We start from the raw sequence: 277,716 nt of genomic DNA, 5'->3' as shown, positions 1-277,716 counted from the left end.
GTTCAGTTGGCTTTAATTATGCTCTAACCACAAATGTCTATTTCAAATATTAAAGAAACTCGAGCTGTTACAGATAGAAAGGGCTGGAAGATGAAAGTCAAAGGGATGTCTACATGATGTCTTTACATTTTCTTCAATTTCCCAGACTCTTATCTCTCCCAGGGGGCAGAAATGGTACCCAACATTAAACATATAGATATTAGATATTAGCTAAGTTTAAAGGCAGAAGAAGCACTTAGAAATAACCTAGTTTTCTTCTTTTCCAAATGAGAAAATTAAAGCATAGGGGGGGGCAACAAAGACTTATTCATGCAGCTGAAGAAAAATACCAGCTAATAACCACATGTAACACCATTTGGTCAGAAAATACTTCATTTATTTTCTACTTCTTCTTCTCTTGGTAGTCAGTTATTTCTTTCTTGCTGATCCAAAGAAACAAATCAGAATGTTTCTCTTTGTTCTACACCAGTGTACCAGCCAGCCAGGGAGCTTCTAGATGCAAGGAACAGAGAGCTACTCTGCCTAGGTGACCACCAGGGGGTGCCCACAAGACACTCTGACATATGGGGGTGGTGACTGGAGAGTTTGCCTTCTCATGGGAAACACATGTGATACCACAACTGAGACTATTATCTTTTGTTCTTAGCAAGGGGTTAGAGGTCCCAGGTCCTTTCTGAAAAGCAAGGTTGCACATCTGTCCTGGGAAAGAAAATCTGCAACACATGCAAACCTTGTGCTGAAGAAGTATTTGTTTAGAGCTCTTGCTTTCTTGCTTGCTCTTCTGATATCTGTCTCCGAAAAAAAAATCGGGAGAAACCTGTTGCTTTGATTCCCACCAAAGACAGAAGAGAGTTGTGATTAGATGTCTTGAGAGAGCTCACAATTTCTGCTACAGGAAAGGTTATAAGGGGGTGGGAAGGGTTACAATATATTTCTCCCCTCCCCAAGCTGTCTTCTGGAACAGCCATCTGCTTGTCTCCAAAGATTTGACCATGTACAAAATCCCTCTGATGCCTTCAGAAGAAAAACTCCCTTCAGGGGAAAACCAGATTCAAAATGATCACCTCTTCAATGAATCTCACCTACATCAAAACACTGAAATGTGGGAAGTATGTATTCATTCATAATTCCCATTTAATAAACTGGGTTTATCAATTTGGGCATGGTTTTTCTTATATATGCCATGAACTTCTCATAAAGTTAATTTTTAAAAGAAATTTTTAAAAGAAGAGTATTTAACATTCACCTTGAAAGAAAACCTTGTTCTTCAATCCCAGCAATTTGAAATGGAGGCTTCTTTATGGAAAAAAACAAACAAAAAACGATTTTATCAATCCCCCACTAAAACTCTCCTTTACTACTTGTAGTCACATGCTCTACCTTCACCCTCCTGACCCCTGGCAACCACTGATCACTATAGCTTTGTTTTTTAAAATCTCATGTAAATATAAACATACAGTACGTTCTTTTGCAACTGACTATTTTCACTGGGCATAATGCCTTTGTGATTCATCCAAGTCGTGTGTGTGTCAATGGTTTGTTCTTCCTTACTTCTGGGTAGTACCGCATTGTATGAATATACCACAGTTTGTTTATTTATTACCCAATAAAGGATATTTAAGTTGCTTCTAGTATTGAGCAATTATGAAAAGAGGTGCTACAAACAATTGTTTGTGCACACAAGATTTCATTTCTCTGGGGTAAATAAGAATGAGATAACTGAGTGATAGGGTAAGTATATATTTAACTTTGTAAGAAACTGCCAAATGATTTTGTAGAGCACCTGTATCATTTTGTATTCATACCAGCAATGTATGAGCATTCCAGTTGCCACACTTCCTCATTAGCACTTGGTATCATCAATAATTTTTTTAGCCATTCTAATAGGTATATAGGGGTACCTCATTATGTTCTTAGTTTGAATTTTCTCAATAATTAATGATATTGAACATAGTTTCATGCATTTATTTGCCTTCCATATATCTTCTTTAATGGAATATATTTTGCCCATTTTTTTAAATTGGGTTGTTTGTTTTGCTACTTTTGAGTTTTGAGAATTCTTAATATACTCAGGAAACAGGTTGTTTGCCCTCAGAATGTAGTTTTTCTTTTCATTTTCTCAAGAGTGTCTTTTGCAAAACAAAAGTTATTAATTTTAATTAATTCTAATTTATTAATATTTTTCTTTTCTCTATTGCACTTTTGGTGTCATGTCCAAGATATCTTTGTTAAACCCCAGGTCAGGAATATTTTTTCCTTTATTTTCTTTTTAAAATTTTATATAGTTTTACATTTTATATTTAAATAAATATGATTCATTTTGAGATAACTTTTGTATAAAGTGTGAGGTTTAGGTTACGGTTCACATTTTTAGATAGGATATCCAATTATTCCAGCACCATTTGTTAAAACAAACAAACAAACAAACAAACAAACAAACTATCTCCTTTTAATTATGTTTGCACCTTGTCAAAAAAATCAGTTGGTTTTATTTGTGTGAGTCTTTTCCTGGATGCTCTATTCTGTTTTGTTGATCCATAAGTATATCCCTTCCCCAACACCTCACTGTCTTGATTCCTGTAGCTTTAAGGTAAGTCTTTAAATCATGTTGAGTTCACCAACTTTATTCTTTTTCAAAATTGTTTTTGCAATTCTAATTTCTTTAATTTCCATATAAATTTTAGAATCAGCTTGCCCTTATCTACAAAAAAAAATCCTAATGGCATTTTGATTAAAATTGCATTAACTCTATAGGTCAATTTGGATAGGATTGACATTTTACTATGTTTCATCTTACAATCCACCAACATAGTACATCTTCTCATTTATCTAGGACATATGTGATTCCTTTTATAACATTTTGAAGTCTTTAGCATACAGATTCTGCACTTGGTTTTTTAGATTTATAAATTATTTCTTTTGATTTTGAGCTACCGTTAATCATTGTTATGGGCCAAATTGCATCTTCACTTCTCAACTTTTTTGTGTTGAAGTCCTAATCCCCAGTACCCCAGAATGTGACTGTATTTAGAGATAGGAACTTTAAAAAGGTAATTAAGTTAAAATGAGGACATAAGGGTGGGCCCTAATTCAATATGACTGGTATCCTTGTAGGAAGAAGAGATTAAGACACAAACACACATGGAGAGAAGGCCATATAAAGACTCAGTGAGAAGATAACCATTTACATGCCAAGAAGAGGGGCCTCAGAAGAAATCAACTCTGCCAATATCTTGATCTCAGACTTTTAGCCTCCATAATTGTGAGGAAAAAAAAATTGCTGTTGCTCAAGCTACCCAGACTGTGGTACTTTGTTATGACAGCCCTGCAAACTAATATAATAATTACGAATTTTTTAAAAAATTCAGTTTCAGTTGTTCATAGCTAGTATATAGAAAAATGACTGATTTATGTTTACTTTATATCCTACATCCTTGTTAAAATCACTTATTAGTCCTGTGAGCTTTTTCTTAAAGATTGCTTGAGATTTTCTACATAGACAATCATGTCATCTGCAAATAAGGATAGTTTTTATTTTCCTTTCTAATCCGAATGCCTCTTAGTTCTTGTTCTTGCTATTGCAATGGCTAGGAATTCCAGTATAACATAGAATAGGAACAATAAGAGATGACAGCCTTGCCTCATTCCCAATCTGAAAGGGAAAACATTCAGTCTTTCATCAGTAAGTATGATATTAGGTGTAGGATTTTCATAAAATATTATTCTCAAATTGAGGATGTTCATTTTATTCCTTGTTTGTTAAGAATTTGACAGTTTAAGATGTTAAGTTTTGTCAAATGCTTTTTCTGTATCTATTGATATGATCACATGGTGCTTCTTTCAACATTAATATATTGGATTCCATTGATTAATTTTTGAATATTGAATCAGCTTCTCATTTGCTAGATAAGCCCCAGATTCCATTTATTTACCAGTTATAGGATTATCTAGGTATCAATTTTATCTTGGGTAAGCTTGATAGTTTGTGGTTTTTGAGAAATTGCTTCATTTCATCCAGGTTGTAGGATTTATGTGCATTGAGTTGTTTACAGTTTTCTCTTATTATCATTTTAATGTTTGTGAGGTCTATATTTATATTTCCCTCCTTCATTCCTGACTGGTAATTTTTGTTTTGTTTTGTTTCTCTTTTTTCCTTTATCGGTCTGCTATGGTTTGTAAATTTTATTGATCTTTTCAAAGAACTAGCTTTTGGTTTAATAAATTTTCTCCATTGTTTTTCTGGTTTCAACATCATTGATTTCTGTTCATATCTACATGATTTCCTTACTTCTGCTTGCATTGAGTGTTCTGCATTTCTCCATCTCTAGTTTCTTAAGCTTGAGGCTTGAATTGATTTGAGACCTTTCTTATTTCCTAGCGTAAGCATTTAATGCTTTAAATTTCCCTCTCAGAACCACTTTATTTGCATCCCACAATCTTGAAATGTTGTAATTTTTTTTCAGTTTAAACCATCTTCTATTTCTCTCTGTTGGTTCTCTTTGTTTTCTCAATCCTCTGTGTCCACTTTCCTTCCTTCTTTTGGGATATTGAACATTTTCAGTATTCCAAGACATTTTACCCAAGTCATTGCTATCCTACTAATTCAAAATAACAAAAACATTCAGTCTGAAATAATAAGAACATTTAGGCGTTTCCTGCTTTAAGATAAGCCATCATGCCAACGTTTTAAAGTAAATATTCCAATAGAAACAGTAGTGATTATTTACATCATCAAAAAATTTATTGAAAGAATCAGTAGGGGAGTATTCAGTCCCCTTATTCTGATAAAATCACCTCACTTTTCTTTTGGAGAATCACCTCTGCCTCACTCATAGTTCATGTGATTCAGGTCATATAAACTCACACTTCTTTTATTTTTGCTTAAGCCAGTTTGAGATGAGGTTTTTTTGTCACTTACAATGAAAGAGTCTTAATGACTAATAAAAATTCCAATAAGCAGGAAACTTTATAGTGCTTCTAAATATTTTCTTTTACTTTACTCCCTTATTTGTTATATTCAATAACACTGGTCTGTTAATTACAAAAGGACAAGGACTGTGATTGTCTTGTTCACTGTGCAACGTTCTATGACCATCAATGATGAGTAGAATGAATGTAGGGTTGCTGGCCTTAACTGGGGTTAGTTTGTGTCAGGGTGCAGATGGGTTGGTTGACCCTGAATGTAATAAGGAAGGCTGGAACATGTTTCATGACCATGATGGGCTGATCCTTAGGTAATTCCCAATGTGACTTCCCCGACTTGGGCCATGGCCATCATGAGACACTCATTGACTGTCTCTGGAGATCAAAAAAAGTTTTATCCCATCCTGAACAATCTCTGACAATGTTCTTTGTAGTTTTTGAAACAGAGATTACTGCACTTACTTCAAAATTGTACTAGCCTGTGATTTTGTCTGTCAAAGTCCATATTTGCATGCAGGGCCAACTACATAATTTGTAGAGCCCAGTGCAAAATTAAAATGTAGGGTCCTTGTTCAAAAGGCAGGAGGAAACATGTTATTAAAGGCACTAAAATGTAAAGTGTTTTCCTCTCTTTTCTTCTTGACTTTCATGGGGTTTTTTATTTGCTATTTAGTGTTGCTCTAAGTAAAATACAAATAAAATAATATTTTAATTTGTTAGTATGACTTTTACCATTAATCTTTATATTGCACAACACCAGTTTTAAGTACAAATGTAAGAACATTTAAATTTTGGTGAGGAGTCACCAAAATTACACAATTTGTATTTCATAGCTTATATATCCATATGTATTTCATTCTTATCAGAACAGTGGAAATGCTGCAAAATCTAACTCAAATGTTTTAATTTTACTGATTCATACATTCAGAAACTACCAACAGCCTCTACTTTAGGCTTACTGATGAGGTGGGAAGGACTGAAAGGAAAAGGAACTATACATTGTTCTATCTTCCCCTTTCCTTCTATGTCATTTTCAGTATACACAGTTGGCTAATATAGGATATGATACGTTTTCTTGATTATTCACGTTTCTTACAACACCATTTTCTTCTTTCTGCATTAGAAGCAAGTTCTGTTCCAAACTGAAAGTGTGGCCTTCCAGGGCTGTCAGTGCTAAAGCTTGCTTTGTACATCGACGACATACATGCTTTGAGTCTTGCTGACCTCCCATGCATCACGGGTCCACCAGAGTTCTGTGCCCATCGGCCGTTGCAAACACTACCTGAAAATGGGCAGCAAAGAACAGCAGATCTACATATTGCACGTATCTCTTCTACTCACATGCACGCTCCATTGCTCAGTAAGACTTTACCTACACAAGTTAAAAGATAGAAGTATTAAGAACGTCAAGATAGCAATATCGGAGCATTCAACCAAGAATGAGGTCCTTCTGAGTACAATATTGCACAACTACCCAAGTTACATAGCCACAAAACTGGCCTGGTATGTATGTGTAGAAATCACCAATAAAGCGATTCTGCATTTTTTATTTGTTTTATAGTTCTACCCACACTTGACTTCCTGGGAAATCTACAGAATGCAGTGTGACATTTTGAGATCATTAACCACTTGACAGGGGAGGAGAGAGAAATTTAAAGCAAATGTGTCAGGAGTCACACCTAATCAAAGATCAGTCTAAAGCAAAGATAAAAGCACCTGGAAATTACAACATCTCAATGGTAAGATAGAGTTTGATCCCAAACATTTTTAAAACAGGTCGGTTATGTCAAGGAACACATAGCTACTCTTCAAAACATAGAGAAATAAAAATATTCACATTTTTCCACCTGCCACAACTCCTTTACACTGCCTCTTCTAAAAAGACACAATTGATGTTCCATCTGTAAGCTATAATGTTCAAACTTAAACATCTTGGTGGTATAAAAGGATTGTTGTCCATGTGGAAAATAGTGCCTCATTTTTCTGTCAACAAGAAATAAATTTAACGATAAATTAAAGGTAATATTGCCCTTTGTACATTATAAAAATTTATTTCTTGTTTCATTTTCCTTATTTTTGAGATCTTTAAAAATAAATTACACTTTTATCTTCTTCTTAGAGTGTACAGATTCTTATTTTACATCTCCTTGAGGACTAAAGATTATCATATCAAACATCAATTATCATATTTTTTATTGGATTCAGCAAACAGTTATTTAGGAGCATTTACAAGCAAAGCATTATGCCAACATTAATGGCCGTCTTAGGCAGTGTGGGCTGTAACAAATATATCATAATCTGGGTGACTTATAAACAACAGAAAGTTATTTCTCACAGTTCTGGAGGCTGGAAGACTGAGATCAGGGAGCCGGTATGGTTAAGTTCTTGGTGAGGGCCCTCTTCCTGGTTTGCAGACTTCCGACTTCTCCCTGTTACTTCAGATGTGTGGGAAAAGGACTAGCTAGCTTTCTGGCTTCTTATGAGGGCACTAATCCCCTCCATGAAAGCTCCACCTCACGACCAAATCATCTCTCAAAGACCACACCTCCAAATACCATCACGTAGGGATTAAGATTTCAACATATAAATTTGGGGAAGAGGATGAACACAGTCAGTCCATTGCAATGGCCTTTGCTATTTGGTGTTTATGACCCAAATGGAGAGGTAACACAGATGCATACGTTCAAAATTCCTGGCAAAACACGACAAGTGCTATTATATAAATCTAAACAAGTACCGTGGGAACACAGAAGAAAAGAGAGTGAGAGAACATTATGAGAACTCAAGTGGGTCTTGAGGGATGATTTGTATGTACCATGCTAAGAAATTCACAGTGCTAAAATGGAAATTGATAAGTATGAAACAGAGCAGGGTGTTTTTTGGAAGCACAGGTCCTATTTTGGCAATAGATGTAATAGTGAGAGAATGTTATTTTGAAATGTGTAAGACTGTATTTACAGAAACTATTGTGGTATTATGTGTTATTTAACTGGTTATTTTAAGTTTCTGTTACCTTTTCGTTTTCTAGCTATTCTTCTTGATACTCTCAGGATATAGCCACATTCGGATCTAACCTTCTATTAAAATTTTTCCTCTAGTCTACTAAAAGCTGGAAAATAAAATATACAAGATTATTCCAATTGTATTTAAATAAGCAAAAGTCAGCTTTGAAAAAATAGACTGAAATTTGCTATTTCTCTAGATTATTTACTGTTTCACTTAGTAAACAGCAAGGGTTAGCCCAAGAGTAAAGTACATGAGTTTAAACTCCAATAAGGATTAAGATTTCTAAAGGAAATTTCTAAAGTTAAGAAATAGTGGAATTGACCATGACTATCTTTTCTTCCTACCCAAATCTCATTAAAATGACTACCAAGGAATTTTTTAAAAAACGAATTAATCGACAAGGTCAAACAGAATGAGAGACAATTTGCCGTAAATTCTTTCAACAAATTTTTGGAAGGTGAGAAATGGATGGAGTAATGGTAATTACCTTGGCAGAATGAAGAAAGGAGAAAGCCAATTGCTTATAGTGGGAACAGAGCTGTTTCACCCTGAAGAATCTCAGTGTTTATAAGAAATAAATATTCCAAAAGGAAGGTGAGAGCGAAGTTTATTGTGGAAAAGGATATTTGTTAGAAGTTGGCCCATAGTGTGATTGAGTACATCTTGTTTCTTCTCATCATGTGCATCCATGCAACAACCCTTTCCTTGCATCCTGACAGAAGGTTGGAAGTTTATGCTTTGGAGCAACTAGACTTGTGAAGCAGGCCCAGAGAAACGCAGAGATGAAGCAAGGATGAAATAAATCTACATGTCATATTGTGGACTCCCCAATTCTCCTTCCTCATGCCACTTCCATAACTTTTCTTACACACACACGCACACACACACACACACACACACACACACACTAACTGGAGATTCAGTTCCCCTCTAAAACAGTTCAGAAAAAAAGATCTATGAATATGACATTTAATAGTTCTTCAATGAATCAGTAATTCACTTCCTGATAACCATATGGTGAAGTTTAGAGAAACGTTCCATCCATGGTCTTAATGCACCAAATCATAGTGCCTCACTTTTGAATATAGAGTGAGAGATTTTTTTGCTTCTCACACCAAGTACATGGTGTGTTTTCCAACACCATTTCTCCAACTCTCTGACAACAACTGGATGTCCAACAATTAGACTCAGTTCTGACACTATCTACCTGAAGTTAGTGTCAGATCCCACAAGTTAAAGGGCTCAGTCTCACAAGACTGCTACACTTCAGATGCCAATCTTAAGTCTCAGGCCACCAGGACTTCTGACCAACCAGCTGTAAATCAGGGGTTTCCATGATCCTTTCCTCAGGTTTTATAATTTGCTGGAACAATTCACAGAACTAAAGAAAGTGCTTTATTTACTATTACCAGTTTACTTTAGAGGATACAACTCAGGAACAGACAAATAGTAGAGATCAGGAACAGACAAATAGTAGAGATGCATAGGTAAGGTATGGTGGGAGTGTCACAGAGCTTCCATGCTCTCTCTGGGTGCACTACCACCCCAGCACCTCCATGTGTTTACCTACCCAGAAGCTCTCTGAACCCTGTGGGGTAGGGGTTTTTAAGGAAGTTTTATTGTGTAGATGTGATTGATTAAATCATTGGCCTTTGGTGATTGAACTCAATCTCCAGCTTCTCTCCCCTCTCCAGAGGTCGGGAGTGAAGCTGGGAGTTCCAACCCTCTAACCATGTCTTGGTCTTTCTGGGGAACAGTCAACCATCATGAAGCTATCTAGGAGCCCCTCAGCCAAAGATCATCTCATTATCATACCAAAGACACTCCTCTCACTCAGAGATCCCAAGGGTTTTAGTTCTGTGCAAGGAAACAGGGACAAAGACCAAATATTTTTATTATACCACATAACCAAGTCACTGGAAAATTGTAAAAAGTCTTCAAAGTAAAAGAATAAGATCAAACAAATAGAAAAAATACAATTAGGAATGAATAGAAGTATTAAAAATATTAGTATTCTCAAATAGATAATAAACAATATTGTATCCAAATAAGAATAGGTTGTTACAAAAAATGAACAGAGGAAAAAAAAGAGCTCTTGAACATAAAAAAAAATGTGATTGTGAAAATTTTTAAAAATTTAAAAGACAATTAACAACGTTGAGGAAAATTCCCCAAAAGGCAATGAACAAAGAGATAGAAACTAGGAAAGGAAAGCAAATTAGAGGATTGATCCAACATCTAGCAATAGGAGTTGCAAAAAAGAAAGAAAAAAAAGAGAGGAGAAAAAGTTATCAAAGAAACAAGACAAGATAATTTCCTAGAACAGAAAGACATGCGTTTCAGATTGAAAGTGTTCTCTGACAGCTCTAGACAACAAATGATGAAAAATTTACACCAAGGTGCACAATTGAAAAATTTCTGAATACTGATGTTAAAGAGAAGATCCTAAAAGCTTCCAAAAATTAATAACAGATTACATAGAAAAGAGTGGGAACCAAAGTCATCAGGCAAGAAGATTCCAACAATAAGATTCATTTGGTTTGTGTTTGGCTTTCATAACCCCAAGGGAGAATGGATTTCAACTAGGACTGGCTTCATTGGAGTGCTACCAGTGAAGTCACACAGGGCCCCAAAGCCAGAAGGAGGCCTCACACTTGGGTTTAATGATGTGGTCAACATTTTTTAAGTCATGATAATTTTATCTTTTAACCTGTGTTTTGTAAGTGAAGCCTGATAGAACAGCGCTGGCTCCTGCTGTTTCCTCACCTCCCTGGCATGTGTTCTCGGCTATCTGTTCCCCAACCCCCACCAAAAGACTACTGCTGCCCTCTGCCCCGCCCCCATGGGTCTAGTGTAGGTTCAGAAAGGATAGGAGTCAGGCACACACACCCCACATACGTGGCTGCCAGGTGAGGCTCGGAGTGCCTATGGAGGTCTATACTCACCCTACAAGTATCCCCATGACTAAGGAAGTGTTACATTAAAACAACAAATAAAAAAACACAATGAGAGGTTGAGCGAGAGGTCACAAAAGTGAAAAAACTTTTTTCCTACTTTTGGGTCTCACATTTTCATTTTGCACTGGGCCCCACAAATCATGTAGCCATCCTGGGTTTCAGTTTAGAGTATGCTTGAGAAGGAATAATGTGTTTTGTACCTCAAAATCTCAACTGTGAATATCACCAAAGATAAAAAGAGCAGATACATCAAACATTGGCTGATTCTTTAACAATGTCAGGATGGTTCCGATGTGGACCCTGGATTCCACGGCTGGAAATTCCTGATTCCTATGCATCTTTTCTGAGCCATACCCTGACTACCAGGTTAGGATGCTGGCACCTGGCATTGGATTCACATCCAAATCACCACAATTTCTGACCCAAAAAGACAGTTTCATACAGAACTAGTTGGGAATCCATGAGTAGATTTGGGAGCTTAGTGGAATTTTTCCCATGAGAATAAAGGCGCTTGTTTTGGGAGAGTCTTCTGAGGTCTTCTAAGTTCATATTAAGGCAAAATCATCTTAAGGAGGATGTGAGACCCTGGAAATGACAACCAAGAATGAAGAGGATTTCCTTCTCTAAAAAGTTTTAAGATGAAAAGAGATTTCTGCTCATCTAAAAGGCACAGTGTGGGCCAGAGGCATAAGGGAGGGGTTGGGGGAAGGGGGACTCAGAAAGACTCTATAGCCACCCCACCACCACCTCCTGAGTCTTTGATTTCCATTTTCAGACACCAAGGTCATTGCCAGCTGTGAGAATAGCCAAGTCTAGACCTTGCTTTTTAAAGTAAGTCCTGCTACTTGCTTCACACAGGTCTACATTTCCAAAGTGCTCAATTCTCCCCATGTTCTCCCTCACTGTCACCCCCAGAATCTCAGAACTCACTGGATTTGGTGACCTGACAACTGCCCTTTACATAAGGATTTGTATTGTAAATTGCAACTAAGAGGCCTCTTATACATGTCTTCCTCACAAATCTATGCTGTCATGGTTTTCAGACAGAAACCGGTGTGTACACATGTGGCGAGCTTGAGGCTCATCAGACAGGTTCTATTAACTTGGTCGCCAGGTGGTAACCATATAATTTCATGTTTCTCAGTAACTTTTGTGCAACACAATTACCTTTGACAGTTCTTGAGTGGGACAGCAATTTTCAGCAAATGTTTTCAGTAACCAGAGGCCAGAGGGAAAGGAAACGTGAGCGCTTCAGCTAAGCTCTGAGTGTGGCTCTGACAGCTCTTCAGCACCTCTGTGGTGTTAAAAATAGGAACGCTGTAGAAATTCAGGCACGTGGAATTTAATGGAAGGGAGCAGAACAAGGCCAATGGTTTCCACTATATTTTAAAAAGAATTTGCCCTTGGACAGGAATTCTACCACGATAAAGTTCTTCCGGGCTCCAGAATACAAAAGAATTTTCTTTCAGTGGGGTTTCATGGTAAGGATGTTTGCTCCTCCTTCATGCCAATTTCACAGTACAAAGAGTATGACATTCACTTCTTGAACTTACGTGAATTTATAGTGCCTGAATTTATAGTCTCTCAGCATTCCTTGAAGTTATTCAAGGAAGATGTAAATCATTTCACCCTCCACATACTAGTTTCTAGTTTCAAGAAAGAGATACTAAGTTATCACAGGTGGGCTGTTCAAAATCTTAGAGAGCGAGAATATGAAAGTGAATTGAATTGCTTCTCCACACTTCCCCTCACCCCCATGTCACGAGCAACTCTCTCTCTCTCTCTCACACACACACACACACACACACACACACACACACACAGGCAACACTTTTCTAGAAAATACCGACAAGAACCTACACTCTCTAGTCCTTACTATTTGGAAAAAGAAAAACTATTTGCCACACCCAGCTCCCCCACCCCACCCCCCGCCCCGCAAATCATCAGGAATTAAAAAGACTGATACACACAATTGATAAATCTGCAGTTTTTATGGCTGGTAGGGTTGAACATGAGGTCATATGTCCACGACTACATCCCAAAGAACGTACTGTGACTCACATCCCATTGGCCTGGTGCAGAGCAGAACTTCTCTTTGACACACCCAGAAGAGCCCACCCTTTGCTCCAATTTCATTAGCAATGTTTTATAGGCAAGTTTTCTTTTGATCTCCAGTGACTAGACACATTATATCATCAGCTCTAAATCAAGCCACATTTTTTTCCCCTCTGCCTAAACTGGTCTCATTTCTGAGGACAACACCAGCTAATCTGTAACATGTTGCAGATTGCAACATCTCCTGGTGCCATTATTTGTCACCTTTTTGCTTACCAGCCACTTTGTCAATAACAGTTAGTGATTTTTCTCCTACACTCAGAGAACAGAATTTTGATTATAAACTTTTCTTGCATTCCTACCAAAGTTTGACATTGCCCATTACTGCTTTTGAATTTGCTCCTATGTGTCTCAGGACTTTGTTCCTTCCTTACATGTGATCTTTTGGTAGAGAACAACAGTCCAAAAGTGATCTGCAAAGGGTATAATATAGAATAAATTAATTAGACGTGGTCCTTGTTTCCTCACAGTCACAAGTGCTGGGCATCAAGTTTTTCAAGCATCGAACATTATCTTCTGCTTGGTTTGGAAGACAAGAAAAGGAGACACCACAGTCAGGCAACACTTGTAATCAAATCATTCCTACATCATGCTCGATAGGACGACAGTAGGTTGAGGTCTCTTATTTGATTACTTCAAAAATAATAGACCTTAATCAGTTTCTTCCTTATTATACAAACACACACTATGTCTGTTATAAAAATATGAGGAAGTGCAAAAGCAAGGAAAAAGTAAAAACAGACAAACAAACCAACAAATTTATGTCCCCTGTTGAAACACTGCTGGTTAGTTAGGCCAACATATTCACAAGTATTTACTCAACTGGCTGTCTTGACTATAAAGTCTGAATTAAGTAAATCTTGTCAGCCTCCTTTGCAGTTTAGGTGGTCATATGACACATTTCTAGTCAATAAGACCTACGTAGAAAACAAACAAACAAAAAACTTCCGTAGGAGTTTCTGGGGAAACTCTGGATTCTCCCATCTTTCTCCCTGGATTTGAAGTCGCAGCAGCCATCTTGGAACCATGAGGCAGTGAACATAAAGAGGAAAGCCAATATGTTAAGAGTGACAGAGTAGACACCTGTGCATCATTGAGCAACTGAACCAATGCCAGCAACCTCCCACCTCTAGACTTCTTATCAAGTGAGAAAATAACCGCCTATCTATTTAATCCACTACTAATTGCCTTTTCTGTTGTATGCAGTATTCCCAACTGATATACCCTTCTACCTGAAAAAAAAAAAAAAACTGATCATACCAATGTACTAAAGTGTCCTAGGTATTTTAAGGGTTTTTGCTTTCGAAAGAGGTAGAATACATGTCTTTTCGTTTAACCCAAAACTTTTCAAATTCATCATTTAAATCAACTTCAGTAATAACTTTACTTTTGCAATAATTATAATAACAATAATAATACAATCGATATTCTTATGGTACCTTAGCTTTTATTAGCTCATTCTCTTATTTCTATTTTGAAAGTAAGAAAACTGTGACTATAGTCAACAATACTGTATTATACATTTGAAAGTTGCTACAGAGTAGATCTTAAAAATTCTCATCACAAGAAAAAGAAATTGTAACTATGTGAGGTGAGGGATGTTAACTAGAGACTTGTGGTAATCATTTTGCAAATACATAGGTCAAATGATTATGCTGTATAACTTAAATTAACATAATGTTATATGTCAATTAAATCTCAATAAAACTAGGGGGAAAAAAGAAGAGAAAGTAAAAAAAACTAAAATGCGGAAGAGATTAAAATTGTCCAGGAAGTAGATGAGACCTAAACTCGAGTGTTGTGGTTGCAAATACTTCCCTCTTTCAGTCCTAATACATGCTAAACCTTCTCCAGTGAGTTCTATCTATCACTCAAACCTACAGCTTAGAAGCTGAATAAACAAGAGCTCTCCTGAGGTCAATGCTAAAAGCCAGCTGAGATACCAATCACAGTAGAATAAGGTTCAGTTCCTAAACAGATCACCCAGACAGAGCCTGGTGGCCCCAATGCTCATAATTGTGCTAAAGGTAGAACTCGCTTCTTGCAATGTCCTAAATGTTTGTGCCACGACCTCCCCCCCAAATTAATATGTTGAAATCTTAATTCCAATGTGATGATATTTGGAGGTGTGGCCTTTGGTTGGTAATTAGATCATGAGTGGAACACTCATGAATGGAGTTAGTGTCCCTATAAGAAGACAGAGAGCGAGCTAGCTCTCTTTTCACCATCTGAGATACAATGAGAAGATGGTCATTTGTAAACCAGAAAGAGGGCCCTCATCAAGAACCCAACAATGCTGGAGCCTTGATCTCAGATTTCCACCCTCCAGAACTGTGAGAAATAAACGTTTGTTTTAAAACAAACAAACAAACATAACAAAAATAAACTAAACACACCTAGTTCATGGTGTTTTGTTATAGCAGCCCAAGCTGACTAAGACACTTCCTGAAATGTCACCATGGAACCAGAGGATAATCATGCTAACTTTTCCTCGTTTTCTAGTAACAGAATACTTTCACCTTTCCTTTTTTAAGAAGTTAAGCCACATGCCTAACATCATGGCTCTTGGAAAAGCTGGAGCCAGGATTTGAACCCTAGTCTATCTGATTCTAAACCTAAGGGACTAATCCACAAGGCAGTACCTTCCAAATATGGCACCTGTTTGGCACTGTCAAATATCGTGAACACTCATTGTAAATTTTGAGGATTGGTGAATAGGATCTTACAGAACACTAGACGAGTCAGTAGACCTAACTCTCCGATCTCCCATTTTGCATATGGGTCTGAGCAACTTACTGTCTTGTTTGAACTTTGACTGTAAAATTATGGTTGATGACAAAGCAAAGAAGTTGGTGTACATATGAGAAGGTTGAGCAAACAGCTATGACAATGTCCTCCTCTGAATTCTCTTTCTCTCTCTTCTCCACATCCTTCTCTTGATGACGGACTTTATTGGTATATCAATTAACTTTAACTATATAGCAGATTACCCCCAAAACTTAGTGGCTTAAAATAACCATCATTTATTAATTTTCAAAAGTCTATGGATGGGTGAGGTGATTCTTCTCATCTGGGACAGCTTGGCTAGCCTCTCTCAAGTGTCTGTGAGGAAATGGGGGTCAGCTGGTAGCTGGCTGCTCCAGAATGGCCACAATCACATCTGATGATTGGACGGCTGTCAGTCAGGCAATAAGATGACTAGCCACATGCCTCTCATCTTCCATCAGGCTAGCTTGAGCTTATTCGCATGTTGGTCACAAAAGAATGAGAGAAAGTGTGCAGTACCCTGTGAGGCTCAGGCTCAGAAATGGCACATGCTCACTTCTTCCATATGCTATTAGGCAAAGCAAGTCACAGGCCAGCCCAGATTCAGCAGGTAAAGAAATAGATTCCACCCCTTAATGAGAGAAGCTACAAAGTTGGGAAGAATTTGTAGCCATTTTAGCAACTGATTACAATATGCAGCCAGTTTTCTGGAGCCACACATGTGAGCTGACCTTCCCAAATCTTCTCTGCTACAAAACCCAGACAGAGTTTGTTTTTCTAGTGGGGCACAGATTGCAGGCCTAGACAGGGTGTTTGTTTTTGTGTTTGTTTTGACTTTTAGCTATTTCTAGGATGTTTCCTTCAGAGAGGAGAAGGCTCAGTTCTGTCCACCATGTGTATAAAGATGAGCTGTGGGGGAGCATGGCTTTGTGGTCAGAGACCCTGGAATCTGGTGGGAACAGAGTCAGTAGACTCAGGGCACTGGATGCCGCCCCTCCAAAATAAGAAGATGGTCTTCCTTCTGAGGTGCTTGGAGCTGCCCAACAGCCACGGTTGTGCAAGTCAAAAGCATGACCCATGTTACCCAGCACTGCTAAGGATGACAAGGGCGTTCACCTCCCCAGCTAATGGAGGACACTCTCAGCCTGATGAATTTGTGAAACTTCTGGCCCTTGGATGACAATATCTGGCTCACACTTTCTCTGCTTTCAAGTTTGGAGATTGCATAAGCAACATGAAAAGTTGCAGAGGGGCTTGGAATGTCCCATTTGATGAAATCATGCATGGGGGTCCCTTTGGACAGGGATAAGGAGGGGTCACATACTCCTGACAGGGTGCCTCCTGATGGCGTGTGCATGTTGGAGGTGGGTGCCCACCCGGCTTGGGTCACTTCTTGCCATCAGGGCCCGGACAAAGAGAAGCTAGAGGACATGGCTGGCAGAGATGCAGGAAGGAATGTCTCGAAATGAGCAAAAAAATTTCTCTCATGCACTTTGCTGGCAGAGCCTCTAAGAATAGAGCCTTCTCCAGAGGAAATATTGCAACATGGCTGAGATGTGGAAGGGTCAAGGAAGAGTCCCGGCAAATGAGGGCAAATATTCCTTCACTGACTTCTCTTACCACAAGCAGAGCCCCACTCTGTGGCATTCCTGAATGAGTGAGCAACATGAGAAATTCCACTTCCAAGTCTCTTCACCCACACATAGGTATTAAATGAGGCCCGGAAGGAAGCCAGTATTAGATGCACCTGGAGGCCCATGTAGGGAAGCCAGACCTCCTACAAAATGGTCCGTGCCCCTGCTCACTCACCAGTCTCCTGGGAGAGCAGAGGCTCAGCAGTGCCTGAGGGAGGCAGTTTGGCTCTTGGAAGACCTCTGTGTTGGTCTTCATTGCTCAGGTATATTGGCTCTAGAAACAATGTTACATTCAGTTTTTACCCATGCAAATTTTCCAAATCCAAAATCAAAGAAATGCCCCAAACCATACCTGCAACAAACAAACAAAAAATCCATCTCTTTTCTTTCAATGTGTTTTTACCGGCTGGTCTGGAAGCAGTGGATCTGGGTCAAGCAACTGTGTTCCTGCCCTCCTAAATTCCTCCTAAAGATGGCTCACCCCTGGGCTGAGAGTCGAGGCTCCTCCAATCAGACTTTCTTGCTCCCTCGGGCCTCAGTGAATTGCAGTTTTCTTCTTCCAGTTTTCTTTCACCTGTGATTCCTGTTTACAGAGCATCTACTCCGGGTCTCCCAGCAAATGGCTACAGCCAGCCTGTAGGAAGACAGACATGAGGGATCCCAATAAATAGAATCCATTTCTGCAGAATCCAGAACCTGGGAAGATTTCCAAGCCTACTCGTGCAGCCCTATTTCCAAGAGTGGCCACTAGAGCCATTTTTATCTCTTTGTTAGAATTCTCTACACTTCTCAAAAGTTCATTGAGCATCTTTATAACTCTGCATCTGTTAGATTACTTGACTCTATTATATCTGGATCTCTGTTCTGTTCTGTCATATGGTTTCTGCTTCTTTGTCTTCCCATTTTGGCTGCCTTTCCGTGTTTCCTTCTATGTACTAAGCAAAGCTCCTAAGTCTCCCAGTCTCATTAGTGTGAATTTGTGAAGTAGGTGTCCAGTGGCACAGTTCTGAGAGGGGTTCAGCTGCCAGCCAAATTTAGCCTCTATCCCTCTGGAGCCACCTGTTAAGATTCAGCACCCAATCCACAGAGGCTGTGCTTATAGTTGCTTCAAAAGGCCACTCCAGAAACTGAGGCCAGCTGTCTCCACCAGTGTGTCTCAGCAAGGAGCTTCTGACTCACAGAGGATACACCTGGATGTGGCTTGGGTGGGGCCCGAGGTGGGGTACGTGGGGTTTCAGGGAATCCTCTGGGCAGAGCGACCTCTGTTATCCAGTTTGATGATGTCACAGCTATGGCAGCGCTGTGTCTGGTGCACTGGCAGCGGGGACGGCTCAACAATGGATACTGCGGGCACTTCTGTACTGAGCAAATCTTGCCTAGGCCCTCACTCCAACAATGTCTCCCTGTAAGTTTCTGGTGGGTCCTGTGCACAGCCGACGGGCACTCGTGCTCAGAGCGAGCAGGTCCACCACCATGAAAATCCGCTCGCGGACGTGGCCCCTTTAAGAGGTGTCTGCTGCTGCTGCAACCTCTTTCTCACTCAGCTGCTCGGGACCGGCAACCTTGCGTCCTCGCCCTGTCCTACGTTCTTGCGTTGCAGGGTGCTTTCTTGGATTTCTCCCTAGTTATATGGCTTGTTCATCTAGACCCTAGGCAATTTTTCCTTGCTGCTGCTCCTTGTTTCCATCACAACTTTGATTTGGTTGCCAGAGGGATGAACAACTCTATCATCTGCCCCATTTTTTTCTCCTCTTACCAGTGGCATTTTTCGCACGACTAGAAAAAATAATCTTAAAATTTATATGGAACCACAAAGGACTCTGAATAACCAAAGCAATCTTGAGAAAGAAGAACAAGGTTGGAAGTATCATACAACCTGATATCAAACAATACTGCAAGATATAGTAATCAAAACAACATGATACAGCATAAAAACAGACACATAGATCAATTGAACAGATTAAAGAGCCCAGAAATAAACCCACGCCTATATGGTCAATTAATCTATGACAAAGATATCAAGGATAGGCAATGGGGTAAACATAGTCTCATCAGTAAATGGTGCTGGGAAAACTAAGCAACTAAATGAAAAAAATAAAACTAGACCACTTTCTTACACCAGACCACTTTCTTACACAAGAATTCACACACATACACACACACGCACGCACACACGCACGCACACACACAAATAAACTCTAAATGGATTAAAGACTTAAATGTAAGATCCAAAACAAAAATAAAAACAAAACTAGAAGAAAAATAAGCAATAAACTCTTTGACATCACTCTTAGTAATATTTTTTTGAATATGCCTCCTTGGCAAGGGAAACAAACAAAAATAAACAAATGAAACTACATCAAACAAAAATCTTTTTGAACAGCAAAGGAAACCATCAACAAAACAAAAAGACAATCTACTAAATGAGAGAAGATATTTGACAATGATACAACCAAAAAGGAGTTAATTTTCAAAATACATAAAGCACTCATACAGCTTGCCAAAAAAAAAAAACAAAAAAACAAGCAGTTCAATGAAAAAGTGGGCAGAGGACCTGCCTATTTTATCCAAAGAGGAAATATAGATGACCAATAGACATATGAAAAAAGATGCTCAATGTCACTAATCATCAGAGAAATGCAAATTATCACCTCACACCTGTCAGATGACTATCATTAAAAATCAAAATACAAGTGTTGGCGAGAATGTGGAGAAAAGAGAACTCTTGTACACTATTGGTGAGATTGTAAATTGATGGAGCCACTATGGAAAACAGTTGAAGAGTCTTCAAAAAATCAAAAGTAGAACTACCTTATAACCCAGCAATCCCACTTCTGGGTATTTATCCAAAGAAAACCAAAACATAAATTCAAAAAGCTATATGCATCCCTATGTTCATTGCAGCGTTATTTACAATAGTCAAGGTATAAAAGCTACCTAAGTGTCCACTGATAGATGATTGGATAAAGAAGAGGTGGTACATATATACAATGGAATATTACTTGGCCATAAAAAAGAAGAAAATCTTGCCATTTGTAAAAACATGAATGAACCTAGAGGGTGAAATAAGTCAGACAGAGAAAGACAAATACCATATGATTTCACTTACATGTGGAATCTAAAAAACAAATAAACAAACAAGACAGAAACAGACTCATAGATACAGAGAACAAACTGATGGTTACCAGGTGGGAAGGAGGTTCAGGGGCTGGGTGGAAAGGGTGAAGGGATTAAGAATTACAAATTGGCAGTTACAAAATAGTCATGGGATGTAAAGTACAGGATAGGGAAAATAGTCAATAATATTGTAATAACTATGTATGGTGTCAGAGGGGTACTAGACTTACTGGGGTGATCACATTATAAGTCATATAACTGTTTAATCATTATGTTGTACATCTGAAACTAATATGATGTTGTATAGAAACTGCAATTGAAAAATCAAAAGCAAAAAAATGAAAGAGCCACACAGTAAAAAAAATTAAATTAAATAAAAAAATTAACTCTTGGGATTTCCTAAGTGAGGAGACCAACAAAGGTGTCTTTTGTTATGTTAATCTATGACTTTGGGAAAGTTCCTAAGAATGGGGGCTGGTTTCCAGGAGGACCAACCAGGTGATTAAAGAGTGGAACTTTCAGCTGCACTCCACCCCACCACCTCCGGAGAGAGGAGAGGAGCTGGACAGTGAATCAGTCACCAATGGACAATGATTAATCAATTGTGCCTATGAAATAGATTCTCCATAAAACCCCAAAAAGATGGTGTTTGGAAAGCTCTTGGGTTGGTGAACATTTGGAGATCTGGTGAGGGTGGTGCACTCCTCACCCCATTACTTGCCCTGTGCATCCCCTCCATCTGCCTGTTCTTGAGTTATAACCTTTTATAATAAACAGATAATCTAATAGTAAAATAAAACAGATAATCTAGTAAGTAAGATAATCTAGTAAGTAAAATTCTGTAAGTTGCTCCAGTAAATTAACTGAACCCAAAGAGGAGGTGGTGGGAACCTCTGTTTTACAGTCAATTGGTCAGAAGTACAAGTAACTACCAGTCTCGTGATTGGCATCTGAAGTGGGAAGCAGTCTTGTGGGACAGAGTCCTTAACCTGTGGAATCTGACGTAGTCTCTGGGTAGTGTCAGAATTGAAATGAATAGGAGGACATCCAACTGGTGTGGGAAAACCCCCCACCATACACATACATTGGATTTAGAATCAGTATCCTTACAGAGGAAGATCTTGGAGGAGACCTCAAGGTTACAGAGCATCTGGACTATTCACACACACACACACACACACACACACATGCCTAACAAAACTGCATTCCCAAACCAAAAGTTTTCTTCAACAAAACATTTAGAATCAGATTTTTCAGATCCTGATAAAAGCATGCACTTAATTTAAGTAAATGGAGGCAAAAGGTTGTCTTCATAATTGGACAGGAGGTTGAGAGGAGTGATGGGGAAGAGATTCTTGGGATTTAACAGAAAGATCTGCAGTAGAGATCTCTGCTCAAGTTTTCTGGAATGAAAGCTTTATCTTCTCAATGATCTCCTGGCTATACTTGGTAACATCCAATCGCCTGGGAAGAAAATGTGAGGTTAGCCCAAAGGATCAACACCAAGTGTGAGAGAAGATCTCCCTTGAGGCCAAGTTCTCCAGCATCTTTTGTTTTCTCCCATCTTCCTCAGGCCTCTTCTTCTCTACCTGCCCCAGCCCTGAGCTGGTCCTTCTCCATCTGTGTGTCCCCACTTTCACTCCACTTTAGGCTCACTCAGCTGCTGTCATGATTAATGAGCCATGGCAGGCCCAGGAAATAGCTCCTTGGCTTCCAAGATTTCTTTGGTTTGAGACATAGCAGAAGCCCTAAGTCTTCTAGGATTCTGCTGCACTCAATCCCAACTTTAAAAAATCAGGCCTCACACAGGTAAGTAAGTTCAGTTAAACTTCCCCTCCACTCCCAATGCACACATTCACCAGGCTGGACACCTAGAAACATTAACCTGCTCTGATTCTCCCTTTGAAAAACTGGTGAAAATTTTAGAGTCTTTTTTTTTCTTTTTTTTTTCTTTTTTTAATTATAAAGAGAATATAACCACATTACATAAAATGAAGAAACTAGAATTAAAAATTTTATTTTTATGTCTGTTTTGTCCTTATTTGTATGCATCCAGGTTTTTGTTTTTGTTATTGTTTTGTTTGTTTTTTATAGCAGTAATTAGAATGTAGAGAATTTTGTTGGCTGGCGTTTTTTTCACTTCATCTGCACTTTCTGACCTGCGAGACCCATGGGCACTGGGATCCACTACTGGTAGGGTGGGGCTGATGGAGCTGCTCAAAAGGCAGTGTCTAAGGGCTAAGACTGCACTCCTCAGTCCTTCCCTGAGACAACCTAAGGCGTCCTTGACCTCCACAGGGAACCAGGAGAAAAATGAGTTGCCTCCCTGAGTTGAACACCCCTGCAAGTCTCCAGCGTCAAGGCTTTGGCACTGCTCCCTGGCGGGTCTACGTTTTGCAAGAGGGAGGTCTAGCATGCGCTTTTTCCTAGTTGAGTGACGCAAGGCTGGCACCTCACAGAACAGAGCCACCAGTGTCTCTGGAGGATGGACCTTGGCACTGAATTCAGAGTGGGTGGAACACTGGGTGTTTGTTTGCTGAGCCAATCCTACTGGTTCCAGTTTCCCTAAATCCTGGGGGTTTACCTAACTTGGCCTGAGGTCGAAGCAGGGCAGCTGGGAATGTTGAGCAGGACCCCAGAGGACTGACCCCCACCACTGCCACAGACTTCTCAACGCCTAGTCAGTCGCTTCCCATGAAAACACTCAGCTCTTTCCCAAACTGTAAAAACTGAATGAAGAGCAGGGCTGTTTGGCCAACACAACAGCTAAGGGAAACCTTGAAGGCAGCTCAAGGGCTACTGCCTAATGCACAGGGGCCATAATTCCAAACACAACTATCCACCTTGGCAATTTGGCTATGTCCTGCTCCACTACATAGATGGCACTTTTGGGGGTCTTATTTAAGTTGAGGAAGAGAGAAACGAAGAAAAAAGATATCGTCTCCTAGGAACAAAGTGAGCTTTTGGTTTCTAGACAGTATTTAACCGGTACTAGTATTTAAAATCCACCTGATTAAAGACTATTTTTCTAAGAACTTCTAGAGTAGAAAGGAATGTGTGGGTAAATTCTAGCAGCTCTTCTTTATGGGGTTCTCAGGCTGGAAACATGCAAATAAAAATGTCAGTGCCTAGATTCTTGATAAAGATTGTAAAAGCACTCCAGGGACAACTAATCACCACAGCTCAAGACTGGAAGCCTTGGGAATCAGTTTTTTAAAGCCTGAACATCTGCCCTGTGCCATCATTTTTATAATCTTTTATGAGATCGTTAGCAGGTGTGGCCACAAGAGGAGACAGAGGAGAAGCTCAGGAAAAAACAAAGTTTGTTATATTCATAGATCCTAGAGATGGGAGGCATGGCACATCATGCAGGGTAACATGGGAAAGACACCAAAATGGTCATAAGGCAGAAGACAGGAGTGAGGGGAACACTTAGATCAAAGCCTTTATTGGGGTTTTCCCAGGAAAGGAAAGGCAGCACAGGGTAACTAGTTAACGTTTGGCTAGTTTGAATAATTTCAGCAACTAGGTACCTAGCCCTGGTCCTGAGGTGGTTAAGACAGAGGAATATTGCTTCTGTGGTACATGGGCAAGATGGTGGAGATCAGGCTCTAGATGGGTTAGTTTACACATCAAGAGCATGTTCCTGGCTAGGTCCTTTGTTGTCTCCAAGAACTGGCTAGCTCAGGGAAGGGCAGTGACTCCTCAGGCAGAAAGACTTTTCTAAGATGTCAAAAACATTATAATACTCAGAAAATTTTAATACTTAGAATACACATAGACTTCTGTGACTGAGCCCACGGCCGATGGAAATGCACTTAATCTCATTGGGAATGCTAAATCCAGAAGATGACCTCAGTTATGTCCACACCATGGTGCCAGCAGCGAAGTACTATGGTGTACCAGGAGGTAAGTGAAGCCAGGGATAGGATAAGAGAGGAGAATCTTCTGGGTTGGGTGCTGGGGGGCAGCAAAATCCATATCAGGACTCTAGTCTTTGAAACTTCAGCAATCATCTGGGCTTCAGAGAAGCCAGAAAAATATACAGTGTACTTGTCAAGGCTCCTTGTCTTCATTTATGCCCTAGTCCTCTTAGCTCCTGAAGCTACCTATAATTTAGGGCCCTTTTATATGAGAGTATTGCAATGTACACCATTTGAACCAAAAATTCCAAGTCTAATACCTTGTCTTTAGGCAATAATCAGGGACAAATTGTGGTTTTAACCTCTTAGAATCTCAAGTGTATTCATAATAGAAGAAATCTGAAAACAACTAAAGTCAAAAGTGAAAAGTAAATTGTCTAAATTCATTAAGTATAAGCAAGCAATATGCAGCCATTTAAAATTATGTCTTCAATAATTTAATGTGAGAAGTAGTGATATGGTAACTGAAAAAAGTTACAAAACAGTATGTATAATGTGGTAATAAAAAGGCTAAAACACTATGTACAGCATGGTACTGTTTTCACTTAAAATATGTCTGTATACTTATATATTAATAGAAAAAAACTCCATGTGGAGGAGTCCTTCTTTGCCTGCTCTCCTCATTTCTTTCAACTCACGAAACAGGAGTCCCTACAACTTTGTGCCTTTCTGAGTGCTGAGGAGGAAGTGCCCAGCCATGGAGCCGACCCTCCCACATAGAGACAGTGGTTTATCTTAGTTGACCCTATTAGCACACAAGTAAATGGAGGTCATCCTGCCTCAAAACCTGAAAACAGGACACCACCCTGCTTTCCTGGCTCCTCAACATTCTTACTCAGGGCCATAGGCTCTGTCAGTTCCTGCTTTAGACAAGTCCAACCAGGCCTCTTTCTGGTTCTAGCCTCTCAGATTGCTTTGGATGAGTGAAACCAGTCAGACTCATTTTAGGTCCAGTTGCCTCAATTGGAGCAATTACCAAAGCTGATAGCTTTTATTCCATTTGGCTCAGTTCCCTGGATTTACAAGTGTCATCTAGATTCTTGGAGGGGAAAAGGGATGAATGATAGATGGAATTCAGTCAACAATCACCCCTCTTCCCATCCTGGACCAGGAATGACCTAGGGCATTCAGGGCTTAGGAGATACTTGGCAATGTTTAGAGCCATCTCTGGTTGTCCAACAGGGTGGGGAGTAGGAGGGGAGCTGCTCCTGGCATCTCATGGGTAGCAGTAGGGCTCAGAGATGCTGCTAAACACCCTACAATCACAAGGCAGCCCTCCACAAAGAAGTTTCATACAGCCCAAAGTGTCAGTAGTGCTGATATTGGAAAACCCTAATCTTAAAAGTATATACAGAATTGGTAGAAATTTATCTTCTATTTTCTGTATCTTCTCATTTTTCTACAGTATATGTATGTTGCTTTAGCAATAAGGAAAAAATTAAAGTTACTTTACATTTTAAGATAAAGTGGCTATACCATAATTAGGATTTGTCAAATAAATGAAGAAGGAAGGAATAATATGGCTTCTGAAAAAGGATAGCTAAGACTATGAACTTTGGGGGGCAGAGATGTCTATATTTTATACAATTTTGTATTCTGAACACCTAGATTAGTAGCTGGCACATGGTAGATTCTGGGTGATTGTAGATAGATGGATGGATGAACAGACAGACAGACGAATGGATGGATGGATAAGTGCATGAAACCTGCCTCAACATCATCAAGAATGTTTAAATGAGTTATAGTAATCATTTTGTAATATATATGTGTATCGAATCACATGTTGTATACCTTAAACTTATATAATGTTATATATGTAAACAAACTTACACAATTATATCTTAATAAACCTGGAAAGATAGGGGAAAAAAGAACAAGAAAAAGTAGCTGTAGTATGTCAAAAGTTCAGGTGTGGCCACATGTACTTATTGAAAAATAAAACAAAATCTGGTTTTAACCAACAGATCCAGACATTCTTTGGAAGTCTCCCTAGAATGGAAATAGTGCCTGAGAGGCAGCGAGATTGGCTTGATTGAGTCCAATCGCAGCTGGGCATTGCTATTGACAAAATTTGAATGTTGACCCACCCTTAGGGACTACATGGAGTCTGTGTTGGCTTTTTTTCTTTCTTTTCACTCAAATTATGTGAATTTTTAGCTCTAACAGCATTGTATGGGTGGTGTTGTGCATGCCAGGGAGCATGGTAATAAACCATAGGTGTATTATGGCTGGTCAGTCCTAATTAAAAGACTTCCTCCGTCTTGTCTTTAGGGCTTCCAGACATGGCGCCTGGGCTTTATTTTTGGCTCTGAGCATCTACGTTGCTTCCTGTTTTGTTGCCAGATTAATGATACACAGCATGTGAGCTAAGGCAGCCCAAGAGAAATATTTCTCTCAACTTCCTCCTTATTTCCTACAATAATTCTGGACCCACGCAGATCAAATGCATCATAGAAGAGCCAGCAACTCTGACGTGCAAAACGCCCATGTCCTGCCACCTCCCGGGTGTTGGTATTTTTGACAGTCCTCAATTAAAGCAATACGGTTAACTTCAGCCTGTCATTTGTGTGGGCTAAGCTGTTTGAAAATCTTTGAGGGGTCAGCCAGTGGTGGGAGGACCACTTTCCTATAAATAAATGATGGAACCTCGATGTCTGGAAGACACTAGCCGTGGTTTGGTTTCAGGGACCTGGGTGGTGGTGGTGCAGAAATGTCAGTCCCCTTCCTCTTGCCTCCTCAGGCCGTCTCTTTCCTAGGACTGATGCTTTTCCATTTCATTATCAAAATATCCTGAGGAGACCTCTGGACCACAAAGGTGTCTGATTCCAGTTTCATTGTATCATTATTAGTGCTAAAGAAGCAACATTTGTCTCCGAGTAACTATTTAGAAGAACTTTTTTGAAGGTGTTGCTGGGTATGAGGTTATAAATCCTTGAGAACATCTAGGAATGTTGATTTCAGTTTTAAAATATTTAATATTTCAGAAAGATCATGTCACCAAAACCACTCTTGCCATAAGATCATTTCATTGGGAGAATATACAGACGTCCTTATGATTAGGAGCGTGGGAGGGAAAGCATGCAGGAAATATTTCTCTCAACTTCCTCCTTATTTCCTACAATAATTCTGGAGGAATTTAAAAGGAGTTTAAATCAGGAAGATAGAAATAAAAAATGAATATCCAGCTTTGTTTTATATTACTTGAATTTTTAAAATCTGATTTCTTAGATTGTTACCAAAACTCTGGTATTAGAAAGAAAGCTCTGCCTATTCACATATAACATGATAGTCTATGTAGAAATTTGCAAGGAATATACAAACGAGCTCCTAGAACTAATGAATGAGTTAATCCAAGTAACTAGATACAAGGTCAACATTTTAAAAAATCAATCAGATTTTTATATATTAGCGATCAATAATTAGAAATCAAAAAAATTAAATATAATTTATAACTCCAAAAAAGGACATAATTATGTATAAATCTAAAAAATATGTGCAGAATCTGCATGATAAAAATTATAAAACATTGTAAAATAAATCAAGGAGGATCTAAATAAATGAAGAGACATACCATATTCATGAACCAGAGACCCAACATAGATAAGATGTTGGTTTTTCTCCAGTATGACCTAAGGATTTGATTAAATTCCAATCTCAATCCCAGCAGAATTCTCTTTGGTAGATACAGTAATACTGGCTCTAAAAGTTATATGGAAAAGCAACTTGAACAACAAAAAGTTTTGAAAAAGAATAATAAAATTGGAGAAATCACACTGTGTAAGATTTATTATGAAGCAGCGGTAAACAGAACCATCAAAATTTAAAACTTTTGTTCTGTGAAACATACTATTAAGAGAATGAAACGCAAGTTACAGACTGGGGAAAATATTTGCCACATATCTGACAAAGAATTTATACCAGGATATATAAATAACTCTCAAAACTCAACAGTCAGAAAACAAAACATCTAATTTTAAAATAGGCAAAAGATTTGGATGAGCACTTTTCCAAAGAAGACACAAAGATGATAAATAAGCATATGAGAAGAAGCAAAACATAATTAGCCAATAAGAACATGTAAATTAAAACATGTAAATTAAAGCAAAACATAATTAGCCAATAAGAACATGTAAATTAAAACATGTAAATTAAAAATATAAGATACTACACATATATACGTATTAGAATGACAAAAATAAAATCACAATACCCAGTGTTGACAAAGATACAGAGCTACCACAACACTCATATATTTCTGTTGGGGATGCAAATAATATGGCCATTCTGGAAAATCGTTAGTCATTTTCTCATAAAATTAAACATATACTCACTATATGACCCAGTAACCTTGATTATTTACCATAGAGAAATGAAAATCTATATTCACAAAGAAACCAATCACAAATGTTTTAGCAGCTGTATTCATAAACTCCTAAAACTGAAAACAACCAAGATGTGTTTCAACTGGTGAATGGGTAAAGAAACTGAGGTACAACCATATAATGGAGTACTATTCAGCATTGAAGAGGATATTTGCAACAAATCTGATGAATCTTAAAGGCACTGAGCTGTATAAAACATCAATCATTTGAATACCTCCTTCATGATTTTTGCCATGTCTATATCCTTTTTGAGCTATTATTTATCATAATACTTTTAAGTTGACTCATTTCATTTACTTAGTTTATCTTAAAACAATATCTATTACGTCATCGGTTTGGTTGTGCTAGTTATACTTTGCAATACATACTAAAGCAATAATGTGTGTGTGTGTGTGTATAGATACACACACAGGTATACATACACACACACACACACACACACAAACACACACACAGGTTTAGCTATTTGTGCCCTAAAAATAAGTCATGTGCCACCAGTGGAACATATTCAGCAGTTTTGGTAATGAGCCTTTCATAGTCGGCTCAAGTATCTACACCTCTAGGAGTAGGTTGTGCATCCCCTACTGTTCCAGCAGTTAGGCATAAGCGCCCCTCCCCCAAGAGGATTAGAAGACTCGTCATTGGGGAAATTGCCCAGTGTCTGATGTTTGGGAGTCCCCACAGAGCAGCTGGTCTATGGCCCGATTCTACTGTGAAGCTCTCCCCCTTTGCATATAAATCTTCCAATCATATTTTTATTAATTTACTGTGAATAGGAGCAGAGAGCCAAAGACTACCAGACATTTGAGGAATGTCTCCTAACATAAGAATCAGAGATCAAAACAAAGAAAGAGGAGAAAAGGACTGAGAAAGACACAGAGATATGTGGGGATCAGAAGAAAACTTCAAGAATCCCACTAAAGTTAATATCCTTAGATTAAAAAGAGGAAATGTTGCACCCATGAGACAAGAACAGAATACTATGGAATATAATGAGTCAAATAATAAGAAAGAACTCATAATTTTAAAATAAGATGATTAATTTTTTTTAAATCAGTAGAAGGTTTGGAAAATAAAGTAGATGAAACCTCTTAGGAAGTATAACAAGTAGAAAAAGATTTTCCTTAAAGATAAAAGTCTTGGAAAATTAATCCAGGAGACCCGAGATCCAAATAATAACTATTCCAGAGACTTAGAGAAAAGAGATGGGACGAAATTATCAAAGAAATAATAAAAGAAAAATTCCACAGTTGAAGGACAAGCCTTAAATTTCGAAGGGGCTTCTGAGGCTCATCAAAATAAAGAGAAGACTCTAACAGCTACTCCAGAAAAAGAGACAGACTGACACTGAATCACTTACGAAGGATTAGAAATAAAATTTCCATTGGACTAGTCACGGCAATATGTGTGCTAGAAAACAACAAAACAATAAAGTTTCAACCAGGAATCTATACACAGCCGAAATTATAATTGTAAGAGGGAGAATAAAGACATTTCAGATACATTACTGACCTTAAAAATAATTGTCTCCCTTGTGTTCTTTTGTAGAAAACCACTAGAGAAGATATTCCTACAACAGGAGGAAGTAAGTCAAGAAATTGGAAGACATTCCCATGTCAGAAACAGGGCATCTAGAAAGGGAGGTCGCAAAGTGATGTGAAGAAAAATCCCAGGATGACAACTGTGCTGCAGCCCTAAAGACTGCATCCTAACAGGATAGAAAGGTCCCACAGAGAGTCTCCAGAGGGAAAAAAAAAAAGTAGATCAAATAAATTATTTGATATGTTTGAGGTTTTGAAAAAGCTATCAATGGAGATTGACAGATCTGATGGAAAAAAATGAGGTAGGACCCAGGAAAATGCAAGTGAGAAACATCAACAACAAAATAAAGCATCATTCAAGAAAGATAATCACAATGCCTTACTTGGTTCTGTGGTAAATCATATTTACAAATCAGATAAACAGTGACAGTAGATTTATCTTTAAAAATGCAGTGTAATTATGAAAATAAGGAGAAAGAAAAAGAGGAGGGAGAGAGTAAATGTATTATGTCCTTATTGAACACAGCAGGAGGTCAATACACAGGGTCTAAAATGAATAAATTCAGAAAGAATATAAGCAAATGGAGAAAAACATCAGAGGAAACAGTTGAAAGAGATGAAAGGGGGTCTTGGCCAGCAGGACCTGGAGGTAAGAAGGACTAAGGCCCCTGCTATTTTTGAGGCATATTATTTAATTTTAAAATTATGTTCATATATCTTATGAAAAAAAAAAAAACTTCTATAAAGGGAGAGAGCAATTATGGTTGCTGGCCTAGAGTTCAGAGAGCAAAGATTTAGTTGCTGAGGGGAGCCATAAATTGTAGCACAACCAACGTTCTAAAAGCCTCCTTCTGCACACTTTATCCCAGATGATGTGACGATATTACACAAGGGAAGAGAAGGAAAGCCATGGCCAAGCCTCACCCTCTCTTCTGGCTGATTCTCGGCTCAGCTCACAATCGAGTCTTTGTTTCATCGTGTTTGTAGCACTCGACCCTTTGGGAGGTGAGATATATACTTTCCATGGCCAGAAAGTTTCCTATATCTCTACCCTCCAAACATGTGGTGAGGAAGTGCACAAGCCCCAGGATGCTTCCTCCAACACTGGCATGTCAACCTTGGCTGCAAATTGTGTTTAACATGATAGTGATGGTGCCACTGGAATGCTTTACGGACTGACTCTGTCTTCCATTTCAATCAAGTAAGTGGTTTATGTTGTAGCTAGGGAACTGATCGGTGGGGAAACGGCAACTTACCTTAACGTCTGCTCTCCTTCCTCTTAACCTCCTAGTCCTGTTTATCTTGGTCAAGGAGATGCCCCAGCCATGAACAGTCCTGGGAGATCTCACTGTTCCTCACATTGGCAGCAAAATAGCCATATTGATACCGTGTACGAACTTGCCCTTAAGTCAGCCACTACTGCTCCCTAAATGATGAGACCTCATTAGAATCCTCCACTATTATACTGACATATTAACATGCTGTCGGTACTTCCTCTCACTCTTCATTCCCACTGGGTTTTTGACGGGGAAGTTAAAGTTTTGTTTAGTAAAGCAATCATAAATCAAAAAAGAAAAGAAAAGAAAAGAAAGAAAAGGAAAGTCAGAGAAAAGATTCATTACAAATCCATATCTTGATTCCAGTACTTGTTGTTTACATGTTACTATTTTATACAACAAGAGGTTTTATGGCTTAAACTCAAGAGGTGAGAATGTAGTAGTTAGTATCCCAGTCATGCCTACAAATTTTCCCGCATTTAACAATCAACGACGTGAGCAATTGTTGTAAAGCACACTCTTCATTCAGCATAAAATGATCAGAGAAGTAATCTGCCTTTCTGTACTAAGTCTTAGGGAACTGGGTTTTGGGACTGAGGAGCTGCCAGCAACCTCATAACCTAACTATCGGAAGTAAACCTACATCAACATGCCTTTATTATTTGTCCCAGAACTTTCGTGCCCAATGAAGACTTCAGTGTTTGCTCTAGGAGCTGCCTGAAAATCTATTTATTTTCAAATAAATATTACTCAACCAACCTTCTTATTCAGGTCAACAGTTTACTCCATGAGACAGGCCTGCTTGCTTATTAAAGCACAACTTTCTCTAGAACACTTACCTTTCAGTGTCCATTAGTCCCAAATGATTGAATAGTGAATATTGCCCATTTGGAATCCCTACATTGAAAAGTCTGTCTTAAACCACTCAAAACCAGATCTAAAGTCCTATATATATCTGCCTTTGACCTTTCCCTTCTAAGTTACAATCAAGACTTTGTCAAGGTGGTGTTCCCCCTTTTGTAGTAAGTAACAAACAGCTTTGCTTGATCAACAGAGTACTGGTGTGGTCTCCTGGAAGAGTTGGCAGTTGAAGACACAGATTTTTTCAACCATTTTCGTAGAGTCACATGTATTGGCTTGGAAGCCTTGTTCTGTTAGCCTCTTTTCTAGTTCTTTCATTCATTTATTCATTCATTAAAATGTTTGTTTTTTTTGTTTTGTTCGTTTTGTTTTTTGAGCTCTACTGTGAGCCATGAGATAGAAATAAAGAGATTTGGTTTCTCTTCATGAAGTAAGAAAGACACTAATAAACTAATTCTACAAATATAAATGATTATAAACTGTGCTAAGTGCTATAAGGGTGCCAAAGAAACATTTAATAGGCCTACCAGGAGAAATCTGTAAAGCATTAGGTCATTGTGATTGAGATAGGAGGAATAAGTAATCTCCAGGTAAGAGTCTGAAAACGGAGAAGGAAAATCTTCCAGGATGAAGGAAAAACTCACCCCTATGCAGCTAACAATTCATTAGCATTCTCTTCAATTCCTTTATCTTTAGGATCAGATAACTATTTTATTTTTTCTGGCTATTTCTCTTTCATAAAAATGAAAAAAATATATATGTTTTCAATAAGAAGAGAAACAAAGAGAAAAGACAAATATCCATGTTTCTCACTGTTAACTCCTCTTCGCCTGAAAACCTTTAAATCCCTGTTAAGGAGTGGTCGTGGTAAAAAACTGAAGATCAGCCACTCTGGAAAATAGTCTGGCAATTTCTTATACTCATGATTCTTATATAAATTCAAAATGCCATATAACCCAGAATATTTACTCCTAGATGTTTACACGAGAGAAATCAAAACATATACCCACACAAAGATGTAGACATGAATGTCCTTAGTGCTATTCTTAAGAGCCTCAAACTGAAAACAATACAGTGCTTATCAACAATAGAATAGATAGAATGAATTGTGGTATATTCACTGAACGGACTACTATACAGCAGAGAAAATGGATTAGCTACTGCTACATGCAATAACATGAAGGATTCTCTCAAACACATTTAAAAAGCCAGACACAAATGAATATATATTGTATGATTAGATTTATATGGAATTCTACAAAATGCAAAACTCATCTATAGTGATAGAAGATAGATCAGTGGTGGCCTAGAGCCAGAAGTAGAGGGGAATTAACTGTAAAGGGGCATGAAGTAACTGTTTGAGGTGACAGAAATATTTTATACGTCGATTATGGTTGTAGTTACACGGGAGTGTATGTTTGTCAAAATTCCTTGAACTACATACTCAAACTGAGTGTTTTTTATCAAAGTAAATTTTACCTAGATAAAGTTGACTTTTTTTAATAAAATAAAGGTAGAAGAAGTATGTTTCCACATGATACAGCTGAACTCTGCTGCAAATTTGGACCGCAATCATAAATAATTCTTAACAACCTCATGAAGTAAATGTTATCATCACCATTTTATACATGAAGAAATGGACTTTCAAATTCCAACATACAGCTGAGGTTCAGAAGCTTGCTTTGTTCTTCCTGAATGCTGCCAGAGCTGAAAGCTATAGGGTGGGTGGGCCTGAAGGTTAGGGGTAAGAGAGATTGAAATATGGAAATCTCAATATAAACAGCCCAAGTAGTGAGAAAGGTAGTGATGGAGCTGGCTAGGAGAAGGAAGATAACTGGGAAATGTTTAAGAAACCTGTGCAAAAGCCTTTGAAAGAACAAGAGTTCAGGTACATGGTTTCTTATTTTCAAACAGACTTTTTGCCTAGAGTTTATTACAAACTACCTTTCTCTAGTACCCACCCCTTCCAAAAAAAAAAGAAAAAGAAAAAGAAAAAAGAAAAAAGAAAAAGGAAGGATTTCTTTTCAGGCTTGTGGTAAAGAAATAATTATTTACAATATTTTAAGGAGGTCAATAGCCATTACATTCTTCAATATAAATGTATGCTGAAGTAAATATTTCTTCAAAGCCAAGTTGCCATTCAGCTTGTACTCATTCTGTGAGTTAAGTTAGGTTCATGGATCAATGTTTTAAGTTCTTGTCTAAACTTTACTCATACTAATAATATTAATAACAACAATAATAAAATGGCCCATCACTGTTTCTAAGTATAATTAGGACTTATGGTCTGGGCCAAGTAAAAAATAAAAATGCTAAAGTATATTTTCCTAATATCCTTTGGGTATAATTAAAAATACATTTTTAAGCATTGGGCTAAAGTTTCCACGGTACTTTGGTACTGATAATATTTAGAACTTTTTATTTCATCAGCATTTCTGAAATAGCAGTGAGATAGGTCTTAATTTTTATGTTTTAAAGATGAGGTGTTGTATATATGCACATAGTAGTAGGTTATTTCAGTTATCGATTACTGCATAATTAACTACCACAAAGTTGGTTGTTTAAACATTATATTACTGTTCACGATTCTGTTGGTTCACAATTATTTCTTCTGTTTCACATGGTGATGTCTGAGGCAATGGGATAACTGGAAGGTCCAAAATGGCCTATTCACATAGTTAGCAGTAGGTGCAGACAGTGGGCTAGTAGCCTAATTGAGGTTATCTTCACATGAGCTTCTCAGGTGGCTGCTTGTGCTCTCTCACAGCATGACAGCTGGATTCTAACAGGAAGAATGCAGAAGCTGTCAGTCCTCCTAAGGCATGAGCTCAGAAGGCCCATAACTTCATTTCTGCTGCATGCCATTGGTCAAAGAGTGATGAGGCTAGTCGAGATTCAAAGGGAGGAGAAACAAAAGTGACGTGTGCATACAGAGAGGGAAGGAAGTGATAGTAGCCATCTTTGGAAACGATTTCTTAATGAGTACTCAATAGAATTAATAGGAGAATGGCATACCAAAAGGTCCACACCTGGTCAGAAGCAGAATGAAAAAGAAGAGGAATGCAGGTCTCTTGACATTTATCTCTATGTTGTTGAGTGTCAGTAGAGGGTTGGAGACACCGGAGCTCAAGTAGCTGGATTCAACGTCTGGCTCTGCCACAATCTATTTTACATTGAGAAAGATACAGAATCTCTCTGTACCTTAGTTACTCCATCTGAAAAAATAGGAAGAATGAGAGTTTCCACCTCAGAGGGTTGTTGAGGATTACACTCCATAGCTCTCAGTATGTGCCAAAGTACCTTATACACATTACTAGTTTAACCCCATTCCATCACTTCAGTCATGGTGCCTCTGGTGATTCTATGACTGATATCCATTAGTGCCTATGCTTACTGACCTCGCAGTAGACATTCAGCTCTTTCCCTGGGATAAGAGTATAACAAAGAGAGAGCTGGTTCTCAGAGTGTGCACTGCCAACATCATTTCCAGTAAACATTCCCTGTGACCTCTCAAAACGGGGTCCACCAGAGGTATCTCCCATGAAAAGGACATCCAGATTTTTGAGTCAGAGGATTTAGAGAATATATCATGGGCATTAAAATAATTTATCCCTATTACAAAACAGTAAGGTCTCATTAATGGTAACTTTAAAAAAAAAAAAAAACTTTGTGGATAATTTGGTTAAGAGCACATGCCAAAGTTTTATGACAATCTTGCTGAAGGGAAAAGAATTATAGCAGGCCAATCCAAGGATTTACTCTTAGCAGGAACATTTTATAGGACAATAAATGCTTAGATAATTATTGTTAGTCTGGATATAAAAAAAAGAAAAGAAAAAATGTCTAGTTAATGATCTTTAGAATCTTTACTGACAGCTGAGAGTCAACTGGGAGGATGAAGAACTGGTTTCTCAAACATGGTCTTAATCCCCTTGGATTCAATCAGAAAATTGTTTATGAAATTTATCAGGAAAGCCAATTGCTTCCCATGAGGAGATTTGTAAATAATAACTCACAAAAAAGGGTCAGTTCCAAATAAGATTTAAAACAATTTTTTTATTCCAAACATAAATGCACTAAAAAGAAGATGGTAAGAAAACATTTTAAAATGTTAACTGTCCTGATTATTTTTCAGTGATGGAATTGTAAGGAAATTTGATTTTCTTCCTTGTCTTAAAATTTTTAAAACTTTGTAGTGCATCAATACATTACTTTTGTAGTTCAAATAAGAAATAAATGTTTTTCATCATGATTTAAACAAATAATTCCTTTTTTATTATAAAGCGTTTATGAAAAATGCAATAAGAAAGATAAAAGCAGTGATCTGGGAGCTTGTGGAGGACAGATGGCACTGAGTTGAAGAGTGAAATGAGGTGAGGAAGGGGAGACAAATCCTTAGGGAAGGGAAGATGCCAAGAGGAGAGAAATGGTGCCATGGCCATCAGGGGAGCAGCAGATACTGACATGATCTTGTCAGTTCTCCTCATGTCTCTCAAGCCTGCAATGACCAAAGGTGGACAGATAGCAAAGGTCCACCTGATGTACAACAGCTTGCCCTATGCTTCTAGCTATAGGCCCAAGAGAGCTGGATTAAAACACCCAGTTTGAAAAATAAAGACCCAGGATTTAAAATTTACATAGCTGACCCCTGAGATGGGCCAATTTGGTATCTCCACTAAAACATTAAAAGACAAAAAACTTGAAATGACCTGGAAGTAGTTTGCTGTTCACCATAAGGCCAACCTACTGCATCTCCCAAATTACCAAATTAGAATGCTTTGTAAGTCATGTTCCTCATGCTGGGGTTCAGGATATATTTTATTCAGGTCAAGAAAAAAGAGGACTCAAAGACAACTTCTAGATTTTTTACATGAGCAAGTGAGTAAATGAGAACATCATCAATTGAAATGGTGAAACCTGGGAGAGGAGAAGGCTAGGATCAGGGGATGGAGAGATAAAAACTAAGGATTCTGTTTTAGACATATTATGAAAATGCTTCATTAGGTGTTACACTAGAGACGTAAAGTCAGTAGTCTGGAGTTTAGGTGAATTTCAGGCTGCAGATTTTGGAGGCATGATGTTTAAAGACTTCTGACTCAATAAGATCATCTATGAATCAAGAGGTTTGAGAATCAAGCCCTGAGACCACCAATGTTCAGAGACAAAAAGAGAAGTCATGAACAGATACCAAAAAGGAGAAACCAGAGAGGTATGAAGAAAACCAGAAGCATAATGTATCTCAGAATCCAAGTGAAGAAAGTCTATAATTCTAAGTCTTCTACTACTCCAGCTTCTTATCTTTAAACCATCCTTTAAGCAATGGCTGCACTTGTTCAGCCCAACAGCTTACCATTTCCAGACCTACTGAAAAGAAGTTTACTATGATTAAGTCTTTGGACCATAGCCCAACATCCTCCTAGCCACCTATGTGGTTGATTTTTCCTCCTCCTGCCCAGGGAAAGGTCAGCCAAAAACAAGTCCCCTGCACAAGAGATTTATTCACTGGCCTTTATAATATGAAATGAGTCTTTCTCCATTTCACCCAGCATTGACTGCCCTGTACCAAGAACAAGGTGCATTGAATAGACATGTTCTCCCAACAAGAGATGGCTCTAGCAAGATTTCTTCTGGTCGTGTACCAAAAAGTATTTCCCCTCTCCTTGCAGACTCTGCACTGCTCTTTGTACCAAGTGGGTACTGCCTTGCTTGGCTCCACACACACAAAGTCTGAGTCAGGTCAGGGATTAAAAATATTGAGCAGAGCAGGAATTGGTTTTAGGAGCAGAAGTACCAAAGTTACCACCACCGAGCTCTTGCTAAGCCTTGGGCGTTGTAGCTAATCAGTTAGTAACATTGAAAGGCTCCTTTTATGGAGGTTTCCCCACCGTCAATGAACTCATTTTATATAAATATTTAGTCAGGCAATAAACTGGACAGCCTATATTACTCAACATCAGCCTCAAAAGACCCTCCCGATTTATATACACAGCATCTTGGTGGAGCAATACATTTTACACGCATGACATGGTCAGCGATAAATACACCAGGGTAGGTCAAACCCTATTTGGTTCTCTGCTTTTAACTGTCTTGGGCTTTGTGTGTTTCTTTAATCAGTTGGATGATTTAGATAAACAATGTGTATTAGTCTTTGTAAGTATAATATGCCTTGAACTTTCTCCAGATATTCATTCCCATTCATCATCATAATAGTTGCTCCCCCTTGGCCATCATTAAGATTAGAAATGTCCTTGAACCATTTAATGATATTCCACAAGACTGGACAGACTTTTCATGCCTTGATGAATTGCGATCACTCGGCTTAAACCAATGAAATTGGATATCCTTTAATGTGCCTGATGACTTTAAGGAGTTTAGGAAAAGCAGTGCTTGGGAATCAAAATGGCTTCACAGAATAACCATTCATTTTAGGGGAAGATGCATGATTTAAGTAAAAATTGATTAATGAGTTAGTATCTAATCTCATAGCTAACTGTAATTTCTTTGTTCATACTGTAGAATATGGTTTGATCTGTAAGTGTCCATTTATTAAAGAACTCATTAGAATCCTTAAAGGAAATGATTTTTTTAAGGCCCAAGTTCGAATGTTAAAGAATGAAGTTCCTCCAAGCAAAGTGACTTTTAGAGATTCACATTACTGATGAGGAGAGCATCATAAAATCAAGGGCAGACCAGGATGTGTTCACCTACTTTGGAGCTAAGAAAGGCTACTTGCCTCCATGGGAATGATGTGATGCCCAAATGTCTGTGTGCTATAAACAAGCAAACTTGGCAATTCGTGCTATAACAATCTTTAATATTTTCACAGATCTTTTGATTCCATTGACCCCCAAAACTTTGGCATTGCTATGTTATAAAGCTGGCTGATGATATTAAATAACCTTTGAGTTCCTCTGCAATGATTGAGACAGCATGGTTAGGAACAGGACCCTGAGTACATGGTGGAAAGAGCACTGTGTTTGGAGTCAAAAGGCCAGCATTCAAATCCTGGCTCTCTCAATGTCAGTTTGGTCAAATTACTTGCCAGAGCATCTGTTTCTTCCTTTGTTCATCAATTGTTTATTGAGCATCTATAACGTGCCAGGTGCTGTTCTTGGGATACATTAGAGAACAAAACAATATGAGGCTCACATTCCATTGCAGGTCTTGATTAATATTACTTCTTACTTTCCAGATTTCCTGAATGGATTAAATTAGATACCATAAGTAAAAGCACTTTATAAAGTGCTTTTCTCTCAGCGGCAAAACCTGAGATAAGAATTTGAGTGCAAGGACTGTATTTGAGAGGTAGAGGAAACACTGATAGGGGAAAATGAGATGGAGAAGGGAAGCCAGACAATAAAGGTTGAATTAGCAATAAGTTACCACTGTGAGAAACTAGAGATACCAAAGGGAAATTTGGGGAGATGGTGCAAACACAAGCCTCAGAGATATCCGACTCCAAAGGTGAAGAAATAGGGGTATTTATATACCAACTCTTGGGAATCATAAGTTGAGGTCTGTTCTAGAAAGTGTTAATTCTCTGGCACTTCTGGCCTGTCACAGGCAGAGCAGTCTTCTGTGCCTTTGGAGAGAACCTTCAGGCACAGAAATGCAGATATTGGTAGCTAGAAAGCAGCTAGATCACACTGGAAATAGTAGTGCCCGGGGCTATGAAGAGGGCCTGTTACTGAATGATGCAGATGTGCAAAGAACAAATCTACTGTCATCAACATTACTCAACCGGTCAGATGGTGCCTCCCTGTCCCCTTCCCCAGCCTATGTGCCCCAATATTTAACAGTCACCTGCAGTATCTCTGGTAAGACATTAGTAACTCTTCTCATTAAACAGATAGATCTGGAGATAGTCTAGTGTTGAGTTTCTCAAACTGGAATTTGTGGGCTCCGGTAAGTCTATGGATATCTTTAGAACTCATGAATTTAATGAATTTTGTAATTAAAAAACCTTTATTTTAATGACAAAGTAAAATAAATTAATACAAATATGTAAGGGTCACCTTGTAACAAATTCATGCTAGGCTACTTCATTTGTATTTGTATTTGAGGTAGTGGTAATGTTGATGTCAAATGAAGATTTCAGGTAGCTGTAAAAGAGAAAGTGGGAGGATCGAGTTATGATCAGTAATAAGGTATGTTGAACATAAAAAAAAAAAAATAGCCTGTGTGGTATTATCTTTATGTTCAGGGTCAAGCAAAGGTGGTGCATGGACCAGTCTATGCATGACCAACCTCTGTCAGCAGTAAATGTACTAGTCAGCTCTCAAGAAGGAATTTTTCATGAAATGTCTGTCCCACAATTTCCCAGGGTGTTTATTAGGTGGATTAGCTGAGAAAAATAATGAATAGGTAGTTAAAAATAAGTTTCTTATCCAAAATAACGTATAATGCCAATACATCAATAAACAAGATGATGGCTATCACATTCAAAATGAAGAGAATCAGGTCACCCAATGATACATTTGGTTTCCAAATAAATGCTTCTATAATAAAAATCAGGACGTCTATACTAGAAAGATGGAGTAAAGACACTTTTCCCTATTTCTTCCACTAAGTTCAACTAAAAACATAGGGCATTATATAAAACAAACAAGAAAAGTTGGAAAGGTAGAGAGATAAGGCAGACCAGTTAGAGACCTTGGGTCATGAGGAACAACATGATTATAAGTTCCCTAAGTTTTCATTTTGCCTCATGCATCCCAGACTGGATACTGGAGAAGTCAACAACCCAGAAATGCCAGTGAACACAAACACAAAGAACCCCAAGAAAAGTCTGCTATCTTAGGCCAACAGACCAGGAAAGGGGCAGCATAGCAGAACAGAAAATGTTTTAAACAATAATTCCTCTGTCTATGGCCATGCCACCCTGAACAAGCCCGATCCCATTTGTTCTCGGAAGCTAAGCAGGGTCGGGCCTGGTTAGTACTTGGATGGGAGACCAACTAGGAAGACCAGGTGCTGTCAGCATAAAAAAACAAAAACAGAACAAACAAACAAAAACAATAGCTGCTCTACTTCAGCCAAATACCAAATAATAATTTAAAAAATGGCTGCAATTCCAACTTCACCCTCTCCAGTGAAGGTCAAGGGGGGCAGTGTAAACCTCCACCCTCACCAGGCTATAACAGGCATCCTAATATTCTCTCTGCAGAGTGGTGTCAGAGAAGGCTGAGCAGAGACTAGAGACTCCCGTCTCAGCTGGTATGGTGTCAACAAAGGCCTAGTGGGAACCTGAACTCCCACTTCCACCTAGTGATAATGAGGAACTGCTCCCCTGTGGACAACAATGTAGCTGAGTGGGGAACCTGGACTTTTCTACTTCCATCTGGCAAGTAACAAGGGAAGACTCCCCTTCTCCCATCTGAGCAGTATCAGAGGAGGACTGCTAAAACACAAGATTTAAATAAGATCCAGAGGCTCATAACATAATACCCAAAATATCCAGGTTTAAATCAAATGCCACTCATACCAAGAACCAGGAATATCTTAACTTGAATGACAAGATGACGAACAGATATTAAGATTATCTGACGAAGATTTTAAAGCAGCCATTATAAAAATGGTTCAACAAGTAATTCCAAACATGTTTGAAATAAATGAATAAAAACTAGAAAGTCTCAGCAAAAAAAAAAAAAAAAAAAAAAAACATGTGGATATTTTAGAACTGAAAAAAACAATAACCAAAATTAAATCAAATAATCCTTTAAGGTAAAATAATTTCTTAAAAATGTACTATAATCCATTTTATTATATCATTGTTAATGTGAAATTTATTGGTTTTGGATTTTGTTGTATTCACTTGGAAATTTACTTGGATTTATGATTGTGTAAGAGCTATGCACAGAAGTTTACACCTAGTTTTATGTTTTTACTTTTTTTAATTTTAATTTTAATTTTTTAATTACAGTTGACATTCGATATTATTTTATATTAGTTTCAGATGTACAGCATAGTGGTTAGACATATCATTTACGTAGTGGTCCCCCGTTTAGTCTAGTACCCATCTGACACTATACATAGTTATTACAATATTATCTATACTATACTTCATATCCCTGTAACTATGTTGTAATTACCAATTTGTTATTTGTACTTTTTAAGTGGCATTATTTTAAAATAATTTATGTTGATACTAGGAAACTGTGAGTTATTCCTTTACAAAGGGACCTCTTTTAAAAAGCAAATATTTTCAAATGACATTTATAATATGTCGAATTATGTCACCCTCAAAATTTATATGTTGAGTTGTATCTCCCAGTACCTCGGAATGTGGCTGTTTTTGGAGCTAGAGCCTTTAAAGAGGTAATTAAGATAAAATGAGGTCATATAGGTGGGCGCTAATCCAATATGACTGATGTCTTTATAATGAGGGGAGCTAAGGATACAGACGTGCTCAGAAGAAAGAACATTTGAAAACAGAGAGAAGAGGTAATCTACAAGCCAAGGAGAGAGGCCTCAGAAGAAGCCATCCCTGCCAATACCTGGATCTCAGACTTCTAGCCTCCAGAACTGTGAGAAAATTAATTTCTGTTGTTTAAGCCACCCGGTGTGCGGTACTTTGTTATGGCAGCCCTAGCAAACGAATACATAATGCAGTTGGAAATTTGATCTTTTAATGGACTTTTAATGATATGAAATAATTATTATTAACTGTTTTAGATATAATAATGTGATAAAGTTATTGTGGTTATATTAAAAAGTAGACAATTTTTAACAATACATGAGAAAAATGATTAGAAAAACTGTGAATGAGCAACCAGGAAAAGTGAAGAATTTGATAGGACATGGTATTCAATTCTAATATTTATTCTTAATTATTATCTACTTTTTAACAACTTTATTGAGATAAAACTTAATATCACAATTCACCCACTTAAAGTGTACAATTTAATAGCTTTTACCTTATTCCCATAGTCGTGCACTCTGCACCACAGTCAATTTAAGCACATTTTTCATTAATCCTAAAAGAAACCACATGCTTCTTATTTATCACCACTCAACTACACCCCCACCCATCTCACCCAGCCATAAGAAACCACTAATCTACATTTTATCTCTATAGATTTACCTATACTGGAAACTTCAAATAAATGGAATCATACAATATGTGGTCCTTTGTGTGACTGGTTTCCTTCATATAGCATAATGTTTTCAAAGTTCATCCATGTTGTAATATTTATCAGTATTTTATTACTTCTTATTACCAGAAAATATTTTATTATATGGATATACTACATTTTGTTTACCTATATATCAGTTGATTTTGACATTTTGGATATTATGAATAATACTGCTGTGAACATTCATATATAAATTCCTATGTAGGCATGTTTTCATTTCTTCTGGGTATATACCTAGGAGAAAAAAAAAAATCAATGTTTAACTGAGGAACTGCCTGACTATTCTGAAGTGACTGTACCTCATAGAATAAGTTGGAAAATGTCTCCTCCTCTTCCATTTTTTGGAAAAATTTGTAAAGAATTGGTATTAATTCTTCTTTAAGTGTTTGGTACAATTAACCAATATAGCCATCTAGTACTGGACTTTCTTTCTAGAAAGTTTTTGATTACTAATTTAATCTCTTTATTCGATATAGGTCTATTCAGATTTTCTATTTCTTCTTGAGTCAGCTGTGGTAGCTTGTATCTTTCTAGGAATTTGTCAATGTGACCTAAGTTAGCTGACATTTATGGCATTTCCTTTATATTCTTTTTATTTCTGTAAGTTCAGTAGTATTGTCCCTTCTTTTATTTATGATTTTATTAAGTCTTCTGTCTTTCTTCTTTCTTATTATGGCCTAGGATAAGATCCATTCTGGCAAATACTTCACATATATTTGAGAAGAATGTATTCTTCTCAAATATATGTGAAGTATTTGCCAGAATGTTCTTTAGACATACCTTGTGTATGGTATTGTTCAAGTCTTTTATTTCCTTATTGATCTCTGTCTAGTTGTTCTATGCAATATTTAAAGTGTGGTATTGAAGTTTCTATTATTGTCGAATTGTCTATTCCTCCAATTGTGTCAGCCTTTGCTTCATGTATTTTTAAGGCCGTGCTATTATATCCATGTATATTTATAATTGCTATACATTCCTAACAGATTGATCCTTTTATCACTATAAATTGACCTTTTCTATCTCTAGTAATATATCGTGTTTTTAAGTCTATTCGTCTAATATTAGTATAGCCAGTCCGGTTTTCTTATATTGCTGTTTGCATGATACATCTTGTTCTATCCTTTTATTTTCAACCTATTCGTATATTTGAATCTAAATTGTGTCTCCTCTCAACTACATATAATTGGAGTTTATTTTTTAATCCAACCTGCCAATCTCAGTCTTTTGATTGGTTATTTAATCCATTCATATCTGTAATGATTAATCATGTGTGTCCATTTGGACGGAATTTTTGGATGATTTAAATTCATGAACATTGAGTAAAGCAGGTTGCCCACCATAATGTGGGTAAACCTTGTCAATTCAGTTGAAGTCTTAAATAAAATAAAAAGACTTTAGTAAGAGGAAATTCTCTAGGAGCCTTCCTTCAGCCTTCATCTGTACTCTTGACTCTCCTGGTTCTCCAAGCTGCTGGCCTTCAGGCTGCACAGTTGGGTCTCCTAAGTCTCAAGCCCACTGGCCCACAGTAAAGATTTGAATTTGCCAGGTTCCATAATTATGTGAGCCAATTCCTTATGAAAAAAGTCTATAATATAAACATATTTATACATATAAATTATATGTAATTATATATATAACAGGATATATATATCCTATTCATTTGATTTTTCTGGAGAACCCTAATACAACCTCTAATGTTATTATTGATATGGTTAGAGTTATATCTGCTATTCAATTTTTTTTGTCTCATGACATTTTTTTGGTTCTATTTCTTTGTTCCTCTAGTTCTCCTTCACTGCTTAATTTTGCATTAAGTAAATATTGTGCGTACAATTTAATTCCTTTAACAATTTTTGTTGTTGTTGCTGTTATTTAACTAGTTATTTTCTTAGTAGTTACTCTAGGGCTTACCATTTACATCTTAATTTATCAGAATCAACTTTAGATTCGTACTAACATAATTCCTGCAAGAAATAGCAACATTGCTCCTATATGGCTCTATTCACTATTCTAACTTTTTGTGCTATTATTGTCACACATTACATCTACAGATGTTATAAGTGCAACACTACTTCATTATAATTATTTCTTAATGTAAGTTTATGTCAGTTAAAGAAGCTGAGATAAAATAAAACTGTTGACAATCAGTGAAATTCCCATTTCAGTTCCAGGCAGAGAAACTCTCGCCCAGTTTTTCTGGCTTTGCCAATGTGGTTTCAGGGCTTTGGTGACTACGTAAAGGAGAAACTGTGGTGCTTGCTTTCCCTCCCACTTTCCACAACTGGTCACGGAGAACCACCTCGGGCTTGGCTGATGGGCTTCTGGAAGCTGACTGCACAGCCTTGGAGGGAGGTCCTTGCCAATTTTAGATTTAATCCTTCCTGTGGCCATACACTTCAGAGACAGCAGCATGTGGGAAAAGAAAAACTGCCTGGCCAATTTGGTCAGCCTGTGGGTCTCTGATGATAGACATCTGGGCTAATACCCTGTGAACTTGAAACCAAATTGAGTGTTGAGGAAAGCAGTGTATTCCTTAAGAATTCTTAACATCCCAGAGCAAATATTAATCTAAAGTTATTACTTTAGTCTTGCTAAACTCCCACTCACTCATTACCACCCGTAGTTCACTACAATCACCCACCCACGCCTTCTTCCTCTGTTTAATCAGCTTTTGGGGAGGATTTAGAATACAGCTAAATTAAAACGAATTTGTCATACACACAAAGGCTCATTTCTTATGGGTTCAACCTTTTCTGGGACCAGTGTTCTGAGAGGAAGGAATATCTACCATCTATTATCCCTCTGTAGGTCCTCTACCCCATGACTAACCACTGTAACCTTAAGTTAAACAAAGAGACTGGGCTTCACACATCGAGGGATTTTCAAACATTGAGCAATTGTATGATTTATGTCAGAACACAGTTGATGCATTTGACTTAATAAACATTTTAAGAAAATGTTAGGAGGCATTTAAAAAATTTTTTAACCATAAAATTATGTTATGGATATCCAGGCTTGAGAGATGACATTCAGGAAATGGGCACCAAATGAGGTTGTCAAAGCATGGTATTCATAGAGATGTGTTCATGGCCTGGGGACACTGGCAACCACTGTTTTGGTCTCTTTGAATCTTTTAAATCATAACACGCCTTTGGCTATGGATTCTCCAAACTACCATTAACACAATTCTAGATCATTTCCTTTAAGGAGTCCATCAGTCCTTGATGGACTGCGGTTGTTCTGCTCTGTTTAGTCACTACCTCCTTAAAAGTGTTTGCTTGTCTCCAGCAATCTCGTGCTTATCAACACTGACTTAGTTATAAACATCCACTTTTGTGGCACATCAAGCCTTATCACTCAGAAAATATTCATCAGATGTTATGGATGAAAATGGTTTATCAGAAGCACAAGGCAGAGATCTCAGTGAGGTGCACAAACAAATGGATGACTCCAACCTCTGTAGGAGAGGGTATAAAGGCCCACTGATGCCTCATGGCCAAGAGTATATGGAATGGAAAGTTTCTTAGTTTTGAGTTCCCAGAAGCAACCCTGACACAAGGAGTTGAGTGCAAATAGTTGATTTGGTAGATGATTCAAGGAAACACTGGTAGGGAACTGAGAAGGGTACAGGAAAGGGGGGAAATAAGCTAATTCAAGACGTATTAATAAGTCGACTACTGCAGTGGGCAACTAACACTTAATTCCTGTGGGAAATATCTCAAAAAACAACATGAAACACATGCCTCAGAATTATCCCACCCAAGGAGCAAGGGAGCAAGTATATTTATATACCAACTCTTTCCATCACTTGTTGAGAGCTGCTCCTGCGGAGTGCTGATTTTGTGACACTTCTGGCCTGTTGTGTCCAGAAAAAGTCCTCGGGCACAGAGGTGCAAATATTAGCCTTTAAAAGTTGTCTGGGGTCCTCTCAAACAGAAGACCCATAGGCAATGACAATGGTCTGTTCTAGCATGCCTGCCACGCTGGCTTTCATTGGCTAAGACCTTCCACAGTGTTCACTGTATGGCCCTGTGGCCCGAGAAAATGGATGTTGACTATACCGTCAGGACTGTAATGGATTCCACAAAAGCTTTAGGATAAATATAGTATTTAACAGCATTAGCTGAATCAGCATTGTATGGATAAGCAGAAAATGAGGTATTATATATCTCCATAGGTATGGATACCTTTCCATGATTTTAAGTGAAAACTGCAGGTTATGTAAGCCCATTCGCAGGTTCAATATTACCCTATTTTTTGTGTTAAAAACATATAGGAAATTTATGCATAAAGAGTCTATAAAGATACAAGCTAAAGTGATATTAATTTCTTTAGGTATGTGGGGTTATGAGTTCATTTTCTTTCTTGCTTTTCCTTATCTGTTTTCCGATTTCTTATAATAAGCATGGATTGCTTTTATAATAACAATGACCAGATTTTAAAAGAAGGTTCTACAATAATACATTCTCAAGATTCAAAAATTCTAGCACTTTCTAAATTTTCCTTCTTCCCTCCTTCTGTTCCTCCCTCACATCCTCATCCCACGATTCAAAACAGAGTAACCTTGCTTATTTGCAGGTACTGGTATGCAACATCACCGTTCTCAAACATGGGAGAAAATGAGGCATTAGGCACAAAAGGCTTTTGAGCAGCAAAAAGATAAGTCCCCATATCCTGGAACTAAAACTCATCCATTTTGTTCACGAACACCAAAGATTAGCATTTAGGACTTGTTTATATGTACTTTGTACACAATTCTAACAGCTATTGATATAAGTTCAAATTCTTATTCAGAAGTGGCAGTTAAAAGATGAGAAAGGGCCTGCCATAGGCAGACACACAGGAGGCAGGGAGAAGTGGCAGAGCTGACAAGAGAGGACAAAGTCTAGACAAGGCTGCCACATGTGTCGTCAGTCAGCACAGGCACTCCAGGTTCCTTAAGGTTGAGCATACGTCTCCACCTTCTCACCAGAGCAGGATTCCAGTGATGGCCTTGAGGAATCCAGACCAGGCTTAATTATACTCAGGAGAACCAAACGTCCAATGTTCGGGCCTTAAAAAGAAATAGAATATAGGCATCCGGCCACAATCATCCACATTAAAAGCAGGCACCTAAAATATAGCTTTAGATTCTTAGCAATATAAGCCAGACTGGGAAGTGAGGTTATTTTCTTATCTGTTTCTACCTTTTATACTGTTGTGTGAAATGAAGTTGATTTTATATGTCAATATCCTCTGGATATAGTATCTGTTCTTTAACATCTTATTTTATAGTGAAAGAACTTATATGAACTATTATGTTTTTACCTTCATGACATGATTCTGAATATTACTTCTTTTCCCTCCTGGTTTCACAATATTTCTTAAATTTAAAAAAAAAAAAAAAAAAAACTAAAGAATAAAGTCTTAACCAACTGTTCTTGGAGGGGCCATGGTCTTTTATAGTGACCAGTTTTTAAACTCTTCATAAAAGAGGTCTTTAACAAGCCCAAACTTTTAAATATGAATGGAATAAAGTCAAAAGGAGATGAAAGACATGGCATTCCTGGTGAAATAGGTCAGACGATTTTCAGACTCCAAAGTGTCCTCATAGTTTTACGTGATCCAGTCCAGTTCCTGGGGAAAAAAAAACAAAACCTGCCAACAGGTAACAGGTCTTTGAAAGCTTTTGAAGCCAAAGTCTCCCTACCAGCCAGCCCATCTCTCACTAAGTTCTCAGCCTCATTAAGAATGAGAAACAGATACCATGGCACCAACCTGTCTAGAGAACACAGCAAAACACATATAATTGCCTGTACGAGGGATATAAGTCAGTGACTCTCAAATCATTCATATTTACACCCACTCCATTTTAGTTGTCTTTACTTTATAATTTGGCCATACATTGATGTCGAGTATATAATTTCATTTGGGGCTTCATCAGTTACCGCCCAGAGCCATGATTCTATGGTGCAGGGAATTTTGTCCCCCTGAGCGAGTCTATCTTTAGTGTCTTCCTGATAACCACTTCTTACACAGAAAATCCAAAGGAAAGTCTTGGTTTTCTCATGTGGCTGCAGAATCACTAAATATAACATTGAGAAGCAATTTATCAACTGTAACCATTGAGTTTTCAGCTGCCACTACAATTTTTCAAAGCAAACAGCTCTTTTTCCTTCTTTTTGTTATTTTTATCAAAATGCAATGGAAATTTCAGAGATTTCTATATTGACCATTCAATCACATACAAAGTTCGACGTTCACCTTGCTAGTGTCCAACCTAACTGCACAAAGATAAGACTGGCTTTTGAACAATCAGGATTATAGCAAGAAGCCTAAAGGTATGATTTCTGGGAGAAGTAACTTTTTACAAAGAAAATAAAACACAGCTCTCAAATCTAGGATTCAAAGATAATTTATTAGTCTGAGAAGAGGAGTCACACACTATACCCAGTAATATGCTTCTTTTATTTTTGTGCCTTTACCTTAAAAATATATTTAAACAAGAAACAAAGATAATAATGAATTTTCCCATAAATTCTGCTTTCTTATTTACAGTGTTACATTGTAAATAACATTCCATTATACACAAATTAAGGACTGTGCATTACTGTATGTTCTCTTTACATATTCTTTCATAATACAGTACATACAGCTCGAAGCTATGCAGTATTTAATCTTAGAAAGGCTTGAGAAAAGAAGTACAAACTTTATCAATAGGACTATTATTTAAAAAGGTTCTGACCTTAATTCTCTGCTAGATTGTTTCACTGAAACCATTCTTTGTTAAAGAAAAATGCCCCATATGAGGGATGAGAATAACAGTTTAAGTTACCACAGGATCCACTTAAACTGGTTAACAAATAAAAACACTTTATTACTTATTACTATTATTAAATGGAGCACTACCACTGTCAAATCATTTAAAGTAGATTTACTCTTCAGTTCAGACACACTACATCAACGACAGTTGGTACCTCTGCATGAAATAATAAAAAAAAGTTTTCTGCAACTTTAGGTTTTACTTGTAAACAGTTAAAGCACATATTTTGTAAAATGATTTAATCATTCCTGGTCTTAGGTTACACAATAAGGAGTTTCTATTTCATCAAGGGAGAAGCAAGCACACACGTTGTGAGTGGGCATGTGCGCGCACGCACGCAGACACGCGCACGTGCATGCGCGCGCGCGCGCGCGCACACACACACACACACACACACACACACACACACACCATTCAATCCCGCTCAGTTGCCAAAGGCCCACACTTCACTAAGCACTAACTACAGCAGCACTAGTGTCACGAGCAGTGCACGAGGCTGCAACAGGAATTATAAAATGAAGACGGTAAAACATCCAACTTCAGTTAAAAACACTGAAAAGCTCAGGTTCTGAAATGTCTTCCAGGTGCTTCATGCTCGGCCCGAAGGTTCAGTTCACTGGACTCTCCAGGCGGCAAACCCCACCTTCGATTGCCACCGACTGTCCTGCCACCGCACCAGGAGGGAGTCTGGAAATGTGAGTCTGCAGAGAGGGAGACAGGAGAATGTTAGAAGTGCCAGCTGCATCCCCTCACGTGTGACAAAGGTGGAGGAAATACCAGAGCGTCACGAGCATCTACAGACAGTGACAGTGGTAACATTTAGGTGCCAAAAGATCCTGCTTGTTCACATCTCTCAGGGATTGTTCACAGAGCACCTCTACATGCTAAGCACACCACTAGCAAGTGCAAGTGGAGAGACAGAGTGACCAAGATGGCCAAGGCCCCTGACAGCACAGAACTTACAATTTCATCATATTCGGAACAGTAGTAGTTTTAATGCCAACTATACTAAGCATATTATGTTTCTCTGAAAATCAAGAATTTATAAACATTTTGTCTTCTCAACAGTCAAAGCAACTAAGAATACCTGAGTAATGTTTATATCTCTATTTTATTCCTTAAAGGATTTGAATACCTTACAAAAATTTAGATAATTCAACAGCCTAAAGTAAGTGAGGCAATGGCAGCGGGTGGGGAGGGGGGGCGGCGGGGGCTGGGGAAGAGGTTTAAAAAATAAGGTCAAGACAGGCATGAGATTAACACTCAAAATCTAGCCTGAGTTCTGCACCTGTGCTAGAGGCAGACTGCTGCCCTGTCTCCAGCTTCCTGGTGGCCACGATCGGAAAGGTCATCTTTGTGGTACACGGGACCACAACAGACCAACTGCTCAGAGAACAACTGCTCCTAGTACCAAGGTCAGGGAGCCATTTCTATTGTAAGCCTTCATATACAGTAGGTGCCATGTATAGTGGATGAGTAGACATCACATGTACAATAAGGAGCTTTGTAGGGCTGAGTGTTATAACATTACTCTGGCCCTGAGTGGAAGACAGTAAAAGCTGTTCCATAAGGAGTCAAGATGACATTAGCCAGGAATCTCTTTTCCGATGGCCCTCCTTAATCCAGGGATAGATAAATGTCGGGAGTTTCTAAGAAGAACAGAGGGACTGTATATCTTTTAGGTAATCCTCTCTAATTCTATTTGTCTAAACAAGCTTTTTCTAAGGATCTGAACCGAGGTGAGTTCAAGTCCCAGTTGTTAGATGCAGCTGGAGAGATGGCCAAGCCCAGGGTGGGACTGACGTCTTCTCAAGCAAACAAACAGGAAGCAAGCATACATTTTAGATGGAGTAACAGGTAAGATAGTTGGTTTGTATTTGAGGGTGGACACTATTCTTGAATCTCACTGTATAAGTCCAACTAGAGTAGCTGAAATAAGTCACCAATTTGGAAAGTTCTGGAGAACTGAAAATGTTCTCTGGGTATTTAGTTTTTCTGTGTACAAAGCAGAAAGCAAGCTGTAACCTACAGCAGTCCATTGACTTTGGGGTGGAGAGCTAGAAGAGGTGGTCTCTGTGGTGTCTCCTGGGATGTGAGTATTAGTGAGTACCAGGTACATGCCTCTGGGAACTGTGTCACAGATTCTGGCCTCATTATTGCACCTGAGGGCCAAACTTGGGTCTCGCCACTTAGATATATTATACCTGAGAAGTCCACAGGAAGACAAACTTGTGGATCTTTTGTTTCTATGATACCTCATTAACCTTGTGGGAGGAGTTAGAAGAAGACACATTATTTGATTCTGCTGCCTAGCAGTTCTTGTCATATTAGGCACAAAAATCTCAAATCTCACAATTTCCAGGGCTCAGTGTTGATGGGGCCATTTTTACTCTTTCAGGAATTCATTAACATGAAGTGAAAGAATTTTCTGCCTAAACATCATTCATCACCTTTTTAAAGATTCTCCTAAACAAAAAAGATCCCTGAAAGAGTAGAAGCCTCTCAGTCAATTTTATCCCTAATCTGTCACGAACACAGGCATGCAGCTATCACAGGGATCAAAAATAAGGAAAACAGTATGGCGTTTCCTCAAAAAATTAAACATAGAATCATCATATGATCCAACACTTCTGCTTCTGGATGGATATATACCTAAAACCAGTGAAAGCAGGAACTCGAAATATTTGTACACAAATGCTCATAGCTGCATTATTCACAAGAGCCAAAAGGTGGAAGCAATCCAAATGCCCATCAATGTATGAAGAAATAAAGAAAATGTGGTATATGCTTACAATGGAATATTATCCAGCTTGATAAAGAAATGATATGTCACAACATGGATAAATTATGAAGACACTATGCTAAATAAAATAATCAATAAAAATGTACAAAAATGTGTATCATTTATGTAAGATACACAGTAGTCAAATTCATAGAGATAGAAGGTAGAATGATAGTGGTTATGGGAAGTGAGGATGGGGAGTCACTGTAACGAGTACAGAGCTTCAGCCTGAGAAGATGAAAAAGTTGTGCAGATGGATGGCTGCACAACAATGTGAACATACTAAATGACACTAACTGCACACTCAAAAATAGTTAAAATGATAAAATTTATATCCTGTATATGTTACCACAATTAAAAAAAGAAGAAGAAAGCAGAAATGATACTTTCCTACCTGGTTCAGAATAGTTCTCCAAAAGATGGCATTAGAGAAGGGGTTAGCTAGGAATGAGCCCACCATGCAGACTCCCATAAAAGAAACATTAACACTACCAAGTTCTGTAAAGAAATATGTTCAAATTTTCCAACCATGTCAGTTAAAATATCTGTCCCTAAAAGAGAAGCTCACAGGAAAATCTATCCTCATGTTTCCCAAAGATTCAGGGAGACTCCAATGGGGCCTCCTGGGAGGCCTGGTGTTCCAGGAACCAGAGGCAACAGAGAATAATTGTTAAAGGATCAAAGAGTGACCATATGTCCAAGCAGATGGCCTGCAACTTGACCAGGGGGATGTCGGTCTTAAAGCAACTAATTTCCTGCTGACCATGGAAAAGACCCAGAACAAGAAGGAAGAAATTCCAGTCCCATGGACCAGGGGACTTAAGAGCAATCCCTGGAGATTTATAAAAACAGACGGCCAATCCAAACTTATCTCTAGCACTCTCACCCCCGTTAAGTTTATGATAGAAGAACATCTAAATAAACTGAGCTAAATCACAAAGTGTCAAGGAGAGCTAGGAAGAGAAAAAAAAAAAAAGATTGAAAATGATGACAGTGTTCTTGAGATACTAGCAGTATGTGGGCAAAATACTTCAAAAATACATTGAGATTTGTATAAATTGAGCTGTTTATATAAGACAGAAATGTTCAACTAGACAAACTAGTTGTTACATTAACTTCTCAGGATTACCTTTTTCCTAAATCATCATCTAGTCAAGGGGGATTTTTCGATTACAAAACACATTGGCATGACCTAGGTGTTGAAAGAAATAAAATGATTAACCATTCAAATGTCAATTCTTTACCAGTTTCATCCATCAACGTTGCCTTCTGACTTGTCAAAAAAATAGTGACCTTGGTCTGAAAAAGTTTGAGCCAAGATGTATTTGAAGCTTCCTATAGAGATTTCAATGGAGCATCAAATCATTATAAACAGTGGGAGCTGTTTAAGAGAATGTTTTATATGAGTGTTTATCTCTAAAAGTTCTTTTAGAGGAAAGTGTTTGAATTCCTCATGAGGCTAAAAATACACTTTCTACAATGAACTTTCATGTCTGAATTTAAAAGTACAATAAATTATTTTATATTGTCTAAGGCCTGTGCAGACTCTAGGGTATCCTACAGGCATAAGAACTTAGCAAGGTGTCTTTAAAAACATTTAAATAGCAATGTACTTTTAATGGAATTTAGAACTAATGAGATAACACAGGAAAACGACAGATGAAAAAGCAGACGACTGATCCATTTTGGGTTATCTCCCTCCATTCCTTGCTGCACACCCCACTCATATACCTCTCTAACCGTGATTTCATGTCTCTAATATCCTTTTCTGGTTCTTTCTCAAGGAGAGACTTCCTTGATTGGATCCCGCACTCATTCCAGAAGCTCGTACTCTAGCTCCTAGAGCTCCCATCTGTGAGCGTTTCTTGCCCTGTGATATAACTGTCTTGATTTTGGTTTGTTTTGAGTTTTTAGGTCTCTGGAATTGAAAGTCAGTTGGAGATAGGAGCTTGCCTTACATACACATCTGTATTCTCTGAATCTGTCAAAGTGCTTGACGTTGAAGGCACACTCTAGCAAAGCTCACTGAGTGGATACATGACTAAAATGTACCTTCCAATGACACTAACTGCACACTCAAACTGCACATTCCTGCTTTCACTGGTTTTGGGTATATATCCATCCAGAACTGGCTATGTTTATGAACACACAAAGAATCTTAAGTGTTTTAACTAATGTGACCAATTTGGTTAAAAAGTCAATTAAACTAGTTTGTCATAGTAAAAATTCTTTTCAAATGGATTTTTAAAAAGTATAGACTGACTAAATTTTTCTACTTCCCAAGCACTTGTATTGTTAAGATGGAAATGGAACTTTAGATTTCTCAGATGCTAATAGCTTCATACCAGTGTACCCAATGGCCCAGTAGTTAGAATTCTCTGCTTTTTTGCTGACTCCCCGAGGGCACAGACAGATCCCTGAAGTTAACTCTCCTTGAAGAACTATCAACTTGTAAATTAAACTCACTATTCAAAGCTAATATTCTTAGGGCTATATCTTTTTGTAAAACCAAATATATTGTATAACAACATATTTATCCTGAAAATTTCAAAATGATAAAGAAAAAATAATACAGAAATTACATAATTGCTTGATGTTCTAATCATAGCCTAAGTAGTAGCTGCGACTTCCTATCATTCATACTCATGTCTTTAAATCTTTTAAGACCACCTTAGTGACTGCTCTTTTGTGGTTTCTGGGAAAACTACAAGCACACGATTTAATTTTAAAAGTCTCAAAGCCTTTATTTAGTGGTTATATTTTAATTCATCTTTCCACTCTTAGAGTTGCTTGAGATCTGCCACAAGAGTCAAGAAAAGATTCTCTTAAGCAAGTTATTATCTTCCTTTGGTGGGGTAAGGAAAATAAAATCTAGAGAGATGCAGTCTAAAAAAAGCTTTCAGAAATATTTAATTCATCGGTTTCATAATTGTAAAGATTTGGTTCCTATTTTCATCTTTTATTATTTTAAATTTTTTAGATTATTTTTAAAATTTATTTTTCAGTTATAGTTGACATACAATATCATATTAGTTTCAGATGTATAACATAGTGATTAGACATTTATATACCTTAAGAAGTGATCACCCTGATAAGTCCAGTACTCATCTGGCACCATACATAGTTATTACAATATTATTGACTATATTCCCTATGCTCTACTTTACATCCCTGCAGTTTTCCTTCTTTTAAGGAAAGAAGAGAGAGCTTGAAGCAAGATACTATAGTCAGAGCAATGCATGCATTTACAGATAGAACAAATGACATTGGAAAAGCACTTCGACATGGAGAAACTTAAGAAACAGCATTTTAAAACGGAGCAGAGGTGTCTTCATCAACTGGTGGCTAAAAAAGTACACGTAGCATATAACATTATGTCCAAGTCCACAATTAATTTACAGAGGCAGTTTATCACAATGGCTATGTGCATGGGTTACAGAATCAGAGCACCTTGGATTCTGAGGCCATTTCCTCTTTTTCCAGAATACACTGCTGGACTACATTCCCAGCCTGCTTTGAAGTTGGGTATGGGTACATGACTGAAATGAAACCAGTGGACTAAAGTGATATGTGCCACTACTAGGTCTGGCAGCAAATCTTCTTATGCAACATTTTCCATGTTCTTTCTCTGATGATCTTAAGGCTTATGTGATGGAAGGAGCCTGGGATCCTGAATCACATTCTGGAGGAGAGCCTTCTGCTAATCTGGAACCCCAATTTGGATTTAATGTGAATGAGAAACACACTTATTGTGTTTGAGCAACTATACATTTTGGGGTTTGCTTGTTATAGCAGCTAGTGTTTTCTTAACCAATAATGGCTCCATCCAGGGTTCTGTACTGACTAGCTGTGTAACCTCTTCTGGTTACTTAGTTCCTTGGACCTGCATCTCTAAAATGGGTCTAATAGTAGCATTTATCATCAGGTTGATAAGAACTACATGAGATATTCTGTGCAATGAAAGCACATGTCAATAAATGTTAGATTATTATTATTCAAAAAATATATAGCCATAGAACAGAACATGATACAGCCCAATCTCTGCTGCGGATTATTGGATATCCCAGAATTGGGAAATTCTATTTGAAAAGTTTGATTGCCTGCAAAAATAGAATGAGATATTTTAATGAAAATTAGCTGCGTGCTAAAAGACTTAAGAAAAGGGACATCTTTAGGCCAGTATTTTTTTACGCTGTTGTTTTGCTGTTCTTGATAAAATAATTAACAATTGCTGAGTATTTACCAATTGCTAAGGATTTTATACATACCGCTTGCTGTTTCGCTAATCTTCTAAGGCTCAAAAACAATCATGCTTGGGTGCTACAGAGAAAACCACAGTGTTGTAATACTGGCAAATGGCCTTTTAAGAACACGTAATGTTGTTGTGAAGACAAGTACAGCCACATGAAATGATTAGAAAACCATTAACAAAAGCATGTGACCATGCACTACATGGTTCCTCTGTAACCATGGAGAAAGACCACGGGTAGAATACTCCAATATGTGTTTTCCAATACCGCAGAGCAATTAACTCAATTGTGACACTATTTACCTAGAGACAGCATCAGACCCCGCAGGTAAGAGTACAGTCTTACAAGACTGACCCTTCCCCTCCCCAGATGCCAAGCACAAGTCCAGCTTGTCACCTGTGCTTCTGACCAACTGACTATAAATCAGATGTTACCAAACCTCCTCCTCGGATTTCAATAATTTGATAGAATGGCTAACAGAACTCACTTAATAGATTACTAGTTTATTATAAAAGGATATAACTCAGAAACAGCCAGATGGAAGAGATGCATAGAGCAAGGTATGTGGGAAGGTGCACGAAGCTTCCACACCCTCTCTCGCGGCATGCCACTCTCCCAGCACCTCTGTGTGTACACCAACTTGGAAGCTCTCCAAACTGTAGTCCAGGGATTTTTTTAGAGGCTTCATTACATAGACATGATTAAGTAAATCACTGGCCTTTGGTAACTGAACCCAGTCTCCAGTGGGGCTGAAGGTTTCATCCCTCTAATCACAGGGTTGGTTGCCTTGGCAACCTATCCATATCCTTAGGCTATGCAGGGGCTTTCTAAAAGTCACCTCATTAACGTCATCTGAGATGTGGTTGAAAGGGGATTATTACAAATAACTAGATACCCATTTCACCTTATGGCCCAGGAACTGAGGACAAAAGACCAAATATTATAATAAAAGATGCTTCCATTGTTCTTATCAGGAAATTCCAACGGTTCTGGAAGCTTTGAGTCAGGAATCACGAAGACCAAATGTGTATTTCTTATTATAAACCACGATACTACAGATATCCAACCGCAAATGACACAGGAAGTCATGAGAGGGAGAGGATGGATGCAGATCAAGGAATTGAGGAAGACTTTCCAGAGGCCTTGGCACTGGAAGGCAAACAGAACTGGAGGGCAGTGGGACACAAAAATGACATGTTTGGGCTGAGTAAGGGAGAGCTAACAAGTTTGTTTGGTTTGGGCCACACAGTGTTTACAACTTTTTAAAAAAATTAATAAACTGTATTTTAAAATGGGGAAGTTATACATGAACATCTTGATTTCTAGCGTCTCTTGAAAAAAATATGGCAGCCCGTGCATTCCCTTATCAGAGCGATGTATAGTAGCTACCTTCTTTAGAGTACATTTTTTGGCAAGAATTTTCCACAATCTGAGTTGTGTTCTTCCTGTTGTGTTCAGAGGACAACTAATATCTGACGATCCTTTTTCATTGCAGTTATGATTAATCCATTGGGTTCAGGTGTGGCAGCCTGAACCAATCACAAACAGCCAGCTAGGCTTTTAAGCTATAGCCAATCAGATTATTTCTTTTCTTTGCTTCTGTTGGTGGAGTGCTAACCACGCCCAGTTTAGTGCTGCCCAAGTCAAATAAACTTTTCTTCAAATGAACTCTTAAGAATTTGACTATGCCTCAGTTTATCTTTAAACACAGGGTTCAAAATAATAAACCTCCATAAGCAGCCAATTGCTCCCACCTCCCGATCAATTTTTGTGATGTTAAAAAAATAAGTTTTGTTAGAAGAGAGATGGTAAGAGATTAAAACAGAAGTATGGTTTGGCAGGGTGCAGGGGAAGGATGGAAAGAGAAGGTATGGATTCTTACTTCTTCATTCATATCAGCCAAAGGCCAATTCTGTTAAAAAAAAAAAAAAAGAGAGAGAGCACAAAATAAAAAAATTGTAAGAACTGCTTTTAAACTGCCAATGCAAAAGGAACTACGTATGTGGCTGGACTGATTTACTATCTCTGCTTTGAATGATTAATCTGGAGGGTTATTTGTTTTAAGTCAAATATAGTAGCTGTAGGATGAGTTAGCTCCTTTTAGATTGATCCAAAATAAGTACTGCTGTCAGTTAATATAGTAAAGCTTGCTCAAGATCAATTTAACCACTTAACAGAAAGTTCTCTTGTCAAAGACAATTGGATGTTAAGATAATGTCTAAGTCTCCCAGGGCTTCTATTACAAACTACTTCAGGCTGGATGGCTTAAATAACAAATTTATTTTCTCACAGTTCTGGAGGCTGGAAGTCCAAGATCAGGGTGTCGGTAGGTTTGGTTCCTTCTGAGGCCTCTCTCCTTGGCTTACAGATGGACTTTACATATGTGCATTCCTTGTGTCTCTTCCTCTTCTTCCAAGGACATAGTCCTATTGGATTAGGGCTCCATCCTTATGACCTCATTTATTTTAATCATCTTTTTAAAGGCCCAAATTCCAAATACAGTCACTGGAGGTTAGGGCTTCAAGATACAAATTTGAGGGAAAGAGTTCATTCTATGAGTTCATATGGTGATCTTAAAGTGATACAGAGTAAAATCCAACAATGCCCCTTATATTTTGGTCATCATTGGTTCTCTGAGCTGAAATGCACCTGATCTCCCCCTTGCCAGGCCCTCTTCCTCTCCACTTGCTCCATGTCATTCTTCAACCATAAAGCACACTCCTGCGCTGTCCTCCTTCAGAAAGCTCTTCCATCCAATGTCTGCCTGGATCACTTGTTCATTTCTGCCAGATCTTTACTCAAAAGCCACCTTTCCAGGAAGGTTTACATAGGCTACTTACCTGAATTTCACTGCCACCACCTTCTCTGCCTCAGCTTTTCATATACCCTTACCGTTATCTAACCACCCACCTATTTTGCTTCTTTATCTTACTCATTACTTATCTCCCCCATATTCACAAAAGCCCCACAGCACAGGGAGTTTTATCTATTTGTTCACTGCTTTTCCTTAGTACCTAAAAAATAGCCTAGCACATGTTAGTAACTCAGTAGATTATTTAAAGAATTTTTTTTTTTTTTAATGAGGGTTGAGAAATCAAAGAGAACAAACTGCAAATTAAACATTTTATATTTCTTAATTTTTTAGTTTTTTATTATAGTTTATAAATTTGTTATAAATTTTAGAAGAGATTTGTATAAATTAAGCACTCAAAATAATACTGAAGTTGTGGACCTTAAAATTCTGAAAAAAGAAGCCTACATATACCCAAGACTGACACTATCCAACTGCACACATATTATCCTCTTTCAGAGAGAGATCATAGGAGACATCAGCAACCTAAATCGTGGTCAAGTGGGAGCTGTGTGCCTTGTGTGTCTGTTGTGTTTTGCTGCATTAAAGAAATTCTGACGAATTCAGCACAAGGAGGAACATGGAAAACACTAGGACCAACTTGTTTGCATGGGCATGTTCCCTTCAGGAAAGCAGAACACCCTCCGAGTGAGACGCGGGTGCCTCAAAATCAATTTTACATTACCATGAGCATTTGAAGAGAGAGATATTCCCCTTCCCTTCCATCTTCTCTTCTATTAATTCTGCCTTATTTATCAAATTGTTGAGTCCTAGATAACTTGTATGTTCCCATCTACTAACTATGTCACATGAATTTTCTTAGTATAATATGGAATAATGTATTTATTCTGTAGAATAAAGACCATTTTGCTACAGGCTAAGCTTGTCTAACTGTATCACTGTGCTACTCAGGGCATGTAAATTTGTTACCGTGAGGTGGCACAGTTGGCTGAGCATATGTTATGTCCTTACATAGCAAATTCTTACCTGATGTGATAATAGTCACTCTCTTCTTTCTTTTACTGGCACAAACATGACAGACCTTAAATGACTCACTCCAAAGAAAAGGGCTGGGGAAGTGTGTCTGGTTGGTTTTATTGCTTTGTTTCTATTATGAGCTTTTCTTAACCCGCTCCCCCCTCCCCTTAATGAGTTGATCAGGAGACCTCTCCCACCCTCCGCCCTCGACGACTCACCCCACCCTTTACCCAGAAGTTTGCTGCCCATTGCTTTCAAGAGTTGCCTTTCTCGGAGACACAACTTGTGAATAAGTATATTCTGAGCATTCTTTGTGTGCGGCATTAAACCTTGGAATGCAGTTTACTGCTCTAAAAATAGTTTGGTCTTCAGACTTCATCCTGAAAGCAGATGTATTCAACTAGTTGACAGTTTCACATGAACCTGCTTAATATAGTCCAGAACAAAGTGTCTATTTTATAGAATAAATCCCCATTTAACTACAGGTCAACAGATCTTGGTGCTCACTTCCTAAGCCTGTGTGATACTGGGCAAATCAAGGAATGTCTCAGAGCTGTAAAATAAGGACTCTGGATTACATGGTTTCTAGAGCAGTGTTTCAAAGTTTTAACATTCTTTGACATTGATTTCATGTAGTTTTGCATATATTCACTGTTAATGAATCCGAAAACATCTTACTTCTATTCCATCATTGCTTTAAACTGAAAGTAAAAAATTGGCCAGAACAACTTGAAGATGTGATTCCTAAGTTCAACCTAACAAATCAGAACTATCAACAGAATGAGGAATTAATGCCATATGTTAGTCATTTTATTGTGTTGCCCCTACTTCATTTTCCACATTTAAAACAAGGATGCCATAAAAGATCCATTGGTAAATGTAGACAAAACACAAAGACAGCATTATGGTAAATTTCATTATTAGTACTAAAACAAGGCTACATAAAGGGAAAGCTCTATTGTTCTCACATATAAATATCATGTCCAAGGAGCCTTAAAATAAGATTAAAATGCTGTCTGATGAGAACAGCATGTTGTTCCAGCCTGACAGCACTTTTGTGACTGACTTCTTTTACCATGCAGACACCACCATACTTCAGAGGCAACATCAGGCAAGACTGTCCTCCTATTTTTAGCTTAAAAGCCCAGTGAAGGCATCTACATAAATATGGCAATCCTCACAGTCCCTATTATACCACCACTCGCACGGTGAATTATCATGAATATTCCATTTTTGCCAAAGGTGATAAAGCTCTCCGCTATTTAGCAAATAGTTATTCTGCACTTACTATGAGAGAAAAAAGAATGAAACACACATGGATCTTGTTCTGAAGGCTTCTGTAGGATGTGGAAACTAGTTCCTTGTGAAATCTTAGTAAAAATACCTAATCCTTATTTTAGCATAACGCTTTAGTTTGCATAGTGCTTTGGCATCAAGATCTTCAAAATACCATGCCAGGTAGAAAAACGTATACTACACATATTTTTCAGGTGAAAAAAAAAAGCAAAGTTCGGAATGGTTATGTGGTTTGCTTACGGTCACAGAGGAAGTGGAAAAACTGAGACTTGAATGAAAGCCTCAGGACTCCAAATTTAGGGCTCTCTTTACTCCCACAAAGACTTACCATGAAGGATTCTAAATCTAGCTCTGTTAAGACACACACCTTTCACTGCAGGAGGTTTATGACTAAGTAGTTTTTCAGGATGAAATAAGGCTTTCTGAGAAAAGTTATTACCACGAATTGTACCAATAAATTTCAGGATGATTCTGGGATTCAGAGAACTGGGTTTGAGCCTTAACTTTGCTGCTGATGGATTAGTCTCTGTACTGGAAAGTCAGTCACTAGCTCCCTGGACTTCAGCATCTTTGTAAAGAAAAATGAAAAGTATGACTCAATTATATTCAGAGTTCTTTTTGATTCTAACAGTCTATCTAGTTTTGCTTTAAAAAGACCCCCTAGATGCTGTTTATTTTTTTTTTTCCAAAAAAACCCCACATGCCTAGGTTTTTCTAGAACTCAGGTTATAGATTTTTAAATATCTCTTCTAAGAACTAATTAAAATCTCAATTGGTCCTAGGGCTTTGTATCACCTTCTCCTTAGACCCAGCATAACATTAAGAGCGATGTTCTGAGAGGGTGGTTTTAGGACCATATACCGAGACCCACTACAACAGGGTATCTAATGTTAGGGCCCAGTCAGCTGCATTTTCACCAAACTTCCCACGCCCACCCCTAAAATTTGTACCTCCACCTCTGCAGCAACAAAGCTTGTCTCCTGTAAAGGTAGGAAGGTACATCACATAGAACATATGGAAATACATATCTGATACCATTTTGTTAATGGTACATACTGAGATTGTAGAGACCTTTTACACTCTTTACTCTGATTTCTAAATTTTTCTCTACTCTTCATTTTCAAATACTTTTAGAGAAACACATACTATTTTTACATTAGAAATTGATTTTTAAAAAGAATATAACACTATATGCCATTCCATGTATTCCATACAATCATAACTGTGTGAAAAAAAAAAAAAATCAGTTGCAAAAACAAAAGAAAATACACCAAAATGTTAACAGTAGTTAATACGGCGTAGCTTACTATATTCCTGAAAGAGTCACTCAGGGCCAGGATTAAAGTTTTTTTCTTATTGTCTTTTCCTGTATTTTCTTAATTATGTAGCAGGGTGATTTAGTGAGTGTTTAATGCAGCAACATAGTCTATTGAGAAATTACTCTGTCCTTTCTTACTGTTCTAGATCCATTTTGGAAGCCATGCCTGTGTCCCCACTTCACTCCCTAGCACTGGCAAAAAAAAAGAATAAAGTAACTATAATGTCCACCCAGTACCCAGCAACAGCATCCGATCAAATATAAGTCATTCTTTTCTCCTTGAAACACCTTCTTCCCTTGGTTTCTAGGACTCCACACTTCCTGGCTGTCCTCAACTTCTATGGCCACAACTTCTCAGTCTCCTTTGCAGGTTGCTCCTCATCCCCCCGCACTGCCGCCTCCCCCGCAACTTAAACACAAAAACGTTTCCCAGGACTCAGGCCTCTTTTCTTCTGTCTATGTTCACTCTTAGCGATCTCACCCAGCTTACAGTTTTAAAAAAAGACTTTATATGCTGCAACTTCCAAATATACATCTCCAGCTTAGGCCTCTTCAGATGACTTAAAAGCTTGGGTTCTGGAATTCAGATTCTCTGGCCCGAATCTTAACTCTCCTCTTTGTAGCTGTGTAATATTATATATGTAACTTAATATCTTAGAGATTTCTTCTCTGAGGGACCAATGATGGCAGGAGGTGCTGAGCTAAGAGAGGATCTAGCTGAGCACTCTAGGTTGAGGTGCAGATGCCCCCGCCAAATCCCTGCACCGAGGCTGGGAGTTTGCCTTCTGCTAGTAAGGGGAGGCTCTGAGCCACTGTTTCCTTGGTGAAAGCTCAGAGGCCTAGGGAAGTCTCAGCATCCTGATTATTTGCGCTGGGTGAAAATCCAAAATGTCAGTTACAATCTTCTGGTTGGTAAGCTGCCAGATAACATGAATTTTACTATAGCTTGAAAATAGCATCTTGTATTTGAAAAGAAATGAAAGGCTAATGTTTAAACTATAATAAAGAGTGAAACTACTATTTATGTAATCGACTATTTTCTGAGAATTTCAGTTGATCTGTCAGTGAGGAATTTTGGAGGGATAAAAATAAAAACCACCGACAAACTCTTTAAAGTAAGTTTTCCTTGTCAAAACCATCTGCTCCTGATTTCTTATTGATCTGACCCCTGTAACTCCCAAAAAACTGTTAAGGAATTGAGACCAAGATTTTGGCATTTCCCAAGCTGACTTCTGCTGGGTCCCAGGAGATGCTTTTTTTTTTTTGGGGGGCTGGGGAGGACGGTGCAGAAAGGAGCATGGTCAAATGTCAGGGAAATGCTACCACCAGGTTGCTTGGCCCCAGTCCATTCTTCTTAGAGCTAGACAGGCACATGAGGACAAAAAGGTTCAGGCATCCTTCAGCAAAGAAACCTGTATGACTCTTTAAGGCAACTCATCCCAAATGTCAATGAATGCCTTCCCTGAATTCCAGCTACACCCAGAACTATTACAAAAAGGCTGCTGAAATTTCCCTTTTTCATTTGCTGGTTCTTCCTTCACTTTCCAAACAACTAAATGTTAGGGTACCCCAGGACTCAACAGTTAAACTACTTCTCCTCAGTTCATTTTATAGAAAAATATCTATGAAGTATTTTGAACATACAGTGAAACATATGGCTGCATTGGAAAATGAGGAAAGAAAAATACCTCTCCAGACCTATCTTCTCTTTCAGTTACCACTCCATTTCTCTACTTTGATTGCAGCACAGTTCTTTAAAAGACTTGTCTATCCTTGTAATCTAAAATTATTTCCTTTCACTCTCTCCTTAAACCTTCTACAATCAGGTTTTCATTTTGACCACTCCAATGGTCTATTCTTGGACCTAACTGCATGGGACCAGACAACATCATTTGATAAAGTTGATCACCTTCTTCTTGGAATAGTTTCTTTCCTTGGTTTCTAAGAAACCACAATCTCCTGGTTATCTACCAACCTATACAGCCATTTCTCAGTGTCCCTTTGCTGGCTCCTCCTTATCTCCCCAATTTATATATAAACACAGGAATTCCACAGGATCTTTTCTCCTGTCTATGTTCACTCTCTTGGTGATCTCATGAAGCTTTGTAGTTTTAAACAGCATTTCTATGCTGTGATTCCCAAATATATATCTCTAGCTTAGTCCTCTCACCTGACATATATATCCAACTACCTAGTGGGCATCTCCATGTGATGCCTAATAGACATCTCAAAATTAACATGTCCAAAACTAGGCTCTCTCTACTTCCCCTCAAAACTTCCTCCTCTTCTCTCACCTTCTTCTTCACCCCAGTAAATGGAAATTTCATTTTCCCAACTGTTCAGGCCAAAATCTTAGGAGTCATTGTTGCTTTCTCTATTTCCCTCATACCTCTATCTAATCCATCAGCAAATCTCCCTGGCTCAGTCTTAAAATATACACAGAATCCAACTGGTTCTCACCACTAGTAGAGCTAACACTCTAGTCCAGGTCATTATCATCATTCACATGAATTATACAATTTAATTCTAGTCCTAGGTAAACTAAGTTTCTTTAATAGCTTAAATTTTAAAGGCAAAGAGTTAAGGCTTACTTCCTAGTCAATCATTATCAGTCACTATTAATAAACCTCTGATTAGCTCTAACACTGATTAACTGAGGTTAGGAAAAAATGCATTTTTGTCATTTTTGATGGTGAAAATGTTATTTGTTTTGTTTTGTTTTGTTTTTTGGGCTTTTTGTTTGTTCGTTTGTTTGTTTTTGCTCCAAATATGGCCTACTGAACAAAAATATAAATTACTAGATTCAGGAACCTGTCATACCTAAGAAGTCATCACCTTAAAGACCAAGCTTTCTTGTTTGACCATGTGGCTTTGAATGTCTGTAGATATTTGGGATGGAAGTATGTTTTAGTCGAGAACTATTGGGGCTTTTTAATAACTGCCTATTAAGAGCTTGTTTTGCCAAGGTCTTCCATTTTTGTCCTAAAAATACACATCATAAACATTTTTAATGGAGCAGTATAATTTGGCAGGTTTAAGATTTTACCATAATATCTATAAAAGCTATCAAAGGAACAAATTAGGGGATTACTGGGTTTTCATCTGTTACAGAAGGCACATTTAAAATGACATTAATTTTTTATTTCAAGTAAAGAAAAGTTGTTTCCAAGTACTTAAGCATCTTCTACTAGCAAAGTGTTAATACAGCCCTCATCCTAAATTAAGTTTCTTTTTATGCCTTCAACACTGCAGCAGACAGTACAGTCCAAACATGTACAGTACAGTGATGACAGCTCAAGAGCATAAAAGTAAATCGTCAGTACCTACCACTTATTGCATCCAGAAGTATTTGAAAGATGTGTAAATAAAGAGTAGCTCAACTGTTTCCAAATGTCTCAATTAGTTACTACTAAAATATTAAATTTTCACCAATTTACACCACTGTTTTACTTATAAGACATAAAAGTCATACACTATAACTATCATAAATGAGTTTTAATCTTTAGGATTAGACAGAATGGACACTCCAAGACGAAAGCTTTAAAAAAAGACAGAAACTATATTATTTGAATGAATGGTAGTACAATGGAAATGTATGCTAGCAGATAGACTTTGCTTAGGGTTCAAACTCTACAACATGGATCAGTCTCAAGTGACTGTGAGTGAAGCAGGCCAGGTATAAGACTGTCCAAGTGGAGTGCCCAGGCCCCAGCAAACAGGGTGGCTACCACTTGGTTCCAATCATTAGCTGCATAGGAAGTGGGTCTCGGTGCTGACAAATCTAATGTTCTTATAGTCAAGAATAAGTCAAGAGACAAATAATTGTATTTTTATGAAAAATTAAAATGCTTAAATTTTATATAAAATTTTAATTCAAAATTTGTATTTCATATAAATTCAAAACTTTTGTGTAAACATTTTCAATTTTTTATAAAAGGTGATCTGGTGATGAATCTAATTTTTGATCTCAAATCTGGAGGTTACTGGGAAGGAAGGACAGGGTGGAGAAATGGTGTGTCCAAACGATTATTTGGACTCAAGAGTTCTACCTTAAACCTCAACATAGAGTCACTCGCTAAAGATGTATCTGTGGAATGCCGACATACTCTAGACCCTGTATGGCCATTACCACCTTCACATATATGACATGCCTGCTAGATTCAGCTCCTGTCACTCAACTCTTTAAGAATGTATATAAAAGTTTTTACAACATAAAATCAACAAGTAATCCTGAATATTTACAATCATAGAACCAATACCTTGTTTTGCATTAGGAAGATAACATGAAATAAGAGACATGACCAAGGCTATGGCCTTTTTTGTTTATTAAAGAAGCAAGAAGAGATTCCTTTCATCATTTGTCTACGGCTTTCCAACCAAAAGAAAGAAAGAAAACACCATTCTGTAATAATTACTGTGGGTAATAAGGTTAATCATTCTTGAGGACATTTGTCTCAGTTACATGTCATGGTAACGTGTCCTGTGGGCAAACGGTAGGCATGTATCTTCTTTGGGCAAGTACACATTTTCCTAAAATGTTGGGTGCTACAAGGTAATAAGGTGACATTCTGATGTGAAGTTCACACCTGATGTGAACTATGTAGACTAATGACTATACAAGTATGCAGAGGTAGAGTAAGCCATATTTTCATTATTTTTCATGTTGCTATACCAAAAAAGGAAGCTTATTCATTTCAATTAACATGGGGATTTATAGGTCCAAGTAATAGACATACTTATCTCTGTAAAGATCTGACCCTACACTATGATTAAAATGAGATTTACTTGGATAAATATGGTTAATACCTCTGAGAAGATTTATGCTCTTGCCAACATGGTGAATTCTCTCTTTGTGTTTATTCTATTTATTACTTTAGAGCAATGTCAAATGAAACATTTGGAAGAAACTGATGGTGTAAGCCTAATTAGGCAAAAATAATATTACCAACTACCTTTAGAAATAAACTTGAAGCCGAGGAAACTTCTGTCTTAAAGTTTCTTTTGCACATATTCAATCTTCTACAATCTTCTCCTGTTTGTCTAAAGAACTTTCTAAATAGACCCAACGAGATCATCCTGGCAGTCCTAAAAGCATGGAAAAGAAAAGCAATTTTCTATATTTGAAATTCTGGGCAAGCTTAAAAAGTACAAGTAAAATCACTGATTAGCCACTTTGCCTTGTGTTTCATAAGTGCACTTGCCAAAGTTAGCTGTCTGGGATGTTTTCTTAGTACATAGCTTGGTGGTGGTGCCTAACCCACCATCCTGAGGCAGTCGGCTTCCTGCCAGGGATCAGATTCCTTCAATGGTTGGGTAACATGGGGACTACATTATCAAAAGTAGTTAAAATTTGGTTTAGACTAAGGTCAACTTGTATCTAGGTGTTTCTTCATAAATCTAAAATATGATCCAATAAATCCATCTAGTGATTGAATTCCATGGGCCACTATCATGGAAGTAAAGTCTCTTTTAAGTCAATACACCTATAGTGTTCCACTTTCAAGTGCTCAGTGGAATCCAAGAAGACTGCCTCCATGTTCAAGGTTCATGCAAAAGAAATTCAACAGTAGCTAGCAAAGAAATATTTTCCCTCTTTTAAAGGAAAAATTATTCAGTTAGGTGAGCTTAACAGAAATGCTGCAGGCAAATCTTAGATTTCATAAAAACCAGTTTGTGATGCCGTCAAGCTGGTAGTTCTCTAGTCAGATAGCTTTTTTAAAAGGTTCCATTACCACCCTATCGGCCTGAATTATAGAGTTGGGGAAGGGGTGTATCTATTTATGTAGTTTCAAACAATTTTTACTCTTCTGAGATCTCTGAATTCACTTTTCAGTTGGTTTATATTTACAAGTTAGAGTTCTGTATTGCCAAAATGTAATAACCATCACCATCTCCACCAGAAGAGTAGGGTGAAAATCCAGGAGGTTATCACTCTTGACATAGGCAATGTAAATGGCACATTTGGGAGTAAAATTACAGCATAAATGAGGCTGCGGAGTTGCATGATGTGATGGCCCTAAGAGGGATTCTATACAACTTCTACCATCACCTCTTCCTCCTACCACTACCACTGCCATCATCACCCATCATGATTATGTAGCATCTATTACATGCACTTCAGTTATATTATTTAGTTAATATTTAAAATGCTATAAAAGGATCAGAAATATCTCCACTTTAAAGATAAGAATACCTAGGGTCAGAGTTGTAACCTGCCCAGATTATAAAGCAGGGGCTCCAGGATCAAAGAGCTATAGCAATCTTTGGGAAAAAAAAAAATTGGAGGTATCACATTACCTGATATCGAACTATACTAAAAGGCTATGCTATAATAATCAAAACAGCATGTTACTGGCATAAAAATAAACAAATAGATCAATGGAAAAGAATAGAGAGTCCAGAAATAAGTCCGCACCTATACAGTCTTTTAACCTATGAAAAAGGAAGCAAGAACATACAATGGGGTAAAGACAGCCTATTCAATCGATGTTTTGGGAAAACTGGACAGATACATGCAAACGAAAATGAAACTAGACCACTTTCTTACACCATATACAAGAATAAACTCAAAATGGATTAAAAACTTAAATGTAAGATGTGAAATCATAACACTCCTAGAAGAAAAAGGCAGTAAACTCTGACATCTCTCTTGATAATATTTTTTTAGATATATCTCCTCAGGTAAGGGACACAACAACAACAACAACAAAAATACAAATGGGACTACATCAAACTAAAAAGTTTTTGCACAGCAAAGGAAATCATTAGCAAAATAAAAAGACAACCTACTGAATGGGAGATATTCATCAACGATATATCAGATAAGAGGATACTCAAAATATATAAAGAACTCACAAATTCAATACCAAAAAGACAATCTGATTAAAAAATGGGCAAAGGACCTGAGTAGACATTGCTCCAAAGAGGACCTACAGATGGACAACAGACATATGAAAAGATGCTCAATGCTACTAATTGTCAGAGAAATGCAAATTAAAACCACAATGAGATATCAACTCACACTTGTCAGAATGGCTATCATCAATAAATCAGCAAACAAGTGTTAGTGAGGATGTGGAGAAGAGAGAACTCTTGTGCACTGTTGGTGGGAATGTAATTTGGTGGAGCCACTATGGAAAAAGTTAAAAATAGAACTACCTTATGACCTAGCAATCCCATTTCTGGATATTTATCCAAAGAAAACCAAAACACTAATTTGAAAGATATATGCATCCCCATATTCATTGCAACATTGTTTACAACAGTGAAAATATGGAAGCAACCTAAGTGTCCCTTGATAGAGGATTAGATAAAGAAGATATTGGACACATACATAATGGAATATTACTCAGCTATAAAAAGGAATGAAATCTTGCCATTTGTGACAACATGGATGGACCTAGAGGATATTATGCTAAGTGAAATAAGTCAGACAGAGAAAGACAGATGCCATATGATTTTACTTATATGTGGAATCTAAGAAATAAAATAAACAAAACAGAAACAGACTCATAGATACAGAGAACAAACTGATGGCTGCCAGGTGGAAGGGAGATTTGGGGCTGGGTGAAAAAGGTGAAGGGATTAAGAAGTACAAATTGACAGTTACAAAATAATCATGGGTATGTAAAGTACAGCATAGGGAATATTGTCAATAATATGTATGGTATCAGGAGGGTTCTAGATTAATCAGGGAGATCACTTTGTAAGTTATATAAATTTCTAATCACTATGCTGTACACCTGAAACTAATATAATATTGATGTCAAGTATAACTGTAAAATTTTTAACAACTGAAAAATATAACACTTGGATAAACAAATGGAATGTTTATTCACTTTTAATTATTGATAATGCTGAGTTTAAGTCTTTTGGTATTGGTTTTCTATTTGTCTCACATGTTCTTTGCTTTTCTGTTCCTCTTTTCCTGCCTATTTTTGGGTTGAGTAATTTGTAGTTCTTTCTTTTGTGCTTTGTATTGTTTTTTAGTTTAGTTGCAAATTTAGTTATTATATTTAAACTTGTTACTCTAGGTATTAAAAAGGCTTTAGCACAAATTATCTTACAGCAGTGCAAGAACTTTAGAGCTACCTCGTGAGCAACATTAAGAAGCTTATGGATATAATTGCAAATGCACATATTTTAGACCACTTGTTATAGTTCCTCAGGTCATAGATACTCTCTTTAGTATCTTAAATTCATTTTCCTCTTTGTGGTTGTCTGGATAATTTGTATTTACTGGTTCTCAAGTTCACTAAACATATTTTCCACCCCAGTCTATTGTTAAGGGTATCAAATAAATTCTTTGTTTCTAATAGTGTATTTTTCAGTTTACCATTTCCATTTTGTTGTTTCTTTTTTATAGTTATTATAATTATTTTATTGTCTTTCTCTGTTAATCCCAACATGTGGGTCATCTGTGGGTAAGCTTCTATTGACTAATTTTTCTCTTAAGTATAAATCACTTTTTCTGACTTCTTCATAATAAATTTTTTTTTTGTATGACAGACGTTACATGTAAAAAACAGTAAATAATATTTCAAACGAATAATATTTATCCTAAGAAAATAACACACCCTTTCCACTAGGTTAGGACTCTGAGTCTACCTAATCTCTACCTGAGCTGGTTCTGGGCTTTCTGGCAGTTTTAGATTAAGTTCATTATTGGCTAATATTTTGAGGTCTGGATCAGTTAGTTTCCCTTAAGCAGTCTGGGATCTGAGCCCTGGTGAGACTCTGGAGACTTCTCTGTCTTATAGTCTAGCTGCCGGCTTTCTAACCACGGAAGATTTCCTTTAGTTTATAGTCAGGCATCAACTTTCTGAGACGTTTAGGTGTTCTCTTTGCTCTTGATAACCTCCCCCAGATTTCTGTGCCATGGCATACATCTCTCAGCTTGTCTGCTCTGCCTCCAGCATTTCTTTGGCCATAGCCATGCATTTGGTGAAAATCCTATGCACCATGACGACTCACTCTCAGTTCCTTGCCCTTTGGTGTGCTCACCTGAAGACTTCATGGGGATGAACTAATATTGGGTATAAGACTCACCCTGTGACTGGGACTTCTCGAGATTTTAATCTGTTACATCAGCTCACATGTTGCCAATGAATGTTGTTCATTAAAAGTTTGGTTGGTTTCTCTTTATACTCATCTGTCGATTTTACTCCCCTTCCTGCTGCTCTGCCAGGAATGAAGCACTCAAGAGTATTTTCTCTCCTAGAAAGGGCTTCTCTCTTCTTGAAATTTAGTTTGTTTAGGTTTTTTTTAGCATATTCATCTTTTTGGATAATTTTCATAGTTCATCCAGCTCATTTTCATTGTTGGGAGTAGGAGCAACAGCCTCTTGTGACTTTCTTCATCCTAATTAGAAGTGGAAGTCTCTTTCTTACTTCTTTTGATCTCTTTCTTGTGTACCTCAAGTTTTATATAGTCATGGGGCACATAATGATGTTTCAGTCAATGACAGACCACATCTATGATGGTGGTATCATAAGAGCATAATGGGGCTGAAAAATTCCTATTGCCTACTGATGTCCTAGCTGTCTTAATGTAAAAGCACAATGCATTACTCACGTGTTTGTGCTGATGCTGGTGTAAACAAACCTACTGCACTGCCAATCAAACATAAAAGTATAGCATATATAATTATATACAGTACATAATACTTGATAATGATAATAAGTGACTGTTACTGCTTTATGTATTTACTGTTTTATTTTTACTGTTATTTTAGAGTGTACTATTTCTACTTATAAAAAAATACTGCTATAAAACAGTATGCCATGTTATAGCAGCAGCAGCTTCTTACATCTTGCGTTTACAGTGTCTCTTGATTGTATCAGTTTTTCTTTTGCTTGACTTAATCTCATGTTGTTTAATAAATTTAGTGTAGCCTAAGTGTACAGTATAAAGTCCACAGTAGGGTACAGTAATGTCCAAGGCCTTCATTCACTCACCACCCACTCACTGACAAACCCAGAACAACTTCCAGTCCTGCAAGGTACATTCATAATAAGCGCCCCATACAGGTGTACCATTTTTAAAAATCTTTTACACTATATTTTTACTGCATCTTTTCTATGTTTAGATACACAAATACTTACCATTGTGCTATAACTGCCTACAGTATTCAATGCAGTAACATGCTATATAGGCTTGTAGCCTAGGAGCAACAGGCTATACCATAAAGATGGTATATACCATGTAGCCTAGGTGTGTAGTAGTCTATACCATCTAGGTTTGTTGAAGTACACTATATGATGTTTACACAATGACAAAATTGTCTAATGATGAATTTCTCAGAACATGTCCCATCATTAAGCTGCACATGACTGTAAAGTCTTCCTCCTATGGCTTTATTTGAGAAGTTAATTATAACAAAAAGGTCTCAGAAATATCATCTGTGCTATCCTTTCTAAAGAGATAACTACTGAGAATTTTTTTAAAGAAGTCCCAGAAACTGTCTTCATCAAAACATGGTAGATACATTGGCATCACAAAAATCCTACTGAAAATTGAATAGCAACATATCTGCTTATGTAATCTGGCATGTAGAATTTAGAATTTTGCAGATTGGAAGCACGTATCAGGGTGAAGGGTCATAATATATACAATATATCCATAATATATGAAGGACTTAATGGGGGATCAGTCATCTATGTTCAGACATAAGATTTTGCTTCCTTGTTTCTATCGCATACTTTATCCTGGGCAGGACTTAAGGCATAGTAAGCTATTTTTATTCCCATTTTACAGATAAGTCCTGTGAGATGCAGAGAGACAGCATGATCACACCAAGTCTCTCACTGTGCAAGGAGTAGAGGGAGAACCCAGGTTCCAAATTCCTGGCATTGCATCCATTCCAATACTTGTTCATTTCAACTGCAAGGCCCAAAGTACTAATCAAATGTGCCATAATATCCAAGGGTGATAGTTAACTTTTTATTTGAAAATCATTTCAAAACTACAGAATAGTTCAAGGAACACTCAAATATCCTTTACTTAGGTTCACATATTGTTAATTAATAGTTTGCTACAGTTGCTTTGCAATTTGCTATCTATACATCCATCCACGTTTTTTTCTGAATCATTCAAAAGATATTGCATATATTATTGTTCTTTACCCCTAGATACTTTAATTTGTATTTCCTAAAAGTAATAGTTCCTTACATAACACAGTACAGTTATATCAAATAAATTTAACAATGATAAAACAATTTTTACCACCCATATTCCAACTTCGTAAATTGACCTGATAATGCACTAAAAGCATGGTTTTTCCTCCTGTATAGGATCTAGTCCTGGATAGTTATTGCACTTAGTTGTCACAACTCTTCAGTATTGTTTAACCTGGAACATTTCTGTAGCCTTTATCTTTTATGACATTGATATTTTTTAAGAATGCAGCTGACTCCTTCGATAACCAACTTCCAATGCTACCTGAAGAAGGCCACTGCCCTCATGCATGGTTAGCGGGAATAAAAATTGCTACGACCTTTCAGAGTAGCAATTTGACAAAATGTAGCAAAAGCTAAAAAAATATCATTTTTGACCCAGAAACTCCAAGTCTTAGGCTCCCTTCTAAGAAATAATGAGAGAATAATTTATGTACGAAGATGTTCATTACAGCATTGTGTATAAGCAACCTAAATGTCTAATAACAGAGGATCAGTTAAGTGAACCATGGTATATTCACACCATAGGTACAATAATAATGATAAAAAATCAGATGGGCACATATCATTTTCATAATAAAAAAGCAAAATTTATTTTTTACAAATAAAATGCATTATTTCACCACACACACACACACACACACACACACACACCACCTGCATACGCACACAAGGAAAGAATACAGCTGGCCCTTGAACAAAAGTAATGTTGTATCTTTCTCAAGTTATCACATCTAGAGAGGCATATGATGTCCATCTGCCCATTGCTGATGACAATAATTTTGACCACGCAGCCAAGTTGTTACCTGGTTCCTACATTGTATACTTATTATTTTCTCCTGTATCTAATAAGAAATCTGTGGGGAGACACTTTAAGGCCACAAAATAGCCTGCTCCTCCTCAAGGACGAGTTTTTATAAAAAGTGACCTCTACACGGTAAAAGAAAGCTTGGTTTCACTTATTATACTTGAATAAGCTCCATGTCCGTTTTAACGTCTGTTCATATTACATTAGTGTACACATTGGGTGTTTATTAAAAACTGTTCATTAACTGCTCTCTAGGTACCATATGAGCAATCTGATTTTTAAATCCAACTGGTATCAATGCCCTAATTTTTGTTCAATAAAAAGACGTATCTTTTTAGGCTACAGAAGACTTTAAAAATTAAATGATATAATTGAAAGAACATTTTATAAAAGAAAAACCTGTAAAAGAACCTACTTCTGTTTATTCAAATTATAAATGGATTCTGGTTACAATGATATTGATTATTATCCAGCCTTTTTAAGCAGTAAGATTTTGAGGTGAGCTTTATTTCAACTTGCATTAAACATAGTCAGCTTACATAAAATGTTCAAATGGCCAGGTGGATTTATTAGTTTCTGAATTTGGTAACAAGCACAAAGAAGACAATTTTTGGAAAGCAAGACAAATTAAAAAAAAGAAAAAAAACTTTTTAGAAATATTTTTTAAATTAATTTAAACAAATTTTTAAAGATGCCTAGTTTCTCATTTTGCTACCATGGTTCTCAACATTATGTGAGATTATCATGCTGAACAGTTGTGCCACCAATTCGACAAGTCTTTAACAGAAGTCAGGAAACCGGGAGGACAGGCCAAAGGTTTACTCTTTTAAAAAGAATATAAATTTTGCCCTTTCTCTTTTGAGCCCAGCTTCTCATTTCTCATCTATAACTTTGTCTTACTTACGATACAATAAAATTCCAGCCTTTAGGACAGAAGAGATAGGGGGTGTGTGTGTGTGTGTGACGCCTGGCATGTGTGTGTGTGTGTGTGTGTGTGTGTGTGTGTTGTTCAATAGAATTCCAGCAGCCAAAGCATTAGTGTTTGGGGATTTTTTTTTTGGAAAGCATTTGTAGCCACAGGCTCAAAGGAGAAAGAAAGGGAGAGGGATTGACTCTCTGTAAAGAAGGTCAAAAACATAATTTACAAGTGAGGCAAGAGGAACAGCTGTATCTGTTGACCTAATCAAGACTACCAGCTGGAGAATTTACCAGCAATATGAAAAACACATCCACCAGATGTCAAGCAATGCAACTAGAGGCCAAACGTCTTAGGGTTCAAGGCAGGACTCCCCTCTCTTTACCAACCATATTTCATGTTAAATAGTAAGGTGTCTTCCACAGGCAACCAGCAGGGATAACAAGAACATTTCAACACAAGGGACTTAATAATATGACCATACCCCACCAGATTGGCTTCAGTATTAAGGTCCACCTCATACAATGTTCTTTTGTTAAAAAGCAATTTTAGCTCAGTCAACATGTAAGGGGTGAGAGAAACATAAACGGCTGCAAGCCATTCTTGTGCAAGGATTCTTGTGGCTTATCAGGCCTATTTTATATTTGGGAACTATTTTGTCATTGAGAAGAAAAGAATGTTCTGAAAATACTCGTATAACCATTTTCCCACTCATTCTTAAACCTATGCTGTTCAACACGGTAGCCACTATCCACATACAGCTATTTAAACATAAACTAAGTCAAATTTAAAATTCAGTTCCTCAGGCATACTAGCCACATTTCAAGTGCTTAAGAGCCACATATGGCTAATGGCTATCCTGTTGGGAAACACATTTCCATCATCACAGAAAATTCTATAAGTTAGTGTTGCTCTAAACCTGTAAATCCTCTTTAAAATGGGCAGTTATAATTTCCTTCTCTGTAATCTATGAAGTAAAGCAATCTTTATTCATACTCTTATGAAACAGGTCTGCTGATACAATATGAATCTTGTATTAGGTGAGGGTGATACAAAGAGGAGGGGGAGCTCAGTCCTAGTTTCACAAATGTAAGCCAATCCTTGTCTAATGAGGTGCTCTCGTACGCCGGACTCACAGAAGCCCTGTGACGCTGCCAGCTTGCTGGATCATGTGCAGAGGCCAGTCTGAATGGGTGTTTCACGACAAATAAGCAATAAACTACTCTTTCTTACATGTATCTGTAATTTGTTAATGATTTAATCTCTATCAGATAGTTTATATCAGAAGTTTCTTTACTTATATTTTCAAATGTGGAAAATAAATCCTGTCCTTTAAACAAGAGGCTGCCTAACTTCACGGCTTTGAAAATGAGGTATTTTAATGCCGAGTAAACATCATGTGCCACGGCTATTTCTAAAAATTTTATGAACAAGAAGAACATGAGGCGAGTATAAAATAAAATCCACAAATTATGTTTCTTACTCTAAGCCAAGCAACTCAAAAGGGGCTGTGTGGGTGTTCATGTGATTCTTGGGACTCGCTGAAGGATATGTGCCACGGTCCTTGCCTCTGCCCACGAGGACACCATGCCAGGGCATGCCAGAACACACCGGAGCACGAGCCAGGTCGTACTTGCAAGCACATCAGCTACCTCTGCCCTCACACATGCAGAATGCAGTCCAGGCACTCGGCTTTCTTTGCCTTGGTTTCCTTTATCTATTCCAACACTCCTTGCAAAATCACCCAGTCATGTCGGCCCATCAGCTTCACTCCAATTTTCTCTTCCCAATCCCACCTTCCTCTTTTCCAATTATTCACAATGGACAAAGAAGAACGAGATGGGAAAAAAAATGTTTTCCTAATCCTCCCTGCTTCATCATCAAAGCATAAAAAAACCGGCAGATTTTCTTTGGGATCATTACCTGTTCTTAATCAAATTCTCGTAAAAATCATAGACTGCTGCCCAAAAGAAGCTGAAAACATTTATGTGTATCAGCTTAGCCTGTTAGAGGTTTACACAATGGCTGTGTGGTTTACAGGTTACGTCCCAGTTTTCCCGCTTACCTTGGCTTTCCCATCCTGGGCTGACATGTACCCAACACACATGCTCTCCGTCGTGTGGCTCCAGAGAAATTCCACTGCCACGGAAGAGAGCACAAATAGGCACATTCAGATCACAGACGGAAAATAGATCTTTGCTTTTTAATAGAACAGTTAAAGATAGCTTTATACTTCACACTCAGTTCCCTACTTTCCATTTGCTCCTTCATAAATGTCAAGATGATTTAGTACTCAAAACTGTGTAATACCATTTACTGTGAAATGAAAAATGTATTTCTTTCTTGTTAAAACTTATGATTATTACATGTAAAATAAATGCTCTTCTGTTTGAAACTTGTAACATTAAAGACACACATGCACGCGCACACACATTCATACGTACAGTACACAGTGATTTAGTAAATGTAATATTCCATAACGTAGTTTCCTTTAACACACACACACACACACACACACACACACGTCCACGTGTGTGCGCAAGTCTTGGTTTCTAAATACCATTCTGCGTGAAAAGGAATCAGGATTCCTTAGAGAAATGTCAATTCTAAGGCTGGGGCAGAGAAAACATCAAATGAATCTGGATACTGTTGAATTGTACGCCTGAAACTTACTGAATGTCATTAACCAATGTCACCATAATAAAAAATTAAAAAAAAAAAAAAGAATCTGGAACATCTTGTGCCAAAAAGTAAGGAAGTACTCAAAGAATGATGAGGACTTATCAAAAGGACCAGCGGTCAGGCTGAAGGGGTTCCCACTAGCCAAATCTGTCAATCTAAGTGTCAAAATAAATAATAATAATAATGAATTATCACCACTGAACAAATAAGAACCAATTAGCCCATACTAATGCAAACAAATAAATTAATAAACAAACGGGAGAGAAGAGAAAGCTCTTCCCTGCAGGAAAATGCCAACTAATAAATACAGAAAAAATAACAGAGTTAGTATACCATCATGGTCGCTAAACCTAGTTGGTGAAAATTTGAAGAGGAACAGGCTATTTCCATAGTCTCAAAGTATCTCTCCATAAAATTCTTATTAAAGGGGAAAAATGCAAGTTCACTGTGGAGAAACCTGATGAACTCCGCTTTAACTAAATGATCGACACTAACAACACCAATTAAGGGACAAATCAACACAATGTGCCTCCTGATAAGACACCCTGAGACTCATCACTACTTCTGCAATATTCTTGCCAAAACTGCAGAACCAGAATTGCATGAGGAAACACCACACAAATCTGATATAGGAACACTACTAAATAACTGGTTTGAACTCTTAAAAAACATCAAAGGCAAAAAATACAAAGAAAGTTGAGAAACTGTTTACATTTAAAGGAGACAAAGGAGACACGACAACTAAATGCAACATGTCATCCTGGACTGGATCCTGGACTGGGGGTGGGGGCGTGTTATAAGGAACATTACTGAGATAATTGATGGAGTTTGAAAAGGGACTATGGATTCGATAATAGTTTGTATTAATATTATATGTTATGATTTTGATGTCTGTATATGATTTAGAAAATGACCTTGTTCTTAAGAAATATACACTGAAATATTAGGAGTAAAGACCCCTGAAATCTCCATTTTGGTCTTAAATAGTTCAGAAAAAATGTACGTATGTGTGTGTGTGTGTCCACGCGTGTGTGTGTGTGTGTGTAAAGGGAAGAGGGAGGGAAGGAGGAAGTAAAAATGGCAAAATAAATGGGGGAAATGAAAACAATAGGTGAATTTGAATAAAGGGATCATGGGTGTACCCTGTACTATTCTCATAATTTTTCTGTAAGTTTGAAATTATACCTAAATTAAGTTAGAAAAAGAAAAATTCACAAACATACAGAGATAAACACAAAAACTGGTCACCTTTCAGTACATACTTTCAAAATTCTAAGTTTTTTTAAAGACATTTTTTAAGTTTTGAGGCACTTCTCGAACAAAAATTTCAAAAGTCCCTGATAATAAAACTGCATTGCTCAACACTAAACTCTCTGGGTCCCAGGCCATCCATCTGTTTATATCTCCAAGCTAATTAAGCCTGAAGACAAGTGTTTGAGTTGAGACACAACTGTGGGATCAGTGATCCTAGACTCTGAAGGTTTTGCCAGACATGTGGGGAAGAAAGAAGCAGTAAGGGGCAAAACTGAGTTCCTCAGATACGTGGCTCATTCCCTCATCATTAATTAATTATCAAACCTGCCAACCTGCTCAACAGACGCTCTACTGAAGAGTGCAGGAAAACAGTGTCACGCAACAAAGCAAGTTCTCTTCACCAGATGTTTTTTCTTCCTCACACATCTCCTTTGAACTTCAAAAATCTTGAAGTCCAGAGCAAGGTCTGGGATATTCTAAATTGCTTAATAGAGCAAAGGCACTGAAGTCTTACTGAATTTCCCTAAAGCTGTGACAGTGCACTTGTATTCATAAATACAAAGTTAAGATATTTCTAAAATTGTAACTTCTCCTTACATCCCAAATGTTATAGTAGTTAACTGCTCATGAATTAGCCAAGAGAAATTCACAGACATATAGTCAATCTAACCATGAAAGTAAAGGATAAAAACGCTGCATTATATTTCTTTTTAAAGACACAATTTTGATTATTTTAAACTGTATTATTACCTCTAAAAATATAGCCTGCGCTAAGGAAATATAATATATAACAAATTCAGACTTACAAACATAATATATTGGGTATGCTGACTGACCACATTAAATGTTTTTATATTGAAGGGTTTCCAATAAATTTTCTAGATATAGACTTTAGGAGTCCTTACAGAAAGTAACTCAATGCCTAGAAATTCAGATTTAACGCTTTTTCACAAACAAAAAAAGAGGTACATTGTACTGACATTAATACCAACAATTCAAATCAGTTTATGGTGATCAGTTCAGCATATAGCTAGTGCAGGCTAGCTTGAGAAACTCAGCAGGAATTATTTACAATTTAAATTATAGAATATTTTTGTAAAAAACCCTATTTTCTTTCTTTTAATACATGTCTTAATTTAACAAGTTATTTCTTAATCAAGGACTTCAGAGAAGCAGGAGAGGGAGGAACTAATATTCAGAATCTGTCATATGCCAGGCACTGTCTTCTGTAGAACTCAGAAAGCCTGGATGGGGAACCTGAGGCTCACGGAAAGTACGTAACACGGCTTAGGTCATTTTAGTGAGTGCGCAAACTGGAATTAAAACTGGACTTTTGGTTTCCTAAACCTGTGATCTTCCATTATTCTATTACTCAGCTTGAAAAGGACTTACGATTAGTGTTACATATTAAGAGGATTAAATTCCTTACGAATACCAAAAGACCACAAAACATCAAACACAAAAACGACTCTTAAATATTTCTTAAAGAAAGCTTTTAAAACTATAACAAAATCCAGAAGCCATAAAAGACAAGACTGATACATTTAACTATATTAAAAAAATGTTTATGGTATATTCTTTGCCATGTGGGGAAAAAAGGTCAAGGGATGAATGACAAACTATGGAAATATTTCCAATTCACAGCATTGGAAAAGTAATAATTATCTTAATATATAAAGATCTGCTACAAATCAATAAGAAAAAGACAAATATCCAAAGAGAAAGCAAAAAATATATGAACAAAAGGCAATATGAATGGCTCTATAACACAAAAAGATAGTCGACATTTTACCTACTCAATTAAGAAATGTAAATTAAAACCACAGGATAACATTATTCAACTATCAGGTTATCAGATATAAAGATTTAAAACAACATTTTTTTGTTAGCTGGAGGTGAAGGGAGCACTCTCATCTAATGACGACGGGAGTACAGCCATTTGGAAATACATTCTTGTAATTTATGGTAGTTATATAATGTCATCCGATCACTGAATTAGCAAATATGGCATTATTGCTCCTAAGAAAATACAGGGTTAGTTTCCTGCAAGCCTCTGGTAAAAACATTTTCAATCAATAAGTAATCTTATTTTATGTGTTTCTGTTTAAAGACATCTTATTTAATATATATTTCTCACAAGTAATTATATGCCATCTTTATAATAGCCAAGAAGAGTGTAACATTCTTCTGACACTGGATAACCTGCTCATGAATTTCTTTAGCTTTCGGCCTCACAACAATGCTGTCCCCTACACTCTTTTTATCGGCCATCATCTCACAAATCCATAAGTTTACTTTTTCAGCTTTTCCATGGCTTCATTATGCACCATGGATGGTACTTTAGCAGTTTCTGGAGGAGCATACAGATCGATAAATTTCTTCTTCTTTATTCTGGATGTACAGTATTGTTGGTTCATTCACTTTGACCTCATGGCTAACGGCACTATAACTCTTACCTAAATGAAGTTTATTTAACACGTATGTTTTCTCCACAAGACACCACAACCTCCTTGCACTTAGGAACACGAGACAGCTTGGGGGCCATTTTAAACAGAAATCATCAACAAAAAAGCACAAAAATGTGACATGAAACAGACACAAAAAGGACACTTGTTTACAGTAAGAGAGCTGAGGCAAGAAGGCAGAGCATCACCTTTGTTAATCTTAGCTAGCAATGTATCAGGCAACTCAAACTGTCACCACTCTGCACATGCCCACAAATGACTGTGAAAGTGCCAGGAGTACTGATTTTGAGATTACAAATAAATTTCAGCAAGTAGGAAAATTAACAAATATGGAATTTGCAAATTATGGTGATTGACTATAGTTATCAAAATGACATACTCTTTGAACTAGCAATTATACTGCTAGGTATTTATTCTACAGATATGTCTTTAAATGTATGAAATAACATCTTTACAAAGACACGCATTGAAGTAGTTTTAATAGAAAGAAAATAGCTTAATTTTCTATTGGTGGGAGTATATTAAAAACCATGATACTCTATACAACGAAATACTATGTAACAACTGAAAACAAAGAAAGAAGCTCTACATGGGTAATGGAAAACTATCTACAATGTTCTTCAAACTTTTTAACTGTGAACCACAGTAAAATAATAACAAAACCAAAAAGCCTCACATATCACAATACACACATTTCTTTACTGAAATTTCATGAAATAATACTTACCATTTTACTTGCAATGCATTGGTCTATTCTATTGGGTTCTTTGTAGTCTATCCACTGCATGTAAGAGATTCAGCTTGTGACTCACTAAATTGACTTTAGACCTCATTAACAGGATATGCTCCAGTTTGAAAAAACACTATTCTGCAAGATATATAGTTTATCTAATATAAAAGACAAAGTGGAGAATGATATATAGAGATGGTGCTGCCATTTTTGTTAAAGAAAATAAATGGGCACCATGGACGAACATGTTTGTAAACAAATGGATCTCTCTGGAAGATCTCAATATCTTAGGAACTGGCTACAGCGGCTGCTACTACAGAGGGAACTGGTTGATTCAGGGAGTTGAATGGAAGGCAGGCTATTTTTCACCATATAGCCCTCTGAAACGTCTGAATTTTGTCCTGTTTTTATTTATTTTCTGTTTTTGATAAATGTCCCTAGGAATCTCAACTACTCTGTTAATCTATATTATCTATGAAGGATTAACTTCTTCCCTGTTTAGTTTATGACATTCTGAACTACTGAAATTAGATGTAATGGGATGTTAGCATATGTATTATTGTTTTATTTTTATTATTATTATTATGACATTCGTTAATGAAATCCAGTGAGTTTCAGATGTACAATTCAACAGTAAGGCATATATATATTGCATTGTGTGTTCACCGCCCAAAGTTAGATTTCTTTCTGTCATCACTTATTTGATCCCTTTTACCCCATCTACATCCCTTCTCTCCCCATACTCCGATATTCTCTGGTAACCACTAGTCTATTGTCCAAGTGATATAAGCTGGACAAAAAAAAGTTGAAAACCACATGATACCACTTATATGTGGGATATAAATCTAAAAACAACAAACAAATAGGACAAAAAAAAAATAGAGACTCATGGACGTGGACAACAGCATATATTTTTAATTGTCCTTCATGCGAATGTTTTATTATGATGTGAAACTGATCTAATGCTTTCAAATTGTTTCATGTCTCATGACTAAAACATGATCAAATATTATGAAGGGCCATGAATAAGTCCCTATTTCAATTTCTACTGAGCACATGTATTTAGAGAAAAGCCTGTTATAGTCGAAGAGCAATCAGAACAAAACTAGTGTTTATTTCCATTAGAAATTTAAAAAGTCAAAACCTTTATAAGTTTTTATAAATGAGTAGAAAACATTTATTTGCCTCAAAGGGAAAGTTTATCTCACAAAAACTTTCAAAACTGTTTAAGTTCTGAATTATAATTAAAACCCAGCGAAGAGTAGTACAAAGTTGGCTCAGAGAGAAAAAATATTTCAGCGAAAAATTAATATTTTAGCAAAAATTAATTAGCATTTCTTACCATCAATGATATCTAAAAGTATATAATTTGCTTTCTGATTCTAGGAACTAAATCTGAAATTGTCCCAAACACTAAAAATTAAGTTACAACAGTATTAAAAACGATTCTAATAATACTGCAAATCAGGCAGATGCTATATCATAGTATCAGGATTTTTCCACGTGTAATTACTACATATAGGGGACCATGAACTCAAGCAACTCATAAAGTAAATGAATAGCCTGGAGTGACTGGTCTGAGCCTGTGAAAGTACTATGTATAATAGCTTTTGGTGTGCAAACTGAAGCACATTTCCACTTAAAGAAGTTCCTGGACTTTTGGTAATGACAACATTCCTTTCCTAGTGGCTGGTGACTGTGACTGTTTACACCTCAATTACCGATTTGTAAAGGCTTTTATTTTTTTAAGAAGCCAAAGCCCAGTGGTTGTGAGGCTACTGGAATAGCCCAGACCATGAAAAGATCTCCATAGAAAACATGCAGAACACCCAAAGCTATGCTAAAATAATTTCCTGAATGGGTTTTACTGTTAAAGATGAGCACAGGAATTTGGCAGGATTCTTCTCCACAAGGTGACTTCACAACACAGCACATCACATCACATCACACGAGCGTAATGTGAAAAAAGGTTAAGACTGCTGATCTGTTCCACTGCTGGAGAATGTGTTAGGTGGGAATGTGCTCCCCATGTGTCCCACAAGAATGACAGGTTAATGACATTATAGGTATATTCAGAATGGATTTGTACATCATCTTTGAGGCCAGCCTTTCTGGAAAGTTATATCTAATGCTTTGCGACAAATCAATTCACCTACGGGTATAATGCCCGAGAGCGGTTCTACTTCAGTCTTAGTGTCCCTCCACTCTAGGAGAAAGCCTTTAGTACTTATGCAAGGCTTTGCCTCCTAGTGACATTTAAATCACCACCTCTACCGATTAATATTAGAGCTGCAAGCTACCCCTTGTATGATGCTGTTTCCCTCACCTCCACCCCACCTCCAGAATACCTTTTTCTCTCTCAAAATGATTCAAATGACATACTGTTTAAATTAAGTCAAACTAACTTTCCTTGCCAGGCTTCCAAGCAAGTTTTTTTTTCTATCCTAACGGTTTCTCTTTTCTGACCAGAGAAGCCCTCCGCCACCTCCACCTTTTTTAAAATGTTGTTCTCCAATTGTTAACAACCCCCAGCTGCACTGGCTCCCACATCCATTTAAAACCTCTCTGTCTGGCTTCACATCTCAGGCTTTCTTGCAAGGAAAACAGAACTCTAAAATCAGAACTGTCTTGGGCTGGGCAGTTGCCAAGTCAGCTGCTGCTCCTTAGCCTTGGATTGAATCGCTTACCCTAGGACATTTTGCACAGTGTTTAAGTTACTCCTTATTGAATAAAGATAAGTTCATTTAAAAAAAAAAAAAATGAGGAACTGTAAATAGAACAGGCTCCTCTTATCTCTGCGGATTTCCTCACCCCTGGTTGTTAGGTTCTTCATAATTCAATAGTGGGCTCCTAAGAGGATGCTTTACTGTCTTGACATGGAATCCTTAAGATTCATATAATGCCTGTCTCATTATGGCCATGAAGTAGCTCTGAGCTGGCTTGCTTCCCTGAAAAACTTTCAGCACTGAACTATCTTGGGAGGGCTGTGGATGGAGTTCTAAGGCACCCCAGTTATACTAAGCCAAGAAAATAATTATCCTTTTTCCAACGCTCACTCTGATTTGTTCAGGACAAATGAAAGATGCTGACTGAAAAGGACTATGTGGGTCAAATAGTAATACAAGCCCCAAAGGACATTTCAATTCTCTTCCTGTTTTATCATTTTATTGTATTAGAAACTGCTGGAAATAGGGGCCACTGGCTGGGGCTTGGAAGTTCTCTACTGAAAAGAATTCAGTGAAACATGTTTTACTGAAACATGATTTCATTCATTCAACAAATATTTTTTTAGAATTTATTTCATGCTAGGGTGATCTCTACGCTTTGAGCAGATGGAATTGACTATAACATTTGTCAAAATGTTTTTTCTGACAGTTTTAGAACCACAGTAATAAGAATTACATAGTCACTAGAATCCTATTCATAAATCTTTGTATTCTTTATTTCAGATGGAAAACTTTGTGACCAAACAAACAAACAAACTACATGGTTAGATTATAGCTAGGACTATACTTCTCATGCTGGAAAAGAAAATTACAGATGAAAATTTATTTCCAGTTTTCAAAAAGTATATTGGTGATAGTTAAGGGAAGAAAAGTTTTGTTTTAAAGCAAAGAAAACAGATTACAGTTAATCATAATCAGCATCTTTGTGTTTTAAAAGTGAAAGCTAATTCTGCATTATATAAATCTCAGAGTACTTACCTAAACAGATTAATCAATTCAGTTGTTGAAGCTAAAATATCGTGTCTGCCTTATTTATTTTGCCTCTAAGAATATATTACTTAATTTGCTTCTTTCCATCGGATCCTTAAGTAAGAATCAAAATGCCAGCCTATCTTTTAAGACTACAGTGAAGATGTAACAATCCCAAAGCATTGCTGAGGCACTAAAGAAATTTGCTTCCAACCATGACATTGGACCCTCCCGTAGAACAAAGTTTTAGTTATATTTTTAAGACAAGTTATTAACATCAGATGAACATCCATAAGTATCTCTTCCCACTACCAGCCTAATAACTAATTTGCCTTCTCTTTGAGGGTTATTTTTATGATTGTGTGAGCCCAGCAGAATGCCTAGTCATAAGTGCTCACAGTGGCATGTGCCATGAAATGGAAATAAGTGATATTGCTGGGGCCCCAAGAATGAAGCTCCTTTGAAGTGCATGTGTTTATATGTGCTCGCCAAATTTTTAATGCCAGTAAAACCAAAAGCGGTTTGGAATTTTAACTTTCAGTAAAATGACATTTTATCTTTTTAATGTTCTAGGAAGTATCAATGCAATCTAAAGTTTTTTATTTTTAAACCGTAGCTAGTTTTGGTAACAGTGACAAAAAGAGTACTGGATAAAGTACTTTGCCTGTTCTGAAAAGATGAGGGGGGTGGCGGGGAAATGACACATTTAAGTTCTAACGGCAACTAAAGAACAGTTTGATCTGATAGAGCAAAGTCTAAAATGATAAAGAGACTCATTATCCTTTCAGTTAATTATGTAAGAAACTGTAAAAATTCTCATAAAAGAAATCATATGACATACCGTTTATATAAAGTTCAGACAGGCCCACGTGGGCGCTTCAAAGATATGGGTAATGGGCAATTTCTTAAGCTGGGTGGCAGGTTCACAGGTGTTCATTTTATTATTATCCTTTATAACTTACAAATATATTACATTCTTCTTTTAAAAATATATGAAACATTTCATAGTAAAGATAAAAAAAAAACGGGAAAAAAGGGGTGGCTGGACAATAAGAAGTAATATCATGTACAAAACTTAATTATCAGCATCACGAACATATTCCTAGATAGCGAAGAACCTGAAGTCATTCTCTGAGTAAGGTAAGGGTAACTTAATGGGGAAGTAACAATTACCATGTGCGCTCATCAGATGACCAGGCTCTGGCTGAACTGTGGGCCTCAAATCTATTTAGGATGAAGGATTCTGACACGGTCTTGGCATAAAGGCCACTGGCCAAACACACAGCATTTCAACCCCCTAAAAGCCCCTCTGCCTCCTATTCTGAATTGCTTAAGAGTTTCTTTAAATATATAGAGTCTGTTTCTCATTGATTCCCATGCTCACTGCTTCCTACTAATCACTCTAAGGCAGGAAACCCTGAACTTCACAAAGTCTGTCAGGCTCCCACCAGCAGAGTGAGGGCAGACTACAAGGGAAGAAATGTATCCATATAGTAACATTGGCCTTTTATGCCATATATTTGCATATATTCTAATTACTTGTATCAAATCACAAGCTTAAAATGGAAAAAAAAACCCTCAGTTTTTCCACTGGAAGGCTTAATGTGTCTTTGTTTACACAATTATTAACCATACTATATACAGCAGCCTCAATAAAGCACTTCTGTAGAGGCCTGGAGAGCACATGTAATTGTGCATTAGCAGGTAAAAATATATTGGTTTTTTTCTCTAAAAGCAGAGAAAATTAATTCTTTTCAGCTGTTTCCTTCCAGGGACAAGCATTTGCTTTGCGTTAAAGCAAGTGATTTGTAGGCTGGGTTTCGCCAGCATCTCATGATCTGGGGAGTGGGAGGTGGTGGGATGGGTGTTGCAAACACATTCACATCCAAACTGTCCTGTACAAGGCTGTTTGTTGAGGCTGTCTTCTGCAATCCATTTAAACTGTCTCCAAACCTTCTTGTTCCTGGACACTTGTCATTAGCCAGCATTTCCTACCCATATTATTTGTTTTCAAGAGCATGCGAGGTTGTTTTATGTGACTTCGTTTTTCTAGAAGAGTGGTCAATTTCTTGAAAATTTTCTGCTGAATAATCAATAAGGAAATCCCAATAATTACTGGGAGCCTACTATAGAAAGTGGAGATGACACAGTCCTTGTCCTCAAATGATTCACAATCTGGCAGTGTGAACCTCATAGGGAGTGGGATCTTCTAATAATCTGAAAGATATTTCAAACTGCTGTACCTTCCATGTGAGTCCCTAGGGCTCAAAGACCTGTGATCTATTCCTTTGAAACAACTAGGCTCAGAAAAAAAGGTTATGAAATGCTGGCCTAGAGGCAGGGACAGATACTTTAACACATGCCTAGGATGTGTCATAGCGAGTATTACAGGGATGCCAATTGCATGTTGCAAAAAGAGCACAAGGAAGAAACAAATCACCTGGGGGAAGGGATTCTGGAGGATTGCAAGAAGATTCTTATCTGTCCTAAGTCTTAGAGAAGGAATGTAATTGGTCCAGGACATTTTAAGCACAGGTAACAGTTACTGGGGAAAAAAAAACATGACCTTTTGGAAGAAGACCAAGCAATTTGGAGTGGCCAGAACTTGGGCTTTGAAGATGAGTGGAGGAGAAGTAGTAGTAGTCAGAAATGACTGAAAGCGTGTTCTGAGGTCACATGAGGGGAGTGCATTTCCCATCAAGTTAAGTAGTTGCCATCCATCTTCTAGGGAAATGAGCAGCAGAGGTGAGTGAGTGAGTGAGTGAGTGAGTGTGTATGTGTGTGTGTGTGTACCCTCATTGAAGAATTAAAATCTGGGAGCATGGGAGTGATAGTGAGAGATACATATTTTGCATTTATTTTAACATAATTAGAAAGTTACTCAACATTTAGCTTAGACATATAATAAACTAGTAACATACACTTATATGGCTCTTATTTTGATCACTGTCCCTTTGATCCTGAGATTGGCATGGCTCTCTAAGCCTCAGGTCAGGTTCTCCTTTCTGCCCTTTCTGATTTAAGGACAGTCTACTTCAATCCTGACTGCCTGTTTTTTAGCCCATAGATAGGCTTTCTATATAGAGAGAAATCTGGTGGCAATATGAAAATGGGAGACAAATAGATGTGGGAAGGCTAAGGAGATAGTCTGGAAAAAAGTGATTAGGGTCTGCAAAGTAGGAGGGCACTGATCACATTCGTCCCAGAGCATCCAAAGAAGAGAACTAGGATCCAGTGATGCAAACTGAAGTCTGACAGTCTGAGCTGCTTGAAGATGCAGCAGAGCACCTTGATTTGTCACTGTAGATCATTACACAAACTAGAGGGCCATATGGCAGTGAGAGGGTTTAAAAGGTTTATTAGTTATCTATTGTTGCATAAATTACCACAAAATGTAGTGGTTTAAAACAACAAACATTTTCTCAGTTTCTATGGGTGAAGAATTAATAAATGGCTTATTCTTAAGACTGCATTTCTATACTACACCGCCAAAAATACCTTACAATTTTCAAGATTAATTCAAATGGGCAAGAGTCTAGGATCGGTAAAAAACTAAGCCTCCATCCTAGGAACAGTCCATGAAGCAGTTTTAATAACTGCCCCCGACTTCCTGGTGCTAGGGGTTGTTCTGCGTTCTTTTGGAAGGCCCAGGTACATCCCCTGCACATTTTAAAAGTGAATTCCCTGCCATTTAACTGTGGAAGATATTCGAAGGACTGAAGAATTATTAAGATACCAAGAAGCAAATGATTAATTTGCCTTGGTTTAACAAAGGTGACCACATCAGTACCAAGTACAATGGGTAGACAGAAAGAGAATACAATAAGAAAAATGATGAGTTCCTGGTCAGAGTCCAGGTGGAGAAAGGGGCTTTTTATATAAAAGTGAATTTTTTTTTTCCTTTGAGGAATGAGGGGATTATAAAGGCTCTTCTGGCTTCTATAGAAAAAAAAGTATTTTTTAGACTCATAAGAAATGCTCAGTCTTTCATTTTACAGACTCATAGAATCTCAAGATATGAAGAGACTTATAGCAATTCACGACAGTCATACAATACAGATCAGGCACCACCCACGCTTTCTATAAGGAAATTTATATAAAAGGTTGAACTACCACAACTCCTGTGGATCACGAATAGTGCTTATATAAGAAAACACTTAGAGAAGAATGGGTAAACACACACTGGTATATCCATAAAATGAAATACCATATAGAACAAAAATGAACAAACTACTGCCACATAGAACATAGATGAATCTAACAGGCTTAATGTTGACTGAAGACATCAGACACAAATAGTACATATTCTATGATTCCATTTATGTAAAATATAAAAGCAAGCAAAACTAATCATGGTGTTAGAAGTCAGCATAGTGGAAACTATGGAGGAGGTAAAGACTGGGAGGGACTGCAAGGGGGCTTTTGGGGTTGCATGAAAGTTCTATTTTTTTTTTTTTTTATCAGGGTGTTGATTACATAGGTAGGTTCAGTTTGTTCAAATTCATCAAGCAGCTGCAGTTATGATTTGTGCACCTTTCTGAATGTATATACACTTCAATTAAAAAGTCAATTAAAGAAATAACATATATGGCTCCTTGCTAGTGTATGTGGAACCTTTATGCAGATTTTTTAAATGCCTTCTCTGGATGAATGAATTAGAAAAAGGCACCCCATGGACAGAGGTAGTCTCACAAGTTTGGGCCTTGGCAAATAGAGGACCGGCTGGTTTTTATTCCCATTGATAACACTTATCTAGACACAAAATCACACATCTGGATGGACATCTGCAAATCAACAAAACACTCATTTGATCCTTCCTCACCACAGCTTTATGAGGACATGGCAGACATCCTTATTCTACAGATGTGGAAGTGGCACTGGACAACAAGGAGCATGAAGGCGTCATAGCTAATGAGCAGTGGAGCCAGGATGGACTTCCAGGCCTCTAGCTCTTCAGATGGCTCTGATTCCTTTTTGGGAGGAGGGACAGGAAGAAGCTTTCTATGTTACTGTGTATATTGCTATGGGTCAACTCAAATGTTCTATAGAAGAAGGCAAAGGATAAACACATGGTCCAATGTTCTTACTATTGGACTTTAATGAAGGTCCTAGGTTCTAAGCCCATTTGAAAAATATGCTCTAAGTGTACGCTCAGAAGTAAACATTCAATTTTTAGATGTTTATCTATGCAAAAAGATCAGTAGAATAGAGAAGGTTAGAAATCAACAGAGCATCCTGGCCCTCCCATAGCTTATTGACTTAAGAATATAAATCTTTCCACGTCTTGAAAAAAATAAAAGAGAAAGACACACACACAATGTATATGCTCAGCTTACCTAGAAGTGTCTGCTTATTGTGAGAGGAGTCGGGCTCTGCAGAACATCTGCAAGATCGGAGAACAATCACTCCTCCAAGCACACCATCTTCACTGGCCAGGAAGGGTGAACCTAGGCAGAAATGACTAGTGGTAATTGCTCAGTTAATTTTACGTTTTTCATTTTCAATCTTGATTTGACTACCAAAACAAAAACATGGTATGAATAGGATCTTGAATGATGCCCATTTCCTGACAATCACCATTGTTCGTACCTTGTACGGGCTTGAGAGTAAAGGCGGGCTGATGCCTGAACAAGGGTTATTTGGCAAAGAGAGTACCAGATGCTGCCAAGAAGACCTGAGTGGGGGTGCACTGTGCATTACTACATTCAAAATGGAACTGAAAACACTACCAGATTAAAGAACCAAAGACAAATACAAATACAGGAAAAATGCTCAGCAACTCCCTTTGATCAGCTCTTAGGGGTCACTTGCCAGGCTCCCCCTGCTGTCAGGACATGCCACCAAAAGCTTTGATTTACCACCTTAAATTCAATTTTAAACAATAAGCCACAAACTTTATTACAAACATTAAAAATGCTCCTGATGGTTTACACAAATAAGGGTGAAACTGTATTTCTATTATGAGAGTCTCGTGGTTATAAACGACTAGGCCTCTTTGAGATCTCACACACTGAACCACTGTGAGCATTTCAAGAACACATCTTAAAACCCCTCATTTTTCCTCCCCAAGGACATCTTCGAACATCTGGCGTAGCAAGTGAGCACATGAAGAACAAATGCAAAATTAACCCAAGCACTATCAAAGAAAGTAGTAAAAATAAAAACCAACCAAATTGGATTTGGGGGAGCTTCTGGTTAAGCTTAGTAGATTAAATGCATGTATTTATCTCCACTCCTTCCTCAAATCCCAGTTAGCTGAGGGGAAAAGAAAAAAAAATGGTATGGCCCCATAAGAACAGAGAAAAAGGCAGACAAGAAAAAAAACTGACCTTTTAGAAAATGAAAAGAAAATGGACAAGTGGTTGCTCACTAACAGACCTGTGAAAGCTGAAACCTAAGCTTCCGGGGTGGTGGTGGGGGAGGGGGATTTGGTTTGAGTCAGTGGATGCCTATAAAAAACCAGACACTTTTGTTATAAAATCCAAAAGGGATCAGAAATTGTAGGTTTCAAGTTCTTCTGAAAGCAGGAGTGCAAGATGGGGATGAAATTAAGACAACTGGTGCCTAGTGTCCAAAAGGATCCTCTAGACCAGGGTTCAGTAAACTATGACCTATCTGGTCCACAGCCTGTTTTTGTACGGTCTACAAGCTAAGAATGTTTATTTTACATTTTAAAGGTTATTATTATTAATTTTTTTTTAAAAGAAGAGGATGAGAAGAATATGTTATAAAGATCATGTTATAGCCGGCAAAGTCTAAAATATTTACTTTTGGCCCTTTATATAGTTTGCCAACTCCTGATCTAGAGCCCCAGATTCCTGCCTAGAGAAGAAGGAAGCTACTACTTCCTAACCCTTAGAAACCAGGATATTTACTCTCTAGAGAGGTTGAACCAGAGGGAATTGAGAGTTGGGGGCATTGGGCTCTACCTAGGGCAAGCGGGAGGCTCCACACTAAAAACAGAGGGTTGAAGTGGAAGTCTTTATGCCAGTGAGATAACAAGCTCCCTTCACCCACAGGCTCTCAGGATATAAGAAATCAGACAGATATCCTCCAAACAAGAGACTGAATAAATCCTTTTTCAGCCGCCCAAACAACATAAGAATAGAGACCTACCTGAGAGACCCTAAAAAAAAAATGGCTTGTCCTTGCCATAGGTAAAGGCTTTCAGATGACAAGTGTAACTCATGCACAGGTTTTTTATTCAGCTTCTTAGTACTTAACTATTAAGAGTGCAGACACCCTAGGATCACTAGTCGTTTCAGTTAGGCCTCTCGGAAAGGCAGAGACCAAAACAAGTAAAAGAATGGCACAGGGATAACTGAGACAAATGCTTCAAGCAAAAAAAAAAAAAAAAGGTAAAAAAGAGAATGAGAAGGAAAAATGAGAGACAGAAAAACAAGGGAAAAAAAAACATATAAAATCAGGACAGGCCAGAAGGTCCAATATTTGAAAAATAGGAGTTTCAAAAAGGGAGAATAGAAGAAATGAAATGTAAAATAAATAAAAACATTTCCAAGAATTCAAGAATGAGTGCTCAGAATGAAAAGCCTTATCAACCTCCCAGCACAACTCATAAAAAAAAAAATAATAAAAAAAAAGTGCCATGAAGATATATGACTGTGAAATATCAAAGTACTGAGGAAAAAGAAAAGTCTAAAAACTTCCAAATGGGAAGAAAAGATCATATGTAAAACAAGGGGATCATAATGACATCAGATCTCTCAACACACCACCAAAAACTAGAAGATTAGGAGGTACTGTCTTAAAAATGCTGACGGAAAATTAGGTCCAATTCTAGTTTGGAACTAATTTTCCCTCAGCATTTTGAAGACAAATTCTATATTAAACCAAAATATCAATCAAGTGTGAAAATAGAATAAAAGTCTACAAAGTCTCAAAGAATTCACCTCTCATGCATTCTTTCTCAGAAAGCTATAGGAAAAATATGCCTTGGCAAAATGAAAAAGTAAGGTACATAATAAGAAAGAAAATAAGATCTGGAAACAGGAGATCCAAAACAAGAGAGGACAAAGGGATTCCCAGAGGACACACAGCTACACAGCAGGCTTAGTGGGTCAACAGTCCAAAATGGAACAGGAGGCCAGAGCAGGCCAGAAAGATGTTTCCAAGTGGTAAAAAAAATTAGAGAATACATGTTGGATTTGAAATTATTGAGAAGAAATATTTCAGATTTTGAGGGAAGTTTGAAAGTGAAAGAATGATTGGTTAAAAAAAAAACACGCCACCCTAAAAAACAATGAGGTAAATAGGAAAAAAGAGAATTTGTACAAGAAAGGAAATAGAATCACAGTACACTGTGTAACTCAGATGTCAGATGTCATGAGAGGATAGAGGCTCCTGTGGTATAGGTAGGTTTGGGGTTGGAAGAATAAAAAAAACTAGATCCTCAACTTCCCTGGTGTGAAGATGAAAATATCTAAATTCGATAGCCAAATAATACATAAAATTGAAAAACAAAGAAATAGTATAAGTATGTTATGTTGAAATATATAAGGTCTAGAAGAAACAGCTCAGAGTCAAAAGTAGTAGCCTCAGTGGAGAGGAAACTGGAGTGGGGATGGGGAGGAGGCTGTTCATTTTCATTATAAGCCTGGAGATTTTGTTTGTCTTTTTAAAACACATAAATGCATCACTTTGCAAAGAACAACAACACAATTTTAAACTGTGGAATTACAGTAAATCTCTTTATCCTGAGCCTCTTAGAGAAAGGAGAAAAGAGACAGAATTTACAGTCATTGAGAAACTACCCTGCATCAGGCCCTGGTTCATGCTTTCATGTTCTGTAGTTTAATTTTAAGAACTACACCCTGCCATGAGTTATTTTATTATCACTTTATCGATGAAGAACCTGAAGTTCAAAGAGGTTTAATGACTTGTCACAGCCATGCCACAGTTGAGCAGGGAGAGTGGGTCCCTCCCACATCCCTCTGAGCCCATGGATTTTGCTTTCTTTGCATCAATGCCTCTCAGTGAATGCGACACTCTGGATAAGGTCACATTCCAAGTGCCCACTCACCAGTCCTCAAACTCGGCAGCTCTAGAATTGTTCCTTTCCTCAGAAAATCTGAAAACTTCTCCTGGGTTCTGTATAGCTCATCCAATCTCAAAATCTCTTTATCTCTTCCCTTTCCAATGACTCAACACTTCACACCATGTCAAATTCTGTCAGTTCTCTCTAGCACTGTGCACTTGCACCTGCCTTGGCCCCTTCACTTCCACTGACAAGACTCTGAGCGCACTCTCATTGTGCTAAAAGCACTTCAGTGGGCTCCAATCTGGCCTACCTGCTCTGGTCATTCAAATCTCTAAATTAATTAATTCAATAAATATGTATCATGAGCCAGGACTCTTCTAGGTATTAGCTCTACAGCAGTGAACAAAATGAAGTCTCTGCTTACCTCTAGTTGAACAGGTTAGGGGACAAAGTAATAAACTCACAAGTCAATTAAAAAAAAAAAAAATCCAGACAGCAGTAAGTATTGTGAAGAAAATGAGTCTTGGTAAATGCTGAAGCGGAGACTTGGGTAGGGACTACTTTCCATCAAGCGTCAGGGGAGGCACTTTTTGGTAAGGAGGTAACCATGTGAAGATCTGGGGAAAGAACATTCCAGGCAGATGAACCAAGCAAATGCAGAGGCTCTGAAGTGAGAAGAAGCCTGGGTGTTCAGAAAATACAAAGGAGGCTAGAGTGGTGAAAGCCAAATAAGAGAGGGGAAGAAAGGGTAGACCACGAGTTGAGAGAGAGGCAGGGTCGGTCAGGTCATGTAGGGTTGCACAAAGCTTTGTGGGTACAGCAAAGAGTTTGGATTTTACTCCAAGTGTGATAGAAAGATGATGAAGGGCTTTAACTAGGAAGTTGATCATTTTTATTTGCACTTGTACAAGGTTATTCTGCTGTGTAGGATGGATTGGCAGGCAAGTGTGGAAGCAGCAAATCACCAAAGAAGCTGCTGTGGCAGCCTAGATGAAACATGACAGTGGCCTGTGAGAGGCTGGTGGCAGTGGAGACTCTCAGCAGAGTTTGGGTCTGGGATATATTCTCCATGTAGAACTCACAGGGTTGTTCACAGAATGGGTATGAGGGGCATGGGAAACAGGGTCATCGAAGTTTAATAAGAAATATGTACCCAAGCTATGATCACATCATTAAACCATTCGAAACCATCAATGGCTTGCAACTGCCCACCAATTGATGTCCAAACTCCTTATCCTGGCCCAGCTCTCCTCTCCTTCCCCAACTTTATCTCCCTATTTATTTTTATACATCATATGCTCCAGCCCAATTGTACTTCCCATATCCCATTTCCCCAGGATCCTCCACTGCCCAGGTCTATGGTAGTGAACTGTCCTTCAGCTCCAGTGCCTTTATACAGACCGAAGCTCTATCAGATAAGAGTTTCTGATTCACCTCTAAATCCGCTTAGTGACTAACAAAGTGCTTTCACTTATTCACCACCTTTCCCATTCCCAACCCCAACACACACACACACACACTCCTGCCACATGAGTGCTCTAAAAGGGGATGGAGTCCCCAGGGCACCATGGAAGCTTATTATCAGGACTCCTCATCCCTGGTATGAATTCATTCAATAATTTACTGAAACGCGGATTAAAGATATCTAAAGATTCCAAATTTTTCATGGAAAGCATTCAGATTTCCTATTTTTGCTATGATGGGAAAAAAAATACTGACTCAGGAGACTTTTTTTGAGTTTCAGTGTAGCAACTGTGTTCTTAAGCAAGATATATATATTTTTAAATGCTTTAATTTCTTCAATTATAAATCAGATATCAAAAGAATCTTTCTGGGTTGTTGTGAAGATTGATTTTATATAATTTTATATATATGAACTTTGTCACCTTTAAGGTGCTGTTTAAACATTTGGTGGTAGTAACACTGATAGAATACACTTTATAGCGTTTTGTTGGTTCTCAAAGATTATGACATTGAACAAACTCTATTAACGTATCTACCTGGTTAACCTTCTACAATAGTTGGAACCAGTGCTCAACTGACACTCAGCAATTGGGTGGTGGTGGTGATAGAGTATCAATTTCTCAAGTTAAAATGTTAAACAGTCCCTGTAAAAAGTGAAACACTATTTCTTATCCTTCCCAGTAAGAAAAGAAAAATCAACATGGAGTGACATGTTGAGCATCGTGCTAGTGCCTTCTATATCCATACAGTGCCTTCTATATCCATACAGAAAACAAAGACTACCCAAAGTTCTATTAATATATATGCAAGTAGTTGCATAAAATAAGTAAAGAAGATTAATAAAGAAATAATAAAAATTAAGCTTCATTCACCCTAATAAAATGCCCAGATTCTTCAAATACCCAAGTCTATAACTGCTATGGAATGAAATTATAATTACAGATGATAAGAGACACATTCACTGTGATCAAATTTGTATAATCTGAACATTCATTTAGGTTGCAAATCCAAATGATAAACAAATGAGACAACTACTTACTATATTTGTGCCGCAATCTTTAAGGATGAAGAATTTGAAGAAATTGAAGAGAATCACTATAAATATTAAAATAGAGAAGTCAAAGGGCATATTAATCCATATTCTTGATTGCTAGTACCAGAATCCCAAGTAAAAACGATGATTGCTGGCTCATCAAATCTAAGAGAAAAAAATTCAAACTTCTGGAAGGGTAGGGATGTAATGAGATTCAGAAATAGCTGGAAATACCTTCCTCCATATGGATAAAAATGCCCATCAACAGTTCTAGAACTGAATACCTGGCAACTTAAACCAATAGTTTTAATATTTATTGGTTTTGACATTCTCAGGAGCCACCAATCAGACTCAGAAAAATAGAGAAATCTGAATGGCCTGGCTTTGGTCAGGAGGTAAGCCTAAAACAATCGACTGTGACCAAGAGGCCATGGAGTGGAGTCACAGATGGACAGACAAATTCACAAAACACAAACGGATAGAACACTGGGCTATGGAACCAGGAAATCAAGGTTCCAGATTTGGTGAAGTCTACTTGAACTTAGACAAGCCACTTTACCTCTCTGAACTCTGCTTTCTTCTCTCATCTGAAAAATTAGGAGACTGGACTAATAATCTCTGATGTCTCTACCAGTTCTAACAGGCATAGTCCTAGGAGTACTGTCAGTTTTAGACATTCATGTCTACCCATAAGCAGTGACCAGCCATTATCTGATGCCAGCAAGCCCAAACGTTAGAGCTCCTTTTGCAAGACCTGATATAATGCTTTCTCTCCAATGAGTGAGGACTTATCAAGAGAATGAATCTGTAGCCAGAAGGTATCTGCTAGTGTTCCATCTTCCCATTACACTTAACAAAGAACCTCTGTCTTTTAAATACATTTCTGTCATTTCTTTCTTCTTTTTAATATCTATATGCCAAATCATTTGAATGTCATTTTTTCTTGGAGAAATTACACATAAACTGAGAGAAAGAAACTGAGAGAAAGAGATGGTTAGGTGGTCAGGTGAGCAAGAAAATGAAGAACCAGAGAATAATTAATGTTCCCTATGAAAGCACATGCCTCTAACTCTAAAAGAACAATCAAGATTATAAATATTCTTTAAACATGGAAGCAGAATAACAGTTTATAGTACCTGGAAGACCAAGCATCTTTTCTCTAAAGATGCACTTAAGTTGGTTTACATATCTCTCATGGACATGAAGGAGAATGACATGAACACTACATGACATAATGAGAGGAGCCAATCACCAAGTTCAGAAGTGTTAGCTCATTAATAAAGTGCCACTATATTGTGCCTTTGAAGAGAAATATACAGACTGATGTCATCATCCTACTAGATGTATACTATTTAACTGCATTCTATCATTTCATGCTCCCAGAAAAATCCTAATGAAATAATTATTACTATATTCATTTGATAAATGAAAAACCAAAGGAAGGGAAGAAAGAAGCTGAGCACAGGGAGGTAAATGACAGGCCTACAGAAACATGAAGTAGAAGTGGGGAGCAGACAACAAAACCACTGAACCAGATTTTCTCACTACGAACCCTGAGAACTACACCTGCTCCTCAAAATCTCACCGCTACCACAGCCCATCAGTGTCATCATGTGTGGTTTTCTAGTAATAAACACAGTTTTAAAAACTCTAATTTAACTCTTTAAAGAGGAGAGTTGAGTGTGGCCAATAACCCCTTTGAAGTCCCTTATCTACCAAAATTTGAAAGACAAGAAAAGTTAACTTGTTTCAGAACAGAAAATTCCATTCCATTTTGTCAAAATAATCAGAACCTAAATATATCAGAGAGAAAGGCAATCTTTGGAAAAATTTTCTGACTTTTCCATAAAAATTAGAAATAGAAATCAAATTGAGGATTCCATTAAAGCCTCTGCTTCTTGGTTTAACCAATTATAGAATATATTCACCTGATACTGTTCTAGAAAAGAAATTAAAAAAAAAAAGTTTGACATAAGATCTCTATCTTCAAGGAACAATTCAGCTGAGAGGAAAAGAAAAGAAAAAAGAAAAAAAAACACTTTAAAAATCATGAAGTAATTCAAAAAGAATCAGGAAGTATCTTCTGAATATTCCAGCCCAGCATTCTATCTGAAAAGGGAAGGATCCAGGATTCCACAAATTCACCCTCAAGTGACACTGACAGGATGAGAAATGTGGATCCCTGACACAGGAAGCAAGTAAGAGTGGCCTACAGGGACCTTAAGACTCCCTGGAGAGGAATCCAAATGGGCCCAGTTTTCCAGCCTTGGTCCTGGCACTTCCTATGTTAACTTTAATAAGTAAGAAGAGGATTCTCTGCCCTCGGACCCTACTGAGTCCCCCAAGCTTCTTGGGAAGGCATAAAACACTTTTTCCCTCTAGTCACAGCTATCGGAACTTCTGTTTTCAGGAGTGTCACAAGGCAGAAGAGGACAAAATGGTGATAGTGGCAGAAAAAAAGGGGTCCAGACTAGGCAAACTGTCTTCATTGAGGGTATGGTAGGGTGAGGTAGATTCATACTTGCTTATTACTACTAGATTAGAAGCCATGAATTTGAGGACAACATTCATTCAACAAATATTCCATATTTTCTAAATATTCACTTAAAAATATTTAAGAATCAACCATGTCAAGTACTGTTTGGGGCCCTTGGCTATGGGGCCCTTGGCTAACAAAGATTAAAGTAAAATCTGTGTTCCTAAGTGCTATGGTCTGAATGTTTGTATCCTATCTAAATTCATATGTTGAAATTCTAATGCCCAGTGTAATGATATTAGGAGGTAGGGCCTTTAGGAGGTAATTAAGTCATGAGGGCAGAGTCCTCATTAATGAGATGAGTGCACTTATAAAAGAGGCCCAAGAAAGTTCTCTTGTTCTTTCTGCCATGCAAAGTTGCAAGGAGAAGTCTGCAACCCAGAAGAGGGTTCTTACCCAACCATGCTGGCACTCTAATCTTGAAATTTCAGCCTGTTGTTTACAAGCTATCCAGTCTGTGAGAAATAAATTTCTGTTGTTTACAAGCCATGAAGTCTGTGATGTTTTGTTAAAGCACCCCAAGTGGGCAAGATGGTGGAGTAGGTAAATGCTGTGCTGGCCTCCTCTTACAACCACATCAAAATTACAGCTAAACTACACAGCAACCATCAATGAGACTTGCCTGAAGTCTAGCTGAGCAGAAGTTCAACAACTAAGGACATACAAAAGAAGCCACCTGGAGACTAGTAAGAGGGGTGGAGACTGAAATGAGCTGATTTCATATCTGTGATTGGCAGTTAAAATCAGGAGGATATCTCAGCTGTGGAGGTCCCCCCTCAGTAGCAAGGGGTCCCAGTCCCACACCAGGCCCCACAACCCAGAGTTCCAGTACCAGAAAGAGAAGTCCCCACAACTTCTGACTGTGAAAACCAGTAGAGATAGTGGCTGAGTGAGTTATAGGTGTTCCTCTTAAGGGACACGCGTGGGAACTTACTTGCTTACGAACTCACTCTGAGCTCCAGCTTGAAAGATGCCAGGAACATATTGGGAGGAACTGAATTGCTTCAGGGCGAGGGCTTCAGGGTGATGGCAGCTTTCTCCCAGACTGAAGTGCTGGCAGAATCGATTGTCTCTTTGTTGAACCCTCCCCTATCCCAACCTGCAGACGCAGATGGCCACCATATCTGAGTCTCCATCAACTTAACTAACACTGGTCCCCCTTCCCTGGTGACTTCTGAGACCCTGCCCAACTCAACTCGTGGGCCTGCCTAAGCCACTTCTAGTGGCTTTTCCATACAAATGGCCTGTCTTGGATCATGCTACATACTTTCCTAAAATTCCTCAAAGGTTCATAAAACAAACTATCAGCATCTGGCCTTGGCATGCCTGGCACCTCTTGCTGAGCAGCCTCAAGCCCAGAACTAGCGGCAGCTGGCCTCAGTTTCTGGCTTGGACTCTCAAGGCACATCCAAGCCCAGCACAGGTGGCAACCATCTGTAGATTGCTTGGTGGTTCATGCTAGGTGTTCCCTGGCAGGGCACAGGCTGCAGCTGAACTTGGCCTTCAGCAGGGACCCTCCCAAAAGGCCCTGGGTTGGCACATGTGGACTAAGCCAGAGCACCACCTAGGAAGGACCACATCTGAGGACGACACACTCACAGGGCAGACTGGGCAGGCAACAGAGCCCTGCTAAAGCAAATCCTGCTTCACAGGATTAGCCCCTGCAGAACAGCTCCTCCACTTTAGTCACCAGCCAGTCCTCACAACCAATTAGCCTGAGAGTCAATCCCTCCCAGTTATGTACAAAAAGCAACCAAGGCTCAACAGAAAAGCACACACAACCCATACAGGGGACACACGTGGAGCACCCAGCTCAGGTAACCAGGGAGACTGTGCCATTGAGCCCCACAGTACACCTACTACATAAGGCCACTCTTCTAGGACTGGGACATAGTAAGCCTCCCTAATACATAGAAACAAATACAAGAAGGTAGCCAAAATGGGGATACAAATAAAACATGTCCCAAATGAAAGACAGAACAGAGCTCCAGAAAAATAATTAAACAAAATGGAGATGAACAATCTACCAGATGCAGAGTTCAAAACATTTGCTATAAGGATACTCAATAAACTTAGGGAAAGAGTAGACGAACTAGTGAAAACTTTAACAAAGAGAAAACATGAAAATGGAGAAAGAAAACATAAAAAAGAAGCAGTCAGAAATGAAGAATACAATAACTAAAAAGAAGAATACATTTCAGGGAATCAACAGTAGATTAGATGAAGCAGAGGACTGAATCAAAAAAACAAGAATAGTTTAAGGGACCTCTGGGACAACATCCAATGTACCAACATTTGCATCATAGGGGAACCTGAAAGAGAAGAGAGAGAGCAAGGAACTGAAAACCTATTTAAAGGAATAATGATGGAAAATTTCCCTAACCTGGCAAAGAAAATAGACATACAAGCCCAAGAAGCACAGAGAGTCCCAAACAAGATGAATACAAAGAGGCCCACACCAAGACACATCATCATTCAAATGCCAAATGTTAAAGACAAAGAGAGAATCCTAAAAGCAGCAAGAGAAAATCAATTAGTTATCTACACAGGAGCTCCCATAAGACTGTCAGGTGATATCTCCACAGAAACTTTGCAGGCCATAAGGGATTGGCACAAAATATTCAAAATGATGAAAAGCAAGGACCTACAACCAAGATTATTCTACCCAGCAAAACTGTCATTTAGAATCCAAGGACAGATAAAGAGGTTCCCAGACAAGGAAAAGCTAAAGGAGTTCATCACCATTAAATCAATATTATAAGAAATGTTAGACTTCTTTAAGAAGAAAAAAGGAAAAAAATCAATAATACGAATAATAAGATGGCAATAACTACATATCTATCAACAATTACTTTAAATGCAAATGGATTAAACATTCCAATCAAAAGATGGTGTGATCACTTCCTAAGTTGTATAAATATCTAACCACGATTTTGTATACCTGAAACTAATATAATATTGTTTGCCAACTTTAATTGAGAAATTTAAAAACAAGATAGTGTGATCACTTCCTAAGCTGTATAAATATCTAACCACTATTTTGTATACCTGAAACTAATATAATATTGTTTGCCAACTGTAATTGAGAAATTTAAAAATTATTAAAAATAAATAAATAAATAAATAAATAAAGACTAAGATATCAAGTCATCTATGATAATAAACAGATACAATTAATGCTAGAAAGGGAAATCAAATAAAGGAGATACCATGGTATGGAGAAAGATAGCAATCAGAGATAGATAGAGATAGATAGCTTTTCTGATGAAAGAGAAAAACCCAAGCAAATGAGAGAACAACAATACAGGTATCGGGGACTTGAAACAACAGTTTCCAGCATAGTAAAGAAATATGTTCTCATATATTATCATGCCTAACAACCAAGATTGGTAGTCCTCATTTTAACTTAAGAAAAGAAAGAGTTGGTATTCAGCTGATTGTTAAAGGCTGATGTCCCCACTGGTTGTTAACTCTTTTGACTACTTCCTGACAAAAGGTATATTCACTATTGTACTTTTAAAAATACACTATGAAAACCACACATGCAGGTTTTAAATATTCAAAAAGAACAAAATAATATACAATGAAAGCATCTGTCACACTCCAGTTTCATTCCATATAGGTGAATACCATCAAGAGTTCTGTGTATATCTTTTCTGAAATTACCCATACTTAAACACACATCTTTTTTCAATTTTTTCACTCAACGAGACCATATTATACAAATGATTCTATATCTGGCCTTCTAAATTCAATAATATGACCTGGTGAGCCTTCCATTTAAGCGAACAAACATTTAGCTCATCTTTAACTAGTTCTCTGGTGATAGGCATTTAGATGGCTTCCAGTTTTATTTGTTTGTTTTGCCATTACAAGTAACGTTACATTGAACATCTGAATACATTTATCTTTTGCACAGGTATGGGTATATCTATAGGATGTTTCTAAATGTAGAGTTGATGGATCAATCAGCATACTCATTTACTTTGCTACAAATTCCCAAACTGCCTTCTAAAAAGATTTACACCCACAAAAAATAGAATTTGATAGCACCACTATCCTTATAACCTTAACAAAACTGTGCATTACCAAATTCATTGATTTCTACTAATCTGATAATGAAAAATGATATCGCACTGTTATCTTGATTTATATTTTTTAAATTACGAATAGAGTTAAATATCTGTATGTTGAAATACAAACCATTTGTATTTCTTTACCTGCAACTTACTTTCATAATTGTGGCATACTCAACTGGTTGCCTACCCATTATCCATTCTCCCTTCCTCCCTTACAAACAAATCTCTATTTTGTTTGGGACAGAAATGTCCTCAGCTTTCCAAACCCCTTTGCAGCTGGCAACCCACATGACAGAGTTCCTAGCAGAGTTTGTTAAAGGGCAGACTTGACTAACATGTATCTTACTGGCTGCCACTGGTTGCTGCAAACATAGTGCCTGGAGGTGAAGCAGCCATGTTGTGGCTATGAAAATTAAAGCCACCTACTAAAGACTGCCAAACAGAAAGAGTCTAGAACCCTAATGCACTTCAAGCCGCTGTGCCAGCTTTGGACTGCTTTCATGCTTCTTATAGGAGAAAGGAAAGTCCTCATTTTGTTAAACCTCTATAGCTGGGTTTCTCTCACATCAATCAAACCTAATCCCAAAATGAAAATTCCTTTTATCAATTTCTCTACTGGGTTCTTGTTTTTCTCCTTACTAATTTACTATACTCTTTACGTACTAAGAGAATAAGTCTGTGGTCATATGTTTTGCAGATATTTTTCCTAGTTTGTCATGTATCTTTTAATTTTGTCTATGCTTTTTTTTGGTAATAGATAAGTTTTTAATGCCTAGGTGGTCAAATTTATCAGTCTTTTTCCTTTAATGTTTCTGTGTTGGAAGTTCTACTGGAAAGGCCTCTGTGATGCAAAATTATGAAAATAAATTGTTCATATTTTCTGTTAGTACTTTTATAATCTGTTTTTACATTTAAAACTGCAATCCTTCAGGAATTAATTCTGGTATAAGGACTACGGTGGAGACCTTGCATTATTATTTTTTTTCTAAATGGTAAGCAAACTGCCTAACATAAATTTGTTGGAAAATTCACCTCTTACCTACTAGTTTGAAATGCATTTTTTATTACATATTACATTCCCATATGTATTTGCATTTATACCTAGATTATCTTGTTCTATTGATGAAACTATTCCCATAGATACCAAATGGCTTTAATTATTTTAGCTTTACAGTATATTCTCTGATTGGGCCAATTTCCTCTCATTACTCATTATTTTCACAATATTCTTTGTTACTTTCATGTGATTTTTCCATATGATTTTAAAAATAGGCTTGCTTAGTACTCTTGACTCCCACCAAAATTTTCGTATGAACATAATTTAATAAAATTGTGATTTTACTTAAGAGTCAGACTGCCCTGGTAAATTTTTCCCAGGAAAGCAGAAAGATGGAATCAGTTATATTCTTGATACCTCCAAATGTTGTAGCCATGTAGATTTTTAAACAAGGGAATATGACATGTTGCCACTAAAATAAAAATTTGCAAGCACACCTATAGTTTTAAAAAATCAAATAAGTATCTTCATGGAATGTCTTCTGAGATGTAGACTTAGAATGAAAACCAAATGTTTTTCTTCATGGTCAGTTCTTCTGATCCATATTATCTGATTCACTACATGCCATAGTCACTATCCATAATATTTCTAAGTCAAGAAAATCATTCTCAGGAACCTTCAGCCTACTCCCAAAAAACAGGATCAAAAAAACCAAAAACTCTGAGTTTTAAAATGGTTTAGATGGCAAGTTGTCCGTGAGTGAGGTGAAAACACTGTGGACTGGCAAATTTTTAGGTCAACTAATAGTATATGAAAGTGTTTGAAACATAAAAAAAATTTCCGGGTGAATAAAGTTATTGCTATTGAGTTGATGTGATCGAATAATGCCGATTAGCACCCAGGAGGGCGATGGACCAATCCCTGCACAAAGAACCTCAAAGGACATCCGACCTTAAGGAATATTAGACACACTCATCTGTTGGGGCTGTTTTGAGCTGCACATTGCTGCTCAAAGAGTTTTCCCTTCTTCAAGTAGTTTCCTTATATATGCCATTTTGCCCTAAGAACAAACTTTTTCCACTTTTACTCTGTAAGGTCAGATCATGCTCATTGATTGTGCAGAAGCACATGACACTGAGGTTTACTATCATGCTTTTAATTCAGTTTAATGTAGCAATTCCTTGCTTTTATGTAAATAAATAGTTCTTATTGTGGCAAAATGGCTTCACATAGTCTCTGTCTGACAAGCCTGATAAAATGGTGTGCTATTGTGATATACTAAGAAATCATATTTGGGTCCTAATCCACAGTTCCTAGCCCACAGCTCCAAAATCCCTTGTGATTTCCTATGAGAGCTATAGAGGCATCTTTTTAAAAAAATAATATCCAGTTTTGTTCCCAGTTCCTAAAGTAGCCCCAGAGCAATAAAAGTGAAATGGGAGTCTTTTCTTATTCATAACAAGTCTCTTTCAACCACACCTGAGTTTATGTAAATAAGGTGACTTTTGGAAAGCCCCTAAGTAACCTAAGGATGGTGGCTTGTAGCCAGGAAAATTGATCATGTGATTAGAGAGTAGGAACTTTCAGCCTCCCACCTTAGACCTCAGGGCAGAGAGAGAGATTAAAGCCTGAATTAATCACTAATAGTCAATCATTTAACCAATCATGCCAATGTAATGAAGCCTCACTAAAAATCTAAAGGACAGGGTTGGAAGAGCTTCCTGGGCAGTGACCATGGAGGTGTTGGGAGAGTGGCTCACGGGAGAAGGAATGAAAGCTCCATGCCCTTTGCCACAGAACTTTCCCTATGCATCTCTTCCATCTCGCTCTTCTCCTTTTGTAACAAACAAGTAATCTAGTAAGTAAACTGTTTTCCTGAGTTCTGTGAGCCACTCTAGAAAATTGATTGAACTCAAGCAGAGAGTCTCAAGAACCTCCGATTTATAGCTGTCCGTCAGAAGAATAGGTAAAAACCTGGTCTTGTGATTGGCATCTGGAGTGGAAACAGTCTTGTGGGACGAGCCCTTAACCTGTAAGATCTGATGCCATCCCCAGGCAAATAGTGTCAGAATTGAGTTAAATCGTAGAACGTCTAACTGGTGTCTTGATAATCAAACAATTGCTTGGTGTGGGAACCACCCCCCCCCCATACACACACACATTTGGTGACCAAAAATGTCAGAAGTGAAAAATTGAGAGTAGAAAAGACATACAGGAGTATGGTTTTCCTTAGCAAATGATGACTGCTGATATAGTGGTCTCTATCAGGTTTCTGAATGCGTCAATCACTTTTTCTAAATTTGCTATTGTATGGAGAGGGTATATATATTATTATGAATGCATGTTATCAATATTATTTTTCAGTGCTTGATATTACAATTCTAGATCTAGAAACACTGTACTGCTTACAATGTGAACTTTACATGAAGCTGTTTAATATCCATATATAGTGAGTTATTATATCCTGAACCTATAACAGTGAGACAGCCATTAATGCAGGAGGACGTTTACACAGAGGACTAGACTGAGATTAGACACTGAATCAATGCAATAATATGTGGAGTATTGTATGTCACCTGAATGTACTTCTCTATGTATTCCATTTTTATGAAGTCACTGTACTTATTGAATACCTGTTCTGTACTCACTATTCTCCCAAGCAATGTGGTACACACATACTAAAAAATAAATAAGTAAATAAAAGTTTTTGAAAAATTTATAACCCTGTTGGTAAGACACAATTTACTTATTAGATAAAAGTTACAGAACAGCATATAACATAGTTTATATATACAAATATTTATATTATACACATACTATAAACTTGTATATGTATCCACTAGAATGTAGAATGTAAGGGCAACTACAACATCTTGTTTACCTCTCACCATCTAGAATAGTGTCTGACACATAACAGGTGATCAATAAAAATTTGTTAAACAAATGAATAAATAGCCCAATAGTGGGCCTTGTGGTAAGTGTTTTAGGACTTAACATGGGCAAACTCACCTTATTAGGGAAAGGCCTCAGAGTGGAGCAAAGGGGAAAGTCTGCTCTTGGGTACTAGGTTGTACCGAGCAAGCTCTAGAATGAGCAGTCACAGCTCTTGTTGATTTGTAAAAGGTGAACCTTGAGAAGGATCACAGAGAAGAGTACAGAGTGCTCAGAATATGGCAGATGCTTAATACCTGTTAGATGGTCTGGACCTGGAAAAGGGTTAAAAGACTACTTGGCATTGGGTATGTAGAGGCATGGTGTTCCTGGCGTAGGCGACCTAGGATAAGACACAAGAGTTTGGGCACAGAGGGCAGTTTTGTCCAGTCAAGAAGTTAAGGATTAATGAGAGGAGCCAAAAAGAGAAAAGACAGAATCTGGAGATCCAGGGATAACAGTGTAGAGTATGTCTATGACTATGCAGTGAGAGAAATGACATAATGAACAGATCAGACTAAGTTGAAAAGATCAGAGGAGAATGGCAAGGAACCAGTGGTCTAGAACTGGTCAGCTTGCTAAAATGTGAATAGTATCAGAAGAAAAAGACCTGAGGGATCTTGTAGCAGAAGAAAAGGATGAGACGACAGCTATAAAAGATGGCAGTAAGTGATCCAGAAAGTCATGAAGGTGGTATCATTTCCATGATCTTCTGCTTAGCAAGTTGATGGCGATCGTCACAGTAACTAGGGACTTAACTTTCCAACAGAGCTCACAACATTTTTAATTGTTTCAAAAAGTCAAGCAAACATGGCTAGACCCAGAGCTCCCACAGTTCTTGACTTCTTGCTAGGAATGTCACACACATAAATTGAGTTAAGAAAAAAAAAAAAAAAGGCTATATACTGAAAGGAGAGGGGGAACATCAAAAAGGTGACTCATCATTTACAACAGTGTTTGTGTATCGCTGTTACTTTTCCTTTTTTATTCTGTAACTATTAATTACATACTCAATGCTATTTTGGGTGCTGGGATTACATTAGTAACAAGACATATTTGGTAATAACTCACAGAGAGGTTACCTTTTGATGGGAGAGTCAAACAAGCAAATACACATATTTGTTATTTACGATTGTGACAGTTCCACAGAGGAAGCAAATGAGAGGCTGAGATGGAGAAGAATGGGGGCAGGCAGAACCCACAGATGACAGGCCTTTCCGAGCAGGTAACATTTTAATTTTGATGAAGAATATAGGACATGCCAATGTCCTGAGGTGTGAAAAGAACCTGGGAACCTAGAAAAACAACACCAAAGAGGCCAGTGTAATAAGCAAGAAAAAAGAGTGACAAGGATCACAGAGACCACGAGGTAATATCTGTATTTTATTCCCTTTACCATGGATGACCATCAAAGGGATAGAAAGGGAATTGGAATAGGCTGCTATGTGGCGAACAGACGGAGTTGGGAGTAATTGTCAAAAAAGGCAGTAAGACTGTTGAGGAGGCTTCTCTGGTAGTCCAGGTGAGAGTTCCTCATGAGTGTGGAAAGATACCCCCATGTGCCCTGGATGGCATCCCCTACCGTGGGCCCAAGGAGGTGGCCTAGCATGGCCACCATTATGCAGAGTACATGCTGCAGCAGATGCTGCTTAGAGTAGAAGTGGGACAAAAAGAAATTCCACTGGGGACTGAAGGCAGGTGCTATGCCAAGAATTTGGGTCACTGCTCTGCATCAGGAAGTCCACCCACCAAACCAGAATGTGTGCAAGGGGTTACTTATCTCAACCTGTCATTTCAATCACATTATTTACATGTCCTCTCATCATCATGTAAGATTGGCTACAGTGCCTCCAGGAGTTAGAATTCTGGGCACAGAGAGGTCTACTGTTACCTGTAAAATTCTTTCTCTAGCTTCAAGGCTACAACTTCTTTCCCTTTGTTGGTCCATCATGGTCTTGCTCATCTCTGGAATTTCCTCCCTGTCCTAATTCAGTAGAGCTCTAATTTGTTAACCTTAGCATGATAGGCAGGATCTATTTTTTCAGCTTGTCATTCTTTACCAAATAAATCCCTGAACTTTTTTTTCACCTTCGTTGTGGAATTTTAGCTGCCCTGTTTGATTTAATTGTGGATTTTTATAGCCTACACATGCCTACAAGACTTAAGCTGTGGGCAACCTTTTATTATGTCTAATAAAACAAAACAAAACAAAAAAGTAACCACAGAGATAAACCATAAATATCTTCAAAATTGGCTGATAGGCAGAAATGAGAGCCATGACTTTAAAATTTTTTAAAACAGTTGAGAGTGAGCCTTGTCATTACAGAAGAGCTAGAAAGAAAGCAGGGGTCATTTAAAAGTGTTAGCTCCTCTCCTTTGTTTGCATTTGTAAAAGTATCTCTACTGGAATTAATATGACATCAACTGCATTGAAAGACCAAACTGTTGATTTGTCAGTTACCTTTGTTTTAATTTATAGAAGGATAGACTACCAAACTCAAGCAACTCTAAGGAAAAAATAATAAAACAAAATAAAGTAACAAAATGATATAAAACAAAATTTAAAAGCTTGTAATGAGAAAAAGGCCCAAACCAAAAGTGATACTAGTAGGAAAACACGAGCAATACAACCCACAGGAAAACTTATCCTTTTATCTATAATATATGAGAAGAGGGATATGTGAGTTATATAATTATGAAAAATTCCATCATTCAAGTAAATAAAATTTGAAAAACAGAATGTTGTACATATAACAAGAAGCCGCCATAGGAAATTATAAATCAATAAATAACCCTTTAAGCTCAAAAACAACTCATTTTATACAATTTTTATAAGAAAACTGAAACCATATTGTAGATCTACTTGAAGGTTTTAAATTAATATAAAATTAAATGAAGAAAAATATTTTACATGTTTTTGGTATGTATATATGTATAGATGAAGATAGAAAACTATCTATCACAACTCCATAAATAGCCATTAATATCTGAGATAAAGCTGAAATGTCACTCTTAAGAATTCTGAGAACTCTACGATTAGCAAGTTTATCCAGATACACAGATACATACACAGAATTTTATAAAGAGAGTTTTTATGTTAATAAACTGAGATAAACACTGAAATGATACCCTAAGAATCTGGGAAATTCCATATAAGCAAGGTTAATTTTAGACCTGTCTCCCAGAAAGGGATAATTACTAAAGAGCAAAAAGATACTCCACCCACAAAATTGTTGGAAACATAGAAATCAAGTGAAGTGCTGCTGTGAGACTCATAAAAAATTCTAAATTTGAAGAGGGGAGAGAGGGATGTTTTTATTTGCACGTTTTCAATTATGCAACTCCACCAAGAGAGACAGCTAAATATAGCCCAGTCGGTGGTGGCGCACCAAACCTTAATCTAGTGTGCAACCAAAAAGGTTAACATTAGAAATACCAGTCAATCCAAAACATTTCAAAACAGCACACTTATTTTAGAGCCATTTTTAATAAGAGCAAGATCTATGCAAACAGTTGAGTAAACAATGTTGTTTTGATGGTGAACACCATAAAGAAAAGAGGGGAGTGCTAGTAATTCAGATTTTTCATTTCATACTTAAGTTCATGCATCAATTTCTGGGCTAAAGAAAAGAAGAATCATTCACTTTCTGCACCCATCCAGCTGGGCTCCATCCCAGGACTCCTAAGCCCTGTGGCTCTCTCATGTTCATGTCAACTAACGCCACAAAACAGCAGAAAACAGCAGATTTGAGGACATGAAGGTCGACTTGCCAACATACAGTGTTAATGTCTGTGGGTTCAGAGACCTGTGCATTTTTCTATTTTAATTGTGACAAACAGTTATTAGGGGTATATAAGGTCTGAAATTTATGCTAATGTAAATGAGATCTGTAGAAACAATAAACTATTCACAACATGCCTGGAGTTGGATAGTATCTCCCACACACCCTTCCTTAACCAGATTTGAGTTTCCTCTCATTGGACTTGTCCATGTGGCAGTTCATCTACTGACCCCCGGAGGTCACTCCCTATCACTCTTCAAAGATTTATGCTCCTGGATCATTGTTTCTCTGACATCTACCCTGCCATAATTCCTAGTGATTTCATGGTATGGAGATTATACTTCCAACTATCTGAACTTTCAATTCCTTGACCTCTTCTCTCCGAAGAATCTTGTTCTCTATTCTATGTCAGCCACTCATTTCCCTTATCATATCCTAGTCCTTGTGATTACCAACAATTTCTGCCTCTTCCACAGATCTTGTTTACAAGCACCTCACTAACGACTACCCCTATCCTTCCAGTTCACATCCTCTAGTACCCATTCCCAACAATTCTTCAACCTGTCCCTCACTCACCCCCACCCCCTCAAGTCCTCACTTTGGTCCTTAAGGGGGCTAAAGTCCATGATCCATCATTGTAATTAATTCTTTGCAGCAACTGTCAACTATTTGGCCTGGTCTTGGCTACCATACTCACCTGGCAAAACTCCAACCACAATTAAATCCTACTTTATGCCTACACCCATAAGTTGAATTTAGCTGGAGAATGGCACTACCATGTTAACCAAACTCTTTAAATTCATCATCATGGACCCTCAGTGTTGGCCCTTGATGCTGCCCAGCAATCATACATTTCCCAAGTATGGGTTTTATTTTCTCATTTCTCCTCAAATCCAATATATCCTCCTCCACCCTAACTCTGAAACTGACCTTGCTTCCCAATTCCCCGAGAAAAACAGAAGCAATCAGAGAGAATCTCCATAGGCTCCCACCACATATTCTTGATTCATGTGCATAGTCCACTATTTTCTCACCCGGCCCAGGACCTCACAAAAGCAATTCATCCCCCATATTCATCCCTCCCCAAACATACATACAGCAGTCATTTGTCTCAGAGTAGGAGGAAAGGAGGAGGCAGGAATATTGAAGATATTATGGAGCTAATGCACAGGTCCTCTGGATGTCTTGTTATGAGAGTAAAAATTAATTGCTATTTAGGCCATGAGAAGTGGCTTAATGAGAGGTTTTTAAAAAGAGAAAATAAATATTTGGTTAAACCAGTGTAAGCAGCTTTTAAAGAGAGAAATGAATCCTCCATGATCCTAAAAGCCAGCAATTGGCAGAATAGAGAGTTGAACTGATCCTGCAACTTCCATTTCAGTAGTCTTCCTGTCAGGCTGCTGCCCTCTCAAAGACTGAGTAAAAGACACAATATGCTATTCCGCTCAAAGCAGACAGCATGTGAACCAGACAAGCCTCGTTTCTATCCCAAAAGGATTATTTTCCAGGAAGAAATAACTAGGAGTTCTGAGGATATTACCTAGTTTCAGACATGGTCAGACTCCACTGCTGACAGCCTAAGCCAATCCTATCCTTCACAACCTAAGCGTAAAGAGATGGTTCTCCACATAGCCAGGGGAAGATTCTGATCAGCCTCATTTGGGTATCATGCTCATCCTTGAATCAACCACTACAGCCAGAAGGATGACTATTCTGATTGGCCTAGACTAGGTTATGTGCTCACCCCTATAGCATGGGAGATGGGTCAGTCTCACCCAAACAGGGTCTGAATAATTCCTTCCAGTAAAAAAGGGCTCTGATACCAGAAGATATGGGGAAAAGAGTGTCAAAGTGTGCACACACACATACACATATACACATATACACATATGACATGTTTTTGTATCTATCCTAGGGAATTAAAAGATGTGGGCTGTAGCCTTAGGTCTCTGACTAATTAGATGCAGGTTACCAGGTTGATACATGACCTTTGGTTCTCAGTTTTCCAATTTACCAAAAGGAGATAACTCATCCTACATTAGGTTTAAGTATTAAAAGATAGAGTTAAGAATATTTGAAAAATCTTTGAAAAGTATAAATTACTATATAATTATGTAGACTTGTTATAATATAATAACTGAATAAATGCAACTGATATAAAGCAAATATAAAGCCGAAAAAAAATTGAGGTTACAGTGCAAGACAGCAACTTTACAACCATAAAAGCAATTCTAAAATCTATTATGAGCATTATAATAATTATGGATTTATTTATTTACTCACATCCACCAAGTATAACTTAAACCCTATTCAAACTAGTCACTCAATATACTGTACAACTCAGCATTCAGCTTCGTATGATTTAATTTTCCTTTCCTTCTTGAAACATTATAATTATGTGTTCTGAGTTTACTGTAACTAATATTAGTGGTTTTCTCCACATGCTCACAAACTAAAGAAACAGACAAAAAAGCTTTTTGATCACCTAATCAGTACCCTTAGGAGAAAAAAATTTGCTAATATGGAAACAAAGATTTTTATTTTTCTTTCTTTTTTTTTTCTGCATGGGATGAAACAAATTCCTTGCATGGTTTTAATTATGTCCTAATACTTCATAATCATCTTTTAACATAAAATTCAAATAAAGTACCTATTGTGAATAGCTTAGCAGCTCCCAATTCTGTGATGGCACTAACCTTTATAATCAAGTCCCTAGTCCCTAAAAATCAAATAGATCAACAACAAAACTATGATTCTTTTTAAGTAACATGACACTGTTCACAGAGTTGGGTTTTTCCTTTTTTAGAACTGTGCACATTATTTGCTTTTCAACAAATAATATTACTAAATTATTTCCAGTTATCAAAATTTGATAGCTAATTTAAATGGTCTTTTCTTTGTTTCTCAAAAGGCCTGAGTAAGAACACATCAGTGGTTGATAACAATCATCTTCTGCTATTTGAAAAGCACCAAGTGTCCAAAATATATGGGATTTCCAGACTCTAGTAGACGTCTAGAGATTTTGGGTAAACAGGAAACCTAGGCCACAGGGAGGAAACCAACTTTGGCTGTGAATGCACAAAGCCCTGGAAAGTTACACTTCTGCTGCTGGCTACCCACTTCCATTTACACTGATAAGTCCATCGTATTAGTCTGCTGCTGATCAATTCTGTTAGTAATTCAATACAAAAAAACAAGTTTTTCTTTTTTCTTATTTGTAAAGGAGAGGAAGAATTAAAAATGACTGAGGTTGCCCTGAACAAACTGACCCAGTTTTATCCCAAGATTCTCTCCTTTAGAAACAACGCATTAGCCATGTCGCAGAAGTAACTTCTGGGTTTCCTGAAAATTATGATGATTGTTTCTTATACAGAATATTCACTGAAAAATCAAATTTAAGTATTACTCAGTTTAACAAGCAGATGAACTATTTATTTTCAAATGATGATTGCATGGGTCAATATGTGTGATTTTTAACCATCCATTCTAGCCAAAGAAAAAACCAATAATGTCTTCATTTTTTACTTCTTTCAACAAATCCTCTGAGTATTATTTAACTAATCACTCTTCCTATTATCAAACCTCTTAGCATTCCCGCACAAGCTTTCAGCAACTTGTCTTAAATAAGATATATGATTATTTCTTAAGCTTCTATTAAAATAAAAAAAAAGAGGCAACTCTAAGATGTATTATAGAGCTTACTATAACAACTCCCCAGAAAGAGACAGCAAAAAGTATTCAATTTTGCCATAGCTTCCTAAAGAACATTCTTGAAGGCCCTTAGAAAACCACATTCATTTCTAAAATGACTGTCGCTCTTGTAGCCACTTGCTATCTTTTCTTTTTTTCCTTTTTCCCCCATTCCACCCACTTACTTAAATTTATTCTGAATTGTAAAACTTCTATACACTTAAAAACATTCTGGGATCCTACATAATTATCTTATTTCATGTGGGAAGAAAATCTGATTTATTTCACAACTTGTGACTCTCTATGAGATGTACTCCAATTAGAGAAGAAAAAACATGAAAAGTACAGTATTATTCTTCAATCAGTTTGTGTATTAGTACGCAGTTTAAATGCAAAGTTGTGGATGCCAGTCACCTATCAAACTCTAAAACATCTAGCTTGTCACCTAAGACCTTGGCTCAAAGACCTTCTTAACTAGTTCTGGTCCTCTTTCTTTCTCAGCTGCTCAGTGGAGTTCTTTTTTAACCCTGCATCTGCACAAGCTTGAATTCATACCTTCATAATGCCAAAACCCAAAAACTTCTTCTTGATATTCATTTACACCTCGATTCACACGGAAATCCCTTGGTTATGTCAAAACAATTCCTTCTGCCTCTGGTTTCCAGATCAGTGTTCTTCTTGGTTGCATCCATTCTCCCTCTCTTTTCTATCTCCTTCACAGGATGCATTTCCACCTACCCCAGGGGGCAGATATGCTCTAAGGCTTTTGCCTTCAGGTCTATTATTCTCAGTTCATTCAAAAAATATTTTATTCGCTAGAAACTGTTCTAGCTGATAGGAATATAGCAATGTGGGGGAATAACAGTCAAAATCTCTGCTCTCATGGAGTTTATGCCCCGCTGAAGGGAGATAGACAATAATAAACAAATATGAATAGAATTAAATCAAGATGTGCTAACAAGAAACATAAACCAGCATAGGACGGTAGGAAAAGGAGTAAGAATTTTAGGTAGGGTGGTTAGGAAAGACCTCTTTGAGGATATGTCATGCAAGTGGATTCAGCCTCCTCAGCTGGATCATCCATTCTGTGGAAGACACCATAAATTATGACAAACCCAAAGTCTCAACTCCCCTTTCAAGCTCCAGCCCCGTATACCTAACTGACTGTCTTGCTTACAAATACCTCTAGCCAAAATGGTCAAAATCAATCTCATTCTCCCGGCATGTCCAATGTTCCACATGTGACATTCTCATAAACTCTTATTGGCATACAATTTCAAGTCCACCGGAATCAAAATTCTAGTTTTCTGATGCCTCTTTCACTGTTTCTGTCACATTCAACCTTCAAGCATCAAGCCCCAGAGCTTCTTTCTTTGAGAGTATCTGGTCCCTAATTCTCCTTCTTATTCAAACTAATTCTGCTTCTCTAATTGCCATGGCCTTCAAATTAGTAGTTTCATCAATAGGGTCTCCTTCATCTAATCCATACCACATCCTAGCACAACACTACTGCCAAAGCCATGTGGCTCTCCACTACATGAAGTCAAAATTTTTGTTTTGCTTTGTTTTGTTTCACTTGTAATTATACTACTCTCTTTAACATATTTTGTCCACTTGATAATAAGATCATTTGCTGTTCACAAGTGCAAGATTTTCCCTCCTGAAGGCACCTCATTCATGATACACTATCTTTAGTCTACCAGAAAAGACACCTCTTCCTCTGCCTTTTCTAAACTTCTCTTTCTAACTTTATATTAATTATGAAGTTTTTCATAAAATAAAAAACATAATTTATCAACCATGTTAATGAGTAAATATTCATTGATCCATTCAACAATTAGAATAATCCAACACTACCAATACCATTGAGACTTCCCAGGTTCTCTATCTCAGAGAAAAATCACTACCCTAAATTACTTTTCAATCATTTCTTGTTATTCTTTATAGTTTTACCATATGTGTATGTATAATTAAATAGTGTTTGGTTTTGCAAAGTCATATTAATGGTGACAAACTGACTTCAGCTCTTTACAAACTGCACTGTTTAACTTAGTGTCCTGATTTTTAAGGTCTATACACATCCATACTGATGTGTATAGCTGTAATGCATCCATTTTCACTGGCATATGGTATTCTCCTGTTGATAAACATTAGAGTTGTTTCTATTTTATGCTGTTAAGAAAAGCAATGCTATGAACGTTCTTGTGCATGTCATCTGTACACATGTACCTATCTAGGACTACAATTTCTGGGTTGTAGGACACACTCATGCTCCACTTTCCATGATAATGTCAAATTTTGCCAAAATGATTATACCTATTTTAAAAAATCAATGTCAAAAACATATTTTTTTTCATATTTTCTATTTAGTGATTTTAATATCTAAAGTCTATGATAGTCTGGGTAAATTTCTGTTGACACACTCTCTCTAATAGTATCTCTCTTTTATGTGTATTTTATTTTAACCTGAGGTTTAATTTTGAATTCATATTTGAAATAGCTTTTTGCTATTAGTATTTTGTTCAGCATTATTAGACTATTTGCAATCAGAAGGTTCCAGGATCGCCATTTCACAAAATTGCCAGGAATAGAAGTCATTATATTTCCTGAACTTTAGTATGGTACTTATTACATCTTACATTTTATTTATTGTGCATCTGCCATTTTTTCTTCTCCTAGAATCCAAATTCCTCTATAGCAAGACTGTTTTGCTTTATTTATCTGTGAATCTCTCACAACAGCCAGCAAAATATATACACAGCTTTCAATGAATATTTGTTAAATGAAAAGAAGGTAAAAATTCTGAAAGTATAAAAGCACAGGGCTTGAGAATTAGTGATAAAATAATGCTCTAGGGGATGCTTAATTTATGGTTTTCCTTATTTTGCAATTTGGACATGTGAGCACACCAGGATAAATAACACAGTGTTTATAATAATTATGGAGAAACATCTTTGATGTTTTAATAGATAAAAAGAATAAATTCTCTTAGGAGTCCCTCAAGTTCCAGATAGCTGCAAAGGAAACATATTTTAGTGTTTGAAAAAGAGAAACATTTATGAAGAAAATGGAGAAAAGTCTTGTAAAAATCCAAAATGCACTAGAGAACAGTATGTTTTTAAAGTTTTCTAAACTATAAAGAAACTCATGAAACATAATTGATAATTTCAGATAAGAGGTTAAAAACATATAATGACAATGTACTTTTGTTCTTCCTATGAAGGCTAATGTTCATGAATTATTGTGGTTTTAGATCAAAATTTGGTCATTAAAAGAAAATATTTATTCAATTTGGCAGAAAATCACAAGAGTGGACTACTTTCAACATCAATTATTGATGGCATTCTGTATTTGACAATAAACCTATGATGTCAATAATAATATAAGAACAGTCCCCAAAGAAATAAAAGAACACAGAGCAAAACTACTTTTTTTATAATACTATATACTACATAGAATTTTTCAACAATAGTCGCATAGACTGCATATTGATAATACTAAAACTTAGCTTAGAAATTCAAAGAGAAGGAATATTTGATTTTTATAGATAATATTAGCCATTATATTTAGTAGTGAGCAGAACCAATTAAAAAATGTTCTGTGACATTATTTGCTGAGAACTGGGCAGAAAGTTATAATGCCACTCTGAAGTTCACATACCACATGTGCAGCCACAGTTTGCGTGAAAAAAGAATAATTCATGAAACCAAGTTCACTCAAAAATAACCATGAATAAGAAAAGTCACATCTGAATCATTGTAAGGGCTTGTGGGTGTGTGTGTGTATGCACGTGTATGAGAGTGTGTGTGTGTATGTAATCACTTAAAAAGCATAACTAAAAAGGAAATCTATTTATTTCTTTTCCCTACTCAACTAAGCACTCAGTCTATAATCAGCTGGTTACCATGAAGTATTATTAAGGCACTATTTTTACAGTGCCCATTTTTACGGGTTTTATATGTTACACGAACAGTGGTTTAAAAAAAAAAAAATGCATGAATTGGTTACTCTCTTTTATGCTTCCTATATTAAGTCAAACCAAAGCTCTGGATCTTGGCATAATAGTAATTCAAGTGGAAACAAAAACAGTTCAAATCTTCAAATGTCTTTCAATTTTACTCTATTCATTCTATTACATTAAAGTTTCATTGATCAAAAATAGATTTTTAAAGAACCCTACATTTAAGATAATTTTAGAGTTTGTTTCACATTGCAGAAAAAGAAAAAACTTTAATGTCACTGATGACTTTTAAAAAATACATAAAAACAAATTATTCCAACATAAGTGTAAAATCACTTTTAAAAAATCCCTTATTAGTCTAGAAGGTCACAGATATCAAACATATCACCACTCAGAAAAAAACAAGATTATTTTAAAATTCTGCACAGATGGTTACTGCTATGCTATTTTATAATCTTTCATTCAAGGTAACTATACCACTAATAAGAGCTAAATGTCAATTAAAAAGAAATTGCCCAAAGAGTACAATAGAAAAATCATCAAAAGCTATGAACAGATAATTCATAGATTAATACAAAAAGCCAAGTTATGTATGGCCCACCTCACTCATAAGGAAAAGACGAAATAAAACTGGAAACCACTTTTTTAATCCATGATTTTGGATATTTTTAAAAATTTGATAATAACCATTGGAAAAGAGTGTAAGGGGCACTTCCGGTTTCTGGTTCAGCATGTAAAGAGCTTGGAAGTCACCACTCTAAAAAGTAAAAAGGGGAATGAACTTAAAAATCAAAACTCTTTTTAGATCTGTCAGAGAAATGAGGTCACTACATAAACAAATACCCTCAAATTGGAGATACAGAAAAATCACAAGTTACCAGAGCAGAAACCCCCACAGGAACTAGTGCTGGGTAGGAAAACCAGAACTATAATTGAAGAACTGCTGGAGTCTCAGTGTGGGCAAGCCTGTGAATTAAAAACTCCAGGGAGGAAAGAGAGTGTGGCATACTTTTGTGACTTTTATCTCATGGAAATCTACCAGGTTCTCACAATAAAGATTGGGGGAAAAAATTCCCTGTGCTTGCAGGGGGGAGGGAAAAAGAAGAACTTTTTATAAATATGACACAGCATCATCTTCTTGTTAATAAGGCCTGATCTCAAGAGAAACTATTCTATCAGAGCTTAACTCATCAGAAAATACTCAATTCCAGCCAGCTCTAATCTTCCACATGTAGGAAGAGGACAGAGTGAAAAACTAAGAGGCACTTGTGAAATTCAGAGCTCAGACATATAAGCTTACTAAAAATTTGAGACCTAATCATAGAACTATGAAATGTTTCCCCTCTCCCCACATCTCACTACTATATTACTAAAGACCTACATACCTCAGTTCCTTTTACCTAGTACTTCATGTGCAGCTATCAAGAAAACATTATGAAGTATACTAAAAGGCAAAAAGCACGGTTTGAAGAGAAAGAGTAAGCATCAGAACCGGATTAAGATATGACAGGTATGTTGGAACTATCAGACAGGAAATTTAAAACAATTATGATTAATATGCTAAGGTATCTAATAGAAAAAGTAGATACCACGCAAGAACAGATGGATAATGTAAGCAGAGGGATGGGAATTCCAAAAACGAATTAAAAAGAAATGCTAGAGATCAAAAACACTGTAGCAGAAGTCAAGAATGTCCTTGATGTGCTCATTACTAAACTGAACATGGCTGAGAAAAAAATTTATGAGTTTCATATCTCAACAGAAACTTCTAAAACTGAAAAATCAAGGAAAAAAGAGACTTGCAATAATGACTGAGAGTTCCTGCAAATTAATGTCAGATATCAAACCACACATCTAGGAAGCTCAGAGAACACTAAGCAAGATAAACGCCCCAAAACTACACCTAGGCAAATCATATTCAAAGTGCAGAAAATCAAAGACAAAGAAAGAAATATTGAAATAAGCTAGAGGAAAAAATATCTTACCAGAGAAGCGGGATAAGAATCACATCCCACATCTCAGAAATCATGGAAGCAAGAAGAGAGTGAAGTGAAATATTTAAAGTGTCAAGAGAAAAAAACCATCAAACTTGAATTCTGTAGCCTAAAAAAAATTATCTTTCAAAAGTGAACATTTTTTTAGGCTACAGAATCTTAGAAACAAAAAGAACAAACTAATCAAAAATAGACTCAAAAACATAGTGGACAATTTGGTGACGGACGAGGGGAGGGGATTGGGGGACTGGGAGAATGGGGTGAAGAGTTAAAGAAGTAAAATTAGTAGTTGATAGCTGGTCACAGGGAGGGTAACATGGCAGAGGGAATGCAGTTAGCATTAATATGATGGCTAGGTGGAGGGCTAGGGGAGGGAGGGAGCAATTAGGGGGATCGTTTTATGAATTATATATATGTCTAACCAATGTACTGTATACTTGAAACTAATTTAAATAAATATATATTTTTTTTAAAAAAGTGAAGAAGAAATAATGATCTTTTCAGACAAACATTGAGGGAATTTGTTGCCAGTAGACCTGCCTTGCAAGAAATGTAGAAGAAATTCTTCAGAGAAAAGGAAAGTGGTATAAGCCAGAGCTCAGACCTCCATAAAGGAAGAGCATTACAGAAGGAATAAGTGAAGTTAAATAAACTTTTACTTTTATTTTTAACTGATCAGATAACAAATTGTTCAAAATCATAATACCAACAATGTATTTGATATTATATGTGTGTATATGTGTGTGTATGTATGCTGATGTATGCATGAAATGAATGACATAATAATATTTTATTGTAAGATACTTGCATTGCCCATGAAGTGGTATAGTATTGTAAATGTATATTGCAAACTCTAGGGCAACCACTAAAATTGTTTTTAAAAAGAAGTATAAGTGATATGCTACAAAAGGAGAGAAAACAGTATCAAAATGCTCAATTTGAGTATAAAGAAACAGACATTCACACATGGTAAAATGATATACACAAAAATTAAAGGCAAATTAAATCTTTCTCAGTAGGCGAATGAAAATATTATGAAAGCACAGAATATCCAGCTATAAATATATCTTTTCTGACATATTAAGAGTGCCAAGATACATTAAATGAAAAGTCTGTTGCAAAACAATATATTAGAAATCTCTTCTCTATAATTGTTTAAAATGATGACAGAAGGGTGCCCGCACACAAGCAAGAGTGAGCTAGAGAAAGAGTGAAAGAGAGAAAAAAAATAAGACTATATAAACATGTACCAAATTGTCTGCAGTGGTTCTATCTGGCAAGAGAAATGGGACTTAGAGTAAATGGAAAGATGGTATCAGTCTTGATTATTTTATAAAATTCTTCCATGCATACATTGCAATGAAATACTCTAGATATATTATTTACGCAAATCTTTTTTAAAATAAAAAACAAAGAAGGAAAAAAGGAAGAATATCATGAAATCTTTCCATAAAACCAAAAGTAGTTGCTAATTTACTGCAGTTATTGCCAGAAAGAATTTCCATCAGATCACTTCAAATAGGAACTTGGGATCCACCATTAACAGTTTTAATTTATAATTTCAATTAAGGACTAATATGATTTACAACTGTACAATACAAATAGTTAAACTGAAGTGTGAAATAAACCAAGGATCAAATAGAATTTTGGAGCTAGAAGGGATTTTAAAGACCATCCAGATCTGCCCCCTCATTTCTCACATAAGAATTTGAAAACAGAGACTTGTCTTAAAGCAAACAACTGATTTATTTCACTGACAGAGGCAACAACCCAATCTCCTCATTCCTGGTCCAGGTCTCTGGTAAATTCAATTTCTTTCATTCTAACTACATTGTAAATATCATCAGAGGTTCCTGAAATTTCTCAAGTGATTCCTGAAAATCTTTATTTTCTAGTCCGGTTTCCACATTACCTGATTAAACATGGTTGGATCCAGTAGAGAATTCATAGAACTTAGCATGGTGAAGGAATTTAGAAACTGTCTCTTGTTTAACGTTTTCATTTTTTGTTTTTTGGTGGGGTCTTTGTTGTTGTTAAAACAAAAAAGCAAAAAAAACTTAGCTTAAATGACTTGCTATATTCAGTAAGTCAGACCCAGAGTAGAGTGGAACCTAGGTGTCCTAAGTCCCAAGACATTGTTTTCTGTACTTCACATCCATTTTACTTAAAAAAAAAAAAAAAAAAAGGCAGTGTGATCTTGTGATCTTGCAGAACCAACACCCACTGTCCAAGCAGGTGACTTTAGACAAGTCACTGGGCTCTTATAAACTGAGTTTCTTTAATTATTAAATGAGCAGGTAAGAAGATGAGCTCTGAAGTTTCTCACTCCTTTCCATGAGTCTGGAATATTTAAGTTGGGGTTCACTATGCATTAGGTCATAAGATCTAGTGGCAAAATGAAATACTGTAGCCCAACTCTCTGAGTAGTTTTAAAGAGGAAAGTACAACAAAGCAACAGAAGAAAAAGGAGTGGTGTTCAGGAACTCCTCAGCATGGACCCAAGTCTGGAGAGGTAGAGCTAGCTAGTGAATCCGTTGTTTTAGATTCAATACAGTGCTTCAGGTCATTTACAACAAACGGAAAGTTATCATGTGACGTGATTACCCACCCACCACAGGGTTCCCAGAAATTTAACTTCTAGTGAGCATCTAGTTTTCACCTCTTACCATTCCTTCCCTAATATTCCTAGAATGCATCTATATAGCTGTACAACTAATAACAAATTATATAAATGACATGCTATTAAGGCCAAGAATTTGGTTTTCCTTAAAAACTGCATTTAATAATGGTCATTGTTAAAAGAACAATAACGAGTCTGATTCTGATATATTCGGGGATGTAGTATCATGAATGTAATCAACTTTTTTCTGGAAAATCACTAGGGGTAGACCTCAAAGTCCTGTATCTAACTTCTTTCTCAGTTCACATTTTGCCATTGGGCAATTCTTATTAACATGCATATAGTTAACACCATTATTTATGTTTTCATGACCTCAGTTCAAATAACTGTAAGAAAACACCGGTACAAAATCTCTTTATATTGAAAATTTTCTACTTATTCACTTTGTTCTTCCTTCAGATTAAATCCAGTTCTTTCTTTCCCATAATTTGTTTTTCATTCTTTCTCTTCCCTAAAAACATTTCCTAACAGGGCATGATACTTATTAAAGGCTTGAACAATAGTGAAATTCACTCTTTTATCCCCATCCATGAAATCCTCCATTTATTCCAACGGTTGCGTGCTTATCTAGCTGAGCTTCTAAGTGGACTTTTAAAAATTCTAAGGCGAGAACTTTGGAATAAAATGTGTTTGAGTAATGAGCCTAAATTTTGGTGAAATAAATAGTTTGGAGCAACCCTTGCTTAGCCAGATTTCCACCAGTGCTCTAAACAAAGGGCCGAGGTAGAGGTGTGATTGGACACCTGGACATTTGTGGAGAAACTAGAAGAAAAAAAAATGACCATTTAAATGTGTTTCTGTCCCTCTTCCCATGCTGATTAGGGAAGAAGAAAAAGAGGAGATAAGAAAAAAGCCCTAGCAAGATTTGGAGGATCAAGAATAGATGAGGCCTAAAGAGACAGAAAGCCAGGTAGGGAAATCCTCCATTCCCATGCTATCTTTAGTAGAAAAAGTAGCCTGATATGCTTGGGCCATGAGGACTTGACAGTTCCACTGGTTATTCCAAGTTTTCAGATCACCTGACTCCACTAGACACTAGCATGTGCTATCAGTACTGAGGAAGTCAGAGGCTACAACAAGACCATGAACACCATAATGAATTCAACAGCAACAGAGGCCACAAACCCACAGGTAGGTGAAGGGCAAGTCCCATCTCAGCAGAAAGCAACAGTGGGAAAAGGATGGCCATAAACCAGATGGTCTCTCCTGCAGTGACAAAGAAGCTCTCTGGAATATAGATACCACCCAGTGGAGATGGGAGGGGGAACAAACAAATTTAAAGTGCCATGTAAAAACAGACTAGGTTTATATGGAGGGCACTAGCAGAATGAAAGAGTCGGGCATTAAAATGAGTTAGAGAACATGAACAGAGATAAAAATAGGCACCCTTCCTGACATTTCAAGCATGTGCTGGGGAGGAGAGGCAGTGTGGTGTGAAGATATTTGGTAGTCTGCCCCAGACCCAGACCCAGACCCAGACCCAGACCCAGAATGCAGTCCATCTGTCACGTTGCAGTCTGGGCTTGACAATAATCACAGTCCATCTGTGACCTTGCAGTCTAGGCTTGACAATAATCTGGGCTTGACAAAAGCCCTCTCAACATAGAAACCAGAGGCTCCCAGTGGCTACACACCACTGCCTGTGCGGACTACCTTGACACGGCCCTGCACAGTCTGCCCTAAAACACCATTTTATTTGTCAACTTAAGAATAAAAGTTTTCTCCTTTCTATCACATCAAATATGACCCGCACTGAGATTTTAAGGCCCTCTGTGACCTGGCCTCACCTGGCCAATCCAGCCCTGCCACACAGCGGGAACACGTCCCTCCAGGTAAGAGTTATGCAGGTGTCTAGCCCTCACCATGCCTAATCTCATTGTCAGGGCTGTGTTCATGTTCTTCTCTTCCCCCTCTTTTCCCACTAATCCCAGAGCCTCCTAGGGCCAGTTCTAAGAGCCCGTCTTCCATCAGTCCTTTTGGGGTGACTTCTTCCTACAGGTTTTCTGTGTTGTCCTCACCACATAATTAGCACCTTATTATATCCTGTTGTCTTAATTCTCTAAGTGGACATACATCCCCAGATTAACTCTGTGATACTTTTTCTCTAACTTATGTGTTCATAGCTAATTACCCTAACTTATATTTAACTATGCTTTATATTTCTTTGCATGGTGGTAAGCTTAATGTTAAATGATGGGACAATCAGACTGTCAAATAGTTTTAACCCTTCCATGTCTTGGCAAATGAAAGCCTGGCAGGATTTCGACTCAACCCTATACAACTGTATGTGGCAGTACTGGATTCATGAATATTAAATTTTAAACCACTGACTCATTTTTTTTTTTAAAGAGTCAAATTGTATTTAAAAACTTTTAAAGGGAGTTGTCCCTTGAATTTTGTTTTAGTATAATTTTATTCTACTGTTTATCACTCGAATCTTAGACAAAGTCTCACATTTGGGGCATTAGATTAGTTATACGGCAAATTTCGTGCTGTAGTAGCTATTGTGATGGAATTCTTTTCACGACCAATATTAACGAGGTCCTAAGTCTATGCTAGGTCCTGGACCTAGGTCTAGTGATACAAATGCGGTACCTGTGTGACTCACGGAGCACACAGCTCAGTGAAGCAATCTATATTTAGAAGGATGCAATTTTCTTAATATTATACTTACTGATAAACTTGTTTTGCATAGTCTCCAACAGAGCTTGATGAGCATCTTCAGCTTGTAAAGCGTGCGAACATTCTCTAGCCAGTATGGTGCGTACAAGATGCTCCCCACAGCCTAGAAATTCAAGAAAACCAAAAAATGGTTGAGAAAAAGCAGTCTAAACATTCTGCTTGTCTTATGAGCATAAAAAACACCCTTATGCAGCACAGCTTAAAGAAGTAGTTGTGCTGGAGAATAATTCAGTAATGAATGAAATGATTTGTAGGAGCAATCTAGTAATTTTAATAATGAGATTTGACAGAAACTAAAGAAACACATGACTGTCTAATCTCAAAAAAAATAAAAATAAAAATAAAATGAAAGGAAACCTTTTTTCATAGAAATGATTTACATAATATAGGAATTTAGATTCTCTACCTAAAAAGTCTCTTAGGGTTCTGTCTCATTTCCATGGCTGGATAACTACAAGAAACTCTGTTTTATAATTTATTTGTTTACATTCAATTGCCTTTGTCTCCCATTTCCCTCTGACACCTCACACACCTGGGAGCATGGGAAAATCTAGCTAGCCAGAGCCCATCTGAATCTCCCCCAACTCACTTTTCACTGAAATGTCCACTGTCCATCAACAGCTGTAAAGTGGAGTTAATAAAATAGCACCTTTCTCACCTTCTTATAGTAATTTACATTGCTTTCAGGGGTGAATACTCTCTGTCCTTCTAAAGAAAGAGCGCATTCTTAACACCCTGAGGTGAATTTGGACTATTCGAACACACTAAGAAAGGGTAGGCGTGGTAGTGATGAGCACCACCTAGAATTTTATTACAGTCTCTACCTGTTAAAAGTAGAAACTGCTTGCAAAAACAGAGACAAAGGAAATTTAATTTATAGGCTAGTAAATTCAAATAAAACATTTCCGAAGAAATTTTTTGGTTTTTTTTCTTTTGATTTTTTTCTTCAGTAAAAAATATGAAAAAGCTACTTTGACAAACACTGGAGGGGTAAGCATTTTTTAAAACACAGCAAATGCTGCTTGAGATGCTTTTTATATATAAAATCAATTTCACTATTAAAATGACAATGTCATCTTAACCAAATGAGAACAGTAAATATAAAAGGCCTTTACAAGGTATCTTTTTAAAAACATTTTCCATTCAAAATGATTTCTCCCCAACTGAACTTCTGCTTCTCATTTCTTAAAAAAAAAAAAAGAATCCTGCCAAAGGTGTTCTGCTAGTTCATTAGAAAATCAAGTCCTCCATTAATTCATATAAAAGTACAGGGTATAGTCTGAGCACCTACTCAGACTAGAAAGTATGACTCAACCCTAGCCAAAAAACAAACAAACAAACAAAAAGCAAAAAACAAACAAACAAACAAACAAACAAACAAACCCCACAGCAAAAGAAGAAGCATCCCCAGGATCCACTCAGATTCCCCAACAGAACTAGGAACAAAGTAACTTTTTTTCACATCATTATTTTACGTGCACACATACACACATATGTGAAGGGAGGTTATTAGCAATCACAAAGAAATATGGACTAAGATTATCAAATGAAATAACCTCTTTCAAATAATGCCTTAAAATTCTTAAATTCATGAAATTTAACCAGCACAAACTGCTATGACACAAAGTTCTCCGTTTAGCTAGAATGTACTGTGATAGACATTAGGCACTAACAACAAAATTCACTTAAAAACATTATCGGTAATTGTTAAACCATGTTGGTACCTTTCACTTTAGAAATTTTCGCTTCATATGTAGACTTCTCTTCTCTCTTTCCTTCTCTATATATTCCCCTCCTCCTCTTCCCCTCTCTATATATTCATGCATATATATGCATATACACATATGTGTATATGAAGTGTACATATACAATATATGCTCAATGCCAAAAATACAACCATTCGAAAAATATCAAAGTTTTTAAAAAATCATCTGCCATTTTTCCTGAAAGAATTCCCCTGTACTTTTTGGTAAAGTGTAAATATAAATACACTTCAAGATCTAAATATATCTATACTTAGAAGAAGATCTAGATATGTAATTTAATGTATAACTTTATAGGCACAATTATGGTGATCCTTAGTTCGTTAAATTTTTGCAATATTATTTTTATAATCAGGGGGAAATGACAATAAAGCTAATAGAAAAAAAGCATTTTTGACATTTACTATGTAGAGACATTGTTTTAAGCTCATGAGACTCCATAAATTTGAATTCCCTTTGTATATATATTTGATGTTGAACAGTGAAATGTTATACTTTAGAACAATAGTAATTGTTAGGAAATTGACATATTATAAGCTAAATGAGTGTTCAAAAGGTTACATACACACACCTCAAGTCAAACAGCTAAACCACATGAAGTTAACATTACATCAAAAATACACAATAAATGTCAGAGAGACTTTTTCCTATGTTGTTACATAGGAATATGCAAGGTTTTCCAATGATTGATTTTTACCAAGAAACTTTTTAAATTATGACTTCTATTCTGACATATATCACCTCTAACATAAGAGCCTTGACACCAAAAGCTTGTTCTCCTACAGGTTCCAATCAAAGAAAAGTTTGTGGTTTTACCCACAAAATTCCATGGTTTCTTAGAATATGATGCCATGTAGCTGAAGTGTAATTCAAAGGCAAACAGTTCCATTCTTTATTCACAGATATTAGAAATAAGCCTTTCATTATATTCTCCTTTTGTCCTTATTCATGCAAGTAAGACTATATTTATGTTCTCCGATCTTGGCAGAAAACATGGATTATACATAGAATAAAGACCTAACAACAAACCTAGAGGAAAAGTTAAATACCAAGATCTAAAAGAACTTAGAAAAGCACACAATTTTATAGCATCAATAAAAATGACAGCTGAATGGATTGAAAATTGAAACATATTATGAATTCACATCTTACATTTTAAAAAGCTTTTTTTACCTTTGGAGGATGATATGAAACCAACTCACTATTCTGAAAACTGATACATGGGGCGGGGGGGGGAACCATGAAGGATTTCTCTGTTCCTATAAGAACTATATATCAGGGTAACCAAAAAGTTTATGAAGAAAAATTCTCTCCATAGAATTATCCCAGCTAATAAATAAAGAGGAAATTAACAGAATCGGAATATTACCATTTGTAACTTATAATTTAATAACTGAAATAGGCGACGATCATCAATGGACGTTAATATTACAAAAAGATACAACCAGGTATCACATGTCTTTTGATAAAATTACACATTTGGAGTCTTGACTCCCACTAAAAAAATTCAATCTGAATCTGATCAAGCCTCCAAATTCAATTATCAGTCTCCAGATATAAAGTGCATCAACAAAAAACCTACAATTAACATCAAACTTAATTGTTAAAGACTGAATTGTTCTCCCTAAGATCAGGAACAAGGCAATGATGTCTGCTTTTATCACTGCTATTCAGCAATATACTAGAGGTTCCAGTCATTGCAATAAGGCAAGAAAAAGAAACAAAAGACATAAAGATCAGAAAGGAAGGAGTAAAACTGCCTCTATTTGCAGATGATATAGTTGTTTATGTAGAAAACTCCAAGGGAATCAACAAAGCAACTACTAGCGGGTATCTCTCCATTCTTCCTATCTGGTTAGTAGTCTAGCCCCACTTATACTTACCAGTACCCAAAGTATGAACTTGATTTTCATTTCTTCATCCATTCACTCACTAGATTGTTATTGAATATCTGCTTCATGCTACGTCTAGAGTACACAGCAGCTGGCAGGGGTGCTGCTACATGCTGTCAGATCTCCGCAAAGGCGTTAGACCCCTGCTTGGTTACTAAATACTCAGTCAACTGTCATTCCAGCCAGTCCAGATGCCAGTGCCCTGATTATGTATTCTGCAGACCAACCTTAGGGATTCAGATGAAAACCCTGGACTCAGCAGAAACCCTGGACATTCCTCCTGCCTGCTGAAAGCCAGTCTCCATGGCCAGGTAATCAGTTAATCCCAACCCTTAGCTCAGTCTCAGTTGACTCTTTCCCAGTATGGTTCCTATTGCAGAGACTCCAGTATGCACCATACCCAAAGACTTCAGAATTACAAATAGTTCCTCTTTTGTGGGGATCCTTAACCTTTCATGACTCACACTAAAGATGAATGCACAATAAAAATTACAAGTCATACACACACAGACACATACACATACACACTCACTCATAAAGCAGAATAAAGTAGATGCAAAAACCAGAAGGATTATCAAACCAAGAAGTGGTGATAATAGAATAAAGGTTGACAAACTTTTTCTGTTAAAAAAAAAAAAAGTAAAAAAAAAGTAAGTATTTTAGGCTTTGCAGGCTACACTTGATCCCTGTCACATATTCTTCATTTATTTTTGTAATAACCTTTTAAAAATTTAAAAATCATTCTTAGTTCATGGGTTGTACAAACATAGGCTTGGGCCAGATTTGACCCACAGTTTGACTACTCTTGTAATAGAACGATCTATAGTACAAAGATAAAAAGGAAAGCAGATCATAATTTTAAAAAACAATCTGGGAGTGGGGGTCAAGGGGAGGTGTGCAGTTTTTTCAAGGAAACAAATAAAACTTTTTAAATTAAAAAACATTTAAAACAATGCATGTAACAAACTGCAAATTAAATGAAGCTCAAGTGAGAGAACTAGAAGTTACATCTGTGGAAAACTTAAAAGCAGCCTTGAACGACAGAATGAGGATGAGGAATCAAAAAGCCCGAAGTATAAAATGAGAATATCCAATATATTAATAGGCATTTTGAATGAGAGAAGAGAAAGAATGGGGAAAATGCACTAACATTTGAAGAGGCAATGAACAGAGTTTCCAGAATTTAAGCTAAAGGAAATCCTTAAACTAAAGATGCAGAGTTCCAAATAAGAATAAAAATAAACCCATCCTTATGTACACTATGGGCAAAGACAATGAGAAAATATTCAAAACTAATCATAAAGAAAAGAAGAAACATCTACAAAGAAATATTAAAATTTAACAGATAAGTTACATATTGCCAAGCAACCAGAGGCCAGAAAACTAATATAAAGATGGCAATAAACAGAAAAAAACTTGTCAACCTAGAATGAAATTACCATTCTAGTATAAGGATAAACATAACAGTTTCAAAAAATTATAAAGACAAACTTGTTCCTTTGAGATTTTAGTTTCCAGCTTCCACTTTTCCCAACACTATTCCTTGTCATAATTCTTGCTGATTTTAATATTTCCCTAGATAATTCTCCCAATACCTTGGCTTCTAGGTTCTCTGATATCCTCTCCTCAAGTTATCCACACAACTTCATAAACTCATTTCCATGACTATGTCATTATCAGTAACATTAACTCCTCCACAGGCTCAACTGCAATCATCCTATCCCTCCTTTCTTTCCAGCTGACCTCTTCTAGCATCCAATTCCAGCATTTCCTCTACCTCACCAAAAACCACCACTCATTAATTCTGTTGCTTTCCAGTTATCTGTCAGTCCCCTTAGGTTCTCACTGCCTTCTTTACCCAACTAAAATTTCATGCTTCATCAATTTATATTCATTCTCTTAATCCTGAAAGTCTCCATATTTCACTCACTTCATCAAATTTGTCTGGCAAATATCCAGTCAGAACAACTATACTAGGCTACAAAAACTAACAACCCCCAAATCTCGGTGGCTTAACACAATAAAAATATCACTCTCATTAATGTTATCAGTTGTACCTGAGTCACCAGGGAGATGTGCTCCATTCAGTCACTCAGGAACAAACCTAGGCTGACAGAGGCTCCTTCATCTGTCACCATACCTCCTGTCCCTTCTAGGAGAGCAAGAAGGTCACTGAGGACTCATTTACAACTTTAGCCTGGAAGTGACACATATTATTTCTACTCCAGTTCATTGGCCAGAAATAGCCACATGGTCTCAGGCAACTGCAATGGGGCTGGGAAATATGGCAGAGCATATAGTTATTCAGGGAACATTAATTAAATGTCTCTGCCACATCTAACTAAACCCAACTTTCCAGGCCTACACCTGCACAGCTAAACAAGGTGCAGCAGCCATCTTTTGACCACGGGGTGACAAGCATGATCAGGAACACCTACTCTGAGGGAGGTAGGAGAGAAGGGACAGACCCAGGCACCAGATAACATTGCTGGGTAGCCTGACCAGCCCCAGGCTCCTCCTAGGCTTCTTGTTACCTGAGACTTAAAATAACTTATATGTTTAAATTATTGAGTTATTGAGATCTCTTTTTTTAAGCCAAAATGCATCCGTCTTTTTTCTTTTTTATTTTGCTAGAATATGTGTGTGTGTGTGTGTGCGCGCGCGTGTGTGTGTGTGTATATATATATATACATATATATATATATATATCAGAAAATTTACCGAAATTTAACCATTATTTTAAATGTATAATCCAATGGCATTTAGTACCTTTAAACTATTGTGCAACCATCACTACTGTCTCCATAACTTTTTCATCTTCTCAAACTGAAACTCTGTACCTATTAAATAACAACTCCACTTCCCCCTCCCCCTAGTCCTGGCAACCACTATTCTGCTTTCATTCTCTATGAATTCCACTATTCTAGATACCTCATATAAGTGAAATCGTACACTCTTGTCCTTTTGTGATTGACTTATTCCACTTAGCATAATGTCCTCAAGGCTCATCTATCCATCTGTTGATGGAAATTTGGGGCCAAATGAATTCTAAATATAGAAGGAGCTACTTGCTGGTGAAAGAAAATGGCTCAAAAAACTTTACATTGAAAGAAGACAACTTCTAGCTACTTCCAATTCGAACATACAACTTTGTGTTGAGTCTAATATGGTTTCTGGTAAATTCATGTAGACGTATTTATCAGACACTATTTACAGCAACAAATGAAAAAGATCATTTGATCTGAGAACATTTATTTTAACTGAATTATTCTAAAAAAATCCATAATATCTTTAATTGCTATCATCGGCCAAATTTCTTTTTAATTTGTTTGAACAAATGACAGTATTTGATTAAAATAAATCCTTTATGATGTCTGAAAAATGGAGTCTGACAAATTTAAGAGTGCCTTTTATCCATGTCAAGAATGACCACTTCCCTCAACCACATGAAACCATTTCAGGAGGTTTATTTAGAATGCAGAAAAAGTTGGAAAAACTCCAAGGAAGCTAGAAAAGTTAATAGAGTATCTATATTTTCCACTCATCTAGATGTTTCCAACAGTGCCATCATTTCTGTGGTGAACACAATGGCCTACATTACAAAAGAGCTTCTGTATCTTAACTAGAGGAGAAATCTGAGATTTCTGGGCCAAGTAGCAGAGTCTTGTTAAAAAGAGAACAGCTTTCTTTCTCTCTCCTTCTCCTCTCCTCCCGCCCCCGCATCTCTCACATGTTTGTTCACGTGCATGCCACACCCACATGCATACATGTGCAGGGCCTGCAGAGTAGGGGTTAGTGTTCTCTATTCTTCAGTCAAACTCGCGTTTGAATCTAGCTGAGTGATTTTGGAACTCTTTATTTAAGTCTCAATTTCTTCAGGGGTAAAATGGGGAATGAGAGCAGCAATTACCCCAGAGTTGTTGTGAGGACAAAACGAGACGATACACATAAAATATTTAGCGTGGAGTTAGTAAACAATAAATATTACAACAAGGACAATAATGACCTTAAGGAAATCACTTTCTACCATTATTATCTCCTCATCTTATTATCTATATTTTCCTTCTATTAGGACAGTGTGATTCCCGCCCAGCTAGCCTGACATTCATTACTAAGAGACTAAGAAAGAGTTAAAAGGAGTTAAAAAAAAGAGTTAAAAAGAGCTTTAAAAAAGGAGTTTAGTCTTTGATTTGCAATTCTAAAAGCTACTTCTTCAAAGCAAGCTGAGCCTTCGCACAGGGACAAAATGACCACCTGAATAAACCTTTTATTATCAAAACAAAACAAATAAAATAACAAAGACTTCTATTAGTCTGGCAGGAAATATTTTAACTGTGGTTATCCAGGGATTACAGATTATGCATGATTTTTGTTTGTTAGTTATTTATTCCTTCTGTTATTTTTCCCAACCTCTGTAATAAATATCATTTTTATCCCCAACTAGTTTATTGCCTGACTTCAGTGTTACCTTCCTGCATTCCTGATACTTTCTCCTAAGGCACAATAAGAAAAGGCAAGGCAGGGTATCCAATGGGGTTTGGTCTCATGCACTTCACTTCCCTATATCTGAATTCATAAGTTAGTAAGAGTGAACATGAACTAATGCTACAGGTGTTTTATTTCATCTGACCTTCATCACACATTTAGTATTTTCACTTCAGCTCTAGTGACAGATGCATTCTTCAAATTAAGATAATTAAAATATGTAAAGTTATAGCCCAATAATATATTGTCAAATCATGTTTTAGTTCCACAAGGTAAGTAACAACCAGAAAAGCATTTGCAATAAGGGTAGAGAAACATGAATATTTACCAACTCTTGGCTGACATTTAAGATATAACTTCTTTGCATTCAAGATAATTCGTAACCTTTTTTTATCTTTGTCTCATTTAATGATGGGAGCAGTGGTGCTATGAGCCAAATTATTACAAAATGAAAAGTAATAGCCCCCTACGTGTCAAATGCAGGATTTTAATGTAGTGTTTACATGGTAGAGGATTATGATATAATTCCTCCACAGGACCTCAAAACAAGATTAGGATTTTTAAGTATGACTCCTAATCTCACAAATCTTTCACTCCTTTGGGAGACTTTATTTCTTCCAATCGCTCTAACCTCAGTTCTGGTACAAAGAGCCTCCAGAGGGGGAAAGTGAAGTTGCATTCACAGGAGAGACATAACCCACATTCCCAGGCAGCCTGCATACAAGAGTACAGGATCAGCAGGAACAAAAGCTCATATTCAGTACCACTGGCACACCACACATCTCCAAGGATTACTGATGATTTTGAAGTATTTATGTCATCTTATAAATGCTGCCATTCACTCTCACTGCGGCTAGTGGGCATCTGAAAAATCTTTCAACACATCCCGTTAGAAGTCCACAGGGACAGATAAGTAATGAGGAAAGGCCTTTCCAAATTTAAAAGGAAACATTTGGTACTTCAGTTTCCAGTATTGCAACATCTCTTTTTCAACAAAGGAATTTATTACACAGTACGTCACCTTTTCCCTGTCGGAGGATTTACTGCCAATTTTGGAGTTGGGTTACTTCTGGTTTTCAAGCCTGTCTTGTGAAATTAAAGAGAGGGCTGCCTTAAAAGTGATAGAACACACATGATTTCAGTCTTCAGTGTCCCCACGGTTATCAAACCTGGAACTTATTATATTCAAGAAGAAAACATAAGGAGCTTTATAAAAAGGTAGAACAAGTAGTGGAGATGTCTAATCCAGTCAATTCCAAAGGACACAGTCACCAACACACAGTTAGTGTTTCCCCAATAGCCAGTTCTCTCCAACCCATAACCCATCAGCAAATTTTGGGTATTATAATAATCTATCAAAAACAACTCAGGCTTTTCCAATTTTTTCTCTAGATGAATAATAAATACCCAATTTTATAAATATTTCCTAGAGATTTTCTCTCTTACAAACCAGGATGTGCTTGACATGTGATTTAGCATTTCATAATTATTTAATATGTAGATAAATACTTTAGAACAGTTACAATTAAACATAGGAAAATATCTAGGACACGGGGCTAATCGTATGCTACATATACTACATAAGTACTTGATATTTACTATTTATTTTCATTATTATCAATTTTATTGAGAAGGTATAACTAAACCACAAAAGTTTCAAGTGTCTAAACAAGAAGTTGCTGCATAAATGGGAAGAGTCCAGCTTTGTGAATGCAAATACTTGCATAAATTCAGACCTATTTCAAAACAACTAAAACACACAAATAAACAGAAAAAGCTTCAGTAAAAATGAGTAGTTGAAATCCTTTATCCAATCTGTCATGTTAGAGGGTGTGTGATTAAGAACACAGAAACGCCTCTCCCAAAACTTGAGCTACTCCCCTTGCCCTTCTTTTTGTCAAAGTCACATCTAATGTAGGAATTTACTCAATATTCACTTTGAGAATGAATACAAATGATGAGATAGGATCTTGCTTTCTGCTCTAAATTTTCTCAACTTAGTTATCTAAATTACAACACTCTAATTAGGGCACCAGGGACAAATGGGCCCAAGAATGAAAAAAAAATCAGAGGCAACCACGCATAGTAGAATTGGTACTCTTATAGCTATGATGGATCCCCTAAAATTCTATCACTACTATGGCATTTGTCTGGAAACATACTACATATGTAAGCACTAGACTTATCTACACTTGAGAAGTTTATTAGGGTAGTAGTCATAAAAGAAACAGCCTGTCAGTAATATTCAGTTGATGCTCTTGTACATTTTCTACCAGGATTCCTGTTCCATTAGACAAAGGAACTACAGATGAGGAGAACCATGTTCTGTGGAAGCTGAAATGAATCATTTAAGATCTCTGTGCCTCAGTTTCCTCACCAGAAAAAAATGACTTAGATTAAATGGCTTTAAATTCCTCACAGAATAAGGTTTTGTATAGCTGAAGATACTTTAAAACTTCAATAACATTTTGGTTAAAATTTAATTAAGCTTGCAATGGACAGAACATTTAAGAAAAAAAATCTTTTTAAGAAGCTATTCACTAATTAAATAGCATATTTCTATTAAGTTCAGCTACAAAGAATGTCATTTTTTAAGGAGAAAGAGAAAAAGTCATTGACTCATTTATTTACCATTACTGGATCAACTACTATATATCTGAGGCTTTCACAAATATCATCTCATTAAGACTTTACAATTAACATGTAAGAAAGGTATTGTCATCTATATTTGACATAAGAAAAGTGAATTGGAAGAACTGAGAGTCTAAGATCCAAGTCTTGTAACTCCAAGATAACACGCTTGTTCCATGATGTCTACCACTGCAGAAATCAGGCTAATGTCATTATATAAGTAAAGGAGGTAGAGGCAAAGAAAATTCAAAAGCCTCAAAATCCTGAATCCATGGTCAAAATCAAAGTAATAATTACCTGCAGATAAGTAGCAGGTACTAACACTTAGGACTTACAACACTCTAATTAGGGTACCAAGGAGAGCCCCATATTTAACCACAATATCCTAGAATAGTCACTAAGCGGGTCTCAAAGGAATAATACTAAAATTGGAGATTTCATTTTGCATCAAGATGATAGTGTGCATTTTATAAGTGAAAAAAAAAAAAGCCAAGATGCAGCTATAAAATCTATAATAATGTGGATGTAATGTAATGTAAAATAAATATTTCAGTATACATATTGATTATATACATAAAGTATAAAACCCACAAACAAAAAGACATAAGCAAGACAGTCATACTATACCACAATTTAACCTGTAACTAATAAGCCAGCCATGCAAATTAAACATTTAATTAATAACTTTCTTAATGACAAAATGTAGAAGGGATTTATGGGAGTGATTTGAATGGCCAGGGCCTTCTTAAAAACTAAAAAAGGAGTTGATATTATTTCTCGATAAATTCCTCTGTACAAAAGAGAGGCAACATAAATCATTTCATCAGTTTTAAAGCTGTATGCAGAGATTAAAAACAACATTCAATATTTAGAGGCTTCATGGCGTATGATAGGAAAAAGTTTTAAACCTGCTCACCAGTCATTGCTTATCCCTTTCTCTACTCAACACAGTGTCGAGGGTGGTTCTAAGATTAAAGAAAAACACAAGAGTTCTGAAGGTGAAGGGTGAAAATGGTAATGGTATTCATTTATCTATATCGGAGTAGAATTTAAAGAATAACAATGAAAAAATGATCCCAAAGCGATCTTAACACAACTCGAAGAACTATCATATAAGCAGACAAAAGTAGGAAAAAGCGAAATAGATAGGCCACCTCAAATGAGACAATGTAGCAACAGCAAAAAGACAAAATTTAGAACTTCTCAAGATTTCCATTTGACACTATTTTTAAGAAATCACGCTAGTAAAAGAAAGAAATACACTCACTTATATTACTTTTTAACTTTTTATTTTAGCCAAAAATTTTATTTAAAACCTTATTCAAAGTTCTCTAATACTCTGCTTCCTTATTTCTCCTAGGTTATGGGGAAACAAAGTTATATCTTTGCCTAAAATAAAATAATCTCAGGAAATTCACGGAATTCTCCATGAAATCCATGTATAGATTCCAATGGGCCCACAAACCCCAAGTTAACAACCCACATAGCTATTATTTCATTTAAAAATCTACAAGCATATGGTTATAAAACAGTCAGCTAAACTTTCATTTTGATTTCCAATAAAAATACTTACTTCTGGGACTGTGAATTCTATGTGACAAAGGCAACAGTGACACTATTATTACCTAGAGGCTAACATGAAAATTTCAGAGAAAATATTGAAATTAGATTATCATATTAGAATCATACCATTATCTGTTAAAAAAGAAAAAGGACCCTCGAAGAAATGACTAGTTCTGGGTCTGGTAAAGAAGTGTCCAAGGGGAGTCTCAGACATCTGGTTCTATCTAAAAGCAAAGAAGCTCTCAAAGACAGTCATGTCAAAGACCGCAGAAGCCAAATGAAAGGGGCTTACATTGACAAAAGATGGAACGATTTTACCAGAAAAAAAAAAAAAAAAGAATAATGATTCCAAATGCTATAATATGTCCTATAAGCCACCAAAACTGATCCGTTGGATTTCTACTTCTAGTTAGAATAATTTACAAAAAAGTCTGTCACTCCCACCCTAACAGCAACAAGCCAGATATAATTTTTTCAAAACTCAGAGAGATGACGATGCAGATATTTCAATGAACTAAATTCCCAAAACGGACAAGCCTTTCCTATGAGAGAAGAGGTAAATGGTATTTTTATTTTCCTGGAAGAGTGGAAAAAAGAGAAATGCTATAAAGGAGGCTAAAAAGACACTAGTTGAACTTTAACAAACTTTAAATGACCACATGGGGGCTAACATAATGAATTAGAATCCAGAGAAGCCCAGTTTACTGAGCAAGTCTGATCCCATTCACTGACTCTTTCCTGCAGGTCTTCACAAAGTTCTCCAAAGACCTGGGCAGGGCAGGAAAGCTGAAGGACACCACACCCTCAATCACATATGTCCTCCCTACGTGCAAAGCAGCAGCATGCCGAAAGCTGGAAACAAAACGGGAAAGCTAAAAGAGCTTCTCCCCACCAACCTGGATGCATAAAGCTATCTATCACCTAGTGCAAGTAGCAGCCAAACAAGGGGAGAGAGGCAGGAGAGCTAAGAGAAATCCCTCAGAGGCATATTGTGTCTTCCCTAAATTCAGTGGCAGCAGTCCTCCAAAGCACAGTAAGATGGAGGAAGATCTCAGAGGTATAGAAAGGTAGGGGTGGAAACTAAAATCTACATACTGAACCAATAAGCAGGCAGCCAGGCTGTAAAGGAAAGAAAGTGGGAAGAGGGAGAGGGAGAGGGAGACAAAGGGAAGAGAGACAAATAAAAGACAAGATTCATCATCAGCTGATCTGAACTGTAACAATACTAAAAGGCATTCTTTAGGCTAAAGGGAAATACTACCAGAAGAAGCCTGGTATTAGAAATAAAGAATATCAGAAAGAAGAACTAGTTAGGTAAAGGTTTTAAAAGTTTAAAAGCCATTAAGTGTGCATGTGTGTGTTTGCACGAACACATGTGGTGGTATTTCTTTAAAAGATAATGGACTGACTTAAAAGCAAAATAATGATGATTTATTGTGGGGTTTATAATATAATATGGACTTTAAAATATATGCCAACAGCTCTAGAGTGGGAAAATATATGCCAAGAGCTCTACTGTTAAAAGGATCTTACATTTTTGTGGAGTAATATATTATTAATTTAAAGTAAACTATGATAAATGGTGCATATTATAATCTCTAGAACTACCACAAAAAACATGATACATAGAAGTATAACAAAATATTAATAGAGGAGAAAAAAAATGAAACACTAAAAAATACTCAACCCAAAGGAAAACAGAAAAAGAAGAACAGAGGAGCAAAAAAAAGAACAAACAGAAAACAAAAATTACACATTGGTAATTACATTAAATGTAAATGGATTAATAAACACTCTATGTAAAAGGCTCAGATTATCAATGTGGATTAATCGTTAAAGAGGAGGGGCCTGGTTTGTTTATAAGAAACATACTTTAATATAAAGACAAGACAAAAGTAAAATAAGTGAAAAATTATATATCAGACAAGCACTAAGTATAAGAAAACTGATGTGACTACATTAATGTTATGTCAAAACAAAGAGGATTATCTAGAGATCAAAGAGGGTATTTTATAATGATAAAGTGTCAATCTGTCAATGTACCTAATAACATCTAAATAAAGAGCCATATTTAGAACATTTCTAAATGTTAGAGCTTCTACATTCAGGGAGAAAAATAATGATGGATGCAAAGAGGTAAAACACATCAAATATATAAAAATCCATAAACTGACAATTTCCCATATGAATAAATATAGATTTAAAAATAAATTACATAAAACTTAATTGACCACATTAGAAAACTGCCTGGCCATCAGTTCATTATTTTGAAAATTGATGTATAAATAAAAAGATTTGAGCATCTTTTCTGTCTTTTCTGTGTAAAGTTACCTCTGAATAACCATATAGGTGATGAGGAAAAGTTTTTCTTTTTGGAAGAATTCTAGCTAATGAATGCAGGAGAAACCATAGAATTCTGGGATATAGACATGCAATGGAGTATTACACAAAATTTAAAATAACAGCAATAGAGTTATAGAGCAACTATATGAACAAATACTATGGAAACAATATTTAGTGATAGAAGCAAGTCATAGAGTACTATATATACCATAAAATACCATGCTCCTATAGATCAATAAGAATCATAAAAATAAATAATACGATGTTTAAGATGCATACATATATGATTAAACTTTTTTTTTAAGCAAGGGATTGATTGATACAGAAAATTCAGTACCGAGCAAACCTTCTGGTTGTCTTTGGGAAAGAGTAGGAGTAAACACAAGACTATCACTAATGTTCATGTTAAGCTGATGTTCAAGGGATTTTATTTTAGTTTTATCTTTCACAACTGACATATATAATGCATTCTTTCATATGTATCTAATACTGTAATTTAAAAACACTTAGTTCTTAATAAGAAAAAAAAAGATAAAATCAGTCAATGTCTACCAGAATTCTTAAAAATGACCATTCCTTCTTAGTCGTAAAATATATTTTCAGGAATTTATAGTAAGGAAGTAGACAAATATACAAAAGCTATGTAGAAATTACTGTTATTGGAATAGCATAAACAAACAACAAACAAAAACAAACACCAGGAAATACCCTAATGGTCATTCTAAAAAACTAACGTAACCATTGAATAGAATTTTATGCAGCTATTTTAAAATAATAAAGTTACTATTTGAATCACTAATTTAGGAGTTAGTAAATTCCTAAACTTTATGAGTTAAACCAGGGGTACTTAAGCAGGATAATCCACGACTAAAAATCCTATGCAATTTTACTAGAATTATGTATACATTTATACAGGTTCACAGGCATGGTTCTAAGAGAATACGTAGTTTTTAGATTCTCGGAGGAAGAATGGTTACTCCAAAATGTGCTACTACTATAGTTATTCTCTAAAGATGGACCCCAGTGAATGAAACTCTGCAGATTCATGCTCTTACGTGATCCCTACCTACACTAATCTGGATTGGCTCTGTGATTCACTTTAACAAACATAATGCCAGTCTCAGGTCTAACCCCTTAAGTAGGCCTGACAGCTTTTACTTTCGAACTTTGAGAGTCCTGAGCTACCTTGCTGGAGAGGCCACATTAGAGAAAGAGAAGCCCTGATGCTAAGTAAGAAGAAAGCAAGGCCAATGGGTACCAACTGAGCCCAACCTTCTGATTGTCCCAAGCAAGGCTCCAGTCATGTAATAAAGCCACCATGGACATCTAGTTAAGCCACCATCTGACTGCAGCCGAATGAGAATCCCCAAGCATAAGAGGCAAAAAACAAAAACAAAAAACAAAAATCCCTGTCCACTTGAGACCAAGTTAACACATAAAATCATAAAAAGGTAAGAAAGTAGTTGTTCTTCTAAGCCAGGAGTCCCCAACCCCCAGGCTGTGGACCAGTACCAGTATGTGGTCCGTTAGGAACCGGGCTGCACAGCAGGAGGTAAGCGGAGGGCCAGCTAGCAAAGCTTCACCGGTATTTGCAGCCACTCCCCAGCGTTAGCATCACCACTTCGGTTCCACCTCAGATCATCAAGCATTAGATTCTCATAGGAGCACCAGTAGCTGGTGCCAAAAAGGTTTGGGACAACTGCTCTAAGCCACAAAGTTTGGGAGTGATCTGTTAAAACAGCAATAGGTAACCAAACAGTTACAAACTGTTGGTTTAGAGTGAGCAACTTCGACTAATTAAGCACCTTATATATTGCAATATAATGGTTTAAAAAAAAAAAATCAGAAGCTATCATTAGTGGACATAACACCACTCCTCAGTCCTCTACATAATCTTTGTCCATGCATGCATGTGTGCACACACACAATGATGCCACTGAGCAAAAACAACTTGTCACTTTAATTTCACATACTTTATTTACATTGGCCCTTTCATTACACAGAAATGAAACATAGATCAAGCATATAACTTTGCCCTTATATTAAAAGAAATGAAAAGGAGTCCCACAAATGACTCTTCATTTTAAATATTACAGTGGTTACTTATGTAAATCGTCTTCCTTCCCTCTAGCCTGAAAAAAAAAGTAGACAGAGGTTAAAGGAGCTCATGTTTGAAAGGTATTTTATAATGTTAATAAAACAGCATTGTTTTATGTCATAATAGGACAATTACACTGCTTATTAAATAGAAATACTTTCTCTTTATTAATTTCCATAATAATCTTGCAAAATGATACTTGAGAGGAAAATAAATTCAAACGGAACCAGGAATCCTGCCCCAGAACCAAGAAGCAAAGCAGAACATAAACAAAATGAAAAAGGCCAGATCCTATTTCATCTATTCAATTGAGTGAAATGAAGATATAAACAAACTTTGTGGCAGCGCGTTTTGGGTTTTCCTTTTTTTTTTTTTTTTTTGGTTCTAATCTACTGCATTTGCTTTTTCAAAACAAAAACATCTATTTTCCCCAGCCAGCTCCCTGTTAGCCAAAAATAATGGCAAGAGGCAGGGCTTTGGTAATGACAGATTTAAATGACAACTAAACATTTTTTAACTCTCTAAATACCTAACCTGTAACATTTCTATTAGAACAGGTGATTAAATCTCAATTTAGCCCAACTTCTTTTTCACATTTCTCTACCTCCATTAAGTGAAGATTCTTTAAATTCTTTAGGCACTTGGGCACTGTTTGACCTTTCTAAACCTCAGATTTCTTGTTTGAAAATAAGAATCATTATGTAAAAAAGTACCTAGCACAGTGCCTGATCACAGCAAATGCTCGACAAATAGTAGGTGTTATTATCATACTTGTTATTGATCACAAAATTAAGGAAGGAGTCAAGTTTAGTAAGATACTGGTAGTTACCTGCATAATAGCTATTTCCTTCTCCTAACAGAATCCCGAATTTGTTCTGCTTTCTACTTCCCTCCCTCCCCCGCCCACAGTCATGTACATGACCCATAGGCACAACATCTGCCCATGACTGGTTCATGGTTAATTCTCCTTTGTCAGTGATTAGTTCAGGAATGGGCATGTGACCCAAAATTATCTAATCGACAAAATTTGAGAAGTCTGCTGGGGAGCTTCTGAGGAAAGAGTTCTTCACTCCTCAAGAAGAGCTACAAAAAGATTTTTTTTTATCCTTTAGAGATTTTTACGTGATCAGATTTTCCAGCAATGCAGTAGCCATTCTGCCATCAACCTGAGGAAGAGGTCGTCAATGATGACAGCAGAGCAAGCCAAGGGAAGTGGAGAGCTAGATACTTGATATCATCAGTGGAGCCCTCGAACCAACAAATCCTGAACCCACCTACTTCTGAGCTTCCTTGTATGTGAAATCATATCATTCCTTATTGTTGAAGACAAGTTGAGTTACGATTTCTGTTATCTGCAGCCCAAAGCACTATAATTACTACAGTAATGGAAAGGTGTGAAAACTGTAAAGTATTTTATTAAAACAAACTAAAATTAAGTCACCCTCCTCTTCAATAGATCAGAGCCTCTAGCACGAATATCTAAAGCTCTTAAACAGGCAGATACACTAGCACTAGTTAACCATTGTAGAACAAGTAAGTCATTTTGCCAATCAGAATCTGTTTGACACTGCTTCAAAATATGCAAAGGGCTACTGAATTCAATTCAATAAATATTTATTGAGTACTAACTATATCGTTAAGCCACCAGCATCTTCCTCAAGGAGCAAGACATTTTTGGGAAGAGGAATAAGAGAAGTGGTATAAGTGCTACAAAATGGCACTACTGACCCCAGAGGGAATAAATCTGTGGAGCTGGGCTGAGTTAGGAGGGAAGTTGCAGATAAAAGAAGACCTTTGAGCTTTGAGCTCAATCTTGAAGGATGAAACAGGCTCCACCAGATGAATAAGGAGGGAAGGGATTCTAAACTGGAGCAGAAAGAGAAACATGCACTCCTTACTTAAGAAATTGTGCTAAATTGTTTACATTGCAATGACAGAAAATAAAGAAATGAAGTGAAAAGCTAGAACTTCTAATAAGAGGTGTCTGGACTTGATGATCTAAATAAAAATTATCTGAGAGACTGGATTAAACATGGCAGCATGAGAGACATTCTCAGATCTTTTCCCCTTGAAACAACAATAAGCTAAACACCTAAAACTCAACGAAAAACACCCAAACTGCACACCAGCATGTCTGAGAATGGGATCTCCACAAAAGAGCTACCAAAGGTCAGAACCCCGAGTGTTGGGCGGTGGACTGGGAGAAAAACAAAGAAGCTGCCTCTCCCTGTAGGAGGAGAAGGAGGGGAGAAGGAGCAGTGAGTTCCCTGAACAGCCCTGCCTGAGAGTGCTGTGAGCTCCACAGCGCCACAATCATCAGGGCAGAAAGCAGAGAAACAGGGAAGCAGAAAAGCGGGGATGGCAGAGAAACAAGTTGATTTTTACCAGCCGCGGTTGCAAAACTGAGATTGAGCCGCAGCCTCCAACTCCTAACCCAGAGGGCCCCTTTCCCATACCCTCTGAGACCGATCACTGCAGAGCACCAGGGGAATCAGCAAACACTACAGAACTGTTACTAACACTGACAGGAACTGAGACTGAGGGTAGCAAACATGATTAAACATCTATAAGGAAAAAAAAGACATTATTAACACTTTATATAAAGCAGAGATCCAGGAGGCTTAGACATCACCTACTGGAAACCAAGAGAAAACACCTTTTTTGCAACAGGCTAATAAATCTTCTTTCTGGAAAAAAAAAAAAGGGCAGAACACACTTCTATTAATGCTCAGGCAGAGAAACAGTCCATTAAACACCATGAACAACCAAAGTGACAAGTCACCTCAGAAAGAAAGAGAAACATCTCCAGAAAATAAGCTTACAGACATAGAAATATGCGACTTAAATGAAAGAGAATTCAGGATGGTACTTCTGAAAAAACTCAATGAGATATGAAACAAATCATATCAACAATTTCAAGAATTGAAAAAACAACTAGATGAGCAGAATGAGTTCTTTAGCATGGAGACTGAAACTCTCAAAAGGAACCTAACAGACCTTCTGGAGATAAAGAATACACTGCAAGAGTTGAAAAATGAACTAACAAGCTTGGGAAACAGAGTCGACCAAATGGAGGAAAGGATCAGTGATATCGAAGACAGAAATCTAGAAATAAATCAGAAGGAAGAAGAGAGAAACCAAAGAAGTAAAAATAATGAAAGAGAAATACAAGAACTAGCTGATACCATCAGGAGAGAAAACATAAGAATAATGGGAATTCTCGAAGGAGAGGGAAAAAAAGCAGGGATTAGAAAGCATTTTCAGAAAAATGGTTGATGAAATTTTCCCAAATCTAAGGAATGAGCTGGAGCTTAGAATTCAAGAAGTCAATAGAACACCCAATTACCTCAACTCAAAAAGGCCTTCACCAAAACATATTGTATTAAAATTATCAAAATCAACAACAAAGACAGAATTCTCAGGGCAGTCAGGGAAAAGAAGACAGTAACCTATAAAGGAAATCCCATTAGATTATCATCGAACTTCTCAGCACAACCTTATAAGCCAGAAAGGAGTGGAATCAAATATTCAAACTATTAAATGAAAGCAACTACTAGCCAAGAATAATGTATCCAGCTAAACTCTCCTTTAGACATGAAGGAGAAATAAAGACCTTTCCAGATATACAAAAATTGAAGGAATTCTCCACTACAAGGCTTGCACTACAAGAAATACTGAAAGAAGTCAGCATGCCTAAAACAAAATGACCAAAAAAAAAAAAAAAAAAAGTATAATTAGGAGTAAGGTGACTAGCAGGCTGATAAAAGCAGAGGGGTGCAACTCTTACTAAGAACAGGGCATTATAAGCTTAAAATAAGAAGAGATTTGCTATAGCAAGACAGCAATGAACTTTCAGCATGCATAGGGACAAAATGAGATAACAACTGAAAAGGGGAGGATTCAAAGATCCACATTCTCAAAGGGGAATAGAGATAAGGCACAGGCAGAAGAAAAGGGATGACTGTATATATACAACTATCCTTTTCATATTCCTAATGGTAACCACAGGCAAAAGATTTAGAACCAAAGTATATAACATAAAACAAAAAGACCAGAAGCAAAACCCACAAAAGCCAACCAAAATAAAGAAAATAGAAACACAAGGACAAGGAAGCAATGGAAACACCGAGCTACCAGAAAGCAAAAGATAAAATGGCCAGAAGAAGACCCCATATTTCAATAATCACCCTAAATGTAAATGGACTGAACTTACCAATAAAAAAGCACAGAGTTGCAGATTGGATCAAAAAACAAAACCCAACCAAATGCTGCCTCCAGGAGACACAACTCAGCTCCAAAGAAGAAAGGGTGGAAAATGATATTTCAAGCAAATGGCATTCAGAGAAAAGTGGGAGTAGAGGTACTAAAATCGGACGTAATAAACTTCAAAATAAAAAAGGTAAAGAAAGATACTGAAGGACACTTGATAATGAAAAAAGGAATCATGCACCAAGAAGACATAACACTTATTAATATCTATGCTCCAAATCAAGAAGCCCCAAAATATGTAAAGCAATTACTAACAGAAATAAAGAAACAGACCAAAACATTATCATAGTAAGGGACCTAAATACTCCACTGTCACATATGGACAGATCATCCAAACAGAAAATTAATAAAGAAATAATATCCTTAAATGATACATCAGACCAACTGAACCTAATTGACATTTACAGAGCCTTCCATCCCAAAACAGCTGCTTATCCATTCTTCTTTAGTGCACATGGAACATTCTCAAGGATTGACCACATACTGGGAGACAGAGATAGCCTCGACAAATATAAGAGGGTTGAAATCATACCAACCATATTTTCTGATCATAATGCTTTGAAACTAGAGATCAATTGTAAAAAGAAAACAGAAAGAACAACAAATAAATGGAGATGAAACAACATGCTACTGAAGAATAACTGGGTCAGAGAAGAAATAAAAAGTGAGATCAAGAGATACATAGAAACTAATGATAATGATACTACAACATATCAAAACTTTTAGGATGCGGCAAAAGCGGTCATAAAAGGAAAGTTCATATCATTACAGGCCTACCTCCAAAAACAAGAAAAAGCCCAAACAAACAACCTAATGCTTCATCTTAAAAAACTAGAAGAGGAAGAACAAATGAAGCCTAAAGTTAGCAGAAGGAAAGAAATAATCAAAAGTAGAGCAGAAATAAGTGAAATTAAAGGCAAAAAACAATAGAAAAAATAAATGCAACAAAGAGCTGATTCTTTGAGAAGGTTAATGAAATAGACAAACCTCTGGCTTGACTCACTAAAGAAAAAAGAGGAAGGACAAATAGACAAAATCAGGAATGAAAGAGGGGAAATTACAACTGACATCGCAGAAATACAAAGAATCATACAAGAATTCTATGAAAAAGTAAATAACACCAAATTTAATAACCTAGAAAAAATGGACAACTACTTAGAAAGATACCACCTTCCTAGACTGAATCAAGAAGAACTGGAAAATCTAAATAGACCCATCAGCAGTATGGAAATTGAAACAATAATCAAAAACCTACCAAAAAGTAAAAGTCCAAGACCAGATTGGCTTCACCAGTGAATTGTACCGAACATTCAAAGAAGATTTAATATCTACTCTTCTCAAAGTCTTCCAAAAAATCGAAGAGGAGGCAATAATTCCCAACTCATTTTATAAGGCCAATATTACCTTGATATCAAAATTTGGTAAAGATAACGCAAAAAAAGAAAACTACAGACAGACATCTCTCATGAACATAGATGTAAAAATCCTAAATAAGATACTAGCGAACTGAATACAACAATATATTAAAAAGATTATACACCATGATCGAGTGGGCTTCATCCCAAAGGCACAGGGATGGTTCAACATACACAAATTGATTAATGTGATACACCACATAAACAAATTAAAAAATAAAAATATGATTATATCAATAGATGCAGAAAAAGCCTTCGACAAGATACAGCATCCATTTATGATCAAAACACATGACTAAATTGGTAGAGAAGGAAAGAACCTTAACATAATAAAGGCCAGATTATACTTAATGGTGAAAAACTAAAAACCTTGCCTCTAAAATCAGGAACAAGGTAAGGCTGTCCACTATCACCACTGTTATTTAATAGAACATTGGAGGTCCTAGCAAGTGCAATCAGGCAAAAGAAAGATATAAAAGGCATCCAAATAGGAAACAAAGTCAAACTGTCACTATTTGCAGATGACATGACTTCACAAGAACACTACTAGAAACAATATGCAAATACAGTAAAGTCTCTGGATACAAAATCAACATTCAAAAATCTATAGCGTTCCTATACTGTAATAACGAAGTGTCAAAATAAGAAGTAGAATAAATAATTCCTTTTGCAATTGCAACTAAAAGAATAAAATACCTAGGAATAACTCTAACAAAAGATGTGAAGGACCGATATAATGAAAACTATAAGACCCTATTAAAAGAAATCGAAGAAGATACAAAGAAATGGAAAGATATTCCGTGTTCTTGGACTGGAAGAATCAACATAGTTAAAATGATCATATTACCAGAAGCATTATACAGATTTAATGCAATCCCCATCAAAATCTCATCAGCATTTTTTAAAGAAATAGAACCAAGAAATCATCAGATTTGTACGGAAGCACAAAAGATCCCGAATTGCCAAATCCATCCTGAGAAAAAAGAACAAGGCTGGAGGCATTACTCTGCCCAACTTCAAATTATACTACAAAGCAACAGTTATCAAAACAGCATGGTATTGGCAGAAAAATACGGACCAGTGGAATAGAATCAGGAATCCAGAAATAAACTCATATTTATATGGGCAAAAATGCCAAAAATATACAGTGGAGAAAGAAAAGCCTCTTCAATAAGTGGTGAAGGGAAAACTGGAAAGCCATCTGCAAAAGAATAAAACTAGACTGTTGTCTAGCACCACACACCAAAATTAACTCAAAATGGATCAAGGACCTGAATGTAAGACCTGAAACAATAAAATGCATAAAAGAAAACATAGGAACTAAACTCAAGGACCTTTGACTTAAAGAGGATTTTATGAATTTGACCTCAAAGGCAAGGAAAGTAAGAGCAAAAATAAATAAATGGGACTACATCAAAATAAAAAGCTTCTGCTCAGCAAAAGAAGCCATCAACAAGGTAAAGAGAGAACTATCAAAGGGGAACATAAATTTGCAAGCAACAAATTTATAAGGGCCTAATATCCAAAATATACAAAGAACTCATATGACTCAATAACAACAAAAAAACAAACAATCCAATCAAAAAATGGGCAGAGGACCTCAACAGACACTTCTCCCTAGAGGACATACAAATGGCCAACAAATATATGAGAAGATGCTCAACATCGCTAGCTATTAGGGAAATGCAAATCAAAACCACAATGAGATACCATCTCACACCTGTTAGAATGGCTATAATCAACAGGACAAGTAATAACAAATATTGGAGAGGATGTGGAGAAAAAGGAACACTCATACACTGCTGGTGGGACTGCAAATTGGTACAACCACTATGGAAAACAGTATGGAGGTTCCTCGAAAAACTAAGAATTGACCTACCATATGATCCGCAATCCTTCTACTGGGTATTTACCCCAAAGACTTGAAAACTCATATCCGAAAAGATATTTGCACATCGATGTTCATAGCAGCATTATTCACAGTGGCCAGGACATGGAAACAACTGAAAAATCCTGCAAGAGATGATAGGCTAAAGAAGCTGTGGTACATATATACAATGGAATATTCCTCAGCCATAAGAAGAGATGAAATACTGCCACTTGCAACAACATGGATAGACTCTGAAATAATCATACTAAGCGAAACAAGCCAGACAGAAAAAGTTGAAAATCACATGATATCACATACGTGGGATATAAACCTAAAAGCAACAAATGAACAGGAAAAATAAAGAGACTCATGGAAATGGACAATGGACTAGTGGTTACCAGAAGGGAGTGGGGAGAGGGGAGGAGGAAAATAAAATAAAATGTTAAAAAAAATTTGTATCTATAGTATGAAAAATAAATAAATAAACTGGCATTTAAAAAATAAAAAATAAATAAAAATTATCTGTGCAATACACATAGCGAGTTGCTAAAAACAATCCATGAACTTGACACGAGCAGAGTTTAACCTGCAAAAGTTTCTCTGAGGAAAGTCAAGGGCTGCACATAAACCCAAGTCTGTATTGCTTATGCTTATTCCAGATGCAAACAGGCTATAATTCCAGATGAAAGGCTATAAAGAAGGATCTACACTACTAAGATGTAAAGTGAAATCAAAGCAGATAAGACAAATCAAACAAAGATGTGTAAAACAAATATATGAAAAATATTTCCATTAAAAAATATTTCTATATTCCACTTAATTTACTTTTGCATGGCAAAGGAATTTTAACAGGTAAAGCCAAGGCAAATCTAAATTTTAAAGATAAGGAAGAACTAAGATGAAACAAATGCTCAGTAAATCTTAAAGCCTTATTGTCCTCTGACATGAATTTAATTAGCTATTTTAACTATAAGAGCCAAATAGTCTTTTATATGTCTGAAAACAAACCACCACATTGTCATAGCAGAATGCAATCAAGAGCTAATTATTCCATCATCAATATTAGTAAACAATGACTAAAATGATAGATTACAACACATATAATTTACCAGGAAGTTATAAAGAATCAGGAAAACATTTTCAGTTAGGGCTAGAACACAGGGAAAGAGATGAAGAAAATAGAACTCCTCAGCATTAAAAAATATACAACATTGAGCCCCACCTAATAGGAGATACCATGGTACAAAGTGATAATGTCAATGATAATTAGCATATCTCTATGTCTCCCCTCCATAAAGAAAGATGTTCCAGTTGTGGGACAGGTAAGTATACCCTTTGAACCTACTCCCTCCATTATGATTCAAACCCAAGTCTGATTCCCAAGCCTATGATCTCTCATACACCAAGTTGCCTCAAGAGTGCACCTGTTCTTCCATTTGATGTAAGTATGTGTAGACCTAAAATACCACTGTGGAATTTTAATGAAGTCTCTAATTTTTTAATGTCTAACTCAGAGTGTTTTTTTAAATGGCTACCATGTTTTCTACTAGCCAGTGCTTGTTAAAATGTTTTTTTCATCAAAGCCAAAAGACAAATACAACACAAATAAACTTTTATGATATGAACAAAACATTCTGAAAACAAAAATGTAAGGTGTCCTTTGGTCATGACGTATTATGTTGTGGCTTTAATCATAATGTGATTCACTAATGAGAACCATGACGTATTCAATAACAAGTTATTTAAAATGCAACTGTTTCTACATTTTACATTTACGTGTCTCCACTTTTTCTCCATGATTCACCAATAAATATTTTTGCCCAGATTAAACAGCCACCATGGACAGAGCCAGTTAAAATAAAACACGTTCGGTTCAGCATTATGTCTTTCTAATCCTTCTATCAGTACCTTTTAGTTAGCAGTTTGTTTTATCCACTTCTATGTACAACAAGAACCTTGGCTAATGTGTATCAGAGTTAGGTGTATCCCAGAAGAGTCTGGAAACATAATTTCTGCCGGCATAATAATCCTGTCTCAGTGGTCCCTATCCATGCTGGCCCATATGTTCACTTACTTAATATCTGTTAATGCTCTCAGTGATACCTAGGGTCAAGGATATACACCAGATCTCCTTAGCTTTAGATCCACTAAAACACATGAAAAAAGAGACTAGTAAATTGTATGGGATGAGTATTATAGGCAAGGCACAGTTGAGGACAGCACAACTTTGTCCATTGAAATGTTGTTGTGCTACTTAAAGTATGATCCATGGATCAGTAGCACTGGTATCACCTGGGAGCTTGTGAAAAATGCAGAGTCCCAAGGCCCTCTCAGACACACTGGATCATGTTCTGCATTTTAACAGGTGGTTCATACATGCTACAGTGTAAAAGGAGTAGATGTTTAAAAAAACAGCCTCGGTAACTGTTTCTGAAGAAACACCATTAAAATTATTACTCCAAATAAGTCTCAGAAATAGGAAGCCTAAACTAAAGTTTGGGTATAAAAAACCATATCCCTTATACTGCAAATGTCCAGGGAAACCTTAAGAGGAACTGAAGATCCACACTTCAAGCGTCTGAGAGCTAAAGCCTTGAATTCCCTGGATACCATTTTTTTTATAACAGCTTGCCAACATCAGATATACTATGTACCTTCAAAAAGTGATGAGTTATACCATGTACAAGTTTCACAGCAACAAATTATCAATTTTCAAAACTCAAAGTCAACATATTGTGCCTCACAGTCATTTAAGCTGGCAAGACTTTAAAGTACACACAAATCTGAAGTAATGCATTGGAAATATTTGATTTATGTTAAACAGTGCTCTGGAATTTAAACATTCAAATGCTCAACCAAACCCTATTCCTGGCCAATCGGCTCACTGATCAGCTTACATACACCCTTCCAATATATACTGCCCTGCTAAATTTAATATTTAAATTTTTTAAGACCTTTCTGTGTATTTTTAAAATAAATGTTACTTCAAATACATTTCCTGAACTGAAAAGAAAAGAACCACCACCACCACAACAAAATAATACCAAAAATGGCCCTGTGCTATAAAAGGCACTTCTTGTATTGAGTCAACTCTGCCTCTAAAAAGAACCTTCTAAAGAATGAACTAAGATGGCAAAGCCACGAAGTCCTTCAGTCCAGTAAGGAACACGAAGCAGCGTGTCAGAAAGAAATTGTTTTTCTGCTCCTTTTGATGGGTTCTGCTTTCAAGTCAGGAAATTAGAAACAGGTGTGCCAGAGGGCACACACATCCTCGCTCCACACTGAAAAACACGCGTTTTCAATTTTCAAACATGAAAGGGACTCCTGTTGAATGAAAGAAGAAATGAAAATCCAGCTCTGTTTCTGTGAACCATATGAAGGGAGCTTAGAAAGTCTCTGACAAGTTGCTTGACTTACTCCCTCTCCAAATGACAGCAGGTAGTGCTCCACAATAGGAAGGAAAGGCATTCTTTTAAGTGAGAACAATCAAAGGGAGAATTACATTAAGGATCACAGCATTGGCATTTTAACCGATCACTTGATCTTATGCTTCTGTTTCTTCTATTTCTTCACTGTGTGTTTTAAAATTAGAAGTCTGTTCTTTTGCAAAACAACAACAAAGCAATGCAAAATAAGTATCTGGTAAAAAAAAAATGCTGAGAAAGTACAAACATCAAAAGAATATCTTGGGGCTCATTTGATGTGCTATAACCCATGTCTACAACCTCTTTCAGAGAAAGAACTACTTTTCTTCATGATGTCCTGAGCTCTCCTGTGGTGCTGAAGACATTTCAGTGAGTATATGAGTGTGATGGCTGTTGCTAAGCTTAAAGTCAACTGCTTTTGGTGGGACTTTGGGGACAGAATGTATGGCAGGAAGGGAGACGTACTAATGCCTGTGACAACACTCAAGCCATCAGGTACACTAAGGTGCCAGCAAGTGACCCTTCGGGAGACACGATAGAGTACTTTCTTTAGGTGCATGGATGCAGCAGAGCCTCGTTCAAGGCTAGCAAGTCTTTGGTATAGCCAACATTTCAACATATTTCCAGGATGGCAAGAAACTCCTCTACAGTATCAAGTAAGGCCATAGATTTGATGCCCTTTGAGGACAAGGACAATCCTTACTTCTCTTTTATCATACTCAAGCTAGAGCACAAGATAAGAGCCTGTAAAATAGCTGTTGTTTTATAGCACGATAGCAACTACAAGTCATCTTACATAAGAGCAAGATACCTGAACTCATGTGTGCATAAAAAGACATCCTTCATATTCTTTAAAATTATGTTTTGAATATTTAAAGATATATAAAAATATTCATTATACAATATTAATTGGACAAATCATAATACAAGCTAAATAATATTGTTCTTTCCTTTTGTCTACCAAAAAAACTACCAAAATATTTACATGCTATCACAAGATGGCAAAACTATCAGTTTAATTTTCCAAATTCCTTTCAATGAACATGTGTAATTTCACAGTCAGAAAAAATCTACTCATTTAAAGCTTCAAATATACATGATATCAAAAGCTGTCACACTGAACTGGCTTCTTAGGAAATGATCTAGCATTCTATTTTATTTTGAACCACCAGTGACCTTAGTTATATAAAAAGTAGAAATAATATATTAATAGTTCATCAGATATAAAGTGACCTAATTAGAGTAAGCAACAGTCACAGAATAGAATTCCTTTCCCAAATAATTACTTTAGTTCTTAGAAATGTACTGGTAGTTAATATACTGTTATCTGTAAATGGACATTATTTCTTCCCCACCTCCATTAACTAAACAGTCCAAAGGGTCAACTGTTTTAAGATGATGTTTACAAATGTTAGGATTTTATCTTTGCCCATATCTAGAAGTCATAATTCACGCAGAAAAAAAAATTCTCATGTTATTATTCCCAACCCCACATATTATATCCCAAATTATTTCAGCTTAAGTGGCTGCTCCTTACCCTGAGCCCTCTAAGAATCTTGTTGAATGTGACAAGATTATGAAAGTTTATTATTTCCTAAGGACAAGAAGCTTCTGAGAAGCCACAGTGTCAGGCATGTAAGTGAGAAACAGCATTGCCCAGTGAGGCAGATAAAGGAACCAGACTGGGCTAAAGAGTCTGGATCCCACCCCAGTGGAACTAACAGCAATGTACTTAACTCCATGACCAGTTCTGCCTCTCCTCGTCTGAATCATTGTTCACTGTTCCAGAGCAATGTCAGAAATGAAAGACTTATCTGTCTTCATCTAACTTCCAAAAGAATGAGCATCTCCCTCCTCAAAAAGATCCCCACTTTATACACAAGAAAATTTAAATACTTAGTCAAGGCCATCTAGGGACTACCACTTAATACCTCAAATTAAGTTCTACTTAATTTGCACTCACCCATCTTCTTCAGGTATCCTCTTTTTCTCATCAGAATACATCACTCTCAACCCTTCATTTAACTTTCTCTAGCCCTGACTCATCTGGGCTTAAACTAGCTCATTCTACCTATTATGGACTAAACATTTTTTCCCCATCCCACAAATACTACCAAACAAATTCATATGTTGAAGCCCTAACTCTCAATATGATATTTTGGGGGAAGTAATTAGGGTTAAATGAGGTCATGAGGATGCAGCCTCCACAATGGGATTAGTGTCCTCATCAGAAGAGGAAGAGAGACCAGACTGTATAAGGACAAAGCAAAATGGCAGCCATCTGCAAGCCAGGAAGAGAGCCCTCACCAGGAACTGATTCTGTTGGCACCATAATCTTGGACTTCCCAGCCTCTAGAACTGTGAGAAATAAACAACTGTTGTGTAAGCCATATGGTCTGTGCTATTTTGTTATAGTAGCTCGAGCTAAGACACCAGCTAAATGTATTTATTTATTCACATTTCATTCACATCAATTCATTCAACCAACATCAGAGGCTCAATCAGATGAAGCACCATTCACACATCAGTAAAGAAAACTGATGAAAATCCCAACCTACATGGAGTTTCATAGTAGAGTGGAGTAGAATAAAGAAAAATAAATACATAAAAGTAATAAAATATTAAACAATGATATATACTATGGTAAAAAAAATAAAATGTGGAAGAGGGATAGGAAACGTTGGCTGAGGAAAGATTTATCTGTTTAAATAGGATGGACAGGGAAGATCTCAGTAAGCAAGTGAGTGTGAATGAGGTTGGGGCGGGGCTTAAGATACTGAGGACAAAGAGTAAAGGGAAAGGAAGCAACTCAAGCAAAGGTCTTAAAGTGGGAGTAGTATGCCTGGCATGTTTAAAGTACAGCAAAGTGGCCAATACAGCTGGAATTGAATGAGTAAGAGAAGAAAAGCAGGAGAGCACTTCATATAAGGCCACATAGGTCCTTCATAAGGACTTTAGCTTTTCCTTGGGTAAGATGGGAAGTGGTTAGACCATTCAGAAAGGAGATATAACACATGATTTGCACTAAGTTTGAACATTAATTCCTGTGTTGAGAATAGAGAGCAAAAAAAAAGCAAAAAAAAAAAAAAAGGACCAGCTAGATTAGAGATGACAAGACTTTAAATCTGTTGGTAGCAGTGGAGGCACCAAGAAGTGGTCAGATTTTAAATCTATTTAGAAAGGAGAGTAGACAGGGTTTGTTGCTAAATTGGATTTGGGTGAAAGATAAAAGAGTCACGCATGACTCCAAAATTTTGGCCTGAACCACTGGGAGACTGGTTGCCATTTGCTGTGTGGAAAAGACTGCAAGAGAAGCAAGTGAGGAAGGAGAGGGCAACATCAAGACCTCATATCTGGACATGCTAAATTTGTGATGCCTATTAGACAAACAAGTGCAGACTTTGAATATGCAGTTGAATAATTGAAATCTTGGGAGAGGCCATGTTGGAAATAAAAATACGGGAGTCAGTGGGTGTACAAAAAGAGAGGAAAGTTCAAGGACTAGGCTTCAGAGCATTCTAACACTGAGAGGTCAGTGAGATGAGCAACATTCGCAAAAGAAGACTGAGAAGGAGCAGCCAGTGATGTGGGAAGAAGACCAGAAGAGTATGGTACTCTGGAAGTCTACCAAGGATAGTATTTCCAGAGGGAGCAAGTCATTCAAGCAACTGTGTCAAATGTTGCTTTATAGGACTAAGAGATGACGAGTGAGTTTTGAAGGTGATAGTTAATCTTGACAAGAGCAGATTGGTGGAGAGGTGGAGGAGAAGGCCTGACTGAAGAAGATTTAAGAGCAAATGAGAAGAGTGAACTAAGGGAAAAAAGAACCTAAGTAAAGACAACTCCTTGAAGTTTTATTTTGAAGTGTAGCTAAAAAACAGGTGTCAGAAGGGAAGCTGAACCCCTAGGTGACCTGGTTGCCATTTGCTGTGTGGAAAAGTCCTGAGTAGAATAAGGCTTTTATTCAGGATGATAATCGAGAGACCAAGAAAGTGCAACATATAGAGTACAGAAGAAAAATAATAGTTAATTTTACAAAGGAAGCAGAAACATGGATTTTTGTCTGCCTCCCTACCCCTTCTGGGCCCCCGAAGAGCAATGACCACGTGGCACATATCAATGTCTCAGCAATGGTCTCCTGCTGGCCCTTCCGTCATGTGACTCCATTCTCGCAGGAAAGGCTGCCTTGTGCCCTCCTGACAAAGGTCCTTGGGAAGAAGTTTTGCAGCACAGACTCATTATTAGATAATCTGCTGCAGAGGGGGAGAGGGAGACCTATGGCTGATCACTAGACTAAAAACCAAGAAGCAGTGACATACTTCCCAACCACTGGCTCAGAAATATTAAGGTAAAAGCCTAGTCTCATTCTTTGCACTTTTTAACCCACCCACCTTTAAACATACACCTGGCAAGCCATGCGCACACCCTCACTGATCTCAAGTTTTTAGGACTACCTAGAGCCAAGATCTAGAAAATAAGAGAACCTAGAAAATCAGAAATCACTAGGCCTCATATCAGAAACAAAGCAGATCTTTCTTCATGTCAGAACACTTTAAGAAAGAGAAATTGAAGCATACATCTCCTGATCTCCAGTAAGCTGCCATATAACCCCTAGACTCACTATTTCTCTTTAAGAATAAAACAGACTATAAAAACAAGTAACAGAAGAACAACGTTAAGGTCAACCAGAGCATACACTCAGTCTCCTGTTTTTTTTCTCTTTCGGATCTTCTAATCTTCAATCTACTCTACCTTTCCATAGCTAATATGTATCTCATGTGTTACTGAAAAACTATGTGTAATTCTGATTTAGGCAAGTTGTCAAATTTTAAAATGGTATTTAAAAAAATTCCATAGTAAATAATCTTTCTGAAAAGACAAGCAACCTTCTAGAAGAGGGAGGAATCACATACGCATTTCTTTTTTTTATTATTAAAATATATTTGACACATAACACTGTGTAAATTTAAGGTATACAACATGTTAACTTGATATACTTATACATTATAATATGACTGCCATTGTAGAAAAAATTAGAACCTCTATCATGTTACATAATTATCCTTTCTTTTTAATGGTTGGAATAATTAAGTTCTAGTCACTTAGCAAGTTTGATGATTTTAATACAATATTATTGTCTATACATATGCACTTCTTAATTTCAATTTGTCTATTAAGCACTTATTAAAAGTAAGGCCCTGTGCCAGGCACTCAGTAGACACAAATATATCCGCAGCCCCATTTTCCTCAAAAGCTTATGTCGCCACTTTAAGAAAGCTTGAAAGAAATTATTCTCACAAAAAAAAAAAGCTGAGAATATTAAAAGCTTTTACTTAGTTTATCAATTCTAAAGTACTCTTCATTTGCACATTCTAAATTTTCTGAGATCAGGAGGTGTGTTACAATTGATGTCATACTTTCCATGGCTGTCTTACAGTCTGCAGTTATGAAGCAGCTACCGCTGTCTGTAGAGGTAAGCCATTCTCATTTGTTAACCCTTCGGCTGAGTTATGTGCTATGTTCGAACTACATGTGTGGACTTTAAATGCCATTTAAGATGTGTTCAAAAGCATTACAGTATGATACAGAATTGAAACAGAAAGTGATTTATACAAAGGAAGGCAAAGGAACAGCAAAGGGGCATGACATGGTTACGAGTGAAGCAAATGTTTCTTGTTGGAGGAATAAACCCAATTCTTTATTTTCTTGTAAAGCAACAACCTAGTGTTACATGATAAAAAAGTAGTGTGTCATACTATAATTGTCAATCTTTTTTCCCCTTTAGTGTATCTTTCTGATATTGGTATATCTTGTTCTTGGGTATGACACTAAATTTAAGGGCAACAAAAGCAAAAATAGACAAGTGGGACTACACAAGAAAATAATAAAATGAAAAGGCAACCTACAGGATGGGAAAAATATTTGCGAACTGTATATTTTTGATAAGAGGTTAATATCCAAAATATGTAAGAAACTCCTATAAGTCAATAGCAAAAAAAAAAAATGGTAAGATTAAAACATGGGCAAAGAACAAAGAACTCAAATAGACATTTCTCCAAAGAAGACACATGAATGGCCAGCAGGTACATGAAAAGGTATTCAACATCACTAATCATCAAGGAAATGAAAAATCAAAACCACATTGAGCTACCACCTCAAACCTAATAGAATGGCTATTATCAAAAAGACAAGAGATAACAAGTATTGGTAAGGATATAAAGATATGTAAACCCTTGTACATAGCTGGTGGAACTGCAGAATGGTGCAGCTGCTATGGAAAACAGATGGATATTCCTCGATAAATTAAAAATAGGACTAACATATAATCCAGCAATTCCAATCCAAAAGAACTGAAATTAGGATCTCGAAGAGATATCTGTACCCACCATGTATGTTGCTTCATTATCCACAATAACCAAGAAGTGAAAACCTAAATGTCCATCAATTACATATATGTATCCATCAATTATATATATATATATATATATATATATATATATATATATAATTGAGCTTTAAAAAGGAAGGAAATCCTACCATATACAACAACATGAAATAATCTTGAAGTGAAAAAACCAGTCACAGAAGGACAGATACTGCAAGATTCCATTTACATGAGGTACTAAAGAAAAAGCCACATTGAGATGGGTAGAAGAAGCAGAGATGCAGCCTAGTCAGGACTCACACCACTGGTACAGAGACGCACAAGTGGGAGGAATATCACAACCATGGAGGTGCCCCATGAGGAGTGAGGAGTCTGAGCCCCACATCAGGCTCCCCAGCTCGAGAGACCTGCACTGGGAAAAGAATCCCCATAAGATCTGGTTATGAAAACCAGCAGGGATTACCTCTAGAAGAGCTGATGGGCTGTGGGAAACTAAAATTCCAGTCTTAAAGGGCTGATGCACATTCTAACTTACTCCAAGGTCCAGAGGAGAAGCATCAGTCTGGAAAGTTCCTGGGTCGTTCATGAAGGAGATATACTGACTAATTTTAGGGCCAGTGCCAGAGGGGCAGGGGTTTGGTAGAACTTTCTCTGGGGTACAAAAGTGCTGTCAGGGACTATTTATTCTTTGTGCTTTTTTTTTTAACTGTCTAAGTACCTAGCTGGCCCGGTGCTGGTGGACACCAACTCTGACACATCCTATCAACCTTGCTAACACCATTTTCCCTGCCCTGGCATTTCCCTGAGTTCCCACCCTGCCCAACCTGCCCACGAAGGCCAGAGACCCTCCCAAACAGCTCTATCCCTGCCACGCACAGCAGGCAGCCTCGGCTAGGCCCCAGAGTCCCTGCCATGTGACTCTAGTCCCAACACACCTGGCAAGCAGCCTTAGCCAGCACTAGAGCCACTTCAAAGTGGTTCTCACTCTGGGGGAGCCAACCCCACATAACGGAATGCCCACGAAAGTTGTGGCCAAGCCTCACAGCCAACCAGGCCGGGAACCAATCCTACCGACTAGTATGCCCAAAGAAGTTATGGCAGGGCCTTACAGACAGAGATGTAGGCACACCCACAGCAATCACAGACCAACTACAACAAAGGGAAACCCCTGGAGAACCTGGCTCTGGTGGTAAGGGGGACTGTGCCACTGGGCCCCATAGGACACCTTCTACATAAGGCTACTCTTTCAAGACCAGGAGACATAGCTGACCTACCTAATGCATAGAAAGAAACACAGAGAGATAGGCAAAATGAAGAGACAAAGGAATATATTTCAAAGGAAAGAACAAAATAAAACCCAAGAAAAAAATTAAAAATTGAAACAGAGATGAGCAGTATAACAGATAGAGTTCAAAGTAATGGTTATAAAAATACTCACTGAACTCAGCAGAAGAATAAATAAATAAAATGAGAACTTCAACAAAGAGATAGGAAATAAAGAAAAGACCCAAATAGAACTTAAGAATACAATAACCAAAATGAAAAATACAGTAGAGAGAATCAACAGCAGATTAGATGATAAAGAAGAACAGATGAGTGATCTGGAAGCCAGGGTAATGGAAATCACTGATTCAAAACAGAAAAAAAAAAAAAAAAAAGAATTAAAAAAAAACGAGAATAGTTTAAGGGGTCTCTGGGACAACATCGAGCTAACAACATTCACATGATAAGGGTCCCAGAGGGAGAAGATAGAGAGAAAAAAGGAAAGAAAACCTATCTAAAGAAACAATTACTGAAAACTCCCCAAACCCGGCAAAAAGAACACACATCCAAGTCCAGGAAGCATAGTGAGTCCAAAACAAGATGAACCCAAAGAGACAAATACCAATAAATATCATAATTAAAATGTCAAAAGTTAAAGACAAAGAGAAAAATCTTAAAAGCAGTAAGGGAAAAAACAACTACTTACATAAAAGGAAAACTTTCCATAAGACTGTCAGCTGAGTTTTCAGCAGAAACTTTGCAGGTCAGAAGGGAGTGACATGATTATTCAGAGTGATGAAAGAGAAAGCCTACAATCAAGAATACTCTATCTGGCAAGGTTATCATTCAGAATTGAAGAAGAGAGAGTTTCCCAGACAACCTGGAAGAGTTCATTATCACTAAACCAGCATTACAAAAAAATGTAAAAGCACTTCTTTAGGCAGAAAAGAAAATTCAAAAAATAGAATAAGAAAATATATACAATAAAAAAATTTACAGGCAAATATATAATAGAGGTAGTGGATCAATGACTGATAAAGCTAGTAAGAAGGTTAAGCACAAAAGTAGTAAAATCATCTGTATCTACAATAATTAGTTAAGAAATATACACACACAAAAAAAACATGTAAAATGTGACATCAAAAACATAAAATGGGTGAGTGGTATGAGTAAAAATGTAGTGCTTTTAGAATGCATTAGAACTTAAGCAGCATCAACTTAAAATAGACTGCTATATAAATAGGTTGTTATATATGAATCTCATGAAAACCACAAAGCAAACACCTGTAATAGATACATACAAAAAAAGAGAAAGACATCAAATATAACACTAAAAAAAGTCATCAAGTCACAAGGGAAGAGAGTAAGATAAAGGCTAAAAAAACCAACCAGAAAACAATTAACAAAATGGCAATGAGTACATACTTATCAGTAATTATTTTAAATGTAAATGGACTAATGCTCCAATCAAAAGACACAGGGTTGCTGAGTGGATTAAAAAAAACAAGGCCCATACACATGTTGCCTACTAGATACTATCTTCAGATGGACAGAGACACAAAGACTAAAAGTGAAGTGATCAAAAAACATCTTCAGTGCAAATGAAATGAAAAGAAAGTTGGAGTAGCAATACCTATATCACATAAAATAGATGTTAAAACAAAGACTGATAAGAGACAAAGAAGGACAGTTCATAATGATAATGCAATATAAAGTTCTTATATGTCTAAACACTCAACTTAGAAGCACCTAAATATATAAAGGAAACATTAACAGACATAACGGGAGAAACTGGAAGTAATATAACATTAGTAGGGGGGTTTAGAATCCCACTTACATCAATGGATACATTCATTCAGACAGAAAACCAAAAAGGAAATAGTGGCCTTAAACAACACGTTAGATCAGATGGTCTTAATAGAACATTCCATCCAAGAATACACACTCTGTTCGCGTGTACATGAAACATTCTCTAGGATAGGTCACATGTTAGGCCACAAAACAAATCTCAATAAATTTAAGAATATAGAAATCATATTGAGCATCTTTTCCAATCACAACAGTATGAAATTAGAAATAAATTACAAGAAAACTGAAAAAACACAAAGTTGAGGAGGCTAAACAACATACTACTAAATTATCAACGGATTAATAAAGAAATCAAAGAGCAAATAAAAAAATACCTTGAAACAAATGAAAATAGAATCATCTTTTCAAAATCTATGGGACACAGCAAAAGCAGTTCTAAGAGGGAAGTTTATAGTGATACAGCTTACTTCAAGAAACAAGAAAAAGTTCAAAAATCCTAACCATACACCTAAAGGAACTAGAAAAAGAAGAACAAACAAAGCCCAAAGTTAGTAGAAAGAAGGAAATTAGAGTCAGTGTAGAAACAGACAGAAAAGAGACCAAAAAAAAAAAAAGAAAAGAAAAGAAAAGAAAAGATATTGAAACTAAAAGCTTGCTCTTTGAAAAGATAAAATTGATGAACTTTAGGCAGGCTCATCAAGAAAAAAGACAGAGAATCCAAATAAAACCATAGATGAAAGAGAAGTTACAACCGACAACATAGAAATACAAAGGATCTTGAGAATGCTATGAACAGCTAACATTATACTCAATGGTAAAAAGCTAAAAGCTTTTCCTCTAATATCAGGAACAAGACATAAATGCCCACTCTCATCACTTTTATTCAACATAGTATTGGAAGTCCTAGCCACAGCAATCAGACAAGAAAAACAAATAAAAGCCATCCAAATTCTAAAGGAAAAAGGTAAACTGTCACTACTTGCAGATGATATGATATTATATGCAGAAAACTTTAAAGAATCCACTAAAAAGTTAAAAGTAATAAATGAATTCAGTAAAGCTGAAGTATACAAAATTAATATACAGAAATCTGTTGTTTCTATACATTAATAATGAACCATCAGAAGGAGAAATTAAAAGAATCCCATTTACAATTGCATCAAAAAGATACCTCGAGATAAATTTAACCAAGGAGGTGAAAAACCTATACTCTGAAAACTATAAGACATTGATGGAAAAAAAAAAAAAAAAAAAGGAAGATGATGCAAATAAATGGAAAGATACACTGTGTTTATGAATTGGAAGGATTAATATTGTTAAAATGTCTCTATTACTCCACGCAATTTACACATTCAATGTAATCCCTATCAAAATACCAATGGCTTCTTTTTCACAGAACTAGAACAAATAATCTTTAAATTTGTATGGAACCACAAAAGACCCAAATAGTCAAGCAATCTTGAGAAAGGAAAACAAAGTTGGAGGTATCATGCACTAATTTCAAACTCTATCAGAGTGAAAGTCAATTTTATGTAGAATCTAAAAACCAAAACAAAACAAAAACAGATTAATAGGCAAAGAGAACAAATTGATGGTTGCCAGAGGGAAGGAGGGAGGGGAATGGGCAAACAAAGCTGAAGGAGATTAAGAGATACAAACTTCCAGTTGTATAATAAATACCTGGGACATAATGTACAGTATAATATAGTCAGTAATATTATAACTTTGTACAAGAACAGATTGTTACTAGACTTATCATGGTGATCACTTCACAGGGTATATAAATGTCAAATCACTATTTAGTACACCTAAAATAAATATAATATTGTATGCTAACTATACTTTAATTTTTTAAAATGGTTAAAATGGTAAAAAAAAAAATTGTTAAGGTAGATCTCATGTTAAGTGTTCTTATCACAGTAAAAAAAATATATCTATCATCACCTAGTATTTTAAAATTAATGGTGCATCTTATAAAAGATGGTGACTTAGATTCAATTAAATATAGGTAAGTATTGAGCCGCTACTCTGGGCCAGGAAGTGTGCTAAGTTCCTGTTATATGTCAACTCATTCAATCCCCATAAATATTGAGGTAAATATTTTTCCTGTTTTACAAATAACCCTTTGCCTGGGTCACAGCCAATGAGTGAAAGTCTGAACAAAGACCCAGGTATCTATTCTGCTTCCTCCCTAGCTAGGCAAATTTCCACGATGCTGGAACATTAGTCAGAGTTTGCAAGGTCAGTTCCTTACTCATTACTCTCTCCCTACTCATTACTCCCCACTCAGTGATGAGAACAAGATGCTTGAGTTGATCCCTCGGGCTAATGACCACATCCTGCCTGGCCTTGGAAGAGCCCTACCCTTACCATAACTATCTTCCCTCTGTCTTACAATCATCACCTCCCAAGAACCTAAACCTAAAATGTAGGCCAGGTCTTTAGATTTTCTTCAAGAGCCTAAGGCATGAGTCCTTTATATTTTGGCCAAACAATTGCAAAATTCTATACTCCACCTTTCTTCTGATTTGGTCACCCACCTCTGCCATGTGCTTCCATTGTCAACCTCAAAGCAACAGCCCAAGGAGAAACAAGGTGAAGCAATCACACAAAGTCCCACAAATGGAAAGAACTAAAAACTTGCTCAAACACCTTCAGGTTCTGTAGGCTGATGATGGTTAGTCTTTAAACTTGGGAAGGATATAACATAGCAAGCTGGGTATCCAAGTTGACAAGCTACAATGGATATCATGAACTGGATACCTAAAGCTATGTTTAGTCATATGAAACTATCTTCAAAAATGTAAGGTGGGCAGAGGAGAAAATATCCAAAGGAAAGGAAGAAAGACCTTAATTCTACCATTTTAGCTATACCCACCCACTGCATTCTACTTGACAGAATCAAATCCAGTAAGTATGTTATTCCAACTTCCACATCACCAATTAAAAAAAGGAGAAGGGTGGACAATCCTCCCAAAATTGATTTTCTTTTCCAAAGTAACAAAGTCAGGCAAGCTCTCAGTATTTCAACTTAAAGTAGAATCCAGGTCTCCTCACATCTAGACATGAGAGTAGGATTTAAACAACAACAAACCAACTCACTGAAAAACATACTGACCGACAATAAAAGTGACACAACACATGACACTGACTGATAGCTTCTTTGGGAAAATAAAACAATAAATTATCTATTTTAAACTTCAGTTTATTCAAATACCACAATTTTCCATAGACATAGAGCCATACCTAATTATAGGCACAAGCTAATTCTTAAATACTATGTGTAAAAATTTCCACCAATATTATTAAAAATTAATTCATATAATTACATTATGCTCATTCCTCCAAAATTAAAGACTGAAAAAACAACTTTTGCCAGTTATGTTACTATGGTTTAGATCCAACATTAATTCATTTGAACTTCCCCTGAAAAGCCTCTAAATCAAAGCTATTTTTCCACTGACACAGGGAATGGATGTAGGTCAGGAAGCTGCTACAAAAGGTAGGCAGGAGAATATGGATCTGAAATGATAGGGTCAGGTCAGCAGAAAGGGAAAGAAGTGAAAAATATGAGAATAGTACCAAGATTTCAAGTCTAAGCAAAGACTAGGATTGTGATGGCAATAAAAGAGATAGGGAATACAGGAAAGATGGCCAAGGGGTAGGAATAAGAAAACAAAGTGTTTTTGTTGAGTCTGCTGAATTTGATGTACATACATGATACCCACAGGGACATGTACAGCAGGAAAGGACTCATGTGTGCCTCTAGGGAAAAGTCCAGAGTAGAAATAGCCATGGAAGCCAACACCCTAAGAGATAACTGCTGAAATCATGGGAACAACAGCAATAGTACTAAATCACCAAGAGAAAGCATACAGTGAGATGAAGAAGAGAAAGCAAAGGCCCAAATCTGAGGTTAGCCTTGGGAAGAGTCTGTGAAGAAGGTCAAGATGGAGCAGATAAGAGAAGAATGAAAAACCAAGAGAGCTCCAGGATCAGTGCTATGGACTGACAGAAAATAGCCATCTACATCAGAGATCACAGAAAGAGTCAAGAATTGTCAGGAGAAGAAGGCCATTGAATTGGGTGGTTTCTTTGTATTGTGGGACAGAAACTAATGTCATAAGAAACCGAAGAGAGAAAAGAAGGAAAGGCAGCCATATCTGTCTGCCCTCTTAATAAAGCCTGAGGATATGGGAGAAAGGCCTAGAACTGTAACTTGATAGATAACACAGAAAACCAATATTATTTTGTCAATATAAACCAATATTATTTTGTCAGCCATGCATATCACCACATTTAAAAAAAGGTTTCGAGTACATCTGGCACAAGCATTAAAAAAAAATTTAATCTAAACTTTGATCTGTACGTCAACCATTCTTCTCATTAAAATTCACCCCCAGTAACACACACACACACACACACACACACACACACACACACACTCATTTCTAAATGATGACTTTTCTAATACAGGTACAAAAAGAAGATGCACATTTTATTAAAAGTGTACTTAGAGAACTGAACATTATCAACTACACATTTCAAAATACACCTTATAAGTATTATGTCAACATTTTACTCAAGAGTTATTATCTCTAGGTTTTGAAATGACGCTACTTTTATATTTTTTGTGATCTAAATTTGGCACTATCATGAGTCATTAGAGAAAAAAAGCCATAAAAAATATTATTAAGGTATAGTCAACTCCAAGGTTATGTTGAAAATGTTAGAAAAGCATTTGTGTTACTTACATTGTAAAACAATCCTTAAAATCTCCCAAATATCAAAGATCATTTATACGCCTATGCTTTTGTTATGCGGTGTTTTAACACATGCTTTATGTTTACATAAAAATATTGTTTTCAATCATTAATGACCCATAAAGTTGAAGTTATGAAAAATGGTCATGAAAGCAGTAAATACCTGAGGTACTCACAGCTGTAGAGTAGGGATTATGAGCTCCAGTATTTTCAGCCCAGCAGCCACATCCATAAAGAGCAGCCTGAAAAAAAAAAAAAGAAAAAGAAAATAGATAAATATTTCAGAAATATTATATGTAATTACTAGCTTTAAACAAAAAACAATCATACCCATCTGATAAATTTAATAACAATATGTATCAACTGGGCAATAATACCAGAGATTACATAAAATCTACCCAAACAACAGTCTAATAATATCAAAACTATTTTTTCAGCTATTGTACTAATCTAAAAAATTTCAGAAAATAGCAAAAGAAAGTTTCTTAGTCTCATCAATGTAATTTTTCTTCTCTGGAAAATCTTCCCCCTATTGTAATTTGTCAGCTAGTTGCTATTCTGACTCCTTGAATTCATTATAGTTGCCTTAAAATAGTGGTTCTCAAATTAGGCGTGTGTCAAATTATTTGGGGAATATAGTAAAAGGAACCTTGGTTCCCAGATATTCTGATTCGGTCATCTGGAAGCTAATCCAGGAATCAGTTATATTTACCAGGACTCCAGGAGACTGGGATGCAGGTGATTCTTCTGCCATGTCCTAGAAACCTCATAGGAGGGCCTTTCCCATACCTTTCCTCGGGCGGCAAAATAGGAACTGCAAACAGTTATAGACCAAAGGGCCCAGTATATGCTCAGCACTGTGCTAGAGACTGTCAGGTGTAAAGAAAGGAGGCAAAAAGGTCTACCCATGCTAATCACTTTGTGAAATATCGGAGCAGATTTATATGTTTGAAACCGCCAGGAAGGAACACAATAGGCTACTACAGTCTTATAAAAGAATATGTCAATCATTCCTATTTTGTTCTCAATTAATGCTAGCCAGAATATCTGGATGCATCTCTTCAACATCCACAATGAATTTTCTGCCTTTGGGAAGGGAATCACAACTGACAATTTTTCACTCCTTAGTCAGAAGCAGAATGAGAAAAACCTTTACATAGAGAAATACAAGGAGGCATGCTCAAGAACGTTCATTACCACATGTTTGGTGAGAATAAAAAAATGAAAACAACATAAATGTCAATCAGTAAGGAAATGGCTATACATTGGCATATAATATGTAGAATTCACTGCCAAGTTTCAAGGAATTAAATTAAATCAGTCCCCCCACCAAAAAAAAAAGAAAGAAAGAAAAAGAGGCAAGCCACAATACATTCACTATTCAATATGACTGACAAAGTAAAAAGATATTCCCATAAAATAGTACTGTTATTTAGTAGGAGCTCACTTCTAAGAACTGGAAGAAGAAGCTAAGACTGGGAATGGTAATGAGGTAGACTTCAGCTTTCGATAATACTCTATTTTTCTTTACAAGGACTTCAGAACATATTTGCTCCAATATTCTCCCCAGAGCAGAAATCTCCATGAAATATCCCAGGTACTTCTGATATTGAAATGCTTCCTACCTCATATGGAAATATATATCCCTTTTGGACACTTTCCATTGGTGAAAAGTTCTTCCTTAGATTACATAAAGGATGTCTGCTTTATAACTTCTACCCACTAGTAATGATTCTACTCTCTGGAAATACTTTACCTCCTCCTAAAGCCCTCTGAATCTTTTTAAACAGCTATCCTGGTGCTATAATTACTCTTTTCTTACTCAAAGAATCCTAGATTTGTGAACTGTTCCTCAAGTCCTTGAAATGCACATACACATATCCCACTTCCCTATTCGCCTTCCTTGAGAAATAATCAAAATTTAGGAAAACTTTAGTTGAAGTCTGTCATGTTCATGTGATCCACAGTTGCTATCCCCAGTTGTCATAACAATAGCCCTCTTAACAGTAAAACCAAGAACTGAACACAACACTCCCAATATAGCAGGCAATAGGAAATACATTATTGCCTTTGAAAACATCATGCTTCCTAAATACATAAGAATGCTGGGTCAGAGTGGCAACTGAAAGCTCTAAAGAAAGGATTCGGCACACAGATTTCTTAATAAAATTGGCATACTTGTGGGATAAGCCATTCAACTTGTACCACCTAGGACGGATGCTGGGTCAGCCAAAGCCTCAGAGAACACATTACCTCAGTAGAAGTATCCATTCTTCATTCATTGAAAAACCTGCACATTAGCCCATTGTCCTTGCAATTTCCCACAAATATCCCGACCAGGAGCCTGAATCCCCAAAAATAGTAAATAAAACCACAAGGATACCTCTTAGAAGACCAGTGGAGGTCATCTCTTTCTAGTAAAGAAAGAACATTTATCCTTACTCTTATTTCTCCCAAGCAAATTCCCTTTATGCCTCCTCAATTTCATTGTCCTACTTCTTAACTTTCTGAAACTGGTTGCGCTGAAATAGTGATAGATAAGATAAAAGAATCAGAGTTTTTCTCTCTCTTATCCACTTCTTTGGATAAAACATAACAAACGTAAGTAGGCCTTAAAAATCAATAACGAAAAGGATTTCCAGTGAGAATGGTGGAGTAGGTAAATGCTGTGCTGGCCTCCTCTCACAACCACATCAAAATTACAACTAAACTACAAACAACCATCAATGAGAATTACCTGACGTGTACCTGAACAGAAGTCCTACAACTAAGGACACACTGAAGAAGCCACCTGGAGACTGGTAGGAGGGGTGGAGATATGGAACGAGCTGGTCACACCTGAGTGTGGTGGTTAAGGATCTAAAGGGATATCTTGGCTGCAGAGATCCCGTGAAGGAGCAAGGGTTCCCAGCCCCACACCAGGCTCCCCAGCCCTGGGTTCCAGTGCCAGGAAAAGAAGTCCTCACAACTTCTGGCTGTGAAAACCAGGAGAGATTGTGGCTGAGTAAGATGGAAGGCTGCTAGAGTCCCAGGCATTCCACTTAAAGAACCCACGTGTGAACTTATTTACTGATGAACTCACAGCACTAGGGCAGCAGCTCAAAGAGCACCAGGGACATATGGAGAAGAACTAAATTATCTGGCTTCAGCTTTTTCCCAGTCAGAAATGCTGGCAGAATCCATTGTCTCTTTGTTGAGCCCTCCCACACCTGACTTGCAGACCCAAATGGCCACCACTTCTGAGTCTCCATCAATCTCACTAACACTGTTCACCTTGCCCTAATGAGTCCCTGAGACCTCCCCTCCCCCAACTTGCGGGCCCATCCATGCTGCTTCCAGTAGCTTTTGCATACAAACGGCCTGTCTTCATTCATGCTACAGACTTTCCTAAAATATCTAAAAGGTTCACAAAACCCAAACAAACAGTAGTTGACTTCAGCATGTCCTGTACATCTTGCTGAGGAGCCCCAAGCCCGCACTAGTGGCAGTCAGCTTTGATTCACGGCTTGGCCTCTCAAGGCACCTCCAAACTCAGTGCCGGTTGTGATCATCAGTGGATTGCTTAGTGGCTCATGACAAGTGGCCTTGGGCAGGGCAAAGGCTGCCACTGAACTTGGCCTGAGGTGGAGCCCCTCCCAGGTGGCCCCAGAGCCAGCACACCTGGTGGCTGGCTTTGGACCAAGCTAGAACACCACTGGGGATGCATCTGAGGATAACACATCCAAATGGCATGCTGGGCAGGCACCAGAGCCCTGCTAAAGCTAAACCTGCTCTGTAGAGTCAGCCCCTGCACAATAGCTCCTTCACTGTAGTCCTCATAATTGCTCAGCCTGAGGGTCAATCCCTCTCATAGACATGCAAACAGCAACCAAGGCTGCTATAACAGCACATACAACCCATACAAAGGATACACTGGAGCACCCTGCTCAGGTGACCAGGAAGACTGCTTCACTGGGCCCCACAGGACAGCTACTACATAAGGCTTCTCTACTAAGACTGGAAGACATAGCAGCCCTCCCTAATACACAGAAACAAATACAGGGAGGCAGCCAAAATGGGGAGACAAAAAACATGTCCCAAATGAAAGAACAGAATAAGGCGCCAAAAAAAGAACTAAACAAAATGGAGACAATCTACCAGATGCAGAGTTCAAAACATTAAAAGGATGCTCGAAGAACTTAAGAGTAGATGAACTCAGTAAAAATTTTAACAAAGATACAGAAAACAAAAATAAAAATAGAAAACATAAAAAGAACCAGTCAAAAATGAAGAATACAATAACTGAAATGAAGAATACACTAGAAGGAATCAATAGTAGATAAGATGAAGCAGAGGATGGAATCAGTGATTTAGAAGACCTTCTAAACATCCATTCAGAACAGCAACAAGAAAAAAGAATCTAAAAAAAGTGAGCATAGTTTAAGGGGCCTCTGGACAACATCAAGTGTATCAACATTCACCTCATGGGTACCAGAAGGAGGAGAGAGAGAGCAAGAAATTGAAAACCTATTTGAAGGAATAATTATGAAAAACTTCCTTAACCTGATGAAGGAAATAGACATACAAGCCCAGGAAGCACAGAGAGTCCTAAACACCAAGACACATCATCGTCCAAATGCCCACACCAAGACACATCATCATTTAAATGCCAAAAGTTAAAGATAAGGATAGACTCTTAAAAGTAGCAAGAGAAAAGCAATTAGTTACCTACAAGGGAGCTCCCATAAGAATATCAGCTGATTTTTCCACAGAAACTTTGCAGGCCATTCATTTTCCACAGAAACTTTGCAGGGACTGACATGAAATATTCAAAGTGATTAAAAGCAAGGACCTACAACCAAGATTACTCTACCCAGCAAAGCTATCATTTAGAATCAAAAGACAGATGAAGAGCTTCCCAGGGAAGAAAAAGCTAAAGAAGTTCACCACCAACAAACCTGTACAAACCAATACTATGAGAAACATTAGAAGAACTTCTTTAAGAAGAGTATTACTTTAAGTGTAAATTACTTTATGATTACTTTAAATTAAGTGGATTAAATTCTCCAATCAAAAGATGGGGTGGCTGAATAGATAAGAAAACAAGACCCTTACATATGTTGCCTACAAGAGACTCACTCTAGATCAAAAAAGATATACAGACTGAAAGTAAAAGAATGGAAAAAAAATACTTTATTTAAAAAAAAAAAAGCATGGGTTGCAAAATTTATACCAGACAAAAGAGACTTTAAAACAAAGGCTATACCAAAAGACAGAGAAGGACCCAGTAATCCTACTTCTGGGTATTTATCTGAAGAAACCCAAAACACTTCTTCGAAGGGACGTGTGAATCCCTCTGTTCACTGCAGAATTACTTACAATAGCCAAGATATGGAAGCAATCTGGATGTCCATCAATGGATAATTGGATAAAGAAGAAGTGGTACATATATACAATGGAATATTAGCCATAAAAAAAAAAGAAAGAAATCTTGTCATCTGCAACAACATGGATGGATCTAGAGGGTATTATGCTGAGTGGCGTAAGTCAGACAAAAAGATAAATGCCACATGATTTCACATATATATGGAATCTAAAGAACAAAATAAAGCAGAAACTCATAGATACAGAGAACATTTTGAAGGTTGCCAGATGAGAAAGGGTTTGGGGGCAGGGAGTGAAAAAGCGGGTTAAGAGGTACAAATTGGTAGTTATAAAATAGTAATGGGAATGTAAACTACAGCGTAAGGAATATAGTCAATAGTATTATAATAACTATGTGTCAGATGGTACTAGATTTATTGAGGTGATCACTTCTTAAGTTATATAAATTCCTAATCACTATATTGTACATCTGAAACTAATATAATATTGTGTGCCAACTATAATTGAAAAATAAAATTATTTTTTAAAAAGGCTTCCTTCTTTTCAGTAGTAAAATTTTATTAAAGCTATTATCATGCAATAAATGTAGATCATATAAATGATATTTATCATATTACTATTTAATCTTCTCTGAGCCTTAGTTTCCTCTTTTATAAAACGAGGATAATAAAAACACTCATCTCATTATTTTATAGGGCCACATGAATTAACACAACTGTTGTACATAGCAAGCGACTAATAAACAGTAGCTAGCTATAGCTGTTATTACGAGAGCCTATGATAAGCAATTTAAATGCATTATGTCATTTAATCTTCTAGAACTTTGTAAGGTTGCTATTTACTCCCATTTACAGCAATGGAAAGTAGAGCTTAAAAGACATAGAATAATTTGTCCATAGTAAGGAGACTGGTAAATGGGAAGGTGAGATTAGAATAAAGGTTTACCTGAATCCAAAGTCCATACTCTTAACCACTAAACAGAACTACCTGTTCGTGTGTGAATAGGGTGAAGGCTGACAGGGTTCAAATATAATAATTCTGTTCTCATGTCACAGTTGTAAATTCTAATTATTATAGTAAGCTAAAGAAGCAAATAAGTTCTACTTCAAATTGCCATTTCACCATCTGAACGGTTATATATCTAGAGCAATGTAATATGCTAAAATTTTTAAATAGTTCATTTGTGCATTTAAATCTATTTTAAAGTATCTAGTTTTAGCACATTTTTTTAAAAAGTCTTTGCTTTTTAAAATAATGTGCTTGTGTATTTTCTTACATTCTGTCCTGATTGTCAGGAATAACAGGTTTTTACCTCTTACTGATGCTTACATTTTCCAAAATTATTATGTCTCCTTATCCAAGCAATATAATCCAATTAAGCAACTATATTTTCCTGTAAGCAATTTGACTTCTCTCCTCCACACCCTTCCTGACTTTTCAGCTCTCACAAACTGTGTATTCACAAAATAGCCAAGTGGAGCAGAAAGACATGTAAGTTTATCTCTTATCTCTTTTTTCAAGACAGTCCATCGTGCAGTGGCAGAATAGCTTCAAGATTGTTCGATGTAATATCCTGCTAACATACTCCAGAACTACCCTTGGTTCTGTTGTTGCTATTTTGCTAACCAAAACAAACAAAAAACAATGAAAAAATCATGGGAACTGCAATGCAATAAAGGTGGCTCTGTTGGTTTTTCTCTCTCCTTCTCTACCAAGACATACAAATCTGATATGCCGACTTTGGTTTTCTTATTCCAAATTTGACAAATACGTACGATTTTATAATGGGAAAAATACCATGACCAGACAAAGGCTTTTTGTAATGAGTTCAGAGCATTATACACATGTTGAGTAATCATTCTCCATAAATCCCCTTGTACAGTAAGTAGAAAAAGAGTTGCACAAAAATAATTATTTTTCCCTTCCCTTTCTCTCATAGGCTGTAAATGGCATGTCCACAAAAAAGCAAGTCAGAAAACAACACTTGGGGCTTCGCAAAGATGTCCTCCATGTGATCGATCACTCTGCTTCAAGCATTCACTAACCACTATGTCTAAAGCAACTATGATGCCAACTCCTCTTCAAAAATGAGAGACAAAGTACAAAGAGCAGCCAAGCAGTGCTCCATATGTAACATGAGATCCAAACACTGAGTTTAAACACACTCCTTGCAACTACTTTAACGGACTCCATAAGAGTGTCCAATTCATTTGTTCACTCAACAAATATTTATTAAGCCCACAAATAATGTGCCAAATTGGTTTATACTCAAAAAGCTTACTAGATCAAATGGATTGTTAAATTTCATTCTCCATATAGTCCTACAGTTTGAAGATGGGGTGGGGAGGGTGAAGAAGATGTGCAAGTGAACTGGAAATAAGTTAGTTGTACATAAATTAGACCCTCCTTGTATCTAGATTTCTTGGGTGGTATCATGTGTTGGTGACCTGAAATACTGGTTAGTCTATAAAATAGCTGAAATGCTTAATCAGAGGAGAAATTTAGAGGGTCAAAATGTTCCTTGAATGGAAGAAATACATAATATAACTAAAATCATTTTCCCACCTAAAAAGCAAACAGCAACATAGTCAAGTAGTTGACTCCTAAAGAGAATGACATTTGCAAAGAAACAAAATAGAAATCACGTCTACTAAATGCCTAGGCCAGTCCCAGACTGTTGAGAATAATAAAACATAGGATTACCAGTTGTAAAAATCAGAAAGAACCCTACTACTCTGAGACAGGTTGTTTTTTTTTTTAAGAATCTTGAAAAGGTATTTGATAATTTACACTACATAAATGTTAAAGAACAATGAAAGCATTTATTTTTTATAAAGAAAAAGATGTCTCTATGTTTTAAAAATTGTAAGCTAAAAAATTCCATGTTTTAACTTAAAAAGCTAGTTTTCAAACGCCTAAATTACTTACTTGCCCAACTCTCCCTGGATGTTTCAAGGCCAAGCCTCCACTGGAGACTGCAGCAGCAACATTGCCTTCATGGTCCACAACCACAGCGCCCACTGTGTCCAAAGTGCCTGAGTCGTTCTCCTATAGAGCGAAAGTAGCATGAGCATTCACTAAGCATGCTGTGTGACAATTTATATGACTACATAGCATTTTTCAGTATAATCATGACATTAAATCTGAGCTAATCCTTAAGTGGAACATTCCATAGTCTCCTATAATTATCTATTATCAAGTTGCCATTTAAATTCTGTTCAAGTCAAAATCTATTTTCCACTGAAAAATCCTGATCAAAAGCTTTTCTCTAATAACAAGCCTAATAAACCTTTCTAAGGGAGGGGGGAAATCAATTTAATATAAATTACAGTATATCGTAGTGCCTTCTTATTTTCATAGATTAAGTTCATGATTGAGATTTTGTAGAGGAAAAGATATGTGGCATAAATGAGCCAATGAATGCCATTATTGGTATTTTTAAAATATTATATACAAATTTCTAAAAGTAAGTAATATCATCAGCACAACAAATGAAGAGGATGATATTCACAATCTTGAAGTATACTATGCTATAGTTTTATTTTATAATTTCTTGCTTGCGAGAAAGTTTATGCCAAGCCCTTTTCTCTGCTTTATCAATATGCTTGCCAATTGCATGGCAGAAAACCCTATGTTCCTGAGAGGCATCTTTGTGTTACTGTGTCTTGTTCCAGGTCCCATATACTTAAGGTATTTCACGTGCAGTGACTACAAGCAGCTGTCTCCCTACCTTAAAGATTTCTGGGTCACCTGTGCAAGACAAACAAACTTTACACTATTGGATAAAAATCAGGATTAAAGAAGGCAAGAAAAAGTTTACATAGAAAAATATCTTTTTTATATATTAAAAAGGGCAACTACTGCCAGTCCTTAGGTTAATAGCAGTCATGGTAGTGTTCTTAACTAGGACAATGGTTTTCAAACTGTGCCCAGAACCCGAGGCCCCCTACCCTCATCCTCAACCCCATGTACACATGACACTCCTGGTTCAAAAAGAGCAGCCCCCCTCCTATGTGGTTTATGCTCACACTACTGAGTAAGACTTCATTTGTACTGAAGGATTCCTGGCTAAGAAGATTTTGAAGTGCCACACTAAGGCAATCCCCAGAAAAGTCCATGAGCACCTAGGGCCACCTCAGAAGTTGAGCAGTTTTGAAGGGGGTCATGAAATAATGGAAGCAGAATGCAAACAAATGATTTTTTCTTAAAGTAAACTGAAAAATTCAGAGGCAGAGTATGCCACAACAAATATCACAATAAGTCTGTTAGGACAAGGTACATCTAGATATTTACATTTCTTTGGTTCTTGCTCAAAATTCTGACTCCCCCTAACTATACTGTGACAATACTTACTTTCATTGAAAAGGTCTGACTGAAATGAATACTATATCCCTACTTTCCCTTTAAACCATAGCGGGGAGAAGTCTTGCCAATGGATCCCCATGGCCATGTCCCAGAACACCACAGTTCTGCTGGTGGTAGGTTACCTGACTTTCAAGGTAGTTCCCTAACCTGGCTGTAAACTCTCTGAAAAAGGTCTGATCCACTCTGTTTCATTGTGCACACGGCAGACATTCAGGACATACTTATTCATTAATTAGGAGGAAATAAAGTATATGTCTACAACTCTGGTGTCACAAAAACATGCCTAATAAGTGATGATACATGCCATGCCATCCTCATGTCAGGGTCTCAGCTTCCATCTCCTTTTATCAAGATTCAATTTCACGTAAATCCAGAGGATGCCACTATCTTAGGGAAGACTTAACAATAACTAGGTTCGCTCATTTATTATGAATGAAGTAAAGTTTACCTTCTTTGGTAGATAAGATTAAAAGTATCAAAGAAATGCATTAGACACATTTTATTAGAGAAGAGATGGGTAATCCTAAAGAGAAATGTACTTTTAAGGTGAACGTTTATTTCATTATTCTAAGAAATAATTCCTAAGTCTTCATATCCAAGCAACCACAGAGAGAAGTGTTTGTTCCTTATCCAGATGCCAAGACTTATGTCTTCTACAGGAGGGCTTCTAAAACTTTAATGTGCATACAAATCATCTGGAGAATCTGTTTAAATGCAGATTCTAATGGAGTAATCTGGTGTTGGTCAAGACTGTATATCTAAGAACATCCCAGTAATGCTGATGGCGCTGGTCTATAGACCCTACTTTGAGAAATAGGTCTACTAGCATCCAACAGGATTATTATCAGCCAAACGTCCGCTCTAATCGTTCTGAGGCAAATAATTTTACAGGCACAAATCTGCTGAAGGAGAACTTAAAACACTTAAGGCTAACATGTCAGCCTAAAAGATCTAGGCTCCATCTTGTTCAACTATCAATTAGCAGCATATCACCATGATTACATCACCGTGAACATACTACAAAGTATTTTAAATTATTGATATTCTACTAATTCTTCTAGAAATGAACAACTTTCATACTAATAAAAGACACTATAAAATAACTTCCCTCAATGACAACAAAAAAAGTCAAGAAACAGTATTTTTTATTAGTTGTTTTTTTTTATTAACTGAGACTGCTGATCCTACCCAAGCAGTCTATAAAACAGAAATTTTACTGCAGGGATACATAACATATATGCAGTGATATACAGTATCTATAAAACTATTTTCTTAGCATCTCAATCAGGGTATTGTGAACTATGAGAACTCATATGCCTAACCAAACTACTGTAGAAAGAGTCAAAAGGATTATACATAGATGGATTTACTGTAACTTGGTTCTTAAAAATGAAAAACCAAGCAAAAAATAGAGAATCCTGTTCCAAATTAAGCTAAATATTCCTAAGAGCTTGCAACACCTGCAAAAATCAGGATTACTCCATAAATATTCAAGAATTAGTTCACAGATTTCATATACTAAAAAGCAAATCTAAGGATGATGAAGTAATATTTAAGCATTTTTATGAAGTGTAGATAAATTGAATGAAAGACAAACATTGGTATTTTGGTCATAATAATTTCACAATGCTCATTTGTACAGAAATGAAATCTTAGAAAGGTTAAAAAACACATAATGACTGTTACTATACAGAACTACTATTATACTCTTACACTCCATAAATACTTAAAAGTACATGCACCACACAGATACACATGTACCTATTGTCCTTGACTGAAACACAGCATTTGCATTACTTCCTTGATAAAACTGTGACTAAAAAGCAACTATATGAACTATAGTTTTCTTCAGAATAAACACATGTATATAAAGTTGAAATAGTACATATGTTATGGAAAACACTGAAATGAAACTTTCTTGAAGTAACCAATAACCAAAAATTAATACCCATAAAGAACCACTGGTTAAGGACAGTAAACCTAAGATATACTGGAGCTGAAAAGAATAGTAAGGAAATTAACCACTACTGAGTTTTTATTTTTCTCTGTTCCAGACTGGAGATGACTGTTATACAGGTATCATAAGAATTAAATTAATAAACACATGTAAACTACTTTAAAAGGAATAAATCTCTTAAAACAAAGTTTAGGTACTTTCCACAAGAAAATTAAACCTCTAACCTGTACTCTTAATTCTGAAATTTGCCAAGAGACACCATCTATCAGTTACTTTTCATTAACTTGGTCTTTCTTCTGTAGAGAATTTTTCAACATCAAATAGCTAAAAACATGGGTAATATCTCAAATGTGTAACTGCATCCTGAAACTGGCATATGGCAGAACTGTCCTGAATACAATAATAAAAGGAGAATTATACTTTCTGAAAATACGCCAAACCTTCCTAATGCACCTTTGTTAGGTTTGTGAGCAGCATTATAATTGGCATGAGTGTACGGTTGAGAAAAGCGGATGACTAAAGTCTTCCATGACAGTATAGCAATGCCAGTATAAAGCTTTGCCATATTTAAGTATCCTGAGAATGAAATGATAGCTCTGGCTACAGAAGACCCAAATCTGGCTCCATGTCTACCTCCCACACACCAGCCCCTAGAATGGGGCCTCTGTGGGCTCAGGTGTGTATAAACAAAGTATGATTTAGCTAAAATTATTTATCCTCATTTATCTGGTTTAGCTGAAACCAAAGAAAAATTGGATACAAGAACATCTAGTGATCTTTCTCTTCTCTCTGTAAAATCACCCTTCTGATGTCCACTGCTATGAAAGAGATTTCTTGAAAACTACAGTCAAGACATCTATTCTTAAATAATATTTTATTTTCTTTGTTTAATAAATATGCATTAAATATCTTTGCAGCACTATACAAGTCAGTGTCAAACATATCTACAACAGAGAAAAATTTGTATTTCATAAAAAATTTTGTTATTTTTCCCTAAATCACTCAACAAAAGCTAATAAACATTTTTAGCTCAAAATAAAAATAAAGTGGGTTAATCATGCTTTTAGGAGCATTACTATATCTAGATTACAGCTTTAATTATAAATTCACACTATAACAAAGTTCCAGAAGATTATCTAAAAATTCTAAACTCTCAAATACAGCAAAGGACAATGTTTTCCAACTGGCAGAATTTTCATACAGAGCTCTGGGGCTTGCAACATTAAAAATGGAAAATGGCAATGTTTGTTTTTTTAATAATCTTTCAAATAATTAATTATGGGCTTTTTCTCTTCAAAATGAAAGTCTGAGAGCTTCAGACGAACATATTGATGACTTAAATTATTAGATATCTGAAAAGAAACCCCAACAATGGTAGTTTTCTACAACTTTAAATCATTTTTACTCTTTTTCATGTGTTGTTTAATTAACATTATTTAATTTATACCCATAAAGTACCACTGGTTAAGGACAATAAACCTAAGATATACCGTAGTTGAAATAAAAACTAAGGAATTTAAGAATGATGGTAATTCTGACAAGCTCCTTCATGTAATATTAACTAGATCATTAAATTGTATTCATCTGATCAAAATAGTTATAAGACACACTTCAATGACTTCAAAAATCAGTTTAAAATATAATAATGAAGATATCCAATTTGGCTTCTTATCTTTCTGAAATAAATATTAATTACAATTTTAAATTTTAAAATCAAAAATTTTTAATTCTAAATTAAGTAAATATACACCTTGTTATGACCCAGCAATTAAACCCCTAAGTATTTATCCAAAAGAAATCAAAGTATACGTGACAAAACGTCGAGAATGTTCATAACACTTTTAACTGCAACTGCCAAAACCTGGAAACAACCCAAATGTCTATCAAAAGGGGAATGAGTACACAACTTGTGATATAGGCAACAGTGAAGGACTGCTCAGCAATTAAACGAAACTAGTGATATGTGCAATAATATGAAAAATATTTTCAGACACACACTGAATAAAAGAAGCTGGAAACAAGAGAGTACAAAATATATGATCCCAATTTTATTAAGTTTTAGAACAGGTAAAACTCCCTGTGGTGAAAAAGAACCAGAAAAGAGGTTGTCTTGGGATAGGGGCATTGACTATGTAGGGGCATAAGAAAACTTTTTGGACTAAAGGAGATATGTTACGTGTTGGTAGGGATGTGGGTTACATGGTTGTAGACAGATGTCAAAATTCATGGAACTATACAATTAAGATGTGTGCATTTCACTGTATGTAGGGGTAAAACTTTAAAAAATCAATAGCTGATGTATTTCTCTTAAAGTACACAACCAAGAATTCAAAATATCAGGACAAAAAAAAATTTCCAACACTTTCTTAATAGTATAACACATTTATATTTATATAACATTTAACACACATTTGATTTCAACGGTAAGCAGGAGCGGGTGGTGAAAAATATAAAAGATAGTAAAAAAAATGGATGAGAGAAAATCTAATGTATGTCCAACTGAAAAAAATAAACAGAATAAAGAAGACAAAATATTTAAAGAGAAAATGGCTCGAATATCCCCTAATTGATGAAAAAAAATGCAGAGCTCCAGAAAGCCAGAGAGAGGAAAGAGCATGACGCAGAATTTCTGGAAGCTCAACAGAAGCCAGAAGACAGTAGGATGATATCTTCAAGATACTCAGAGAAAAGTAACTATAAACCTAGAAATGGGCACCCAACAAAATTACCTTTCAGGAACAATAATAAAATAAAGACAGACAGAAAGATATACATACGTACATACATACATACATACATACATAAAATGAGTTTACCACACTGCATCCTCCCTACTACCTACTCATGAACAAACCTAATCTCTCTTTCCTAGCTCTGTTTACTTCCACAACATCTCATCATCTTCTAAAATATACAATTTACTTTCGTATTATTTAAATTGCCAATCTCCATCACAATATTGGAAGCTCCAAGAAGGCAGTAATCTTCATGTTTTATTCATTAAATATGCTAAGTACCTAGAGAAGTACTTAGCACCTCTTAAGTACTCAATAAATACTTGTTGACTGAATGAATGAATGAAGAAATAAATGATATACTTCAAGTAGAAGGAAAATAATTGTTACGGCGTAAGTGTCTGAGTCCTCCCAAAATTCACATGTTGAAATCCTAACCCTCTAGGTGATAGTATTAGGAGGTGGGGCCTTTAGGAGATGATTAAGTTATGAAGGCAGAGCCCGTATTAATTGAATTAATGCCTCTACGAAAAGAGGTCCCAAGAAAGCCCCATTTACAGCAAAAAGATGGCTATCTAGGAATTGTACCCTCACTAGACACCAAATCTACTTGCACCTTGATGTTACACTCCCAGCCTCCAGAACTATGAGAAATAAATTTCTGTTGTTTATAAGCTCCCCAGTCTATGCTATGTTGTTATAGCAGCCCAAACAGACTAAGACAATAATCCAAGAAGGATAATCAGGCATGAAACAAGAAATGGATAAACAAATAAAATGGCAAACCTGCATATCAATCAAAACTAATACTGTTTTTAAAATTAATAATGTGTTATTAGGATGTCAGTTGGGTTTTTATATCTGACTATATGTTATTTATAAGAGATATATCTAAAGCACAAGGATATGAAAAAGTTGAAAGTAAAAAGGCAGAGGTGGAGAAAAAGAGATATGCCAAAAAGATACCAATCCAAACAATGTAGCTATATTAATAAGCAAAATAAGTTTTAAGATACAAATAATTAAGAGAGATAAAGAGACTCTACATGGCAAATGCTGAAAGTTTATAGTCACCAAGGAGATATAATTCTGAATTTGTATGTACCTAAAAAGAACAGCCTCAAATAGCAAAAACAGACAAACAAGGAGAAATTGATAAACCATATCTCATAATGAGATATTTCAACACATTTCTCTCAATTATCACAAATAAACAGAAGACCTGATTAATACAATAAAAAGCTTGATTAGATGGCCGTTCACAGAATTCTGTTCCCGACAATTAGAGAGGAAACATTCTTTTCAAGCGTATATAAATATCCACAAAAACTGATCATACGCTAAACCATCAACTAAATCACAACAAATTTCAAGAAATAATATCAAACAGAATATACCCTCTGACTACAATACCTTTAAGTTAAGAGTCAATAAAAATAAATAAAATTTGGGAGTTAAAAAAGAAAATATACTTCTCAATAACATGGATCAAACAAGAAATCTAAATAGAGCAAAAATAATGAAAGATAATAAAAGTATTACATTTCTAAACTTGTGGGACACAAAGTAGTACTTATAGGAAAATTTACACGCAAAATGTTGATATTAGGAAAGAAAAAAAATTAATAGGCTTAGTGTCCAACTAAAAAAGTTAGAAAGAGAACAAGATATTTGGTGACGGACAGAGGAGTAGGGTATTGGGGGACTGGGAGAATAGGGTACAGGGTTAAAGAAGTACAAATTTTTAGTTGATAGATGGTCAAGGGGATGGGGAGCATGGCATAGGGAATGCAGTCAGCATTATTATGACGGCTAGGTGGAAGGTTGAGGGAGAGAGCAACTGGGGGGGGATCATTTTATGAATTATATAGATGTCTAACCAATGTACTGTATACTTGAAACTAATCTTAAAAAAATTTTTTTAAAGAAAGAACAGGATGAACACAAAGGGAAAGGAGAAAACAAAGATAAAAAATCAGAGAAAGAGAAATAAACATTAAGCAAAGAGATCAGAAAAAAAAAAATTGGTTCTGTGAAAAAACTACTTGTTGAATGGATGAACTGAATGAATTAAATCTGAAAGGCAATAATTTTCTCTGCATATCACGTAAATCTCTACAAAGGCCCAGCAGGCCCTCCTACCTTCTCTACCAACAGGACCTTTGTCTCTCTGGAGTAAATAGCAGAAACTGGCATTCCAGCCTTACTCTCACTTTGTCCAAAGCAAATATGTCTCTCATATCCCTTCTCCCACCCCACATCAAGACACTGCCCTTCTTCAAATAACTCCAGAAAAGTTTCTCAAATAACTCCAGACAAGTTTCCTGAATGGCCTCCCCGACCACATAGGAAGCCCTGTGCCTAAAAGTCCAACCTAAAACACGTAGTTCCTCTCCAGGAAGACTCTTTATACTCTGGCTTGTTCTGGGATCTTTTGTAGCTTGTCTTGTCCCTCATCCACATATAAGCAGCAACTAACAAAGTGTCGTAAATATTTTTTAATTGAACCTCATTAATTAAACTCTGTGCCCTATAAAACCGCATCTTGCTCAATTTATATACATGATTCAGACTCAGCCTATCTTCAGCAGTTTTACTATTACCTCACGTTTCTGATTATTTCATATTTAGAGCTTCCCAAATATAATGCTTTTGCACATCACTCCTAAATACCTTTTTTTCCCCCAAAAGCATGTCCTTAAACAACTGCTGTGAAATCTCTGGCTGGTCCCCATAACAACCAATAAGTTCAGACTCATTTCTCACAACATGAGAGTGATCATCATCTCAGGAGGTTTTGCATGCCCTTTGGTCTACTATTCAAAATAAACTTCCAAGACTCTTACTATCAAATGTTAAACCTCTCAGTTTATCTATAAAGAAATTATGTCTTGATATGGGTCACACATGCCTCCATTCAATATTTTCTTTTGGTAACACTTCTTTACTGCCTTCCCATCCTCTTAGGTCATCTGGCACCAGATCACATTCTTCTCATTTTTGACTAACCAATTCGGCTTATTTAACTGCAAATTGCTTCCCTATAAGCTCTAAGTAATACTCTTACTATACTTTAGCTTTAACTTTGCACTTTCCACTGGACAGCTGGTCATCCTTCACTATCTTAAACTCAGTCATCACCATCTGGGAAATGTGTTCAAGGAAGAAAGAGGGAATCAAGATTATCTGGCAGTTGCACTTGATAGAGGCACATATACATAGGACTTCCACGACAGAGATAGCACGATTTGCTACTAGCTAATATTTACTAATAGGCTATGAACTTCATTACCTGGGCAGATTAAAAAACACATAAATACATAAGCTAAGACCTTGCTAATTAAATAGACAGCAGCAAAGTCTCTTTAATAAGAGCAGGCAACCTTTTTCAATTTAGTTGTCCAATTTGGCTCTTTTCAGGAACACCTGGTCGTGGTCTGGACCTCTGCTCTTTCTTTCATTTCAGGGCATACATTTACCTTCTCTGGATAAAATTACACTTTTTCTTTTAAATACCAGAGCTCCACTCGCCTTTGAACTGAGTCTTAAAGCAGTGGGGAATAACAGATAAAGGACTAAAAGGTAACTTGAACAATCTGGAGTCTATTCCTGCCAATGAAACACCGTGACAATTGGGATGGATCATTTAACCTGGATTTAAATTCAACCCTCTCCAGATTCAAGAAATATATGACATCTAATTTAATAACACAATAATAAGTTACTTTATTTGATGAGATCTTTAAGGTACAGCAGTATCTATTTGACTATACAATTAAGAATATACTCACAAAAAGAGAAATTATTTCAAAATCATAAATACATAACTACTAAAGATAAGCATATTAAAAAGCAAAGAGAAAAATGCCCATATACTTTTTCTTCTTTTATTCCTCAATAGCTTATAATCTTATTAGAAAATAGCAATAAATCAAAGAATTACAAAGAGCAGTAAAGGAACTAAATATATTTTGATGTAAAATACAATCTAAACTAATTATGATAGTATATCTTAGAAATTCTAATGCCATTTAAATGAACCTCAATCATGTTTTCAGAGACTCCCAACACTCAAAAGTCTGTGTTTAATGCAACTAGCCACCAGGATAGACCACATACATATTTCAAAATATTCTCCGTATTTGCTCCTACATACAATTAACACAAATAGAAGTAGTCAGACATTCAGGGGAGATTTGGGCTATGGACTTAATTTCTATATAGTCTATTTTACTTTACTAAATTCTGTGGACAGTTGAATATTATCAACTGTCATGTCCTCACAGGCATAAGAAGTTGTCAAAACCAGAGTTTGGTCTGACAGGAAAGTGTATTTTTAGTGTTACACATTTTATTTTTTTGAATACCGTAAAATGGAACATGCATCACCAGCTGCTCCACCTTGCCAGACTGCCTCACACATTTAGGCTACCTGTCTGGCCCCCATAAGCATATGAGTTTGAAATTGCTGTCCTGCAGAAACTTTAGCACAATCAAGCTTATCTACTCACATACTTCCAGACCTAGGACTTTCTCTTTTCTCTGCACTTACACATCTACGTCCCATCCTTTATTCAAGACCCAGCTTAAATTCCTCTTCTTCCATAAAGCCTACCATGAGAAACTTAGTGAGCTAAAAGTGGTTTCTACATCCTAACTCTTGTAGCTCTGATTGATGGTTTCATTCTTTTAGTGTATATCAAATGGCATGATTTCTGTTTACGGTTTAATATAATGGACCAAATACAATGGTCAGGGCCTAGATGTCTTTGCTCTATTTACTCCCTAAAACCTAGTTAAATATCTATAAATAAGCACTCTATACATGTTTGCTGGTGATAACGTTGAAGTCAAAGATAAAATAAGTACTGAAAAGAAAAACCAACAATTCCATGAGGCCATGACCTCTGGTGGAAACATCACTCAGAGCCTGTGTACTTGCTGGTGACTTGCTGGTGAATGCCTCATAACCTTAGGCTACACAGATCAATGGAGCAATGAAAATATAACAGTGCCTATTCTTGGGCAAATGACCCAAAATGACCACAGAAGAGATGATAATACTTGTAAAATTAAAATGCTCTCAACACAGGAAAACACACACACATACACACACACACAATCACAAGCTTCATAAACCTTTCTTAGTTTGTAAGGCGATCTCCATTTCCATTCTTTTCTGTCCCTCCTTGGAAAATCACATAACCAAAATAAACAGGTGCTAGAAAATGGGTAGAAATTCTTGTTGTGGTGAGGGGTCATTCTTTTTCCTAGAAAATAAGACAAGGTCTAGAAGTGCATTTATGAAACTGCCATTTTATCTACATAACAGGAAAGAGATTCAGTCAAGTTTCTCTAGATGGGCACGCCCCCTTGTGGGCACTTCCTGCCTCACCTCTTTGGAATGGTCAGGTGAGATTGTAGGCTGTTTCAAGGTATTATTTCCTGACAGTCTTTTCCGTCACTTATTTATATAGTACCTTTAGATCAATACAATATTGAGGAAGTGCAATAATATTATCAGTAATATTTCAAATAACTTAACTCTCTTCTTTCATCATATCCCCAGATGCAAGCTTATTGTTAAAAGTGAAGCACAGCTTTGGAGCAATGTATACTTGAAGCAATTAAATAATAGATTTAAACTTATCCTGAAAGACCATAAGATTTACAATTAAAGAAAATAACAATGTTTCTCTCAAAATTAATATTAAAATCATTAATTGTAAATGTTTAAGTTAGTAATGTGTACTGAATGAAGGCACTGTTTCTAGGCATTGTGCTAAGTATAAAAAAACCAAAATGTTCATGCCTCCATAAGCTTACACAAATATGATAAAATAACCACACACAGCAATCTCAAAATGGTAAATGTGTAGATAATTCAATTCAACAAGTATTTATTGAATGTCTATAACATGTACTAAGTAAAAGAAAGAAATATGTTCTAATGGATGACATTCAAGCTGGTTGTTGAAGAGGACTTAGATTAGAATTTCAGTAAGCAGAAAAGTGCCTGGTATTTCATTATTAATTATTATTTATTCCATGAAGGGAAAAAGACATGAGCAAAATCTTAGAAGTGAAAACTTTCAGCAAATTCATGAAAAATCAATAGAGAAACATATTTAGTAAGAGAAAAAGATTATTCCAAAAGAGAGAGAATGGAAAAGTTGGTTGGGTCCAGGTTTCAAAAGGATTCATAAAGTCAGGTTAAAAAGTTTTGAGTTTTAATCTACACACAGTAAACATTCTATTAAAGTTTATTCCAGGAAAACGCAAGACCAATGCAGGTATTTTTAAGGAAATGTATCTTTGGATAATACATAGGACTAAAGAGGAACAGAGAAAGGCTAGAAACAGGCAGGGAAGCCAGTTATAAAGATATTACAACCGTCCAACCATCAAAGGTGAAAAGGAATGGACTTGATAGTGCTAAATGTACCCAAAAGAAACAGGCAAAAACTAAAGAACAGTGCATGTATTCATTAAACAAATGTTTACTAAGCACTTATATGCCAAGCTAAGAAACCATGGGAACTATTACAGATACAATTCCCGTCCTCCTAGAACCTGCACTCTAGTGGAAGAGAAACACATCGAACGACCACACTAACACAGGCAGTTAGAGTGGCATGACAGCTTAAAATGAGAGAGGGCAAAGGAGAGACAATATTCCGGGGCTCTGGAATCATAGGAACAAAAGACTTGGCTCAGGAAAACCCTTGATGAACAACATGACCCAGAAAGGGAGTAAGATAGCAAAGGGTTGGAAAGAAAGGCACTTGCTCTCATCAAGCCCAGGGCTCTGTTAAGGAGTTACACTTTATTTTTAAGAACAGTTGGAACTGCCTGAAGAGTTAAAACAAGGGCATGACAAAATCAAATTGCATTTTTCAATGGTTCCACGAATACTGTGTGTAGAACTCACTAGATGAGGCAACAACACTTATGGGCACATGGGTTAGAATGCTACTGCAGTAGTCCAGGAGTGATGAAACTTGACTCTAGACATGCTGAGTTTGCGTATGATGGATCTAAGAAGTAAACTATGTAATAAGCAGTTGGAATCGTTTAAGGCATGAAAAGGGGGTAGAAATATAAATTTAGATTCATCTATTTAAACAAAGTTTCATTAAATGGGTGCTATGTTAGGTGCCTTTGGACAATGACATTCTGGAGCAAGGAGAAAAGAGCTCCAGTCTACCTAGAGGAGAACTAAATTAGTGAAAGTGGATATGAAGTTATTAACTGAATGCAATCATGCAATTCCCAACTCTTCTGGAATGTTCTGTTTATTTAACCAATGATAACTAAGCAGGTGCTTTTCTAAGCTCACTGTGACATTTAAGCAGAACAAAGCAATGATTCTCAAATGCTGGTCCAACATTACCTATCCATGCAGATTCTGATTCAGTATATTGAGAGTAGAGTCTCCGAATCTGTAGTTTTAAAACTCCCCAGATGAATCAAATGGTCAGCCAGGTTTAGGAAACACTAGAATAAAGAATCTCTTAATGAGAGGATCAAGGAGGTTTGAACAAATTCCATGATGCCCACAAAAATATATTAGAGAATTACCAAGCTGGAAAGAATCGTGGTAATTATCTGGTCCAGCATGCTGACTTTACTGCTGAGGAAAATAAAATCTAGAGAGGCTCCATGTTGGTCCAAGGTCTCTGGGTTAGTTAATGGCAGACCTAGATTAGAAGGCCTAGTCCACTATACTCCATCTCTCAGCCTGTCCTACTCCCACCACTCCTTAAGTAATCCCAGCCTCAGGTCTTGAATTCTAAAATAGCTCCTGACTCTTCATTCAAAATCTTCTAGGCTGATTAGGGAAGAGGTGACCCAATCAAGCCTTCAAAGATTCACTAATAGTTTTCCTTCAACCTAATTATTTGTTTTTAATTATTGATCTCTGTGTGTGTGTGTATACACGCACACATACACAATTGTCTTTTTATGCACTGGTTTATTCTGTTAGTCTTATAGCTATGCATGTGTCAGCATCACTATGTGATGGGTCAACTCAGGTCACTAGCGCATGGTAATACCATATGAGGATATTTAAAAGTTCTGACTTAAAATCTAATGCTCTTAACATCACAGTCTGAGCCAATTCCCAGACAGGAAAGCTTCTATACAGTCCCTATTAAATTCCATTCACCGAAAGTATTTCCTGTTAGGAAAGCTACAACACAGTGCCTTCTACACTATATACAAGAGCAACTGAAACTATTCCAACAATAATGAGGGAATGCTCCTTTTCCCCTCCACTGATTGCATTAAACACTAAAATTTAAAAGAGGTTCTACAGAGCTGTTGAATACTAAAAATTGAGAGAAGATTTATAAGACTGACAATATCTGAAGTCAATTTATAACAAGCCTCCTGGAAAACCACAGGTTCCTTCCATTACAAAATAAAAACAGCAGTCAAGATTTGCTAACCACTCAATCTTGCCTCAATCTTATCTCACTTATAACTTTAAGAGTCAGTATGTATTTAAGGCATAGCTGAGTGTGGGTTTAAGGAAGACTTGGGAAGAAACCCAACCTACCAGCTTTTGAATCTTTATATGAGAACTTAGACGTTTTTCCTGAAACAAGGGGAAAAAATACTGCAATTGCCCAACTATCAGGGGCTGAGAGTTCTGGATTTTAGGTAACTGATTAATTGACATAAAGAACTGCAAACCATAGACAAGTAAAGAATTCCCATCAAGTTATACTGCAAAGGAATTCTCATCAGGCTCCATTACCTATCTAAATGTATGAGGTGGTGGTAATCTGATAATACATTTATTTAAGTCACTGACCTACCTACTTATTTATATGTAAATTCTATAGGCTTATTCAGTAATCAAGATAGTCTTAGGTAAGACAAAAGTAATTTTTAAAATATTACTTACGAGTCAAATAATTTCAAACAGAAGATAATCATTCCATGGGATGGATTTTTAGTTTTATGAAAAACCTTAAATATATAAAGTATATTTCTTTATGTAAAGAGGAGTCAAAGAAATTTCCTAACTTCTTTTTACTCATATATCTATACATTAACCATCTTCTTGAGAAACACACCGAAACTCCAAATTGAGTAAATTTCTATAAAATACTAATTACTCCTTTCTCTACACTTATAATGCACAGATATGTACACAGTACAAATAGAACAATCTGAGGAAAACATGTTGTTTTGTGTGCATTTATTGTCTTTGATCTTAGCCTACCTCTCACGCAAAAATACAGTGATTTAGTATGATACAGTTAAGCGTTTACATAATAATTTCAAGATGGTGGATAAAAGGGAAAAATGTTACCCACAATATACTTCAAAAGAATAGAATATATTTATATGAAGCACACAAAGCAAGGCCCAACATTTCCTTTCTGAAACATGTGGCCAATTTGATGTCCCTATGTGGTGGCTAAAGAACACAAAATTAAAAGTTGTAGCATCTCTTTAGAGTGGTTTTGAACACACAACATTGTATAAAGCATTGCAAAATTTTCTAAACTTGTTCATTAGAAATTAAAAAATGAAAGATATCCACACAATGGAAAAGGTCTGATTATCTTTCATTTCACTACCCTATATAAGAACTGCTTTACCTAAAAAAGCAATGAAATTAATTGAAAACTTAAATTACTTCATAAAAGTGGTGGGAGGAGGCAAAGAATTCTATGTACATTCAACTGTAAAATCTGTTATTAAAGAAAAAGACATGGAAACTATTTCAACAATATGCTTGTGAAAAATGAAGAGGAAAAAAAGGTTTGAAACATCAAAAATGTTGAGATCAAACAATACCCTCAACCTCTTTTAATACTCTAAGAATAAAAGAGTCCCTTCCAGTAATATCCAGGGCTAGCTGTCTGAAACTGATATTTATGAAATCTAGATTATGGTGTGCATTGAGTCTGTTTGTTTTCCCTATGTGAGCATCTCCTCTTTGTAGAAATTCAGTCCTGTGGCATAAGCCAAGAACAGCATTTGGCCAACAAGATAACCACTTTATTCCAAAAGAAAGGTTTCCTTATTCAAACATGATAAAGATTAATACCAACACAAGTACCATTTCCTTTTTGTATCAAAACAAAGCAAAAAATAAACTTAAAACACGTCATCGCTTCATCACATATACCACAAGGATTATTGGTAAATATTCTAACAGCAATGAGAGTCCATGGCAATACTGCCAGAAGAGACCCAGACACCAATTTGCAGAAATTACAAAAGCCCATGTTGAACTACACCATGAATATGTGACCAGCAAAACTCAGTCAAAGGAAACCACAGAACAAACAGTTGTTTCCCTTACAGAAACACAGTCCTCACTTTGCCTAATTCCAATAAATATGCATTTTAGTTACCATAGCTTAGTTAAATAATACCAGTCACTCAATAACATGGTTCAAATTTCAGTTACCATGGTATATTAACTATAATTGCCTAAAGTACAAACTTCACTGGTAGCTCTTGAGCTCACAGATCACTACATAAGCATCAGGTGGTCATTGTGATCAGTAACTATCTGTCATTTCTTCTGAAGTCTGTCAGTGATGAGTCACTGTGCACAGACAGCAAGAGTGTAGCTGTACTGCCTCCTTGTCTTCCACATGGAATTTTACGAAAACTGATAATCAAAAAAGGGAACCGGCCAACAAAGATGAAACTGAAGCAAAGAAACGAAAAGTGATGATGTTGGAAGCGAAATGCTAATAAAAAATATATGAAGTTATAGAAGAAATGTTCGACCGTGGGAATGTTCGACAATGCTACCATTTAAGAGACTCTAGACCAACAGTCAGAGAAACTCAGTGAAGAAAAACATATCAACATAAATAAGGAACGTTGTTGTGACAAAAAGGATGAAGATATCCAAGAAGAAGTGGCACTGGCAAAAAATTTGACTTGAAAGAAACTCTGGGAGGTATTTTACAACATGGAAAGAACAAAGGATAAAATGTTGAAAGCTAATTCTAAAACTAAAAAGGAGTTTGACAGTTCACCATGACATAAAAAAATGCTCACTCCATATCGTAAGTTATATGATAAGAAAGCAAGCACTATTCAAACTCTTGACAAGTTCTTTTCCACACAGAAATAAAACACTTTAATTCTTAATGCTTTTAATTTAGTGTTTTAAATCAGTGTACTAAATAAATATTAGTTTTACTTACTTTTGTTTTTTTCTCTATCCATTTATAACCAATAATATGAGTTTTTAGTGTTTTGCCAAAATAAAGGTCATAGAACAAGCATAAGTTTTTGCCAGTAAGACCTCTTTGCACGGTTGCAGCTTATCCAGTCATTTTTATGGTCCAGCACTACTCTGCAAAGTATGAACTGTTTGTACACCATAAGGAAAATAAAAGGATAAAAGAAAAATCCATAAGAGGTGGGTCCTCCCAGAGAGGGGAGTGGAACAGAGACTAAACAACTATAATTTATATTACACAATACTACAGTTTAGTAATCTTTTCCATCTCCAGTATGTCTTCCAAGTTACACATGCACAAAAAAAAAATGCATGGATGAAACAGAGAAGCCAATTACTAAGAATGGACATTTACTAAAAATTTATATTCCTCATCTTTTTATATATTTTAAAATCCATAAATCCTGAAAGTCAAGACAAAATGTGTTTTTATTTGATTCATGTGTAGATAGATTAGCCACTTAACACAATATTGGTTTACAGTAAAAAGGGACATGTTAATTCTGGAGAAGGAGATGAAAAAGAACTTTCTCAATTTCTGCTACACACTGCAAATTACATACCTAATAACCACAGTCCTTCTCCTCCTCTGACAACAAAACCTATTTTGTTTGGGAAGGCAATGTGTCCAGTAGCAAGCCATGAGCTAAGAGATAGTAATTAAAACAATGCACTCAATTTCCTAGGCTCCCTTGCAGCCAGGAATATCCACGTGATCAAATTGTGCCCCTTTTCCACTACCCTCCAAAAGGTAACTACAGAGAAGCCTACTGAGGGAGATTCTGAACAACATTTGCATCCCAGGTAAATAGTGTAACCAACAAACAGCACTACCAGGCCTTAGTCAATGCTGGCTAACCAAACTATGCTGAAACTGTACACACAGGACAGGGAGAGAAAAACTAAATACAGGTTGACTTAGAAAATAGCTGTTTGTCCTTTCCTGTCATATTTCTAAAAATTACTATACTTCTTCTTAAAAATTATAATTTTCTGCCCAATTGGTTCATTATCTGGTGTTCTTTTCTTTCTGGGAGCATGTTTTATTATCTTTACTATTAGAAACAAGGTCCACTAAGGTTATACAGCAAACATCTATAAAATGAAGCCTCTGGCCAGCATCCTTCCTTAAAGGCAAGGGACTGTGTCCCAGTCATTTTGGTAGGCCAATGTCAATCACAGAGCTTTGTACACATTAAAGTTCTTATACTCTGGGTCTTAAAACTATTTTTCTTTCATTTAAGAAGTCTAAAATACTCCATTTGAATCATGCCTGAATTCAACCTTTCCACCCACCATGACCTACCTCCTTGACCACTCTTCCTTTCTCCATTACAAGATTCCACACGGGGTAACTACTTTAGGCAGCAGTTTTTTGTTTTGTTTTGTTTTTAGGCTGAGTGACTTCAAAGATGAAGGTCACAGAGCAAAGACTATGGGTCTAAGTCAGTGACAGCCACTAAGCACTTGAACATCCATGATCACTTTTGTTTCTCATAACAGCCCTGTTAGAGAGCAGAATATCACTATTTGCATCCAAAAAATAAGAAAACTGAAGTCACAGAAGTAACTGACAATGGTGCTGTCTCTTGACCCTTTCTCTCTCACTACTCCATGGCAAAATTTCTCAAAAGAATTCTTTACCCTTGTTCTGCCTGATCAACTAACCCACTCCACACTGATCTATAATCTACTATATCATAGAACCGTCCTTATCCAGGTCGACAGTCTTCAGGTGCTAAATTCAATAACGAGTCCTCTGTTTCCTTAGCTGTTTTCTCAGTAGCGCTTGACTCAAATGATGACTGACTGAAACACTCCTCTCTTGACTTCTTAGACACTCTTCTGCTTATGCTTCTGCCTCATTGGCTGTCTCTTCTTTCTCTTTTGCTGATTTCTCCTCCTCTCAACTTGTATATGTTGAACTGGCCTAGGGTTCAGTTTTCAGACCTCTATCCACTCTCGCTCCTAAGTGAGCTCATCCAGCCTCATGTATTCCTTTTGATGCCAATAATTTCCAAATGGGAATCTTCCTCCTGACCTACTCATAAGCTTCAAACCCATGTAACCAACTCCACAGTTAATCTTTCCTCTTGCCATATCAAACTTTTTATTGGAATTCCTCTTTACCGGTATGATGAGTGGTTGGTTGAAATTTTCAAAAGTTGAAAATTCTCTCAGTGAAGCAGAGAATCAAAAAAAAAAAAAAAAAAAGAAGAAGAAGAAGAAGAAAGAAAGGGAAAAAAGAAAAAGATATATACCTTAAACATTTTCTTTGATTTAAAACACAAAGGTTCATTCATTAGCCAATCTTTTCATATGAGACCAAAGCTTTTTGTTTGAATGTGGGTCCACAAATAAATGTTCCACATCATCTTTCTTGCATAATCTATAACAGTGAATTGTCCTATAATATCAAGTTTCATTTTATCTAAAATACAACAAGCATGTAAAGACTCTAACATGCACTCTGAATGCAGAATGCGTCTAGATTTTTGACTTTTTTCAATCTATTACAGCTAGCTTGTTCATACTTAATTCTATAGCAATTTTTTATAAACCAACTCTATTTTTTCAAATGAGTTTCAACTCTCTTAGTTTTTAGATAATTTTATATTTTTAAAATCAATATTCATCAGTGTATAGGAGACCTAATGAATTATGTAATTACAATGATAAAAAGAATGAGCATAACGAAGCTGTTGGTGGCATATAATTCAACTGAAAGAAGCAAAGGAAATGGCACAATAAAAGATAATCTATTAGCTTGAGAACTGGCATTAGATAATATGCTTTATGGCGAAAATAGAAAGCACTGGTATTCTGAGTTCATTAGGGTACATAGGAAATTCTTGATTTCCATTTCCCACTTTTATCACCATGAAGCCATATTTTCTCCAGCCCTCCTCATGTCAGTAAACGGCAACACTCAATTGCTAAGGCTAAAAGCTTTAATTTCTTTCTCTTCTTTACCAATATCTAAGGCATCAATAATTCCTGTCTTTCCAGGAACTCTCAAAACATATCCTAGATATATTTACCTCTCTCCATTTCCATCCCAACACCCACAATCAAAACTGCCATCATCTCCTAGCTATAATAACTTTATAACTAGTCTCCTTCTATGCTTGCCTCCTCCTTCAATTCATTCTCCACAGAGCAGCCCAAGAGAATTTTGTAAAATGTGAATGAGAAAGCATAACACCTCTGCTTTTAATTCCTCCATTTAACTCTTTATTTATGGAATAAAATTAAAACTCTTTGCCATGATCTATCAGATTTTAAAGGAGCTAGCACCTACGTACCTCTCCAGCTGCATCTCATACCATTCTCCCTAAGCCCACTCTGCTTTAGGCACACTGACCCTTTTCCCCATTCCTCTGATAGGCCAAATCTCCACCAGGGCCACTGCACATGCAGTTCCTTCTGCCTGGAACACTGTTCCACTGACTCTGCATAAACTCACTTCTTATTTTTCAGATGTCCCCTCAAATGTCATATGCCCTCAGAGAAGTCTCTGTTGATCATCCTAACTAAATGCCTTCCATCTCTCACATCTAAGTTACTCTACATCACAACATCTTGTGGTTTTTTCCTTCATAACAGTTACCAAACACAGTAACTTTCTTACTTTCAATTACATGTTTCTGTCTCTAACCACTAAAATTTGTAAACTTTCATTAGAGCATGGATTTCCTCCATCTTATTCACCTCTGTTTTCTTACTACCCAGCTCAGTAGCAAGAATAGCTGCTTAATAAATATTTTCTAAATAAAAAAATTAATCTTTTGTATTAGACCAGCTGAATATATCCTCTATAAAATCAAGTGATATTTCTAGGCATAAAATTCGTAAACTGATGTCCATGGGAAAAAAAAAAAAGAATGTTCATAACAGCTTTATTCGTAATAGTAAAAACCTAGAAATAAACAAAATGTCCATCAAAGAGAGAATGCATAAAGAAATCATGGTATATTCATGCTAGGAAATATTACTCAGTAATAAAAAAGAATGATACAAAAACAGTGATACGATGTCTTAAAAACATTTTGTGAAAGAAACCAAACAGAAAAAAAAGTACATTCTGTATTATTCCAATTACATAAAGTTGAAGAGCAAGACTAAACATCTATGGTGATAAAAATCAGAGCAGTGATTGTCTATAGAAGGTGGAGATTGGCTGGGAGGAAGTGTAAAGGAACCAGACCGTTCTACGTCTGGATAGGTATATATGGGTTACATGGGTATATACATTTATAAAAATAATTAAATTGTTCATTTTATGCAAATTTTATCACAATATTTTGAAAGGACAAAAGTCCTAAATTTTCTCATTCAGACATCACAGGGGATGCAAAAAAACAAGAAACAGAAACCACGCTATTATCCACTTTCACCAAGATCTGCTTTTAAAATGTTCATTTTCTTCCTAACTTCCTACTCTTTCTCTGGCAGAAAAATTTAAAGGTTTGGACAAAATTTTTAATTAATTGTTTAATGTGACAACATATTATAGAAATACGTCGCTATGAAAGATGATGTATTATACATTTATATATGAGTGAACCACATAAAACAATGACAGAAATCATGAACCAGTATATAAGCAATTGTAAAAAAAAAACGATCAAAAAAGAATATTAATGAGAGTACAAAGCACATCAAATGACTGTAGCATGAGATACTTATCATGAACTGTGTGCTAACAAATGCCCCAGCCAGACCAAGCAAGAATGTTGTAGTTTTCAACTTCTTTCTACCCTCAAAACACCTAAGAAATCCCACACATAGACTCATGATAGCACACTGATGTGTGAAATGCAAACAAAGGATGTGTAACAATAAGAAACAGAGACATGGAATTAGAATGTATTAAAAAAAAAAATCTACATAAATCCAATATATACATTTCCTTACAATACACTCTATTCCCCACACAGCCATGTTAAGAATCACTGTCTAAAGCTGCAAGGCCCAAAACAGTAGCCATTAACCACATGTAGCTACTGAACACTTAGAATGTGGTAAGGACAAATGAGATACTAAATTTTTAATTTCATTAAAATTTAATTAATTTTAATTTTAAAACATATTTAATTCAATTATTGAAAAGTTTTAAGTATGTTTGAAGTAATTTGTTATGTAAACTACTTTTTCAACTGTTATTTTTATGAAATACAAACACAAACCAAATATTTCTAATGAAAATTCAGTGTCATAATTAAGATGTGCTGCTACAAGGGTAAAATACATATTGGCTTGGAAGACGTAACACAAAAAGAGAAAGTTTAATAGCTCACTAGTAATTTTTTCATTGGTTATATTTTTTAAGTGATCTTCTGTATATACTGGTTTAAATAAATTATTAAAATTCATTTTATCTGTTTCTTTTTACTTTTTTAATGTAAATATTAGAAAACTTAAAAGTACTTATGTGGCATGCATTATATTTCTACTGGATCAAACTATTTTAAAGCTTATATATCTATATGCAGATTAAAGATAGCATTACTATACATCAATGATTAATATTTCAAATACCTCCTGACCTTTTCACTTGATTGTCTTCTTTTCTTTAGCTGAATGAAATCTGTTTCCACCCTTTCTGCCAGCTCTAGTTTCCTCTTGTTTCTTTTAAATGCAGCTAAACTGAATCCTATAAAAAAGAACATTAAAAATGACATTTGATAAATATTAGGGCAATGGGGCAGATGAGATACCCTGAAGAGCCTTCTCAGGACAAAATCCTTAAGAATACTGGCTAAAGGGTCGAAGAAGTCTTTTCAATGTATGCTGAGGTAGTAGGACAATAAGGAAAATAATCTAAGATTAAAGAAGTAAGAGAAAGGTCAAATACAGATAGACAAGTGAGTCCTGAAGGTAGATGCTACTCAGGGGCATCTGCTAATGCATGCCACCGCCAATTTTGGTTTTGAAGGTCTCTGTGCCTAAGGGACAAGAGATGAAACCTGCAGACAATGCAGTATGAGGAAACCTGTTGGAGATTATCCACAAAAAAAAGGAAGGAACCCCAAAGGGTGATATGTCCAGTTAAAGAAAAAACTAGGGATGGCCACCATATGCAAAGAAACAAGAAACTTACAAGTCTCAGCCTTGGATATAAATATAAGGGAGGAAAAGTCTCTAGATAATTCATGACCAAGAAGGGCATTATGATAGGTTTAGAGAAGAATTCATATTACCTGCATAGCCTGTGGGGTGGGGAGGACCTCAAAAATTATCTCAGTGTGCTAATGCTTTAAAAAACCCAAAAAACAAATGCAAAATCTCCCTGGAAAAACACATCTTAACTTACCAGACTTCAGAGAATTCCCATGTTTCACAGTTAAAAAAATTTTTTTTCACAAACCACATGATAAATAAAGCACCAAAACAAAAAGTCAGCCAAATATCAGAAAGCAAAATTCAACTTAGACCTACAAAGACCTCAGCTACTGGAATAATCAGATGGAGAATATAAAATATGTTTATGCTCATAGAAATAAAAGGAAGATACTGAAAATATCTTGATAAAATAATCAAGCAGATTTGTAGAAGAACCAAATAGAGCTTCTAAAACTAAAAAATATAACAATTAAAAATTTAAAACATGTAAGTTTAAACAGCCAATTAGATTCAGCTGATAAAAGAAAATTATGAACTAGAATATAACATTGAAGAGATGACCAAAGTTTTCTGATAATAGCAGACTATATTATTCAGAGAAACCCTCCATCTGAATATTACTAAAAATGTTAGCTAAAATATGAAAAAAACACTACTTTAAAAGCATTAAAAACCTTATAAATAGTTCCAAGCTAAATTCTGGGGATAAACTGAGAACTAAAGCTATTAATAATGCACTGTGAAAACGTGCCAACACTAGTACATATTAGTTTGGATAAACGGCATCAAAGAGAGACATAAGTCAAACCCATTAAAAGTGGGAGTTTTAGAGGAGACATATCTCACAAGAAGTTATGGATAGAAAGGGCTAATATCCTCAAATAAAGTGTATTCAGGCAAGATTGTCTTAGGAGAAAGAAAAGAACAAGAACAAGAAGGAGGACAAGAAGGAGAATGGGGGAAATTGGAAAAAAAAAAAAAAAATGTTTGCCTGAGAAGTTTTGGGTTGACGGGGGCCTTTGCATAGATTTGCAAACATGTGGCCTGAAGAGAACATTAAGCTTTGAACTAAGTTTAAGGAGATTCTAATTAATAGTATGTGAAATCACAGAAAATATACAGTGATCTCTGCCCCCCGATTTCTGGCAAAGAGCTCTTAAAACCCTTATAATTTCCTAAGTGGTAAGAGTACTATGATCATCGTTTGTTCTAATATTTTGTCTTTGACCCCAGTTCCTGAAACACAGCTCCTAAATCCCTTGGAATTTCCTGGATGATATGAATGTCTTTTGTTCTGATGAGGCAACTGTTTGTGGGCTTCTGAATCACTTCAGGATGGGACTGGTCACCAGAAAAACCAAGCCATGATTAAAAGCTTGGGATTTTCAGCCCATTCCCATCCTCTTCCCCTGAAGAGGAGAAGGGGACTGGTAACTGAGTTAATGAACAATCATGCCTACATGGTGAAACCTCATAAAAATCCCAAAAGTACAGGTTTGGAGATCTTCTAGGTGGCTGACCACATCTATGTGTTGGGAGGGTGGAGCACCACAACTCCATGAAGACAGAAGCTCCTGTACTCAGGACCCTTCCAGACCTCACCCTATATATCTTTTAATCGGCTGTTCATTCATATCTTTTAATATCCTTTGTAATAAACTGGTAATCTAGTAAGTAAACTGTTGTTCTGAGTTCTGCGAGCCACTCTAGCAAATCAATCAAACCCTAAAAGGTGGACATGGAAACCTCTGATGTATTGTCAGTCAGAAGCCCAGGTAACAACCTGGGCTTTCAACTGGCATCTAAAGCAGGGGAGGTACAGTCTTAAGAGACTGAGCCTTTAACCTGTAGGGTTTGTAACTCCAGTTAGTATCAGAATTAAACTGAATTATAGAACACCTAGATGGTATTAGAGAGTCGCTTGGCATAGAAAACCCACACATGTGGTGTCAGAAGTGATGTAAGGAGTTCTGAGTAAAGGAGAAACAGTGTACACACACTTGGCAAAAGTAAAAGCAAAAAATAATATCTGGAGAAAGACATTTTCATCCTAGGCCATGGGTGAATCTACACAAATAACTATTCAAGGGTAATCATAAGCATATAGTCAAAGATAACCATGTACAAAGGAAATGAGGCACCAGGAATGAGAACAAGTAGAAAAAAATTCCAATATAGATCTCGGATATTAGAATTACCAGGCAAAAATATTAAATGAGTATGCTTATAATGATTAAAGACTAGACAAAAAACATAAAATCATCTATATTTCATACTATAAACTAAAATTACAGAATCTTTTTTAAAAAAAAACATAACTTCAAGAAATGGAAAAACGAATAATCAAAATTAAAATTTCAATATGCATGCTTGGTACATGACAGAATATTAAAAAAAAAAAAAAAAGGAATTGGTAAATTAAAAGACTGATCAGAAAAAGTTATCCAGAATGCAGCTGAAATAGATAAAATGATAAAAATCACAGAAAACAAAAAAGTTTAAGGAACAGAGAAGATAACATGAGGTCTATTTTATATTTAATCAAAATTTCAGACGGTGAAGGTAAAAGAATGGAATATGGGTAATATTTTTTAAGATTGGGTAACGATTTTTCCAACATGATAAAAACCACTAATCCACAGATTTAATAATTCCAAAGAATTTCTATAAATTAAATTAAAATCATAAAAGTTCATAACAAGATGCACTAAATTAAAGGGAATAAGAACAACAACAGAAAAATCTAAAAACAGCAAGAAAGAGAAAAGAAAGATTACTTTCAAATAAATGTTCATTATAATGATAGCAGTCTTTTCAACAGCAAAAATGAAGCCTGAGACAGTGGACTGATAACTTTTAATGTGCTAATAGGAAATATCTGCTGACTCAAAACACTACATCCAGTGAAAATACCCTTCAGAAATGAAGGTGAAATAAAAATAGTTTCAGATAAATAAGAATGGGCAAATTCATCACCAGCAACACCAGTAATAATGAAAATACTAAAAGTATTCTTCAGAAACAGGAAAAATAATACAAAGTGAAAGCTCGAAGACAAAAATAGTAAGGGGGGGGTGGTGTTAGGTACCAAAAAAGGTTAAATATTTAGGCAAATACAAATGAAAATTGATTTTAACAAAATAATAATTAGTGTCTTGTAGTGTTTTAAATACATACATACAAACCTTAAACTATAAAAACAGAAGTTAGGAAGATGTTAAATGTAGTTCAATCAAGAATTCTATGGCCCTTGCATTGTTTGAAAAGTGGTAAAAAGTATTTTCTAACATACATCCATAAGTCAAGTATGCATGTTAAAATCTCTAGGTTAACTCCAATGAATGGTAAAAGAAGGTAAAATAAACATAACAGAAAACATAATAATGGAAAATTGTCATAAAGAATGCAAGAAATTAGATAAAAGGAGGATAGACCACCATGTGAAACAAATAGAAAGCAGAGTAAAAGGTTAGATTCAAAGCCAAACATATGAGTAATTACATTAAATGTAAATGGACTAAATGTACCATTTAAAATACAAAGATCTTCCCTCCAAAAAAAAATTTAATAAATATGTGTTGCTTCTAAGAGACACATCTTAAATATAAGAACACACAAAAAGATTGAAAACAAAAGGATTGAAAAAGATACACATGAAAACCCTAACCAAAGGAAACTATTTTAACTATTTTAATATTGACTAAGTAGACTTTAAGACAGCAAGCATTATTAGATATAGAATGTCATTTCTTTAAAATAATAAGGTCAATTAACCAAAGTCTTACGTAATAGAATGTCATTTCTTTAAAATAATAAGATCAATTAACCAAAGTCTCTTGTGGGACTATTAACATATATGCAAGTAAAATATATGGCAACTATTATCAAGAGAGAAAAAGAAAAGTGTTCTTAGGTCCTTGCATGATACAGTATATGATAAATATGAGGAATATGGGGTTGTTTTAACTTTACAGAAAAAAATAGCATAATTCGTTAAACTAACAAAGTAACATCCTCTTAATAGATAAAAACAAAATTCTGATAAAATAAGATTCATTTACAACTTTTTAATCTTGGGGAAAAAACTCCCTAAAAATAACATGTAGCCATAAATTTTCAATCAAAAACATCATATTATGATGCCCACTATCATCACTTCTATTAAACTGTGTACTAACAATCCTGTGTCAGTATAAAAGGAAAAAAAATATATAAAAAGATTCAAAAGGAAGAAACAAAACTATCCTTTTTCACAAATGATATAAGAATCAACAAGAATCCACAGATAAATTATATGAATGAATAAGTTTAGCAAAGTAGCTGTATACAAACATATGTGTATATATAAATGCACATGTACATTATATATGTATGTATCTACATATATGTACATATATATGTATATGTATATGTGTATATACATATACATATATACACACACACACACATATATATATGTAAAAACACAATTACATTCATTGGTAAAAACCAATTTGGAAGATATTTTGGCATCATCTAGCAAAGATTAAGACAGGCAGACACTATGATCCAGCAATTCTACTACAATGCATGTATCTAGAGAAAGTCTACTGATATAGAATATACGTACAAGAAAATTGGTGGCCTTGTTATAATTCCAACCTAAAAACCAACACAATTGTCCACCTGTAAGAGATATGTGTACTAAAGTTCAAAATAAAGAGGTTAAAAAAGCAAAATAAAGATATTAGTTATAGTACCAACCAAAGCTGCAAAATATCTAATGATAAACTAATCATGATGAACAAACAAAACAAAACAAAACAAAAAACTCGTAGATACAGACAACGGAATGGTGGTTACCAGAGGGGCAAGGGGGTAAGGGGAGGATAAATATGGTAAAGGAAATGACATACATGGTGACGGAAGAAGACTAGGCTTGAGGTAGTGAGCATACATAGACAATATAGTTGTCATATTATAAAGTTTTACACCTGAAATGTATATGTTATTAACCAATGTTATCTCAATAAATTTAATTTTTTAAAAATATAAATCAGATTTTTAAATTCATGAAATGTAGAAAACCAAAATAAAAGATAATTATAAAATTTTATAAAACTTTACTAAAAAAACAAAAAAAGTAGTCTTGAATAAATCTTTTCTGGATCAGAAGACTCAATATTATTCACCTGTCAATGTTCCCCAAATTGGTGTAAATTAATCAAAATAACGGAAATATAGAAAAGTTACCCTAACATATTATTTTTAAGGTTAATCAAGAAAATTTTAAATAAAAAAAAATTTGTTAGAAAAATTAGCTAGATGCAGAGTTGTCCTTAAAAGAAAGTCTAAAAACAATACCAGAGCAATAAACTAGAAATGGACCAAAATTTTTAAAAAATTAACAGAAGTGATCGTCAAATCCAGAAACGAAGTCATGTATAGTCTAATGGAATTGGAGAATAATAGTGATATTTCATTCCAGTAAGAAATTGATATGTTATTCAATAAACTGTCTTGGCATAGTAAGTTGTCTGGGGAAAAATTAAATTCCTACATTATGCTACACACACAAAAAATGAAATCTTAAATTATTAACAATTTCAAGATATAAAAACTTTTTTAAAAGACCAAAAAACACAAAAATATAGGCATTAATATCAGTCTTTTTGAGAAAGACTGATTGTTTATTTTGATTGGTTTTGTTTTTATTTTAAAGTACAAGATTTTCCATAAAATGTTATCAAAGTCAGAATCCAGCATAAGGATAACTGACAGATACAACTATATAAAATTTAAAATGTCTATAAGACAAAAAATATCATGTACAGAGGTACATGATATATGACATTTAAATTTTTTTAAGTATATGCAAATAGTTATGGGATATAGGATATGATTAGTATCCTTAAATCAGAATGGTCTGATCCAAAATTAGTAAGATAGCGCTAGAGGGAAGATGGCAGTGTAGGAAGCACCAGGAATCCATCTTCCCACCTAGACAGCGATTGGCCTGCCAGAATCTGTCTAATGTTAAATATTATGGAACTCTGGAGTCAATAAAGGCTTGTAACTTCCAGAGGAAGGCTTAGGTGTAAATAGTGGTTAATTTGGGTCAATTTCAGTTCTTAGTGCATGTTATCTTTCAGAGTATCCTACTTAAAAGTAGAAAAACTGTAAGAATTCAAGTAAGCCAATAGAAAAGAAAAAATAGGATTCCTTGTGGAAGAATCATGCCCATAAATTAACAGGATAAAATAATGTCCCTAATCTACTCTTCACTTAAAGATATACCTCAGTTCTAATCAAAGCATAAAATAGCTGAAAATTAGGAGGGAACAGATGCTAGCAACTTTGTAGCACAACAATTTAAGGTCATCCTTTACCAAGAGAAAACAAAATTATTTTCCTTTCAATTTCAACTTTAATGAATCTTCTAGAAGAACTCAAAAGAATGTACAAGCTCTATCCTAGACATTCTTAAAATTGAATGCACATTGAAATTACCTATAAAACTTTAAAAACTTCAGATGCCTGGTCCCATCTACAGAGTTGCTGGTTCAATTGATTTTGTGTGCATCCAGGGCTTTAGAATTTTTCAAAGCTTGCCAGAGCTTCTCATGTGCAACCAAAGTTGAGAATCATTGCTCTAATGGTTATACCTCACTTCAGACAGGATCAATCACTAAAAATCACTTTATCAGTCAATGCTGAAGAGCTAGACTTATTAAATTCTGATGAAAGAATATCATCAGGATCATTTTCATATCCAACAAACTAATAATAGTAAGAATTATCTATTTTTTTAACAGTTAACACACAATTGTTTCGATGTTCCAGAAATTGGAGTAAGAATTCTTTATATCTCAAGTAATCACAGCATCTCTATAAGAAAAGTTTTTTGGAGGTAACCTGCCCACAAAGGTAACACAAAGGTGTATGCCTCTAAAACCTATGCTCCAAGCTACTACATGGTCATTAATGGCAGCTACTTTACAAAGCCATGCTTCTCAAAAGTAGACAGATAATTAACCTCTTAGGAGGGAATCTAGCAAAAGCCAGCAAAACAATGCGCATTCTCTGAGTCAGCAATTTTATTTTCAAATTATCTACCCTAATAAAACACATATGTCTAAGGTGATATATACATGAATATTTTTGGAATCATCAATGTAAATGGCGAAAACCTAGAAACAACATGAATGCCCACTAATAAAGAAACAGCTAAATAAATATGATAAAATGCTAATCATCAGTATGAAAATTAAGTGATCTACATGTATCAACATGGGTTGACTTCAAAATATATTTTACTGACTGACAAAAATATTATAAGTATCATATCATGATATTGCTTATTTAAAAACTTAGTAAAGATATTATAATACCATTTGTCTAAAACTTAACAAAAAGAATAATATAATTTATTTTATCATTTGTTTATATAGAAAGGAGCAAATCAAACAACTTTGGTTACTGGATGGTAGAGAGATGGGGACTGGAAATGGAAATAAAGAGGAAGTTTAGGTTTATGCAGGATGCTCGAATTTTTAAAAAGATAACATATTCCTGTACTACACAATTAAAAAGTAACAACAATAATGTTTAAATAATCAATTCGCTTTTATATCAAATTCATAATTGCTAGTTTATATTTTATTTTTTATTATTTACATTATTATATTTGTTAATAGTACATAATTACAAAGCATAGGTTCTAGCTCCTGGTAATGAAAGAGTAAGTAACTTGTATCAGACTAACCCACAGACCAATAACAACTATAAACTCTGGATGGAATTTTTCCAAAATTTTAAAAACACATTTGAATGCAAGTGACAAAAAGCTAGCATAAATAAGAGAGTATTCAACCACTGAAAGAAAGAAAAAAAAAAAGAACACTGGGTGAGATCCACATTCATACAAATTTCACCATGAGGCACTCTCCACGATGTGAGATGCAAAGAAAATATATCTCAAATAGAACACTACAGTCACTGGCCTGAATTTAGGCTCTGAAGCAGTTGGAAACTGAGGGAAGAACCCTGGAACAGAGGAAGCCACAAGAGGAAAAGCTCCAAATCTATGTAAATGTCCCCTGAAATCCATGCATGAGGCCTTAACTGTTCATACAAGGATGCAAAATTCCACAGAGTTTAGTGAGGAAAAAACAGCTAAAAAGCTGACAAGAGATTTTGGTAAATACTCACTGCGAGAAAGACAAAGTTTAGAGTTTTAGCCTTTCTGCTAAAACCCCAGAAAGGCCCTATCTTACAAAGAAAGACCACAAGCTAGAACTAAGGAAATGATTCCAGTATTAAGAGCAAAACTAAAAAAGACTCATGTTAACAAAGGCTAAAATCAGACTGTGACAACATCAAAGTTACTCGCAAATAATTTAATTACATGCTAGGACAAAACTCAATCTCGATCAAAGATAACAAATCCACAGTCTCTAAAACATATCATCTATAATGCCTACATTGCAATAAAAATGGTTATGAGACGGCTGGAAACATGGCGGAGTGAGAGATGTCCCCAGATCTCTCCCCTTGAAACAACAATAAGCTGAACATCTAAAACTCAATAAAAAACACCCAAACTGCACACCAGCATATCTGAGCGTAGGATCTATGCGTAAGAGCTATCACAGGTCAGAATCCCAGGTGTCAGGCAGTGGACTGGGAGAAATAAATAAGCTGCCTCTCGCAGTGGCTGGAACTCTCTGTAGGAGGAGGGGGAAGGGAGAACAGCAAGTACCATGAACAGCCCTGCCTGGGAAAGCAGTGGGAAAGCATGTGGCCGACAGCAGGGCCAAGTCATCAGGGCGGAAAGCAGAGAAGCAGGACAGCAGAGAAACAACAGTTGATTTTTACCAACCATGGTTGCAAAAGTGAGGCTAAGCCACAGCTCCCAACTCCCAATCCAGAGGGCCCCTCCTCCGATATCCTCTGAGACAGACCACCAGGGAGCCCCAGGGGAGCCTGAGCAAATGCTACCGAAACTGTCACTATTTCTGACAGGGACTGAGACTGAGGGTAGCGAGCGTAATTAAACATCTACAAGAAAAAAAAGAGGGGGGCATTATTAAGGCTTTATATAAAGCAGGGATCCAAGAGGTTTAGACACCACCTACTGGAAACCGAAAGAAAAGGGCCATCTTTGCAACAGGCTAAAGAGACACCTGTATATAATAAATCTTTCTGAAAAAAAAAAAAAGCAAAATACACTTGATTAATGCCCACGCAGAGAAATAGTCCATTAAACACCATGAACAACGAAGGTGACAAAGCATCTCAGAAAGAAAGAGAAACACCGCCAGAAAATAAGCTTACAGACATAGAAATAGTCAACTTAAATGACAGAGATTCCAGGATGGTACTTCTTAAAAAAAAATTAGTGAGTTCCAAAACGAGTCACATCAACAATTTCAGGAATTGAAAAAAACATCTAGATGAGCAGAATGAGTTCTTTAGCAAGGAGACTGAAACCCTCAAAATGAACAGAATTAATCTTCTGGAGATGTAAAACACACTGCAAGAGTTAAAAAATGAAATAGCAAGCTTGGGAAGTAAGAATCGACCAAATGGAGGAAAGAATCAATGATACTGAAGACAGAAATCTAAAAATAAATCAGAAGAAAGAAGAGAGAAACCAAGAATTAAAAATAATGAAAGAGAAATACAAGAACTAGCTGACACCATCAGAAGAGAAAACATAAAAATAATGGACATTATCAAAGGCGAGGAAAAAGAACAGGGACTAGAAAGCATTTTTGAACAAATAGTTGATGAGAATTTCCCAAATCTAAGAGCTGGAGCTTGGAATTCAAGAAGTCAACGGAACACCCAATTATCTCAACCCAAAAAGGCCTTCACCAAAACAGATTGTATTAAAATTATCAAAAATCAACAACAAAAACAGAAATCTCAGAGCACCCAGGGAGAAGAAAACAGTAACTTATAAAGGAAAACCCATTAGATTATCATCAGACTTCTCACCACAAATCTTACAAGCCAGAAAAGAGTGGAATCAAATATTCGAAATATTAAGTGCAAGGAACTACCAGCCCAGAATAATGTATCCAACTAAGCTCTCCTTTAGATATGAAGGAGAAATAAAGATCTTTCCAGATATACAAAAATCGAGGGACTTCTCCACTACAAGGCCTGCAATACAAGAAATACTGAAAGGGGTCAACTCAGCTAACCAAAATGACAAAAAAAAAAAAAAAAAACTACATAATTAGGAGTAACATGACAATCAGGCAAATAGGAGAGGAGTGCAACCCTTACTAAGAACAGGGCATTATAACCTTAAACAATAAGAAGAGATTTGCTACAGCAAGATAGTAATGAACGTTCAGCATGCATAGGGACAAATTGAGACGACAATGACTGAAAAGAGGAGGATTCAAATATCCAGATTTACAAAGGGGAATGGAGATAAAGCACGTGCAAAAGAAAATGGGCGACTGTATATATATATATATATATATATATACAGTTATATATATATATATGTATATATATATACACATATATATATACATATATATATATATATATATACACAGTATATAACTATCCTTTACATATTCGTAATGGCAACCACACACTAAAGATTCAGACTGAAATATATAACATAAAACAAAAGGACCAAAGGTGCAAAACTCACAAAAGCTAATCAAAATAAATAATAATAATAATAATAATAATAATAATAATAATAAAAACAGAAACACAAGGACAAGAAAGCAATGGAAACACCGAGACCAGAAGAGCAAAAGATAAAATGGCTGTAAGAAGACCTCATATTTCAATAATCACCCTAAGTGTAAATGGACTGAATTCACCAATAAAAAAGCACAGAGTAGTAGATTGGATCAAAAAACAAAACCCAACCATATGCTGCCTCGAAGAGACACATCTCAGCTTCAAAGACAAATATAGACTCAAAGTGAAAGGGTGGAAAATGATATCCCAAGCAAATGGCACTCAGAGAAAAGCGGAAGTAGCAATACTAATATCGGATGAAACAGATTTCAAAATAAAAAAGGTAAAGAAAGATACTGAGAGATATTTATGCACCAAGAAGACATAACACTTATTAATATCTATTCCTCAATCAGGGAATCCTGAAATATGTAAAGCAATTACTAACAGAACTAAAGAGAGAAACAGACCAAAACACTATCATAGTAGGGGACCTAAATATCCCACTGTCACATATGGACAGATCATCTAAACAGAAAATCAATAAGGAAATAACATCCTTAAATGACACATTAGACCAACTGGACATAATTGACACTTACAGAGCCTTCCATCCCAAAATAGCTGCTTATACATTCTTCTCTAGTGCACATGGAACAAACTCAAGGATTGATCCCATACTGGAACACAGAGATAGCCTCAACAAATATAAGAGGGTTGAAATCATAGCAACCATATTTTCTGATCATAATGCTTTGAAACAAAAGATCAACTGTAAAAAGAAATCAGGAAGAACCACAAATACATGGAGATTAAACAACATGCTACTGAAGAATAACCGGGTCAGAGAAAAAATTAAAAGAGAGATAAAGAGATACATAGAAATCAATGATAATGATAGTACAACATATCAAAACTTTTGGGACATGGCAAAAGTAGTCATAAAAGGAAAATTCATATCATTTCAGTCCTATCTCCAAAAACAAGAATGAGTCCAAATAAACAATCTAATGTTTCATCTTTAAAAACTAGAAAATGAAGAACAAATGAAGCCTAAAGTCAGCAGAAGGAAAGAAATAATCAAAATTAGAGCAGAAATAAATGAAATTGAAAACAAACAAAAAAAAATAGAAAAAATAAATGCAACAAAGAGCTGGTTCTTTGAGAAGGCTGATGAAATTGACAAACATCTGGCTAGACTCAGTAAAGAAAAAAGAGAAAGGACACAAATAAACAAAATCAGAGATGAAAGAGGGGAAATTACCACAGACACCACAGAAATAACAGGATTATACAAGAATACTATGAAAAAGTATATAACACTAAATTTAATAACCTAGAAGAAATGGACAAGTACTTAGAAAGATACCAACTCCCTAGACCGAATCAAGAAGAACTGGAAAATTTAAATAGACCAATCATCAGTATGGAAATTGAAATAATTATCAAAACCCTACCAAAAAGTAAAAGTCCCAGACCAGATAGCTTCACCAGTGAATTCTACTGAACATTCAAAGATTTCAAAGATTCAAAGATTCTCCTCAAACTCTTCCAAAAAAATTGAAGAGGAGGCAATACTTCCCAACTCATTTTAAGAGGCCAATATTACTTTGTGGTAAAGATAACGCAACAAAAGAAAACTACAGACGGACATTTCTCATGAACACAGATATAAAAATCCTAAATAAGATACTAGCGAATCGAATACAGCAACATATTAAAAAGATTATACACCATGACCAAGTGGGTTTCATCCCGGAGGCACAGGGATGGTTCAATATATGCAAATCAATTAATATGATACATCACACAAACAAATTAAAAAATAAGAATATGATCATATCAATAGATGCAGAAAAAGCCTTCGACAAGATACAGCATTCATTTATGATCAAAACACTAGACAAAGTCAGTATAGAAGGAAAGTACCTTAACATAATAAAGGCCATCTATGACAAACCCTCAGCCAACATTATACTTAATGGTGAAAGACTAAAATACCTTCCCTCTAAGATCAGAAACAAGGCAAGGCTGTCCACTATCGCCACTGTTATTCAATACAACACTGGAGGTCCTAGTGAGTGCAATCAGGCAAGAGAAAGATATAAAAGGCATCTAAATAAGAAACGAAGAAATCAAACTGTCTCTATTTGCAGATGACATGATTCTCTACATAGAAAACCCTAAAGACTCCACAAGAACACTACTAGAAACAATAAACAAATACAGTAAAGTTTCTTGATACAAAATCAATGTTCTAAAATCCATAATGTTCCTATACCCTAATAATGAAATGTCAGAAAAAGAAGTCAAAAAAATAATTCCTTTTGCAATTGCAATGAAAAGAATAAAATATCTAGGAATAAATCTAATGAAACATGAAGGACCTATATAATGAAAACTATGAGATCCTATTAAAAGAAATCAAAGAAGATACAAAGAATTGGAAAGATATTCCATGTTCTTGGATTGGAAGAATCAACATAGTTAAAATGACCTTATTACCTAAAGCATTATACAGATTTAATGCAATCCCCATCAAAATCCCATCGGCATTTTTTAAAGAAATAGAACAAAAAAATCATCAGATTTATGTGGAAGCACGAAAGACCCCGAATTGCTAAAGCCATCCTGAGAAAAAGAACGAGGCTGGAGGCGTCATTCTTCCCGACTCCAAATTATACTACAAAGCGACAGTAATCAAAACAACATGGTACTGGCAGAAAAATAGACACACAAACAAGTGGAACAGAATCGAAAGTCCAGAAATAAACCCACATTTATATGGGCAAATAATTTTCGACCAAAACGCCAAAAATATACAGTGGAGAAAGGAAAGCCTCTTCAATAAGTGATGCTGGGGAAACTGGAAAGCCACCTGCAAAAGAATGAAACTAGACTGTTGTCTATCACCACATACCAAAATTAACTCAAGATGGATTAAGAACCTGAATATAAGACCTGAAACAATAAAATGCATAGGAACTAAACTCAAGGACCTTGAGCTTAAAGAGGATTTTATGAATTTGACCTCAAATGCAAGAGAAGTAAGAACAAAAATAAATAAATGGAACTATATCAAACTAAAAAGCTTCTGCTCAGCAAAAGAAACCAACAACAAGGTAAAGAGACAACCATCCAAATGGGAAAACATATTTGCAAGCATCACCTCTGATAAGGGTCTAATATCCAAAATATACAAAGAACTCATATGACTCAATAACAACAAAAAAACAAACGATCCAATCAAAAAATGGCCAGAGGACCTGAACAGACACTTCTCCCTAAAGAACTTACAAATGGCCAACAAATATTTGAAAAGATGCTCAACATCGCTAGCTATTAGGGAAATGCAAATCAAAACCACAATGAGATACCATCTCACACCTGTTAGAATGGCTATAATCAACAGGACAAGTAATAACAAATGTTGAAGAGGATGTGGAGAAATAGGAACCCTCATATACTGCTGGTGGGACTACAAATTGGTACGGCCATACTATGGAAAATAGTATGGAGGTTCCTCAAAAAACTAAGTAATGACCTAAGAATATGATCCAGCAATCCTTCTACTGGGTATTTACCCCAAAGACTTGAAAACTTATATCCAAAACAATATTTGCACACCGATGTTCATAGCAGCATTATTCACAGTGGCCAGGATATGGAAGCAACCGAAATGTCCTACAAGAGATGATTGGCTAAAGGAGCTGTGGTACATATATACAATGGAATATTACTCAGCCATAAGAAGAGATAAAATACTGCCATTTGCGACAACATGGATGGACCTCAAGATAATCATGCTAGCGAAATAAGTCAGACAGAAAAATTTGAATATCACATGATATCACATATGTGGGATAAAAAACCTAAAAGCAACAAATGAACAGGACAAACAAACAGAGACTCATGAACATGGACTCACAGAAAGTGGTTACCAGAGGGTAGTGGGTGGGAGAGGAGGGGGAAATAGACGGATAAAGGGGGTCAAATATGTGGTGACAGAAAAATCTAACAGTGGGAGGTGAACACACAGTGTAAATATCTATGTCTTACTATTAAAGTGGTGTACAGCCAAAACTTATTGGATTTCGTTAACCAATGTCTCCATAAAACATAAATAAATAAATAATAATTATGAGACATGCAACTAAATAGGAAAAACCTATCAATAAAAATTGATCAGCAGATGACCTAGATTTTAGAATTAGCAGTCAAGGATTTTAAAATAACAACGATAAATATGTTAACAATGAGTATAATGGGTGAAGACATGGGAAATTTCAAAAGAGATGCAGAAACTATTTTTAAAAAATGAAACTTTAGAACTGAAAACACAATATTTTATATTTTTAAAAATCATTACATAAGATTAGTATCAAATTGGATACTGCAGAAGAGAAGATTAGTGAACTTTAAGACAATTCAAAATAAATTATACAAATAAAAGTATAATTTTATGTGTCAACTTGACCAGGGCAAAGGGTGCCCAGATATTAGGTCAAATATTATTCTGGGTATGTCTGTAAGGATGTGCTAGATGAGGATGAGGTTAACATTTAAATAAGTTGACTGAGTCTATGGCCATGCTACCCTGAACACGCCCGATTCCGTCTGATCTCAGAAGTAAGCAGCGTCGGGCCTGGTCAGTACGTGGATGGGAGACCACCTAGCAAGACCAGGCGCTGTAGGTGCAGAAAAATAAATAAATAAAAATAAAAAATAAGTAAATAAGTTGAATGAGTAAAGCAGATTACCCTCCCCAATGCAGGTGGACCTAATCCAATCAGATGAAGGCCTTCACAGAACTAAAAGGAAGATTCTCCTCCAAGTAAGAGAATTCCTCTTTCCTGATTGCCTTCAAACTGGAACACTGACTTTTATCTGCCTTCGCATTTGAACTGAAACATTGGCTCTTCCTGGGTCTCAAGCATGCCAGCCTTCAGACTGGAACTCAACAACTGGCTCTCCTGGTTCTTGAGCCTTTGGACTTGGATTGAAAATACACCATTGGCTCTCTTGGGTCTCCGACTTGCTAACTGACCCTGAAGATCTTGGGACTTGTCAGCCTCCATACCTGCATAGGCCAATTCTTATAATAAATCTCTTTAGATACATGATAGATGAGAGAGAGAGAGAGAGAGAGAGAGAGAGAGAGAGATCTATTAGTTTTGTTTCTATGGAAAATTCAGAAAACAAGAAAGAACAAAGGTTAAAAAATAAGAGCCTCAAAAACAAGTAACAGCACCAAACGTTTTAATATAAGTAGAACTGAAATCCCAAAAACAAATGAGAGCATAAACCAGAGAAAATATCTGAAGAAAAACTGTCTAAAAGTTTTCCTAATTTAATTAAAAATAGTAACCCACAGTAAAAACTAGATACAAAGAAAACCTAGGCATATCATGGTTAAAATGCTGAAAACCAAAGATAAAGGAACAATTCTTAAAAGCAGTCAAAGAAAAAAGAAGACAAATCGCCACAGGAAAGCAATGATAAAAATATCTGACTACCCATCAGAAACAGTGTAATCTAGAAGACAATGACGATGACATCTTTAAAAAAGTGAAAAGAATACAATGGAATATTATTCAGTCATAAGAAGAAACAAAATTCTGAAACATGCTACAATATAAATGAACCTTGAAAACATTATGCTAAGTGAAATAAGCCAGACACAAAAGACAAATACTGTATGATTCCACTATAGCAGGTACCTATAATAAGCAAATTCATAGATAAAGAAAATAGAACACAGGTTACCAGGGGTTGGTAAGAAGGGAGAATGAGCAGTTATTTTATTTAATAGGTACAGAGTTTCTGTTTGGGATGATGAAAACATTGTGGAAATGCATGGTTATACAAAACTGTGAATGTATTTAGTGCCATTGAATTATACACTTAAAACTATTAAAATGGTAAATTTTGTTATGTATATTTTATACAATAAATGAAAAAAAGTACAAGAGAAAAAACTTGCCAACCTAGAAGACTACATCCTACAAAAAATACCTTTCAAAAGTAAAGTCAAAAAACAGATTTTTTCAAATAATGAAAGCTGAAATGTTTTTCACCACTACACCTACCGCATTACCAGAAATGGTAACACACATTCCACGCCGCAGGGATTATCAGGTAGAATTTCAGATCTACATAAAGGAATGAAATATTAAGTATGTGCAAAAATATGTAAGAGATTCTTTTAAGATAAAAGAAAGACATTCTATAAACTTTTGGAACACTGAAGGGATATAAAAATCTACAAATTATGCTCCCCAAATGGCAATCAAGTGTAAAGCATACTATTAACTACACAAATACACAAGCTAATTCTTACTAAGGATTAGAGAGCCCCCCAATATAGGATATTTTCATATACTATAATATATATTATGTTATATATTATATTATTACATTATATATTGTTATATTATTTTATTACATTGTTATGTTATATTACATAAGATTATATACTAGTTATATTTGAAACAAGCATAAAACACTAACATATAGTAAAAAAAAGTCATCTGCAAAATATCTTGTAATAGCTATTTTATAACACCTTTTTATATAAATGTTCTGAAGTAAAACTGGCAGACTAAACACATGAGTTCATTTCCACACTCTACTAAAACCTTACTAAAAAAGAAATTTAAGGAGGAAAAAAAATTGACATACACAAGGGATGATGATAATGTGAAGGGCAATATCAACGCAATTACAGAAAACAGAAAGCAAATGGATGAACAAACAGTGAGTAGAAGAAGATGAACCTGGATGCCTAGTAGCCAAGATATTACAAAGCAAATTAATCTTGGCCAAAGTAAACTAACATCAAGAGAGCTCAGAATAGAAAGCACCTGTTATCTCTAAAAGCCAGGTTGAAACTAAAAACATGAGAACTGGCAGAAAATGTCAATAAGGAACAAGTAAATGCCTAAATCCCTTCCTCATGCTTGCAGAAAACATGGTTAACTTTCTGGAGAGGCTGAACCAGATGGGCCCCAAATTAGTGGACATCCAGCACAGCTGGGAGCAGTTATAAGGCACTCTACTTAAAACTGAGATTCACATAAAAGTCTGAAAAAGAAAAAGTGGAACCTCCAGCCTCTTCCCTTGTTCTATACCAGAATACTGGCTATTGCCCAGAGCTGGGAAGATTTCTCTCTGACTAATCCAAAATAAAAAATAAAAAATAGTATAGACATTTGGTTTCATTGTATAGACATTTTGTTGGGGGAACACTTAGGAATTCCCCCAACAAAAAAGCCTGATAATACCACCCCCTTTGAGGTCACCCAGACCTACCCTCACATACAAAGCCTCCAAGTGGCTTTTAAGTGCCACACTTATGAGTAGGAAAACAGCAGAGGGTCACCAGATGGTTGAGAAAATTTGCTAACGTGTATTAAGATCTGAAACAAATGAACAAAAAGAAAGACAGAAGAAGGAGAAACAGCAGATAAGAACAAATTTTAAACCATAACATCCTAAGAGAGATAAGCAAAAATATAAAGTTCACGAACCAAGAACAGTACACTATTTTTTAAAAGTATTAATCACAGATGAATCTCTAGAAATTAAAACTATGAAAACCAAATTTATAAATCTGAATTAGAAGGTTTAGGAGATAAACTGAAGTCTATGGCCATGCTACACTGAACAAGCCCAATCCCATCTGATCTCGGCAGCTAAGCAGGGTCAGGCCTGGTTAGTACTTGGATGGGAAACCACCTAGGAAGACCAGGTACTGTAGGTGTAAAAAATACAAAAATAAAGGATTGTAAACTGACAAGGTCCTTGCAATCTGTGAGGTCAACCGAGGGTTACCTCACCTAAAATTTAAAAATTAAAAAATAAAAAATAAAAAAACAATAAACTTCCAACACAGTAGGACAAAAAACAGAAATTTTTAAAAGGAAAGGAAAATAACTTTAAAAAAAAAAAAAAATAAGAGATTTGAGCACAATCCAGCATTTAATTCATAGAAATTAGAAAAATAAAAGAGGACAGATATGGGAAAAGATTAATAGATATTTTTTAATTTCTTCCAAACCGATACATATGAATTTTCAGATTGAAAGTGCAAAATGAGTACCTAGAATACTGAATAAAAAAGACCCATTCCAAGATGATAATAGAATGTGGGAACTAAGAGCTTCCTTCCAAAGAGTAAAAATACACTACAAAGAACTGGGAACCAAAATGTCAAGGGACTGCATAAAAGCAAGACTGGAAACTAGAAAATAAGAGAACAATTGCTTCAAAATCCTAAGGGAAAATGATTTCCAGTCTTGCATAAACCAAATGAGGAAGTAAAATAAGAAAGAAAAAAACATGAGATTTAGGAAACAAAGAATCCGATTTTGGAGAGAGGAAAAGGGAATCTAAAATGATGGTAAGGTGAAGACCAAGGATAACCATTATGCAGCAGGCCTAGTGAGCACCCACTCTAGATTCAAAAGTGCTAGATGGAGTGTCTTCAAGGAAAACAAAATGGAACTAGATGACCTGAATCACTTGCCTGATACACGAACTCTGTAACACATTCCGCTGGGAAGATTCTAAGGCAGAGTGAGTGACGGGGAACTATGAGAATTTAGAATTCTCATATTCTCTGCTTCCCTGCCACATACACATTTCTGTCCCCTCTATCCTTCCGATATTAAACTTTCATCTACGTGAATATTCATTTTGAACATAATATTACTAAGAGCTGATACTTATATACTTGCTATGATATATAATCATTTCTTGTTTATACTAGTTGGTTTCCTTGGAATTAATGATTCCTCATTTTTCCATTTGATTATTTAAATTATATTCATAGATTACATTGATAAAAAAACAAAAATTTAACTTAAAGAACAGTGTTGTTTTAATATTTATCTTTTTATCCATAAATATGTATCCAAGATTTTTCAAATAGACATATAAAATACATGTAAAAATATTTATAAGCTCATTTTTTACTTTTTTCAGTCATTAGATTTAATTATTATCAAATATTAGTCTTGATAACAATTTTGAGTTACTTAATAACATTTCATTATAAGAATATATAATAATTTATTTACTTACATTGTTCTATGTTGAACTAAGACTTTTTCAGATTTTTTTATATTCTTAAAAATGCTCACTGAGCACCCTTCTACATAAACCTTTGTATCTCTAGTGATAAGTTTCTAGAAGTAGGATAAGTTTAAGGCTTTTGATCTATACTATTTACTTAGCTGTACTCCAAAATTCCTGCCAATTTACATTTGTACCTACAATGTATTATATTCATTTTATCACACACTTACCAGCAATAATACAATATTTTTAATTCTTTCACATATTAAGAGGGAACAAAGTTAACATGTACTCATTTAATATGAATTTCCATATTAGTTATATATTTATGACTTTTGACCATTTTTCTGTTGGAGTATTACATGTACTTGTGTGGTTTTTAATTTGGTAAACTTCTTCATAGATTAAGGGTATGTATCTCTTTGTAACATTTATAAGTGGTTTTTCAGTCTTAACTCTTATACAGTCACTTTTGTTTTTCCTTCTCTTGAATTTGGTACCTAGAAAGACCTTCCTCAGCTCAGGGACAGTTAAATATTGACCTGTTTTCTTCTCTCTCTCTCTAAAGGAGTGGTTTTATGGTTTTATTATTAGTAATTATTTTAAGTAATGAAAATGGGACCTTTCAGCAATACTTCTATAAAGGCATGAGAAAGCAATGTGGGGATCTTAGGAATACAAAGATGACTTAAAATCAAATAACTTCATATACATCTTTTAACTAGAACTATTTCAACATATAAGCTTTCTTCCTTAAATATCAGTATTATATGAGTCAAAAGCAGTGTAACACCTTCTGGTATATATGCTAATATAGCTTAATTTTGAAAAGTTTTTACTCACTTGTGGTCATGATGTTAGGAGGGCAAGAGGGTATTCCATGATCTACTGCCCATCTGTAGGCTCCTTCTCCAACTAAAAAGCTAACAACAGAAAAATTATTCTTTTAAAAATTCGGTGTCATTTTCTCCTACATATGCAACATAATATAGTAAGGTAACTAAAAAAGTCTTGCATATTGATATAATTATAGATTTATTTCAAAATAAAAATATGGCTATATGCCAAAAAAAATTATTTAAAAATTGTCCATCAGAAATTTTATAATTAGAAATGGTACCATTTCATTTGCAACAACTAACAAGTAAAAATTGGTAAAATTCAACATAAGAAGTAAAAAATGTTGATTTCCCAGTGAAAATATTAAGATTTATCTTGGATTGACATGGTTCTCAGTTAACGTAATAAGATCTATTTAATCGAGTTAAGAGTCAAGTTTAAGAGAATGTCTTCAGATATGGTATTCTTGCCTAGTACACATGGTATAACTCAAAATGAGTGGGTACATCTGGAGATGCCCAAAAACAATGAGATGTGCTTACATTTCTAACTCTCAAATGCAACAAAATATATACCTGACCCTCAGAATCTTTTTTACTGTGGTAAGTAAAGTACTGTGATATGTTCCAAAAGTAATTTTTTATGCACCAAACCACAAGTTTTAACATAACAAAGTAAATAAAAAGATACTGTAAGCTAACTGTAGAAGATTTATTTTCAGAGGTTTAAAATAGCATGCAGGATAATTAACCACCCATTCTCAAACACATAATAGGAAGCAATTACCATTATAATCAATCACTTCATCTTTTTCTATAGCCAACTTCCTAAAGATCTCAGCCAGCTAGTAATGGATTCCTGGAACAAGAGCCTACTCATTAGTTTCCTGTTCCCTACTTTTTGTTTCTACTCTAACCATTCCAACACTAAAATCTCAAAGCAATACATATTGAAGCCTTTATATTTGATTGTTAATAAGATTAGTGACAGACTGGCAAAACAAAATCGAAGTAGACACTCAGAAACATACCCAAATGGTTCCAAAGAAAAACTGAATGGTTAAGCCCAATAACTGTTTTCCAATGTACATAAAGGTAGACATTGGAAAAAGAGAGGAGAGAGGGCCAACAAGAATAAACAACTTTACCTCTTCACACTTCCATTTTTAAAAAATTCTAAAAGATTCTGAAAATGGAAAACGGTGTCTCCTGTTCTTGTATCAAATGAAAACCACCAAAGAAACTGCAAAGAAAAGCTGTCCCATACAGTTCAAATGGAGGAACAACTTACATAGAAACTTGGATCTGAGTTGAGCTGTCCTGATGGCATTTTTAGCACTTCCTTCTTCTAGTAAAAGAGTTTAAGAAATAACTTCTCTTTGTGCAAAGATGTAAAAGAGATGCCGAACTAAGAGATTAAACAATCAGGACAGAAATTTGGAGTAGAATCCAATATTCTCAACATGTCCATTGGTCATTTGGGGTTTAATACCAGTATCTGGACTCAGTAGCATTTTACAAAATATTTTTAGTTTCATTTTCCATTTCTTAATCATTCATAGGTTTAATTCAAATAAAATCAATTTGTCATTGTCTGCTATGCAAGTTTTTAAATACTTTCAGCATTTTACAACATTCACAAGAAGGTGAATACTTGGGTACCATCTTATAGATAAGAATATTGAATATCCGACTTTAAATTCCGACCAAAAATTACTTGTCTAGTAACTCATCATCATACAAAATGGCATGTAAATTGCTTTTGAAATCACTTTAAAATGTGGTAAAGCTGCATAAGCTTTTGCTAAAAAGCTATATTAACATTTCAAAAAAAATCACTTTCCAGAACATTAAACGCAGTACCAATTCAAATTCCTGGTCTTCTGACTCTACAAGGAGAAAACTTTCAAAAAAGTTTCACCTCAATCAAGTTAGAAAATCCCATTGACTCTACATTTACAATACATCCAGAATATGACAGCTTCTCACCGACTCCACTGCTACCACCTTGGTTTGAGCCACCATCATCTGTTACCTGGATTGTTGCATTGGCCTCATTAATTTCATGCTTTCCTTGCTCTGCTCCCAACCCCAGTCTATCACCAGCTATCCCTGTAAAACACAAGTCAGATAATGATATTCCTCTTCTCAAAGTCCTGCAAAACCTCTCATGAGAACTCTTGTACAAAAACGAGTTTTCACAAGAATCTACAATCTCCCAAGTGATCGTATTCTTTCTGCCCTCTCACTTCAACTCTTACTCCTCTCGCGTCCTTGCTAACTCTACTCCAGCCTCTTGTAAAAACACAGACGTGCCACAGAAGCTCTTGTCTCAGGGCATTCATCTTGACTGTTCCCTCTATCAGGCCTATTTCCCAAAGGTCGAATTCCCTCATCTACTCCAATATCTGTGCTTGATAAGACTTATTTATAATTGTACCCCAACACTTTGCATGACCCTATCCAGTACTCTCAATCCCTCTTATTCTGTTCTTTTCACATTTTTTTCTTTTCTCCACCTTCTTGTTTATTTCTGTCTTCCTCATAACTATGAGCTTTGTAGGAGTGGGAATCTGTGTTTTCAACATATCCCAAGCAATTAGAACCGTGCCTAAAGCACACTAAGCATTAAATAAACATTAGCAAGATGTTAAAAAAATAATAATAAACTAGGGTGTCAAAATGCCCTAAAGGACAAAACATTTTCTTCATACTATATCCACCTTAATTGACATTAAAGCAAGTCTAAAGTAATATAAAACAAAAAGCAAGGGCACTCTACTGAGACCAGCCCTGAGGTGAGTAGATTAAAACCTTCAATAAGCTGAGCTGTAAGTGCTGCTCCAAGTGCTAAGATAGACAAATATCTCAAAAAGGGGTATCTGGGTAATCTTATGGGTGGGAGGGAAACACCCATTTTCAAAGAACCAAGATTCCATAATCAGTCTAAAATTGTGTAATTTAGTGCTTCAGAAAGCTCTCAAGAATGCTCAGGGACCCAAACAATCAAATTACATTATTAGATGAGAAAGATATAGGGGAAAATGAACTAAAAACTGATTTCTATCTATTTCACTTATCACTTCTTTGTTCACCTTAAATATACAAAATTGAGGAAAGACAAATCGGTGGCTATCGATTATTTAAAGCTTACAGACACATAAAGTACAAATAAAGGAAAACTTGTTGCATTTGGAAATAACATATAACAACCAAATTAAAAAATAAGAATTTAAATCTTTTAAAATTTTTTTATTACAGAAATTTCCAAGCATATACATTATAGAGAATGGATCACCAATCATCCAATGGATCATCAACCTATTTCATCAGTTATTAATACATTGCTAATCTCATTCATTTATACCCCCATCTGAATTATTTTGAAGCAAATCCCATATATCATATAATTTCAAATATAAATATTTTGCATGCATCTCAAAACATGACTTTTTAAAAAACATAACCACAACATAACCAACTGACAGCTAAAATTTTTTAACAATAAATTCTCAGAATCAAAATATATTTAACCAATGTTCACACTTCCTTGATTGTCTTATAAAATTTTTACTATTATTTTTATTTTGTTTTTTAAACTGTTTGGTTTGAATAGGAATCCAACTAAATCTATACATTCTGATCAGTTGGCAGGTCTTATGCTTCCTTTAATCTGTCATTTTTTTCCACATTCATACAACAAAAGTAGAATAAATTTGAATGAAATTATCAAATACAATAAATTAAATATTACTTTAAAAGAAATAATATACCAAAACTTAAACTGGCCTCTCAAAAAATCCAAGGGTATAAGGAGCACCTGAGGTTTCATTCATACTAAACATAAAACAACACTTGTCTAGCTTTCTCTTTTTCATCAAAAGAAATGCAATTTCCAAAAATTATAACTTCTATATTAGGAGTCAGCAAATTTTTTCTGTAAAGGGCCAGACAGTAAATAGTTTAGGCTTTGTGGCCAGAATGTTTCTGCTGCAACTACTCAGTTTGATCTTTGCAGTGCACAAGCAGCCATAGACAATACATACACGAATTGGTATGGCTATGTTCCAATAAATTTTATTTACAAAAAACAGTCAGCAGACCAGATCTGGCCAAACTCCTATTGTAGATGGTAATACCTATAAAGTTGTACTCTGTCATAATGAAGGAAAAAAGATTCAAGGCTATAGGTTCATAAACATAACAGTTTATGATATACTACAATAGGTCCCATCAAGTTTATGAAGGTATCAAATACTCTACTAGTCTGACCAAACACCAATACTTAAACAATACACATATCATGGTGGCTATAACTTAATAAATTAAAATATAGAAAACCTTCGGCTAATAGAAGCACTGTTCTGCCTAGGGTTCTACTGAGAGTTTTTCTAACAAAGTAATAAGAGTTTATAAAATTCTAACAACTTTAGATACAGCTGAAACAGATAGACCTCCTGCCTTCCTCAATGAAGTATACAGATAAATAAGTTTTTTTATGTAAGGACTTCTTAGAAAACACTCATTATACGTAATGCCTTCTTGACCTCTCCATAGAGTGATCTGCCTCAACAGATGACACCAGAGGACCATAATTTCTAAATCTTCCATCAGCTTTTGATATTTTTTCTACCTCTATGCCTGACATACAGGACGTGAACAACAAACACTTGCTAAATGATTATAAATGGCTAAGTGAATTAATAACTAAATGGATATAAACAGTTACTTCTCATTATCATAAAAGGATTCTATTCCTCCTTTACTTCTAACCTGTTGCTTCTAGTGTGATATGGATAATGGAGGGACTCTATTAATTCTAATAGTATAACAGTAGTCAAGAATGGGACTCAGTTTACCTGTAAAATGTGTCTTATTCTCATAAATCATTGTATAATTTTTATAATATATGCAAACCAATAAAACAGTGCCTGTCATAAAATTAAAATGCAATACATGTTAGCTATTATCATTATAGAAATTAGACTTATCAGGGTCACGTGTAAATAAGCTCAAAGTAAAATCATGATAAATTTGGTTTTGTTGATTTAGGATAGTCAAGGAATTGGGTCTTTTTTTAACTACTACAGGTATACAGTGAACTTCCATATATGTGAAAGATTTCTGCTTCTGGACAAAATGGAGTAACAGAGAATAAATTTACACCCTTGCTTGAACCAATGAAAGAAAAATCAGACAAAACATAGAAAACAATAGTTTTTAGACATTTATATAGTAGGCAACGTAGGACAGTGATCCTTGAGAAAAAGGAAATAAACAAGGTCAACTCTATGATTGTCCCAGTTTCCTGACTAGAGTTTCCAGGCCAAAGCTCAAGAAAGGTAATTCAGGAAGAGCCTAGCAATCTTGCTGAGTTGAAGAGACAGAGCTTGGCGTCCAGAGAAACCATGTGGCCAGAGTTCAAAAGGCAGAGTACCAGAGAGGAGAGAGCTGGACAGAGAAAGGACTCTGGAGATCTGCAGAGTCCTCATCTAGTATTCGACTGAGTAGAGATCAGTATACGTGTAAGAGGAAATTACCCAAAACCTGAGAAAGAATAATGTGAAAGTTTTAGAGGACACAATTCCCAAGTTCATCCAAGGCCAGGAACAGCTCCTGTTCCCACCAGTTTAAGTAAAAAACCTCATTCTATGTGCATCTGTTATAGTACTCAGAAGGGTTTGGCCCCAATAGCAAAGCAAAACTAGCTCAAAGCTAAATGCTCCTCAAGGCTAAATGCTTCCCAAGTCGCATGGAACAAAGTATAAAGCAAGACCTGAAAAGATGAAACTGCCTCTCGCTAACTTAGCCACATCCTAGAATAAAGCTCAAGAGTATTTATTAAAATACAAACTATTTGAAATAAAGTAAAAAGAAAAGTGAATGGAAAAAGTAAACAAATTATCAGTGATCTGTAAGACTACTACAAGAGGTCAAATAGATGTGCATTTGGAGCCCTAAAGGATAGAAGAGAAGGGGGGGGATCAGAAAAAAATATCTGAAGATATAATAGCCAAAATTTTTCCCAATTTGATGAAATATCCCTGTATATCCAAGAAGCAAAATGAAATCAAACCAAAAACATTTGTAAGAAAAGTACAGACCAATACCACTTATTAACATAAATGTAAAAATTCATTACAAATTATTAGCAAATTGAATCCAACAATATAATAAAAGGATAATACATTATAACCAAGTGGAATTTATTCCAGGAAAGCAAGTGTTGCCTGAACAGTCAAAAATCAACCAATCACTACATTAACTGACTAAATAAGAAAAATTATAAGATCATGTCAATAAATGCAGAAAAGCATTTGATAAAGTGCACCGCCCATTCCTATTAAAAACTCTCAGCACACTATGCAAAGAAGGGGACTTTCTCAACATAAAATAGAGACATATGACAAATCTACAGCACTCATCATGCTTAACATTAAAAGACCAATACTACTTCCCTAAGACCACAAACAATGAAAATTTGTCCACTCTCACACTTCCATTCTACATTGCACTGGAGGTCCTAGTTAGTGTAATAAAGAAAAAATATTAATTAAAGGAATTCATATTAGAACAAAAGAAGTAAAACAAGATTCCCAGAGGACATGGCTGTTTACGTAGAAAATCTTATGGAATCTATAAAAGTAGTACCAGAACAAATGAATTTGGCAAATTCCCAGGATAATATATCTATATAATAAAATCAATCATATTTCTATGTATTGGCAAGGAACAAATGGAAATTAACATTTTTAATAGGCAATTTATCACAACATCAAAAAGAATGGAGTATTTAAGTATAAACTGGATAAAAGCTGTGCAAGACCTGTACAGTCAAAAAAATTATTAATAAATGGATATCTTGTAATCCTAATCAAAATTACAGCAGGGTATTTATAGAAATGACAGGTTAATTCTAAAATTCATGTGGAAATGCAAAATGCCTAAATGTTTAAAACAATTTGAAAACAAAAAACAAAGAATAAAGCTGAAGAACTGTGTGCATCAGAAAATCGATAGCTAGTTCCAAATAAGTGTAGCATCACTATATGATATTTTAATGGAGAGATGGCCACCACTTTTTCCCATATATTTTATCTTTGTAAAATATAAGATTACACGTCTTCTTTGACAATTGCCTCATCTTGTTCTTTCCTTCCTCCTTCCCAAAAGTAATCACCGTGAGTTTGGCAACCTTCCTTCCAGACCATTTTTGTATATCTATGTACATATATATGTAGCCTCAGAAAATTGGAGTATTGTATATGTTGTAATACTATGAAGGAATTTAAGAGAATGAGAAAAGCTTAAATTCAAGACAACTGTTACCTAGGAGCAGGGTTGTAAAGATTAGGATGACATTAGAAAGGGTTCAGTCTAGTCAGCTTACATCTCTTGGTAATGTTTTATTTCCTAACCTGGGTGGTGGGAAACAGGTATTCATCAAATTAGTTTGTAAGTTTTTTAAGAAAACATAAGTTAAACTGAACATTCAACAACTTGTTTTTTAGCCTATATTGTAGAGATCAGTGTTTCTATATAAATGTTTCCCTCTTTTTTTATGCTGTAGAGTATTTAATAATATGACAAGAAAACAATTTACTTAGCTATTAATGAACATTTAGGTTGCTTACAGTTCTACACACAAGCAATGTTGCTGTATCCTTCTTTTGCAATGCATATCTTCCTGTGTACATGTCAAAGTGTTCTGTCTTAAGACATATAATTAACTGCAAGAGTGCACAGCATCTGTATTTTCAATTTTTTAAATTAATAAATAATATCAAAATGTCTCTCATCTGGCTATATCAATTTATGTTTCCACTGCTAATAGAACAAAAAACCTGCTTTTCCACATCTTCAACATTATTGGATATTATTAGTCTTTGTTAATTTTGCTACTTTAAATAAGGTGAAAATATCATCTTGTTATTTTAATTCATAATTCCTTGATTTATATTATGATTTGGGCACCTTTTTGTGCATTTATATGCCATCAATACTTTCTTTTCTATAAATTGTCTATTTGTTATTATTTGTCAATTTTTAGAATTTTGGTTGTCTTTTTCTTATTGATATTTTATAGTTCTTAAACACAGTGGATACTAATCTTTTGTTTGCTACCTATGCTGCAAATAATTTTTCTCAGTTCTAAAGGCCATATTGTCCTTTAATTCAGATTGTGGTATCTTCAGTTGTATAATAGTTATATATGTTCATTTGTCATATGTTTCAATATTTAGCCTTACTTTTTACTCTTAAGAAGGTTTTTGCTACCTCACAGTCATAAACATAATCTCTCATATTTTTCCTGAAAATTTTATACTATGATTTTTCATTTTCATGTTTGAACTTTTTTTAATGGTGTGACACAGGAATTTAAATTAACATTTTTCCACTAGGTAGCCAATTGTTTCAACAATTTTCTTAATATACCATCCTTTTTTCCCCCATATTGCTTTGAGATGACACTGCTACTACAGACTAAATTTACTTATTTACTGAGTCTGCTTCTGGACTTCCAGTTCTGCCCTAATGATCTTTTTACATATGATAGCCAGTAAATAAGTCTAAATCTGATCTGTTTCAAAATTGTCTTGGTTATTATTGTGCCCTCATTGCTCCATATAAATTTGAGAATCAACTTGGTAACTGCCATAAAGAGTAGCGGGAATGGGACTATGATAGGTTTGTAGGCGAACTTTAGAATACTTTCCACAGGCTTTAGGCTATTTTTCTTTTCAACTAAAACAACTTGTTTCCTCCCTACCTGGGTACATGTCTTCTAAATTGATTTAGTTAGGGTTAATTATCTTTATGTGTAATAACAAATATGGGTAAAAGAAAACAGTGACATTTAAATCAATATTGAGAAAAATGTAAATCCAGAGACAATCTCTTTGTACCTATTACTCTCCTAAAAAGATGTGGATAGTAAGATTCTATAACTACTAAACAAACAGAAATTTGGATTAGTGGTCTTCATACCAGTTAAACAAAATAACATGGGTTTAATATAAATTACGAAAAGTACATATAAGAATTTTCAAATCACTTTTCCTACTTTCAGAGTTATAAGTAAACTTATTGATATCAACCAAACACATACTAGAAATTATCTCAAGAAATCAGATTTGCTTTTCCTTATCCTTGGCTTTATTGAAACAAATATTAAAAATTAATTTTTTTCAAAAATTTTTTATAATTGACACTTTCGGTACCACAATTAAACACCTGAGAAGTATATGATTAAAAGGATACCTTGAATTTAATTTAGATTTCAAAATTTTTCAAAACCATATTAATTTATTTTCTATGACTTCAAATTAATAGTCAAATAAAGTGATTCCTATAGTACTGTTGCCATAACTTTTAACACAGATCAGTAACCTTCACAGCTAGGCATGCTGAATACATACTGAGTATTAGGCAAGTACTGAGGCATACTTATTAATAATGTTAGGTATGCTAACAGGATGGTGGTTATGTTTTGCAAACAGACAAATTTACAAAACTATTTAGGAGTGAAATATGATGTCGAGGATAAGCTTTAAAATATTAGAGGAAAAAAAGACAGGTGCATGAGATAGATGAAGGGCACAAACAATTATTGGAGCTGGATGACAGGTTGATAAGGGCTCTTTACAATGTTTTCTCTACTTTGATAAATATTTGAAAAGTTCAAAGTTTTTTTAATGAAAATTGTATGTTAATGCTAGAGATAAGATGTGAGCTTACTAATCTTAGTGTCATAATGTGTTTCTCCAGAAGAGAAAAATTAAGTACTTTTATTCTAAAAACTCCTCAAGATAAAAAAATAAAAAATTAGTTTAGACTCTACAGTGTGTAAGATACTTTTAAAGTTTCATAATAAAAAGGCCCCAGTTGAGCACTTGGTAACAGCAAAAATATTCCTATAATCAATTACAAAACCAAAAATTAACTCTTTTCTGCTTTAATCCATAATATTCTATTCCATCTGGAGTTCTATCAAGTGTACAAAGTGTTCCAAGATCACAGAACAAAGTGAGTCTTCAGCTAAAGGCAAGATACTGCTGCTGGTGTGTAAGCAACACCATCAACCCTAGGTGTAAAAAAATAGCCTTCAAACACTGCATGCACCAAAGACCAGAGACCCAGGGAAAGTCGGGCAGAACAAAGTGGTTACCAAGGAGGAATTCGACCAGCAGAGAGTTTGCCCTTCTGCCCTTCACACAAGAGTCTGTTCGCAACTGAGACTGGGTTCTTGATACCTATAAAATAAAATTGGCAGAAAATGAAGTCAGAAAAATGTGTTCAAGTTTCTCACTCAGTTTTGTGGCAGTCTCAATAAAATAATTTTTAAATATCTTGGAAAACTCTTCTTTTATATAGCAGTGAAAACCCTGAATTACCATAAACAACAACAGATCAAATCAACAAATATATAAATATCTAGTAGATGCAAAAACAAATATAAAATATACATTCTCGTGTTTTGTCAAATGCTACAACAAGCAAAGGCTGAATTTGAAATAATACATATTTAAATTAGGTTCCTTTCTCAAAAGACTGCAGAATAATAGAATTAAAAAATGAACTGAAAATGTGGCCTCTACTAACATAATCATGAATTTTCTCTAAAGAATAAACATGATGACAAACAGCTTCAAATTTACCTTGGGGAAAAAATTAATGGCCAAAAATTTTAAATCTCACCAGCAAGGGAGATAAAATAAAGAAAAAGTCTTACAAACTGGGTAAGGGTAAGGAGAAGAGGCCAAGTACGTACAAGATTGTAACCTAAAATATGGTTCAGATTGTTTCCAGGAGGAAAAACAGAATGTGAAAAGTGAGAAGGGGGAGCTTATCTGGGAGGAATGATGGGACAGTAAGTATTAGTTTGAAAAATATTATCGAGATGATAATGACAATAACAAATATGACAATGATGAGGTTGACAAAAGATAGTAACTTAGTATCTAACACGCACCAGGCCCCGGGCCAACCCTTAACTGTATTAGATTGTTTAACTGATCTCTTCACTTTATCACATAAATACATCTATGAACCCCATCTGAATAATAAGGAAACATTTGCACAGAGGATTAAATTACCTGCCCAAGATCACAGCACTGAGATTTTTAGCAAAGGCAGCTAAAGCAAGAGGCTATACCCTTAACCACTAACCTAAGGAAGCCTCTCAGGACATAATTAATACCAAAAAAAAAGAAAAGAAAAGAAAAGAAAAAATCAACTGTGGTAAAAAAGAGGCTATAAAAACTCAAATTGAGGCCATCAGATTGACATAAAACAAAACTAGTTATGCATTTAGCTAAATACCAAAAACTTCTATCACAAAAAAAGTACAAAATACTAAAGAAGGAAAAGTTCAGATCTCCGTACTAGCTCTTAAAATTATTTCTATGATTCAATATCGTAAAGACGTTAACAATTGCCAAATTAAACTTATCAATTCAAATCTATAAATTCAAAACTTCAAAAGGATTTCCATGATGTATGACAAGCTCTTAAATTCATCAGGAAAACTTTTTGAAAAAAATTAAGAGGTATTCACTTTACTAAATACCATTTCTCATTAAAAGCTATTCTAATTAAAAGATTGTGGTTTGTTTACAAAACAGACAAATATATCAATCAAATAGAATTAGCTAAAGTTCAGACAGACACATGTGAATTTGGATACTTAATATATGATATAGATAGTATTTCAGATGAGTAAGACAAGGATAGACTATATGAAAGGTAGAAAGCACACAGACTGCTGGGAGTCAGACTGTTTTATAACTGTATTAGCTATCAATTTATTGCTTCTCAGCCACAAATTCACCCTTTGTTGCCTGATGTGTGAAAATGGATATGGGCCCTTTAAATGTTTCCTTTGCCAGCTGGCACTGGTAAGCTTTGTCAGTAGAGGGCACTGGAGACACAGCGCAGGAGGAAAGGGTGGCTTGCTGGCCAGGCTCCTGGAGAGCACCAGTTTTTCTCTACTATCTGACCCACATGGTAGTCTCCAGTGCTAAGTGCCTGAGGATGCAGCTTTCTCTAGCATTTGGCCACCACATGTTTTCCCCAGTTCCTGATTCAGGCCACAGCAGCATAACTGACAGCCCCAGAAAGAATAGGAGTGTGCCCAGCTCAAGTCACTGATCCCTACATCTTCTCCTCAGCCCAATAGGCACACATAGCCAAGTGCACCATGGAATTGGCTGTCTGATGAGCCAAAAGCCCAATCTTTATCCTACCCAACACAGTTTTAATCCTCATGGCTTCCCAACCTCTGTGGGCCCACCTACCAGGCTGAGCTCACCAGAACCCCACAAAATTGTTTCAGCTCTCACAGTGACTGTGGCCTGGGTATCCCCAGCAATTTCTCTGCCTGAAAGTAGAAAGCAACCATATCTTTTATAAGGTATAAACCCCCTTTCAAGTTTATCCTTTTTTGGGTATTCTCCTTCTGCCCCAGGATATACTTTGTATTCTTTCCACCTTTATTAGTTACTCTTCTATCACTGTTTATGTTAAATTTTTATATTAATTTTTTCCTGTTTAAACTGTGTGGTTTTTGCCTCCTAGTTGGACCCAGATTGCTACAGTAACCTTGAACAAATTCCTAAAACTCTCCTGTGTCTCAATGTCCTCATCTGTAAAATGGGGATAAGAGTATTGATCTCATAAGGTTATTGTGAGAAATAAATGATTTAAAATATATAAACAACTAAAGAACAATGCATAGTGTGTAACAGTCACCCAATAAATGGTAATTTTTATTGTTATTATTGTTACTCAACAAATTATGTAGGAACCATTTGTTGGTCATTTCAGAAAAAATAAACAATGCATTCAAGAGGTAAATAAAAATAAATTACACATGTATTAGAAGAAAATATAGGTGACTGTACTTATAATTATGAGAAACCATTAAAAATGCATAATACAAAAGCCATAAAAGAGAAAGTAATGTTTGACAAATAAAAAATTTTAATTCTAATATTATAAAGCACATTGTAGAATTTTAAAAGGCAAGCCACACAAGAGGTATAAATAGTTCACAGAAAAATGTTAATGGCCTTCAAACATATTAAACTTCATTAAATACCAATAAAATTTCATAATAAAAAATTAAAATTAAAACTAACTGAAATACACTTTCTTACCTATCACACAAATCAGAAAGGATATAGAATACTGGAACAAATGAATCATCAAATAGATCTAATTGATATTTATAACATGCACCCAACAACTGCAAAATACATACTCTTTTGAAGTTCACATGGAACATTTATCAGCACACTATAAGCTGGACCATAAAGTAAGTCTCAAAAAGCTTCAAGGGATTGGAATCATATAGCGTATGTTCCCTGGCCACAGTAAAATTAAACTAGAAATCAATAAAGAAAGCTAACTAAAAAGTCTATAGGCAAATAAATTTGAACACTCATATGAGAAAGACAAATTCCTTGGAAAAAATAAGAAAAAGAAAATACAGTCTTATAACTATTAAAGAAATTAAATCCCATTTTTTAAAACTTTTCACAAAAAAAAAAACCTTCACTAATAATTTAGGATAACTAATGAATTCTTCCAAAAAACTAAAAAAAAAAAAAAATGATTCTGATTGTACACAAACTTTCTCAAAGATTAGAGAAAAAAAAATCCTCAACTCATTTTATGAGGCCAGCCATTACATGATTCCAAAACCTGAAAAGAATATTATAAGAAAGGAAAATTAAAGCCAATCTATTATACAAACATAGATGTCAAAAATCTTAAACATCAGCAAATAAAATCCAGCAGAATATAAAAAAAATAAAAACTTATGACCAAGAAGACTTTATGCCAAGAAAGGAACATTCCAAAATCAATCATAAACTTCATCGTATTTAACAAAATAAAGGGGAAAAATCCGCATCTCAATAGATGCAGAAAAGCACTTAAAGATATTCGATACCCATTTATAATACGAACTATCAGCAAACTAAGAATAGAAGGGAATTTCTTCAATCTGATAAAGAGCATAGATGAAAATCTTACAGCTAGCAGCATACAGAATGGTGAAATATTTAATGCTTTCCTTCTAAGACCAGGAATAAAGCAAGGATGAACATACACTATCACAATTTATATTCAACACTGCACTAGATGTCATAGCCAGCATAATAATGCAAGAAAAAACTGAAAAATTTAAACACTGGAAAGGAAAAAGCAAAACTGCCATGATTCACATGTGATATTATTGTGAATCTATTTTTTTAGCTTTAATAGGCACTGGGAAACCAAAATATTTGTGTGACTCAACTGCAATATCCACTTTATTGAGGTGGTCTGGAACAGAACCCACAACATCGCATCTGAGGTATGCCTGTATGTCATTTGAATTTTTAACAATAAAAATATATTACTTCAAATAATTGTAAAAACCTGTATTTCAAATAATCAAAAAATTAGTAGAATATGCTATAACGTCTATTATCTTTTGAGGGGCTGGAGGACAATGATCAAACTCTAACAAAGATCTGCACATAAGCCATTTCACTGTTTTTTAAAAACTGTTCATAAGTAAGATTTCATGTTTTAAATTCAGTAAAAGAAAAAATGTTTGTTTTCAACACTATTCCGAGCAAGAATGGTGGAAAAGACTGGACTGGGTCTTTAAGCAGCATGTAATGGTAATAGTTACAGTTTTTTTAAGAAGAGAAGTAGTGTGTTATAATGTACACATACCACTCAGTGCTCCAACAGCTCCAAAATTTAAGGATTTTCCATCCATTATACTGGCATCACATTCAATTTCACCCAAGAGATTTAGATTAGACCCCATTCCTGCATTTGTAAAAGGAGAATCCTAAAAGATAAAAACAAAAATTAAAATACCATTAGTCTTTAAAAAGATTTAATGTCAATTCTTCATAAACTGTTCTATAAACTAGAAAGGGAAAGAACACTTCCCAACTAACTGTATGATACCAGTACTATTGTGATTCCAAAACAAACCAAAGACATCATGAGGAAAGAAAATTATAGACCAATATACATTATGAATATTGACACAAAAATGCTCAAGGAAATACTAGCAAACCAAATACAGCAAAACATAAAAAGATTATATACCATGAATAAGAGGGATCCCAGGAAAGTAAGTCTGGCTTAATATCTGAAACTCAGTGTAATTCACATCGTTAATAGAAGACCAAAAAAAACCATAATCATGTCAACAGACATAGAAAAAGAATTTGACAAATCCAATATCCTTTCATTCCATTCTAGCCAGAAGGCAGAATTCCAGTTGGTGGAAATTATGTGAGGCAAACGTAGGCAATGAGAAAGTGTCAGAGCCATTCAGCAAAAAGGGTTGGCTTGAGCCAAATATAGAGATTGCCCTATGCCACTCATCAAAATCTGGACTTGACTGGGAAAACAGTGAGAAGCCAGTTAAACTCTCTCTATAAGAGAAAGTAAAGATGAGCATTTGGTCAAGGAAACATAAACTGACACATTCACATATTGTATGAATAGGGGAGAAATAAATCAGAGCGATCAAACTAGATGTTGTTTTTTAGTGTAGGCTTGAAATATTAACCATCTGGCGTGGAATGATAGTAAGAATTAAAAAGATGAAGAAAGAGAGAGGAAAGAATCAGAGTTCAAATTTCAGAGACAAATAAGCTCTACAAAATTCATTCAACATAATATCCAATTAGAAATCACAAACTGAAAAAATGAAGTTATTCTGAAAACGACTCCTGCCTGATGGTTTAAATTTCACATTTTAAAAATACATAGGGAAATTGTATATAAGAAAATTAAAAGATATCTTAGAAGCAATTTTTTTCAAAAATGTTTCTCCTACTTCAAAATATATTTGTAACTTCAAAAGTATGTCTACTGAACTTCTGTTTCTATCTATGAAGTCAAAATCCTAACTAGAAAATCAGACAAAATATATGAAACAGACAGACTTCATTCAGTAGCCAGCACAGGACTCTGATCCTGAGAGACACAAATCAGGTGCCTCAACTTAATTCCTAGAGCTACTTTCCAGGCCATAGCACAGGGAAGAGGAACCCAAAAAAGAGCCAAATTTTCTCCAGAGTTAAGGAAACAAAGTTATGAGTTCAAGGAGGTCGGAAAGGCCTGAATATGCAGTATAGGGCCCAAAGAAGACAGTTACAGAGAGAGCTCCTGAGACCGATAGGGACCCTGAGTCTTTAAATAAGCATTATACTTACTTGTAAGGAAAGTATGAAGGCCAAATAAGACCCTCTGGAAAAATCTGGTAAGCTGAACAATTTCTAGAACTCACACAGAGGTGAGAATAGGCCATGTTCCCATCCGCCACAGTGACGATGTCAGGAAAATCTTAGGAGGTAGAGCCTAAAGAGTTGGGTCAAATTAGCCCTAGAAAGAAGGCTACTCTAGACCTGCACTAACAGATTTTAAAATTAGCCTCAAAAGGATCACACTGATTTAAACTAAGTGTCCCAGGACGAAGTCCTACAATATTTGAAGAAATGCTACAATATCCAACTCCAAAAATATAAGATTCACATTTAGTTTAAAATCAAAGATGACCAGACATGCAAATAAGCAGAAAAATATTGCCCATAATCAAACAAAATGATTAAACAATAAAAATTAACACAGATTTAGTTAACAATTCTAACATTAGCTAACAATGTTAAACTTGCTTTCGTAAGTATAAAAAAACATGAAGATCAGGAGGAAAGAAAAAGAAGCTATAAAAAAATAAATTGAACTTCTAGAGATGAAAAATGTTAACAATCTAAGATGAAAAACACTTTAGAACAAAAAAATAGATTTTTACATTAGGTAAAAACAAAGAAATTCTGAATGAAGTATGGACTCTAATAATAATGTCAATATAGGTTTAATAATTGTAAAAAGTGCACCATACTAACATAAGATGCTAATAATAGGGGAAATCAGGTGTTGGGTATGTGTGACTACTCTATACTATCTTCTCAATTTTTCTGTAAATCTAAAACTGTTCTAAAATAAAAAGTTTATTTAAAAAAATCAAGTCAATGCTTGGGAGAAAAATTTTACAAAACATAAAGGTAAAGGACTTGTATCTAGAATATATTTTAAAAATCCATACAATTCGGTAAGATAAACAATCCAGTTTTTAATGGGCAATTTTATGTACAGATTGCAAGTAACACACGAAAAGATGCATAACATTAGTCATTAGGGAAATGTAAATTAAAACCACAAGATACCACCACATAACCACTAAAATTGCTAAAATCATAAGTCCAACAATTTTACTCCTAAGTATTTATCAAAAAAAAAAAAGAAAGCTTGTATCAACAAAAAGACTTGTATTCAAATGTTCATATCAGCTTTAATCAGAACAGCCAAAAGTTGGAAAAAATTCAAATGCCCATTAACTGGTAAATGGATGAACAAATTGTGATATATCAATACAATGAAACACTACTTGGCAATAAGGGGAACAAATTCCTAATATACCCAACAATGTGGATCAATCTCAAAATGATTACGCTAAGTGAAAGAAGCCAGGCACAAAAGACCACATACTGTATGATTCTATTTATACCAAATTCTAGAAAAGGCCAAATTATGATAGAAAGCCGAGTGGTTGCCAGGGACCACTGAGAGGAAGAAATCAACTGCAGATAGGCACATGAGGGAATTAAGGGGGTGATGGAAATGTTATATATATTGTGATTGTATTGGTGGTTACATGATTGTATACATTTGTCAAAGCTTATCAAACTGTACACTTAAAATTGATGTTTTGTTGAATATAAAACTTCAATAAAGCTAACAAAAAAGTATACCTATCACTTGATATAAACTGATCACCCTATATATTAAATTTACTTTTATAAATAATATACATCATAAGCTTTTCAAATGCTCGTTTATTATTGATTTTCTGACCTAAATCATGTTATACAGCTAGTAATCATTATGTCCAATCAGTAACCAGCAGTCCTTTAAAAATCTGTCAGACCGCTACTCCCTTGTCATAAACCTAAAATTGTTTCCCATCACACTCAGAATAAAATCCAAAGTGCTATTTCCAAGGTTTACAAGGCCCTACATGATCTGGCCCCTCCCTCCCACTCCCAACTCATTTCCTCCACTTTCCCTGTCCTTTACTATGCACCAGCTACACTGACTTCTTTGTAATTAATTCCCTGAACACACCAAGAACACGCCCACCTCAGGACCTTTACTTTTGTTTGATCACTCCTTTGAAATGCTGAGTTTGGTGATTCTAGTAGGAGAGTCAATAAATACAGACTGTGTTTTGTATATAGAAACACACATGTACATGTATATATAAATAGCTGCTGTCTCATGTGGATAAGTATTACAAAGAAGAATGAAATGGGATAAGAAGGGACAATGGGGTACTTTTCCCTATAACCAAAAACTCCCTTCCCGGACATCTCCCTATAGCTTTCTCCCCCATTTCACTGATGTCTCTGCTTTAATGACATCTTTTCAAAGGTTTCTCCCTTTAGCATTTCCCCAACCATATTGTTTTCTCTTACTGTTTTATTCTTTTTATGGCACTTTTTACCGTGTGACATTGTGTATAATTTTGTCTAATTCTCCCCCAAAAATGTAAACTCTACAAGTTTAGGTACTTGGCACATAGTAGATACCCAATAAATATTTGCGCAATGAATGGCAGTTAATTACAAATAGATATAACTAGAATAATTGATCATTGTGAACAAGAATCCCTTAAGGAAACTGATACTGATTATAGATTCTTGCAGGTTACTCTTATAAGAAATGCCAGGGAAAATGTAGTAGAGTGTTAATAATCCAATCTTTTTCACAATTAAAACAAGAGAAATGAAATAAATTCAAGCAATAGTATTTTCAGTTTCTAAAAGATGAAATTTTAAAGGCAAAATGTTTTTTAAACTTATTCATACCTCTCAGTAAACAAAGCTTTTAAAAAAATAAAATCACTTTGACTGCTTAACCCAACAAAGAGAGGGCAGGAAGGCCAAGAGGGAAACAACCCCAACATGACACAGAAACCTTTTCCTATTAATGAAATTTGGAAACACCAAGCCGAGGCAAAGATCTTCAAAGCATTACTCCTTCACTATAAACCACAACCTGTATTACCCATTTAATGTCTTTTGCTGAAAGTATAAAATAAAATAAGAACTGTTTGCAAGGCTATGGGGTACAATGTACCTCTGGGGCTGGGGTACAGATCTATTATAAGACCTCTATTAACAGCTCTTACAGATGCAAACAATTTAGTTTTCAAATGTACAAAAACGAGACTGGCACATAAAATCATTTTTATGTAAAATGATTTATATTCGTCCAATTTCCAATCTTCCTTTAAGGAGAAGTTAGACATACACAGGAAATTACTAATATGTTAGTATTCATATTGTTATTTAAGTGCAAATTCAACAAACATGTCATTAGATGAATGAAATATAAAACTTTGTGATAATAGTTTCTTATTCAAAATTAAGTAAGCTAAAACATCAAAATGAAATTACTGCCTTCATTAAGAAGCGGGTAGCTTTATTAATGTAAAGCTTACATTTCTTTATTAATGTAAAGAAAAAATCAAACAACTTTTGAAACAAATTATTTCAAATATTTAAATATTTAAAATAGAGAATAAAAACATGATATATACTCCATTCTTGTTAGTCTTTTTCAAACTAACGCTGGTAAAATTTATGCAATATACCTATCTTATCTGATACTATCCTTGAAACTACAGATTATTTGGTATTTCATTATCAATTCTCATTATTTACAGAATGAATGAAGACCAATGAAAATGCATTACCAAAAAAATCATTTAGGGATTTTGTTGTTTAGTAGCAAACTAAGCTCAAATTTTCAAGAACTGGACTGTTGAAAGATATCCAATTTAGATTCCTCTGTGGTGTTATAGGTTAAGATTCATTAATTCAAAATATTTATTGGATGCCTATGTGCCAGGCAAGTCTTTTCTGTAAAGAGCCAGTTATATTATACAGTTCAGGCTTTGCAGGCCACACAGAAAATTCTACAGCTACTCAGTTCTACCTTTCTAGTGTGAAAGCAGCCAGAGAAAATACACAAATGAATGATCATGGCTATGTTCCAGTAAAACTTCATTTATAAACACTGAAATCTGAGTTTCATATAATTTTCTGGTGGCATGAAATGTTATTCTTCTTTTGACTTTTTCAACTATTTAAAAAAGCAAAAACCATTCTTAGTTTGCAGCCCATTCAAAAACAAATGGCAGTCCAGATTTGGCTTTTAAACCATAGTTTATTAATCGACCTAAACTACGGGGATAGAGCAGTAAAAAAAAACAAACAAACAAATAGAAAATAACCTTGCCCACATGGAGTCTCAATTCTAGCTAAGGGAGACAAACAATAAGAAATTAAATAAATCCGATGGTATATTAAGATAGCAGTAAATGTGCTGGAGAAAAATGAAACAGTACAGGAAACAGGAACAAGTATTGGACATGGTCAAAGGGCCTTAAGAGGGATAACAAGAAGATCACAGGGGAAGTTATACTTTATTTTTCCTTTTAAGTGTTTATTTTGACATAATTTCAGAAATACAGAGAAATACAAGAGTAATATGGTATCCAGAATGTATGAAGAACTCCTACAACTTTCATTATCAAAAAAAACCAATTAAAAAAAAAATGGATGAAAGGCTTGAATAGACTTTAATAGACATTTCTCTGAAAAAGGTATACAAGTGGTCAACAAAGACATGAAGAGATGTTCAACATCATTAGAATGAAAATCTCAACCACGATGAGATATTATTCACACTTATGAGGATGGCTATAATCACAAAAACAAAAAATAACAAGTGCTGACAAGAATATGGAGAAATTGTACCCCCTGTAAACTGCGAAAACATAAAATGTTTCAGCTGCTGTGAAACGTTTCGTTGTTTCACAAAAAGTTAAATGCAGAATAATTATATGACCCAGCAATTTATACTCAAATACTTGAACAGGAATGTTCATAGCAACACTATTCTCAATAGCAAAAAAAGTGAAAACAACTCAAATGTCCATCAATGGATGAAAGGATAAACAAATGTGGTTCATACGTGAATAATGTTGAATAATATTTTACAAAAAGGAATAAGTACTGATCCACGTACAATGTGAATGAACCTTGAAAACATCATGCTAACCGAAAGAGGCCCGACACAAAAGGGCACATTTGTATGATTTCATTTACATGAATTCTCCAGGTAAATTCATAGAAATAAAGCAGATTGGTGATCGCCAGGGTCGCAGGAGAGAATGGAGAGCGACTGCTTAATGGGTATGAGTTCCCTTTGGAGAGATAAAAATGTTTAGGACCAAGACAGAAGTGGTGGTAGCAAAGCATTGTTTAAATACCACTGAACTATTTACTTTGAAATGATTAATTTTGTGTTCTATGAATTTCACCCCAATTAATAAATTAAAAAAAGGCAGACACAAACAATTACATGCCACATGACTCCATTTCAAAGAGGCTTTACTCTAGAGTGACTGGAAGGAGGGATGAGGGATCTTCTAGCGCAGAGGTCCCCAATCTTTTTGACACAAGGGACGGGTGCTCCTATGAGGACTTAATGCCTGATGATCTGAGGTGGAGCTGAGATGATTACGCTAAGGTTGGGGAGCAGCTGCAAACACAGATGGTTTGCTTTGCTCACCTCCTGCTGTGTGGCCCAGTTTCTAACGGGCCAGGGACCGGTACCAGTCCACAACCTGGGGATTGGAGATCCCTGTTCTAGAGGGCTACAAATGTTCTGTTACCTGAACTGGATGCTGGTTGCATACAGATATGTTCACTCTGAAAAATTCAAAAAGCTGTCCCTTTACCAAAAAACAATAAACGTAAATACTTTTCTATATGTATACTACACTTAAAAAGTTTTGACTCTATAATGTAAAATTTTGAAAATAAAAGATTAACTGCAAATTTCTTTTTAAAACTGTTACCACAGTAGGGTAAAAGATCCAAGGGATCTCTCTCCATATTATTTCTTACAATTGCATGTGAATCTACAATTATATAAAAAGTTTTTTTAAAATATTAGAAATAAAACTTTCTAGATTCCCGTTTCCAAAAATTATGAGTTAGAGCATGTGAGGGGAAGATAGGGAATCTTCATTTTTTTTTTAAACAAGCTACTGCAAGTGATTCTGATCCAGCTGGATGATATAGCTTACCTTGAGAAACTCCAACCTAAATAAACTCCATAAGCTGTTTAACTTTACTTTGTCCACAAACCCTATTCTTGAGGAGTCTTGTAAAGGCATTTATCAGCAACAGCACAGAGGTGGAGAGTAAGAAAGCACAAATAAGCCGTGAAAGGGTACAAATGTTAACCACTCTCATAAGCCAGGATTCAACTGCTATTGGAGAAAAATTGGATGAATTAGAAAAACATTAATAAAATGTGAGAGAATCAGTGGTCAAAGGACATACAAAGTTTCCAGGTAATCATCAAAGATGCAGCCACAAATATTACACGCAAATCAACGACTTTTTCTTAGTTATGTTTTCCATTAAGAAGTAGTGGAATCAAGATAAATGATTTTAGAAGCTAAACATATTTTAGGAGATTAGCGAGACAATGTTTGGAAATCGGTACAATATGGTCATCTCTGGTACATTAACCACCACAAACACTGCAAATAATATTCTACTTCTGGTACTACAAGTAAATAAAAGAACAATTTGGTTTAGTCTTAGTTGACTAAGACTGCATTAGCTCCAGGTAAAACTCTTTGGAGCGATATTCTTTGGTTCTGGTTCAAATTGCTTCAATGGGAAGTTTTCTGAAAAGCCTTTGGTTTGATTTGAAGTGCATTTTTATGATAATTAGTTAATACTTAAGTCCAATTCCAATTTTAAAAAATTAAATCAAACCCATTCCAGTTTTACTCTTACTTTTGGTAGAAATCCCTGTTGCCATAATTTGCAACCTTTAGAGCATTAAGGACAAGTAAACTGTCAATTCATTTTCTCAGCCCTTCCAACAAGACAAAAGTGGCATCTCTGCCCAAGCCTTATTTTCAGCTGTGCCTTGAACTGAAATATAGTCTTAGTTACATAGCCTCTTATACTTAAAGGAGCAGCTATCATTCAGCCCTGGCAGACTGCTGCCCTAAAAGAACATACGCTCCAAGTGGCCAGATCTCATTTTTTCTTCCAAAGAAGTTAGAAATTCAGATTTTTATAAGTCTCTCTATTTTTAAATATTGGCAACAATTCCAATTTTTAAGAATTTGTCTATGGGCCATTCAACACACATCTGTGAACTGTCTCTTCTGCAACCTCTGGCCTACATCACTTTGTAAGGGTTAATAAGGTCTCAGACTTCTCCAGATGCAAAATCTAAGCTTTGGCATGCCTTCGGTTTTCCACACAATACAGATTTCATTTGTGGTAAATGTCAGTCCTAACAACAAATCATGATTTTATTCTCATGCTTAGCTGAATATTTAAAATATTGAATATTCTTACCTTTTGCTACTTAAAGAAAAAACATGATGATAAATATAGAAGCCATTTAACTTGTGCTACAATCTAACTACCATGTGTCAATACACCTTTACTAAGAGCCAGGCTGGTGATCAGAAATGCTATATATCTTCTGATTAGGACAATTAGAATTTATAATACTTTTTTGCTTCTTCAAAATAAGTCAGAAGAGCTTTTTACCCAGAATAAACAAGAAGAATGATGAAATATCATGATATTTTCTCAAGAAATATCTTGATCACCATTAGTATAGAAAACTTCACCTACAACTTTATGCAATGGTGAATTGCCAAAATCAAGATGTGAAGAGAAAAGGTGGTATTCTCTTCGCAGCTAGTAGTTTGGAGTAAAATAAAATAAAATATATAAAAAATAAATTAAAAACGCCCCACATACAAAACTTACAGTTAGATGAGAGAGGGAATATAAATGCTCAAGTAACATGAAAAAAATGGCAAAGAGATAATCAGGTAAAATAATTAAAGGATAATGAGAATCTATATAAATTAGATACCAGAATCCAAATAGTTTTTACAAACGTTGGCTCTTATGTTCTCAATGTGAACTTTAGTAATTTCAAGATCAAGGCAATAGGCACATGAAATTAAACAAGTATTAAATTTTGAAGAAATTATGGCATTCAGATGGACAATATTTACAGGAAGAAAAACTTTGGGGTACGCAAAGAAACAGTAACAAGGTAACCAACTCAGAAATCCACTCAAGTACCCCGCCTATGAACATCACAATGAGCTTATCCAGGCCTTGCCCTTCCATCTTCCCCGACCCCTAACTTGCCCATTAGTCATTTCTCTGCACTTCTCATGATACAGGAGATAGGCTTATAGGGTTTAAATTTACCAATCATACTGCCTTTTGTACGGTTCTGAAAAAATCCTCAATAAAAAGAAAGTAAAACTGCTGTAAAAATTTTTTATCCCTTAGTAAATTTTATTTGACTATGTTAACCTCGTTCTCATGACTAATTGGAGAATATGAACAAAAATAGAGATCTGCAACATGAACATCACAATTCCTCCTAATGTTTGACAATGTTGACTTAAAAAGCAGAATTTTCACAACTGGAGCTAACCGGAAGTCATGGTATCTATTGTCATGGGACTACAGAAAACAATGTCAGAAAGAAGCTAGACAGATCATCCAATTTTAATATCCCGTTTATAAGCAGTTGTTAACTACACCTTACAAGATCTCCAGGGAAAGTTCTATCATGCGATATGAGCATGTCATATCCAAAAATACAAGAAACGTGCAGCTCCCACAGAGCAGAGAGTGATTTATCATTATAAACATTCTTAGTTAATGCTGTATTCAGAAACCAGTAGACATCTGCAAATTCATTTTCAAGTAACTTAAAAACCAGAAAACTTTTTCTTCCACGTATCGAAAACAAAAGGTATATGAGATTATTTCTGTAGTGATGCTGCCTATTCTTAGTCATTCTCTACAACATGGTCATGAAAGAATATCTGCACCCAAATACTAACCAATTATAAACAAGACATGCTTTACTGAAATACATATTATTGTTTATGTGTTTTTAGCCAATTAATATTAATAAAGAATGAAAAGTTAAAGAATTAATGAACTTTAACCAATAAGTTTCAGCAGAATTTGCTGGAAAACATTTTTATTAGGCCCACATGAAGTATCTTTCATTCATTAATACAGAACCGCAGGGCATACTTAGACATCAGAGGCTCAATTATCTAAAAAGAGTTCTAGGGAAGCAAAAAACTTTCCATTTTCATTCTGTAACTGCTTCTTAATGATAGAAAGTATTCTTTCTTTTTTGGCATTCTCTCTTTTCTCTCTACCTCAGGACATATTTACAGATGCACTGGCTGCTTTACAGACATGCTAAAAGTTCTTGCTGTGGTTGATCAAAGTTGGAATGCCTGAGGAAATTACTCAACTTAGACAGTCCAGAATTACATCTAGCCAAATCGTTACAGTGCTCTACTTTAAACATGTGTTAAAGTAATAGTTTAGCTATCCTGGAAGTAAGTTGAGAGAACATTTGTTTGCATCACACTTTGTGAACACTTGAGTCAAATACAGTATACTGAATACCTAGTTTTAGTATCTGTGACAGTTTATTTTTTAACTGTTCAATTACACAAAAGAAAACATACTTTATGTTTAAAAAAAAACCTCACACACAACAGCGTATGTATTAGGAACTAAGACTTTTTATGATCTTCTTGAAGCATCCAAACTCTTCTGGAAATGTCAGAATAAATGCAACAAATGTTGATATTTGTTCCTTAGAGAATTTGTTGATCTGATATATAATAATCTGTCAAAAAATGGAACCATATTTTTCTCAAATTTATTATTTAAAACACTTTACTAAAAAAACCCTGCACATCTGTCCTGAACTCCTTTCTGTTATTAATCTGACTAATTTGCAAATAAACATATAATTAAGCAGAAAAATGACATCACAGCAGTTTATTTTCATGGTTTTTTTTTTAATTGAAAGCCACGGAATTGCAGTACAAAGAGTTACTTGTCAAATATAACACAAATCTCTAAAATAAAATATTGGCTTCAACAGACCTGCACATCTGAAACAGTTTTAAATTTTATTTTAGTTGGATTCTTTACCATGTCCGAGAAAAGGTTAGCACACACAGTACCTGAAATTGTCCTTTCCACATGAGCTACAATAGAAAAGACAAATGTAGCTGTTTCTCTAGCAAAGCCATGTTTGGCACCAATTTATACTTCCCTTCAACCTTAATAATTATATCTTTTAACCATGTTGACAATAATATGAAAATATCACTCAAAAAAAAAAAAAAAATACTAACCGACCAGGGAATTATAATAACTAAAACCATTCTTCTATCACATGTGAGGTGAGGACATGGTTAAAATTGGATGGGGAGAGGTATTACTAACTTATAAGTAGTAACTTCTATGTTTTTTTTATTATTATTAAAAAGACTTCCAACCCACTAGAAAATGTTAACATCTGCACATACTCCAAAAGAGGAAAACATAAGTTCTTCACTCTGGATATTCTGAGAAGCCTAGTAGGTGTGATAGTGTTGACACCCTATATTACAGTATAGGCATGTCATGAATTGTCAGTAAACGGGTATAACCATGCAGGAGGCTGGACCCTGAGTGAAACTGCCTGCCAGTGAAAACTCCTTGGCAGTGGGAATGGCCAAAGAACTTTTGTCAACTGGGATGCCTAGGATTCAATTTTAAGTTGTTTGCTCTGCTATAGTGAGATGCAATCCTTCGTTAGTCTAACACTTAGGTAAAGCCTGCTACCCACATAAAAATATGATAGAGAGTGAATGAAAAAAATTAAGCCCTGTTTTGTTCTGCTTTGGAGCAGGATTTAGGACATGATCTTGATGGGAGTCCTAAAAATTATGTAACTTAAGTTTCTTCCTCACTCCTTTCTCGATTCTGAATAGAGGTCTGGGTTTGAGAGATGGGCAAAAACTTAAAAATCAAAAAGAGTCTTTCAGATTGACCTTCATGGTATCAGTCTATAATTTTGCTGAACACAGAAAACTCTTCTTAGCCTAGTTCCTCCATTACCAAAAGCAAAAAAAAAAAAAAATCAAAAAACAGTAGATATTAGATTATAAAATTGATGCCCCCATGATATAGATCCAAACACATACACACACACACACGATTCAATAGTCACACTATAAATCTAAGAGCCAATGAATCTATTATCTTTATTAATATAGGACAAGAAGACATTTTACACTCAATTCAAAATTACACTCAATCTAGATTGCTTCCACATAGCTAAAACACAGAATTAACACCAACTCCACCACACTACCAAATGTAGCTTAAGTCGACTAAAACTGAATTCCAAAATGTAATATCTTCTCAGAGAATAACAACTTCCAGAGCAAAATAAGGGCTCATATACAAAGCTATGTGCTCTTCAGGAACTGCTAAGTCTGATCTTAGACCAAATCTTCTAACAGATTCAGCCAAGATGAATACATCTGATAAGGTCCACACAGCTCAATAAATGGCTAGAAAAGAGTGAAAATTTTTTCATGTTCCCATCAGTACAAGGTAAAACATAACATGCTCTATATTTAAGTGTTTCGACTTATTCAAAAACTAGCACACAGTTTTGATGCAGTGTAAAATTAATCTAGAATGTAATAATTCAGTTTTAGCCTAAAAAAACTGAGAGGAAAAAAATCACTGCTTTTTCACTAAGGAAGTACTGAGGGCATGTTTAATTTCTAGAGTCTCAGAAAAAGAACAGATGTACCTAATGTGTAAACACAATCAGTAAGTTACAAGTTGCCCCTTAGTACTAAAGGCAAGCATCAGCATCAGTACTCAAAAAAGTGTTTTAAAAAGAATGTAACTTACTTTTACTGTCCCAGGCTAACTGGGCTCTGTCTGGTGCTTCTTTGTCTGCACATGGCCACCCACAGCCTGTCTTCTAATTAAATCAATGCTCTAGCAGCAGAACAAGCAAACAAGTTGCCTCCCGTCTGCGTACAGCTCTTCAGGACACATTTCCCTTGGTCAGAAGGTGGAAATTCTTGGGAGAGGTGATTTTCTCTGCCTCTTCACAAGAAGAACATGGATACTTGGCTGGATGCAACTCCATGAAGTGTAACTGTGTGTGTACACCTCAAAAAATAAAACAAACAAAAAAAAAAATGCAGAGAAACATAAAGACTCTATAAACAGCTAGAATACACAGAAATACTGAAGCACCACTGGAAACACTGCTAAACAGACAGGCAAAATAGGGGCATTGACTAAAATAATGATACAAGTTGAAAAAAAAAGTAAAAAGAGTATCTAAAGTCACATCTCAAACTTCATGCAATGAAAATATTTGAAGTACTGCAAAAGAAAAAAGGTAAAATGCCTTGCTTCACATATATAAAAACAAGACCTCCCCCCTCAGTATAGAGAATAAAAGATATTATCAATGGTAAAAAAAAAAAATGAGACTTTCAAAGGTAGTAGATCTAAAATTAGACTCATCAGTCACATTATGGTTAATGGGCACTTGTGTATATGTGAGCTAAATGCATCAAGCTGTCTTTCCAATGTGTTCTGCCTTATGGGGAAGGGTTAGGGGAGGAAACAAAGAACCACTGAAAGTTCAACCAGCTACCCTCTACTTAAAAAAAAAAAACAATATGCAGGTGAATGGAGATGATTATTTAAGTCATTTCTTAACCTCCCAAATAAAGAGAAATGGCTGTAAAACAGATGTCCCTACTTTTTTGCAATAAAAACCAAACAATTAAGTGGAGTACAGAGCAGAGTGTGGTTAAGCATCTACTCACAAAGTAGCCCCACAAACGAACTTGCTATAGGTTAGCTAAGAGAAAGAGGTTTATTATCAGTCCTTCTCAACATTCTCTTCCAACCTAGATATGCCCATATGCCAGCAGCGAGCCACATCATCTCCATGACCACTAAGCATTTTAAGGACTAGCAGGCCTTAGGAGTTCTCTCCCTGCTAAGGCACACAAACAATTTCAGCCAAAAGTATATAGCCAAGCGAAGAGTTGTGGCTTAATCGTTTAGCTGCACAGAGGCCTGGGCTGTGGTCCACCAACACCTGACTACTCAAAAGTGATAACAGTCTGGAGATTCCTGCTTTATAGAAATGCATACAGAGTTGGCTCTGGTATAAGAGGACGCAGAGATACAGATAAATGTGTAATAATATTACATGTAATAATATAAATATAAAATAATGCAAATACCTACTTTTTTTTTCTATCATACCCCAAACTATTATCCATCTGGATAAGAAGTTACTTCTTAAAGGAGTTTCCTAGAGTTTATAAGCAACCATTATATTGGATTACACAGAGATCCAAAGACCGTTTTTAGCAGACAGATATAAAAACGTGCCCAATAGAATCTGCTTTTTAAATGCTAAAGTATCTGGACAATAAACTAGTTTCAACCTTGAATTACCATCTCCCTGACCAGAGGGAGCCTTAAAGGATAAATCCAAGTCAACAAAAGAACAGCAGGATCCACTCAGAATAACAAAATATTAGTTCAACAAAACATTCTTAACAAAGGAGACTGTGCAATTTGCCTTTCACTATATGAAATGTAAAAGCTATATCTATCATTATGTTTAATTCGCAGTATTCTACCTACCAAAATAACCCATTTTCAAAATGAATTAACCAAAATATTTCAAAGGCTACATCAAGATCTTCAAAATCTCAAACAGATTCATCAGTTTTCTCACAGAAGAATATAACCTCTCAAAAGTTTGTCATTTATATTTAATCTTTATTGCTTATTAGAACTTTTTAACCAGGCCTTAGTACTTTTTTAGAAAAAAAATTGATGTGCAAAGGGAGTTTCAGTATTTTATGAGTACTAGTACATTTTCTATCAGAATCTATGATACACTTTCTACTTTAGCAGTGAGTGGCTTCAAGACCCACCCAGAGCTATATCCAATTTCATCAAAGAAGAAATTCATATCAGAAGCTATATCATGTGAAATGTGCAAAATTATGGTCTGGAATTTCACTTTCACTACGTGAACCAAAATCTATTTCAAAAGCAGCCATGAAAGCAACTGTCTTCCAAATGCATATCCCTAGATATAAAGGTCAAATTGTTTCACAATATTTATCTTCTGTACTGTGAGTGAAATCAGAGTTGTACTATCCAATGGACAGAAGTCACTTTCCCAACAGTTATAAGGGTAATCTCAAAAAAGCTATAAATAGCTAAATGAAAGAATGGGATTGAATCGACTTAACAATAAATTATTAAAACATGATCCATAAACTGATCTTTCTATTTCCTTCCCCATATTTTATAGATAAACAAAATGCACTTTGGTGTCATATCATTTTCATTTCCACACTGCAAAAGACTTCTCCTATTGGGATGGCCACCTTCCCTCCCAAAACCCTAAAGAGAGAAGGTAGTTAATTTAATAGACAGGAACTTATGCACTTGGCCCCATCTCCCTTATTTAAACAAAGGAAATACACCACTCTGCTGCCCAGAAGTGGTAGTCTCAGGAAAATACAACTCATCTGTACTGGTAGACTAGATAAATGAAACCAGATATGATTAATCGGCTTCCAAGAAAAGGTCAACAACAATGTGCCCAGGGGTACTAAATAAGTATATAGGCCACCTAGACATACCATTTTTTATTATATGTCACATACATAAAAACTTTCTTTTCTTTCACCTTGTCTCTTCCTCCTCTCTGGCACTGAGTTGAGATCAGTGTACTTTTCATTTTTTGGGTAACTGCAAATTTTCATATTTTTCAAAATACAAGGCCCCTTATAGCCAATAAGGACTATTAAGACATTTCAGTCATTTAAATTCACAGTTAGTAAAGTGTTCAAGGATTCGAACTGATTTTCACTATCTGCCTAAGTAATAATGTAACAGGCAAGTTTTAAAAGTACAGTTTTGTTTTAGTCAAAAAGTATATTCCAAAGTCAAAGTGTGGTGATTGTCTACATGTAGTCAATAATTAGGACAAGACTACATAGATCGAACTTGGTCCCTACTGAATAGACTGATCAAAACTAAATATAAGCAGTTGCTCTCAAATTAAACATAACAGTATAAATCAGTCTCTCTGGGACATTCCAGTAGACTAAAAGGATCCGATATTTGCTTATATTTCTCAAAGTACAAAAAATATTAGAATCTGATTTCCAGATATATTTTGATTGACCCAAACTACTACAATACTTCTTCAACTGAACTCTTTATTTGAAAACCTCACCCTATTTAAAGGTGACAAATCACAATTATGCAAGGTGACTGAAACTGTAGAGGGCAGTATTAGCATGCCTGCCAACATAATTCTTAAGATTCAGGAAAATTCTTCCAGTTTGTGCAGCCTTAGCCTTTAAACTACTAATATATATTTCAAAGATTCCACACAAAAATAAATTTTTAAGGGTAATTCACGGAAATTCTTCCCTAAATTTAATAATTAAAGGGGGCAAAGTATACTAAACTCCTTCAGGCCAGTATTCTATGCTACCATTATCCACATAATAATCAAAAATAATAGAACACATTTGTTTAAAAGAAAAATCTTCATATCCACATTGTTAAAAAAAATACAGGTCATCATTCAAAATTATAAAGTTCACTTAGTCATTTGAAATGCATTACTCCAAAATATATTCTAAATCATTGTTAAAGCATAAATAAGTAAACTTTTTAAAAGTAGGGTTGATACATCTCTGATGAAAAATATGAAATATTCAACATGATATTAGTTTTACTTAAGAAAATCAAAGTTATTCTAAAATGAAAAGAAAAAAGAAATCTTAACTTCACCCGATTTTGTATTAATTGTTGCCATTACAGAATATCCCCCAGCTATGCATTAACCTTCTTTCCCCAGACCCACACTGACTCCATGCACTGGTAATCTCAGGACATCATCTTCTGCATGCACAAAGAAGAGTAATTTACAATTAACAACTGAATTAAGTTAGATTAAAACTTTCCCAGTGTGTGTTTTGAGTAAAGGTAAGATTTGGTGGTAAGCATACATCATTCTTTCTTACATCACTCTTCTCCTTTTATCCACAACATATAATTAACCTTTCTTTGACATTATAAAGTTTATCATTAATAGTTACCATAAATATTCACTTTATATATATCATTTCCAAAGCACCTCATAATAGTAATAATTGCTAACAGTTATGGGGTGTTTACTAGGTGCCTCACACTGTTCTAAGTGATTGCCATGTTAACTCAGTTTTCTTCACAACTCTAAAAAGTAGAAATTATTACTCCATATTATAAATGGGGAAACTGAGTCAAGCAGAGGCTGTGAGGTACCCAGAGACACATGGCTAATGATTGGTAGAGCTGGTATAAGATCTATCAGTCACAATAGGAGGGGACAACATATCCCTAAATTAGATGCCTCCGGGACCAAGACCAAACTACGACAGAACTGGAACTCACCATATATGTTCACCTTCCTTGACTACACTAGGACCAAGCTGAAAGTGTTAACAGGAGAGATTAAAATCTACAAAGAATGATCAAAAGTGCAACTCCACAATTAATTAAGAAAATATACAGGAAACATAGCTAGAACTTTTGGTAAACTCCTGGGCAATTTTCACAGGGAAGAGCAAGGCCAGGCATGATAGGGTAGGTGTCCTAATCTGAGAGCTTAAACATAAGGGCCACAGTCCAGTCAACTTGGTTAGATTTACTCTATTGCCTCCCCCCTCAAACTCATCTGTTTTACCTTCCTGTCTTATTTGATTCCCCAAGCTGTCTTCTCAATCAAAAAACTATTTGTTCACTATAATACTCTACACTGACTTACACAAATCTATCTTCTCTAAGTTTGAGCAGCAGAAGTCAGTCTTCTGAAGTCTTCAATATCCCCTGGACAAACTCATCTTCAAGGTTCCATATTAAGAGAAGTGAGAGACCCTCATTCTTGAATACGAAAGATTACAGCAAACTTGATCACTTCCCCACTAAATTCCTCAATGTCTCCAGTTAACTGGAGACCAACCGAAGAATCACATTGGACAAGACACACTTCACAGAACACAGCTTCAGGACATATACTGAACTGTTAAGTCAGTGAGGAAACTTTCTCTTCCACATTAGACACTTCTGAACAGTTGGAACTGTTTGTTTTCTAACATAAATTAATTTTGGAGGAAGTTAACTTCAGGAATTGTTGTACTGAAAATATGGAAGAAATATAAGGATCCAATCAACAGTAACTTTTATATTCATGTATTTCATAGAACAGGAGAAAGGGAAATTTTACCAATTTTTTTACATTACTCAGAGAAGTCTCCAATGAAAACACCTAACAATATCACAGTTTCTTCACAACTTTGTTAATATTGTTGGGAAACACTGGTCATATAATTGACTAACAGTTTCACAACATTTAAGAATAATAAATGTAAACTCACAAATATTTTAAATAAACCATAAATAGAAAAAAGAAATACCTCAAGTTCCACCAGAGCTGCAGTCACTGCATCTGTGGCAAGAGCACCAGCCTGTAGCTTTTCAATTGCCTATGAAAACAAGGGGAGAGATTATTCATTGTAAAACCACAACTTCTCAAACAACCCAGAAACTTTCCAAAGGCTTAAAGAAGTATAGAAAACATTTAGAGTTAATAAAAATTGACCTCTAGTTCAATATCATATTTTGAGATATAAACAACTTAGATTTAAAACAAGCAAGTGTTTATATTTGGGGTAGTTTATGATATAGCTCACTTAATATTATTGAAATTTAAGACAATGAAAAAAATCTAGCCACTAAATGCAGAGTGCAAGGAATTTCGTAAGTGAAAGGGCTTTGTTCATCACAGGGCAACAGAGACAGCTATAGAAATTATATGAATTCAGCTTGGTTTAAATATCCTGACAATTCATATTTTATATAGATAACTGAATCTCAGACTAAGCCAATAATTTCTTTTCCCACTCTTACTACTCTCCCACACCTAACTATAAAAAACAGTGACTCCCAATCACAGAGGCGTTTCAGAATCCTTAGGTGGAAACATACATTTGACAAAATCATTTTTGACACTATAATGTATTTTGTGAGATAAACAAATAACATTCTTTTGTAATATAAACTACAGAGAGTAAAAGTGTATAAAATCAGCTTGTTTCTTGGGTATAAATTAAGACAGGAAAGAAAAAGAAGGAAGACTAATTTCTAAATGAACTTTAAAGCTCCAATTTAGTCAATAAAAAGAAAGCCAAAAACAATACAAAATACAAAATTTTTAAGAAGTTCATTCATTGTATAAATTGAGGAAGCTGATTATATACTCCAAATGTATTAGGTTTCTAGGACTATAGTAGTTTTATAGAGTAAAACTTATTTCCTTTCAGATAATGAAGATTTCACACTTTGAAAAATAAGATAAAAATTATAAAAGCTTAGAGAACTTTTAGCTTTATTATAAATTTTTTAAAAGCCCTATAACAAAATATTCTTATTTATTTATGAGATTTTATTCATAAGAAAAAGCTTGGCTCACTAAGAAAGTATAATATTTCTTTTAAATGGTATGTAAATATGAATCAAAAGAACTAAGAGAATCATATTTACTTGATATACAATATCCAATTCACATTCTATTTGCATAAAAAGTAATGGAAAGTTTGCCAACAAAAGTAAATAGTCGGGATCAAAATAAAAACAAATAGTATTTCTTCTGAGTCCATCCTTGACTCCACATTAAATATTGAATAATTTAGCAAAATCTCAAAAACCAAAGAGGAAAAAAGCACAACTGAGTACAAGGGCAAAGCTAATTCAGGAATGACAATGAATGTCTATGATACAGTCTTCACATGATGAAAAACAGAAAGAAACTATACAGGATAAGCTCCCTAGTGAAAGCACCCATTTTCATTTGTTAGTATTTTTTTTTCTTCCCTTTACAGAAAGACATATTGGTCGTCTTTAAGCTGTTTTCCCTACGCCTTCTATAGAGCTCAATGCCTTTGCAAAAATTAAAAGATATATCACCATGTGCCCATAATTCCAAAAATACAGACTTTAATCTAGGAGAGAAAGGGAACAATCTATGCATGATTTGGAGAATAAAAAAGAAAAAGAAAACACAAAACAAACAAACAAATCTCACAAATATGAGCAAAAATATTTTATGTTCCAAACCAAAGATTACCTTATAAATCAAACCTTAAGTTTTTGAATTTCAAAGTAAAGCTCCTTTATGGTCAAAACAGAAATATTTCTATCATGCACATTCCTTTCATACCTTCTGACAGGCTCGTTTGCATACATGTTTATATTCCTTGGCTTTGGATTCAGAATGATAACCTGCACCTGTAGTGGAACAAACCAAGCAATTATTAATATGCACTAAAATATCAGAGATCTGGCTTATACTATATAAATAGATCATACAAACTGATGTTCTCCTAGTGACAATAAAACTGCTGTCCTAACTATAGGGAGTTTTAAAAATCTAATAGATTTCTTTCTCTACCATCAACCTTTTTAATACCATGCCTTATTTCCTTTTTCAAAAGCTATTTTCCTGGGAGAGGCGCTAGAACTAGCTCATGTCTCCAAATAAGTTTCACCAAGGTCAACTCCCTTCCCATTGAAAAACTTCTCTCCAAAGCCAGGAGTTCTTTGGTCCGGAGTTGATGATACAGGCAGTACCAGGGAAAGAGTCCTTTCAAGTTCCTCTCTGTTGACCTTCAGCAAGCACCTGCCATTTGAGAATCCAGAATTTTTAAGAGTAACTTCAGAAAACTAAGTAGTTTCTAAATAACATTTGAAGTTGAGGGGTGTGGACATCCCATCTGTCCACAACCACCCCAATATTGCCACTCCTACCCAAACCTTTAAATCCTCTTACCTCCTGAAACATAAGTTCAGAATGTCTCTGAAACCTCAGTGATGGTATATTTATGACTGCCTATTAGAAATTCTGTTGATCCCTATCTCTTAATCAAACACCCAGCAACTTCCTCAAGAGAAGGGCTCTGAAATTTGTTTCCCTAAGATAATAGTTGCTTAGTTAAGGATTTGAGAATAATTTAAACAAGAAAGAAACCAAGAATCCTTAAACTACCGTAATAATCAGGCTCTAATCAAAGCTCTAAAACCTTTTCCCATCTTCTCTCCCTTCCCTACCCTTGCCCACAAGGCCCCATAGGGCTACAACGTAAGGAAGGTTAAGAACTACATCTCTATGCCTAATGGCTACTCTGACACAAGGCTGAAGACTGACACAAACTTAACCCACCTTTCCTCAAGGCACAGAAAGACCTGGCCATGGTTAAGGGACCCAAGAGAGCAGAAAAGGTGCCCAAGCAACAGGAATCCATAATACACCCAAATTCTAATCCTGTTTCTCAGGAATACTTTATAGAACATGTGCCAATATTTTACAGGCCTCTCCTCATGGTCCTCTAATAGATGATCTCAGGTCTGTTGTCTTAGATCTCATGGCCCCAATTTTTCAGCAGTGTTTCCCAAAGCATGAGACACTATTGCCAAACAGATAACTTTAGCATACGGATGACAGCATTAACAGCATTAACATATAAATCCTCCTGCTCAAAATAGGGAAACAGTCTCAATGTTGCTAATTCCTCTATTTAACAAAGGAAAGGTAGGCTTAGGATCTAAGCCACTGACATGAAACAGGATCTAACTAAAATTTAATTACACCCATTTTGTTTGCATTGGTTTATTTTCTCTTCATGCAAGTGATAACGGAAATTCCATTTCGGTAAAGTTTTATCTTTAAAATTTTTAAGTAAAAAAAAGTGTTTAGATTCTTAACATTAGATAAACAGTATAGGTAGTATACAGAGCTGGGAAAAAATCAAGAATCTACTACTCAAATGTCTAAAATTTGGACAAATCTCCTCTAGTACTAAAAAAAGGCATTAAAATCTCTACACTGGATAAGAACTGAAATTTCATCCCTTAATTGTGCAAGATACATACTTCTGCATGATCAATCTGATCTTCTAAGAAATTAGGAAGGAGGAGTAGTCACCCCTCATCCACACAATCCTGCCATAATCCTGATTTCCTTCAATTACTGCTGGCCCCAGCACCAACCTTCCCTAGGAGCCATTACCATCAAGTATGGCTGAGAAAGGATGGGTACCACCATGACAGTCATAGAAAGCAACACTTGCCAACTAATCAAATGCTCTATGTTGTTGCTTGTTATAAATGTCAGACCTTTCTTGTACAATTTTCAAATACTCATTCTGAATAAAATAACTCACTGGGAACTATGAAAGATGTACACTGGCCTATAAGTCTGAAGGCAGGATTTCTAGTCTCAGGGCTATTTCTAGAAATTTATCTCATTTCTTAGTACAATTATTTGGAAGGCAAGGAAATTGAACATTTCTTGTTTTTGGTTTTCTTTTGTTTTGTTTTTAGATCCTTCTGGATTAGATTCCATAAAATTTCCCAAGCTGTCCAGTCCAAATATAGCCAAAGATTAATGACCAAGCAGGACAACAGTTTGACAAGAAGAAATAATTCCACTCCTCACCCCATACCAAAACTAACCTTGCTCCCATCCTACCTTGCTCCCATCTTATCTGACTGGCTGAGGAAAGTTCAAAGGAGACCCAGCCATTCCTCTTCCTTCATGGAGGTCATGAATTTTAGAATCTGAATGCAGGCAAATAAAAATGACTAAATAAATAAATAAATAAAAGGCCTGCTGAGCAGATATGGGCAGAGGTGCATTGCTCTGAAACCCGAGACTCTTCATTGATGGGGGACCCAAGGGAATATCATGTTATCTGTCCTTGAGGTCTTCTGAAGAAGAAATTACAGGCTGATGTACTGCCAAGAGCACTAGATAGGGACTAAAGGGCTCATCTAAGGGTTTCTCCACCTGGTTCTAGCACAAACTAGCTGTGTGGCTGAAGCCACTCAATCTCTCTGGTATTAAGGTTCCTCGTTTATAATATTAAGAAGCCAAACTTGTTCTATGACTGTGTAATTACACTCTAAAATGGCTATTGTCAAAAGGAGTCAATAAAATTTTTTTGGTGGCATTATTTTTAAAACTACAAACCAGAGTTTAAAAAATTACTTTGTCTGGTTTTAACACGACCTAAATACACCTATTTAGGATAAAAGTAAATAATAGGGGAGTAGAGTGAAGAAGACATAGGAAGGACAGTCATTTATAAGATCTTCCAAGTAGGAAATCAGGGAAGGCCCTCACTATGTCAAAGTCAATCTCTTTGGTTCCAACTCCTCTCCAGTAGTCTGTCTCCTCCAGAGATGAAGTTCAATTCTCAGTGTACTTCAAGGCAAGGAAAAAAAAAAAAATCAACATCATTGTCATCTTCTGACTCACTCACTCAGAGCTTACCTGCATGTACCAACACAAAGCCCCCGCGCTTCTCTTTATGATTTGTTTCCAACTCTTTGGCTGTAATTTTAACAGTTGAAACCTGAGATGATCTGGAAGGCAGCAATTCTCCAGAACTCATTCCCTTCTCCATGGTCATTCTCTGAGATTACCATCTTCTATTGGGAAAAGAGCATACTTCCATCCAAAAGTAATTGCAGGAAAAGAATTACCCTAAAGGAAAACAGAAAAAGATGGTATACATTCCTTTCCACTAACACAAACATAACTTATACAAATTAGTACAAAGATAACTATCAAAAAACCTAATTTTAAAGTTATTTAAATGAATAATACAAAGAATATAAAAAGGTTAGAATTTAAATCTCTGTCAAATGACAGTACTTATTTGAAGACATAAACAAAAGAACTGTTGTAAAAAGACTTCATAGTGAGTCCAAAAATATTTTATCTTTTATTTTACCTATATTGAAAAAAATCTCAATATAACTGAAATATCACTTTCCACTCCCTCCAAACCAAACGCTAGTAATCTCTGGGATATTCTAGAATCATAGGCAGTGCTGGCAACATTACCAAACCTTGACATAATGCCTAAATTGCTTACTTTTTTTCTAGCTCTATTGAGATATAATTGACATACAATATTGTGTAAGTTTAAGGTGTACAACATGATTTGATACATGTATATACTAAAATGATCACAATAAGGTAAGTTAACACATCTATCACCTCAACATAATTACTATGTTTTGTGTGTGGTGAGAACATTTCAGATCTATAGATAGCTGCTTATTTAAATAAACGAAGCAACATATAGATTCACACTGCTCTGAGAACCTCTTAAGAAAACAGTTTAATCCTCCACAGCTCAGTCGTAAAACACGAATGCTAACCAAATGATACGACTAAACCAAGAAATTAAAATAACACTTATGCAAAAAACTTGTTAATTTTCAGGAAAGCATTATTTCTGAGGTCAACAGAAAATGATGAAATATAAAATTTAATAAAGTAAATTACAAGCAACTTATATGACAAAGTTTTTAATCTTTCCCATAAGCTTCCAGCAATCTTGGCTTAATAACAAAAATGATGGCAGAACACATTTCATATTAGGGAATAATGGATCATGTAAAAATTGACACAGAGATTTAAAGAAAATCTGAGTCAAGTAGTTGAAACTACTTAATCCATTTCCTGTTTACTCTGAGAATATTCACCAGTGGCGCTTGGAAGCTGAAGTTTACCCCCAGAGATAATTTGCTGATTATAGTCCTAACCTTAACTCAAGGTTTGCCATGAAATATCTCGCTTTCATTATTATTTTTGAATTGCTCTAGCATATCAATAGTCTTTGGAAACAAATGACATCGTTTTATTTATAGTATTCTATTTTTAGTAGTGGTATTTCCATTTACAAAATATAATAATTCTCAGTATTCCCATTTACAAAATATAATAATTCTCGATCGCTAAAAATGTCAAACCCTAGAAAATGTAACATTCCTATGCATGATGTTAAATTAACGCTGGACATGAGCTGCATTTTATTTTTCTAAATGGGAAAAGGGTTATAAACACCTAGATTCATACTATTATGTGAAAATCTGTACCTTATTCTAAATTGAGAGAAGTGGGGGTGAGGCACAAGTCTTTTTTTTCCAAAATAAAACATAAAGAGTGACTTAGCTGCCTAGTCCAAAAAAGCAGTGTTACTCAAAGAGCGGTCTGCATACCAGTGTTTGTTACCAGTGTACAAGAAATTATTATTTTATTAATATATTAATTGCTTTACATGCACATTTTCAATAAACATCGTGTATTGTTTTGTATTTCTTGTTTCTTCATGCTTCATTTATAATTATATTTTTGAAAAATTTTATGTTAAATCTAATAATAATTTGAGCTTTTATTTTTATCTTTCATTCATAGTTCCATATTTCAGTTTTGTTTGGTTTGGTTTTGGTTTGCTTTGCTTTTTGATTTTGATTTTTGCATTTACAAAAGAAATGATCACCAACGAATTGAAAAATGTTTTTAATTGATCCTTTACACAAGAGATGATCTGAGAAGCACTGCAATATGGTATTTTAACTTCCTTTAATTCCTGGTTAGAAAGAGTAATATTTTTTATTATATAACATTAATTTAAAGGGCAAATAGTTTTAAATCAAATATATATATGTGTATGTGTTCTATTAAAATGTTTACATATATTCATAAACGCGGGGAAAATTTTTTTGATTACAAAGAGTACTGAGCTGATTAAATAAACAGTGAATTAAAATGTCTGTTTTCGTTTTTGTTTTGTGGTCGTGCCTGTCTTTCTAAGGATGGATTTTCTTCCAAAGATTTCACAAGGATCTACCTCAATTATCTTTATTAGACTTTGGTTATTTCTCTGAGATAGGTTATATTTATTCATGTGTCAGTTAAATTTAAATAACTATGGGTCATCTGTCAGGAAAGGTCATCATGTCTGACCCAGCCATGAAATGATCTTGGGCCCACTTAGTCCCCACAAAAATAGGCTTTAAGGAAAATTGAAAGCTTCAGTTAAAATGAAAACATATCCAAGCAATATTAAACTTCAAGCTACTCTGTCATAAGATGCATTTTTTTATTAAATAAAAAATTAGAACATATACATTTTATAATGAATAAAGTTTGATGTAACAGGCTTTTTAACATGAGATTTTAAAACACCACTTCTCAAGTTTGTCTGAAAAAAATAAAATGTAGAAGATGAATTAATATGCTACTTCTTGAGCAACCTACGCCATCCCTCAGAGACTATCTGAAATATATTTATTTTGCAAACCATGCCATCTCAACAAATTCCTCTAAAAACGTTAGCCCCAAAGTTTTGCTAGACTGGATAAAGAATTCAAGTAAGCAGGCTATCCAATGTACAACTCTAGCCTGCAATTCACAGTGGTTACTGGAATATTTTTAACTGAATTAGAAATCAAGCAACTTCTCCAACATCAGTTTTTGTTTAACTCAAAACCCATTAATGGTCTGACCTATCTAATAAATAGTTCCAACAAGTGACTAAAAAAGACAAAAAAGAGCTAATGGGCAAATCCCAGTTCACAGAAAAAATTATGTAACCATTTAAACATATCAAAAGATGCTAAACCTCATTCAAAAGAAAGATGCAAAGTAAAACTACATCCAAATATCATTTTTTTAACTTTGATTGACAAATATCAAAAAGTAAGATAACTACATTTTGAGGGTATAGAGACAACAGAAGTTCTCATACATTACTAGTAGCAGCATAAATTAACACAACTCAACAAGAGCAATTTGGCAAAATTGAACAAAATCACAGGTGCACACTGAAGGATTGTCTGTAATAGGAATGATATGAACCAACCACATGTCTTAATGAAAGGGTTAAAAATAAAAGCAGACATTGAACGGTGAGGGAAGAATGAGAATGTTCTTAATACATAAATATGGAATGACCAATTTTAAAGACATTTTGGTAAGTAAAAAAGGCATGAACATAAAAATATACAGCATCATATTTTGAAAGGGAGAAAAAATAATACAGCTAAATATATGTATGAAGTATATATATTTATCTAGAAGAATATACCAAAAGATAGTATAATAGCGGTCACCAGTAGACGATTTGGATGACTGATGGACAAAGGTGGAATAGAAATTTCACTCTTCACCATTTTGCACCTTTCAATTTTGAACGATTTGAATATATTACTTATAAAATGGTTTTTATTTATTTATGGGAACATAAGAAAACTAGTTAAGTCCAATTTCCAAAACAGGGCAAGCCTATGAGATCCCACTTAAAAACTGCAGCAAGAGGGAAATGCCATATTCTGAAGCTTCTCAACACACATCCTACCTAGGGAAGGAATAGACAAAAATGTGGCCAATCTACAATACTGGCCTAAGGTCTTGTTTTTGTTTTTGTTTTTCTGGATCTTGAACTTCTGGGGCAGCACAAACAAGAGGTAATCTAAAATTAAAATAAATAAATAAGTCATAGTACTTGATCTCTACAGTTAAGACTAAAGAGTAAAAAAATAAATCATGACCATAGATTAACATCAAATACCCCTGTGATGTTTTTATCACATTTGTAGTCATTATTACAAATCACTTTGAAATTGATGGAGCATTCTTACATCAATACATACACATGGAAAATGTCTAACACTTCAGCTAAGCTCTGAGGTAATACTCAACACAAAAGGTTTCCAATAAAAGTTGTGCATAAGCATGTTATAGTTTTACACAACAAAAGCAATTTTATAGATCCGTTATTATCAGGCCTTTGTTTCTGAATGATATGTCTGAATATGGACATTTTCAATTTCCAACCAGTGATGACATTAAAATTAGTTTTATTATTTCTAAAAAACACTGGCGACTTGTCCATCCTCTGCAACAGTTGCTTGAAAAGTTAAATATAAAGTTAGCATATGACTCCTAAGTATATATACCCAAGAGAACTAAAAACATGTCCAAGCAAAAACTTGTACATGGATGTTTAGCTCAGAATTATTCATAATAGTCAAAAAGTGAAAATAACTCAAATGCCCATGAACTGGTGATGAGTAAACAAAATATGGTATATTCATACAATGAAACATTTAGTCATAAAAAGGAATGAAGTACCGAGACACACTATGACATGAATGAACCTCAAAAAATATGAAAGAAGTCAGATACAAAAGACTACATATTGTCCACCTCCATTCATATGAAATGTCCATATTAGGCAAATATAAAGAGACAGAAAGTAGATTAGTGGTTGCCTAGTACTGGAAGGATGGAGGGGAATGACTGTTAATGAGGGAAGGATCTCTTTAGGGGATTATAAAATGTTATAAAATTGATAGTGGTGATGGTTATAAAATTCTGAATATATTAAATATCATTGAATTGTATACTTTAAGTGAGTAAATTATATGATAAATGAATTATACCTTAATAAAGCTGTTGCGGGGGGAGGTGGAACAACTTCTTGCTTCCCATAAATTGTTCTCTTTACCCATAAGATGTATCTTTTCCAAGTTACCAAACCCAATGGCCCCTTCTTAATCTTCTGCTTGCAACCTTTGATTCTCCAGATCCCCTGCCCTCCTTGGCAAGCATGCCAATCTATTATCTTAGCTCTTCATGGCCCCTCTAACCCCTCCCAACTTTTTTCTCTTACATGACTCTCAAACAGCCTGTCCATGAACCTATTCTCAAATGTCTCCTTCAGCAATTTCAACCACTGCCAATGTTTCTAACTATCCTCTCGTAAACTCGATGATTCCTCTTTATCATCTGTCTCTTGAACTCTAGCCACAAGTCTGGATAGCTCCACCTGGATCCTCCTCACTCTTAGCCTACCCAAAACAAATTTATCTTTCCCCAGAAGTCTAGTTCTTTCCATACTACTCTTTATTTTTTTTTAATAGCATCATCCTTTTCTAACTTACTTTAAAGTCGTTTTGAATTGCACCTAGTTTCCAAATTCTATAGATTTCTCCCTCAAGCATTTAACTTCTTTTTCCCTACTGCCTTGACCCTTATTCAGCTCACATACCTCTTAGTGTTAAATGTTACAAAAACATTTTAACTTTCCTCCCCAAGTCCGGGCTATCATAAAATATTCATCTGCAAAAAGCTGCCAAAATAAATCTAATAAAGGACAACTCCAATCAAGACAAACAGCATGCCAAAAAACATGAGAAGACAAAATATAAATGAGAAAATATCAATGTTATGAAAGGAATATTCAAAGAACTACAAACAAAAATAAAACTTTCTAACTAGCACTGTAACAACTGATAGACTGGAGTAACTATTTTGAAGAATTTGTCACTAAGTATCAAGAGCCTTAAAATGTATAATTTGTATACATTATCTTTCCAGAGATATTGCATGAAATAGTCTATAAAGACACAAGCAACAATACCAAGGATACCTCTAAGGAGAACTGGAAGACTGAGAGGCAAGAATGAATGGGAAACTTGATTTTCTCCCAATAACCTGTTATATTTGAACATTTTTTTCACTAGGTACTATCAACTTAAAAGAGAATATTTAAGTTAACCATCTCTCAGACCAAGATGAATATAAATTAACTTGATTATGAAAGCCAGAGGAGAAACTCAGAATGAAACATTATTTTTAATCCAGTGACTTTCATGGCACTGATTTAAGGTCTAAATTTTTACCCCATTTCTCTCAAAGATTGTTTTATTTTCCTACTGCAGGTGATAACACTTTTTTTTCCCTTATATCATTTGGAAAACTACAAGTCCTGTTTTCCCCTGGTGTTGACGTTTTTGCTCTAGATTTACCTAGTGTTTTAAAAGCAGTTGAAGGAGGAAGTTGTGAAATCCATCCATCTAAAAGCAAAAAGCTTTTACAGAAATCCAGCCCTTAAGCTATAGCAACTGATGAATAAAGTGTTTTGTTGCTCTTAACATCATGACACTAAAGGTTTAATGCCTCATTAAATGAGCTCCAAAACATACTTGTTTCATCTTTGACCCAGGAATTAAACCTCTGAGAACATTTTCTACCAAAATAACTTTAAATACAGAAAACGTTTTATGCTTTTAATGCTGTTTAACACAGTTTAAAAAAAAAAAAAAAGAACCTGGAAGTAAGCTAAATGTCCAACATAGAAAAATACTTAAAGATAACAATAACCTATATATTTATGTTCAACTGGTTTCCAAGGCCATTCAATGGGGAAAGAACAGGCTTTTTAACAAATGATGCGGGGGAAACTGAATAGCCAGATTGAAAGAATGAACTTAAATGCCTATCTTATGCCACACAAAAAAATTAACTCTACATCTTATATCAAGACTAAATGTAAGAGCTAAAACTATAAAGCTCTTAGAAAAAACAGAGATAAATCTTCATGACCTTGAATTTGAGTTTAGATATGACACCAAGAGCACAAGCAACCATAAAAATAGTAAATTGAACTTCACCCAAATTTTAAACTTTTGTACTTCAAAGGACACCATTCAAGAAAATGAAAAAAAACTACACAAAATGGATAAAACGCAAATATATATATATTGCAAATATATTTCATAAGGGACTGCCCCAGACTACATAAAAAAAAAAAAAATTATTTAAAAAATGGGCAAAGGAATTGAACTGACCTTTCCTCAAAGACATGCAACAGGCCAATAAGCAGAGAAAGCTTAACATTATTAGCCATCAGAGAAATGCAAATCAAAACCACAATGAGATGCTATTTCACAATCAATAGTATAGCTATCATCAAAACCATAATAAGTGTTAGAAAAAATATGGAGAAATCTGAATCCTCATATCCTGCTGGTGCAGGCCACTTTGGAAAACACGGCAGTTCCTCAAAAAGTTAGACCTAGCAATTCCACTCCTTCGATAAATATCCAAGAGAACTGAAAACATGTCCACACAAAAAGTTGTACCTGGATGTTTGTAGCGAAATTATTCATAATAGTCAAAAGTGGAAACAACCCAAATGTCCATCAACTGGTGATGGATAAACAAAATGTGGCATATTCATATAATTAAATGCTATTCAACCATAAAAAGGAATGAAGTTTTGATCCGTAACACAACATAGACGAACCTTGCAAACATTATGCTAAGTAAAAGAAGCTGGACACAAAAGGGCACATATTATGATTCCATTTACATGAAATGTCCAGAATAGGAAAATCCATAAACACAGAAAATAGATTAGTGGTTGCCAGGGGCTGGGGAAGCAAGTAGAGGCTAGATCTAATGAGGAGTGACTATAATGAGTACAAAGTTACTTTTGGAGGTGATAAAAATGTTCTGGAATTGGATAGTGATGATGGGTGCACAACTTTGTGACTATTCTAAAAAACCAACAAAAATACAATTTAAAAGGATGGATTTTTGTGGCATGTGAATTTTATCTCAGGAAAAAAAATCCATATAATAAATTCAATATACAAAAATTATGCCTTTTCTATATCCAAGGAGATTGATTCCAGGACCCCCACAGATACCAAAATCTAAGGATGGTCAAGTCCCTTACAATGCATTTTTTCCAAATATTTTTGATCTGTGGTTGGTTGAATCTGCATATATAATTCATAGACATAGATGGCCAACTGTAATCATTTTATACACATACACTATGACCAAAAGTAGATTAAGGCTGTGTTATAAAAAATATAAAGAACTCGAAATGTTGGGTTGGTGGAACTGTAGGTAATCTCTTTTTAAGTATTTCTGCATTGCCCAGACACGCCTTAATAAGCATGCACTGCTTTTTAAAAATGGGGGTAGGGGGGTGTCTTTATTTAAAAGAAACAATAAAGGAAATTATTAAACTCCCGTGTATAAAAATTCCTTAGCTTAGTAGTCAATGATCTCAGTGACAAGGTCCCCAAAATACCTTTCAATCCCTTCCCCTATAGCGGCCAGTCAAGTTGAACTCCCTTCCGGAAACACGATGCCCTCAATATCCAGGGCACCTCCAGCTCCTGTTTTTCACCCTCCTCTCCAGCTGCTCCTTCTCCTCTTCCTTCTCCGCTATGTACAGTAAATGCTAACGTCCCGCGGGAGTCTAATCAGGCCGCTATTACACACGGAGCTGCTTTGGCTCCAACCCGGCACGCAAGACTAGGGCGCACACCCTCGCGTCTCTGCAAGCCTCATATGCGAAGAAACCCGCAGACCGAGACTGCAAAGTAAGTGAAGGACAGCGAGAACTCCCCACACATAGTCCCTTCCCAGGAACGGGAATGAGACCGCCAAGCTGGAGTCAAGGCTGGGAAGGGGGCCGTCGCGGGCCCCACGCGCGACCGAGGGAACGAGGGACGTCCGGGTCCGCTCCTTCAGCACCGCCCCAGGCAAGGGGCATCCTGCGCACTGCCCTGTCCTGGTCCCGGAGAGGACGAACCAGCGAACGCACAGAGCCAGGACAGAGGATGCAGCGCGGCAGCGCGGACAGCGTGAGAAAGAAGGACACTCACCCGCGTCAGCCCGAACCCTTAGAGCACCGGAAGTAGTCACTGGCCCGTTGCTAGGGTGAGGAAGCGGGGGTGACGTCTATGCTTCCCATTGGTGTTGAGTGTAACCACGTGGCCGGAAGCATACGCTCACGCGCCGCTCTGACTCCACCCTGTGCTCCAGAGCATTTCACCTGGCTGTGGTGTTGCAGTGCCGACTCTACCTGAAACTTCGTTTCTGAGCTGCGCAGGCGCCCTTGCCTATGTCTCTTCACCCGGACCCTTAGGGAGTCGGCGGGTGTGACTGTTCCAGTGGTTGGCAGACTAACGATGTGATAGAAAACGAAATTAAAGTAGCCATCATTTATTGAGGTGTCACTTAAGACCTTAATTTTATTAAAATCCTCGAGGGCCCCTTACACCCTAGGGAAATCTGATAAACATGGGCATGCACATATGTCTCATCAAAATTCTTTTTTCATTTCCTTAGTGGAAGATGGGGCCAACCTTGCCCTAGGATGAATGAAACTGTGATTGGCCTTTCTTTCACCATCTAGATCTGAAACAAAGATCCAGTAACACTATGTGATCCCTTTGATGTTTTCTTATGATTGTTAACAAGAATATTTTAACATATAACCACCTTTAAACCTGCCTTGGGAAACAGGTTAAAAGGAGTAAAGATGGTCCCCAGTCCAGCAGCTTCAGCGGCACCTGGGCTCTTAAAAGAAACTCAAATTTTTAGGCCTCGCCACAGATTTACTGAAACAATCAGAATGTTGGGTTTGGTATCCAACATTATGTTTTACAAAGCTCCCTCGCCACCCAAGCGATTCTGATGTACCTAAAATTTGAGAACCACAGAACTCTTTAGCCTAGTTGTAGAGATGGGGTGGAAAGGGTATGGGAAAAGCACCTCAGAAGAGTGGAGTGCAACCAAGAATTTGTGTCTTCAACAATCAAGAAAAAGAGAAAGAGAGTTTTGTTCTAATATGGGAATGAGACCCTGGAACTGATTCCCGTTCTGGGATTCCTGGATCAAAAAATATATGTGAATTGTATGGAAAAGATTTCTCAACTGCTAGTAATAACTTTTCAATTATCCAATGTATTTTTCTGCTAATATTATTCTCTACGATCAGAAATAAAAGGATAGAAAATATGGAATTTCCTCAAATAATTAAAAATAGATCAACCATACAATCCAGCAATTCCACTTCTGGGTATATACATAAGGAAATGAAAAAAGAATTTTGATGAGATATATATGTGCATGCCCATGTTTATCACAGCATTATTCACAATAGCCAAGATAATGAAAACTATCCAAATGCCCATCAGTGGATGAATGGGTAAAAAAAAGATGTGATACACATGCACAAAGGAAAATTTTTCAGCCTTGAGAAAGGGGATATCCTTCCATTTGCGACACCATAGATGGACCTTGAGCACATTAAATTAAGCAAGGTAAGTCAGACAGGAAAAGACAGCACTGTATGATATAACCTATATATAAAATCAAAAAAGTTAAACCTGTAAAAAGCAGGGAATAAAATGGTGATTACCAAAGGATGGAGGTTCAAGGGTACAAACTTGTAACAAGTAGTAAGTAAGCCATAGAGAGCTAATGCACAGTATAATGAACATAGACAATAATATTGTACTACAATTATGTAAATGTGATAAGAAGTATCACATTCTTTCGATTATATAAGTTACTCCCTATCCTTCCCACAAATATCTTTTTTCTTCCACAATTTTTTAAACTTTGAACAAGACAAACGCGAGATTACTTGACTCTCATTTCAAGCCCTGATGACAACACATTGTCTTCTGAGCCCTGACAAAGACTAGCAAGGTTATAGGAAGCCCAGTAGTCATCTCTTGTTTTTATCCCTGTGGTCTGCCTGCCTGTCCATCTATCTGTCTGTCTGTGAAGTATCTGGCCAGGAAACTCATCATCCTTGATTTATAGGACAACTGTAAATGCGTTTCCTGAGTAGCAAACTGTCCTAGCCATTTGTGGTTGTTTAATTTAGTGCCCTTCTCCACATTTGCCTACCTTAACTTATTTTAATATATAACAATTCTTCATTCTCTCATAAGCTTGTCGTGAAGATTAAACAAAACCAGCATCAGCTTCTCAACCATCTTTCTCTGGTCACTCTTTTATTTTTTTCAGTTTTATTGAGGTATGTTTAATATACAAAAAAATGCACATATTTAATGTATACATTTTGCTGAGTTTGAAGATATGCATCCACCTGTGATACTGTCCTCACGGTCAAAGTAATAAACATATCCATCACCTCCAAAAGGTTTCTGTGTCCCTTTGTTGTTTGGGAGTGGTGGATAAGAAAACTTAACGTGAGATCTACCTTTTCAACAAATTTTTAAGTGCACAACATTGTATTGTTAACTATAGGCCCTATATTTTAGAACAGATCTCTAGAACTTAGTAATTTTGTATAACTATACTCATTAAACAATACCTCCCCATTTCCCCTCTCCCCAACCCCTGGAAACCACCATTCTGATTCTGAGTTAAACTATTTTAATACCTCAGATAAGTGGGATCATGAAGTATTTGTCCTTCCATTACTGGCTTATTTAACTTAAGATAATGTCCTCAATGTTCATCCATGTTATTGCAAAGGGCAGGATTTCCTATTTTTTTTTAAGTCTGAATATTCTCTTGTATGTATATACCACATTTTCTTTATTCATTCATCTTTCAGTGGATATTTATTTACATTGTTTTCATATCTTAGCTGTTTTGAATAATGCTGCAATGAAGCTGGGAGTGCAGCTATCTCTTCAAGATCTTGATTTCAATACTTTTGGATAAACATCCAGATGAGATTACCAGATATCACATCCCCCTTCTAGTCCTCACTGGTTCCCTCCCCACTTTATCATTGTCAGCAGCACATAGCTCAGGCTAATCCTTGATAATTTTTTTCTGTTGATTTTGTTTATCAACCATCTCTCCTGCAAGGTCAGTTCCATGAGGACAGGAACTTTAAAAGAAAATAAGATTTTATTGATATTTAACATTAATAAAGAAAAGTACAGATTGATGACGCTACAAAGTGAACATACTGCATAATCACTCAGATCGAGTGAAAGAAGTCACAACCTCTCCCCAGGGTAATCCTGACTTCTAATATTATTCATCCATTTTGTCTGTTTTTGAACTTTATGCAAAAAAATAAAATAAATTTATAGTTTAACTCTCTTATATCGACATTATGCTTTGAGATTAGTCCATATTTATGTTTTTTCTCTTTGTTCTGTGGCATTTTATTGTGTGACTATTTATCCATTCCACTGTAGATGGTCATTTGGGTGCTTTCCATATAGGCTTGTTATAGTTTTAATTGTGTCCTTTCAAAAAAGATATGTCGAAATACTAACTGCTAGTGCCTATGAATGTGATCTTATTTGGAAATAGGATCTTTGCAGATGTAATCAAGTAGAGATGAGTCATTAGAATGGGCCCTTAATCCAATATGACTGTGTCCTTATAAGAAGAAAATTTAATGTGGTGACAGAAAGAAATCTAGCTATGGGAGGTGAACACACAATACAATATATATATGCCTTACTGTTAAATTGTACACCTGAAACTTACTGGATTTCATTAACCAATGTCACCATAAAAAAATTAAATAAATAAATAAATAAATAAATACACTCGTTTCAATCATAAAAAAAATTAGACACAGACACACAAAGAGAGAACACCATGTGATGACAGAGGCAGAGATTGCAGTGATGCAGTTGCAAACCAGACAATGCCAAGGATCAAAGGCTACCACCAGAAGCTAGGAAGAAGCAAAGAAGGATTCTACCCAGAATCTTAGTGTGAGCATGGCCATGTTTACACCTTGATTTTGAACATGTAGCCTCCAGAACTCTCAGAGAATAGATTTCTCTGTTTCAAACCACCCAATTTGTGGTACTTTATTACAGCAGTCCTAGGAAACTAATACAGGGCTATTATATAAATAATACTTCTATCATCATTTTGGTACTTGTCTTTTGCTATACTCATGCTCACATTCTTTACACTCACAGTTCTAGGATTGACTAGGCTCAGCTATGCAGAGTTTATTTGGAGTCTCTCATAAGTTGTTATATAGCAGCTGGGGCTAGAATCACTTGAAGGCTTCTTTACTCGCATATCTGATGCCTGGACTACTATAGCTGGAACAGCTGGGCAATTGTTGGGCATCTCTCTCTCCATGTAGCCTCACCATGTGACTTGGGTTTCTTCACAGCATGAAGGTCACAGTGTAATTGGACTTCTTACATGGCAGCTGACTTCTCCCAGCACGAGCATTCCTAGAAAAAGGAAGTGGACACTGCCAATTCTAACAGAGGGCCACTGGTACCATAGAAAGGCCAGTCAAAGACCAGATAAGATTTAAAGGGGTGTGTCACTCTTTCCACCTCTTGATAGGAAGAATGACATATGTCTGTAGGGAAGAAAGGAATTGGTGGTTGCATTCTTGTAGACAAACTACCATACTCGGTAAGGGTTCAACAGTCACATGTGACCAAGACCCCTTTGGATTAAGTAAAACAAAACAAACAACAAAAAAATGAATTTGTTAGAAGGATGAGATAGCTTACAGAGGCAATGGGAAAACTTCCAGAAAGATAGGAACCAGAAGAGTTTTAGCTTCCTAACAAGTACTAATAAACAAGCTTTTTGAGGTACAGCCACGGGATGAATCAACTTCTTTTTCTGGTACTTTGTCTCTCTGCTCAAGATTCAAATTCCAAGGTGAAAAATAATCTTATGGCATAAATTGGATCATGTATACACACTTTGTCCAAGAGGAGGCAAGATCCTTGAACTCACAATCCCACTAAAACTGCATAGGATGGGGGAAAGAAATTGAGGAACTTTTCCAAAAGCAGTGGACATGGAAGCTATCCTAGGCTGCACGAACAACAGATGCTCATTGTCCAGGATGCTTTGGGTGTAACTTAGCCTAAAATAAGAGAACAGTCAGAGTCTTCCCCACTCTCTATACTTTTCTTAATGTCTGCCTATTGCTATAGTGTCTATATCTGTAAATTCAATGCAGTCTTAGCAAACTTAAAACATATCATTTGTTTGGAATTATTAACCTTTATTATTTTATATAGTTTAGAATCAATAACTTTTCTCTATCCTTTATAATCTTCACAAGGTACACCTGATAATATTTGGAAGAAAAATGAGATTATTTAGTATATTTTCCAATGTTTTTCATAAATGTGAAGGTGACATTGAAAAAAGAAATTTGTATATTAAGTGACAACTTTCTTTTTTTACTTCTTATGAAAATTTTCAAAGATATTCAAAAGTAGAGAGTATAGTATAATGGAATACCACATTTCAATTACCAATTAATCTAGTGTATGTGGGTTTATTGTTAGCAGATGCCTCTGGTATCCCTACTACATCTTGGCTGCCTCTGATTTTGTCTCTGGCTGGCAGCTTCCTGGTCTTTCTGCATTCTGGCCCAGGGCCATTTTCAGCACTGCAGTAGCTTGCTCTGCTGTAATGCCCAAGGAGCACATCCTGGAAGTGTTTGGGCATTAATACACCCCAGTGGCAACCCATAATGAATGAAAGATGTAAATGCTCCAGCCTTCTGTACTCCAGGCCATTTCTAAAAGGCATCTTGTAAACTTCTCAGTGTTCTCAGCGTGCTGAGCCCTGGGTTTGCCTGCAACAGTAATCGATGAAGCTTCCTTTCATGGCTTTTCCTGCTTCTATGCTTTATTCTTCCAAGTCCTTCACTTGTGCTGCCTACAGGTACCTTTCAAAAAGCTTCCTGCACCTAAGCAAATTCCTGTCTTAGAGTCTCTATTTAGGGGAATCCAAACTAAGACTGGCATCCTTCATCCAGTCATATCTTTTGGTTACCATTAAAGTCTAATTATTCATTTTGTAGAGAAAGCTGTTTTTTCAAGATGCTGACCAATGTAGCTAATGTCTGTAGAGAAATTAGGAGCAGCATAATTTTGCTTTTTTACAAAAATTAAGAGTAGCATTCTCTTCCAATATCATTGCTTAGCTCAAAAGAAAGGAAGGAGAGAGGAAAAGGGAGGAGAGGGGAGGAGAAGAGAGGAATAGATGATCTGTTTTTTCTGACAGTTTTTACTATAGAATTAAAGTGTGCTTTAGGAGCTGAATATATATACCTTCACCCACCAGATCTGAATTCTGAACTTCACTTCCAAATCCCAGACTAGAGCTTTCTAACCCATGAGGACCCTTAGGATGTGTTAGCAAGTGAGTTGGCTGTCAGCACCTTGAAACCTGGGAGCACACCCAGACCCCCAGGGAAGCTGGGCCAAGGGTCAGAGGACAGTACTAGTGTCTCTAACGGAAAACAGATGCTCCCAGCTGTCGCCTGCCATCAACCTGCTCACCAACTGTTTTCAGCCCTGGCTCCTTCTAGACCAATCCAGCTGTATAAACATACTTTTATCCACAAGCTGACTGTAGGGGAGGCCAACGAACCTGTCTTCTTTTCTGTTAGGAAAGCCTGCCTGTGTTGAATGCAAAGCTTAACTCATTAGAATAACAATTAAACAAAGGTAGATTTTTTTTTTCTTTTCCTTTCTTTTGGTAATTTTTAGCCTCTATTTTCTTTGCTATAAAGATGCCTGGGTGGTATTAGCTGATGGTTAATCTATTGAGAATTGAGGGCAAAGGGAATCTGTTTGAAATAAACAGGCTTCAAAGAGAAGTGGAGAGGCAGCATGAGAGATCAGAATGTTTGAGTTCTAGGTGTAACCACATGTCCTTGAGAATACCACTTAAAGCTTTGGGGCTTCATTTTCCTTTATCTGTGAAATGAAGGGTTAGACTAGCTGATCTCTAAAGAGATTTCCCATTGCTAACATTTTAAATAATTTGTTATTTTCTTGGCTTTTTACCATATTCTTTTTTTAAAAATATTTTTTATTTTTCAGTTATAGTTAGCATACAATATTATATTAGTTTCAAGTGTACAGCATCATGATTAGAAATCTATATAACTCACAAAGTGATCACTCCAAAAAATCTAGTGCCCCTCTGACACTGTACATAGTTATTACAATATTATTGGCTGTATTACTTATGCTATACTTTATGTCTCCATGGCATTTTATAACTACCAATTTGTAATTCTTAATCTCTTCCCCCTTTTTCACCTACCCCACTCCCATCTGGTAACTCTCAACATGTTTTCTGTATCTATGAGTTTGATTCTGTTTTTTTGTTCATTCATTTGTTTTGTTCTTTAGATCCCACATATGTGTGCAATCATATGGCATTTGTCTTCCTCTATCTGACTTACTCCTCTCAGCACAATACCCTCTAAGTCCATCACGCAATATCTTTTTCTATCCCTTTACTTTTAGTCTGTGTATCTTTTAATCTGGAGTGAGT

General features: G+C 35.9%; 1 protein-coding gene and 2 pseudogenes across 7 annotated transcripts; 2 read left to right on the top strand and 1 right to left on the bottom strand.

Moving 5' to 3' along the window:
- Window positions 1–41,365: 41,365 nt before the first annotated feature.
- LOC120612092 (uncharacterized) lies at window positions 41,366–41,484 on the top strand (annotated as a pseudogene).
- A 9,320-nt stretch (window positions 41,485–50,804) lies between these two features.
- TASP1 (taspase 1) lies at window positions 50,805–270,369 on the bottom strand. 7 transcript variants are annotated; one of them, XM_039874468.1, is made up of 14 exons: window positions 270,300–270,369; window positions 261,307–261,519; window positions 258,196–258,263; window positions 256,394–256,462; window positions 237,553–237,673; window positions 232,994–233,078; window positions 222,830–222,909; window positions 201,637–201,743; window positions 178,732–178,851; window positions 170,603–170,681; window positions 128,458–128,568; window positions 92,975–93,085; window positions 78,878–78,951; window positions 50,808–51,140 (listed from the first exon to the last, which is right to left on the bottom strand). In XM_039874468.1, the coding sequence occupies exons 2-14, from the start codon at window positions 261,443–261,445 to the stop codon at window positions 51,048–51,050; spliced, it is 1,257 nt and encodes a 418-aa protein (XP_039730402.1). In that variant the 5' UTR covers window positions 261,446–261,519; window positions 270,300–270,369; the 3' UTR covers window positions 50,808–51,047. The 7 variants fall into 7 exon arrangements, 5 of the variants coding, with proteins under 5 accessions (XP_039730404.1, XP_039730405.1, XP_039730402.1 ...); XM_039874469.1 differs by lacking the exon at window positions 270,300–270,369 and adding an exon at window positions 269,720–270,019; XR_005655313.1 differs by having other exon boundaries at window positions 50,957–51,140; window positions 170,616–170,681.
- Window positions 220,552–220,670, top strand: LOC120612005 (uncharacterized; annotated as a pseudogene).
- Window positions 270,370–277,716: the final 7,347 nt, after the last annotated feature.

This window comes from Pteropus medius, unplaced genomic scaffold (genome assembly GCF_902729225.1).
Source record: "Pteropus medius unplaced genomic scaffold, Ma_sr-lr_union100, whole genome shotgun sequence".
In the NCBI taxonomy this organism is placed as follows: domain Eukaryota; kingdom Metazoa; phylum Chordata; class Mammalia; order Chiroptera; family Pteropodidae; genus Pteropus; species Pteropus medius.
Note: the sequence above shows the minus strand (reverse complement) of the source record. Positions and strands in the feature narration are given on the sequence as shown.

Coding starts and splice junctions, on each gene's coding strand:
- TASP1 (XM_039874468.1), bottom strand. CDS start 261,445: ATGACCATGGAGAAGGGAATGAGTTCTGGAGAATTGCTGCCTTCCAGA. Junction 128,569..170,602: donor TACAGCTGTGAGTACCTCAG/GTATTTACTGCT, acceptor TTGAATTTCTAG/GCTGTGGGGAGCATCTTGTA. Junction 78,952..92,974: donor CAATAAGCAGACACTTCTAG/GTAAGCTGAGCA, acceptor CTTCCGTGGCAG/TGGAATTTCTCTGGAGCCAC.